General features: G+C 40.0%; 5 protein-coding genes and 2 long non-coding RNA genes across 19 annotated transcripts; 2 read left to right on the top strand and 5 right to left on the bottom strand.

Moving 5' to 3' along the window:
- Positions 1-10,321: 10,321 nt before the first annotated feature.
- Positions 10,322-109,118, top strand: RIC8B (RIC8 guanine nucleotide exchange factor B). 10 transcript variants are annotated; one of them, XR_012494083.2, is made up of 13 exons: positions 10,347-10,848; positions 18,630-18,677; positions 45,048-45,656; positions 54,684-54,778; positions 65,214-65,442; positions 66,200-66,295; positions 71,120-71,264; positions 80,962-81,106; positions 91,263-91,382; positions 94,724-94,807; positions 98,963-99,101; positions 99,751-99,927; positions 105,689-109,118. XR_012494083.2 is itself a non-coding variant. In XM_074326257.2 (11 exons), exons 1-10 carry the CDS (start codon positions 10,765-10,767, stop codon positions 94,761-94,763), a joined length of 1,611 nt encoding a protein of 536 aa, XP_074182358.1. In that variant the 5' UTR covers positions 10,347-10,764; the 3' UTR covers positions 94,764-94,807; positions 105,689-109,118. The 10 variants fall into 10 exon arrangements, 5 of the variants coding, with proteins under 5 accessions (XP_019584000.1, XP_074182358.1, XP_019583997.1 ...); XR_012494084.2 differs by adding an exon at positions 100,415-100,468 and having other exon boundaries at positions 98,963-99,927; XR_012494085.2 differs by lacking the exon at positions 94,724-94,807.
- On the bottom strand, positions 88,042-124,136 carry LOC109445784 (uncharacterized). Of its 2 annotated transcripts, XM_088796978.1 has the most exons (7): positions 122,112-124,136; positions 119,836-119,942; positions 99,469-99,504; positions 97,591-97,683; positions 96,315-96,413; positions 89,343-89,489; positions 88,042-88,176 (listed from the first exon to the last, which is right to left on the bottom strand). In XM_088796978.1, exons 1-3 carry the CDS (start codon positions 122,211-122,213, stop codon positions 99,483-99,485), a joined length of 231 nt encoding a protein of 76 aa, XP_088653104.1. In that variant the 5' UTR covers positions 122,214-124,136; the 3' UTR covers positions 88,042-88,176; positions 89,343-89,489; positions 96,315-96,413; positions 97,591-97,683; positions 99,469-99,482. The 2 variants fall into 2 exon arrangements, with proteins under 2 accessions (XP_088653104.1, XP_088653098.1); XM_088796972.1 differs by lacking the exons at positions 88,042-88,176; positions 89,343-89,489 and adding an exon at positions 92,094-92,231 and having other exon boundaries at positions 122,112-123,821.
- Positions 115,177-119,816, bottom strand: LOC148759014 (uncharacterized). Its single transcript, XR_016020808.1, has 3 exons — positions 117,992-119,816; positions 117,669-117,772; positions 115,177-117,020 (listed from the first exon to the last, which is right to left on the bottom strand). It is a non-coding gene; the product is annotated as an uncharacterized LOC148759014 (long non-coding RNA).
- A 19,521-nt stretch (positions 124,137-143,657) lies between the features above and the next one.
- Positions 143,658-167,091, bottom strand: LOC141570159 (uncharacterized). Of its 2 annotated transcripts, none has more exons than XR_012494091.2 (3): positions 166,377-167,091; positions 151,367-151,590; positions 143,658-144,084 (listed from the first exon to the last, which is right to left on the bottom strand). It is a non-coding gene; the product is annotated as an uncharacterized LOC141570159 (long non-coding RNA). The 2 variants fall into 2 exon arrangements; XR_012494092.2 differs by having other exon boundaries at positions 166,864-167,088.
- A 35-nt stretch (positions 167,092-167,126) lies between these two features.
- TMEM263 (transmembrane protein 263) lies at positions 167,127-181,981 on the top strand. Its single transcript, XM_019728437.3, has 3 exons — positions 167,127-167,474; positions 176,875-176,941; positions 179,086-181,981. The coding sequence occupies exons 2-3, from the start codon at positions 176,881-176,883 to the stop codon at positions 179,370-179,372; spliced, it is 348 nt and encodes a 115-aa protein (XP_019583996.1). The 5' UTR covers positions 167,127-167,474; positions 176,875-176,880; the 3' UTR covers positions 179,373-181,981.
- A 6,474-nt stretch (positions 181,982-188,455) lies between these two features.
- On the bottom strand, positions 188,456-198,093 carry MTERF2 (mitochondrial transcription termination factor 2). 2 transcript variants are annotated; one of them, XM_019728434.3, is made up of 3 exons: positions 197,901-198,093; positions 191,723-191,815; positions 188,456-189,881 (listed from the first exon to the last, which is right to left on the bottom strand). In XM_019728434.3, the coding sequence occupies exon 3, from the start codon at positions 189,821-189,823 to the stop codon at positions 188,666-188,668; it is 1,158 nt and encodes a 385-aa protein (XP_019583993.1). In that variant the 5' UTR covers positions 189,824-189,881; positions 191,723-191,815; positions 197,901-198,093; the 3' UTR covers positions 188,456-188,665. The 2 variants fall into 2 exon arrangements, with proteins under 2 accessions (XP_019583993.1, XP_019583992.1); XM_019728433.3 differs by lacking the exon at positions 191,723-191,815.
- Positions 198,094-201,338: 3,245 nt separating this feature from the next.
- CRY1 (cryptochrome circadian regulator 1) lies at positions 201,339-246,536 on the bottom strand. Its single transcript, XM_019728431.3, has 13 exons — positions 245,485-246,536; positions 222,308-222,416; positions 214,524-214,666; positions 212,100-212,284; positions 211,624-211,712; positions 210,914-211,054; positions 210,521-210,832; positions 208,857-209,008; positions 208,419-208,621; positions 208,221-208,316; positions 202,868-202,939; positions 202,690-202,793; positions 201,339-201,952 (listed from the first exon to the last, which is right to left on the bottom strand). Exons 1-12 carry the CDS (start codon positions 245,640-245,642, stop codon positions 202,690-202,692), a joined length of 1,764 nt encoding a protein of 587 aa, XP_019583990.1. The 5' UTR covers positions 245,643-246,536; the 3' UTR covers positions 201,339-201,952.
- Between the last annotated feature and the right edge of the window lie 2,720 nt (positions 246,537-249,256).

Here is a 249,256-nt window from a genome sequence, read left to right as displayed (position 1 = left end):
CTTTCAGCTCTTAAAGGGACTATTGTTCTTCAATATGAGCATCATTGAGAGGTCCCCTGGTCCTCAGTTCACTGTGCTTTAATGGCCACTGGGTGTAAAGATATTTCAAGTGCAGGGCTTTAAAGGCTAATAAACTTCTGCAACAGAACAGTGACATGACTGAGCACTTAATGAGCATCAACAGAACCTTCTCCAGCACCACATTTTGATTCTAGGGCTGAGGAGTGAGGATATAAAGGCAAAATGATTAGATGGGTTGCCCAAACTTGAAGAGTCCGGGATCTATGAGAGACTCAGAACCCAAGATTTCCAGAAATGGCAGTGGTGATACATTAACTAAAAGGCATGAGAATCTGACAAGTCAATTTGCATTTTGAAAGATTTATTTTTAAAGCCAAGCTCTTATTTGCTATTACATACTTATACCGGAAAATGGTTTTAAGATTAAAATTACATATTTTGCATAGCATCCCCTTAGAAAATTTAGCTGTGTTGATTCTGCCAAAAGAATGGAGATGCTGGATTTCACCCTGAAGGTAAATTAATTTGATCTTTGGCCCACAATCCATTAGTCGGCTTTATCGGAGGGAAGCAAGGGAGAGGAAGAATGAAATTTCAGATTTAGTCACTGTATAGAACAAACCTGAGGCTAAGCAGCTCTTGCTCTCTTGCAATCCAAAGTTAGTGCTCCATGAATGAAAGGGTGTAATAAGTCTGACTTTTGACTTACTAATCACACACACACAAAACGCAATTGCCAAACTCTCTAGCCAGCTAGCAGCAGCACATAATAAACACCACCCATGTACAAGGAACAGCTACAAGCTCGTTACATGCACAGATCTTTAGGGAAAACGAGTCACAACAAGGGCCTGAATCCCAGAGAATAAAGTGGTCACTCCAAGAACTTTGCAAGGGAGAATGAACCCGGCCTCCTCTTCACAGCACAGCCACGAGCTGGCAGTCGCCAGTGCCGGAGGAAGAAGGCGGCTTTAGCTGAGGGCAAGTGGTCCAGAGCACAAGGTACCATCTCTTGGGGGGCAAGCGTGCTGCCTACGTTCCCAATTGCTCTCAACCTTCAACTTCACAACTGAGAAGGATCCGATTAGGAAAAGACAACAGCTGCTGTGAGCTCATGACTCCAATGAACCCTTGTCTCCTTCTGATGGTCCCTACCCAGTCACCAGAATGGGAACGGGCAAGGTTGGCAGCTGGGAGTGGGGCCAGTCCTTGTCAGAGGAAGAACAGAGGAGTCTTGGCAATAAAGGGACACTCCCCTTTTTAGGACTCTTTCTGAAAAGGACTCTGCCAGCTTGAAACTGGCTAAAGTCATGAACAGCAGCCAGGATGGCTCACCCACGTCGCAGGCCTGTGGCGTCCGGGACATCCATCCTGCTGTGTTCTTTGTCAGGCCTTTAATATATCCCCAGGTCTGGAAAGAAAGGGAATCTGTGGCCCCTCTGAGACGGCAACCGAGTCACAGACCAGTAAAACATATCCCATTGCATAAGCCCAACCTAAATGGGGAGAGGGACTGAAATCATGTAAAGAAAACTAATAGGAAGCCTTGGCTCCACCACCATGTGACCTTGGAGGGGTCAGCTCCCCACTCTGGACTTCAAGCGGACGTGTGATATGACTGTGACATCCCAATTATCGTCTGTGTGCTGACGGACCAAGGCGGGCAGATCTGGGTGAGGAGGGTGGACAGCTTAAGGAAAACAAAGAATGGACTGGCAGCTGGGCAGTGATTCGGGAAGGCAGCCATGAGAGAGAAGGCGACGGCTCCACCAGCTGGTGCTTACAAACAGCCTGAGGTCTGTGCCCACGAGCTCAGCCCAGTGTACCTGCACCATGACCCAGCAACGTTCCACCCCTTCCTCATGTCCAACCCCACCCTCTCTTACACAAGTCTGCGTAGTAGTCTTCTGCCATTTCCCCCTCCTTCTAGATTGGTCCTTAATGTTTGCTTTAAAGTGGCATCACTCCAAATGTCTGTCTCAAGTGAATCTGGAGGAGGAAAGAGCAAAAATGAACAGGTTATCTGTCCCAACTCTTTTCAGAGTTTGTCTCTTAAAGGCAGAATCACAAACATTTTTTTTTTAATCTTACTATTACTATTTCTAAAACTTTTATTTATTTTAAGTGTGTTTTTTCCAGGGCCCATCAGCTCCAAGTCAAGTAATTGTTTCACTCTAGTTGTGGAGGGCGCAGCTCACAGTGGCCCATGTGGGGATCGAACCGGCAACTTTGTTAAGAGCTCTGTGCTCTAACCAACTGAGCTAACCCACCACCCAATCACAAACTTTAAAAAAAAAATTAAATCCTGATAGTCCAAATACTCCCTTTGTTACAGGGAAAAGCGTGTGGGGAGAGGTCACTGTATGTCTCCGGAGGCATAGAGTTCAGATTTATTCAAGAGCCTGGAGTATATAAATCATCATCGTTGAAAGCTTAAAACAAAAGCAAAAAATGGATCTACTTATTGGCTTTAAAGTGAGATAGAACCGACAGTAATTCCTGGTTCCATCCGAGGTATTGAAGGGGCACTCCTGTTCCAAGTAGGGTTGGACTTCCGTCATTCTCAACCCTGGCTGCCCCTTAGGGTTACCTCCACTCTTTTAAAACACTGATGTATAGGTCCCACCCACAGTAAATAATTGACCTGGAATGTGACGTGGGGTATCAGTTTCTTCAAGCTCCCTGAGTGATTCTAATATGCAGCTAAGGTTGAGAAACACGACCCCTTCCACCTTCAAGTACTAAGATCCAGGGACTGCTATTCCCGAAGCACGCACCCCAAGTTTCTTTTTTACAGGGTTCCAGTCCGTCCAGAGTGGAGAAGAGGGGCACTCCCCAAAAACCTACTGTTTACAGTTTCACCGCAGCTGACAAACCTTTCCCTGACAGCCCTGTTTTGCTGGCGCTTCAGCCCAGCCCACCTCCCTACCACTTTGCCGCCTGCCCTTCTAACCTGGCCCTTCTCTGCTTGAGGGCCTTGGCAGCCTCCCAAGCTAAGCCAGCTCGGACACGGCCCTTGTGGTTTCCTCTTCTTCCAAGGAGGTCAGAACCTTTTGTGCTTCATCAGCCTCCTCCCTTCATCAGTTCTTCCCCCATCCCTCCTCCTGTACCTCAGTCCCCTCCAGCCTTCTCACCCCATAGTTTGCTGCTGCCGGTGTAGGTGGGACGGAAGACGTGGGCCCCAAGAGTTGAGAAGAGAGCTGTTGCTAGGAAAGGAGTGTGGGTGAAGAGAGATGGTGGGTGGTTGAAATAGGGCTCCCCAGTTTTATCCCTCCTTTTGTCTCATGAATGCCTCAAGAGCTAATACCAGTTCTTCAAGAACTGTTATGAAAAAGAATGAGGTCTGACCGTGACAGCAGGAGTGAGAGCAGCGGCCTCAGAAACAGCTGCAGTGCTGATACGTGGTATTTACAAGTCTCCTGATAGAAGGGGAAAGCCACTGAGAGAAGTTTAGAAGAGAGAATTCTCAAGGAGCCGCCGAACTGGGCCTCCACCAGGGATGGTATCCCGAAGGTCCTGGCCTGTGCCACGTCTCAGAAACCGGAAACTGCAAAGGGTCTTCTTAACAACTGAAATGGAGTCAAGGCTGAAAGGGCAACGTTTACATGAAGAGCCTGCGACACACTTTCCCCACCTCACACTGACATTTCTGAGGTATATCCGTGTTAATCTACAGAGGTTCCCATTCCTGGGGGTCTGTTGTGTGCCGGGCACGTCAGAGACATCATCTTCACTTCTCACACCCTCCTTGCCATCAGTGTCAATGGTATAATCATTTCTGTTTACAGGCAAAGAAACGCCTGCTCCGAGCAGTTGAGTGCCTTGCCCAAAGTTACATAGTAAGTGGGAGACCTGGGCTTTGAAAACAAAACTGCCCCACTCCAGAGCCTGTGCTCTTTCTACTCCAGCACACTCCTTCGTCCTTCCTACTTTTGTTTCCACCCCACCCCACCCCATTCTTCTCTCCTAAGCGGCTTTGCAGTTTTTAAATCAACCTTGACCACAGTAATAGAACCTACTGGGTTTGAAGAAAGTTTCACAAGTTCTGGGAAATGTTCGTGTGCGCTAAATGAAGGCAGCTCATGAGCCAGGCACCAGCTCCCCCTCCCCCCCCCTCGCACCCTAGGTGCCATTCATTCCATTCACTGTAAGTTAACAGCAGACTAGGTTCCCTCTATCCTTTCCCAGGGTACATACAAACCAATACATTATCAAGGATCAAGATTTGGTCATCTTATAGAGAAACAGGAACAAAAGAAAATCAATAATAATGTAAAAAAAAAAATACCAGGTCACAGGAAGATTTTTATTACCAGGTCGGGGGGAAAAAAAGCTCTGCAGGGGAGGTGCAGTGAGCCAAGTATTCACTAGAATGAAGTCATTTGAGGGGGTGGGGGTGGGGGACCGTGCTACCTCTTGCTGTTCAGGTCACTACCCTTTGACAGCAGTGGCCTCTGACCCAACAGCCCTACAATTCTGTTTTGACTGACCCTGAAACCCATGAAATTCAGATGTGGGCACTGACCAAAAGTTGAGATAAAGCTGACTAATATGGGAAAAGCTCCCGGTATGTGCCCCCAGCTGAAAGGAGCTGGCAGTTCTTTGGCCGCAGATGCAATTTATTCTGTCCTCCTCCTTTCAGGGAAATGCTAATCCCTCATAGGCAACTCAAGGGGAAGACTGAAATGTGTTGATGATGAATGGCAATAATCCTTTGTCCACTGCCACCTCCTCCTAGCGTTGAACCTTAAGAGTTTAATCAAATGTTGGTAAGTAAATTAATGCTTTACTGCATAAGGACTTAAAAAGGAAGTGGTGGGAAAGAGGGTTGTGAGAATGTGTCCCTTCTGACATGGGCATCTCAAAAGCTTAATTGCAAAGACATTGATACGGTGGGTGGGTGTTTAGACTCCTTTTTTACACATACGTCTATGACAGTCACATTCCCAAAACTGACATGTCAAAGCATGTCAGGGTTAAAGACGTGAACGAGGTTTAAAGACCAAAGCAGTGTGTTGGAATTACTTTTCTGTTAAAAATGACACCAGCAACAACAAAACCTAAGCATTTGTACATCAATAGGAATAACATGACCTTTATCCCCAAATCGTCACATCACTGTAAGGGACGTCGCATTTTTCATTCCAGTTCAGCTAACATTTGAGTGGCCACTCCATGCCAGGTCTGCTGTCCTGGCCACTTTGACGGCCGTCTCTTTCACCCCTTACAACATCCTGCAAAGGAGATATTACTATGCTCATTCCAGTTGACAAAAATCAATGCTCAAAGAGAGCTAGTGACTTATCCCCAAACACCCAGAGACAGAGTTAAAATTTAAACTAGAGTCTTTGGCTTTCAAGTATTCCTGTTAGATACAAAAAAATTAGTTGCCAGAAGGGTTTGAAGGAATTTGACAAATGATCAGCTTCCGAGACTCAAACAGTGAGTCACAACTAAAAACCAGGTTTTCCAATTCCCAGTCCAGGTTCTTTCGCCACATTACAGTGTTGCCACCCAAAGCGCTGGGTTTTCCCAAGAGGTGTTTGGATGGGATTCCAAGCCAGAGAGATGCAAATAGGTCTGACCCACATTCCAGCTCTTGGATAAATAAAAACTCCGAAAGGGCACTCCATCTTGTGCGCTTGGTTTGAGAATGCTGCTGTGGATTGTCAATCAATACTGAACAACAATAGGTACACGTTTGCCAAGAACTAACAGCACGGGCTCAATGTTAGCAATTAGAATACTGGAAATATTACTGAGGAACCTCAAAAAGGTGCTGAAAGGCTGGGTGGAGTAGTCATAAATTGTTTAAAAAACTTTGAAGTCATTTACTCCAACTCTTAATTTTATAAATGAGATCCTGAGAAATTAAAATTATACACAAGGATCTGACACCCTTTGGCAATAGACCCTCGCTTGTTTCCCAGTTGTATTTAACTTTATGTCATATGGCCTTGTGAAACAGTGTTTTCAGGAATGTAACATGTTGAAGTTAGATTGGCTGGTCATAGAGTCATCACTGATTATGAAATGTCTCTCAGTTTTAACTTTTCCTTATCCACTGACCAACTGACCTCTAAGAAATCTCCATTGCTGGCTTTCAAGTTCAACCAAGTTGGAATCATTTCTCAATAAGCATCTTGTTAATTTTGGCCTCCTGAACTTTTCTCATGGCCTTTTCCCCTATCTGCTGGCCCTCCAAGTTCTCTCTACTACTCTACAGTTCATCTCCAAGAAGCCTTCTCTGCTTACTCTTCTTCCCATCAATGTTTACCTTGCTTTGATATGCATAAAACTTAATGTTCAATTGGTTTCTTCCTATCAGTAGAAAAGATTTGCTTCTTGCCTGGATGTTTTTTATATCACCAAAGGACAGGATCAGTTGTTTCTACTTTTTTTTTTTTTTCTTATGGTGCCTAAGATAATGCTGTGTTCCAATGATCACCAAATATTTGTTAAAGTAACAAATCATGATAATTAACTTTGTTACAAAACGGAGACTTCATTCTTGGTAGACAATGAAATTAAAATAACTTTCATCTTGCTAGGTCATTCTGATTTCTCAAAGACTAATTAATGAGTCACATGCACATGACTTTGGTAGTCTAACAAAAAACTAGTTCAGTGGTTGATATACTATCAAAATGTTGGTCCTGTGGCTCTCAACCCTGCTGTTCACTCACACCAACTGAGAAGTTTTGAAAACCAATACCCAGGCCTCACCACAGAGGAACTGAATCAGAATCTTTGCAGGTATGCCCAAGAAATGATTTGCGTACATCATATTGATATTTGATTTATACATACTGATTCGTACAACCTCATTCTTAATAGATTTTTCTAAAGAATGAGCATATTCAAATATGGTTTTGTTGTTGTTCTCAGAATCACCAAATTTTACAACTGAGAGAGAGCTAAGATAATATCTGGCTCAATCCCTTTATTTTATAGCTGAGGACACCACGGCTTAAGAGAGATTCAGAGAGTAGCCTCACACAGTGGCATGGTAGTTGTTGAGTGACAGGTCGTATCTTGAATTAGTGGAATTTTCAGCCCTTCCATTCTGGAGCTGTAGAAACTAAACCAAGCTGTTTAGTTTTTAAATTTCCACTTTCTTCTAAAGAAAATGTGTAAAAAATATTGCATGTGGAAGCTTTGGATTTTAAAAGCTCTTAGCACCTGGTACTTCTTAAAGACCTTCAATTTGGCACATTCCAAATAATCCATTGTCATGGCGGAGGAAATGCCACAGCAGGATATATCAAAGTTCAGAAAGAAAAAAAATGATTAGTATCTATTGGGAGGCCTTTTCCTTGACCCTGACCTATAAATCCATAACATTTTATGCTTTCAGCCCCAGGGTACTTCTAGCCCTTAACTATACCACTTATTAGCTGACTTACTGCTTATGAGCAAGCTAATCAACACACTGAACTTCCCTTTTGTCTATAAAAAGGAAGATAGTGCCTGTCCTATTGACCTTGCGTTTTTTAGCTATTATAAATCAGATTAAATCAGATGATCTATGTGGAGATAATTTGAGAATAGTAGAGCACTATCCATATATATGTACAGAATTATTATATTACTATTTTTCAGAGCAATGACTTGTGAATAAGTATTTGTCACTTTGATTACCCAGCCTCTAAATCCTCATTCCTTAGTACCATGCCACCCAAGAGTCAACAGGAACTGGAGTTAGTACTGGACTAGAGACTCTAGTCACTGAAAGTATCACAGAACTAAATATTCAGGGAGGTAAAGCAATGCAGTGACCCAGGATTTAGCTAGTCTAGGCTCTAGTCCCAGAATCTGCTTTTAACTATTGACTTTGGACAAGTCACTTAATTTTTCTAGGACCAGAGTCTCGTCAGTGGTCAAAGGATGACTTGAATTAGAGTCAAAGATCCTTTTGATTTATAAAATCAGAATATTAGTGCTTAATTAAAATTACTAAAGTGCAATTTCCCAAGCCATTAATTAATGTGGTTTCACATTTTTAAAATCTCTTTTTAGAAGTACAGGGCTGGAGCCTATAAACATAAGCTTATTTCTGTTAAACAGACATTTCGAACACATGTATGAGACCCTCTTTGAAAGAAGCATCTCTACTGAGATACTTTTGGAGCCCTTGCTCCAAAAATAAGTGTAGGGTTACTCAACAAGCATATAATATAGTTCTGGACACAGAATAGACACCCAAATACTGTTATGTTAACAGCTCTTAGTCTGAGTCCTAGCTTGTGTTACTTAACCCATCTGAGTCTGTTTTCCTTCTATACGTGGGACAATATCTTCCTCAAGGATTCATTGAGATAGTGTATATTAAAATGTTTTGTAAACTGTTTTAAAAACAATTGTAAGATATTACTATTACCTAATGAATGTAGCTTACTATACCATGACCTTCCTAAAAAGTGTGCTTTTTCATGAGATAGATTAAAATCTTTCTTAGTTTAATTATGGACATAGCACCTATCCCAACGCCTGGCTCAACAAATATGCTCAATAAATGTTTGCTGCATGAAAAGTATAATACACAGAAAGACCAAAAGCTCCGTGAGCTCAAATTGCATATTTGCTTTTATCTCCAAATTCCCAGAGCCTAGCACAAGAGCCTAGCACAAAAGCCTAGCACAAATCTGACACAGAAGAAACTCACTAATTCTTTTTTTTTTTTTTTTTTTTTTTTTTAAGATTTTATTGGGGAAGGGGAACAGGACTTTATTGGGGAACAGTGTGTACTTCCAGGACTTTTCCAAGTCAAGTTGTCCTTTCAATCTTAGTTGTGGAGGGCACAGCCCACCCCCCGGGAGTCGAGGGGGTGGGGGTGCAGCCCACAATCCCTTGTGGGAGTCGAACTGGCAACCTTGTGGTTGAGAGCCCGTTCTCCAACCAACTGAGCCATCTGGGAGCTGAGCGGCAGCTCATTGACTTCATTGAGGAGGGCGCAGCTTGCTGGTCCATGTGGGAATCCAATCGGCAGCCCCCGTTGCCCAGAGCTCACGCTCTGACTAACTGAGCCACCCGTCTACCCGAAACTCAGTAATTCTTAGATGAATAAAATGTTGTCCCCTCTAGCTCCTCTTCAGCACAGCTCAACAGGCAGAGGCAGGCAAGGGAGGCATCAAAGATGATTTCTGGTAAAGGTTCTTGGAATGGAAAACTGGAAATTACTTAGAGAATTCATCCACTCACTAACAAATAGCTTGGGAGAACAAAAAGAACATGGGCTCTGAGTTCAAGTTCAGTTTCCAAATTCTGCAATCTTGGCAAAAAAAAAAATGCTCTCTAAGACTCAGTTTCCTCATCTTAAAATGAAAATATGTACCTGCCTCATAGGGTTAAGCACTAGAATGAAAACTATTAGGGCAGGGACTTCATTTTGGGCCAATTGTCTCTAAACAGCATTGAACTCTATTAAACAGTGCCTAGCACAGCATAGGTTCTCAATGTTTATTGGCTGAATTTGTGAGAAATTGACTGAGGTAATACAGAATGCCTGCACGTGGTTAAACACTTAACAAACTCTATCATCATCACCATCATCACTACTATTACCAGTATCACTACTATTACATTACTGGTGGTTGTAGAGCAGTCGCCTTAAGGGAAAGACCCAGATTCAAATCTCAAATTCTCCATTTACTGGCTTTGTGACTTGGAACAAATTGCTTAACCCATTAGGGCTCCTTTGGTTCCACAAACATCTATATGGAAACCACCTACGTAACACTGAGTCTGGAGCTCAGGTGGCATGCGATACATGACAGAGATTATTATTTAAGCAAAAAATCGCGGAGTCCCCTTTTATCTAGATAACATTCCTACAATTTCCCACATTAATGTAGCTGAATACATAACATGACCGCAAACGGGAGGAAGGAAAAGAATTTCAGAGAGATCAAAACCGCTAAACGAGAAAAGAGGGAATTAAACCGGTGCTTGACAGTTCCCACCAAAGGATGCCAGTTTCCGCGACTGTCAACCAGTCCGACGATCCAAGGCTCCAGCAGGGCAGTCAGCTCCGTAAGGAACAAAAAGGAGGCAGAGCCGTCGCTTAGACCCTCCCCCTAACGGTCTCTCGGCCTCTGGCCTCAGGGGCCGCCGGACTCCCGTTTCCGGCCCTCGCAGGACCACAGTTCCCAGCATGCCTTTGAAGGGAAGTCTTTCCCTCTGGATGACTACTAATCCCGGCATGCCACTCGGCACTCCAGTAAGTTGGCTGGAATAGTGGAATGACCCCATTGCACGCAGGGAATTGTAGTCCATTTAGCTGCTGTCTCTTAGCGGGGCGGGGAAGAGCCGGGTCGTTCTCGTCAGCTGAGAAGAATGATTCATCGAGGAGAGTCAGAAGAGAACAGTTGTGTCTGTGAAAGCCCACTTAAAAGCCTGGACTCTTCTCCAAGGGAGGGAGAGGCTGGAGAGCAAGCAGGTCCTTGGGCCTGACCCCGCCTCACGCTGCTCCGCAGGCCTCTATCGAGTCCTGGGCCTTGTCGAGGGCGGCCGCGAGGCGCCGGTTGCCGGGGGACCGGTGACGTCGCGGGGTGAAAGTTGAGGGGCGGTGACGTCGGGCCTGCCCGGGCGGAGGCTGGCGGGTTGGAGGCAGAAGGGAGGGAGGGAAGGAGGGAAGGAAGGAAGCTGGGAAGGAGCGAGCGAGCGAGCGGGGGCGCGAGGCGTTTACCTGGAGGCAGCGGCTTGGGCGCGCAGAGCGGCCGCGGCTCCCCCGCACCTGCGGCCATGGATGAGGAGCGCGCCCTCTACATCGTCCGGGCCGGCGAGGCGGGGGCTATCGAACGGGTCCTGAGGGATTACAGCGATAAGGTAAAGAGCCCTGGCCCCGGGCTTGCGGTATAGCACCCCCGGGCCGCCCTCCGGGCTTGCACAGCGCATCCCTCCCCACCCCCCTTATTCCCGGGATGCGCTTTGCTCTCCCCCCGAAAACGTTTCCGGCTTGGGCATACATGTTTGTGCCCCCAGCCTTTCCTATCCGTGCATCCTGCATCCCCCTGCCCCCACCCTGGCGCCCACTCCTCTGATTCCGGCCCAGCAGCCTGTCCGACGGTCCTCCTCCCAAGCGCGCAAGTCACACCCCCGGAATCCGTAGGTGTGCGTCTGTGCCCTGTGCCCCACTCTTGGATGCGTAAATGCACGCCAGGCTTCCTCACCTGTATATCATAAAAATACTTGCTTCTGTGCATAAACACGGCCCATGACATCCAAAAAGCGTATCAGCCACGATGGCAGTTCTTTATATACCTATAGCACTGTACAGTTTGCAAGGCGTGATGTCACATATATGGTCTAACTTGATTTTCAGAGTGTTTATAGGGTAGATGGTAGCAAGCTCCCCATTTTATAGATGAAAAAACCGAGGCGTAAAGAACTGAAATCATGCCAAGGTCATGGACATACTATGTTGTAAGTGGGAGAATCTTAACTCCCAATAATACCTATTATTTGTTTCGCATTAACAGCTTTCCCATCCGTTATCTCATTTAATCTTGACAGCAGTCCTATGAGGTTTTATCTGCGTTTTGCAATTGAGATTCTTGATTGGTTAAGTAACTTGCCCAAGGTCATACTTGTGAGCTGGAAATCCAGCCTAGGTCTTCAAACCATTCATTGTTGTTTCCACTGTACAACTCTGCAGTAAAAAGGTAATGTTGTTATAAATCCCAGCCACCTCTCTGAATCTCGCCTAGAACCGTTAGCTCTCCATTACTTTTTCAAGGAATTTTACACACTCACTTCAAAAGGTAGCATAGCACACCTTTATTCTTCCATTTAGAAAACTACTTTATAGAAATGACTGACTACTCCTGTGAAAACACACCCGACACCAAGTCTCACCCTGGATATCGCCTCTTTCTTTCCTCTATTTGCTTCCATTCATAATTTCCTCTTTTGTGTTTGCTGTGTGCCCACCACTGCACTTTCATACACTTTGTATTAGTGAGCTGCCAGTATGCCATTTCTTCCCTGGGTGGAGAAGATCCAAAAATAAGACACCTTTATTCCCTTTTAATCTTCCCAGCAACCCTGTGAGGAAAGTGATGGTATTCCCTATTTCACAAGTGGTGAAATTTAGGATAATGTTTTCCCAAGTCCACACAGCCATTGAGAGATGGAGCTGAGATCTGAATCTGGCTGTCTCGTTGCTCTTTCTACAGGACTATGCTGCTTTCTTGGGGAGGATGCATACATTCAGTTCTTCTCATATCTTCTTCACTTTCTGATACGCTTTACTGTTACCAATCTGCCTGATTTAGGAGACATGTACTGCCTAAGTGTAGATATTGTGGAGATTACATTCATTTTACTTGATTTATAGCTTTCCAAAAAAAGATTTGAGGCTGCTACAAACTGATTTCAAAAGAAAGAAATACCACAGAAACCTAGCCATTGTGTTGAATCAACTGGTATTTATTTAGCAGATATCCAACAATAAAGAGGAACTTTCTTCCATAGGGAAGGGAGGAAGAAAAACCTCCAACTGGATCCTGTCACCTCCTACAATATTTCTCCCTCCCTTTATCGCTAAACTAGTTAGAACTCCAGATTTGCTTCCTCCAATTTATGTCCTCCTCTCCCTGATCTCTCTCTAGGCTGGTTTCCACTTACCACTCCTGACCAAGTGCTGTCAGTTTAAGTTCAAGACATATCACATTGGGAATATTTTTAAATTTGCGATGCCCAATGTGTATTGTTTAAGGTGGTATTCCTGAAGTGTTTGGGAATCCAGGCCTCCCAAACACTAGAACTTTTTGGGCCAAGCCCGAGAATGCTCTGACTTGATCAGAACCAAGTCAGTCACCTCCTTCAGAAAAGAGCTCTCTTGTTTAGTGCTGATTGTGATAGGGCCAGAGGACAGAGAAAATAGCTGAGTTTCGTGTTGGCCATGGGGCTTTGCCCCTCAAGGTGAGAGACATTGGATGAAGATAAATAGGAAGGGAACGTATGATTGCAGTGCTACGGTCATAAGAAAGGGAAGATGGAATTAAATTGTCCTGCTCTATGGGACAGGAGTCTGAAACCCTGAAAAGGTAGCTGGATAGCGTGTGTTTCATTTTTCTTATCTGGAAAAATTGATTTCAGAAATGTTTAGAATAAGAGGTGATTATGGGGCATTGAGGAGTGTAACCAAGAAGAGAAGTGAGTGATGTAGAGAGAGAATGATTGGTTCATTGTTTGGGGGAGGATATTCTTTATGCCACCTTACTTCTCGAATAAAGCCGGTCCTCGGAAGGAAGCAGTCAAGTATAGTGGAAAGCAGGTGTACACGTAATTTGGAGTCAGAAAAACCTTGGTTCAGAGCTGTTATTTATTATTAGTTTCCTGACTGTGGTAAGTTATTTTAAGCCTGAGTCTCAGTTTCCTTATCTGTAAAATAGGAATAATATCACCTAAGTAATTCTGAGGCTTAAATGAACTGAAGCATAATGCCAAACACTGAGCACAATGCACCTGGAGGCTTTCACTCAGTCACAGTTCTAATGATCAAGGTACTCAAGAGGTGCTGTGGCCAGAGCGCAGGCTCTGGAGCCAGACTGTCGGACTCTGATCCTCAGTTTACCATTTGTGTGGCCTCAGGCAAGTTACTTAACTTTGTTGTGCCTCAGTTTCTTCATCTACCAAACAGGGATAATAATAGGACCTATCATCATAGGTTTATTCTCTTGATTAGATGAGTTATATGTGTAAAGCACTTAGAAGAGTGCCTAGCACTGAGGAAGAACCCATAACTGTTAGTTTTGAACAAAAAAGCAGGAATTAAACATGTGCCACTGAGTTGACATGGCCCTCCCAAAAAAGTGGGGAAATATACTCCCTTCTTTCTCTTTTTCCTTGACCCTCGCACTTTCTGATGGGTAGCAAAATACCTTGTACTAGGTTTGTTTAGAGCAAGTTACCTGTCTGGCCCCAGGTAACAACATCTAATTTCTACTGTGTTGCACAGACTCTAATTTCCAAGCCTTCTTGCTTCACTCACTGACTCTTATTATGATGGAAAGAGGGAAGATCTATTTATCCCAGAAAAAAATCAAACTTGTCTGTTTCTCAGGTTGACTCAGCATAGGGAAGTATTAAAAAATAGGAAGAGTGGTTGTTGTATTTCACACTTCTCAGTTCACCGTTAACATTTACTGAGTGCCTGCTATATACTGTGTGTTATCCTAAGCGCTTTCACATGTCATCACGTATAATTCTCTTATATTAAAACTTATGAAGAAGATGGAAGTATTCTCTTTTGGGGGGATAGGAAATTAAAGTTCAGAAAGGCAAAGTGACTGTTACGGGCTCAAAGGCACGTAGCTAGAAGTGGCAGACTTGTCTTCAGATTCCATATCCCGGGCTCTGTTTGCAAGGCCATGTTGTGTGTTCGAGTACAGAAGAGAAGGGTTCTTCACGACCAGTACCCTACTTCTTTGGCTACTGTTAGACCCTAATCACCTCCACATCAGTTATAGAATGAGCTATTAATTATGGGAAGTGTGTATTGTTCTAGTCTAGGCTATCCAAGCTCCTTCTCCTCCTTTACAGCCTGTTCTGATAACAGATTCAGTAGCGAGATCGGTTGCCATCATTGTGATTATCAACAACAAACAGTGATCAAGGCCTCTGAGGTGCACAGTAGTATCACAGTTCCTTGAATCACAGGACATGTAGACTAGATGGAACCGCAAAGATAATTGAGTCCAATCCCCTCAGTTCCTAGGTGAAGAAACTGAGGCCTAGAGTCATCAACTACGATGATACTCAGAGAGATGGCCGGGTGGCCATAGACACCACCTGAGCACGCGTAACCCCCTAGCGAGCTCCGACAGGATTCTGTGTTGGAAGTGTGGCAAGCTTACGGCCAAATGAAAGGTAAAGTTTATTTAAGATACAGGCAGGTAGGTCTCCAAGAGTCGTCCTCGTAAGAGAGGAAAACCACACTCATAGCTGTGAGGTCTTTATTTATGTGCTAGAATAACTTGATTGATAGGGACCTAATATTGGGACAGTTCTAGAAAGACAGCCTCCACATTTGCGTAGGGCATATAAATATCCTGAACCATGTAAGAGGAGTTTTTGCTTTTCACTTTGAGGTTGAGTTCAGAACTCTGAGTTCATTCCACAGATTTTTGCAGAGGAGCGTGTTTAGCGGGCTGTTCCTTTGTCATATACTCTGTTCTTATTTCCAGATTGGGTTTTATAGTCTCAGTTACTGTCATTTAGTTCTAGAAGTCATCTCTATTCATGAACCATCGCGCCACACACACACACACACACACACACACACACACACACACAGTTAGGTAATTCCTTTGTATGGTACCATTTGAGTGTATCTTTGGAAATCTATGCGGTAACTCATAGTTCTCTAATAGTTCAGTATTTGGCCACATCATAGGCCATGCAATAATAACAGTAGTGGCCACTTATTGAACACCTGCTGTGTGCAAGGCGCTATACATAAAGGTAAGGAAACTGACAGGTAGTAAAGTTGAGTAACTTGACCACGGTCAATCTTAGTAAGCAGCGGGTCTGGACTCAAACCCAGTGCTGACTCCTGAGCCTGCGCATTTTAGAGCCTTCATAAGAGAGAAAACCTATAGTGGGGAGTCCTCATAATGAGTCTGGTGTGTCACTGAGCTGTTCCTACCTTACTTAACCTCTAAATTGAACAGTGGTTTAAGTTTATATTTGACTTGTTGCTCTTGTTCATCCAGCAGTAAACATATAAAGAAAGTGAGGTGGGTGACTCTTGGCTAGCAGTTCTAGAAAGGCATTTACAGCCAGAAATGCTAGTTCCCTTCCCCTTTCTTTCAGCCACAGAAAGGGGGGAGAAAAAGGCTTAGAGGTACTGAGTAGGTTAGGGGTGCTCTAAGTTAGATAAAAGAAGCCAGCTTTAAAGAAGTCAATGTCTTTGGATCCAAACAATCTTAGAGGTTTGAGCTTTTGAATAGGTTGGCACGTTCAAAAATCAATTTGTGTTGCCTCAATACTAGTATATTTTCGAATTAAATTAAGCCCTCATGCTCTTTAGACAGGGCTTTTGAAAGCTTTTCTTCCCTTTTTTTTAATGTGGTTTTTTGACAGGCTCAGCCTTGCATTTAAAAAGCAACAGAAATATTAGTCCCTGGTACTATTCCGAATTATCACCTTAAAAGATTAATTCTATGTAGAAACTATTTAAAAGATATTTTTATAACTTAATGAGGGTCTTTCCAAAAGGTTTCTTTTTCTGTTCCCTTACCATAAATGCCAAAACAAAGTTTAGGAGAACCATTATATTGGCAACTACAATACATTTATTCCAGATAATTTATGGAATTCACATATAATGGCAAAAAATAAGCTTTCTTGGTTCCTAAGTGCAATTGTTTATTCTCATTTGTATTAGATCTTTACTAAGCTTCAGTTTACAAGCTTAGCCTGATGTCTGGTGCTTCTTTATCTTTTATCTAGTGTTGGGTTTTTTCTAAACCTCGGGTCTATAAATTCCTAAGTTATAGCCTTCAGATTTACAACTTGTTCTTCCATACTTCTTTCTTTCCTTGTTCATTCATTCATTCATTTATCTTTTATTTTAAAAATTTCCATTCTAATTACAAAAATAATATACCAACAATGAGTTTGTCAAAGAAATTATCAGAAATTCCACCACCCCTGTACAGTTGGCTTTCTATTGGCATTTAACACTCACACCTCTGTTTGAATGCATCCATGTATTTATGGAGGTACTGTCATCAGAGACATAGACATATAATTTGATGTTTTACTGTGTTTCCACTTGATGCTATCTAAATAATTTTCCATGTTGTTACAGAGCTTTTTAGCCATCTTTTCTTTTCATTGCAATATGTATTCTATGAGGTGGATGCACAGCAATGTATTTCATCAGTCTCCTGTTGTTGGGTGTTCAGGGTGTCTCTTATAATAGTAGATAACAGTGCAGTGAATATGCTTACATATATAAATTGTGTTTCCTCTGATGATTTCATGAGGATAAATTCCTAGGAGTAGAAGTTCTGGGTGAAAGGGTATGAATATTTTGATGTTTTCAAATTTGTGTTGCCAAATCATTTTGCCTTTTAAAGTTTGTGTCAGTTTATGCTGCTGCCAGCGATATCGTGCTTGGGGTATTGATGCCCACTTCTCAGAGAGCTTTTGGTCTTTAGTCTTGTTCTCCTTTGATACAGCCTCTACGCTCCTGCCCAAAATATTCTTCCAGAGTGCTCTCCTATTCACACCTGTCACCTGTCTGCCAGTTCAGGTATAAATTTTAAAATCCAAGCCCTTACCACCTGACAACATCCATTCTAATTGTTTTACAAGCCGTAGGTTTCCTCAAACGGCCCTTCTCTCTTACCTCTAAGTCCATTTCTTACATTCAGAACTGCTTCTCTGTCAACATTTCTCCATCTCATTTGACTTCAAAACTTGCGTCTTGCAGAAACACAGGTAGTAGTGATATGTTTAGTACTTAGTGTACTGAACTCTTGTTGGGTTTCCAATAAATGTTTGTTAGTGTGGCCAATGAGAGAAAGAAAAGGTAAGGCAGAGAGGTGTTCAGTGGAGATTTTCTTAAAGGAAAGCTTAGGATTCATAAGAGCACTTGGTTCTGAATAAAACTTGAGAGGCGAATGAGGAATGTTTTTGCTCTGTTTTTTGGGTAACATCACTCCTTGTGGACAATTCAACTTACTCCATCATCTATTTCAGCTACAGAGTGGAAAATACAGTGTTGCCAGTCATTTCAGGAGAGTCACCACACTCTCCTGTCTTCCAGTTACTTTTTCTTCAATATCATTGGCATCACCATCATTGTAATCCTAATATTTATGGAGGGTTTACTGTGTGCCAGGCCCTGAGATGATGCAGTATATGCCTTAGCTGTTTTAACCCTCACAGCAACTCTGTGAACTAGGCACCCCTTCTTTTTACATGAGAAATCCAGTTATGGAGCGTTTACTTGCTCAACTAACTAGTAAGTGATGGAGCTATGATTTAAACCTCATTTTTACAGAATATTTTCCCAAAATACCAATCTATTGACTTGCTTCCCTATCTACAATTCTCTGATGATTTCTTACTGCATATGAAAAGGAAAGTACAAACTCCCAACGACATTGAAAGGCCCTTCCAAATCTCTGTCCAGTCTACTTTTCCATTCTCATCTTCCTTTAATCCCCCACCCCCTAATGTGTGTCCTACGTTTCACTCTGACAGAGCTGCTTATTTCACAGATAGATCACACCATTTCACACATTTGCGTTTCTGTCGCTACCATGCTTTCCATTTGCTTCCTAGCAAACTTCTACTCATCCCTCAAGGTCCCCCTCAAATTCTCTCTACTGCATGCAAAGCATTCCCAGTTTCCCTGGGCAGTTAGGGGCTTGGCACTCTGTGCTCCTTGGTATATATTTCTGCTGTAGTCTTTTCATACTGCTTAAAATTATTTGCTTACCTGCCTGTCTCTCTTACTTTCATACGAATAGTATGACACGATACTGTGGGAAGACAACATTTTTACAGAGACATGTATTTTTAAACATAGCCAAAATTAAAAATCTATGTATTTCAAATGACATTGTTTCCTTTTTTCCCCCCCTCAGCATAGGGCTACTTTCAAATTTGAACCAACAGATGAAGATAAAAGAAAGGTAAGCCTTGGTATTAGTGTGTGTGTGTGTGTGTGTGTGTGTGTGTGTGTGTGTGTGTATTTATTTCATTCATGGACTTTCTAAACAATGGACTTCTTTTCATCTGATGGTGATTTAGTTTTCGGTTTCCCTTCAGTTAGTTTTTTAGGAACTCTGAGAAGAAAGACAAGTGCCAGGTTTAGTATGGATTACACACAACTCCCTCCTGCTCCCTCCCCACAGAACCATGACACTTGGATACATCAGGGCAATAGGGAAAGCCTGAGCCTTCTCATCTCCAGAAATTGACTTCGCTTGGTGGCAGGACTGCAGGCTGCCCAAAATGCTTTGTTAATATTGTAAAGCTGGGCGTTGGGTGAAGTTTGGGGAAAGCAGCTGTTAATCCTGCTGCCCCTCAGCCACATGCTGTTCTCTGTGCTGACTTATTTATGTTGTCAGCAACTTAGGTCACTGACTTCATGGACTTAGAGGAAAATGGAGGTAAGAGATTCACCAATAGAGGAGTTTTAAGAGAGTGCATCAGAGATATGACCATGGAATGTTGTGTTTGCCTATTGGGTTACCTATGGTTGCTTTACTTAGTTGAGTAGAGCATGATGCTAAAGGAGAAACTCACCAGTTTTACCTGTGTGTTTTGCTGGGCCCGGTATAACCATCTCTGGCCTCATGAATGTCAAGACCAGGTACGAGAGCATGGCGAAATTAGTATAAACCTATCACCGCTGCTGGGAAAATAACTTCAATCTAGTGCCTTCCTGGTCGTGGTTTGATAATACCTTGAAATCAGCCTTCTAGTCACCTCCACTTCCAAAATCTAGTGTCTGCATCTTGCTCATTTTACCTCTTATGATCTCTTCAGTCCATTCTTTCCTTCACCTCTGCCCCGATTCAAGCCTTCATCTGGCTTACTGCACCGGTTTCCTAACTGTTCTTTCTCTTTCCAGTTATTGCCCGTCCAGTCCATTGTCCATCAGTCTAGAACAACAGTCTGATTGTGTCGCTCCCAGCCTTTAAAACCCTTGAGTGACTTTTTTTGCCTATAAAATAAAATTCAAGCTTCTTAACATGATGCTTAGTGACCTGATCTCTTCCTACTTCTGCAGCTTACTTCTCTCCCTTGTATTCGATGCTCTAGCAATAGGAACTATTTCCAGTTATATACACATCCCTTCTGTTTCTTATTTTCTACCTTTGCACATGTTTTCTACCCAGAATGCCCTTTCCTTCTTACATACCTCTTCTCCTTTTCACCTGGTGAATCCTATTCAGCTCCAGAGCACCTCCTTCAGGAAGCCTCCTCTGGCATTCCTGTTAGGGTGAAGGTGCCCTTTGCAGCATTCCCATAAAATTCTGTGTTAGTCTCAGAGTGCCTAGCACATAGTAGGCACTCAAAAAGTATTTATTGAATGAGTGACATGGAGTGTAAACTTTGGAGGTTAAATATTTAAATCTGATTTTCTTTTGGATTTGAACAGTTAAACAAGACTAGAATACCTTTTAGAACATGGCTTCTCAACCAGGAATGTGCTGTTTGGGGAGCTTTTTAAAGATAGGCCTGCTCAGGCCTATCCCTTTATCTACTGAGTCAGAATTTGGGGGGTGGGATCCAGGCATGTGTATTTTTATAAATGGTCTTCAGGAAACAAGGAATCACACATTTGTTCAGGGTGCAAAATAACACAATTCCTGTGGAACAGAAACTGGCAGTATCTACCAAAATTACAGATGCATTTTGCCTTTTGACCAAGCAATGTCACTTTTAGAAATCTATCTTGTGGATAGACAGAACCCAAGTAAACAAAGTTATTCATTGAAGCATTGTACATTATAGCACAAGATTAGAAACAACTAACTGTCCCGCAACTAGGGAGTAGTTGAAGAAACTAGGGTACATCTACGTAATGGAATACTATGGCATGGGAGAGGGAGACGGAGAGAGACATACAGACCATTATGTGCTAATGGGAGAGAGCGTTAGGTGAAACAGAAAGAAACATCGCATTAACAAGAACAGGTTTTTTGAGATACCCACGATAGGTATTCTGGCTAGGTAGGCAGCTGCTATTCACTTCATTTAGTTGGGAGAATCCATACTGCATCTGTAGCTTCATGGTGCCTTAGGAATCTGACACTAGAATCTTTGGTAGTGCTTTTACTGGTCAAATGAAGTACATTAAGACAGAGATTCCCCCACTCCATATTAGTTTCAGTTGAGAGAGAAACTTTTCCCACACAGTTATTAATAAAGCATGTTTATTTTCTGTAGGATAGTAGTGAAACCTAACATTTTCAAAGTATTGTCCTTACTGCCTTTTAGTTCTTCAGAGCCAGTAACTACTGTACTGGTGTTATTTTTCAGCTACAATGTGCAGCAGATTTCTGCTTCCGAAGAGTTCTGATATAAACAAATGTCTTTAGGGACCCAGCTAGGTAATCTTCATTAATGGAAAAACATTGACAAAACCATTTCAGTCTCCAAGGGTTAAACCCACTAGTGACTTTTATTCCTAAGGCCCTAAAAAGTTCTCGATGTAGAAAGACAGGATAGTAGGCACGTCTCCACATTAAACCCAGTCTGAAAATAAGAGGAACTCAGATTACTATCCAATTTGTTTTGCTACCATAGTTCTCTTTTTCCTCTTTCCTAAACATGTCTCTGGAGCCTTCTCCCAGTAGATCCTTGGTAACCACAGCACCCCTTTCTATAAACTAAGGGTGCTGCCTCTGAACACAATACCTTTCTTATATAAAACCTTTGTGATAACTTAGAAATAAATGTAAGGGAACAGAGCCTTTCAAAAAATTAAACCTAATTATACTGAGCTTTTTAGGAAACGGTTATAAATTGATGATCTGTAGACCTAATTAATTCCTAACACGTAGTGTTTTGCATTTTTACAAAGATTTGCTTTGCAGCAGTAATGCACTAATGCTGTGAGTATGGTGACAATGTCGCCATCCCTATTGTATTGATAGGAAAACTGAGGCTCATACTGATGACAATTTGCTAACAGTCACATGACTAGTAAGCAGTGGAGCCTCAGACAGAGAACAGACTTTTCTATTATGTGCAGTCCCGTTACTTCTCAGTGCTCTCACTTGTGACCACTTGAGGTATATTTCAGAAGGTTTGAAGTTATGACTCACTCCCTTGTTTTATCTCTTATTTCATACCTCAACCACCAGTTAGGCAACCAGATTTAAATTGGAAGGTAGCAAAGGAAATTACAAACTAGGAGTGCTTAAATTTTTCCAGATAAAGTCAAGTCAGAAACAACTGCTAATGTTTGTGCATATATGCAAATAGTTCCAGGTGTATGTGGGTCATTGTACATTTGGATGTAAGCACCTGTGCTATTGAAGCACTTGCTTTACATCCTCTCCCTAAATTGGTAGGCTGTGATTATCTACCAGCACATAAACAAATACGTCATGCAAATATGTGGGATGGGAGGAGATATGATGAATAATCTTAAAATTTACATCTTGAAGAAATGAAAGCTCTTCTATTGATTTCTAAAACACAACTGATCTGAAGACCAATAAAGAGGACCAATAAATTGCAATAAATGTTGAAAAATACACGTCATAAAATGAGCAAAAGAATTACAGCTCTTTGACCTATGAGATAAGAATACAACTGTATCAAATGTGGAAAACTTCAGTTTTCCACATTTCTCTGTGTATAGTAATTTTCCTCAAAAGAATGAAGTTAACAATAGCCAAATTTCAAGCATTTATTTTATTACCTTCAAACTCACATAGGTAAGCCTGTATTTTCCTTGAAGACAGAGGTACTGGTAGCTGAGTTGAGAGGCCAAGAACTCTGCTTTCTTCTCTGTATTTTCATCCCCCAGCACTGCACGTGGCACAAAATGGGCACCTGCAATAAACACCTGTTAAATGAATTAATGGAACTTAGAGATTGAGTGGAGGCCAAAATTCCTGTGATTTGTACATAGTGTTTGGTATTGAGTTTAATATTCTCTTAACTATACAACAGACTCTCAAGCACATATCATAATGTTGTTTACTGAAAAAATAGGATACAAAAGTACTCATATGGTATGATCACAACCATGTAAAACTAACAAAAACTATACAAAGAAAAATGACTACAAGGAAATTTACTAAATGGTGACTATCTGAATATTATTACTGTGGATGATATTTTTCTTCCCCTTTTCTATATTTTAAACTTTTATATTATAGTAGATTAAAATGATATAAGCTTATGATAATTATATAACATATATGTTATATGTTTCTTTATAATAGTGTGATTGGGGGCATAAGCCAAAGACCAATACTTTTTTTTAAAAAAGTCGTTTTCTCTAAAACTGAGCCTTTTTGATTGTCTTACATATTCCCTTTAGAGGAGTATAAAAATGTTATTAAGTTCAGAGATGGAATTAACTGTGGAGCCAGTTTATGGAGTGAAATAAATTTATATGAAAAAATTCCATTCTACCATTTGAAATACATATACATATATATGTATACATATATATGTACACATGAAACATAAAAATGTAAGGAAAAATACGTATTTTTTTTCTTACATTTTCCCCCCAGACTTGGCGTATTAGTAGAGATCGCTATAGTCCACAAATATTTTTTCAGTAATTCCTGCGTGCCAGGTCCTAAGTTGGCTATTTGCCTATAGTGTTTGGTTTGGCACTTGCTCAGCTACAGGTGCATACTGAATTGACCATTGTGGACTATAGAAAATGCATGAGTAAATTTTCATTTTAGATTCCCCCAGGGAAAATGTGATAACATAGAAACATCAATCCTATACTGCGGATCCATGCTTAGGAATAACTTAAGGCATGGATGTTTGTTCTGAAAGCCCTTTACACTTATTTTAGTCATTTAATATTGTTAAACCCCAATTTTCACTAAAACAAATGAGCTTTGTATGCCTTGCAAATTTGACTCAAATTTTATTTCATGTCTCTACCTTAGGGAATACTTTGATACATGATGCAACTACAGAGCTATAATTCTCGTTTAGAAACCAGTAACTTTAAAGATAATGATTTTTAATATCTGATCTCTTTAATACACACACGCGTGTGCACACACACACACTCAAACACTACCAAAAGCCTCCTATATCTTTATTTTTTAAAGTGCACATCTAGCTTGGATCTGGCATGAAATCTGACTAGAAGGGCTGAATTATATCATAGGCCAGGATGAATGCCTCACAATAGTTCAAAATAAAACAATTTAAACTTCATTTCAGACTCCATTTTTTATTTTAGATGTTTTGCCAAGGTATCAAAGGACTGAAAATAGTGAGGAAGAACAGAATCGCTCTTCTGACTTAGTAAGCTGTATGTGTGGCAGCCCATTCATGATCTTTGGATCACTTTTTCAGATTTCTGCCCAAGAATGATAAAAACACTTTCTTTGATTTGTACTTTAGAGTTTCAGAGCCAATTTCTCATACAAAAAAAAATGCATCAAGAACTTCCACTTCCATCCATGATAGTTTGAGGAGCTCTATGGATCTGCTTTCTAATGAAACTGGTGAAAGTCATTTTTAAAAACAACCCTTTAAAGTCTCTGGAAATAGTGCTAAGAGCATACAGTCAATGAAGAAACACTTATTCAAGAAAATCTACTAAAACTCAGTACGAAAAGTGAAAGTGTGTTATTTGAAATGAGACTTGCTTCCTCCCTTCCTCAGTCTAAGTTGAGCAAGACGGAAAGTTGCCTCCAAACCGATGCAGCCAAGAACACAGAGCCCCCTCCTTCCATCAGCTCACAGTTGGAGGGCTTGCTTCCCAGTAGGGACAGAGGGTAAACTCACATTTTTTTTATTCTGTCTCAGTTGCTGAGACTAAATTCTGAGTGAGTGCAGCTAATAGGTGGGGTCTTGTTCGTGTCACCCAGTGCACCCCCCCACTCATGGGACAGAGGCTCTACCCGGGGTGTGGTACCTTTGGGTGTGGTACCACTGAGAATAGTGGGACCCCAGTTGCCCTTGCCCCTGCTTCTGAGACACAGATTGCACCCTGGGAGAGGCAAGCTGAGGAGAGATGGGGCTGCTCTTCCCTTACCCCCTCTAACTGCTTTCTCAAGGGGGTGTTTGCCATTATCTCTGCCCCCAGCATCAGAACCAGGGCTCAGAAATTTTGCCGAGAGGAGCAAGCAGACCTTATAACAGAGCTCTGAATCTCTCCCCAAAGGACCAACTTCATTTGCAACAGAGTGTGAAGTTCATCACTGTGGGTGCAGGTTGTGGTGAAAGGCAGTTGGGAGGAGACTGACAGATTCACTGGAGATACAGGTAACCAGAAGGCTGGCTAGTTTGCTAGAGAGACAGGATGAAAGATAGCTGGGAACAGCCCTCCTGTGGTCAGAACAGATCTTAAATGTTGACCTCAGGAACCATCCCCTCAAAGGAGCCCTAATAGAATGTTTCAGTTTATGGAGCTATTTATGGCCCAGGATATTTTTGAAGACAATAGATCAATCAGTGGGCAGTTAGTGGAGCTTAACAGCAGGGTATGGTCAGAGAAAGAGAAAGTCAAAGAGGAGGAACCTGCCAAAGCCACTGTCATCCCAAGGGCAAGCCCCCTTGCAGACAGGGAGGGGGGAATATGCTTCACTAAAATAATTCAGCCAGTCACTGAGCAAATAAACTAGCAAATAACAATAGCAAGTCTTGGAGGTTAGGAGCATTACCCAGTGTTATGACAATACCCAATTTCAGAGAGAGAGAGAGAGAGAGAGAGAGAGAGAGAGAGAGAGAGAGAGAGAGAAAGAAAGGAAAGAATGACTACACTAGGGGGGAAAAGCAGGCAACGGAAACTGCCTGTGAGAATGACCAGATGTTGGATTTAACAGACAAAGACTTCAAAGTAGCCATTATAAATATATTCAGAGAACTAAAGGAAACAATGATTAAAGAAGTAATGCAAGGTTTGATAAAATGTCACATCAAATGGAGAATATCAATACAAAGAAATTATTAAACAGAAAAGAACCAAATGAAAATTTTGGTGTTAAAAAATACAGTGAAGTACAATAACTGGGTAGAAATTCACTAAAGGGGCTCAACACTAAGTTTGAACTGGCGGAAGAAAGAATAGGCAAACTTAAAGATTGATCAATAGAGAGTATATAAGATGAACAGAGAAAAAAGAATAAAGAAAATAATGAAGAAAGCCTCAGAAAATTATGGGGTAACATTAGTGTACCAACATATGCACAATGGGAGTACTAGAAGAGAGGAGAGAGAAAAAGGGGAATAAAAAAATGTTTGAAGAAATAATGGCTAAAAACTTGCCATATTTATTGGAAAACAACCTACTCATCCAGGAAGCTCAATAATATCTGAGTAGGATATACTCAAGGGTATCCAAAAACAGATCATCAGTAAAAATGCCGAAAGCCAAAGATGAGAAAACCTTGAAAGAACAGAAAAATGACTCACCCCTTACAAGGGAAGCTCAATAAGATACACAGCTGACTTCTCATCAGAAGTGTAGACCAGAGGGCATCCAGATGGCTCAGTTCGTTAGAATGCAGTGCTCATAACACCAACGTCACCAGTTCGATTCCCACATGGGCCAGTGAGCTGCACGCTCCACAACTAGAGTGAAAACAACAGCTTGACTTGGAGCTGAGCTGTGCCCTCCACAACTAGATTGAAAACAACAACTTGACTTGGAGTTAATGGGTCCTGGAAAAACACACTGTTCCCTAATATTCCCTGATTTTTTTTAAAAAAAAAAAAAAGAAAGAAAATGTAGGCCAGAGCAGGATAACCTATTAAGGAACTCAAAGAAAAAAACCTCAACCAAGAATCCTATATCCAGCAGAGCTGTCTTTTAACAATGCAAGAGAAATAGAGACATTACCAGATAAACGAAAAATTGAAAGAATTTCTTTCAGACCCACCATATAAGAAATACTAAAAGATTTTCAGACTGAAAGCAAATGACTCCAAACAGCAATTTGAATCCACACAAAGAGCACTGGTAGAGGTAATTATGTAATTGTAAAAGATAATATAAATGCACATTTCTTCTTTTAAGTGATTTTAAAAGTATTTCTATAAAACTATATATAATTTATTGTTCAGCCAGTAATACATAGAAATGTAGTGTATTTGCCAAGAACAGCACAAAGGTAGATGAGACCAAACTTGTATTGGATTGACTCCAGATAGTAACTCAGATCCTCAAGAACAAATCAAGAGAACCAGAAATGATAAATACGAAGGCTAATATAACAAAACTGTAAGTATATACTTGCTCTCCTTTTTCCTTCAGCATCTGTAAAAGACAAATTATATAAAGTAATAATTATAATATATTATAGGATTTTCAACATTTATAGATATGTATAACAATAATGCCACAAAAAAAAGGGAAAGGAATAACATCATATAGAAGTAATACTTAAATATCTCACTGGAATTAAGGTAATATAAATCTGGAGCTGATTGTGGTAAGGTGTATATGCCAAGTAAGCCCTAGAGCAACAACTAAGGAAATGACTCAATTTTGTAGGAAACTACAAAACGTTGAAAGAAATTAAAGAAGAGCTAAATAAATGGAAAAATATCCCATGTTCATGGATTGGAAGACTTACTATTGCTAAGGTGGCTGTACTTAACACATTAATCTACAGATTCAATGCAGTACCTTTTAGAATCCTGGGTAGCTTCTTTGTAGAAATTGACAAGCCAATTCTGAGATTCATATGGGATTTCAAGGCATGAAGACTAGCCAACACAGTCTTGAAAAGAACAAACTTGGAGAACTCAATTCCCAATTTCACAACTTACTACGGAGCAACAATAATCAAGACAGTGTGGTACAGTCATGAGGATAGATAAATATAAGTAACATACATATACATTCAATGGAATGGTATTGAGACTCCAGAAATAAATTCCTATGCTCTGTGGTCTATGCTCAACTAATTTTTGACAAGGGTGACAAGACTATTCTATGGGGAAAGAATAATCTTTTAACAAATGGTATTGTGACAGCTAGACAGCCACATATAAAAGAATGCAATTGAACTTTACCTCACATCACATATAAAAATTAACTCAAAATGGATCAAACGCAAATGTAAAGGTAAAACCTTAAAACCATTAGAAGAAAAGATAGGGATAAGTCTTCATGGCTTGAGATTCGGCATTGGATTCTTAAATATGAAAGTTGACTTTTGTGCTTCAAAGGCTCTATCAAGAAAGTGAAAAGACAACTCACAGAATGAGAGACAGTATTTATAAATCACACTCTATGTCTTATGAAGACTTGTGTCTATAATATATAAAGAACTCAATAATAAAAAGACAACCCATTTTTAAAATGGATAAAGGATCCGAATAGACATTTTTCTGAAGAAGATATACAAATGGCCAATAAACATATGAAAAGATACTCCACATCATTTGTCATCAGGGAAATACAAATTAAAACCACAATGAAATATCAGTTCACACTCACTGGTATGGCTAGAATCAAATAGTCAGAAATTAACAAGTGTTGGCATGGATTTTGAAAAATTAGAATCTTCATACATTATTGGTGGGAATGTAAAATGGTGCAGCCTCTTTAAAAAACAGTCTGCCAGTTCTTGGAAGTTAAATAGAGTTACCAAATGACCTAGCAATTGCACTCCTATGTATGTACCCCAAAGAAACAAAGATTTATGTCCACACAAAAACATGTATTCACAAAAATGTGCATTTACACAGTGTTATTTATAATAGCCAAAAGATGGAAATAAAAATCATCAACTTGTAAATGGGTAGACAAAATGTGTTATATCCATACAATGGAATATTATTCAGCCATAAAAAGAATAACTGACAAGTGCTATAGCGTGACTGAGCCTTGAAAACATGCTAAGTAAAAGAAACCAGACACAAAGGCCACATAATGTATGATTCTATTCATACAAAATGTCTAAAATAGTCCGATCTGCAGTGACAGAAAGTAGATTAGTGGTTGCCTGGGGGCTATGGGGGCGGGGAATGGGGAATTACTGCTAATGGGTATATTGGGCTTCTTTTTGGGGTGATGAGAATGTTCTAAAATTAGATAATGGTAATTGTTGCACAAGTGTGAGTATACTATGTGTTTCCCCGAAAATAAGACCGGGACTTATATTAATTTTTGCTCCAAAAGACGCATTAGGGCTTACGTTCAGGGGATGTCATCCTGGAAAATCATGCTAGGGCTTATTTTCCAGTTAGGTCTTATTTTCGGGGAAACACGGTAAAAACCAATGAATTTTACACTTCAACAGTGAACTTTATGATATGTGAATGATATGTCAATCAAGTTACTAAATACTAGTAGGTAACATACATGCCCAGCATCATTCCAAACACTGAATGAATATTAACACTTTAATCCTCACAACAAGCCTATAAAGTGGGTACTGTTATTTTACTTATTTTGCAGGTGAGAAAACTAAGGCACACTGAGAAATTACAGTTAAGTCCTACTTAATGTCATCTATAATATATGTTCTGTGACTTTAACTGAAACGACGTATAACAAAACCAATTTTATCATAGGCCATTTGATATAAACAAGACTTAAGTTTCTCTGGCGTCTCAGCATCTCCTCAACATTATACTAAAATGATGTTATTCAAGGAGGTGCTGTACTTGCCTAAACTAGTGTAGTGGAACAGGCCCTGAGTCAAGCCTAGGCAGTCTGGCTCCACATCCAATGTGCTACCCCATACTGCCATTCATTAATGATGGAATTGACCTGTTGTATAGCATATGAATCGATTCTATTCATTTTCTTATTTTAGGCAGCCAAAATTTGAGACTTGATGTGGAACATAAACAGAGTTTTGACGTTGAACTAATTATCGGTATTGACAGGAAACAGAAGAGCATGCTTTGCAGTGTAAGTGACTGGCTGGATAACTAGTGGGCTATCTAGTGACAGCTCTCCCTATAAGCAGTATAGGATTTGACCTATAGGAGTTAGACGTGCTGAAGAGTTTTTTTTTTTTTTAGTTTCCTGAGATGATTTTTTGGCCAAAAATGTAAGGTTTCTCTTTCTCAGCAGTCAGCTCTTTTCTTTCTTACAAAGTTAGATCATGTGCTAAGGAAAGTGGAGAACTTGTACATCTTTGACTAATTAACACCTCTTAGGGCCCTGAAAAGAGTTCTTGGCTGACCAGCCATTCCTAGTATTTCCAATTTCCCCATTTATAGATGAAAAATGGAGGTTGACTTGCCCAAGGTCACAATTAATGAGTGGAATTATTGGGATTCAAACCAGATCCTCTGTCTTCTTTTCTTCCTTCAGTGATTGTCTCTGCAGGGGTCCCTTGGGGAACTCACAGTGTAGTAAGGGACCCAGAATGCCTTCCAGCACAGTGGTTCTTTCTCAGGGATCTCGCAGGGAGGGTCGTCACACCTGGCTGAATGCTTCTGGTAATGGGAAGCTCACGGCAGCCACTCTGCTGTTGGATAGTTTAATTGTTAGAAAGCTTTTACTTTATATGAACTCTAAATCTGATCCTCCCACTTCGCCCATATCCCTCTCTGCCTCTGTCCCCCATTTGGCTTGTCTTCCTACTTCCTTTCTGCCATTTCGTCTCTCATTTTTTCCTGACTTATTGCCCAACACTCACATTTATCAAGAAGCTTTCAGTGGCTAAATTCCCTATAATCCTCCAGTTTTTTAATACACACTTTAAATTGCTACACATTTACATTCCGTTATTCATTTAACGTATGTTCAGTCTCCCTAATATTATAAATAGCTTGAGTCATGTGCTTTTATAGCTCCTCAATCTAAAATAGACTTCTTGTCACTTGTTTAGAATTTATTTCTCTTGAATAATGTGCGTGTACTTGAATTTGAAATTGGGAGCATTTTGAATTGTGTGCCCGTATCAGGGCTCTGTACACAAGTGCTCCATAATGGGCACTACAGACTCTAAATGGACATTATAGAATCCGTAAAATTAATATAAAATTGCAATGTTATATTTATAACATCAGCAGTTTGCTTTCTCCAGTGCCTTTGCCATTAAAAGGCAAATGCGGGCGAAAACTTCCTACCCGTGCTGGGCTTGTGTAGAGTGTGCCTGTTAATGTCTCCTGATCTGTTTGTCCATCGGGCCACCTTTATGATGTAATGTACATTTATTAGCCTCTGTTCTATGCCAAGCACTATGCTAGATATTTTTTTAAATATATCATTTAATATTTATAAGCCCTAGATGTTATCCCTATTTTTAGAGTTGAGGAAATGACTCACTGTTTTCAATAAATTGCCCAGGCTCATATAGCCACAAGGAGCAAAGCTAGTGTTTGAACCCAGGTGCTTTCTTTTCTTCAGTTGTAAGATGCCTTACACCTTACAGTATCTATATTAATTACAGTAACCTGTGAAATAGGGATATTTCTTATACACGAGAAAATTCAGTTTCAGATAGATTAAATAAATCAGTCCAGATTCAAGTGGAGAAAATAGTAGAACTAGGGACTAGAAAAAAACCCAACTAATCTGTTTCTGTGCTTTTTTGGCTATACTACTAATGTGTTGCTGTGCCTTTGAAGACCTCTAAAGTCTCACAACTGTCTCATTGAGACAGTTGAATTTCCTTTTTGTCCCTGTTCCTGGTTGTCTTAGTCCGCTCAGGCTGCCATAACAAAATGCCATAGACTGGGTGGCTTAAACAACAAAAATTTATTTTTCACAGTTTGGGAGGCTGGGAAGTCCAAAATCAAGGTGTTGGCAAGGTCCATTCTGCGGTGTCTTCTCTTGGTTTGTACATGGCTGCCATCTCGCTCTGTGCTGACATGTCCTCTTCTTTGTGCAGAGGGGCTGGGGGAGAGCGTGAGTGAGCTAGCTCTTGGGTGTCTCTTCTTATAAGGGCACTAATCCCAATGGACCAACGCCCCACTCTCATGATTGCAGCTAATCGTAGTTACCTCCCCAAAGCCCCATCTTCAAATTCCATCCCATTGGCCCTCTGCAAATGAATTTAGGGGGGATACCCACATTCCGCCCATAATACCAGCTTACAGTCAGAGCCCCAGACTGTCTCTTATACATGCCTGGGCTTCTAGAGCTGAGAACAAAGGATTCAGAGATAGAATAACTAGTTCAGAGTGAATAGTTACATTTTGGAGGGTAGAGGGTAGATGACATTGGAGACAAAGTAAGAAAATTCCAAAAAAATTGTTTATAGGCAAGACTTTGATACACAGAAAAAGGCAAAAGGGCTGTGGAAGGCAATGGGCCCAGGATCTGTATCAGTCAGCAACCAAGATACATTGTGACAGAGTGTCGGTCTTCCAGCCTTGTTAATATACTATAGCTTGTGCTAAGAATTCACTAAAGATTAAATGAGATAATGTTTCCTTATTCAGTAAATTCTAATATGAAACAAATGATACTTCTGTATTTGCAGTGTATTAAAATACTAAAATAAGTTTTGCATAGGTAGTGGAGAAAAGGGCTTTCTGAACAATAAAGACTCCTACTTAAGTACTAAGAGAAGCAGAGTTGTCTGGTACTATATTTGAAGAGAAATAAATTTTTGACATGCTCATTTCTGCCCTCAGTCAAGAAAGGAAGGGCAAATGATTGGTCTTGTAAGCTTTCATTTACACCTAAACTGTCTTTCCAACCTGTTGATGAACTCTTGATGATGCAACAAGTCTTTCTCAGTATTGTTAATTAGCAAAGAAACTTGAGTGAAGCTTACATAATTGTTATTACTTTGAACTCGCTTTTCAGTATTTTTGGCGAGATCAGCATGATACAGAACATAGCCAGAAGGACTGTATTACCGAAAGAGGTGCATGTGCAAGAAGGGAAACCAGAGGTGAAATTTAGGAAGTGAGATCAAACCTCTCTGATAAAGACAGTATCCATTCAATAAAAAGTGAGAATTACTGTTGCCTCCCATCCAAGTAGGAAAAACCCCGAAGTGTGAGATATATTAAGCTAAATACAGCTGGACCCAGCTGCATGAGTATTCATTTAGGAAATCTCATCTTTAGCTTTTTGTAAAGAAATTCCAAATTTGACCTCCAGAATCCTCATTCTCTAACTTTTATTAAAAGCACATTTTAGAATTCTGGCAGTAAGTCAGTCACTGTTTAATGTTTTTGTAAAATACAATTTTTAATAAGTTTGTCTTGTGTGACTGACAACATTGTTCCAACTGTTAATTACAGGACGCTTATTTTAGAATGTAATACCTGTGTGTCTTTGTCTTGTGCATGCGTGCGCACACACACACGTGCTATACACAGAGGGCAAAAGTTTGGAACTATCCGATGTAGGTGGCTGACCTTCAGCTTCAGTTAAGAACTAAAATTAGATCCCTGTGGAATATATATCCAGTGACGTCCATCAGAGGACAGTGTAGGGATAACCTTGAGAGGCCGTGGAGGCATCATCCAAGGGATCTTGCCTTAACTACAAAATTCCTTTGAGATCTCATTTTTTTTGTATATATATTAAAATTTTATGTGACTTTTTGTATTGTGATTTGCAATGCCTTTGTTTATTTTTATGTATAAATTTTCCTCCACCCCAATCTTATAGTAAAACAGTGGTTAAAAGGATGCACCAGGATCGTCCTGTGACTTTAAGTATGCCTGGCACTGTGCCACAGCTCCCAGTTGAGTGTGCGTAGTCTATTTTAAGATCGGGGCTCTATCCCATCACTATAGGAGTCCTGGCTGATGGAGTGAGAGCATAAGTCAAGCGTGTGGCTAACAGTGTAGACAGAATGGGCGAAAAGGAGGGGAGTCCATTACTCTAAAGGGGGAGGATGTAAGGGTAGGTATTCTACTACAATAGAAGAACATAAACATTAAAACATAAATGATAATAAGTAGAACCATGTTTAGTCTGTTTATTTAAGGAGAAAAAAATCAGCCAGTAATTCCTTTCACAGGTGTAGCGTAACAAAAAATTGCTTTTAACGTTGAAATACCCATCGTTGCTGTGTTTCTTATATATCGCCAGATACCAATAGAATGAAAAGAGAATAAGACTGAGTCAAATAAGAATCTGAGTCCCCTTTCCCACTGTGGTTTTCTGTGCTACCTGAAGCAAATCATTTAGCCTCTCTGGGAGTCAGTTTTCATATCTGTAAAATAAAAAAATATCCCCTAGTCCTGAGTATATTAGGTATTATTATTTTTTAATGGATTCTGTGGTCAAATAAAGGAAATGGCAGTTTTAAAAAATTAAACAAGTTTTTTTTCCCATAGTACATCTGAGAATCTTTACTATTTTAATAACCTTACAAGTTTCCCAGACTTATTCTCCCACAAAACCTTTTTTTTTTTTTCAATAGAACCTTTCACACTGCTGGTGCTTGTTCATATTAATAGTCACTATTGCCCCTTCTAACTCTTAACATTCTGATTCTGGAAATTACACTCATTTTGTTTGGCTCTTAAGCTCTTTTTTGGCCTGCAGTTGTCGTAGGGTTACTGCCAAATTGAATTCAGTGCCTGTGCTGTGTGTATAACCTGCGCCCCTTTCCAGCTTGAACTGGAAAGTTATTACATTTTCCTGTTTCTTATAAATAAAACAGACATTAGTCCTTGTCTTTTGCAGTGTTCACTTTCTCTGTTCACTGTTTTATTTTGATTTGGTTATTTAGTCAGTCATTGGCCCATTTTTATTCCAAGTTAATCTGTGAGTCTTTACCTGAATTTCACCAACCAATAGTAAAGACTTTTGAGAACCTCTGCACATTAAATTGTTTTGATAAGCACTGATGTTGAGGATAAAACTAGATGTCATATCTACATGTAGGCTTATTGTTTCAATCACAAAAAAACAAGCTTCCTTTAAGATACTGCCTTTGGCTGAGACCTTTAATTATAGGTCTTGCTCTTGGAATTTATGATTTTAGCTCTTACTGTGTACCATCATCTCATTTAATAAAACAACACTAACACAGAAGGTATTGTCCCCATTTTACACATAATGAAACTGAAACTCAGAAAAGCCAAATAACTTGCCCAGATCTCACAGGTAATAAATAAATAGCAAAGTGAAGTCTCACCTGCAACTCATATATTCCATTATGCCATGTAGCCTCTTACTAAAATGTATGATAATACTATATGTGGCACATGCATTGTAGTTATAGTGTTAAATAACAGTTGTTAATTACTTTATTCTAGGGCAGCACACACACACTATCGCATTTAATTCCCTCAACAACCCTTTGAAGTAGGTAGTATCATACCCCAATTTGTAGATAAGGAAATTATAGAAGTTGACCAATTAGTTCAAAGTCATACAAGTAAGTGAGTAGTAACTGGGAATTAAACCCAGAGCTTTAATGACCAAGTGAATGTCTGGACGTAATACTGTCTCGCACACAGTGCTTTCAGGATTCACACTTAGTATTTATGCATGGAAGTACTTATCATATTTGATAACATCTTTTTACCTGTGGAAGAAAACTAAATATATCAGACAAATCTTGCCCCCCCCCCCCCAAAGCAGATGAGAGAGAGAGAAGTCTCCATAAATACAATTCAAGGTCAGAGGTATTAAGTGCTATACAAATGGTAGAGATTAAGTACTCTGGATTTAGAGGTGGAGGAGGTTACTTCCTGCTGGGAGATGGCATTTGCTTTGAAGATAGAAATGATTTGGGAAGGTTAGGGTTTGAGAAACATTGTAAGTACAGGAAATACATGAGAAAAGGTGCCTAGGTAGTAGACAGTAAGTTTTTCAGCCTGGATCAAGGATGATGTGACAATATGTAGTTCAGTATGAGTTTTGGAAAGGTGAGTTACAGGGGCTCTGATCCCTTCCTAGTTAATGAGTTTCGATGCATTTGATTTGAGGTGTCCACTCGGGAGCAGTTAAAGAGAAATGTCAACCAGGCAGTAACATTTTCCTTTTGCTGCCAACTTTAGGAAATGAGTCCCTTCTCTCATAAATGAATGATAATACTGTCAACCAAGTTGTCTGAGTTAGGAACTTGAGGGGCTCCTTGCCGCCTCTTTCTTCTCTACCCTAGACAGTCAGTCATTCTTTCAGTCAGTTCCTCTTCCTTAAAATCTCTTAGGTTTCCACTTCTCTGCCTTAGTTCAAACCTGAATCATTTCTCACCTTCTTAACTGGTTCTGCTCTGTCCCCTTTCTTATCCATTCGCCATGTTACCATCAGTGCTGTTTCCAAAGCACCAATCTAATGTCATTCCCATGCTTAATACCTTGCAATAAGTTTCCCATTTCCCTCTGGATTAATTCCAAAGTCTTCATTCCCCTCGTGCAGATGTGGACTAGTATATCCTCTCTTTAAAAACAAAAGAAAAACAACTTCTGTTGACCTTCCTTATTCTCTCTAGTTATCATCCCATTTCTCTGCTTCCCTTATAGCCACATGACTTGAAAGGTATGTACGTCTCTTTCCACTTTGTCGCTCTCCAAATACTCTGAGGAAACGGCTTTTCTCGAGGACGCTGGTAATCTAACATTGCCAAATCCTAATACCGCACCACTTGATATTTCTTCAGCATTTGAAAAAATTCACTAGTCTTTCTATAAAATGCATTTTTGTCTTGTCTTCCAAACGTCACACTCCTAGATTTCCTCTTGCCTCTCCAGCTGCTACCTCCTAATCTCCTTCCCCCAGCCCCTCAGTGTTGGCATTTTTCAGGGCTCTATCTTAGACTTCCTTTTTTCTATACATGTTTCTCTAGGTTACCTTATCCATCCTTGTAGCTCGAAGTGCCTTTACTCACTATACATCATCAGGCATAACGCTGATGGCCGCTTAGGGCTCCAGCCACGTCCATTCAGCTTCCTACTTGACGTCTCTGTAGGCACCGCAAACTTAATGTGTCCATACAGAATTTTCCTCAAACCTGTTCTTCCTCTGATCACCCCTTCTCAATAAAAGGCACTATGCTGCTTAAGCCAGGGACCTCCCTCTCCCCAACAAATAGCAAGTACTGTCAGTTTTTCCTCAGAAATAGGTAGTCAGTCCACCTCTCTCCCTCTCCACTGCGGCCGCTCTAGTTGAAGCTGCATTTGTTCCTCTCCAATCCATTTCCACACAACAGCCAGTGTGATTTTTCAAAATTTTAAATGTATTTCTCCTTTGCTTAAACTCCTTTAGTGACTTTTCGTAGCGTTTAAAGTCTAATCTCCTTATCAGGGCCTAAAAAACTTCACCTGCTCTGGTCCCAGCTTCTGTCTCACAGAACTGCCATTAGCATCACTCCCACTGGCGTTCAGGACCTCACACACCCCAGGCTCTGCCTGCGATGCTCTTTCTTCTACTCTCTACACATTTAGCAGCCTCTCGCCATCAGATCGTGGCTTCATTCTGTCTAAAGTTGATCCTTTCTGCAGTTATTTTCTATCATAGCATCCTGTTCATTTCCCTTGTAACATTTTAATTGCATATTTTTCATTTGTTTATTGTCTGTCTTCTGCATTAGACTGTGACCCCCATAACACATGACAGAATCATGTCTGTTTTCTTCACTACTCTGCACCTATCACGTAGCACAATGTCTTTAATATAGTAGACACTCACATATTTGTTAAATGACTGAATAGAGATTAAATATGTACGTTTCTGGTCTCATCTTAGATGCCACTTTCGTAGGAAGTGTTTCCCTGAATTGGTCCATTTCCCTCCCATGAGATTGGATTAGGTGCCTTAGATTTGTATTGTCATAGTTTTTTACACTCAAATCAGTGCTTCTATTGGGGGTCAGTTTTGCTCCCCAGGAGGCATTTGGCAATTTCTGGAGATATTTTTGATTTCCATGACTGGGTGGTAGTGGTAGTGAAAGGGTGTTATTGGCATCTAGTGGGTGGAGGCCAGGGATGCTATTAAATATTCTAGAATACACAGAACAGCCTCTTACAACAAAGAATTATCTAATCCAAAATATCAATAGTACCGAGGCTGAGAAACTGGTCTGGATCTATCAGAGCACTTACCAGATTAATCCACAGCTTGCGTTTCTTTGTAATTCGCCCTCACTTAGTTCTGAGTTCCTCAGAATTTCACCATTGCCTTCCCCAGTACCAAGGACATTGCTTTGGATTTATTAAACGGGCACTTGGTGAATTCTTGATGAACAGATGACTAGATGAACAAATAAAAATGCTACCTAGCCATGGCACAACCAGGCCCAGTTGGCCTAACTCTTAGTATTGGATGTAGAGAGTAGTTGCCTAGTCACTCAGGTGAAGTATAACTTCTGGTACTGATGGAATGATGATACAAGAGGTTTTGTAGAGGGCATTGATGGGACACCATATCTCGAAGAAACATTCCATTTAAATGTAAAGCTAAGCTCTTGCAACAAAGGGACCCCAAGACAGAAATGACTTAAGGAAGATAGGTGTTTAGTACCTTTTCAAGTAGCGGTTCTAAGGTGACCATCCAGGCAGGTGGTGGCTCAGCTCCATAAGTGTGCTCAGCGGCCCAGGGTCTTTCCAAGTGTGAAGCCATGCTTCACCACCCGAGCATTGTCCCTGCCTGTACTGGGCTCCGTTTTCAAGTTCTGGGCTGCAGGAGGGGACGAGAAAGTAGAGAAGGCAGGCCCACTGTCTTAAAGGCCCAAACCTGACAGTGGCATACAGTGTGCGCACATGTGTCATTGGCAAGAGCTCAGTCGTGTGACCACAGGGAACAGCTGAGGAATGTGTTGTAGCTGGCTGCCCTGGGCCTCGCCACAGTTGTCACTGGACCAGAGGAGGAGAACGGGTTTGGTGGACAGCTGTCAGTTTTCACCACAATGCCTAACAATTAAACTAAGTCTTCGATAAGCATATGTATGAACCTTTATATTATTTCCCAATTACTCTTGAGATCTGAGTTAGTTTTACTACCTTGGTCATATAATTGAAGAAAACTTACACAGTATAAAACGCATTCTCTAGAATAGTACTTCTCAAACTATTTGTGATGAAGGACCAAGTTTTTTGTTGTTTGTTTATTTTTTCCTAATTTGTAGTAGTAAACCGGTAGTTTTGTAAAATACAATTTAAATGAATCATTAAAAAAATAATAATAATCACATCCTTGGGTGTCACAGCAAAGTCAAATACTATAAAGTTTTCTAAATGCATACTTTTAATTTTTCATACCTGTCTCAACTCACGTACCTATCTCAGCATAGTCTAGTAATGGTTTGTACACTGACACCAATCTGCAGACATTTTTGGGTAACACTTGTCTCAAAAGTGTTTTCTGACCTCTTCTGCGTTGCCAGACTGGTAGACTATGATGTGTGTCTTTTAGGCAAACACATTTTCTTTATGTATAAAACTTGACTTTTAATATTTTTAGAAATCACTTTTTAAGACAGTACATATGTAAGTCATGATAGATCATTTGAATGCCCACATATGCTGCACAGCACATTTTGCTCGTTTCATACTAAAGCCTAAGTTGATCGTAGTTTTACAGATTCACAGTGAATAGCCTGCCATTCTGGAAGTGGAAGAAGGTTGCCCTAGAAAGTCCTAATGCATGGTATCAATGAAGAAAGGGGCCTAATTAAGGGACATGCTCAAGAGCACAGTGAATAAACGAGAGACAGCTATGGCACAGTCGTTAACTGACAGTGGAAAGCACATTGGGGTCACGTGATCGGGATTGAGTCCTGGCCTTCTACTTCTTAGCTAAGTGTCCTTAGGCAATCATTTAAAGAATCACATATCAAGTGTTCAATAAGCATTTCTTAGGTTGAGCGACATATGCAAGTTTTTTGTAAACTGTAAAGCACATAAGCAAACAATATTATGATAATTACTGAAATTGTGAAGCCATCCATTCTGACTAAGTTCACTGCTGTTTCTGAACTCTGCTGTGTTTCATGCTGGAGACTTACTGAGAGCAGCAGTTATATTTAACACTGCATTCACTTAAAGTTATGTTTATAAGGACTGTAGCAATGTGGAAAATGCTTATAATTAAAAGTTAAATTTAAAAGTCAGAACAAAACTATATGCACATGATGATTGTAACTATGTCAAAGTCTACCTGTTACTGATTGAAGATTAGAAACCCATCTGTCCACTGCATGTAAAATATACTATGAAGTATAATCATAAATGTTTTTCTATTTACGTTAGTAGTTTGATTCATTCTACATTTTAAAGAACACATATATGAAAGTAATTTAAACTCTTCAGAAAAAAGAACACGATGTGAAGATGCATAATTTCTGCTACTTGTGTGAAAAGACTTTTTTTTTCAATGGGACAAACCATCCTACAAGTACAGTCACAAAAATAGCCTTTACTACATCTCTTTCCTTCTTAGAAAGAAGTGTCAAGACAACATTAATAGACCTCTACTAATGCTTTAGATTTGGGGAACTTCTTAATGCTAGTTGCTCTGCTAAGGGCTACAAGGATTATGAAGAAATAGTTATATTCAAAGAATGTTTATTATGTCCCAGGGTCTATTTCACAACAGCCCTGTGAGATACAGGTGATGTTACTGCCATTTTACAAATAGGAAAGTGAGTGTCAAAGAAGTTAAATAACACGTCTGAATTGCACAGTCGCAGAATGGGTATTAAATCCAGCTCTTTCTAATTCAAAAGCCACTGCAGTACATTTTCTTCTCTCATTTGAAAAAAAAAAAAAAAAAGATTTCCTTCCCGCCTTCAGAGAGCTTTTTGTAGTTGAGGCAAACTCAAGAAGAAAACTAACAGGAAGAATGTGCTGAGCACCAAATGATTGCTACAAATTGTGGTTTGGGTTTTCTTTGGAAAGAAAGAATGTTGTGGGGTGAAATGGTTAGGGGAAGCTTTATATCAAATGTGAATTTTAAGCTTAGCTTTAGAGAATGGTTAAAAAATAGTCAAAGAGGGAAAAAGACGGATGAGGTAGAGGGGAGGCAATTAGAAAGCAAAACAGCTCAATGTGAGGTAATTTGGAAAGGAATATAGCTAAAGAGAAGGGTTTGATAGGGGAACACTACGAAAGAGAAGACTCAAAAGCAGATTAAAAGATCCTAAATGCTGAGCTGAGGACTTTGAAATTTTATCTTACAATAATGTATAACAGATAACCTGCAGTATACACTTGCCACATGCCAGCCACTGTTCTAAGTGCTGTTCATGTGTGCTGTCATTTCATTCCTACAGTGAGTGAGGCCCAGAGAGGCTAAGTAACTTGCCAGGGTCACACCATTAGAAGACAGTAGAAGAACCAAGGTTTGAACACAAGCAATTTAAATCCAGAACCCCTGCTTTTAATCACAACACTGTTCTGATTCTAGAGTCGGTGGTAAATTGAATAAATTTCAAGCCCAGGACCTCTGACCTTAAACAATAATATGCTTGATACCTCTAGGAGTTCTTAACATTTAAGAAAAGTAATGTGACCAGACAAGGACATCTCATTCCTCTCCCTGCCCCCCATGTACATCTTCAGCACAGGACAGTCAAGGAGAAGTGGAGGTATTTGTGCGAATTGCTGTCCCCTCCACCTACTTTTCTGGCCTTACCCAGTCAATTACTCTCAGTTTACCGGTACCCGCTAACATCCAAGTTACATCAGGCCGCTGTTAACTATAGTTCAGTGGTTCTCAGAGTGTGGCTGGTGAACCAGCAGCAACAGCAGCAGCTGGGAACTTGTTAAAAGTTCCGGTTGTGGAGCCTCCTCACTCCACACCTGTTGAATCGGAAACTCGGGTGAGGTGCAACAGTCTGGGTTTTAACAGTCCCTTTAGGTGAGTATGATGCATGCTGAAGTTTGAGAATCACTGCTGTAGTGGACGCTAGGGTTTCAGTTCAGGAACAAGCTACTGAAATTTGGAGGGCAATACTGGTATTAGCATTGGGGAACCATTTGGGATCTTACTCTTGAGTCTCTGCTGCTGGGTCTTGCACACTATAGAAATAACCATGACTTACTAAGCTAATGAGCATTTTAAAAGGACCGTTTCTCAGACTCTTTGATTTTTAGTAATTATACTTTGTCAGCATATCGAACCTTTGCTTTATGACGTTAGTTCATTCCTGAAAACCTGGCCTCAAAAAGGTGTTAAATCAGAAAATATTTCCTTTAATTTTAATGGAAAAAAGTATGTTCTTTGATTATCTAAGATAGCAAAATAAGTTTTAGATTAAAAATATATCAGTCAAACAATAAAAACAAGTTTGAAGAAATGAATACTTCGAAAGTAAATACAAATAGTTTGTACCTAAAATGTAACATAATGATGGTTTATTTTACTTGCAAACAGAAGGAGAGAAGACTTGATGGGGGGGGAGGAGTCTGGTGGAGGAGGAATACAAAGCATTCAGTCTGTGGAAAGTGCTGGAGAGTCAGGTGGTAGACTTTAAGGCAGGTAATCTTCGGGAGTTTGTGGTTCTCTTGCCCTTACACATAGTTACAGCACACCTGGGCCAGCCCCGGGACACAGGTGAAACAGCCTCTGTTCTCAAGGAGGCTGGAGAAGGAACGAGATGCCCCAACAGCTCCTTGTATAAAAAGATGGAAACTGAGTGCTGTTGGAGGCACAGACTGAAAGAAAGCAAAGGAGGGAGTGGCGGGAAAGGCTTGTGGACCCCTCAGTTCTCAAACTAAGCCTTAGAAAAAGAGTGGGGTTCTGCCTGGTGGACACCGTGGCTGGGTATGCCATGCTGAAGGCTCAGTGGGCGAAGTGGCTCAGGACATCTGGTTAGGGGACTGGGAGTCAGTTTGGAGCCCTTGGAAGGGGATTCTGACAGCGGCGTCCGTAGGGACACTGGGCTCATTTCAGCAGCACCTGTGGGCAGCAAGGTGCTATGGAAAGATAGGGCATGTTTTGGGGAAACGAAAATCAATGAAAAAATAGCCAGAGCACAGAAAAACACTGTTAGGGCAAAATAAAAGCGAAATACAAGAGCAGCGTTGAAACACAGAAGCAGTGTGCACACAACAGGAGGGGGGATGGTAACGAATACTGTATCTTCAGTCCTCTTGCTCGGTGTGTGTACACGTGCAAAGCAAAACTTTTCTGATTCATCCAAATGTGGTACATGATTTCTTAATTTTTCTTTATAATATTCTCTGGCTAGAAATGATTATATTGAGTAAAGCAATGAGTGTGTCTATTAAATATCACTTCTTTTGTTATATTTTGAGTGTCTTTGATTTTTGTTAAAGTTGTAATACCGAAAATGGGGGAAGAGTCATTGTCCAAGAAGTGGTATTACTTTTCAAGAGACATAGCAGAAAGCTACCTCACAGTCCTTATGTGAGGCAAGTGTGTAATGAGAAGTGACATGTTTCAGAAGACTACTTTAAAACTGGGTTGATTTGATTGAAAACTGCTTTAAAACGAGTTCTCTTTGGTTGCTCGTTGATCTCCTGCAAGAAGTTGGATGAGGCAGTTTTTAACTATAAATTTTGTAGGCACCTCTAATATTTTCCATGTAGCTGCCTTATGGCCCAGAGTTTCACAGTCCTTTTGTTTTATAGCCTTGCCTATTCCAATTTCTATTCATGCTTCGCTTTTTTTTTTTTTTCTTGAGACTGAAGGGAGAACAAGAAAAAAGCCATGTTGCCCATAGATTTTTTTGTTTGTTTTGGTTTGGGTTTTGGTTTAGAAAGGAAGGGGGTAAAAATGTCTGTGTTTTATAAGCTATGTAGAACTCCAAATTCACATATATAATGTTTTATAATTATTTATTACATCTTAAATATGAATGTAGATGATTTCCCTTTTGAATAAAATTACGTGGGAGCAAAGGTTGTTAGAATCCACCCTCAGGAATGTGACAGGTAAGAAATAATATGTAGAATTTGGTTTTTTTGGTCTTGAATGTGAAAGATCTGAAACTGGAGAAAATTTTTCCGTTTTGTATATTTCCAGTAATGGGCACGTTATACTTACCCCTACTCCAAAACTGTATTGTTTTTAAAAATGATTTAACAATGGTATTAAAACATTAACCAAAAAACCCTTCTTCTTATCAGATACGGCAGGGATAGAGTTGACATTGTTACAAAAATTTGTTAGCTTGTCAGGTTATTTCCTTCCCACCTCCATCTAGAGAACATAGCACCCGTAATTTTGGCTTCATCTCCGTAACTGTGTGATTGGGATGCAGAAGAAGGTGCACATAGCCTGGGGTTCCTGCCTGAACCATAATGCTTGACCTGCACAGATAGCCTCTTTTTAAAGAGTTAAAGTCTGAGGATAGGCTAATAGAAACTTTGTAAAATTTTGTATTGGTCATAATTGTTGCTGTTTTTATAAAATGTACCCGATACAGAACTGGTTAGCAGTGAATGGTTATAAACCTGCTTGCTTCATGTATAAGGCGTGACCTGCAGTTTATGGAGAAGAAAGCTGGATGTTGACTTTTGAGAGAATGCTCAGTAGTTCTTAAATTTGACAACCATAAAAGAAACTGTTTTTCAAAAAATTCAAGATAGAATACTTTGGGACCATCCTAAAAGAATTGTTCTGATATAGTGGTAGCAAGATTTGGAACCAGGACTACTACATATATTTGTGTAATCTGTGCTCTACACCAAGAGAACAAAGGGGGAAAAAAGACCTTGCCCACACTCTGAACCCAAGCCATGTGTTTGGGTTCAGAGGAAGAGGGTTTTTTTTGTAATCTGTCCACCTAGGAGGAATAATTTTGCAGTTAGTCAGCCTAGAGAGGGGCATCTTTTCGTGATTGGCTCAAAGGCATCATATATGCTAGCTAAGCTCTCTTTGGAATCCAACTTAGAATCATTTTTGGCATTTTTGTGACCCTTCAGATCTTCTTTGGGGTCACGTGATGTTTAAATGTTATTACATTAGTTAGCTAAAGAGAACTAAGGTTTATAAAACAGGAGACTACTGCCACAGAACGATAAATTCAGAAGAAATAGCACAGCTGAAATTGGCAGAAATGCATCATTCTTTAAGTCTTTTTACAAGAGCCTGTACGTGTGAGCAATTGTGAACCCAATCTCGAAACATTGATCGTCACTTCTGGGAAGGGAACAGCTATGATTCAGACTGATTGTCTTCCATCCTGATATTTTGTGTAGTCTGATATTAAAAATCCATTGAGAACAAAGCTGTTTGAAAATTCGAAATTAGTCAGTTTAAAAGAGAATAAGTGATTTTATGGAAAGAATATTGTCTGGCCCACTAATTCACCCTGGCCCAGCACCAGTCACTTAACCTCTCTAGCCCTCAATTTCTATATCTGTCAAGTGAAAGAAGTATACCAAATATATTCCAGTTCTAACATTTTGTGATTTAAAAATAATAACAATCTTTTCTGGCCAGATCTTGAACTGCTATTAAATACATTGGTAGAGAAACATTCTATTTTAAATCGTTTAAACCAAATAGTGATTTTAACATTCTTGTTCTTGTTTCTCAGAAACTCTGTGAAGGCATATTTAAAGTCCTCGTCAGGGACATCCCAACAACATGTCAAGTGTCCTGCCTGGAAGTTCTCCGCATTCTCTCCAGAGACAAAAAGATTTTAGTTCCTGTAACAACCAAGGAAAATATGCAGATACTGCTGCGACTAGCCAAGCTAAATGAGTCGGATGATTCTTTGGAGAAGGTGTCCGAGTTCCCAGTTATTGTGGAGTCATTAAAATGTCTGTGTAACATAGTGTTCAACAGTCAGATGGCACAGCAGCTCAGCCTGGAACTTAACCTTGCTGCAAAGCTCTGTAACCTCCTAAGAAAGTGCAAGGACCGAAAGTTTATCAGTGACATTAAGTGCTTTGACTTGCGCTTGCTCTTCCTCCTGTCACTTTTGCACACCGACATCAGGTCACAATTGCGCTACGAGCTCCAGGGACTACCGCTGCTAACCCAGATCTTGGAAAGTGCCTTTAGCATCAAGTGGACCGATGAGTATGAATCGGCCGTAGACCATAATGGACCTCCTCTCTCACCTCAGGAGACGGACTGTGCCATCGAGGCCCTCAAAGCTCTCTTCAATGTGACAGTAGACAGTTGGAAGGTGCATAAAGAGGTAAGGTTAAGAAGGGGTTTGTTATCTACCGTGGAATTTAATTGGTCTGGGGCACCCCTACGGCTGCCTGCAAAGGAAGAATGCTAAATTGGGAAATGGAAAAAATTTCCAGTTCCCCCATTAATCAGTTGTGTGACTCAGGCTTAATTTCTTAACCATTCTAAGTCTTATTCTTTCCATTTGTGTAACACTTATTAGAAGAATAGGGTGAAGATGGACTACTGTTTTCTAAGATGTCAAATATGGTTCCTTTTCCAAGTTGTACTATCGTGTCTTTTTTTTTTTTTTTTTTTTGAGTGCCTCTTTCAGGAACAAGGTTTAAATTACAAGATTTGAATGGAAACAAAACAACATGGTTCATAAAGGTATAGGCATTTTCAGTGGCTGCCATCTTAAAAGTTAAGATAAATCAGGCCAGTTGAAATTGGTCAGTCAGAGTTGATGTCTGCTCAGAAGAGTGAAAGATGCTCTGTGTATCACCTATCATCCCAGTCTCCTAGTGTTACTTTATAGTGTTAGATAACTATCAGAAGTGTAGGGCTTCAGCTAGATAGCCATGCTTGTACACAGTCCTAGAAAACAAGTATAATTACACGAGAGTATGGCGAAGGTTATTTTAAGCCACTTGACTTATTTCTAGACTAAGATTCTGTTCTGTGGCTTGGACCGTCCAGCAACCCAAAGTGAGGCAGATTTGATGGTTTGTATTGGAGTACCCAGAAGAACAATACGCTCAGCAAGAAACTCAGCTCAAGGAAGTCAACGATTTTAAGTAAAACTCACATAATAAACTTTTTTCCTTGCTTCTAGAATCTTAACATCTCACATTCACCCTCTCTCCTTAACTTAAATAACTGGTGAAATTCAGCCTCTGCCTTTCCCCCCCACACCCCCAAGCATTTTGATGCCAGAGCAATTATCTTTTCTGACAATTGACTTTAGGACTTAGGGTAACATTTTGCTGTGTACATTTGAAGCAGTTCTCACCATGAATAAAGACCTGTTTTTGCCAGCAGCCTACTTTGAAAGGATTATCTCACTGCAATACTACAGTGGGAGTACGCAGGCAGCCGAGTTTTAAAGTGCAAATAGGTCTATATTTTGAAACCAAATATTTGAAGATCAGCCCTAACAGCTGTGTTAGATGACTAAGGTATGGTCAGTTTTTCCTGGGACTTGGCAGAAAAAGATGTGGAAAGCCCACATGCTCCATTTATGCTTTGAAACCAAATATTTGGAAGTATTTTAAATGTTATGTCTCTATGCTTATTTGGTACCTTCTATGGTTATTTTTCTTACACTGTTTGTTTTGGTGTTTTTAAGTTTTCCATTTAGTTGCAAGAGCTCTTCTGAGACTGTTGGTTTGCCATTGTTGGAGCCCCTGTTATTTGAATTGTGCTCAAAATAGTAGCTCACACTGTTCAGGTTCCTGAACAAAGAGAGTTTATAATTCAGTGGCTGCACATCATTATGTGTATGGAATGACATGTAATAAATATCAGGAAATTGAAATTAGCCCTCATTAGTGTGCTTCAGTTTTAAGTAATAGTGGGGCTGGGGAAAGCGGTAGAAAATATTGATGTGGCAAATATCATTCTCTGTTATAGAATGTTTATTCTCCAAATGACACATGAGAAAGGATCAGTAGTCCAGATGCAGGCATCTCAGCAGACCTAGTGCCTCTTGTGAGTTGTGGATCAGATGTTACAGCCATTATACAATGTGCCCCATTTACGTGACTCTGGGCTATTATTGAAGTTATCAGAAATTTAAACAGTATTGAAAACAGCGTCTTGCCAACTCATTTAGGCAAGAGTGTGGCAAAGGTTATTTTAAACCACGTGAGTCCCTATGAGTCTCCAAATTCAAATTTTAGCAAACATTTAGTTAGTCAACAAGTATTTATGGACAATTGCTAGGTGTTATGCTGGGTGTTGTGTAATATATTGGCAAATAATAGGCATAGTCTCTGCTTGCACGAAACTTCGGTTTTGTTGGTGAGACAGGTAACAAATAAGTAAACAGATATATAATTCAAATTGCTTTAAGTGCTAGGAAAGAAACAGTGCAATGATTGAGAATACTTCCTTAACGTAGTCCCAGAAGACCTCTGAAGGTCTCTCCTAAAACCTGAAACCTGAGAATGATTTAGCCATTTGAAGAATGGGGGATGAACATTTCCCAGAAATTGAACAGCATTTTAAGAGACACAGAAATCAGCATAGTGTACTTTTGAGAGAGGTACCCACAACTTAGCATTAAAAAAATCTATAATAAGGGTGCAGAGAAACTTGCCAGTAAGAGTCCATTTACCCAGATTTTAATAACCTCCTCGATTGTTAGATAAAAGACATCTTTCTCCAATTGAGCAAGCACCTAAAGAATTGTCAATACTTAAAATACCAACTGAAATAAAGGGATATGGAAAACTTATGGTACAGAAAGATCCAACTTTAAAGTGCAACTTTAAAAATAACTAATATTATTTTCCTTATTATGAAAATAATGCATACTAATTGTAGAAAATCTATGGTAAAGAAAGCATACAAGCACTAAGAAAATACAAATTACCTATAAACCCACCACTCAAAGATAAGCGCTGTTTGCATTTTATGTATCTCTTTCTAACCATTCTTCATTGTATGATATATAAATATGTATGATTTTTACATATGTATAATTTTCTTTGCAAAACATATGTATAATTTTCTTTACAAAAATGCAGTCATTTTATAATCTTGATCTTTTTTTCACAACAAATGTTCTTGAAGAGTAGTGGTTTTCAAAACATGTTCCTTGAAGCCCTAAAGTTCCTAGGAGTAGCCCCTGGGATGAGTGGGCAGTATTCCAGTTTCCCCACCCTCACTTTAAAAAGAGCACCTTTGATTGTTGTTATTGTTTCTTTTTAATTTAAGCTTGTAACCTAGATTTCATTTGGTGGATAAAAAGAGTTATGCAACCAAAAAAACATTTTTTTGACAACTGCTTTCTTCTCCTATTTGTTAAAGGTGATAATCCCTGTGAAGGAATACTCATAAGTGTATTTGTGTTTTGTGAATATTCCTTCATAGGGATTTATCAAACTTTAATAGATCCCCTACGTGTAGGCATTTAGATTGTTTGCTATTTCAAATAATAATACAGTGAATTTTCTTTTAAAAACCTTTGTAGATAAATTCCTGGAATTGTTGGGTCAAAGGAATTTTCAAAACTTGATGGTTTTTTGATCTGCACTGCCAAATTTACCTTAAGAAGAATAGTGCCAGTTTATACCTTTTCAAACCCTGGGAATTTCACTTTTTAAAATCTTTACCTATTTCACAGCTCAACTGTTACACAGAAAATACAGATCCATTACAGAAACTACAGATGTTTGGTTTTGGTTTTAACTGTTTTAGTAGGTATTTTTATGACTGTTCATTTACAATTCACCATAAACAGAAAATTAATGACTAGGTTTTTCTTGAGGTTTAGCAAATTAGTACCATTTGTTCATTTTTAGGTTCATGCCTCAGTGTTACATTCCTGTCTGTCTGCTGATGCCATCAGCAGATTAACTTGGAGAGTTCTTTCCGTTCAGTAGGAAATGTAGCTGGCCTTCTTTCCACATGTGGTGTCAGTCTTGCCTTCCTCTCTCCCCCCTCCCCTTTTTTCTCCCTTCCCTAAAGGGAGTATGTTTAAGAAGGTCAAATGATTCCTTTAACAGGACTTGAAGTCAGTTCCAGAAAAGGGAATTGAAAAGGTCTTGTCTTCCTCCTGCTTTAACACTTTGCTAAATCTCTCTGTTGATGGAGGAAAGCATGTCATTCTAGGGATCCCTTAGCATACATTCCCAGTGCTTCCCAGGTATCGATGCCATGAAGGGAGAAAATACAAGGACCGACAGACGTGGTAGAGCCAAACAAACGTGCAAACAGAAAAGTCATACGAGTATTGAGCAGTCAAAGGATGCTATTTGAGGGAAATAAAGCAGTGAATGTCCATAGAAGGTGATTGGGAATGTCACGCAGTAACAGAAGAGGTTAGTTCCATGGTTATTTTAGAGGCTTTGAAGGAAATGTGAGAAAAGGACATGATCTCAATTAAATAAAAATAAAGCTTCAAGCTGTGCCATGTTTTGGTTTGTTTCTTCTTGAATCATTTTATTGAGTGCCCACTTGTGCCCAGTTCTGTGTTAGGCACACAACATGCAAGATAAAGCATCATTGCCCTCAAAGAACTGATGGTCTAATAGGGAAATCAGACATATAAATACAAGCGGATATATGACTGTTCGTTACATTATTTACTATTCTCTATATTTTCTGTATGCTTGCCTGAATATAAAAAAGAATCACCTCAGCAATGCACAGTTGCTCCTCATACCACATATTCTAGATCTTTGTGGGTATGTCTGACCTCAGTGGCATAGTCTTTCCACTAAGCAGCATACCTAGCACAAGTAGGTGTTCAATAAATTTTTGCTTGACTGAAAAATAAAATGTGATATAATTTGATATCTGTATAGCAGCATACATAGGAGAAATAGCCCGAAGTTGACAGGAAGGAAGGAAAGTTTGTGATACTTTTTGAATTTTCAAAGCTATTAAGAAATTCTCTAGAAGCCTAAAAAATTTAATAACATTGTTTATAGGAGCAGATTTCTAGCCTTTTTGGAGTTATTGCACTCTATTTTATAATATTTATATTTCCTTTCGTAAGTTAATTTAAGAAAGCATTTATTACTTTATGCCCACGGTAAATGCAAAAGATGTAAAGAGGTAAAGTACGTAATTTTTGCCTGTAAGGAGACAGAGATTTTTGAACATATACAATTTAGTAGGACAAATAATTATGGTAGAGGTGAGCAAAAAGGCTAGGATAAAACAGTGAAATGCTACCTGAGGTATAGTGTTATTCCCAGGTAAGAGTGTTTACCTGTGTGTGCGTACATCTATGTCTGTGTGTGCCTTTCACTTTTTATAGAAATGAAATTGAATTTCCATAGGACAAGTTTCCTAAACCTGTTAATTAGAACTACCCTGAGATAACAAAACCAGATTAAGATTCATTGGTGTGAAGTATTCTCCCTTCAGATTTTCTCCCAGGCATTGATAAGATTGGTTGAAGCTTTGAATGAAAAGGTGTGAGGAAATTGATACCAAACAAAAGTGAAATCTCCTACAGTTTGCACAGGAGAAATGAAAGCAGCAGTACAGCAATAGAATCTGTAATTAAGAAGTAAAAGCTGTATAATGAGACCCCAAAGAATTTCCTGAGTTTTTCTCTCTCTTTTAGTGTCATCTCATTTCGATTTCCACTATCGCCACAAGTCTGCTGGCTTTCTCTCTCTCCCTCCTGCTTTGTCCGTAGGGACTGCTTTCCCTTCTCAACCTGTGGAGACAGTATGATTTCAGAAGAGAGAATATTGATGCCCTAAACATATCCAACCTACGATCATGAAGCAAGTAAATGACAGTTGTATAATCTGTGCTTGTGTAATATTTTCTAAAGAGCAATTATAGTCCATCCTTCCAACATCCCTGTTGTGAGAAAGGAGCAGGAACCCTATTTGACAAATGAGGATACTAACTATCAGAGAGTTTAAATTTATGGAAAGTCACACAGCAGAATAACCATGGAAATAGTGTCCTGTCTAACCTTTGTTAAGTAACACTTTTTAAATAAGAATCCTCATTCAACAAATATCTGTTGAGACATAGACTAATGGAATAGAATAAATCATCTAGAAATAAACCTACGCATATACAGTCAACTGATTTGTGATGCAGGTAACATTAAAATACAGTGATCAAAAGGAGGGCTGTTTAATAAATTGCACTGGGTCAATTGGATAGCTGTATGGAAAAAAATGAATTGGAGTCACTACCTTATACCGTACACAAAAAATTAATTTGAGATGGATAAGAGACCTAAAGGTAAAAGGCAAAACAATAAAGTTTTTAGAAGAAAACAGAAGATTACCTTCACAATTTTATCTTAAACAAGTCAAACATTTCTTAAATAGGCAAAGATTTCTAAAACAGGACAAAATAAAGAAACCATAAAGGAAAAATTTACAAATTGGTCTTCGTGAAAATGAGTTCATCCAGAGTAGAAAGTATAAAGGCAGGCCACCAAATGAGAGAAGGCATTTACAACACATATATGCAATAAAGAACTCTATCTAGAATACATTTAAAATTCTACAAATCCATACAAAAAAATCAATCAACCCAATAGAAAAATAGACAAAAGGCTTGAACAGGCACTTTACAAAAGAGCTCTCTGAATGACCAATAGACATATGCAGAAGTGTTCAACTTCACTAGTCATCAGGAAAATGCGTAATAAAACCATGAGACCACAAGAATGACTAAAATTTAAAAGGCTGACAATACCAAGTGTTGACGCAGATGCAGAGCAACTGGTGGGAGTATAAACACTTTGAAACAGTGGCAGTCAGCTACCTTCTGAAGATTGACATATGTGTGTGCCCTGTGGCCCAGCATACCAAATGACATGTAAAAGAGTACGTTCACAGAAGTACGTTCACTGAAGTACAGCCCCCAACTGGAAACAGTCCAAGTGTCCATCAAGAGTAGGATGGATAAGTTAATTGTAATGTATTCATTGTATTCAGTGGTGTTTTCTTAACCTAACTGGTGAAGGAGCAGATGTTTCCGAGCTGTCAGAATGAAACTCTTGTATAACACAATACTACACACAACGTCAAACTGCTTGAAGATTTCTAAATGGTCTCGTGCCCCTTCTGTAATATGAGTTGGTGCAAAAATAATTGCGGGTTTTGCAATTAACTTTTTAAACTGCAATTACTTTTGCACCAACCTTAATAGCATTACAGATCTGTGGCAAACGGTATGGACCAGCATGGTGTGCTGAGTATGTAGATGTGCTCATTTTGTGGAATTTTATCTAGCTGTACACTTAGGATTTGGGCACTTTTTGTTTACTTACCATTTACATTAAAAATGATTAAGCATCTACTATACACATATCCTCTAAACATGTGAAGGTATTAGATTAGTGGAGAAAACAATGTATATGCAAGTGTATAAACAAATGTGGAATTACAAATTATATTTCCTTGAAACATAGCGCTTCCGTATGTATCATCTTCTTGTTGAATCCTTTTATAACCCTAACAACATGTTTGTGGAGATGCATGTGGGAAAATTCTGGCCCAGAAAAGCTATATGATTTGTCTAAGGTCATAATCTACACTTCTGACTCCAAGTGCACTGCTGTTTCTCTTATGCCACCAAGGCCTTTATCTCTTCCCAATCTACACATGATGGTGTTATGTTTAAAATCTTGTCAACCACATTGTGAGTACTGAAAGCGTGCCCTATTGTTTGTTAGATTTTGTAAGAGACATTGTCTTCCTAGAAGGGCTGAATTATATATATGAATATAGGATGTATATGTATGTGTTATATGTGAATATATTTCACTTTGTACGAGGTCTGACAATTAAATTTGCGAACTTGTTCCAACGATGTTGCTAACCTTTTTTGATATCAGAGGGGTTATTCATTATGAATTTGTACCAACTGGACAAACAGTTAAGCAAGTTTACTATTTGGAAGTGCTGAAAAGGCTGCATGAAAAAGTTAGACAAAAATGACCTGAACTTTTTGCCAACAATTCATGGCTCTTGCATCACGACAATGCACTAGCTCACACAGCACTGTCTGTGAGGGAGTTTGTAGCCAGTAAACAAATAACTGTATTGGAACACCCTCCCTACTCACCTGATCTGGCCCCCAATGACTTCTTTCCTTACACAAAGATAAAGGAAATAATTGAAAGGAAGACATTTTGATGACATTTGGGACATCAAGGGTAATATGATGACAGCCCTGATGGCCATTCCAGAAAAAGTTCCACAATTGCTTTGAAGGGTGGACTAGGCACTGGTGTCAGCGCATAGCTTTCCAAGGGGCGTACTTCAAAGGTGACCGTAGTGATTGATATTCAGCAATGAGGTATGTAGCACTTTTTCTAGATGAGTTCACGGACTTAATTGTCAGACCTTGTGTACACTTGAAGTCAATTATATTTGCATACTGAAGTTTTTTTAAAAAAATCTTAATAGCTTTTGAAGTAATTAGAGCCTTCCTGAAGTATAGCATATCCAGGATCTCTATCATAATTATCACTAATTTTATGTCTTCTTAATGACTAAAAATCTGGAATAAGAGAGAGGTGACCTTGATGTAGGCGATTAAGGACATTATAGTGCCCCAACATCTCACTAAAAATAAGGAGGTAAAGCAAGTGATTATTCAGAGCTTAGCATATTTCCTACAGTTTCCCTTTTCCCTTCTGACTCTGTGCTTTTAATACCCCTACCAATGAGTGAACATTGGAAAATAGATTAAACTCAGATCATTTGTTTTTCATCACTTGCTGATAGCTCTGGGGAAACTAGGAACAAGATTTGAGGGAACTAGGAGATTAAGAAGATTCATGAAAATGAAGTCAATAGGTTATAGATTTTAATCTATTGCTTTTGAAAGTTAAAAAGATGAGCCATTTTTGTTAAGGATGTATACCACCTGCTACTCAGATACCTGATAGCATTCCATCTGTATGAACTTTTATAATGACTAGTCAACTGGAACAGTACGCTATGGAACAAAAGAATCTAGACTTTCTGGAAATGGCAAAGATCCCCAGTTGAACTGAATCTGAAGACAAAGTAAAAGTGGGAAATGCGTGGGTACTGATCATTTCGTTTTTTGCCTGATGTGCCCTAAGGGAGCGGTTAGATCAACAACTTCTGGTTTCAGCCATTTCTGGAGGTGGCTGTAGCCGTTCATATGAGACAGTGACCATGCGCGTAGTATTGCCTTGGGAATTCTTCCTAGAATATCCGGACCTCTACCATGTACAGCATAAGATGGACTGTTTGGGAGGGCAGATGGGCCATGAGATGACTCCCAGGGACTCAGTAAGGCACCACGCTCCTTCCTTCAGGCATTCAATCCCCAATTGTCCTCTCCTCTTTCTTGTTTGCCACAGAGTGATTCTCATCAGTTCCGCGTCATGGCAGCTGTGCTTCGCCATTGTTTACTAATCGTAGGTCCAACCGAAGACAAAACGGAAGAGCTGCACAGGTAGGTAACTTCTGTGTTGACGGCTCAGTGAAGGACGTCATCAGTTCTTGTTGTTTTTATGCATCTGACTTTAATTGTTACAAGCACAAGAAAGTGAACATGTTACAGTAAATCAGGTAACTGGTAGGTCAGAAATCATTACTGTGCCCTGATGAGAAATTTTCATTCTGTCCCCCTTTGACTTCGTTATATTGAGCCCCATAAGAGAAAAGAATTTGGCGTTTGTTGCATTCAACAAGAAAATCCAGAACAACTATACTAATAGCACACAGTTTCTGAATACTGCATGTGACATTATGTTAAGTTCTTTATAAAGATTAATTTCTTTATAAAGAAATTATGTGGTAGAAATTATATGGTATCTGCCTTATGAGGTAGATGCTACTATTTTCCCTTTCAATAGATGATGAAACTGTGACTTAGGAAGATGAAGCAATTTGTCCGAGAGCACATAGTCCCAATAGTGAAGAGTGTGGATTTGAATCCTGCTTTTAATTACTACATTTAAAATAGTACTCTTGCTAATTTCTTTGTAAGACTATTTACCAAAAAATATATCCTAAATGATATTAAATTTTAAGATAAAAAATATATAAGAATTGGGTCACAGTCTCAAGTATTAATGTATAAAAAATAGTAAATATAAAAAAAGTTTTATGACGTGCCTGTTAGAGCTATTAATGGGCTGCTGTTAAAATTCTCTGAGAACAACTGAATAAGTATTAATGCAGCTTTTTAGTTCTCTTACTTTGTATTCTAGATCACATTTGTAGTAACAAGACTTCTGACTTTAAGATAAAACTGCTCATCATGCTTTACAAGAGCACAAATAGCATTTTAAACCACTCAAATAAATTCAAATCTGCAAAAAAGTAATTGGCATTAATTCTGCTTTACAAATTTAAAATTTGATTCTTCTTAATAGTGAAAATTGCCTTTTGAGCATTTGCAGTACATATTCTCTTTTCCAAAATATGGCTTAAATAAAACTATAGAAACACAGCCAGAGTATAAAGTGAAACATATCCTTAATTGTTATTTTTCCAGCAATCCATATTATTTTTGTTATGATCGGCAATTTATTATTTGATGTAGTGATGAGTTTGTTGATAGGTTATCTTTTTTTTTTAAGTCATTTCATTGATAGCTTGATGTTTATTTTTATTATTTTTTTCCCCTTCTTCTGCCTCTTCCTCCCCCCCACCCCCCAATCCTATTCAAGCCGTTGTTTCTCAGTCTAATTGTGTAGGACACAGCTCCCTGGCCCATGCTGGTATTATGCCTTGTGCTTCCCCCGCCACCCCACTCCCAGGCAGTCAGTCGTCGGTAGGTCAGCCACTCACAGCAGATCTTGCTGGCCACTCAGCCTCGCCACCGGCCGCTAATGGCCGCACACAGCAGCTCACGCTGGCTGCCAGCCACCCACGCTGGCCACCAGCCGCTTATGGCAGCTCTCTAGCCCGCGGCAGCTCACACCAACCTCCGGCTGCTCATGGCAGCCGAGCTGTTGTTCACAATCTTAGCTGTGGAGGGCGCAGCTCACTGGCCCATGTGGGAATCAAACTGGCAACCTCAGCGTTAGGAGCACCGTGCTCCAACAACCTGAACCACCGGCCGGCCCGATAGGTTCTCTGTGTACTCTGCCTTGCAAGCCTTCAAAAGATTGTTTTTTCACAATTAAAAAGTTTAACTTTTTTTTTATGCAGCTACAGATCAAAAATTTCTTTTATTTTCTTGAGAATGTGCCTTTAAAAATTAATCAGATTAACTGCAATAACTCATATCCTCTATATTTTATTGCATATTTTGTCTTACTGTAATTTTTTTTGTAATCCAGAGATACTAGAAATCTAGATACTAGAACTAAAAGAAAATAGGTTTACAAACCCAGGATAAAATTGATTTTTTTAAAAATCAGATATCACGAGTTAACGAACATTCATACAAAAATGTGAGGAGAAAGTGTATTGACAGTAATTGTTCCACTAATCACAAAAACACTGCTAAGGATTTCTCTGAAGAATGCATTTAGAATTTTAACGTAGCACCTGGTATACATCAAAATAGAGCAAAGCTGGATACGGGTTTTGAAAATCAGATTTTTAAAAATGTAATCAGATCTCTTCATTTTCCTTTCTGATACTTGCTTTAAATATTTATTCTTAAATAAATTTTAAAGATATTTTTCTTTAAATTTGCTTTTATCTTAAAAGCTGCTCTGATAAAATACCTGTTAGCTATACTGTAAGTAAGAAGGGCTATCCTGGAAGATTGAGGCTGCTGCTTACTTGACAGTTTATCGAGAGTAGCCCTGCAAGTCCCTTTAGTCAGAATTAAAGTGATTAGTATCATTTGGGCAGTAATGACTCTAGGCTAATCCATTTAAACACAGAGAAAGCTGCACCACCCTGAGAGGGCTTTTTAGGAACCTTACTAGAATTGTAACATCTACTAAATTCTGCCCATTGGTAGTGATCCTGAAAACAGTTTGTGTGTGTGTGAAAACAGTTTGTGTGTGTGTGACATAAGTTTAAGGAAAAAATCAGAATGTTTCAAAGTAACATCTCATTCCATGTTTTTACAGTTATTTTCTAAGGGTTTGTGGGGGTTTTTTGGGGGGTTTTTTGTTGGTTTTTTTTGACACTGATTTGTTTTAAGGGAAAATGTAATGAAATAGGTAAACCTGGACAGTATAGTGTATGGTTATGCACTATTATCAAACTCAGAAGGTTACACTGGTGAATAAATGACCAATTAATAAAGCACTTCATCCCTGCCAGCAAGTGGGGAAGCTGCTGCCGCCCCCACGACACTGCTCCTTCTGTCACTGTTATGGTAGTAGGAATGTTGGCCTTCAGATCCAATGTTTAGTTCCAAATCTCTTTTTAAAAATTGTTCTGGACTTTGATATTTTGTGTAGGAACTTATTTTTATGTGTATCCTGTGATTGTGTAGAGAAATCTGTTTTTCTGTTCGTTGAAGTTTTTCTGAAGCCAGATATGTTCTGTGATACATGCATGTCAGGAGCCTATTAAGGTTCTCTAGGAGACGAGTGAGTAAAATACGGGCTTTGCAGCAGCTTTTTCTAGTATGTTGTCTCTGTAAGGCAGTGCTTTTTTTTCCTCCAAGAGAAATCAAGAGGACGTGGACATAGAGATAACATGAGTTAGCTCACAGTGACAGCCGACTTAACCTTTGTGCACCAATCATCATCTTAGTTTTAAAAATCTGTTTGTTACATTTCATTTCTTTTTGTCTATACTTATGGTAACAAGTAAATCGTTGCTGTGATCCCCTTTTTTGCTCCATTAAAGGACATCCGAATTCTGTTCATCTCTGCTGTCTGCCTGAAAGTATCTTCAGTCCTCTTGTCCATAATCAATCAGCTTATGCAGGAGCACTTAGCCAAAAACAGCTGCACGTGGATGTGGTTGTGGTTTTGTTTTATTGGAGAGAAAGGGGAAGATGGCATGGCCTGTACCCTGGAGAGGAGAGGCGGAAAGAGGCGAGGGGAGGGCCAGACCTGACTTCATTTCTTTTAGCCTCTCAGTCTAATTTCTTTCACTCAGCACATTGGCATCTAAAGCTTTTTTCCTTTTTCACCCAAAAGAGCCAGTATGTCTAAAAAGTACTTACCTCCCGGCTTTTTTGTTGTTGTTTCTTTGTTTAGACCAGCTCGTTTTATCTCATATCGAAGGGGACAACTTAGTATCTGATGACACCTCATTACAATGCTAAGCATAAAGTATGTTTTTTTCCAGCTTTATTGAGGTATAATTGACACGTGACATTGTGTAAGTTTGAGGTGTATGATATGTTGATTTCATATCCTTATATATTGCAAAATGATTAGCACCCTAGCGTTAGCTAAGCATAATGACTTATCCATGACAGACTTAATAAATGTTTGAAAATTGGATGATTTCATTTTGGTTCATATTTATTAACTGAACACTTGCTATGTATTAGGCACTATGTTGAGCTCTGCGACAACAAAGATATATGTAGTCCATTCTCTGTTCTCCAGGGCTCCCCACCTCGGGGGTAAAACAGACTCCTAAGTAAGTGTAGTTGTTTGCATGAGTGTCGTGTCAGACATGAACAAGCTTATGTAGACACACAGAAAAAGGAGAGCTTACTTGTCTGGTGAGATTAGGGAGTGAGGGTTTTATTTTTGTTTTGTTTGTTTGTTTTGTGAGCAGTAAAGTTCTCAGGTGTTTAACCTGATTTTCACAGGAGTAACAGTTACCTAGGCGGACAGATATTTTCTGAACTACACTGAGCACCATGCAGGGTGTTTGAAGGACTCCACAGTGCATACCCTAGAGGAACATAGAGTCTAAATGGGGAGACAAGACATAAATATTATGAAAAGTTAAATAACAATTCAAGACAAGAATAGAAGAGATATCACAAGATCATTTTTGAGTAGTGTCCCGGTGCATTCATTATCCAAATAGTAATTGCTAATAGAATTCAGAGGACAAACTCACTGTGGTCTGGCGTGAGGGAACGCCTTCTCTTCCCTACTGTACCTGTTCCCCATCCTCATCCAGACCTCTGGTTCCCTGGTGATCCCTTTTTCTCCTATTGATAAGCCCCCTCATAGGTTTACTTTCTTCACTCTCTTTGTGAAAGCGTTGTTCGTCATTTCGGCTTCTCTCTACTCCCTCATTGCCATGTCCTGCCAGCCTTCAAGCACCCAACCCCAGGTCGGTCAGACCACCTTCCTTCTTCACTGCTAAGCTCAGGCTGCTCGGTCCTGTGGGAAAGTTTTACCTAACTTGACAGACAGCGTGCTTCGTCGTCTTCACTGCACGCAGAGTTCTTTTTCAAAAGGCAAATCTCTGCTTAGAATCCTCTCATGGCTCCCCTCTGTCATTCCAATTAAAAGCAAATTTCTTTTGACACTGTGCATTTATTAATGATTTGCAGTTTCATCTGGGAAATCTGTTTCCCTGGCTTTTGCACCTACTCCTTTGTGCAAAGGCCAGCACAACTCTGGTTTCAGGTCATCGGCAACCCATCTGGCTGTGACATATGCATCATTGCAGTCCTCTTTAGAATCTCCCCCGTCCACTACACACACACACACACGCACACGCTCACGCACACACACACAGACACACACGCACGTGCGCGTGCACACACACACAGACACACACAAACACAGACACACACACACAGACACACACATCGTTCTGGTCGTGCTGCCTCCTGAGGCCCCTCCTTTAGGGCTTTGTCCTTTGCTTAGACGTAGGGACCAGTTTTCAGTTCCCCATAGACGCCATAGTCTCTCCTCCTTCCAGATTTGGCTGTTCCTTCCTAGAGTGCAATATGTCTACTGTTCAAGAGCTCCTTAATAGGTGCCATTTACTCTGCCAAGCAGAGTGCTTTTCATGCCTTTTTTCATTCAGTCTTCACATCAAGCTGGTAGGAGCCATGTATTTCCCTTTACTTTAGAGATAAGGACACTAGAATCAGCCCCTAGCTCCACAAATTACGTTATGCTGCCGTCTCTTAGGAAGAGGAACATTTTTTACTTATGTTTGTATACTGAGCACCAAGCACAGAGCACAGTAAATCTCTATGGAGGATGAAGTGGGGTTTGAGCTAGTCTTAAAGAATGAGAATGTTCTAAGCAGGAGAAAACATGGACAGATACAGAAATAGCGAACAGTGACCAGGTCACTGTAGGTTAAAAAGGTACACTTTGCTGAGAGCAGCATTCAGGGGTCTTTCCATCCATAAATGTTGCCAGTTTTCCTGACCCTTCCCTATCTGCTGCTGCTCCCGTCTTCTCTTGCCCTTTGCACAAAAGTCCCCTAAGTGTCAACTATCTGATTCTTCTATTATTCTCTCTGGAATCCAGTCTCTACTCAGACTTCAGTGCCACAACTCCACCAGAATGGCTATTATTAACGTCAGTAGTGATTTCCATGTTGCTAAATCCAGTGGATATTTCTCAGTTGTCATCTTACTTGATCTGTCCACATCATTTGTCGCAGATGACTCCAGTCTTTTACTTACCTACTTTTTTCCAGGATACCACACCATCCTCTTTTCCCTCCTACCTCACTAGCTGTAATTGCTTCCTCTACTCCTCAGCCTCTGGATGATAGAGTGCCCCAGGCTCAGCCCTCAGAGTTTTTCCATCCACACTCATTCCCTTAAGATCTAATCCAATTTTCTCTCTTTAAATACCATCTACATGCTAATGACTCCGTTTATATCTCTAATGCAGATCTCTCTTCCTGACCTCCGACTCTTACAGCTAACTTCCTACTAACATCTCCACTTGGAAGTCTAATAGACATCCTAAATTGAACGTATCCAAAATTAAACTCTTATTCTTCCCCTAAAAAAGCTCTTTCTCCCTCCTGTGGTGTTTCCCATTTCAGTTTATGGCAACTCCAGCTTTCCACTTGCTAAATCTAGGACTTTGGATTCTTAGCGTGTCAGGAAATCCTTCAAAATGAGTCCAGATCTAACCACTTCACTGTTATCCCTTTCTTCTCTCACCTGAATTATTACAATAACACCCTAACTGGCCCTCCTCACCTTTGATGTCCTACCAACTGTTCTCAACATTAGCCAGAGTGACTCTTGTACCCTAAGTTAAGAGTATATCACTGTGCAAAACCCTGCAGCGGCTCCCATTTCACAGAATAAAATCTAGTTACCAACGCCTGCAAGACCAGTCTGACGCCCTCTTACCTATCTGACCTCGATCCTACCCTTCTGTGTATGGTGGTTCAACCACACCAGCTTCTTTGCATTCAGACATGCTTCGCTCCTGTCCTGGGGCTTTGTTCTTGCTCTTCTTCCTGGAAAGCTCTTTGCCCAGACAGCACACTACTCACTCCCTACTTCCGTTAAGTCTTTGCTTAAATAATACCGTCTCTGGAAGTCAGCCTAACCACCGTGTTCAAAATTACAACCCGTGTGACCTATCTTACTTTCCTGAGTTTTATCCACAGACCACTTACCACCTTCTAGTCAATTAACTCACCGTATTTTGCTGTGTGTAATGTGCTCCTGTGTAAATGTGCACCCATGTTTTGTGGGGTTTTTTTGGTTTCCTTATTTTTATTTATTTGTTTTTTTAAGGAGGAGAGCACAGCTCACAGTGGTCCATGTGGGGATCGAACCGGCAATCTTGGTGTTATTAGCACCATGCTCTAACCAACTGAGCTAAACAGCCACCCCTGCACCCACATTTTTGGCCCAAACTTTCAGGGGGAAAAATCTTTCATTTTAATTTTTTAATTCAAATTTTTATTTGTTTACGTACTTGTTTTTTGTATTACAAAGGAATTTTAGCTTTTATTTTTTAACGTATTATGGTACATACAAGAAATTTTATGTAACAATTACAAAACACAAGAACAAATACAAGGTACAAGAAATTTTATGTACTGGTAACAAATTGACAATGTTTACGCACCATAGGCCAAGAACTCTTCTTCGGCCTTACAAGTTTGTCATAAATTCAACAAAACTGATTATTGTATTTGGTATTATTTTGCATACAGATATTGATATTGATTTCTAGAGTTACACTTTTAACTCATAAGCATAAATAAAAGAATTAAAAAATGTATATGGATACAGAATTAGTATTACCCATGTATAATGTGCATTCTTATTTTTCCCTTACAAATTTGGGCAAAAAAGTGCACATTATACAGGCAAAATATGGTGTTTGTTTTGTTTACTTTTCATTGACTGTTCTCTGTATGCTGGAGAATAAGCTCCATGCGGGCAGGGATTTGTCTCTATTTTCTTCATAATACCTGCCTAAAGCAATGCCTAGCACAAGTAATTAATAAATAATTACTGAATTGATTTAGATTAAAGTAAACTTAGGTATTTACATCTGAAAATCTTTGGGAGGTCTTAAGGTTCATTTAAGTAGATTTTCCAGCCATGAAAAAGGAGCCTGGAATATAAAGATACATTGGACCAGGAAGATTTGCAAACAGCTGTAGGGCTACATGTACAGGCATCATTCTTCTCTGTGTCATTTAGTATTAAATTTTGTTTAGTCCGGTGATTGATACAGGACTGGATTTTAGGTTCCCTTCCTTCTCCCACAACTAACAAGGCTGTAATCAGGACTTGAAGGAGCTCGAAGTAGGCCTTGCTTTTAAATCTGCATATCAGGAGGGGGCTGGGAGCATGAGTGGGAGGATGTCATGTCCCAGTGATTAATGATCTCTAGGAAGCTGAAAAGGGGAGAGTAATATACACAGTATTTCTACCCCCTGGAGCAGGAATGCAAACACCATTGTGTGGATCTGTGCACAGTCGCTGACTTCCTGGTAGCTGGAGAATTTCATACACTCTTCTACCACAAATAAAACTGTCAGAGAAGTGACAGAGCTCAAAAAGCTGGCCGTCCTTACTTAAAAAGAATAGCTCAAACACAGTGAGCCAGAAAATTAATTTTGTAGTTGTTTGGGAACTCAGTTGTTCAATAAGAAATGAGAAAATGGGAACTTTTCTTGAAAAGCCTAAAACATCCAAATATTTGTTGACTCACACTCTACATTTGGTTTCTTAAATTTACCAAATTCCTGGAAACTGCTTATTTTAAAGGAATTTAAAGGGAAACATTCCTTTGTAATGAAATGCATCGTCTTAAACTTTTCAATGTGGGTTTCTATGGTAGAGTCAGAGAATAATTATGTTATTGATGGACTTCAGAGCCTATTGCCCTATGTGTTTATAAAGAAAAAAATCCTGATGTTTCAGAATGACTTAAGCAGTTTTAGAAAGTAATGCTAAGGTAGAGTTCTTTTGTTTCGTTTTTCAACTCCAGTGAATCTGTGGTGTTTAATAACGGTTTCCAAACGTGTAAGTCAGAAGCAAAACATTTTTAACTCTAGACGAAGAACTGTAGATGTTTGCAAAACGTTCTAAAGGAAAGTTTGTGGGAAAAGTATTTTATTTCAACCAGTTGTGATTATTTACAAATAACCAAAATTAGGGACTTCGACAGTAGCGGTAATAGTAATAGCAGCAGCTGTAGATTTTTACTGGGGACAACCAAATATCTTGTATTTTACCAGGAATTATTCATAGGATTTGTTAAATTATTTTTGTTCTTGGTTCAGATTTTTTTTTTGGTACCTGTGAAGTTATCACTCATTGTTCTGGATCGTCTAGTTTTTAAACTTTGATTTCTTAAACGAAACTTTTTCCATAATATAAAAAGAAAAGAAATAATTCATTTTTGGGGAAGTGGAGCCACACTACAGGGTAAAGGAGAGAAAAAAAATTGTATTTTATTTCCATTTTGTTGTTTATTTTGTTTTATTTTTGAGGGTGTCACTATAATCTGAAGTAAAAGGAACTACTGTGGTCTAAATTAGGACAGCATCACATAGATTAAGCCCTGAATTTGGTTTCCAAGTGGTTAGACTTTCAAATTGCATTTGCAAGAGTTTATTTTTAGTCAGGATGTGGTTATTTTTAGATCTGCTTCTCTGTCACTAGGAAATGTAATGCCTGTCTTTCCATTGTTGTTTATCAGGAAGTTCTGAGGCAGAGGTTTATAAGATCCAGTTAACAGAACACAACCTCTCCTCCTAGATGAAAGAATATGAAATAATGCAGGAATGGAGATATGTTAATTAAGAACATGTCTAATTTTTAAATTGTTAGTGTCATTTTAATCTCTTACACACTGAGCAACAGTGTACGATTTTTAGAGAATACCAAAAACACAAGGTTTGGGTTCCCCCTACTGGTGTGTATCCTAGGCTGGTGTATTCATTAATACATAGCAGAAAGGCCTGAGGGATTGAGATTCAAAAGAGCTCTGTTGACCTCTTTTAAAGAAACCTGGTGATGAGAGAGCAAGAAAAAGCACCATTACTGATTTTCTGCAAATTGCGTACAAAAAAAATGGGATGATCTCAAAAGTTGTATTTTCTACATAAATCTAAAAAGAACAAAATTTAATCCTACGATATTGGGTGTTTACTGTTGTTGCCTCTGTGATAAGCTGCTTAGATACAGTGCATCTCAGATGCTTTATGTTGTAATCTAGAGAATAATAAAACACCAGTGGATCCACAAAAGGATTTAAAACCCCAAGGAGAAAATGTAAAGCTAGCATTGTGTTGTAATAAAATTAAAGAGCCTCTGTTAAAGCTCACTAATTCCTATTTTAGCATTTCAGAAATGACATGTGATTGTGTGTGTCCATTTAACATCTGTTCTTTCTAATTTGTCATGTGTGTATTTGAAATAGTCCTCTTTATTTTCTGTCTCTTAGTCGGTAAGTGCCAAGTAATATTAAAGGCTCATTCTGAAAAAGAAAAATTTTAATTGACTCCTAAAAGTCACTTCTGAACTTATTATTATGTTTGCGTTTTAAAGGACTATTCAATCAAATTAAATATCGTATTTTTAAATTGCTTTTCAGTAATGCAGTCAACCTTTTAAGCAATGTTCCGGTCTCTTGTTTGGATGTTCTCATTTGTCCATTAACCCATGAAGAAACAGCCCAAGAGGCAACGACTCTAGATGAACTGCCCAGTGATAAAACAGCTGAGAAAGAAACAGTTTTGAAAAACAATACCATGGTATACAATGGTATGAATATGGAAGCCATTCATGTTTTACTCAGTTTTATGGAGAAGAGAATAGACAAGGTAAGGCTGATAAAATGGAGGCCTTGGGAAGATGCTTCTAAAGAATATAGATGTGCCACATACAGATATCACAGGACATGATCTCTAAATCTAAGATTTTTTTTTTATAGTTGACATCTTGTCTAATTATTTGAACTCTGAAAAGCACTTTACTATATGATAGATGATAAATTGCTAAAACCAAGTGAATTTATTTGCTTAAAGCTGAAAATTGTGTTGATGCAACACCAAAATTGTGACTAATGTCTGAAAACAAAGGACAAAAATGAATGACTTTTCCATGTAGGTATTTTGTAAATCCTAGAAGTAAAACTTATTGCCCCTCTCCCCCAAAACACTTGATGACAAATACTTTCCATAATTCCTAAAAGACACCTTCCAAAAAAAAAATCATCAATTTTCCATTTGTTGTGAGCTGCTAATTTTCTCTCATCTGTCACTTGCTTTGTCAGGTAACTACATTAAAAGGCAACAAGGTGGTATGGGTGGGTCATCATTTAAGCCCATTGGTTAAGTCAGTGAGGACCCTACAAAATGTAGAAAAATCCAGGAAGGATAAAAATGAGCGTCAGTAAACATGAAGATAATTGATGAAAAGGAAATATTGTTAGGAAAATAATTTTTTAAAGAGTTTGTAAAGCTTTGGTAACATAAAATGTTTCCCCCTCAAAAAAGAATATTAGTATTCTCAGTTATATGGAGAAAAGTAGTACTGTTAGAAACTAAACTAATGTAGTATGTATGGTTTTCTTTATAGGGAAGCAGCTATAGAGAGGGTCTAACTCCAGTTCTCAGCTTATTAACAGAATGTTCCCGAGCCCATCGAAACATCAGAAAATTTCTCAAAGATCAGGTAACTACTTAATGCATATTACATCTTAAAATTAATCTTCTATGTGTTTTTTTTTCTTTTTTTTAACATAGAATTACTGAGTTGAATTCTTTCATAACGGTTTTCTTTCAGAAAGTCAGAAACTCAGAAAATTTAGTTTTAATATTTGACATCTTTCTGATCTGGAAATAAATGGTCCTTTTATTTTTTGAGTCATTCATTCATTTAGTCAACAAATATTTATTGAAATCTGTATGCTATGTTCTAAGCATTGTTTTAAGCATTGAAATACAAATGAAGTCTTTGCCTTGTGGAGTTTACCTTCAAGTGGGGGGACAAAAAGTAAACATAAATATATGATATAATGGTAAGTAGTCATAAGTGTTTTGAAGATAGATACAGCAGGGGAAGGGAAGACTTAGGGGAATAAGGGAGGGTCTTTCTGAGGAAATAACATTTGAGCACAAACTTGAACAAGTAAGAAAATATCTCTGAGAATATTCTGGAAGAAGAATGTACCAGAGAGAACAAGTTCCAAGTCCCTGAGATGAGAGGATGCTTTGGAATGCTTAAGGAAAAACAAGTTTAGGTAATGATATACAAAGGGGGAAAGTGGTAAATGAGGTAAAAGTGGTAGGCAAGAACTAAATGACTTAAGATTGTATAGGACTTCTGATTCTCTTTTAAGTGAAATGGCAAAGCATTGGACCATTTTGAGTGAGGGAGCGATGTGACCTCATTTATATTTAAAGATGCGCTAGCTACTATCTGTAGGATAGAGTAGAGTGTGAGGAGATGTGAAGAGAGCAGCCCAAAGAGAGCTGATGATGGAGGTTTGGAGTAGGGTGGTAGAGGTCATGGGAAGAAATCATCTTCCCGCCATATCTGCATCTGTACCAGTGTATCTTTTGTCTCGCCCTCTATCACAGTGGATGAATTGCCTCTGCTTCCTTCTGTGGCCAGCCTCTCCAGTGGTATCCTGGATCCCTTTCCTTCTCACCTTCTCAAGAACTTTGCTCCTACATTTATTCCATCCCTTTCTTCTTAAATTGGTCATTTTTTAAATGTATTGGATCATTTCTGTCCACACCCAAATGTATCTTCCATTATAAAAGCAAACAAAACTTCCCCTTAACCCCAGTTCTCAAGCTGCCTCCCCGTTTCTCGGCTTTTGTTTATGCAGTGTTCCTCAGAAGAGTTTTCTATACTCACCCTGTCTTTTCCTTTTACTCATCTTTGATCTCATTCAGCACTCATGGTTTTGCCAATCATCCATATACTGATGACTCCCAAATTTCTATCTCTAGCCCTGACCTGTTCCCTAAGCTCCAGACTTACAAAACAAACTGCCTACTCATCTCCTCCCCTTGGATGTATAGTAAGTATCTTAAGTTTAACATATTCCAAGCAAATCTCTTGGTTTCCCATCCCCCTCACCCTGTTTCTTCCCCCTTTCTTTCCACATTTCATTACATGGTACCACCATTTGCCCTGTTGCTCATTTATTGCCATATAGAATTTCCCCTAATAAACAAACCAGGTTAAATTTTCCCCTCTATGGTCAAGATTTTGTAAGCACTTTACTATGTGTAGAGTTCATTCATAGATATTGCAGGTAAGGAGAGATGAGAAAGAAGGGCCTGACTATTGTTGAGGAATTTACAGCCTATGGGAGGAAGAGAGAGGTATCATGAACACATGAATAATCATTTAAGCAAAATAAACTCGTTAATGAATTAAAGTCATTTCCAAGGTTGACTATTTTAAGACATTCTGCCATGACTTGGTGAAGAATAATAAATGAAAATACTTTAAGTTTTGTACAAATTAGCTTTTTCACATAGGAGATCCAGGTTCAACTACACTGTTTAGATCTTGCTATCTCTAACCAAGACATCCAAAAAAAACCAAACACCTCTTTGTTGAATAGCTTTGTATGGAGGCCTTGGGTCACACATTATGTAAATACGAAAGATGATGAGACCCACTCCTTGTCCTCAGAGAAGCACTTCAATGTAGGTAAGGAGCTGAGACGTGGCACTACAGGACACAATACAGAAATCAGCCTTCCTTCTGAGGACGCTGCACTGTAGACTATAATGGTTGAGAAAGGCAGAACTTCAAGTCACAGATGATTCACTTTGGTAATAATATAAATGAAACCATGGCTAGTTCATTATTACGCTTTATAGTTAATACCTGATTAAATCCTACACATGCATACCCAAAGGAAATTTGTCTTGAGTAGTCTGTATTTGGGCAGGTAGAAAGAACAGATGGTAGAAATTACTGATCCAGGTTGGGTTAGTCTGGAGAGGCTTATAGAAGAGAGGAGGATGTTGTGTTTTAAAAGAGGCACTGGACAAGACTTGTGAAAGAAAAGAAATTTGTTGCAGCGTACTATTTGGGGGGTAATAGAAAGGGTCCATACCCGTGCAGTTTATCTGGGAGTGATACATAACAATAAAAACAATAAAATTTCATTGTAAAGAGACTTGTTTTAAGGAACCCAAAACACAGCTAACAAATTTTTAGGTGATAACCTTTGTTAATGGATTCTGTACCCTGGAACTATAGGTACATACTACATAAAATCACGTGGTACATGTCTCATTCTTCTAGAAATAGAAGGTAAACTCAGTATGGTTGACTGAATCAAATAACAAAAATTTATTGTGCAATTACTTTCTACCCTACCAGAGATATTAAGATATGGATTGTGTGAATACTTTGGGTAAGATTACTTAATTTTCTGAGATTTAGTTTTCATTTTTATTCATTTATATCTCCATTGTCTCTGGTACCTCCTGATACATAGTAGGCACTCAATATAGAGAGTTAGGGAAGGAAGAAAGTAACTTGAACGGATTAAATACAATAATGCACACATAAAGGGTCTAGCACAGTAAGTTATTATTTGACTTTGTGTCTGTTCTCATTTGCTAGCATAATGCCGAACTTATACAGGCACTTTTTTAAAGTTACTTGAATTAATTCATTCTTCCTTCAATCAGGAAATATTGAATACCGGTAACATGCCAGGCACTGAGAACAGTACACAAAATAGAACTCTCTGCTCCCACGCCCCACTGACTCTTGTGGAAGAAGGGAGACAGTAAAGAAATAATACATACTGTGTCAGGTGGTGATAAACGCTATAAGGAAGATTAAAGGGCTGAGGTGGTAAAAAAGTGAATGCTAAGAGTTAGTTATATGGGGTGGTCAGGAAATGTCTTCCTATAAGTGACATTTGAACAGACCTGAAGGAAGTAAGGCACTAAGCCATGCAAGTTGCTAAAGAAAGAGTTTCTGGGCAAAGGGAGCAGCAAGTGTGAAGACCTTGAAGCAGGAACATGCTTCGTGTATTTAAGGAGTTCTGTGGAGGTCTCTGTGGCTGTAGCAGTGCAAGGAAAGCGTATAGTCGAAGTCAGAAAAGGAGCAGGAAGCTGGATTATGTGAAACCTAAGGGAGTTGTAAGAACCTCGTCTTTTACTATGAGTGAGATGAGGAGCCATGGGAACTGGGAGACTTTGAGAAGAGGAATGACATAATCGGACTTTCTACATGGCATGCTGGAATGAATGAATCCTATACGGACCAGGATGGAAGCAGGGACCACTGAGGAGGCTGTGGCAGTAGTCCAGGCGTAGTCCAGGCGAGAAATACTGGTAGCTTGGTTTGGGTAGTACTAGAGAAGGTAGTAAGAGTGGTTGGGTTGTGGATGTAGTTTAAAGGTAGGACCAAACTAATTTGATGATGGACCGGATAATGGGGTGTGAAAGAGAGGAGTCAAGGGTATTTCCAAGGTTTTTGTACCAAACAGTTGGAAGAATGGACTTGCCATTTAATGAGATGGAAAACTAGATAAGGAACAGCTTGCTGAGAGCATCAAGAGTTCTGTTTAGGACATGCTAAAGTTGAGAGGCCTATAAAAGTCTAAAGGTCAGAGAAGAAATCAAGATGGAGGTATAATTTAGGGAGCTATCCGCATATAGAGACCGTATAAAGCCATAAAACTGCATGAGATCACCAATAGAGTGAATGAAAATAGGAGGAAATACTGTCCAAGACTCAACCCAAGAGGAGAGAAGAGAACTGGCAGAAGAGACTGAGATAAAGCAACCAGGGAGATAAGAGGCAAATCAGAAAAAAAGGGGATGGATGGATGGATGGATGGATGGATGGGCAAACAAACAGACAAACCAAGTGTGTTGTGTAATAAGCCTTCTGAGGCTCAGTCCGTAAAGTAGGGATGAGGGATGTTACTACATCCTTTGCATGTTTACTGTGAGGACTGATTCTAGAGAATAGGTGTATATCATCTGTTCCAGCAACTAGCACACAGGAAGTACTCAATAATTAATAGCCATTCTCTGTTATAAAATAAAACAACTAGAAAACGTAAGTACAGATTTTTTTAGTAAATAGAAAATGCTGCAGGAATTAAAAGAACGGAAAAATCAGTATGAGTCAGGATATTAAGGAAGTCTCCATGGAAGAAAGAGAAACATCCAGACTTTAAAATCAATTTTGTTAGAGGAAAGCAGAGGCATTCTAGGTACTGAGATGAGTAAAAGCTCAGAAATGGATTTGAGTATATCATGGTGGTACAGTGAAGAGATGTTTCTCTTCAAATAAAATTTCATTACAGGCGTGAAATTATTTGAGGTTTGTTTTTTGTTGCTGTTGTTGAGTTTATTTTAATTGGAAGCAAACCTATTTACGTTGTAAGTGTTTTTTCCACTCTTACAAAACTGAGCTCAGTAGACTAACCAGTTTCATGGTGTCATCCTCGCTTGCTCTAGTACTCATAACTGATGACAGTTTTTGCATTTGTACCATTAGGTTTTACCACCTTTGAGGGATGTGACAAATCGACCTGAAGTTGGCTCAACTGTGAGAAATAAGCTGGTGCGCCTCATGACACATGTTGACCTTGGAGTCAAGCAAATTGCTGCTGAATTCCTTTTTGTCCTTTGCAAAGAGAGAGGTAGGCTAAACTCTCTTTGCCCTCTAAATCTTTATTTTTCTGAGGGAGTTTGAGAAATCTTTCTAATAGGAGTGGCCATCTCATTCCTCTCTTTCCAGAGCTTATTATTCTCTATTGGTTCTATTGGAGGCCTGAAGAAATTAAAATTAATAACTTAAAAACATTTTCTATATGTTTCTAAAGTCATTGAGACATGCACACAGATACACTACCAAACACTCACATTTAAACTCTGCCTTCTGTATCCTTAACCCAGACTTTTTAATTTCAGTGAGTCAGGACCTGGGGCCATTAGGAAAATCTGCTTGAGTCATTCAGGTCCTGTAATTTTGATACCCAAACAAAGGCCTAAGTTAGTTCCCCTTTTTAATACCTGTTGGAATTAAATCTATAGGAGCTTTGGTTTGTTTCTTCACTAAGTTCTTTAGTCAATAAATTGTTACTGAATGTGAGCTGTGGAATGTACTAGATAGAAATACAAAAATGCTTAAGATACACCCCTTGCCCTTGAGATAGATTAAGATAGAAGTAAAAAGAAATTTAAAAATAACTACACTACAATGTAATGAATACTATTTTATAAGTGTATATAAAGTGATTGTCTTCTGAGATACGTCTAACAATTTAAAATGTTTTCTAAAATTGTATGTGTTACTTGCTCTGCAAAAGGCAAGTTCTCCGAACAATGCACTTTGACAAAGGTATTCGGCTATTCTTACCTATTTATTTCTTCGTCTCCTAGTTTATAAATGTACCGTGTAAGCATATAAAAGTCCCACCTAAGCAGATTTTATAGTCCACTGTTTTATAGTACCCCGGTTTTGTGAGAAAGATAATTTGGAGGTGAAAAACTTCATTCCTCTCAAAATCTTAAGTCAGTTAAATTATTGGGTTTTTTTATCCCAGATTTATTGAGGTATAATTGACAAAGAAAATTGTATACATGTAAAGTGTACAACATTATTTGATATATATGTGCGCTCTGAAATGATCACCACAGTCAAGCTAGCACATCCCCTCCTCACATAGTTACGTGTGTGTAGATAATGCTTATGATTTACTCTTCGTACATGTCAAGTTTATAATACAGTATTATTAACATTTTCACTGCAACATTCATCTACAGTCGAATGATAGTTCCATGCCGCTGACTGTGGCGTTCGATTTTATCCCACGAGCTCAGTGTCCCAGAAAGGAAGTTTAGGAAAACAGATGTGCATTTTCTATATTTTTGTGTTTTTCAAGAATGAATAGCAATAGGAAGTTTCTATACTTTAATCATTTATTTTAATAAAATGTAGCACCTTAACTGTATTTACTTAAAATATAAATACTGTAATTATTTTCTGTGGATTTTTGACACATTTTGGAGAACAAACTTGAAATCAGTTAATGCAGTGAAAAGGTTAACTATTGTCACCATGCTATACATTAGATCCCCAGAACTTACTCATCTTGTAACTGAAGGCTTGTACTCTTTGACCAGCATCTCCCCATTTCCCCTACCCGTGACCCTCTGGTAACCACCATTCCCTTCTACTCCCTGTTTCTATGAGTTTTTTGTTTTTGTTTTAAGATTCCACATGTAAGTGAGACCATACAGTATTTATCTTTCTCTCTCTGGCTTTTTACTTAGCATAATGTTCTCTAGCTTTAGCCATGTTGTCGCAAATATCAGGATTTCCTTCTTTGTTGTGGTGAAATAATACTACATTTCATATATATATATATATATATATATATATATATATATATATATATATATATATGTATATATACCACATCTTCTTTATCCCCTCATCCATCGATGGACATGTAATTGTTTCCATATCTTGGCTACTGTAAATACTGGAATGAACGTGGAAATGCAGATATCTCTTGGGGATACTGATATCGTTTCCTTTGGATATATACCTAGAAAGGGGGATTGCTAGATCATATGGTAGTTCTATTTTTAATTTTTTTAATAGCCTCCATACTGTCTTTCATAGTGGCTGCACCAATTTACCTTCCCACCCGTGGTGTACAGGGATTTCCTTTTCATCACATCCTTGCCAACACTTACCATCTCTTGTCTTTTTGCTAAAAGCCATCCTAACAGGTGTGAGATGATCTCTCACTGTGGTTTTGATTTGCATTTGCCTGTTGATCAGTGATATTGAGTACCTGTCCATATACTGTTGGCCATTTCTATGTCTTTGGAAAAATGCCAATTTAGGTCCTTTGCCCACTTGTAATCGAATTACAGTTAACCCTTGAACAACTTGGGGGTTAGGGGTGCTGACTCCCTGCACAGCTGAAAATCTGTGTATAACTTATGATTCCCCAAAAACTTAGCTAGTAACCTGCTGTTGACCCAGAAGCCTTACCAATAACACAGACAGCCAATTAACACGTATTTTGTATGTTTATATATGTATTACATTCTGTATTCGTACAATAAAGAAGCTAGAGAAAAAATGTTAAGAAAATCACAAGAGAAAATGTATTTATAGTACTATCCATACTTATTGAAAAAAATCTACGTATAAATGGATCCTCATGTTCAAACTCATGTTGTTCAAGGGTCAACTGTATTCAATTTTTTGCTATTGAGTTGTATCCATTGAATTCTTAAACTTAATTTCTGACTGATTGATCCAAGCACTTTAGTTCCTGTATATTAGCAACATAATTTCATCAATACCATAACAATGATAGTAAACACAGCTATCATGTGTTCGGGTATCATGTGCCGAACATCCTATGCCGTAATCCCGTTTGATTCTCATAAGGACCCTCTAAGGTAAATATTTGTATTATTTCAGTGTCATAAAGGAGGCAACTTGGCATTTGAGAGCCATTTAGTAACTTACCCAAGGTCAGGTGGTTGCTTAGGGCTAGAGCCCAAATTTGAGTCTTACCATTCCATTCTTTCATATTTCCTCTCATAATAATTATCTTCAACTATTAGACTAGTTATTTAACATCTCTTGTAAACAACTCTTTCATGACTGTGAAAAAAGATTGATATAACATCTTGGAATTAAGTGATGGTATATGCCTTGCATGTAGTACTCTACAAATACTGGCTGAGTTGAATCAATCAGAAATGAGCTGTTTTTTTAAAGTGTATGTCCATAAATCTAAACCACATGTACATGTGTCTATTCATTAAAAACGGTTTATCAAAATATTATCTATTGTTACCTCCAAGTAGTAGGATGACTGTTAACTTTTCTTAGTTCTCTGTATTTTGTAATTTTTCTACAGGGAGTATGCATTTCTTGTGTACTTCTAAAACAGTTATTAAAAAGGGGAAATAAAATTTATTTCCTCTATGATTATACATAACTTACATATCTAAAAATAATCACCTCACTAATGACTTAATGAGTATCATAGCAAATATAGTTTATGCATTTATAAATTGTTGTTCATTATTTTTCATTTGAGCTTTGTTCCCCCGAGGATCCCGTATTTGAGGTTTCATAGTCCTAACTTTGAGCCCAAAGCCAACCCATGTTAGCAAAATTTTGTCTTTTTCATTTGACCTCTAACAATTTATATATTTTCCTTCCAATTTGCTTTATATGCTTTTCCTTTCAATTTGATTTTAAGCTTAGTAAATGTATTCTTCTGGAATAAGAATTTAACCAATACTTTTTGAGCTAGATCCTGGGAATTCAGAGGTATAAATGATGAACAAGGTCTCTGCCTTCATATTTACTTCCTTATCAAGGGTTACAAACTCAAATGCCTGCAAGTACCAGGCTGGTAGTAAAAGTAAGTCAAATGGACTGGACATATGATGATAAATGAAAACTGACACTAAGTTCATTGTTGGGGACACTGTGCATTTAGACGGGGGCGCGAGGGGACTGGGGGAACTAGACAGAGGACATTGCTGCTCTTGAGCTCCCACTGATTATTACCAGCAAGGAACATGCAGCCAGTGTGACCAGATCTTCCAGATTTTTCAAGAGAAGCCAGGACTCTGGATTTTTACATAAAACCTCCCAGTTTTTTAAGTACTGTCAACCAAATCTACTTTTAAATCTTCTGGCAAAAAATAAATAAATAAATAAAAGTTCGTAGTCCACATTCAACTAATTTATAAGTCACCAGATTTTGGAGTTTGGGTTGGGTTTGGAGGCAGACTATCAAAATGAAATAAATTTCCAGTAGTTTATCCGAGTAGCTGAACTTTCCTCTTCAGGATGTTCAAAGCTGTTTGAAAGTGAAGGTACCATGACCAAGGCTCAAAAGTCAGACCACTGAACCGACACAGCAAGCAGCAGTCAGATTGGGTTAGGAACAGAGACTAGATTAGGGAGGAAAATGGAAATGGGGTGAGATACAAAGGGCAAAATTTTATGGACGACTTGGCACAGAGAGAACCATCCAAGTGTCTTAAATACCCGCCTGTGCCAGGCTGAACTGTATCTCCAGTGATGGTGGCCCACCGGTTAACTTGGGCTCATGCTACTAGCTCATTTTGTTGAGCCCTGAAAAACTAAATTGTTATTACCTGCTCTGCAAATTGTGTACTTTCTAAAGGGGACCTAACGATAGGCCTTACATAGTTTAATGAAAGAAAATAATTTGTAACCCCCCCCTGCCTCTGTGGGGTTGTCCCCCCTTTCAACAGTTATTACTTCCCAGTATGTGCTCAGTACTGTGGGAGGGGCTGAATTGCAGAGAGAAATACATCCCCCAGCCCCTAGCCCCACACCTTTATAAACCTGCTGTTGTCGCCTTACTCTCTCAGGGGTAGGTGTCTCTTTAGCTTCAAGCCAGACAGTCTCCCCCATTCCTGTTGATCTTTTCGTGTCCTCTCAGAAGCCTTGTTCCATCAGTTGTTACTCTATGTTCTTTTGTCTTTTAATTCTCCCTCTGTGTTTTCCTCAATCTATATTCATCTTCATGTCACTGTTCCTCATACTTCAGCATCTTGAAAGATTCATCTATTTTTCTTTTCAGTATCTTTACTACCCACTCAGGCTTCAATTGATGCCAGTCAGGCTTTCCACTACCATTCCCTACCCCCAGATGCCACTGAAAATGCTTCTGGTCAGGTCACAAATTAACAAATTACGCAATGGATATGATTTCGTCTTTATCTTACTACGTCTCTCATCACACTGTTGGCACTGTATGGCGTGGCACTATTGGCCACTCGCTTTGTTTCTGGGCCACCACACTCCTACATTTCCTTTGACCTACCGCTGTCTTTTTTGTTGTTGTTGTCAGTGTCATTGCTAACTCCTGTCTTTGTCCACATTTCATTGCCACAGGTCCCTAGAGTACTTTTCTGCCCCCCTCCCCGCCATTCTTACTTAACATCGCTCCCTGAGTAACCTTAACCTCTCCCTTGGCTTCTGCTTCAGCCTGTTTGCTGGAGATTCCCAAACCTCTGTATCTCTTGTTTGTTTGTTTTTTTAATTAAAGTTTATTGGGGTGACAATGTATCTCTTAATGAACTATTAAAAGTCATCATTTTCCTCTTTGCTGATCAGGTTTTCTTCAGTCTATTTTCCACATGGCTAACAGAGGGACTGTTCTAACATAGAAATATAATCTTGTTGTTTCCCCTTATATAACTTTCAGTGACTCCTTGTCACCTATACAGTAAAATCTAAATTTTACCTCCACACCTATCTCCGTTGTGTATTCTGAATCCACTTCCACCTTACACTTTCTGCGTAATCATTCTAAAGTTGTTATTCTTGCCCGATTATATTGCACCGTTCCTTCGCATATCCTCATGTCTTAGCAGATGCTGTTCCTTTGCACGGTATGCCTTTCCCCATCTTTGTTAGCCTGGTGAGCTTTATTGATTCTTGAAGATCAGGTTAAGCGTTATCTCTGTGAAGACATCTTTCATCATCCGAGGCAGAGTTAATCATCCTCTCTGCCTTGTACCATTTTTTACTTATCTCTGTTTGTAATGCTTTTCACAATTTCTGTGTTGTGACTCTTTTATTCATTGAACTTTCATTCTAGACATTGAATTTCTTTAAGTCAGAGATCATGTCTTCTTCATCTTTGGATCCCCAGTGTTTAACAAAGTACCATACAGACAGTAGGTGCCCCATAAGTGTTTAATGAAAGAGCAAACCTTTGTGCTGTGAACTCAGCATGGTAAATACATTTCTCCATACGAAGGAATCATTTCAGTACACTCTGGTAAGCAGCATAGGGAGGAGTGTGCCAGGGACTGTGGCTTCCTGGAAGAGGGAGTGATTGGGTAGGCAGTGTGGAGAAGGTCAGTGACAGTCCACAGAAGACGACGGAGGTGGGAGGCAAGCTTGGTATGTATAGAGAGAAACTGGTTCAAGTTGGCAGGGAGCCAGTGGGCAGGAGTGATTGGGAGATGAGTGGCAGACGCCAGAAAATGAAGAACCCTTTACGCCCTGCTTTAGAACTTTTGCTTCAGCCTTTAGGAGAGATGTTAGAAGTGTTACCCAGGAAGGTGGTAGCACCGTATTTTTGCTTTACAAAGATGCATCAGGCAACTAGTTGTGCGGAGGGATGTGAGACTGGACATAGGGAGACCTAGTTAGAGAAAGCTACTAGTGTGGGATTTCTAAAAGTTTCAGGATTTGACTCGAAAGAAAAGGATTATAAATTCTTCTCTGTGTAACAGAAGGGGGAATGGTCTCTGGGCAGAATATGGCTCTGCTGGTGAAAAGAAAAGCAAAACCTTTGTTGTTTTCATGGTTAGAGAACGTAACACCCGCGCTGTGTAAGCAGTAACGCCATTACTGCCAGAGCAGTTCTGCAGTTCTGTGCAGTGTGCTGCAGTGCTTGCATTGCGCGTTCATGGTGCTCTCTAGCATTTTCATAAAATAAAGGTGAAACATTTCTTACAACTTTTTGACTGAATGCTGATTTGTTTCATTTCTGCAGCAGTTTCACCTAACTCCTGAATAATTACTATGACAGAGAACACATCTATGGGTGTGTTTGTTTCTTTTTCTTTTGAGGACCACCGAGAACATCTGTTCTTTGCCGTAGCAGTTCTCCTTAACATCCAAGTTCAGTCACCTTAACATCCAATTTTCCTTTTACTGCTTTCTCAATATCAAATAGGATGTTATGTGGTGTATTTGGAAATAGACTAAGAAGTAGCTAGAAATACTCCACCAAATATAGTTGATCCTTGAACAACGTGGGGCGGGGGGCGGTTTAAGAGTGCCGACCACCAGTATAGTCGAAAATCAGTATATAACTTAAGTCGGCCCTTCTTGCATATGTAGATTCCCAACCAAGGATGGAAGATACAGAATGTCAATCAGAACTTTACAAAGAAAATACTTCTCACTGTGAGGATTTTGTAGTTCATTTCTCTCCTCTACCCAATCTCCATTTTTAAGTATTTTATCCTATTAACAAAAGCTCATTTGATTTTAAAACTGTTGGCTACATCCTTATCTACTTTGAAGGCAAGGTGTGTCTTAAATCGTCTTTGTAACCTGTCAGAGTTGGCACGTTTATTCCAGTGAATGAGCACTAACTGTTATTTTCATAGAAGTGCTGGAGATTTTTACTGTTAGCTAGTTTCCAGGAGAATATTCTGCATAAGAAAGCAGGTTATTTCGTGTTCTGTTTACTACTTTCTAACCTATTTTGGATGCCTATAAACTGCATTCTTAAACTATTTTAATCTTTAGTCATTGTAGGTGGCTAGTTACACTTTGTGTCTTTTTTTATTGTTGTTATTTTGCCTTTAAGTATTTTTATTTAAGCCCTTTATTCATAGCATCTCAATTTCGATTTTCACAATTTCGGTGACTATTTCTATTCTGAACCACTAAACATCCTTATTTCTTAAAAAGAAACCTTATCAAAACACTTAAAATGAGAGCATCCATGTGGGTTCAGGTCTGTGATCTCTCGGCCTCAGTGACTCTGTGTCTGACAGTGTCATTACCTCCGTGAGTATTAAGAACACCTGGTACACTGGATATTCACCTTCCCTAATCATCCATCAAGAATTCATTAGGTTATCTAAGCCACTCCATCTTGCAGAGCTACTGAAGGCAAGAGGGAGCATATCAGATTTATTCAGAGGGCTTTCAAATGTTACCACCATGATCCCTCATTAAATTTTAATGATTCTACTGAGTACCCACTGAGAATTATTACCAAAGAAACCACAATTACCAATAGGTTTTAAAGTAGACAGTGGTTGAAAGTGTAAACTTTATTTAATCTACTTGCATTATGAATCCATGTTTCCTTTGGCACAGATTTTACCAGATTGTTATATTCTTTGAAAGTAGGACTTTCCTATATTTTCAGTATCAAGGGAGGTACCCTGTAGTTCAAGTATTTGAAAAAATTTAATGGACAACTGTATCCTGGACTATTCATCCTACCCAGGCCCTTCATGTTTTCATCCTCTTATCATATATGTCCCCTTCCGTACCGTCGCCCTATCCACTGCCTCTTGCAGGTCCCCAGAGTCATTTTAATTGCCCTCCTCTGAATCTTCTCCAGCTTTATTTTGTCTTTTTTGAGGTAAGTGATCTGAATTACCTCAGTGGTATTGATCTGAATGGTATTTCAGATGTAGATTTTACTAAGCCTTTTCACATGGATAAGACAGTGTTGTTTTGTTTCTTACAGTTGTCTTCAGGGGGACATTTTATTAAAAGCCTTAAGAAAATTTTGCCAATTTTTATCTTTTGATTGAATATTCTAGTGTTCACTTTGAAATTGTACCTAAAGAAAAGAAAGTGCTCCTAAATAAAGCTGCTAATGATTGTTATTTTCCTTAAAGGTACTTATAAATCACACACACACAAAATATTCGTACAGTTCAGGGTTTCCCTGCAAAAGTTTTATGTGTCTGCTTCTCTTAGAGACAGCACCTTACATGACAGACAAGCAGAGGGCCTGCACCAAATGTTTTATTTTTGGGGTGCGACTTGACTAAGATAAGTCTAAAATGATCAATAATCATTTTACCTAATATTACCAGAGAAAAACAATGAGTGTTTACTTTGTGCCACTTTTTTAAGCACTTTGCATGTATTAACCTGTAAGGTAGATACTATTATTCCAATTCTGCAGATTAGAAAACGGGGGTACAGAGCTGCAAAATAGTGTACCTAAGGTCAGCCAGCTAGTAGTAAGTGGTTCATTATTGAAATTCAGCAAGTAACTCCTGGGCCCACCTTCTCAGTGGATTCCATGTGCGTACATATTGTTGCTGACTTTTGTTTAAAGGCAGTAACTTAGCCTATCCGATTTGCTAATATCCCTAAGTTTTCTTATTTCTTATACCCCTCCACTCCCGATTCCTATAAAGGGTATAAGAAAGATTTTACATAATGTGCTTGCTATATTGGTAAAATCTCAATCTGGTTTTCATTAACTCTAGTTTCTAATCATCATTTCTCTAAAACTGGAAAAAGAACTAAGATTTGCAAACAGAAACTTATAACACCCTTACCAATGGCCCGGTGGTCCCACAAAGTATATTCAAAACAGTTCCCTTTGAATTTCTGCTGCCTGAGAAAAGGCTTTTGTTCCTCAGAGTTCATAAGAGAATTTGTAGGTAGCTCAGTAGAACCACTACCACACTTTGGAAACCTCTCAGTTTTAAGAGTTCCTGCCATGGCCTAGATCTCAGCCTGCTGTGTTGGGAGTGGTCAGTGGTGACAGTGCACTCAGGACTCCTGTCTAAAAACCTGTTCTGTGTTTGCAGTGGACAGCCTGCTGAAATACACTGGCTATGGGAACGCTGCAGGACTCTTGGCGGCCAGGGGCCTCTTGGCCGGAGGAAGAGGAGATAATTGGTACTCAGAGGACGAGGACACAGACACTGAAGAATACAAAAATGCAAAACCAAAGTATAGTATCCAGTTTCTTCTCACCTAACACTGTCTCTGCCTTGGAGTTGGTTATTTGCCTTTCACTTCCTTTGTCTCTCATTTTCCAAATGTTTCTTTTCTTTTGTGGATTTGGAAGCTTTCCATTGAATACTGTTTTTAGAGGCAATTTCATAGCTCATGCCTTAAAGGGTGACTTCAAGTGATTGAGGAAAGATAATAATGGCAAGTAATGTTCTGCTGCAAGATTATTGCCCGTATGCTCATTATTCTCTCCCAAGTATTAAGAGAGATGGTGCTTTTAGATACCTGCTGTCATGTACTTTAAAAGCATTGTTGCATCTTTTCCATAGGTTGAGATTTTATAAAGTATATCCATAGGTTGAGATTTTATAAAGTATAACCAAGACTAAGTATTTAAATTGGTTATTTGATACTTCAGTCTTTCTCAGAAATCTAAATGTAGGTGCCATACATTCTTATTGTCCCTCTTGCATAAAAGCCCTTACGAGTCAGTAAAGCAACAAGGCACATTACCAGCAAAAGGAAAGAAGTCTGGCTCCACAGTCAATTTTACTCAAACACTGAGGGAATCACCTTTGAACAGATGCATTTAGTCCACTGGATAGGCAAACCAGAGGCTCTGTGAAGTCTGCCCTGAGTTAGTGCTTACAAGTCAAAGACACTGATTCTCTTCTTATCCCCAAACCAACCACTCTGCTTCCTTCTGTTCCCTCCTGTTCTTTTCACCTTCCCCTCAACCCCCACCTCCAACCCCCAAGATAAACTTCTTAGTTTCCACTTAATAGGCGTTATTTGAGCTCAGTTTTATGGTTTCTATTACTGAATGTTAAAAGTGTAAAAGCCTTTTGGCATTATCAGTGATGCTGACATGCTGTTTTCTATTGACAGTCTTCTAGCGTGTGGTGTGGACTATTGTAATAGTTGATCTAGGATAAAAAATCATTATCTGCCAAATTGGTCCCCCCTTTTTTTAGTAGAGATTGTTCCCTATTGACATGAAAGTAATGGGTTCTCAGAAGGTAAAAGAAAAGAGCATTTCCTAATCAGACAGGACTTGTATGGCCTGTATTCTTGGCAAATCAGGTCTGAATTGGTAGTGTTACTTTTGTCATCCGCACTGCTATCAGCCTCAGCAGGACCTTATGGAGTGTGTCCTAAGGAAAAAAGGCTTTTGGGGGAAGAAAGCTAGCAGTGACTCCCAAGTAGTAAGTTCCTAAGACTGCCACCATTTAGATGCAATTAATATATATTGGGCATCTCTATCAAGTATTTGAAGCTAAGATAGAGGCATCATATGTTAATCTTTCCCTAATATAGAATTTGTCAGTCTAAATTAGTCCTGCTCACTCTTGATTTTTCCCTTCCATAAACTCTTTCCATATCCGTTTAATATTTTATGTCTCTCCATTTGAGACATTAAAATATACCACTTAAGAAGTCTCATGTTTTTAAATGAAGGTAGAAATTACATTAGACCTTCACTGTGTCCTGGGATATGTGGACACCATTAACTAAGGTAAGATAGACAACTCAGAGTCCCCATGGCTGGCTGTGGCTTTGCAACTCAGTGTGAATTGTTGATTTGTTTGGTAGATAACTTCTGTAATGGTAATGGCCATATGTCAAGCAAGCACCACAATGCTACTATGACAAGAAAGAGCTCAGAGAAAATACAGGAACACTGGTATGGGAAATAGAAAGGTCCGATATCAGGAGGGCACTGTTTGTAAGTCAAGGACCATGATCTTTGATATTATTACTGCTTTGGCTTTCTGTCATAGTATGATTCTATACTTAGGCCTTATATCCTTCGGAATCTTCTTTAGCCTTTGACCCTGGCCTACACTTTAGGAATGGTGCGTTATATGGTCAGAATAGTCACCATAGTGAAATCTTGTTGTGTTTCTTAACTGATGGCTCATTATAAGTATAAATACATTTCTCACATAGTGTCACATCCTCCTCCTTCAGATAGATTTGCATTTGCATCTGTTTTTTTCTTATACCTTCCCTTTATTTCAGGTGAAACAGTCTAGTGGGATGTTTAATTTGTTAATTTAAAATACTCATGCAAGTGGTCCTTGTGGAAATAGTGATGAATAAAGTACTTTGCAAGCAAGACAGTTCTTCGTGCTCTGGGGAGTGATTCATAGAGCTGGAAGAACTTTTCCCCTAAAAATTGTTATGAAAACTTTTTACCCATCTAGTCAAGCTTATAAAATCAGTATCTGAAAGGATTGCTTGCTCCCCTACCCCCAGATTCTTTCACCAGTCAGTGTCCCAAAATCACGGTCTGCTTTTCTTAGGATGCATTTATTCACAAGAGTTGCTAGTATTGGCAGAAGTAGAGAAATTACCCTTCATCCAGTTGGCCCGAGTCCCGTTGTAAAAAATGTAAGTGGATTCTGATTAATGCACCAAGGTAACCTGTAATCCTCTAGTGGAATCTGAAACCAAGTATTGTATGGAGCTTACGTTCAGGCTATGGGAGACAGTTAATATCACAACAATCCTTTTTGTGTCAAAATAAATGTATGTAATGGGCTGGAAATGGCTTTCTGTAATTAGCATATTTAGACAAAATATACTCATAGGTCGAGTTATAAGCCACACAGGTTTTTTGGTGTATGTCTAGCCATGTTTGTTAAAAGTTTTCAGATAAACTTTGGTCTTGTATCAAAGAGTAACCAAATTTGTAGATACTCATTTTTATGCGTTTCTCTTATGCCTCTGAGCATGGAGGCCCCTAAACTGTGTATGTGGTAAAACTGACTGATACGGTTTGTACATTATTCCAAACATCAATAGAAAGATGTGTACCTAATGACATTTGGCTCACTTTAGACCAGTGGCTTTCAGGCTTGGTATAGGGGTGTAGGAATCTCGGGGTCCACTGCTATGCGGAGGGGCAGGAGGAGGGGATGGCCAAAGGGAGTGGGACTCAAGGTGCGTCCTTACACCCTCAGCACCCCACACCGGTCATGGTCACATTCAGGTTAATATCATTGCACTAAGCAACTCCGGGACATTTCCTCCTTGATTCTACTTCTCTCAGCATTAGCTGGGGCAGCAGGTGGATTGATAGTTTTCTTCAGCACAGTACAAAAACTGTTTTTTCTTTAATTTGTCAAGATTTTGTTAACAGCTTTAAGTCAAGTCCCATTATAATTGTTTCCATATAGTGGGGCTATACAAATGAAAAGATCTTTGTTTTTTAACATTTCTTGAAGTAAATGTGCCAGAAACCAGGACTTGAAGATTTTTTTCTTTGCCCAGTTTGAGTTGTGGTGGTATATTTCTATGTCATAGGATTTAACTAGCATTTCTAGGAACTGTAATTTATTTACTGTAAGCAGTGATGAAACACAATCTAAGTTCCGATCCCTAAAAGATCAGAACTGAAAATAAAATCATTGCCTCTTCTGCCATGTATACTGGTTCCGGAAGTTTACCAGCCTCTGTGATATCTGCAACCACGCCAGTTTTGCACTTTCAAAATTGAGTTCTCTATTTTTTTTCTATTATAATTTGGGTAAGTGGCCGGCAAGAAGCCAGATGTGTTAAATTAACTGCAGTGTTGAGCTTTGCTATAGGTTTCATTTCCTACAGATTTACAACCATATTTTCTATGTCCTTTATATCAAGGATATTGGTCTTAATCCAACAGCCCAACATGGGAAACACTTAAACAGCACTATAATTTAAAAAGTGCTGTTTAAGTGCTTGGAGCTCCAAACGTTTTGGAGCTCTAATTGCCTCAACGCAATTCGGTATTCATGTATGTATGTATTCAGCATATATATTTGTGTGGCTGATCCGTGATAGACACTTAATAAATATTTGATAAACAAATGACAGAATGACAGACAGCACATCACCCTAGTTCTTTGCACTGCTGATAGAATGCAAAAACTTAGATTGAGATGTTTCATAATTTACCCTATTTTTTTAATGTGGAATCAGTGTTACATTTATATGGTAATTCTCGACTTGAGACCTTTTCAGCCTCAGTCACCAGTAACCGCTGCCTCTTGAGAATATCTTCTACCTGAATTTATCTCTAGGAAACTGCACAAAATACCTAGTTGCTGCTTGACTCCTTTAGTCACTGAAAATTGCACATGCAGCTCCTTGGTGACAATTAAACTGAACAGAGTCAACTCACTGCACCATCCAAGGCCTTTTGGCTTGCTTACTTCTCAGCAAATCACTCACTGTGCTAATAATAATAGCTGGTGTAATTGAGTGTCTAATATGTTCCAGGTACTGTTCTAAGAACTTTCCTGATATTACCTCATTTAATCTTCCTAACAGCCCTTTGGGATGGGGTTATCCCCATTTTACAGGTGAAGAAATTAAAGCTCAGTGATGTCAAGTCACTTGTCCAGGGCACACAGTTCATAAGCCGTCAGATGGCCTGACTCCAGAGCTTATGTATTTTGTTGGATGTTTTTTGAGAAAGACAAAGCAAGTTTTATTGTGCTCTTTACTTTGCCTTCTTATTTTGGAGGGTAAAATATACATTACATAAAACATACCATTTAAGAACCACATATAGGTGAAATCATATATAGTATTTATCCTTTTGTGACTGGCTAATTTCACTTAGAATAATGTCTTTAAGATTCATCCATCTTGTATCATGTGTCCAAATTTCCTTCCTGTTCAAGGCTGAACAGTATCCCATTGTGTGCATATACCACGTTGTGTTTTTCCATCCTTCTGTCAGTGGACACTTGGGTTGCTTCCACCTTTGGCTGTTGGGAATCACACAGCTGTGAACGTGGGTGTGCACTTACCTGTTCCAGTCCCTGCCTTTACTTCTTCTGCTTCTATTCCCAGGAGTGACATTGCTGGATCATATGGTAGTTCTCTTAAATGTTTTGAGGACTCGCCATACCATTTTACAATCCTGCCAGCAGTGCACAAGGGTTCCAGTTTCCCCACATCCTCACCAATACTTATTTTCCGTGGTTTTTAAAAACATACTCGTCATCCTAACAGGTGTGAAATCAGAGCTTGTGTTTTAACTCGTACGACACTCTTCCCTAAAGCCAAAGGGAGAGATGAGTTTGCCCTTCAGAATCGTTTCCCTGTTCTTAGAGTATCTGTTACCTTTCTTTGATATAACCAAAAGAGAAAATAAGAGAAAGAAAACACATTTGTTTAAAGGATAGCAATCCTATAAACCATACAAGTTCTATTCAGTTCCTTCTAATTCACGTAAATCTGCCAGGTAGTTCTGGCTCTCCCCTCATCATACATGCAGAAACCAGTCAGCAGTGCTACCACTCCCGTCCAAGCTAACATGTTTCCTCTCTCTCCAGTATTTTAATGGCCTCCTAACTAGTCTTGTCGCTTCTGCCTTTGTCCCTTTCCACTCTGTTCTCATCATAGCAGCATGTGTGATCCTTATAAAATGTCAGCTAGATACCAACCCTCAAAACCCTACAGTGAACTGGCCTCTTCACTGTCCCTCATACTCCAGACACAGTCCTGCCTGAGGCCTTGCCATTCCCTCCACCTCAGCTGCCTGTTCTCCGGAGAGCTCTGTGTCTTCCTCCCTCCCCTCCTTCGTCTTCACTCAGACGTCCTCTTCTCAGTGAAGCCCGTTCTGTCCCTTATGAAGAGCTGCAGCACTCCTGCCTTCACCCCTCCACGTCGCACTTGCCAATGTTGTCCTTTTTTATTCATAGCACTTCTGACATACCACACATTAACTCATGAAGTCTGTTTTTCACATTAGAAGGTAAGCTCTGTGAGGGAAGAGGTTTCTTCTTTTTTTTGGTCTCTTTTTGTTCATCGAGATGTCCCCAGAATAGAGCCTGGCGCACAGTAAGCACTCGGTCAAGGTCTGTTGAATAAATTCCTTGAGTCAGGCAGCCTCCTCGCATCATTGAGATGCCAGGTGATCGAGGCTCCCGCCCTCATCAAGCTCCACTTCTAGTTGTGGAGGGAATGGAATTCAAGAAAATCAGGATTTGGTTAATTTCCACTCTGGTCTTTTTAGTGTTGGAGGGTGGGAGGCAAATTATTCTGAAGAGTTTTTCCTAGAAAGGCATTTCCAGCTTCACGCGCATAGGTCTCCTTTCCCGCTCCACCTGCCCCCATGCCTTTTCCTGAAAACCCTGATCCCTTTCCTAGAGGTTGCACAGCGCCAGCCTATCGGCTAGATTTAGCCCACAGGAGGATCTGCTCGACTTGTCCCGTGTTGCATTGGTTATTTGCAGTTTTTGTTTTTATTTGTTTCACGTAGTGCTGCTTACAATTCTTACCAACATTTAGAATTCCGATATTTCAGGTGAAATTTTGGGTTATTAGCTCCTTTGGAAAAGTGGAAGTTCTGATAACTTTCTCACATGGCAACCGAATGGTGGAGTTGAGTGGCTGTGGTGATTTTCACATCCGGCATGCGTGCCTTCGGTTTACCCGCGGATCCCTTTTGTTCATCTTGCCTGCCTAGCCCTGTAGGGACTGGACTTTATAGCCCCCTCTTTAACCAATGCTTTGAGTAAAATTTAATCCACACTTTCTAGAGATTGAAGGTAACTGTCATTTAACTCAGGGAACTTTTTTTGTTTTTGGCACATTTATTGTTGTGTAATTTATAAACTGAACAGTTAATAATCTTTGCTTGCCTACACAGCATTTCTTTTTATAATTTTTTTTAAATTTATCGGGGTGACAATGGTTAGGAAAATTATATAGGTTTGAAGTGTACAATTCTGTAATACATCATCTATATATCACATCAGGGAACTTTTTATGGCTCTTTTTTGTTAAGTGACCTACTGCTGTCGATGTTGGCCAAATGTAACAACAATTTGAAGAAAGAGCAAAAGTTTTAAAATATATTTCATCTTTTATGCATAAGTTCATTTGTTCATACCTTTTTAGAATGTCTCAATCGTTTCATCTCCAGGCCCATAGCTGCTGTCAGTTCATATAATGGCCTCATATAATACACAATTCTCATTGAGACACCATAGATGATAGTTTAGATATTCTTATCACCTAAGAAGTCATACATATCCCTGGAAGACATACATGATCACAGGAGTACAGTGCTGGGGAGAGGAGAGAGGGGCAGAAAAAAGGTGGGAAAATCATGATAAATATAAAATTACCCGATTAGTGTACTTAAAGCATCTTAAGACTCAGTGTCTTGGAACAAAATAAAACTAACCCCAGAATTTCATAGTGTTAAGATCCTGAAACCTGGAAAGTTAAGTCTCAGACTATACTATTTGAGGTTATAAAGGTGGCAAGTATTTGTTCAACTGAAAATAACCTATTTTATGAAAACTCACACGTTGTTGTGGTGACCATTATTTGTTTTCTCTTCTTCTCCGGGTAGGGCAAGTACATGCGACTGGTTTGAAGTGGGAGCAAGATAGGAGACAGAGCCCCAACTGCCTCCCACCCCCAGCACACTGGCATTTTCCCATAAGAGACTGGCATAGTTCAGTGCCCCAACTTGGGTTTCCTGTGTTATTGTTTACATTCTTCTGAGTAATGGGGGGAGAAAGGTCTTTTTAAAGGAAAAAATGAAACCTGAATCCCTGGAGTGACGTTGGGGGGTTGGAATGTTTTACTCCATGGGGAAAGCATGGTGAGTTCTTACTCTGTAAGAATGAACTTCTGGCCACTGCTTGAGCAAAGGATTTTGTGACTTGAGTGGCTAACTTCACAGCAAGCCGTTAAATCATTTTAGCAGCAGAGGACTTGAGGTCAGCTTATGGAAAACGGACATCCCTTCCACTAGACCCTTGAAAGAACCAAGAAGAGAATCAAAGGTGCCCTGATCAGGACTTCACGTCCTGACCTTTGTACACTGTGGTATCCACAGTGGCACAGTTTCCCAGGCGTCCTCCTGACATTTTCCCCGAGGCACCTGGTGGCTTGTGCTCATGTGATCATGTTACAAAACAGTCTGTGGATCTGATTGTTTAAATCCCCCGCCATAGAACTTGAGAGAAGCCGTCACTCAAGACAAAATGAGCATGAGTCACACAATTAATACATCTACCTTCCCTTATACTTCCTTCCAAGACCTGATTTCCCTTGTCAGCTTGGGACGTGCTATGTGCCTGCAATAAGAACCTTATTTATTTATAAGACAGTTGTTTTTCTAATTTAGCAGGTGGCACAAGAGACACCAGTGAAAACATGTCCCGTTGTTACATGCCTAAGCAAGTAATCGGTGGGTGGCATCAATATGGCATCTGGGTACCTCTTAAAAACTGTAGTTCTCGGAAACCTTGTCTGGGTCCTCTTTGTTCTTGATTTTTGGGAAATCACTGTGATGACCCCATTCAGCATTTTTGTCAATGGCCACTAACGAGGAGGCAGGGGCCTTTTTCTCTGTTTTTATAAACACCTGAAAAAAAAAGGAGAGAAAATAGTAGCACACAATGAGTGTCTGAATTAGGCACTCTAGCCCAGTGGTTCTTAACTGATCGTGTATGAGAATCAGCTGGAAAACTTAAAAAACAAAAAGAAACGATGTAGTTGGTCTCAGGTGAGGCCCACACCTTTTCTTTAAAAGTCTCCGTAGTGAGTCTAATGCACAGCCAAGGCTAAGAATCACTGGGTTTCAGATGGTTTCCCCTGAGCGCAAGAGTTCCAGCAAGTACCTTCGGGGCTGCCTTACGAGGAAGCGAGTGAGTACAGACAAATAGAAGGGGCTCTGGCCGTCCCTGTGCCCTCCTCTGCCTGAGAAGCTCCCCTGTTGTCTGTTGTACATATTGGCTTGCTGTGTAAGAAGGGATGGAAGGATGGGTACCACTGCTTTGGAAGGAAAACTGTAACTATGGCTCTAGACATAAGCCTATGCAAGAATGGCAATACAGGTGTTTTAGATATGGTTTCTGAGGATGGTGAGCACTGAGTTCTTTCACAAGAATCTGTGTGTCATGTAGCCTCTCAGGAATGTAGCCAAAGAAAAGGAAATCTTTTAGTAATAGATAACAGTATCTAGTGGCCTTGCCCTTACTCCAGATGAGAAAAGCCCTGGTCAGTAAAGAAAGTTAACTTGCCCAAGTAAAAGTCTAAAGCAGGTTTGCGAGCGAGCCGCCAGAAGACCTAATTGATGACAATGAGCGCAGAATGTTTTACCCCCACTTAGACAAGCACTGTTCTCTAGTTTACCACAGTCCTAACACTCCACGTTGTTTATACTTGACCAATTCAAGGCCTGGCCCTGGAAGCGTCTGTGTTTGTAGACCTTAGAAAGCAGTTTATTAGCAATTTGCTGTTTGCAGGGATATTTCACTTGATCATCAACAACAAACCATCTGTACTTGGCTGGTACAAAAATGTTATAATTGCTTGTCTGCTTCTCCAGAAACGTGTTTAATTTATATTTAGCAGCCATTGAAAGAATTATTACCTTTAATTTCACTTGCTAAAAAAAAAAAAAATAGTGTGGCTTTTATCTAAGAGGATATAGTTTGTTTGGTATTAGAACTTTGTACAAAGTTTATGGAACGTATTCATTTTAAGTCTTTTATTAAATCTATTTCCAGAAAGCCAGATGGTATACCTGTCTCTTGGTAGACAAGATTTCATTCCTTTTTTATCTAGGTCAGATCAACTCTAATTAAAATTGTTCTTCTGCTTTACCTTTTATTATTTAAACACTCATTGCCTTCTGTGGTCTCACTAATGGACTAATTTCCTGAGATTATGAATTGGCATGCTTTCATTTTCAGATTCCAGCCTCTCTGTCATCATTTTTCCAATTTTTTTTGACATATTTGTTTTATGCTGTATCACAAAATGGTTTTCTCCCTCTCTGAAATTATTTGTCCCCTTATAATTAATGAATAAGCTGTGCATCCAAGGATATTTATCCTAACGGCACCAAATTTCATATTTTTAAAAAGCAGCCATGCTTTATTTTTTTTTAAGTTGGCAAGTTAGTTTTACTTTTTAAAAAATAATAGTTAATACCCATTTCCCAAAGCAAATTAGTAGGGAAGTAAATTTAAAAAAGAATTCCTATAGCAGTTATATTCCATAAAATTGCTATTATTGCCAGTTTTTTTGGCTATTATACTCTTTCTTATTTATAACTTACAACTTGGACCAGAAAAGTATAGAAAGAGCATAATTTAAAAACATACAGCATAACTTTTTTTTCTTTTTGTAGCATTAATCTTATCACTGGTCATTTAGAGGAACCAATGCCAAACCCTATAGATGAAATGACAGAAGAACAAAAAGAATATGAAGCCATGAAACTTGTCAACATGCTTGATAAACTTTCCAGGTATTGTATTCCCATCCATTTTTTGCTTGGTTTCTAAAAATGTTCTATTTCTTTGTCTCTCTCACTGAGAGTTACCATAGAACAGCAACTCTGGAAATCCATGTTGATTGGAACAGGGTGGCCCAGGCAGCAGTAGCTCAGACCTCTTGGCTACCAGGGTTTTTCTACATGTGCCGCTTCTGGATGTGCAATCCTTAAACATTTACATCTGAGAGTCAGGATCGTAACTACTAGATCTCTGTGATATTTAACCAACTAACCTCCCTGTCTTCAAAAAGATGCTATAAGTTAGGTTCAGTGATTTTGCTGCTGCTTGTATTTTTTGTTTTAGTCTGTTTTGGTTTTTGTTCTCCAAATCATGATGCTTTTTTTTTTCTCTTGATGTGCAAGTTTGCAAGTCTATCTTTTTGGGTTGCTGCTGAAACCAAGAATTCTAAAATGTCATGCACACAACAAGAATAAGTGAAAAGGAATAGCGCAAATGAAGGCTTTTCTGAAAGCAGACACTTGTATTAATTAGGGGTTCTAAAAACAATCTCCCCTTACCTTCTTGCTTCACACCTCCTTCCTCTCCAAAAATTGCCAGTTTTAAAAAGAATTAAATCAAGTATATACTAATCAGCAACTAGTCATTTTGGAGGAGTTATTAGAAAATATTAATTCCTTCCACACTTGCCTGATTTGCTCTATTTTCCAGTCATACATTGAGTCACTGTCTCCTTTAAGCCATCTTGAGTGAGTGCTTCTGTGTGTTGGTGGCAGCTGCCACTTAAAGGTGAATTTCTTCTGTTCATCTCCTTTTTCACAACTATGTAATGGCTGGTGTCCCTCAGTCAAGAGAAGTAGCAACTGGAATGGGAAAGCCAGCCATTTAACAGAAAGGTGTCACAAAGAAACGAGCAAAGGCTAAGAGTACAGCAGGAGGCTCAGAGTAGAAATGTTTAAAAAGCAGAGGCTGACATGGGGAGTGTGCCAAGTATGGGTGGGTATTTTAGACACTCTGCAGAGTCTGAGCGTCTTTCAGATGATGCTGGTAATGTGGTAGAAGTTACTTAGAAGTAAGCAGCTTCATCGTCTACAAAGCTAGTCGGCTAGAACTTTGGGATTTCCAGCTACCATGTTTCCCTGAAAATAAGGCCTAACTGGAAAATAAGCCCTAGCCGGATTTTTCAGGATGACATCCTGTGAACATAGCCCTAACGCGTCTTTTGCAGTAAACCTTAATATAAGACCTGGTCTTATTTTCGGGGAAACACGGTAGTCTTTTTAAATGTTCATCCTTTCCCAAGAAGGTTAGCATATACAGCTCACTATTGACTATGCTCACAATCTTCCAAAGACATTATCTGTTTGCATAGGACATCTCCACACTTCTGCACAGAACAGGTAGGTTCCTTCCCTGAAGGAATTGACAAAGCGAAGATACTGATATGGCAAACCTATAGGAGGCGGAATAACAAATTGGGAATGAATACATAAAAATAGGATTTGTGCTTGGCTGTTTTCAAAAGGACCTGATACAGCTAATCAGATACAGTGTAGAAATACAACAGTTAGGATGTGAACTCACAGAGTCCCTCTGGTTGGAGGAGGAAGTGTTTCCAAGCACCCAAGTGGAGCATATTAGTGTGTTAGAACAGCAAACCAGTTAACTGCATAAATTTCATTTTCATAAATTATCAATAACAAGAGTTCTTAAAAGATAACACAGATGCTATTCAGCTGGCCTATATACTCTGGATGTGTAAACTCCAAGCTAGAAAAGTGGGAGGTGGGGGAAAGAACTGCCTAAGACAATGCACTACAGTCCAGGTACTTGATTTACTGAAAGAGACAAGACCATTTCATAAGGCATCCCTATAACAGGGGCAGAAAACAGTGCTAGGTCATTCTCCTTGTAATGTCAGGGAAATCCACATATTCTAGAAGCTGCCAACAAATAAAGACACAAACATCAAGTCTGAAATACCCAGGCTTCCACTTGATTTAAATTGTGCCTCAAAGAAGATATGTACTTGTCTAGAAACACCCAGCAGATAAGGTGCCCAACTCAATCTGAAGGTGACGCTGGTTTTTGTAATTACAAAGCAGAGCAAATACGTCTTTGTGTTGGCTTTGATGGTTTCTGATTTTGCCATTAAAATTGAAGCTAAAGGCAACTTTGAGAACAGTCCAGAATCACAGACTTTTTGCATGACGTGTGGTGGGTTTTTTACATTGTTTGCCTGTGTGTGCTTTCTAACATTTACTCTCACTAATAACAGTCAGACAAAACTGTATGTTCCAAAGCAGGAACGCAAAGAATGAAGCCATTCTTTATGCACCTTACGTGTTTGTCTTAAGTTTCTTCTCTTTTCACTGTTGTTGGTTTTTGGGTTCTGTTTTGTTTTTGTTTCTGAGGTAAACAAGATGCCAAAGTAGACTCAATGCAACCAAAGTAGTCTTAATTCAGAGAACATTTATTAAGCAGCTACTCTATGTAAGGTACTGTGCTAGGAGGACGAGGGAGAGCCAGAGGTGCACGGGCTTCTCTACCTTCAGAAAACTCACATTCTCGTGAAGGGAATGGCTGTAATCTATTCTAGAATACAAGGTAGAAGAAAATAATGACAAGATAAGGTCTGTGTTGAACTGTAAGCACCCAGGAAAAGGAGCAGTTCATTCTGTGTGGATGAATGGGGGGCTGTGTCACAGGGAAGGTAGCATTTGTATTGACCCTTGAAGTATAAGGTATTTAATAGACAAACGGAGAAATGACCATTCCAGGTGGAGAGAGACTTACTCTTATTAATAAGGTAAATTTTTGGTATTCACATACAACATCTTCCTTCCAAAGAGCTCAAGTTGTTTTTTCATAATTTGATTAATATGTTAAATCAGGTTTATCACGGGGGGAAGCAAGGCCCACACTAATGTCTGGTGGTAATCCATTTCCTTTAACAGTTTACAAAACACTTCACATACGTTCTCTCTCTAGCTTCATAATAAAGCGAGACTAGGAACTTCACTTTCCAGAACTCAAGCCTTTCGCTCTGTCCACTGTGCTATGTCTGTCTGTTAGCGTCAGTGTTTGCCAGAACCCTCCCCAGCCATCCTCTTCAGCTTTGTGCTGCTGGTTAGTCCCCTCGGCTGTCCCCCTAAGGATGTTCTGTACCCCACCAAGTCTTGACTGCGCTAAGAGTGTACTGTAGCTTTGTCTGGTTAGCTTCCCTTCTCAAAAATGCAATCATTTCCTCATGTTCCTCATGGGCCTGAAGTGAAAGGCATGTGAGTCAAGGATAGGGTTGGAGGTGACGTGGCCAATGAATGGACACTAGAGCCTTCCTCTTTTCCATCCGTAGGAGAGCAGATGTGAAGGACGTGCACCAGGATGGTGGGTAGCCACAGTGGCCCGTGCCAAAGCACTTACCAAAGTGATGACTAAGGTTGGTCATACCAAGGACTGGTCCTGAGCCTGCTGTAGGGTAGACATGATATTCACGACCAAAGCTGGGAAACCACCAATGCAGAAATTAAAAGTACATTTCCGTGTTTGCCTCCGTGCTGGACGTGGCCATTGCCTCAGGAGCTCGCCAGGTTAGCAGCTCCTTCTCAGCTAGCTTTCCGAGGACCCTGGAGAAATTAGTGCCTAGTGCTCAAACGTTTTCTTCCCAGTGAATACCCCACCTGACTTAGTATTCCAAGTGGTTTGTTGATTTATTTTTAAGTAGAAGGATTGTATTTGTCACAGATGTCGTTAAGGGGATTGGCAGTGGCCCTGGAGGACTTCAGAGTTTGAGAGTAATCTGAGCCCTCTAAATCCCATCATGTCCAGCCAGCACAGTGCCCTGTGCCCTGTGGTTTCCCTGCTGTGTGATGACATCATGAGCACAGCTGATCCCCAAATCTGACGGTCAGTTTTCTGCTCTATAAAATAGCCTGTATAGTTTAAGACTGTAAAGTATACTTTTGGCAGTTCCATTTCTTGGCCAGATGTCATAAAATTCAGGGCTGGAAAGGAATTTCAGAAAGGTACTTTGGTCCATGACTGGCTAATTTAAATATCAGGGTACAGAATCCCTTTAATATGGGAAGATGACTATAATCGTTATCAAATATAAGCATTAGGCCTGGGGGTTGAGATTATAGAAAGGGGGATGAAATGTGCCTGCCTCTCCACCTCCTCTGTCCTTCTCGGAATTGGAAAAACATAAGCCCCTGCAATTGATGCGGAGATTAGAATGGGATTGTGTGTGGTTCAACAAGTCCAGGGCAGCTAATACAATTGCATTCACCTCAGCCACAGCTCACAACTGTATGTCACGCTACCGCCCCCTCCAGAAAAGGGGAGAGAAGATTGATTGACCTAAGTTTAAACTCACCAAGGGATATAATATTGCAGGTTTGTTTTGACTTTTCTAATCCCCTTTATTTCCTTAATTGGAACCAGGACTGGATTCATCTTAGACCCCACCCTTACCCCATCACTATTTAGGCACATTGCCTTTTTGCTTATATATTTTACTATCAGAATCCTCTAAAATTTACATTTATGTAAATAATAATTGTTTTCCCATTTCTTCCTTTTCTTACCTACTCTTTAACCGGTAATTTTATTTATTTATTGTCAGCCATTGTGCAGTGTTTGGGATATGGCTTTCTTAGTAAATGCAGGGAACAAATCTAGGAATAGTTCCTTTTAATCCAAAGATTCTTTTTAAACTTAACAAAAGGTGGGACAGGTGATTTGTGGCTGAAAAGTAATAAAAACGTAATTGTTTCCTTAAAAATAAGTTACTTTACTCTGCTTACAAAAATAACTGATTATACCCACCTTTCAGATGAGTTAGTCAAGGAAATGCTTCTCAGGTACATTTCAGAAATGTGGTCCGATTTTTTAAAGCACTGTGAGAGCTATTGTAGGTACAAAAGTGTAAGACCTGAATTACTTACATCAGAAAGTCCTTTAGATCTCCACTGCCCAACACTGTAACCACCAGCCACGTATGACTGTTGAGCACTTGAAATGTGGTTAGTCTGAATCCGGATGTCCTGCAAGTGTCAAGTACTCAGACTTTAATCAAAGACTTTGTACTTAAAAAGAATGTAAAATATCTCGATTGCTTAATATGGTTTTTACATTGAAATAATATTTTTTATATATTGGGTCAAACAAGATATGTAAAAAGTAATTTATCTTTTCTTACTTTTTCAATGTGGCTACTATAACATTTAAGATTACATATATGGCTTATATTTGTAGCTTACAATTATATTTCTATTAGCGCTGTTCGCATCATTAAATTGATATACCTTTAAAGTGGCAGTGGAGGATGAATTTGAGAAACTTCCTATTGTACGATATCTTTGGTTAGAGAGCGCCCTTCCTCTGGCTAGCTAACTCTTCCGTAGGATGTCATGCTACCTTGGTAGTGCCTGTTGGTAGCCATGGTCCTTGAACTCTGTAGGAATGACTACTCTGAGCTCTTGGTGTAAGCACTAGCTGAACGGGCTTCTATTAGTGCAACATCAGATAAGAATAATCTCCACTGGCCATTTGCTCTTAGCTGCCCTGCTCCTTTAACTTTTAAGTCTTTCTACTTGGGAAGAGCATGTAAGACCTTCTATTTCTACTGCTTAACTTAGTAACAATGTCAGTTGGCATGCTCTTATTAATATTTGTTTTGCTAATTTGAACAATAGGATAGAAAAGTTCTATAGAGAAATTACCAAGAAATAATAAAGAACACCCTCACTTCAGTATAAAACTGAATTTTATGCTTCTAGCACTGTCCCTACACACTTTCTCTATATTTTAACCATGCTGTTTACTGTGAGGTAGATAGCACAGTTTTAGAAGCTTTGCATGAGATCTTCTAACAGAAGTGAGAACAATAATAAAAGACTAATATTTACATGGTGCTTTAAGGTTTAAAAAGTGCTCCCATATGTATTATCTCCGTTGACTATTAAAACAGCCCTGTGAATTAAATAGGACAAGAGGTATTTTACTGAGGAGTAAATGGGACCAATGATTAAGTGATCTGAGATCAGGCATCTGACTAACGACATAGCCAGGAGTCAGTTCTCAATCTTCAGACTCCAGATCATATATTATGTTGAAAATTACCGACAGCTCACAAAAACTTGTCAGTTTGATTATTTTTAATAAGACATTCTATATTTTAAACAAAGGCATAGCACAAAGACAGATAGTAAGCATATTTACCTGAGAAGAGAATTAAGATTTGGGGAACATGTACTCCTACTCTTTCATTCCATAGCTGAGCTCTTCTCAAACATCAGGTCAGGTGCTAAAATGCTGATATCAAAAAAAAAAAAAAAAAAAGAAAGAAAGAAAGAAAAGAAAAAGCTTTATATAAAGGAAACCAGTAAAAATTGCTATGACTTTATGTTAATATAAGGTATTTTAACTGTTTTGAAAAGAAAATGATTATAGGTATTCCAACAAATTCTTATATTTAGTGTGATCACATCAAGAAACCAACTTTCAACTGTTTCTTGAGAATGTTAAAGCAACTCCCAATTGCCTTTACAAGATGGAAGGACATGGTGTGGACAGAAGGTCATATGCACTTGTCTTGGGAATATTTTTATCATTTTTTTATGCTAAAAAAAATGTACCCATTTGTACCCAATCCCAAAGCACAATGGTGAGGGCTGAGGGAAGGACCTCAGAATCATTTTTGAAAGATGCAGCCTGAACCTAGAATTTGCTATAGAAAAGCCACCAGGTACTTCCTGCCTCCTGGGTTAGTGGCATAGTGAAAAATTAGTATAACCGGTCAGTACTAGGAAGCCATTAGATGAAAGATGTAATGAAAGATGAAGAATCAAGGTCCAAAGGACACTTTCACAGTACATAACTGAACATATTAACAAGGGGCAAAGATTAAAATATTATTTATGTGAGAAAAAAGGGTTAAAAAGACTTATAAGAATATCATAAATTACTGGGAAATCTGTTGTCCTTCAGTGGATTATGGACTATTCCAGTGATGCTGAAATCCTGAAGTAAGATGCACTCTCAGACTTGGAATTAGAGCAAAGATGACAGAGCTTCTTTCTTGGGCCATCCCAGCCTCCATTCTAGCAGGCATTTTTGGAAAAGCTCTGCATTAATTAAAAGGCTTTATTTATATACCAGGTTTTCATCCTATCTTTCAAATGTGAAAGTAAATTAAATATGAAATGGCTAATTTAAAATGTCAGGGTTCTTTTGCCAAGCCAACCTTACATTAAGAGCAGGAATCCCTATGCCAAAGAAACGGTTCCCAATTATCCCATCCTGGGTTTTGTTATACATTGTGCAGAAGTCAACAAAACAAGTATGTCACAGAACCTGCCTAAATAACAGCCACCCTCATTAAAAACAGAGAATTAATCAGGAGTGACTAAAGGAAGCAATGCCTCATAGGTTCCCCCTCCTTTCTTCCTTTCTAATCATAGAACAAAATATGTTACATAAAAGGATGGGAACTATTATGCAGTACTCAATTAGAGGGAGGTGAATAGGTCTCTAACATGCTGTTTTATCAAAAGAGCAGACCGGTGTTTGCATGACTGTTGTTTCATTACAGACCCTGTCATTAATTCCATGTGTCAATACTGCCCTGTAGTACACAGAGCAGACAAGAAAGAAGAGCCCTTGAAAACAAGGGAATGATTTTTGAGTCGTTATCAAGCTAAGTGGCAAGCGAGAAGCTGAAACTCGTATAGGTAAATTCGAAGGGACTCTTGGGAGATCTGCAAGTGGGAAACAAGAATGCGTTTTACCAACTGCTTAATTATGTCCTGGTTTTCAACAAGTACACTTGAATTGAATGCTTTGTTTGTATTGCACAAAAACATGTGCTGTGGGCAAGAGTATTCTCTTGCTTCCAGGTCAAGTAAGGTGTTTTATACACATACACATCTGGCCTATTCTGGAATGTGCGATTGGGTATGTTAGTATCTGAGCCCCAATATTGCACTGTCATTTTGGGGGGAAAGAGCTACATAGGAACCAGAAGCCCTAAAAAGTGGAACCTTCTCTAAGGTTCTGAGAAGTTGTATAAGCCCAGGGATCCCAGAGGACCATACTTACAGGGAAATGGTGGCTCAAGAAAATGTTAAAATATACCTGGGGGAAAAAAAAACAGACCAGAAAATTTTAAATACGGTATAAATCCCATAATCTCCCACCCCTAAATCTTTAAGAAAGTATTTTTTCGTTTCCATTAGCAGTCCTAAGGGTTAGGCTGGGGCAAAATAGGGTTTCCTTTCTTGGACGTGCTTTATCTGTGTCCTCATGCCTGGCCAAGCCCTTATAGATTATGGTTCCTTATCGTTTAGTAAGATCAAATTTCTAAATGATGTTTCGTTCCAGTTGAACATTCTTGGAGGCTTATCTCTTCCCTGGCCAGATGCCTGATCAGATGAGAAGCCCGCCATGATACTGTCAGAGTGCCTAGAATGGGCTCTTTATCCAGTAGACATCACTGTACTTTTTGATGATAACGAGGGCAGTCTTAACTTGTGTTAAGGCCTGTGTGTAGCATTGAAGGTAAGTATGAAGGAGTTGTTGCTATATGAATATCTTAATCCTGATGCACATTTCAATATACAATATCGTTGTTTAACCCTGATGTATATGTACCTGACACCTAGCCATCCTTTTTAGAGAGGACCTTCATAATGTAGGACCAGTAACTTCATGACATTGCCTGTTTGTTGATGGCCGTGATTGAATTTAGAGCCTTCCTTGTCACCCTTGCCATTGCTTTGAATTACTCTTGTTATCATTCTAATCATCTGCTGATAGTTTTGGAGAAAGGGTTTCTGGTCTTGGTGGATGTCAGTGATAATTAGGTAGAATGCTGTGCTTCACTCTTAGGCTTAGAATATTAAAAACCAAAGCTTAACAGTATTGACTTTTAGTGTCTTAAAACCTAGAAGCTTTTAAAATAGATCAAAATTACATAGTAGCCTAATACTTAGACTCTTAGGACAGAGTCTTGGGGATCATCTTGTCCAACCCCTTCATTTTATAGATGGGGAGACTGAAGCCCCGAGAAGGAAATGACTTGCCCAAGGACACTCAGCAGGTTAGTGGAAGATGTGAGACTAGAGTCTAGACCTGCCGATGCCCATATATGAGAAGCTGAATCTACGCCAATTAGTGGTTGGGAAGGGGCCTGGCTGTGTGGTACGAGAGGGCCTGACTTCTGCTGGACTGTCGGGATGTCTGGTGACATTGACTCATCAGGGAAATAATTACAATTGAAGTAACACAAGAATGATTCCTGACAAATAGTTCTCTACCCTTCTCCATTTATGCCACGATCCATGTATCATAGTCTTTCAATAAACATTTATTGAGCACCTACTGTGTGCCCCATCCTGTACTACATACACAATTCACAGACAGATAAGACATGGACTCTGCCCTCAAGTTGCTTACAGTCTAGCAGAAAACAAGAAATCCCTGGAAAGCATGATGCAGAATTTCCTGTAAAATGCCAGGACCTTCCCTAACTCTGGATCTTGATGATGAAAGTGAATCTTCTACCTAAAAGTCTAGCTTTTCTCTTGGTCGTGGTTTACTCATTAGGAGTCCCATAAAACACCATGCCTTTCCTTTCTGTGAAAGGGCAAGATAGAATCAACTGCACCTAAATTTGGCTCAGACACACTTATGGAGGATCTGCCATCTGCAAGGCACTGCGCTAAACACATGGGGATATGAAAATTGCATAATTAAAGCATGGGACATTTTTAATAAGTCAGAGAGCAATATTGTAATGAGATTCTTAATAAAAAAGTATTCATAAATGTAGGGCCCCTGCAATGGAAGACAAAAATACCTCTACTATAATCCAGATTTGTCAGCCTAGGATTTCAAAGTCTCCATTCAAATTCTCTTTTGTACCCTGTATTTGTTTTGAGCTTTCTTCTGCCTTTACCTCAGCCCACCCAGCCTGCTTGCCAGTCCCTACACACACTTAACTCTTGCTTCTGTGCCTTTGCTTGACTAATTCTTCTGCTGAGATGCCTCTCTGCCCATGAAGCCATGTCCGTCACTGCCATTTCAGTCTGGCCCCGAGTCCATCTCTTGCAAGGAGCCTGTGATCAGCGTCCCCATCTCCCCGTGTCCCTGCCACATGTGCATAGCCCATACGACTGGTGGCATAACGCTTCTGTGGTCTTCATTAAAGCTGCCCATTCTCTGTCCACACCTTGCTGATCTAGATACAACAGCACTTAACGAATGACACAGTCTGTATGACCAGGTCATTTATCAGACCTTTTAGGAATGAGTCTCTAGAGCAAAGATTTCATTTTGCTACTTGTGGGCTGTTCATTGTGTGATAAGAAAGGAAGGTCAGAAATGTTAGGATAGGGGTTTGAAAAGTAACCCTTGGGTCTATAAGAAAAAACAGTCACACATCTGCAAGTGAACCTCTCTCCCTCTGCTCCCAAACAGGCAAGATACCTCCTTCGAACAAGTTCAGTTACGATAAGGGTGTATGGGTGACCTGTCAAGCTAGGGAAAGCAGGGCTCTGCCTGTTAATCACTTCGAGCTTGTTGATCTGCTGTTCTGTAATTCTTTTTCTATTGTTAAATGTGTGTGTGTTTTACCTTCTGAACTGACTAAAAGCTTCTTGAGGACAGGGACCATGTCTTTTATTTCCTTCTGCTTATTCTTCCCCCACATAATTCCCAAAGATGGGGAAACTTTCTGTAAGCACATAAAGGAGAGGAAATGCAACCTGTGGGTTCCACCTGCATTCCAGCCATTGCACTTTCTATGCATAACGACCTTTTGCTGTCATGACAACTCAGTGAGCTGGGTATTCCTATCCCAATTCTACAGATAATGGAGAAGTTCAGAGTTCAAGGTCTTACTGCTGGTGAGTGGTAGATCCAGGATTAGGACCGAGGGCTGTCTGAATCTAAAACCTATGTGTATGTGCCTTTTGTTATACCCCGATAATAACTAATGTTTACAGACCACAGAACTCTTCCATCTACATTATTATTACTATTACTACTACCACTACTAGTACTGTTACTGCTACTACTTACATCATCAGTGGGAAGTAGGGAGAGCTAGTATTATCCTTATCCCCATTTCACAGATGGGGAAACTGAGACTTAGAGACTTGCCCAAGATCACACAGCTGGTAAGTAGAAGAGTCAGGACTTCAGACAGACTTCCTGGCTCCAGATCTTTTTTGTCCCACTACATCACATTTGCACGAATGCATGCGTATGTGGCCAGTTATCACTGACACCTCTCCTCCAGAAATATCAGCAAGTCCTGGTGTCAACGTGGAGCCAAGTGGAAAAGAAAAGAATTCATGCCCTCAGAGGCGCTTCCATGCTAGTGGAGGAGTGCTACAAAGAACCCAAAATATAAATGGGAAGACTACTTCATAGGTGGGAATTAAAATATGGGGCCCTTTAATGTTCTTCATTATGTTCATTGTAAAATGGGATTAGGGAGTAGGAATGAAACCGGTGGACTTGATTTGAACATAAAGCGCCTGGGTTTGAATGGGAAAGCTGGCTGCTTTGTGCAGTTGCTCGCTGGCCCCGCACCATCCAGTTATCAGAGACATGCAGTGCGTTAGTGGTGTCAGGGCGATGGTTTACCCACCCAGCAATTCGTCATTGTCTTGGAAGAATTTCTCTAGTCCCATCTGCTAACCCTGCTCCTACCTGCCCCAACCCTTTTCCCACCCTGCCTTACGGACCCTCACGTCCACCAGCCTCTTCAGACCTTTGAACTTGCTTATCCCTTTATGTTTCATTGCCAGCAGATTGGCCCCTTTTCCTCTTGTATCAGTTATTAGTACATAGTGTCCCCTGTCACAGAGTCCGTCAGCACCATCAGTTAGAACGAGAAACTATAAGAGTGCAGATACCTGTAGGGAATATCCGTGCTAGAAAGGAGTTTTAATGGAAACAGATCATTTCTAGTGCCCCACTGAACGTTTCTACCTGGTCGTCATGCGAGGACCTCAGGCTCTTCACTTTCTTGGGGTGTCAGCATTTCCCCCCCAAGTCTGCTCTGTCCACTATGTTCCTGTTCCAGTGAATGGTCACCAGCCACAGGGACACTCTTACTCCCCTTCACCTGCCAGCCCCCTGCCCTTCCACCAGACCACAGATTGTCATCCAGCTCTGTCTCTCTCGCGCTGTCACAGTGACATCCTAACGACTCGTCTCTGCCACCTGCGTCCCCCATTCCCCGGGCACCTGCCACACTGCCGCCAGAGATTGTTCTCTATAAAACAAGCCTGAATGGGCATTTTGACGGGCAAAGCCCAAGCTCCGTACTTTGGCATTTAGGCCCTTGCAGCCTTATCCCCTGTCCCTGCTTCACGGACCTTGCCCACTCCCCACACATTGGGCCTCTCCCAGCTTTATGAGAACACGGAAACAGAGAAACTGACGCAGTCCACAAAGGTCTGCAATCACATGAGGAGATGGGCCAGACAGGGCCCTTTGCCAGGTCTCCTTTGCCTGCTTCGCCTGGCATAGGCCTCATTGGAGGTGCCGTCCCCACCCACCCAGGCAGTTTGGCGTGTGCTTCTGTCAGGACTGACAAGTTCTGCGTGATTCTCTTACAGCATTGTACCCCATTCTGTTCTAAGTTACTTTTCACACATGTATTTCACCTGCTCAAGGGCAGCAGCTGTGCCCAGTCTCCTTTTCTCCCCAGTATATGACATAGTTCCTGGCATGTAGTTATTGAACAGACACTGCACAGCTGAACTCAGGGTGTGCTCCTCCAGTGCTGTTAGAGCAGTGAATTCGGACGCTGCAGAGCCCTGCACTGGGATTCGGGAGTGGTCCTATGTCCCACGTCCAACTTTGCCACTAAATCTGTGACCTTGGGTAAGTCACTCAGTCTCCTTTATTAAAGGAGGGGGTTGGACTAAATGATCTCTAAGGCCCCTTCACCTTTAAACTCTATGATTCTGACCCTGTTTCTTGGATCAGGAAACATGTTTCCTACTTTCTAATATTGGGGAGCCTCAACGTAGCCAGTCAGCCACCCACACTACTCAGACTTTTCACACTCGCAGAAATGGTCTTCTTGTGCTAACCAGAGCTGCCTAATCAGGCTCCTGTTGGCTTCTCCTTGGCCACTGCTGTTCTGACACCGCCCCGGGATGTTCCATTGCACCCGTAACACCCTCACGCTGTCTGCGGCTGGTCCTTCCCAGGAGGGAGCCCTGCTTTGTGCCGGCCTAAGGGGACAAGAGCAAGGAGGCAGAAGGAGGGCAGGGTTTCGTATTTCCCTTCACTCCACATCCCACCAACTGCTGCCATATGGGTTCTCAGTTTTAGACATGTTTTCAGGGGGTGATGCCTGTTTCCATGAGAAATAAGTTTTTGGCAGCACATGTGCCAACTCAACGCTGCTCTGAAAGTAACGCTGCAGACCTTCTGGGGCTAGGAGGACTAGAGTTAGCAACTCAACAGGTACATTCGCCATAATCTCCATGTAATAAATGAGAGCCTGTGAAAAGATTAAATAAATCTTTCCTAATGCTTTTTGATTGGCTTAATCAATAATTAATCATCTTTAGATGAGGCCGTAACTCGTGGAGTAGATATAATTGGATTAGCTGAAAAGAGGCAGTTGGGGAGCTTTGAAGAGATTAAAATGGCCGTCAATGCTATAATTAAACTGCCACAAACAAAAGCAACTGGGTGTTAAAAAAAGAAGAACAAAGGAAAGGAGAGAAAGAGAGAGAGAGAAAAAGAGAAGGAAAGAAAAGGGAGGGAGAAAGTTGGGGAAGGCCAACTGATTTAAAATGAATCAATAAGTACTTATGTATCACTAGAGACTGGAGAGGCAAATCAAATAAATCTGACAGATTTATTCCATTGAATGAAATCCACATGTATCAAATCAGCCATTTAACTGTGCCTGGCCCACTGGGACAGATGAATTTTGGTAGCTTCCACTTAAAACAAAATGAATCCACAAAAGGAAAAAAAAGAAAGTTAATTATTAAAAACAGAAGAGACCTGCTCCTGGTCCTGAGCCCATTTAGACCTTGACTTTTCATACTTTTAATTGGCTTAGTAGGTTTGGCCTGTGTGAATGAAGTCTTTTATCTCCCTCTTTTTCTTTCCATGCCCCTTTCATCTTTCCTGTTACAAACACACAGAGAGAGCTTGAGGAAAATACTTTGGTTTTTAAAGACTTTTCTTTTTAAAAGGATGTGGATTGGGGTTGGGGGGAGGGGTGTCTGTGTAATGCTGGTGAATACTTTTTTTTTCTCTCTTTTATCTCTTTTTCCAGAGAGGAGTTGCTTAAACCAATGGGACTAAAACCTGATGGGACAATAACGCCTTTGGAGGAAGCACTCAACCAGTATTCTGTCATCGAAGAGACCAGCTCCGACACAGACTGAAAGCGTCACCTGCTCGACTCTCAGTATTGCTTTTATCAGCACCTTTTCTCTGTAGCTCCAGGGGAATCTTTTCTCTAAAACATTTATGCCCTTGCTTTGGCTAGAAACACATTAACTGGTTTACTCATTGAGAAATCCAGCGTATTTAAGAGGTGATCCTGTGTTTTTGCGATATTGAGGCATTCATACAGAGCTGCAGTTAGACGGAGTTGCAGGGGCTAGAAGCAGAAAACAGATAATTCCATGTCATCAGGCTGCAACTGAAGGACTTCATTCTATAAAGCAGCCTCGGTTGAACCTGGCAGATCTGTTTGCCAAGATTCTTAGCAGAAGATTTAGCCGTGTCCTTCCTCTCACTTGTGTGAGCTGCCCCTTCTGGATCTCTCCAGCGGACGGAGGCACGTGATCAGCAGAATGCGCTGCTAACTAAGGGCTGAGACAAGTGACTTGTTAGATCAGGACTAAGTGGACGCCAAGCAGCTGCTCCATAAACCTAGCCCCACTCTTCACTTCATTTCAATTTTGTATAAATACATAGAAATGCACACACGAACACACACACACAGCCCCAGACTTGCAAACTGATTACACTCTAAAAGTTTGTATGTCACTTCTCTAGAACTTCAGAATACATTTCTCCCTACAGAGAGTTATAAATGATGGTTTAGTTCCGAGGCAGCTACAAATGCCTATTTATTCTCCCACGTACCTGAACACTAGTACCATGGAACTGAACCCCCAGCTGTATCATTGCACGGGGAGCATGCATTCTGAGGTCTCGGGGCCAGGAACACGTCCCCCAACCCAGCAGAGGGGACGGGGACTCCTGAGTACTGGGAGTTCTGTGGGCTCTGCTGGGGGTGGGAGGTTAGCAGCACCCTTTTGTACATATAGGTCATTCATACGTCACACGTTTTAAATTGGGGACTGTGTGTGCTGGTGTGTGTGCATTCTACCTTTCTACCAGGTGATCAGTTTAATGGTAACCTTATTTATTTAAAAAAAAAAAAAGAAACACAAATAGTTACTGTTAAACTGATTAAGGCTGTTTATTTTTACTTTTAAAATTGGTCATATGAAGAAGTAGAAAATGAATCATGCAATAGACAGTGGGCCTAGTTAAATCAGTGGCTAAAGTTGAAAAGGGGTTGGTTTCCTTTTATGTATGTATGTATGTATGTACGTATGTATACATACATATATACACATAGATAATGTGCTTAACCACTGCCTTTTAAAACTTTAAATTAAATAAAATATTGGGGTTGATTCAATTTAGCCATCTGTGTGTGTTTCTTTATAGATACATGGGATAAACAATACTATTTCGCAGTTCATGCTTTCTTAAAGTGCTTTTACATCCATATCTCACTTATAATATCCTTTATAAGGTAGGTAAAGTACATGAAGTATTAGTAAAATGTCATTTATCCAGAAGTCACTTCTCTGGCAAAACAACAAATCAGGAATTGAGTTTTAAAAGGCCTTTGAGCCCCAAAATAAATGTCACAAAGTTTCTGGCAGTTTATTTATGGGAGAGAGCCTCAAGAATCTCACTTTTTGCCTCTTTACTAAAATTTGCATATATTTCTAACATGTTTAGTTATCTGGCTTTCCAGCCCACAGAAAAATAACAAAGGCGGAATCTGCTAGATGGAAGGCAGGCCTACTGAAAGCAGCAAAAGGCCAACTGAAAACTGGATAGGAAGGCAGGGACAGTGAAAAACTGGACGCATCGCAAATCGGGGACAGTGTTTCCCGAAGGACATGCTAGTTGGCCCACAAAGTATCTGTCCAACAGTATGGCCCATGGACTAATTCTTCTAAGAATGACCCTGAGTTGGTTTTTAAACAAAATAATAAATCCAGGCTACTCTGTAAAGCTCGGAAGAATACATTTTTCGGTTGTCATCTGAAATACTTGGGAATCGAAGTTCTGAAGGACTCATGTTTTAACAACAGTAAACAAAAGGAAACTTGGCAATTCATAATTTTAGATTAAGTGAGAAAAGCTTAGAAAAAAAAAGAAAATATTTTTGTTACGTCATTCTACAAATGCATTTTTAAAGTATTTTTATAATTTCTATAATCAAATAGCTTTGGCATGAGAGTCAGCTTCCCTAAATGAAGACATGTTTAATGAAATACCATCTTATCAGCTTTATGCAGTTGGTGTTTGAACAGTCCTGTTTACATAGCTGTGATCTGCTTTCAATGAGTTCTGTTTCATTTTCAGTTTCCCTGCCCTGGGCACTAAGCTTTGTTTTTGAAGAAAGAATTTGCAGGGGGACATGTTGAGAGTGACCTCATCTTGCACATGGAAAGAGAACTAACATCTGTGGCATGCTTGCTGCGTGCTGGGCTTTTCATCCATGTTATCTCCTGTAACCCCATCGCATCTCATATTCGAGAGCATCCCTAGAAAGCCTAAGTAAGTTACCCGATGTCACAGCAAGTAAGAGCCACCTGCAGCCAGCCTGACTCCAAGCCCCTGTCCCTCCCCTTGACCACCCTGCCCACCTGGGCCCACACTGTGCCTCCTTACGACTCTGGAATGCTGGGAGAGTGGTAATTCTCAGGCCACTTTAAGCAATAACTGTGTCAGCAGAACCCAGAACTTTGTAAGTTGGGAGGTGACCTAGGGTTGAAGTGTGAGCCAGGAAACTCGCTTGGTTAGTACTGTATTTCAAACAAGGAAGGACCCGGAGTCTGATCCAGACCAGGGCTGCAGGCTCCCCAGATAGCTGCCTGGCATGAGGAGGGGCGGTGATGAGAATATACTGGCCAATCTCCCGCCTGACCTTTGACATGGTGCAGAGGGGCGTGTCCTAGAAATAAGGCACTTGAGCCGCTGCTCTACAGTAACAATCAACAGACACTTGGGACCCGCTTATACACCCAGTGGCCCGGGGAGGCCGGCACATCAGACGCTCTCATCCCTCCTTTATAAACGAGGACACGGGCCATCAAGGTACAAGCACTAAACATCCCCCAACCACCACATCAGTCTTCCCACCTCCCAGTACTAGTTGTCACCTGTATTGACTTCCTCCCCCAACCCCCAATTATAAAAGTAATATATGTGCATTGTGGAAAATTTGGAAAACGCAGAAAATAAGAGTAATTCACCCCAAATCCCAACGTTCGGAGATAATCACTGTTAATGTCAGTGTATTTCTGTCCTGTTTTTTCTATGCATATCTAATTTATTTTACTACAAGATCGGGATCATGCTGTATTTATAGATTGTATCCTGCTTTCTTCTCTAACATAATTGTGAGCATTTTCCAATGTCAATAAATATTCTTCAAAAACGAATGGCTGTATGATATTCCATTATATGAATTGTGGGAAACACTGCTAATTGTTTGCCAGTGTTCTTCCTTACTAACAGAGGACATTCTCACCTCCAGCTACTCCCCCTAAAAAGGTGCCTGCTGTCTCTGGGCGGCAGCACGAGCCTCGTCAGCACCACAGAGAACCAGGAACGAGGACTGGACCAGGAAGAGCACACTCGCTCTGCCATCCAGCACCCGTCTCTGCCATGCAAACACCTCGGTAGCACAACTCATGACACAGGTTAAGTGCCGCGGTGATTCTATAGTTTTTGTCAAGGAGAGGCACTGAAAAACATCAAGGGATCCAGGCGACTGAAAAAAGTCATATGTGTGGAAAAAAAAATAAGACACCACGTCAATCCTGTTTGCTGCTGTGTAGTCCCGTTATTGGCAGTAAGTTTCTTGGAGACAGTCTTCACTGCAATCGCAGAGATGGAGGAGGGTACACAAGGATGGGAGACAGTGATGCTTTCAGGCAAGGTGACACCCAGCAGAGCTATCGGGTATGTGGCGAGCACCATATGGGGAAGGAACAAACGAATGGTGTTCTAGGAACCAATCGTGTGTGCAGGAGGGAGACTGAACTGACAGGCGTGAGAAGATTCAAGGAAGGAGAGGCTTGTCAGGAGGACTTAGGGAGGTGACATTCCTGCTGAGCCCCGGTGCTCAATGAAGCCTAAATCATGCACTGTCTATAATGAATCAGCTTCCCTGTGCTTCTGGAATGGTGTTCATTCTGTAGCATCCTTGGGGGGGCGGGAGGGTAGGAGGAGAGGAAATAGTCACGCCAGTCATTTTCTGCGTTCTGTGTTCCAGATGAACCCTGGCTGAGAAAGGCTGTCCTAAAGAGAAGGTCACCTTTATTCTCCAAGGCTCTGCAGTCAGATTCATGTTTTCTTTTCATTACAACACAGAAAATGCCGGGTCGTAGGCTCCAGCTCTGTCCAGGTATCTGAGACCTTTCCTTTTCCTGCACTGAACATAATTAGAGCTGTGTATTTATTGAACAGCTACTGTGCCAGACTGTGCTAAGCACTTCATAGGCATTTCCTAATTTCATCTTCATAACCATCTTATGAAGTAGTTATAATAATACCCACTTTCCAGATGAGAAAACTAAGGCATAAAGATGGAAGTACTATGTACAAGGCACACAGCCAGGAAGTAGCACAATTTGAACGCAAACCTGTCTGATGTCCATGTAAGTAAATACTATGCTTTGTGTTGCTTTTGCAGTCAGAGAATAATGCAGTAAAGTGCATTTGGGAGAAAAAAAATTCAGACGAGATTAAAATGGGATAAACTGAATCAGAAAAATAAGGTTAACACGTTTTTCCTTCATTTCCATCTCTCTACAATACAGAGAATCCCATTCAGGAGCTAGTCTCAAAGAGAGGCTCCTACAAGCTCTCCAATCCACGTTAATTTGGTCAGGAAACGTTTTATTAGTCGTCTGTGTACCAGGCACTGTGCACGCTGTGTGGGGGTACAGCCACGATTAAAAGTCCCTGTCCCCCAAGGTGCCCAGTGTGAGAAGTCCATACCCAAAACCTGTTAGTTACAAATTGCGACTGGATGCCAGGAGGACTCGGGGGACCGAATACCCAAGTTTCCTAAGTGACGTCTGAGCTGAGCCTGAGCTTGCCACGTGCAGAAGAAAGATCGTCCCCACCAGAAGAACTGGCTCCAACCAAAGCTCACGGGCAAAAAGCACTGGGAGTGTTTACAGAACACAAGCCGTGGAGAAGGACAGAAAGAAAGGCGTCCCGTGTCTCCTAACGGGACACACGATGCGGTGGTACCTGCAAGGGGTAGGCAGGCCAGATGGGGACAGTGGTGGTGGGTGTGGAAAAGGGGGTGGATTCAAGAAACACTTAAACACTAGAATGAACACAGTTGGGTGTTGGAGAAAGGAAAGAAAGAGCTCATTTAAACCCAGATGAGAAGGATCCTCTAAAACACTGACTTCCCAACCTGTGAACCAAGCGACTTCGGGTTTGGGAGCAGGAGGGTGGAGCTAAGAGTTATTTCAAGGCATCTGCAAACTTGTACTGTCACCAAGCATGATTTACACAGTGAAGAAACGATGTCTTGATCCCCAAGTACTCCTGCTTTACAAGTATTGTATGTGTGTATGTGTATGTATATGATGAATAAAAGTTGATTCATAAGCATCACTCAAGTCATAGTATCCTCTTACCCATCTGTGTTGACTGTATTTTCTCAGGAGAAATACACTAATGATAAGCAGCCATCTATCGTGTGGAAAGGACACCCACAAAGTCCAGGCTTAAGAAAACAAAGTCTCATAATTGAAAAGACTTAGAACTCTTGATAACAAGTATCAGAGACTCAAGATGAACTAGCATAGTAGAGGCAGGACACGGGGGTAGGAAGAAGGGATGAACAACCAAGCTGTGGAAAGAAGGGAGATGCAGTGGGGTCTCAGTTACAACCCAAAACTAGGTCTCGTTATATTACGCAGGGAGATAAATTTATAAAATCCATTATTCACAATAAATTAGAACTTCCAAAACTATTATTTTGTCTTCAAAGTTAAAAAAAAACAAAACAATTTTTCTTTCCTTCTGTAACATTTCTAATTCCCTCCTTCTTCACCCCACCCCCCTACCTCAAGATAGAGAAGCTCACGAGTAGTCAGGAACTCAGGAAAGAAAAATACATACTGATAGATTTAAAACACCACAACTTCATTTTACCCAAAACAAACACTCTTGAAAGTAAAAATTTGACTATGGTTTAATGTCTGTGATTTCTGTGTGGTTAAAAAAGAGAGTTACTATCATGGTATTAAATGCACCAATTTTCATACCAAAAGTATGAAGCATACCCAAGTATAGAGGGGTATCAGGGACGGCCTCTGGTTAAGTGCTATCTGAGCAGAGACCTGAAAGCAGGGAAGAAATAAGCCAAGACACTCTCTAGGGGTCTGTCCAGGTCAGGGAACAGCAAGTGCAAAGGTGCTGAAGGAATAAGGGACCTGCGAGGTGCCCCCTATGCCTGGAGGAGGAGCCAGGGAGAGCAGACGACGTCAGAGAGCTGTAAGGGCCAGATCACGTAGGCCGTGGGCTGCATAGCGAGCCCACACAGAATTTGCAAATAGGTGTTCGGAGTCTCACTCTTACATATAAAGAAACATCACGTGTCAATGGCTATTTAAGAAAACATGAGAAATAGTCCAAACCAAACAAAAGCAGGAAGCCAAAGAAAATGTCTACAAAACTATGATTAATTAACATTATAGACTTCAACTCTGTTATCAGAATGGGGCCAATTAACTAATCGATAACTAAACATAAGTAAATTTAGAGCTGAACATACAATTAAATAAAGTAGAATTAACTCATAAGCAGTAAGGTCGGTAGTGGGACAGTTTGTTTTAAAGCATTCTTAGGTTACTCAGAAAAATACATGACATACTGGTAGGTGCCCAGAGTATAAATATTACAACTATTTCGTGAAATATAGCTGGGAGCAAGGCAGCTCTGGGAGGGTCAGAAAACTGAGGCCATTGGGTTTCAGGCTTCTTGCAATTCCTGTGCTTGTTTCCACTTGGTTCTCCCTTATTTATTGTTTTGATCAAGTTTGAAAAAAAAAATTTCTCACCAATCTTTGCTGTATTTAGGGCGACCAAGGGAAGCGAGGTTTTTTCTAAGCTTGCACAAAAATGCTCATGAGTAGGAAAAACCCAGTCTTCTTGTGTCTCCTTTATTCTCACAGCAGCACCACAACACTTCTGACACCAGATTTGGGGGGTGCGGGGGGGGACAAAAAGCAATTCTCTGAGACCAGCTGGGTGTTCTACACTTTAGCTCAATCCTGACACCACCTATCTAGACAGATCCTCAGATCCCACAGGTAAAGGGCTCAGCCCTACAAGACTGTCTTCCCCCCGATTTCAGACACCAGTCCTAAATGCAGGTTGTCCTTTATGCTTCTGACCAACCAGCTATAGATGGGAGGTTCCAGTGACCCCCCTCTCCTTGGTTTCGATTGATTTGCTAGAGCTGCTCACAGAACTGAGAGAAACGTTGTACTTACCAGATCACCCATTGTTATGAAAGGACATGACTCAGGAGCAGCCAGATGGAGGAGATGCACTGGGCCAGGTGTGGGGAGGAAGTGCGGGCGTCCACGCCCTCTCCAGGGGCACCCCTCTCCCAGCACCTCCACGTGTTCACCACCCTGGAAGCCCTCCGAACCCCACCCTTTTGGGATACTTATAGAGACTTTACAGCACAGGCATGATTGATTAAATCATTGGCCATTGGTGATTGATTCAACCTGACCCTCCTCCCTGGAAGTCAAGGGGTGGGACTGAACGTTCCAACCCTTTAATCACCTGGTTGGTTCTCCTGGCAACCAGCCCCCACCCTTAGGTGCTTTCCAAAAGTCACCGCAGTAACATAACAAAATACACCTGTATCGCTTTCATCAAACCCTTAGGAAATTCCAAGGGTTTTAGGAGCTCTGTGCCAGAAATGGGGACAAAGACAAATACTTATTATACATAGCAATATCACAGCTTGCTCTCGTCAGCAGCAGCGTCAACCAAAGGGGTAATAGTAGGAACCAAACTGTGAGAAGCACAGTGAAGGGAAACCTCAGGACAGCATTGTAAGTACTTCCGCTGTAACTCTCTCCCCTGGAAAATCTTCCAGAGTTAAAATTCTAGAGCTCTTCATCTATATTTTATTAAAGAAGCCTGGCCTTCCTTTCCAGGACCCTCCCCAGATCAGTAGTGTACAGTGTTGTTTTCTCCAGTGCCAACACAAGACAGGTACTCTCGGAAAAGAAGACGTGCAAGTATTACATTATCTCCCTGCGCACTTACGGCAAAAGGTAAGGATTCTTATACCGTTTAACTGATGCGAAAATTGAGGTTCAGAAAGATAAAGTCACTTGCCCAAAGTCACAATGCTGGAATTGGCAGAACGGGAATGTTATGCCCATCTGTGTGACCCCAAAATTATGTTTTACATTCTCCACACTGATTTGCGGCTGATTCTTAAACCTGTGCAAAACCATGAATCTGGCAAGTAAGCAAGAAGGAAGGAAGAAATACCGCAGGGAAGGGAAGCCATCATCAACCAGTCTCCATTTCTCACCCCTATGTTCTCAGGAATCATAAGAGTAAAGGTAAGACGTGCTTACCTGTGACACTAAGAGCTTTGTACTGTGTATGACTCATCTCATTTCAGGCCTCACAATAACCATAAGGCACCGCCACTGTTACTCTTGCTGATTTGCAGATGGGAACTGGAGGCCTAAACAGTTTAAGTCACTTAGCAGTGGAGCTGGGCTCAAACACAGACGGGCAGATCCTAAGCGACGCCCTCTGCCCATTGAAGGGAGCCTTCTCAGCTCAGCAGCCTGATCCAACATGCCTCCTCTTTATGCATGTCATCTAGGGAGCTTTTCTGAGCATCCCTTGATACCGTTTGATTTCATTTCTAGTTTCAAGTCTGAATGTCTTGGAAAACTGTCCAGCCAGCCACAGAGCCTAGATATCCTATCCTGGGCCCCACGTCCTGATTCAGAATCAGTTTCATCAAACATTTCCATGGACCATCCCGTGCCTGCCACAGTCACACCCTACACATGCACTCATTTGTAGGTCCCATCAATGCTGTGTGGGGACAGTTTTTCCACTTCCACCTTCAGCTCCCAGACAGGGGCACTGAGGCACAGAGAGGTGCGTTAACAGAGCTAGTAAACTTCAAAGCCTGGACATGGGATCCACCCCCACCCAGTCCTTTGCCCAGAGGCAGAGCCAAGTTCTGATCACAAGAGCAGACTGCCCAGCGGTGGGCAATAAGGGGACACCTCTGGCCATCTTCCTTGAACGTGGTGTGTTACATTCTCTACTCTCTCATCATAACCCAAGCAATCACCACATCAATATCCCATTTTAAGATTGCTGAGAGGGTCCCAGCTCTCCCCTCGCCTACCCCTCACCTTCCACACACCCCTCCTACCCCCTGCCCTCTCCCCCTGCCCCTGGTCAGGCCCAGACATCCAGGGACACACGGGTAGCCTGCAGGCAGCCCTCTCCACCTCTGGCAGTCCTCAGCAAGCATGGTAAGAGTTTCCTATGCCACCAGGGTTGAGAAAATCACTCATCCTGAAAGACCAGACCACAAGCCTCCTAGTCTTAAAACTTCTGAGAGAGAAGCAAAAGGAAAAAGACTCCACTGACCCGCAGCTAGGGTTCCTGGGCCACTTATTTCACACACTGTTCCCTGTAAGGAATTGGAGATGGAGTGTGTGTCCTTATTTTTCTTGGTGTCAATTAGCATAATTTAAAAGGCAAAGGGGGGAAAAACTGCGTATCTGTGTGACTGCTTTCACACTTTGAACTTTTCGTCCTTTGGGGCTGATTATGGCCGAGTGACCCATATTTAAAAAGCATTTACAATAAAATGATGCACTTTCTTTTGTGCCATCGGCTTCCCCGATGAAAAGCAAAAATGTTTTAAAATTGTCCCTTGTTTGTCAGCGGTAATGGCTGTGCTACATTTCAGCTCGTCCCCCTTGTGGGCACAGAAAGGGAAGGGTAATAAAGGGCACAGCTGTAGACACTTTATGGCCTGCTTGGGGGGTGAGCAGGGGGAAGGGGAATGGAGGCAAGAAACAGATTGACTGTGTGTCAACAAATGCAGCTGGGAAAAGAGAAAGCTCTTCAAGACCTCTGCGACTCAAAGTCCAAGATAAACGATGTTCCTATTTGGAAAGGGAAAAAAATGGAGGTGAAATTCAATAAAGGCTGGCTGAAAAGAGAAGGGTTCCAAAGGCTTTTCTCTGCAGCTAGGCAGCTCCCAAGAGAAATGAGCAAAAGTGGCTCTAGGAGAGGGGGGTGTGCAGCCCAGAGACACAACAAAGCCACATCCTGGCCAACGCGTTACACTCCAGGCCTGGCAAAGCTGGGCTCCAGGGAGCCCCGCCAGGTCGGGGGTGGGGACTGTCTGGTTGAGAGAAATGCCCCAGGAAACTCTGACACAGCTCTACCTCGGGGCCCATTTAGGCATTTGGGGAAAAGACAGAAAAGCATAAGATGACCCAGAGGCTGAGTCATATTATGATAGAGAAAACACTGCCCTGGGGGGCAAGTCCCAGGTCTGGCACTGACCAGCTTGGAGAGGGGCACGTCTGTGGCCTCTCCGCAGCCCTTTTTTGCTTATGACAACTTTCCCTCTGTGGGGGCAGAGCCCCAGAAAGTAGTTTCCAGGCTCTCAGCCTCACATAGACAGGTGCTGGCTCAGGTAGTAAATGGCCAACTGTGATTGCATGGCCATCAGCTGTGGCTAGTTGGCCGTCAGCTGTAACCAGTGAGCCATTGGCCACTAATATAACTGCTGTGGCTACGCTAGCAGAGAAAGAAGAGAAGGAAAGAATGGGGGCTAGCAAGAAGATGGCGGCTGGGCTGGCAAGTGTGGATGGCGGTTTGTGGACAGTGTGGATCCAGCCTCCAGTGAGAGTATAGTGCCGCCAGAGAGAATATAGTGGTATGACTCCCCTACCTATGGCTCCGTGGGTGTTCCTTTTTGGCCTCACCATATCCTGCGTTCTTGTATGGGGAGTGGGAGCAGAGACCCCGCAGGCCGTCCCGCACGACAAATGGCGCAGCGAGCAGGGTCTCCCGCACGACACCCTCCCATCATCTCATATGAATCTCGCAAACACCCTGTGAGGCGAGCTGGGATCCTTGGCCCCCAATTTACAGAGCAGGAACCTGAGGTTCAAGGAGGAGAAGCACTTGCCGAAAGTCACGTCCCAACAGTGGAAGAGGCAGGATTCCCCTTGGGAGCATCCACCTTCTGGAGCTCGTCCTGGTGTGTCCTCTCGGCCCGCGGGAGACAGTCTGCCTCAGAGAGAGGAGAGAGAAGCTCTGCTTCACGGGAAGCCTGCGGAGAAGACCTCCAGAAAGGAGTAGCTGAGTTTTCTGGGCACAAACCCTCCCTCACAAGTGATAGGCAAGCTGTATCCATGAGGATGCAGGGAGCAGAAACCTCCAGTCAATCTGGCTTAAATAGAAGGGAACAAACGACCCTCGGGAGGTTAGTGATTGGCAAGGAGCATGAAGAGGGCTTGAGGGGCATCCTACATTGATGAGATGTGCACGTTCCTGTATGTATGTTACATCTCGATGTTTTAAAAATACAGACTCTGGAGTCTGCACACAAACACAGGCTTGGATCTGAGTCCTTGATGTATCAGTTACTGGCTTTGGGCAAGTGATTTCTCCTCCTTGAACGTCAGTTTTTCATCTATTATATGGGGATAATTATAATACTCATGCAACAGAGGCTCGTGAGCGTGAAATGAGACAATACATATAAAGAGCTTGGCACAATACCAGGCACATAGTAAGTGAGCAATAAATAGTATCTATTATTGTTGTTATTATTAACAGCGATGAGAGTGTCTCCTCAGGCACTGAGGGTATTGGCTCTGAAGGGCCTCAGGGGTAAAGCGAGCAGTTTTAGGGCCGATGGTGAGGGGAAGTCACCTTGCAATGAGCTGGCGTAGGCCAGGAGGAAAATGGCAGACTCCACAGGATAACTCAGACCAGTGCTTCTCAAACTTCACTGGACATGCAAATGCCCTGGGAACCTGGCAAAAATGCAGATTCTGATTCAGTGGGGCTGGGTGGGCCAAAACTTTGCATTTCTAACAAAGTACCAGTGAAGCCAATGAGGCAGACCATACTTGGAGGAACAAGGCTGTCGGTCTTGGAGAATGCATGAGTCAGAGGAATTGAGAGAAATTTGGGGGGAGGGGTTAGTTTTCCCACACGTGGCTGGGGACAGATCTAGACATATACAGTAGTACCTCAGTTTGCAAACGTCTCCATTGATGAACATTTCAGGTGACAAATGCCATAAACCCGGAAGTAAATGCTTCGGTTTCCGAACACACCACGGAAGTCGAACATGTCACGTGGCTTCTGCTGAGTGCAAGATCCTGAGGCCTAGCTGTCAGCTGTTTTCCAACGTTTTAGAACTCGAACGGTCTTCCGGAATGGATTACGTTCGAAACCGAGGTACCACTATAATGTGATGTAGCTCCTATAATAAATGCCGTCTCCCATAACGCACACAATGGTTCTCCCGGATTCAACCCTGACTGCCACACCTGTATGAGGGAGAGTTTTCTCTTTTAAATTGAAAATATGAGACAGGCAAATCGTATAAGGAAAGAAAGAGAAGAAGAAAGGCAATTTGAAACTTCAGAAAGTGAAAAGCTATGCACACACACGCAAATGTAATCAAAGACAACTTGACTCGGTGATGAAGAATGGCTATTGAGTTAAAATTGTTAGAATCAATGAATAGACAAAGTACAGAAGGCTTAAGTATCATTACTGAACAGAATTTAAATGTATCGATCGTAATGCGAAAATAAAAGTTCGAAAAATGCAAGTGAAGAGAAAAGAGCTGACGGGAAGGCAGGGGCACTTAAAAAGTCATTTTAGGAAGTGATGAGTCAAACAATACAGATAAAACTCTATTATAGTTTATAGAAGTGGGTGACTCGGCTGGACCCATGGCACTAACTGCTTAGAGAGTCCTTAAGGCCCTTTAGAAATCCCTGTCCCCACCTCCCAAAATCTGCTTAGCTCAATCTCTCATTATTCCCAGTGTGAGCCCCACTCCCCACACCCCCAACCATTTATTGAGCAAATACATTTTGAGCACTTATTGTGTGTCAGGCCTTGGCAAACAGTAGTAAACAAAAAGATGTGGCCCTGTCTCCAGGGACCTTATAGTCTAGTTGTTGGTAGGAGACAGACAATAATCAAGTAAATGAACAATTATGTCATCACAAATTGGAGACATGCTAGAGAGAAAATAATTGGGCGAGAGGTGGACATAGAAAGTCTGGCATGGTACAGCTTACTTTCCTCAAGAAAACCAAGGACCTATCAGATCCCTTCCAATCTTGAATTTTTTTTTTTTTAATTCTAAGATGTCTCTGACCAATCCCCCAGGGTAACCCGAAATCTGCAATTTTCAGTACTTTTGTTCCAGCTCTGTACTTTAATTTTGGTCTCTGGACCAGGGTCTGCAAACATTTTTGATTGCATATGTCATCAGTAACAACCTGAGTGGCACATACATGCTTTTTGTAAATGTATGTATTCATTTATATACATAAACTACAGTATAAATGGACAGTCTAAACCTGTGCTAGCCAATACAGTAGTCTCTAGCCACATGTAGCTATTTAAATTTAATTTAAATTTTAAAAAATTTAAAAATTCAGTCTCTCAGCTATACTGGCTACATTTCGAGTGCTGACATAAAACATTTTCAACATCACAAAAAATTCTACTGGGTAGTGGTGTCCTAAAAGTTGTACCAAAATAGAAACATTTAAAGGGTACGATAAAAATTAAAATAGAAATTCCCACACCTCCTGAAGATAATTTAGCACATTCCTGGAAGACACACAACTCACCCCCTTCTTTCAAGATGACTGCTTTAGACATCTGATGCATGTAGCGGATTCAAAACCAAAACCAAAACTCTTCCTTCTTAACAAGTATGTCTGACGTTGTTTATCCAAGTAAGTATTACTCCAGTCCTGATATTTCTCTTCCCCCGTCCTCACCCGCTACATTCAATATCCAGCCACACTTACCTAATCACCATTCCCCGACGTGCCCTTCATACCTGCCCAGACTACTCCCGAACGACGAATTCCCACTTCTCTGTTTGGTGATCTCAGCTTTCAAAATCCACCTCCAGGTCACCTCCTCTGTGAAGCTTTCCAAGAGCTCCTAAGGGAAAAAAAAAAAAGTGATTTTTCTCCTTCCATCATGCTTATTGATTTATTAACTCAATAAAGTGGCTACAATGCGCTCGAGTGTGGAGATTGACACAAAGGTATGTAAAGAGGTTAGAATAGAGCAGGGCACGCTGAAAGCTCTGCCCAAGTGTGAGCTATGGTGGTGATAAAGCTGCTGCTGCTGCTGCTGGATGTTGGAAAGAGAGAGGTGACTAAAACACAAGCCAGGATTCAAGAAGCCTAGAGCTGCTGAGGAGGCCCCAAAGGAATTACAAGACAGTGCAACCTGTACCTTGTAATGAAGCACAGTGCTTTGTGGGATCACCTAGCCAGGATTCTAATTACCTAGACAGTTTACGTTCCGGACAAGGTCAGAAAAGTTCCTCCAAGGAGGGTGTCTTTAGTCCGTTCAGCTGCTATAACAAAACGTGCTACAGACTGGGTGACTTATAAACAACAGAAATTTATTTCTCACCGTTCTGGAGGCTGGAGGTCTGAGATCCAGGCCAGCACGGGTGGGATGCTGACTTCTCATTGCAGCCTCACATGGTGGGAAGGGCAAAGGTGCTCTCCCGGGCTTCTTGTGTAAAGGGGCTAATAATCTCCTTCATGAGGATGCCACCCTCTAGCCCTGATCACCTCCCAAAGGCTCCACCTTTAAGTCCATCACATCGGGATCTTTTTCGTGGCGCCCCGGAGGCCATCGGCTGCTTCCGGATGAAGGTGAACATCTCTTTCCCAGCCACTGGCCGCCAGAAACTCATTGAAGTGGACGATGAACGCAAACTTCATACATTGTATGAGAAGCATGTGGCCATAGAAGTTGCTGCTGACGCTCTGGGTGAAGAATGGAAGGGTTGTGTGGTTCAAATCAGCGGTGGGAACGACAAACAAGGTTTCCCATGAAGCAGGATGTCATGACCCATGGCCGTGTCCACCTGCTCCTGCGTAAGGGGATTCCTGTTACAGAGCAAGGAGGATTGGAGAAAGAAAGTGCAAATCTATTGGGGGTTGCACTGTGGATGAGTGTTCTTAACATGGTCAATGTTAAAAAAGGCGTGAAAGATATTCCTGGTCTCACTGATACTACTGTGCCTCGTCGCCTGGGGCCCAAAAGAGCTGGCAGAATCCGCAAACTTTTCAATCTCTCTAAAGAAGATGATGTGCGCCGGTATGTTGTGAGAAAGCCCTAAACAAAGAAGGTGAGAAACCTAGGACCAAAGCACCCAAGATTCAGCGTCTTGTTACTCCATGTGTCCTGCAACACAAACGTCAGTGTATTGCTCTGAAGAAACAGCGAACTAAGAAAAATACGAAGAGGCTGCAGAATATGCTCAACTTTTGGCCAAGAGAATGAAGGAGGCTAAAGAAAAATGCCAGGAACAGATGGCCAAGAGACATAGGCTGTCCTCTTGGGAGAGCTTCTACCCCTAAATCTGAGTCCTGTCAAAAATGAGATTTTCTAAGAGTAACAAATAAGATCAGACATCACATCTCAAAAAATAAAAAAGATAAATCGAATCACATCAGGCACTAGGATTTCAGGTATGAATCTGGGGGCGACCACAAGCATTCAGACCACAGCCAAAAGAGCACAGAATGTAGTTGTATAAATACAAATACATATTCCAAGAAGCCACCAAGGTTCCCACTTTTCTGCACTACCCTTTGGAAATCCCAAAGAGCCAGTTTACACAAGGCTTGGGTCAAGCCTCGTTTCTGACCCAAGAGTTCATGACCCAGCTTGACCACCCATCTTGTTCAGGACACCCTACTGGTAAGTGCCAGGATTTGGGTCTATATCTGACTAGGAAGCTTCCGGAGGGAAGTGTACCCTGGCCCCCAGGAGACTCACATAGTCCCCTGTATTTTCCTTTCACAACACTTCTCACAATTTGTAATTACATGATTATATATTTGTGAGGATGGTTTACGGTCTGTCTCCCCCACTGAGCTGTCCGCAGTTTGCCCATCACTGCATTCTCCGGGCAGGGCGCTCAGGAACGGTTCAGCAAGCTTGCCCGACAGTTTCATGGGGCCCACGCTTCCGGTCTCCAGATCCCGCCCACTTCCCGCGGGCCCCACCTACCCACCACAAGGCCCCGCCCCATTCACGCAGGCCCCGCCCCATTCACGCAAGCCCCGCCCCTCCCCAGTTTACCAAGGGGGAAAGTGGGCTGCCGGCCGCCCCAGCACACAGCGATGCCTGGCCCCCGGGCAGGTTCTCCCGCCGTCCCTGCCCCGGGCCGGGCCCCTCTGCCATGCTCTGCGGACCGCGGAAGGCCCAGGTTCAGCGCCCGTAGTCTGGGAAGAGCTGGAGGTCCTGTACAGCCTGGAATTTCAGTCACCCCTCGAAACCCAATCCCGGCCAGTGAAAGGCGACAGTCCGCAGTTCCCTCGCGAAAAGGCGCATCAGAAAGCAGGGGCCCGAGGGCAGCCGCCTTCCTGTTGACCGCCATCGGGAGTTGAGAAGCCCGGGAAGGGAAGCGCCCACGACGGAGCTTATGAGGTTTCTTAACTACTCAGGTCTCTGCTTTCCACAAATCCGCCAAATTCGGTGGGCCCGGGCCTAAAGAGGAGCTCAAGGCCAGGCAGAGGAGTGCGTGGTGCTGTGGGAGGGGCCTGAGCAAAGGGGCGGAGCCCTCGGCGAGACAACGCGATCCTGACGAAGAGGGGGCGGGGACTGATGGTAGGTGGGCGGGGCCTAGTGAGATGCTGGCCTGTGTAGGCATCTCTTCCCAGTGCTCAGCCGGAGATTCCATGAGGGTCAAAGACAGGGTGAACAGTCTCGGTCTGACAGGTGGCTCCTCTACGACCAGTACATCCTTCCACCCTATGGACACTGCGCTTTCAAAAATGTACATTCTAACCATTGTAGTGGTTTTTCCCCCGCCTTCAGAGTAAAATCCGAATCTTAAATGCAAGATTATAAGCGCCTTTATTCAGTACTATTTCAAGTCAACTTATTATTACCTTGTACATTTTCTAAAAATACGTAAGCATTAAGATACTTTTAAAAACAACTCCTAAAATGTGATGAAATTGCATAGAACTAAATACACACACAAGTGTATGTAAAACTGGTGAAGTCTATACAAATTCAGTGGATTGTATCAATGTCATTTCCTGTGATATTGTACTGTAGTTATGCAAGATGTTTTATTTCTCACAACTACATGTGAATATATAATTGTCTCAAAAGGAAGTTTTTTTATTTTTTATAAGCAACTCGGATTGGATATATAACAGAAAATAAGTTCTAATAAGCTATTTTTTGAAGGGTATTTTTATAGATACCTGTGTCCCCTTGAAAGGTGCTTCAGGGCACAAGTCAGATCTGATTAATTTCTGTAATAGTCACAATAAGCTAGACATTAGGCTAGGGCATTGTACGTAATACAAACTGATTCAAATGAATTCCCAAGCTACAGTGTAACACCGAACTTAATAAACACACTCGCCAGTGTTAGGGTCTGGAAGACAAGGGCCCTTGCCTTCAGGGAGCTGGCAAGAGGAAACAGGAGTAAACCCACAAATACAATACCGTATGATCAGTGCAGTGAGGAAGGGAAAAATGGGTTCACCAAGAGCATTCAGAGAGGGCTTCCTGAAGGAGGTGGGCTTACCTAGAACTCCATGAAGATTAAGCTTCTTGGACCCTTTAAGGCCATGGGAGAGACCCAAGCAAAGGGTCACATGATAATATGTCTTTGTAAAATTTCAAAAACTAAGATGTTTTAATGGCCATTATAATCACTGTTTTTCATTCTGTCTTTCCTTATCACACTTCCCTTCCATCAGATGACATTGTCCTGGCTGAGGGTATTTTGGGGTCTTGCTAAGAGGAGGCTGAGTTGGGAAAATTCTGTCTTAACCATAATTTGGAAAGGCGCTTTGAGAACTTTCAAATAAAACAAGTGAGAAATTCCAGACTCCTGATGTGGATAATAAGAAGAGTGCCTTCTTTTGTATCTTTAAATATAATTATGAAATCCTCTAGAGAAAATTCATATAATAAAAAAATAGTTTGTGAAACAAAAGAAATAAAGATGAGCAATGAAATTGAAGTAAATTATTCTGACACTAAGAATAACAAAATAAATTTCAGATAATGCCCCACACAGTAATTCATTGCGAAGAGACATATTTCAAATAAAAATAGTAATTAGGCTTTTGGATTAATAATGTAATGAAGAAGAGTGAATCATAGGAACATATTTGTTGTGGGGTTGGAATAAATAGTTCCAAACTAGCCATATAAAAAACAAATTTTGATCAACCGCACTAGAAGAGAGGCTGAATTATCTTTCTGTTTTCTCTACAGAAATATAACAAAATCATTGTTGGTATGAAGAAGGGATTAAAGAGTATGCAGCCAGACAATATAGGAAAATAATTATAATAAAGGATGCCAAGTAACTAATACAAAAATATTGTGTATTTTTCTGAATTTCGTGATGCTTGCAGGACAGGACAACTTTTAAAATTTTGTATTTGTTGTGATTCCTTTTATCCTTCTGACCAAACATTCACATTCATGCTTAACTTTGTATTCATAATTTTGCATTCTTTTCTTAGAGCAACAGGAACTGTCTAAGCATCAGGCCTCGTAAACTTGGATCAGTCTGTATCTCTGGAACTGAAGGGCATGCCTTGGCCCCTGCTGACCTCTTTCACCCATCACCCACCTACCCGCAAGCACACAGACACACCAGAATGTTCCAAGTACAAACACTACACCCGTGTTATTTTGCCCAATCTTTACAAAAACCCGTTAAGCTAGGTATGTGTTTTATTCCTACACAGAGGGCTTAAGGACAGAGCAGGGATTTGTATCCAGATAACCAGGTTCTAGCATCCATAATGCTTGCCCCTCAATGCCGGTCACATTTATAGCATTTATCAAGAGTTTTTGATTAAAAGTGCTAGAGATATATAGGCATTATCATTCAACCCTCATAACAACCTGGGGAGACAGGAACTATTATTTTCCTTAATTTACAGAAGAGGAAACTGAGGCTTGTCCGAGGTCACACATCTCCCCAGCAGAGGGCGTTGGAAAGCCTCAGTGAATTGTTTCTGCTCCCTTGGATGTTCCCTGTCTGTCTTACATGCAAACATTTCCAGGCACCTTTTCCTTTACCTGACCCAGAACCCTCCCTCTCCACCTCCATCTTGCTCATTTATACTGTATTTTAAAGCATCTGCTCTTCTGAGGAAGCATCCTTGTCACTTTCTCCAGGGCTAAGATAGCTGCTGTTTTGCCCTCATAGCAGCTTGTTCTCATCTCGGCCTGAGCAGCCCCAGTCAGGCTGGGCTGAGAGAACAGGCTCATTGCTCCATCTCCGCCACTGGACCATGAAAAAACATGGAACAGTTGTTGAGAAACACACCTCTTGTTTTAAGGCACTGAAATTGTAGAGTATGCTTGTTTCTGCAGCATATCCTGACTGATACACCTCCAAAATTATGAGACACATGGACAGCTAGCAGCCATGCTTCCAGCCCAGTGGAGAAAGCTGATCTAAGAAAATGAGACCAACAGAGCGAGGCAGGAATGGAGAGTGTCTAGTGATCAGTAGAGATTCCTGGTTCTAGGTATCTCTGAGGCCCAACTGAACCCCTGTATCCCTTATGCATTTGTATAAATCTGGGCTGCCTCTCAGAGAATACCCCAAAACACATTCAAATCACCATATGACTGAGTTCCAGAAATGTCCTAAATGCAAGAGAACCCTAACTGGAATAAACCTCAAAGACCCAGTCCTCTGAAAGAAGAGTGATCTGCCCAGAGTTGCTTCAGAAAATTGCTTAAAGAATCCATGTGAGAGGTACCAGCTGTCCTGACGTCCAGAGGTGCACACCATGACGCTGGCTCTGCTGGAGAAGCTCACATTGAGGAATCAGCCAGTGAACATTCCATTTCTTAACTCCTACGTCAGCGTCTCCTATTGTGAGGGTCTCAGGAGAGTGAGTGTCCACAAACCAGAAAGCCGTTTTTGAAAAGACAAGTGGGGGGAAATGCAGTGGAAATGTGGGCTCTGTGTGTTGAGAATGCAGCCCTCCAGCCCTTGCTGAGGCGGAAGGAAGGGGGACAGGAGCTTTGGAAAGCCATAGGCAAATGAGCGGTGCAGGGGGTAGGAGGAGGCTGAGTTCCTGGGACCTGGCCTGAGATTTCTTGGGTGTGAGCCCTGGAACAGTCACCTGGGCTTCTGGACCCTCATTTGAATTTTTACAAAACTGGAGTGAGCTGAGAAAGAGACCTAGGAGTGGATTAGGAAACCCCAGCTCAGAGGTTTCTGGATTGAGTGTTCCTTCCACTCGCAGCTGTAGCAGACACTTTGCGGGGTGGGGTGCCTGCCCAACCTGCCTGCTTCCCTGGGAGCTGCAGCTACCCCACCCACACACAGAGCCTTCTTGGTGACAGCTCTGGTGCCAGCCGAGGTGGCACAGACAGAGATGAAGAGCAGACATGTGATGGGAACAAAGACCATGTGACTCTGGCGTGTCGCAGGCAGTCCCCTGGACTTTCCACGACCTTGTCTCTCCCTTTGTTTGTTTAAGCCAGTAGAGTGGGTTCAGCAATGGTTCTTAACATTTTCTGAGCCTCAGACCACTCTGCAAATCCAAAGAGGACATGGGCACCATTCCCCAGAAAAAAGGCACATGAGCACACGAAGTAACAGACAAACAGCATCAGGGGCATTGCCGACCCCTGAAGTGGATCCGTGGACCCCAGGTTAAAAACGCCTAGCCTAGAGGCTGAGGAAATGTAGATAAAGAAGGCTGAATGGAGGGTCCCAAGACCATGGCTGACGGCCAGTATGGTGTAAGGTTCAGGGAGACCCAGATTCAAATTCTAGTCTCGGGAACAGTTGTATATGAGAATCTGTATATGGGAGAGGTGGGTAACACACGTGCAGAGAGTCAAAAAACACAAAGGTACAGCTTAATGAATCATCGTCAAGGGCATGTCTGTGGAACTCCAAGTCAAAGGACGAGAACATTGCCAGCTCTCAAGAAACCTCCCTCCTACTTCTTTCCGGTTGTAAGCCATCCCCTTTCCTCCCACCCACCCAAGGACAATCATTGTCATTTACCATAATCATTTCCATGCTTCTCTCACAATGTTACCATCCCATGGTGCATCCCGAAACAGAGTGATTTCCTTTTGCTGATTTTTGAACTTGATATAAACGAAAGCCTACCATTTGGAATTCTTTGGGGTCTGGCTTCTTTCCTTGAACATTGTTTGTGAGATTTTTTCCATGTTGTTGAATACATCCATGATGTGTTAACTTCCATTCCTGTGTGGTATTCCATTCCACGACTACCGCAATTTATTTAGTCCCTCCACCGTTGGTGGGCACTTGGGTTTTTTCCAGATCGGGGCAATTACAAATCATGTTCCTACGAACATTCTGGTTTGTGTGTCCTGATGGCTTGGACTCACTTTTGTAGGCCCCACACCCATGAGTGGAAATGCTGAACCATAGGCTATGGATATTTCCAACAGAGCAGATAATGGCAAATGGTTTTCCAAAGCGGAGGTATCGATTTACACCCTCCACAGTGTGTGTACAAATGCTTGTTGTTCCCGTCCTCTCTCCCTCCCTTATCTGTTTTTCAGACGCTTCCAGTTTAGGTCATTGAGGTATTTGGACCATCTCAGGTGAAGCAGGATGCAGAGTCCTGGGTGGTAGTACCAAACCTTTACTCTCCTGACGGCCCCTGTAGTGCCCAGAGGGCAGCGAGCTCTGTAACTCAGCTTCCTGCCCAGCACCAGGCTCTTCCTGGGGCTGACAGTGACAGGGAGCTGTCTGGAGAGCCCAGGCTGACTGACTCATGGAGGGAGTGAGGGCCGGGGAAGGCAGACTTAGACTCAGGAAACGGCCCATGTTTAGGACATCTGTATGCTCTCTCCACATGACCATTAATGGGTTCTGTTTGGGGCACACCTGTGCACCCATTTCTTCCTCAGAGGGGTCAAAAACACCACCACCTGCCTGCCTCTTAGGTGGGGGCACTCCTGGGCATCACAAAATGCGAGGTAAGAAAGCCATCAGAAAAGACTTTTAAAATACAGGTCACATGTGGTTTGTATTACTTCCTGATTTGGCTCATGAGAGTAATATACAAAACCACGCCTTCCCTCTTTTTCCTCCTATCTATAAAAATTGTATGATGGATTTTTTTACTTCTTACTTCTACCAAAAGCCTAGCTGGAGCCTGTGGGGTTTGAAGCAGGGGAAGAAAGCCATCCGGGTGTAGATTCCTACTGCAGGGAAGTATTAATACCCAACGAGAAGTACTTCACGTCACCACTCTCAAGTGACGGTTGGAATCCCCTAGTTACAGCCTGCGGGGCACCCCTGCAGTGTCACACATTGAAAATTCCTGGATGATGATAACCGTGCGAGGGCTCTCTAGCAGATGTCACTTCTATCTCAGGAAGAGAAGGGGAGGGCAGCTAAGGACATTTGACACTGAGTGCCAGGCACGGCGCTTCTTGGACATATTTCAGACGGGCTTTATTATCCTTATTTTCCAGTGGGGAAAACTGTCTCAGAGCAGCAAAGCTTTCCCAAGATAACTGAGCTAGCGAGCAGGCTGCAGACCGTCCTGCTCCGAAAGCGTGGGCTTTCCACGCCAGCTCTGTTTCAGAACCACACTTTCTCATCGATGCTGCCAGACCGGGAGACTCTATACACGGCAAATGTCACAAAGTCCACCGTCAGAGAATTGGAGAATCACCCCACAAAACCTCTGAGCATCTAGTGAATGTGGTGTGGGAGAAGGGCTAACGCAGTTTCTAGTTCCGGTCCTTTCTGAAGCTTAGCTGCGTTTCCTGCCCTTGGAGGACATGATGTGTCCCCATATCCCTCCCAAGCATGGGCTTTTTTTTTTTTTTATTATTGAGCAGCAAGAATAGGTTTTTGTTTCTGGTAATCACATGAACCCTGGTTAAGATAGAAACAAATTGATCTCTCGCTTTGTTGTTGTTTTTTCTCTCTCACTTTTCCAAACCCTTCTCAGAAGCCCCAGCGATATTTCTGAAGTCTCAGACACCAAAAATGTCTCCATGTCTGGTCAAGTTGAGGAGCACGGACAAGTGTGCCTGCCTTTGTCTTCCTTTAGTAACAAGTTCTGTAGTGGACACACCTACTCTTTCGCCCAGGTGCTTCCTGGGTTTACAGGAAGCAGAGCCTCATGGGAGAGGCTGGGGTTTGGGTATTAGAGCAGAGTTTGAATCTACCCTAACACCAAACAGACTTGAGCAAGCAGCTTCACCTTCCTGACCCTCAGTGTTTCCTTAGCTGTAAAACGGGAATAATAATATCTCCATCTGTATTAGTTTCCTAGGACTGCCATGACAAATACCACACACGGGGTGACTTCAGCCACAGAAACGTATTTTCTCATTCTTCTGAAGCTGGAAGATCAACGTGTCAGCAGAGTTGATTTATTCTGAGGTCTTTCTCCTTGGTTTGGAGACTATAGTCTTCTCCTTGTGTCTTCACATGGTTGTCCCTGCGACTGTGTCATCTGCGCCCATCTTTTTCTAAGGACACCAGTCATACTGGATTAGGACCCACTCCTGATGACCTCGTTTTAACTTACTTACCTCTTGAAAGTTCCTATCTCCAAATACAGTCACATCCTGAGGCACTGGGGGTTAGTACTTGAACATAAAAATTGGGGGAGAAGGAGAATTAGCCCATAACACCATCACAGGTGGTTTTTTAACGATCTTAGAAAACAACCAAACCAATGCATAGAAGGTATAAATAAGGGGTGAAGGCCTCAGGCTCAGCCCAGCCCTATTCACCCACCATGGGAGCCAGGCACCCCCTTGGTGGAGCAGCTCAGCCTGGCGTGGAGAAGGTCAAGGTCTCAGGCAGCTGCAATGCTGCAGAGTACTGCGTGCAGAACCCCTGCAAGGGTGCCCTCTGGTCCGAGTTCCAGCCCGAAGCAAACCCTTCCGGGAGCCCAGATATTGGGCCTTTCTCTAAGGACGGAGGGAAGTTTGCTAAGGAATACTTTCAAGCACAGTGATGAATGAGAGCCTCCACGACTCCAGAAAACACTTTTTCTAGCCCAATGACTTTTACATATTTCAGATCTTTCCTGCAGCCTGATACTATAGCCAAAATGCTACAGGAATTGACAAGTCCATTCCAATAAGGAACCTGGGTGAAGGAGCAAACTTTTAAATAATAATGATCTGGTTCTTTCAATGAAATGCTTTAAGATAAACAAAAACCTTATCACCAAATATATAAAAATACAATTCTTTCATAAGTGAAGTGCTAGTGTTTCTATACCTGGAATATCGTATAGGTTTTATTTACTGGATGTTTACATTTTAGGAAGAAAGTATTGATTTTTTTTTCCGATAAATTGAATATTGATAATTTGTTGTTGTTAAGACTTTTATGCTATAACAAAATTTGTTCTTTTCTCATGAATTGACAATATTCAAATAAAGACAAATAAAGACAATTGGGGGAAAAATAGGTTTCACTAATCACATATCTTGGCTTTTCTAAATGACAAGATTATTTTCTCTTTAACACTACATGGGAGTTGTTTCTTAACAAACTTGTTTGGAAGAATTAATGTTGTGTTAGCTTGCCCCATCTGGTATATGAAGGAGATTTGATCTTTATCTTCTTAAGTTCCTCTACTTTATAGTTGTGGTTGTACTTTTAAAAAAATACCACATTATTTCATGCCTTTAAACAATGTTTAACATGTGACCTACAGACACATTGCAAATGGTTAAAAACAAAATAAGGTGAAAATATTATAGCCTAAAAGAATTCTTACTGTCACAAATGTTTTACTTGGATGATAGGCCTTTGATTTAATTTGGGACATTTTTCAAAGGCTACTTTTTGTTTGTATTATCCATCTTTGAAGAGCTTGGAAATAAATTTTCTGCTTCATTCATCAAAAAAAGTTGTGAGTATTACTTTCATTGGAACCTCAGATTTTTCAAGGACAACTTCATTTCAGTATTCTCTCCTGTTGTTCACGTAAACCTTGGGACTGTCCCGGGCCTCCCGATATTTTGGTAACCAATCTCCAGAACCGAGACCTCGTGTCCCAGAGTCTTGTAGGAAATCTGTGGTGCTTGCACTTGAGACCTGTGCTCCAGGAGGGGGTAGAAGGTGGCAGAGGCAGCTCACTCGTCTCTAACAGAAGATGTTCACGTCATCCTTTCCATGCTGGAGAATCCTGCTCTACAGTGACAACTTCTCAGGGCAGGCGGCATTGTCCTTGCTGCTCCCACTGAGCCGCCATTCAGGGCCCATGCTTCGCCCTGCCAAGCTCCTGGAGAGCTCTGGATCCTACCCGAGTGGTCATCAGCCACCAGTGCCAGCCATGTGAAAAGAGGCCACTTTACATTTGATACAAAGCGTCAGCTGGTCTCATTCACAGTGCCCGGAACATGCTAAGCTCCGGACGTAGGGCTGGAAAGTGGCACTTGAACACAAACTGCCTTTCCTGCCTCCCCACCACCAGGCTTTCTCAGGCCAAGGGGAACATACAGTGGCTTGTCTTTTCCACCCCTTGTCTCCCCAGATGTCAAGAGATGTTGTTCTGGGGAACAACTCAAGAAAAGCCCTATTCTCCTCACTCCTCCTCACCTGCCAAGGAGCCCAGGCCCGCAGGTGCCTGGCCAGGCTGAGGAGATGCCAGGAAATGTCAGAACATTCACTCTGGTTGAGAAGTGGCCTCCTCTGTGCCAAGTCCCAACCTTCTCTACTCCATCGGGGGGCCTGGTTCTCGTGAGCAGCATCTGTCTGCCCAGGCCTCAAACCTCAGCTCCTGGCTGCACTTCACACAAACGCAGGTGACCCCGTGACCAGGGCCTTCCTCGGGGCCTGGTTCCTCCTCTGACAAAGCCCTGCTCATTTGAATCACTGAGTCGGGAGTCCCAGAAATAAGAGGAGCCGGAAGACTGATGACATTGCCCAAAGTGCTCTTTTTACAGATGGAAAGGTTCGCGTGCGAGTGGGAGAGGGACCTTGGAGAATATCATCAGGTCCAGGGGTTCTCAACCCCGGCTGCAGTTCGAATCACCTGGAGGAACTTGACAAAACGAGATCCTGATTTAGATGGGCTGAGATGGGGGGGTACGGGGGGTGGCAGGCAAGACCCTTCAGTGGAGTCCATGTTGAGAATCCCTAATCTGGTTCAACCCACTTATTCTACAGACAAGGAAAACTGATGTCCTGACAGAAGGGGCTCTTGAGATGGTTAATCTTGTCCAATCGATCTGTTTTACAGATGGGGAAACTGAGGCCCAGAAAGGTTAAGTAGAATCACCCACACTGTTCCATAGCTAGAAAGCAATATTTTTTACTATTTTGGGCAGTTGGACTTTTGTCTCAAAATGGTTCTACTTCCATCATGTGTAGTTTTATTATCATAAAGCTCTGCTTGGAACCCATCGTGGCTCCCTACTGCTCAAGAAGTAAAGTCTACATTCCATAATACGGTTCCTAGGCCCTGTCCCAACCTGGCCTCACCTACATTTCTAAAAGAATCACCTCATACCCAAGCAGGAGGGGTCTCTGCCCTGGACCCCTCACCTTACAGGGCTCCACTCTGACCTTTTCCTTTCCGGCTATGTCACCCCTCATGGGACAAAGAGTCCACAAGGTCAAGGAGACATGCTCATCTGAGTACTCTGCACCTCACAATATCCCAAGTTCACCTGTAGGGCCTGCACAGGCCTCTAATGTACATCTTTCTAAAAACAAATAGTGCTGCTAGGCCTGAGGGAAGGCCTCACAGCAGCAGCTGATTGGGGGGTGGGAGTATGGCTGGAGCTTGGACATGCAGCTTGCGGGTCCACGCGTGTGCAGGCAAGCCTCCTCCTGGAGCTGAGTGGAGTCCAGAGCGGGAAGAATAAAGGAATAGGCTTTAGGCTGGGAGCTGGCTCCTCTCTTCTGGGGAATCCAAAAATTCTAAGTTCCAATGAGGCCTTTTAAATTGTGAAGGTAAGTATTTGTCAAATAGAACATAGTTAACTGTTTGATTGATATTTTAAATCTTTAGACATGGTATGTAGGCCTCCATTTGAATCCTTGCTTTGGCCTTCCCTGCACACAACGGGGAGGAGGGGTGACCCCTGAGGGACTCAGGAGGGACAGGTGGTAGTCAGACTTGCTGTTGACAGGTAAGGGGCTCAGCCCTCCCGTACGTAGGACATTTGCACTGGCCATTCCTGGAGGGACTGCAGGCTGTACTTACGGTATAAAGAACATATACGAGTATAGGGTTGATGTGAAATGGAACCTAATGTGGTGTCCGCTAGGCCCTGGTTGGTGAGTACTTCCTTTCTTCCTGAAAAGCGGATCTTAGAAAATCCTGCTTTTAAATTCCTAGGTTGTGGTCTTCTTTTCCACAACAGAATCTCCATGGAATATAGGAATCCTAGGAATAGGACGGCTAGGTCGCAGGATATCTCAGATATTTAATTTGCCTGAGTAATTCCAGATTGTTTTTTAGAAGGGCTGCAGCTGTCTGCCATCACACCAGCTGTTCGTGAGGGTTCCAGGGTCCCTGTGTCTCTGCCAACACTTGACATTACTCAGCTTTCTAATTTTTGCCAGATCACTGGAAAAAAAGTTATATCTCATTGTTGCTCTAATTCGCAAATTTTAAACATTACTGTCTTAGTCTGTTCAGGCTGCTATAACAGGAAACCATAGACTCGGTGGCTTAGAAGTGGCAGAAATTTCTCACAGTTCTGGAGGCGGGGAGTCCGAGATCAGGGTGCCACAATGGCGGGGTTCTGGTGAGGGCTCTTTTCTGGGTTGTAGATGGCTGTTTTCTCATTGTGTCCTCACATGATGGAGACAGCAAGAAAGAAACTTGGGGTCCCTTTTCATAAGGGCACTTATATCCATTCAAGAGGGCTCTACCTTCATGACCTAATTACCTCCCAAAGTCCCCACCTCCTGATGTCACCATGGGGTTAGGATTTCAACACATGAATGCTGGGGGACATGTTCAGTCCATAACAATTACTAACGATTTTGAGCAGCTGATGACGTGCCAAATCCTCCCACTGACCTATCAGCCAGCCCATTGTTCTCTAGGGTTCTCTGCAAGGATAGCTTGAGAGATGGGGAACCAATCTGCTGATCTGTAGATGTGCTGTGGCACTGAATAGTTCAGATACCTATGACAATACAGCATTTGCCATTCCTGTTTATTCTCATCTCTCGGGGACTTCCTCTCCTATCATCTTGTCACCCTCCCCCCCACACCCCACCCCCACCCCACCCCCACCCCCACACACACATCCATCCAGATCCCTGTTCTCTAGCTGCATTGGCCCTGAACGTGCAAAGCCATTCCTACCTCAGGAACTTTGGTTCTCCCTGTTCCCTCTGTCTGGACCCCTGACATTCTCAAAGCTAGTTCCCTACCTCCACTGAGTTTCTGTTCAAATGTCATCTCCTTGGTGACATCTTCTCCTTTCTTGGTATCTAAAGTAGCTCTCTGACTACTTTCTCCCCTTCATTTTTCTTCTTAGCACCTCCCACCACCTGGCATTCCCATTTCCGGTTATTGCATGTATTTGCTGGTCTGTGATTTGGTGTCTGTTTTCTAGGCGCTTCAACAGTAAGGACGGTGTTACTGCTCTATCCTGAATACCTGGAAGGGCGCCTGACACACAGTAGGCCCTCAGTAATCACTTGTTGAATAAATCCTTATTAGTTTCTTCTACCTCGATATAGTGACACAATACTTAATTGCAAACATTTGGATATTTATCAGCTTTCTTAGGGTAGTTTTTAGATCATTAATGGGTTAATGTGGGGAGCATTACAGAATGGCAAAACCTACAAACAGGTGACTAAATCATGGACTGAGTGGATTTCCTGGAGAGATTCAATTAGCTCTCCCTAGGGTCTCTGGTGCATTCCCAAAACGGATCGAATCAATATATTTCCAGACGTGGCTTTGAAGAAACTGGAAGTTTCTTCTAAATGTGAGATTATTTCTTGCAGTTCATATAGCACAGATTACTTTGGTTGTCTTGTATTGCTTCTACTGTTTTTAGTCCTAAATGTTATTTTCTAATTTACCAAAAATATCTTTCCATAGAAATTGATCAGTTTTTAGGCTTAAAATTTGAGTCCAACACAATGACAGATAAGCAGAAAAAGCATCTGGTCACAGTTACACAAACTCTTTCTTAAAAAATTTAATGCCACTTTCTTTCTCTGAAGCTTGCCAAAAAAAAAAGAAAAAGGTAGTTAGGAAACACTGGGGCTAGAATTCAGCCACAGCCATGGCTTTCTTTAAAAAAAAAAAAAAAAGTCAGTTGGAGTGCCAGTTGTATAGGGCTGTTCATTGTTTAAAAAAAAAAAAAAAGTTTTAACCCCAGGGTGGAAAAACTAACATTGTCACTAGGATATGAAGAAACCATGGTGAAGAACTAGCGACAGCGAGGCCCCGCAGAATGGCTGGCGGCATCTGCTCCGAGGGCCTTTATCAGCAGCCTTGTATGTTCTATTCAAGACTCTCAGAACGATTGTTGGCATGATGTAGACAAATTGACGCAAATTAGTTTAGCACGGGCTATGCAAAGTTTAAGCTTGTTGAGCAACACACGTGGACCACATAGCAACAGCTCCCGACACTATGCAAAAGGTGTTGGATGCAAAGTACTAACTACCCAGACTCTCCTCCCGATGGGAAGCAGAATTCACACATCACTAGTGGAGGCTGGGGATGCGGGGAGGGGGCAGAATGCCGGCAACAGAGGCTGGAGCCCTGGCACGGCCCCTGAAGGCCAGCGATAGTTGAGGAAAATATCTCCCGATACTTTCCTGAAAGGGCCGCTTGCGCTAAAGCCGACTGCCTGTTATTTCATGGCCACAAATCCTCAAAGGATTGGCCCCCAAAGATTAAGGAGATTCCGCCACTTTGCTCTTTACTTTTGGTTCAGATATCTTAAGACAATTCCTTGGGGGCTGGTGACACACAGACCACCTAGAGGGGCCTTCTAATTGTATTTACAGTAATTTAATTACAGCAGGGAGAGCTTCAGAAGGCAGGATTTACCAAGATTGACACTATAGGGGCCGCTGGCAGAGTTTTAATCTGTTAAATCAACAGAGAAGTGGTAAAAATAAAGCCACTCCAGAGTTTGGAAACCACTTCATGGACTTTTTTTCCTCCCCAGGGGAGGTTGGGAGGGTGAAGGAGACATTTCCCTGAGGTCTACAGCTTTCCCACTTCTGTTCATGTTACTTTATACACCATGCACACATTACACGCATCTGGTCACACACACACTCACACACAGATGAGTCTGGGTATTATAAATACACCACAGCTGTGTGTGTGTGTGTGTGTGTGTTTCATTAAATATATCTCTGGATAGTTATTGAAGAACTTGGTAGCCCTGGAGCTTCTGGGGAGGACACCAGGGACGAGGGTGAATAAGGGGCAGATTTATTCTTACCATCATTCCCATTCTTTTGTTCTGCTGCTTTAAAAAAACAAAGCAAAACAAAACAAAAACACACTTTTACACCCAACATTTAAAACAGTTTTCTAGTGAATCCATAAGGAAAATTTCTTGCAAATATTGAAATCACAGAAGTCAGCAGCCTGTATCCAAGTCAGTCCATTGGAATTGTTTCGCTAACTAAGCTACCTAGCCTTGGCCAAAGTCTACCTCTTTGGGGGTGTCGTGCGGGAGACCCTGCTCGCTGCGCCATTTGTCGTGCGCGGAGGCCTTCTCGCCGCGCCATCTTTCAGGCAGGGCAGCCTGCGGGGTCTCTGCTCCCGCTCCCCACATAAGAACACAGGATATGGTGAGGCCAACAAGGAACGCCCACGGAGCCATAGGTAGGGGAGCCATACCACCACGGTCTCGCTGGAGGCTGGGCCCACCGGACGCCGACCTGCCGCTCGCTTTTCCGCCAACCGACCGACCGACGGCCCTCCTTTCCCAGGACGAAAAGCTAGCATGTATCCTCCCAGATGGAAGGGATTTGCCATTGTTGGTTCCTAAGACTACCGTTTCTTTTCGTCCGTAGGTGTCAGTAGGCTAATACGGCACAGGGACCCTCGTGGAAGACACTTGTCGCGTAGATTGTGAGGCGAGACCCTGTAGGGGTGGAGTGTGGGGACAGAGCCCCAGAAAGTAGTTTACAGGCTCTCGGCCTCACGTGGAAGGGTGCTGGCTCGGGTGGTGAATGGCCGTGGGCTGTGGCTGATTGGCCGTCGGCTGTGGCCGGTTAGCCAATTGGCTGCTGGTATAACTGCTGCGGCTACGGAGGAGAGCCGAGGATTGCCGAGGAGCCAAGCAGAGCCGAGGAGAGCGGAAGAGGAGAGCCGAGAGAGAGGAACAGAGGAGAGAGTGGAGAAGAGTCGTCGGTCGGTTGGTTGGCGGAAAAGCGGACGGCAGGTCGGCGTCCGGTGGGCCCAGCCTCCAGCGAGACCGTGGTGGTATGGCTCCCCTACCTATGGCTCCGTGGGTGTTCCTTTTCGGCCTCACCGTATCCTGTGTTCTTATGTGGGGAGCGGGAGCAGAGACCCCGCAGGCCACCCTGCCTGAAAGATGGCGCGGCAAGAAGGCCTCCGCGCACGACAAATGGCGCAGTGAGCAGGGTCTCCCGCATGACAAATGGCGCAGCGAGCAGGGTCCCCCGCACGACAAATGGCGCAGCGAGCAGGGTCTCCCGCATGACAAATGGCGCAGCGAGCAGGGTCCCCCGCACGACAGGGGGCCTCAGCTTTCCTATCTGTAAAATGGGAAGGAGTGGACCAGCTATTTCTGAAGGCCCCTTCCCCTCTAAATGTGAGCCTGACCAAGCCTAAAAGCAGCGTGTGCTGCTACTGCCATCTAGCAGTCCAGCTGGGGCGGTGTGGATCCAGCTTTTCCTAGACATTCAGAATAGAAAGTGGTCTGCGGGCTATTGTTCAAAACACAAAGACTTCATTGGACGTGTATACATTCTGCAGCCCCTAAATGCTTCCTGGATCAGGAGAGAGTATAAATATATACACAAGTCCGTAGATACTTATAAAATAATTCTGAGACTGTGATATTTGTCTAATCGTAAAAATCCTCATTGCAATTCAGGGGCCACAAGGGCCTCTGGGGATATGCTCAGGCTACTCAGTGTAATAGATGTTTGTCAGGTACCTACGATGTGTGCAGGGCACTGTACACACGAGTGTGGGGTGGAAAGAGGCAGGAATTTGGTGTCGTGCAGTTCAGACCCTGTAGCCCTATAAGGACAGACACCAAGACTTTTGGGGGTGTATTCTCCATTATCCTATGCGTCTCCAGCAGCTGGATAGGATAGACCGGCATATCCTGGGAACTTAATAAATGCTTGTTTTCAATGACTGAACTGAGCAATGAACAAATGACCTGGATTTAAATTCACATTCCCTACTTATGAGTGTATTTTCTTCTCGGAGCCTCCGTTTCCTAGTCTGTAAAATAGAAATAATAGCACTGCCCCTGACTGTGAGGCCCCAGTGATATAACAACGGGTAACACTTCTGTCAACTGGAAAAGACTGAAAAAGCAGGTGAGGTAGAGGAATCTCCATATTTTGAAGTCCATCAACCGTTTACTTTGCATGACTAAGAAATACATTCTTTACTCCCCAAATTGATATTTCCATTTGAGAACTAGAAAATGTTTTCTGCCACGTATTCTAAGTTTACTTGATTAGCTGAAGGGATATTGTGGAAATAACCCCAATTCAGTGTGAGGTACCCACACAGATTGTTCTCTTCACCTCTTCCCCCAGCCCCACCCTTTCCTGGCAAATAGGTTGAGCTCTTTGTTTTCCCTTCATCTCCAGGTTTCATATATGTAAACGGAAGGAGACGAATTAGATAAACTCTGAAGTGTCTTCCTTAAAAAACAGATTCAGGTTGTGGAGCAAAGCCACCATGGCCGGCCCAGTGCTTTGAAGAAACCATGGTATGCTGCCACCTGTTGGTGATTCATTATATTATTTTAAATTTTAAGCAAAGCTGAAGTTGAGCATTTAAATATTAACTGCAACCTAATGAATTTACACACATATTTACAGTAGAAACTCATTACAGTGTCAAGGGAAAGAGGTGTATTCCTCCCCTCCCTGAAGTAATAATAACAGTCTACGCAGTGATTCAGTCCTGGGTGCCAGGGGTATTCTCCCTCTTAAATCCTCACAAGTTCCCTTATGTCGTGCTTCTTGGATTATCCTGCTTTACACGTGAGGAAACATAGTTAATGAGGTGATAGCTTCCCCGGGTCACACAGGTGGTACGCAGCGGAGGCAAAGCTCAAGCCCAGGACCCAAGCATTAATATTAACATATGCCCCCGGCAGGTGTAGTCTATCTACATGGTTGATTTCCTTGCTTCTGATTAGAAAAATACTTAACATCTGTAGAAATTTTAGAAATTACAAATAGCTTGAAAGCCTATGACTAAAATGAAATCAATGTTAACATTTTGAGCATATCTCCAGTTTTTAAATGCTTATACTGTTCATGTACTTTTATATATAATTTTTTGTGTGTCAGAACAAAAGATTTCCTCTTCTTTTCCAATTCATTCATTCATCCAATTAAATTTAGCAAATGCTTATTTGGCGCCCGGTAAAGACACAGTGGATGAGATTAAAAACCAAAAACAAAAAAACGCCATGATCACCACCTTTGCGATGCTAATAGTCTAGACGAAAAAATGGACAAATAATCACAATGAGATAAAGATTTCAAAAGAAAACAGTTCTGGGAGAACAGGTGACAAGGGGCTGGTCTACACTGGGGGACAGCAGAATGCTTCTTTTTTTTTTTTTTTTTTTTTTACTGGGGGAAGGGTACAGGACTTTATTGGGGAACAGTGTTGTCGTGCGGGAGACCCTGCTCGCTGCGCCATTTGTCGTGCGCGGAGGCCTGCTCGCCGCGCCATCTTTCAGGCGGGGCGGCCTGCGGGGTCTCTGCTCCCGCTCCCCATACAAGAACACAGGATATGGTGAGGCCGAAAAGGAACACCCACGGAGCCATAGGTAGGGGAGCCATACCACCACGGTCTCACTGGAGGCTGGGCCCACCGGACGCCGACCTGCCGTCCGCCTTTCCGCCAACCGACCGACCGATGACTCTCCTCCACTCTCTCGACTCTGTTCCTCTCTCTCGGCTCTGCTGGGCTCTTAGTAGTTGCAGCAGTTATACCAGCGGCCAATTGGCTAACCGGCCACAGCCGACGGCCATTCACCACCCAAGCCAGCACCCCTCCACATGAGGCCGAGAGCCTGCAAACTACTCCCTGGGGCTCTGTCCCCACAAGTGTGTACTTCCAGGACTTTTATTTCCAAGTCAAGTTGTTCTTCCTTCAGTCTTAGTTGTGGAGGGCACAGCTCAGCTCCAGGTCCAGTTGCTGTTTCTAGTTGCAGGGGGCGTAGCCCACCATCCTTTGTGGGAGTCCAACCAGCAATCTTGTGGTTGAGAGGACGTGCTCCAACCAACTGAGCCATCCGGGAGCTCAGCGGCAGCTCAGCTCAAGGTGCCATGTTCAATCTTAGTTGCAGGGGGTGCTGCCCACCATCCCTTGCAGGACTCAAGGAATTGAACTGGCCACCTTGTGGTTGAGAGCCCACTAGCCCATGTGGGAATCAAACCGGCAGCCTTCGGAGTTAGGAGCATGGAGCTCTAACCGCCAGAGCTACTGGGCCGACCCAGAAGGCTTTTTGAGGAGGTGATGCTTAGAAAGATATGGTCAATTCATGAGTCTCTTCTCCCCGCCCCTTATAACCAACTTTCCAAGCAATTCTTGGCAACACAGAGGGAAAGCCTGCCCTCTTCATTCTCTTCCCACTGCTCAGGTGGGCACAGGGACTAATTGGTAAGCCCTTCCCTAAGCAGATGAAGCAGTGGGAATAAGATGATAAGCTTCTCTTATTGCAGGCACCCCAATATTTATTCTTTTGGGAACTCCTCCCTTCCGCCACCCCCCACCTTGGCTTTAGGTAGAGAAAAGCTTCTCCCCACAAACACTGCATTTCCACTTCCACCACTAATGGGTGGGTGTCTAGCCCCAATCATTGGTGCCTCCCCTGGGGGAGACCAGACTCTACAGTTTTCAGCTGAGGTCCTAGTGTCAGTTTCTGGGGGGCAGGAAAAGGCCCACTCACCCATTGTACCACCAGATCTCAATCCTAACTGCACATTAAAATCATCTGACCTCAGCCTCAGAGATTCTACTTTAAGTGGTCTGGGGGTGCCTGGGTCTGGGGGGTGGGGTGGGTTACAAACTACCAATGTGCAAAACAAGCTGACAACCGTGTCATTTTTTGGTATGTCTGTTGCATTTAAAACTGTTACCTGCTTCCTTCTTTTGCAATCTTAAAACTCTTTCCTTTGGTTCCGATGTGGTATGGTTCTGATTCCTGACAATCTCTCACCAGTCCATCTGTTTGTATGTTGATGGATCTCCTTTCTCCTCTTGGCGCCCCCCCAAATGTAGGTGTACCCTGTGGTTCTTTCTTCACTTTACCTGTTTTTATACTTGTTTCCTTGGTTTCCAGAGCTTCAGCTAGCTTTTCCTAGTTCCAGACTCTTTCCTCAAACCCAGACTCATATTGTATTTTCCTCCTAGATATATACCTGGACATCCAATAAGACCTTTAGACTCATTACTTCTGACTATAAAAGGTCTTTGTCATGTATTAGTTTCCCGACACTGACATAACAAATTATTACGCCACAAATTAGTTGCGTAAGACAGCAGAAATCTATTATCTTACAACTCTGGAGGTCAGAAGTATAAAACGGTTCTCAGTGAGTTAAAATCAAGGTGTCAGCTGGGCTGCATTCCTTGTGCAGGCTCTAGGGCAGAATTTTTCTTACCTTTTCCAGTTCCGCCGGGTGACTGTATTCCTTGGCTCTGGGTTCCCTTGCTTCTAAAAGCCAGCAATGGTCTGCGGAGTCTCTTCTGCCTCCCTCTTCCCCATTCAAGGGTCTTCGTGATTACATTGGGCCCACCCACTGATTTTAAGATCGGCTGACTGGCATCTTAATTCCATCTACGGACAAGTCCCCCTTGTCATGTAATGGGACATATTCCATTTCTGGGGATCAGGGCGTGGACTTCTATGGAGGCCATAATTATGCCTACCATAGTTATTCCTTCTCCCCTTGCCAACTTCGTTGCTTTCACTCTAGTGGAGTCCTTCATTATTTCTCACCTGTGTTGTTGATACTGGCCTCCTAACTGGGCTCTCTTCTTTCAGTTTCTCCTCACTTAATCTATCCTACAGCGGGCTGTAAAATCAGTCTTCCCAAAGACATTTCAGATAATGCTATTATCCTGCTCGAAATCTTTCAGCATATCCCTAGATAATTGCTTCAGTAACATTTTGTAAAATAATTACTATTTAGCGATACGTTCCCTTTGTTTTCTTCCCCAATTCCAACTTCTTCCCTTCCTTCCCAGGGATAGCCACACCCAGAATTTTGGGTGACCTTTTGAGTGCATGAATGTATCTATTTACTACAGATAAATGCTGCTGTAGAAATATAGGGAACGGTTGGATGTGTTTAAATTTTTTTCAATAAATCATATCCCACTGTTTGTATCTTTCTGCAAGTTGCTTTTTTCAGTCCACATTGCTTTTGAGATCTCCACTTGTTCATACAGATAAATCTATTTTATTCTTTTAACTACTATATAGATTCAATATGATGGACATGTTCCATTTTAATTTTCAATTTGTTTAAATGGATCACTCATGTACATGGTTCAGAACGAAGTTGTATAAAATGATACACACTGAGATCCTGCTCCACCTTTACTCCTTTGATCCCGTTTCCACCCCATCACTTACAAATGACTTTCTTCTGTATCATCCCAGCATTGCATTATGCAAACACAAGTGTATATTCTTGTTTCTCCTTTATTTTGCAAAAGCTAGCACATCACATTCAGCCTTCTGAATTTTGCTTTTCACTTACCAGTACGATGAAGCTGTGAGTTTTCAGTTCTGTGGGAGGCGCGAGGCACAGGAACCCAAGCCCCTTCAATAAAGGAGTCTCAGGGGCAGCAAGACCTCAACTGGGAATGGCAGTGTACATACCTCGGGAGCCTTGGCAGTGGTCCATGTGGCCAATCTTGCCCTGGTGAGGGATGAGCTGCCTGTTTTTTGTTTGTTTGTTTGTTCTAAGGAGGGCACAGCTCACAGTGGCCCATGAGGGGATCGAACCGGCAACCTTGGTGCTACCAGCACCACGCTCTAACCAATAAGCTAACCGGCCATCCCCTATGAGCTGCCTGCTTTTAAATGGAACAATGGCAATGGTGGCCCCCATGGGCCAGGCACCTGCCACATTTCCCTATACTGTTGAGTTTGAGAAACATTGTCCAAGAGCAAGGAAAGGGACACGGAACAACAGCAAGCAAAGGTCACATGTAGAAATCAATAATGAGCACACTTGCTAATAAATGGAAGCAGTTCGGACTTGAAGTTGACCTTCAAAGCTGACCTCATGAAACAAAAATAACATCCAGAAGATTGTCTCATGTCAAAGACAAAAACCCCCTCAAGAAAGATGTTTACATAAATCAAACAATTAGCTAATAAAAAAAGAATCTGAATCATGTGTGAGAACTTGAAAAGAATCTCTATGAACTTATTCTTTTTTTTTTTTTTTTTTTAAAGATTTTATTGGGGAAGGGGAACAGGACTTTATTGGAGAACAGCGTGTACTTCCAGGACTTTTATTTTCCAAGTCAAGTTCTTTTGTTGTCCTTCCAATCTTAGTTGTGGAGAGTGCTGTTCAGCTTCCAGTGGTTGTCCTTTCAGTCTTAGTTGTGGAGGGTGCAGCTCAGTTCCAGGTCCAGTTGCCGTTGCTAGTTGCAGGGGGCGCAGCCCACCATCCCTTGCGGGAGTCAAACCGGCAACCTTGTGGTTGAGAGCCCACTGAGCCATGTGGGAATCGAACCGGCAGCCTTCGGAGTTAGGAGCATGGAGCTCTAACCGCCTGAGCCACCGGGCTGGCCCTGAACTTAGATATTCTTGCTCACTCTTGAATGAGCAAGAAAGATTTAATTCTGAGTCAATGACTGGTGACATCCAGTTTTGCCTAGAAAAAAAAATGCAGAAAATCTTACTAAATTTATGCTTCTGTGAATATCATCTAGCAGTACATGCTGTTAACAACAAGGCAAAAAGAAACCCAACTATATGGATGATATAAAAACTCCAGTGAGCAGATGGTGCTATCACCTCACATCAGCTTGTTAGAGCTTTATGATTTCTGTCTCGTTGCTCTTCTTGTTTTTTGCCTTAACTGTAATTCAGTGATTTCCTAATTTTTTTCTTCTTTCCTTATGCAATTCACCTGATAGCAGCAGATTTGATGTACTGTGCTAGATTAGTCAAGAACTCTAAAGAAAGCTAAATGCTATATAACTGACTAACTGTGTAAGTCTAAAGTCAACATTATATCTAATAAAACAAAACAACAAAAAAAAACCCAACAATATACCTTGGAGAGCTTTCCAAATGAGTTCATGGAGTTTGCTCATTTTTTGTTTGTTTGTCTAAATAAGTACGGAGTATTCCATTGTGTGTATGTACCATAGTTTATTAAATCATTTCCCTATTGAAATATGCTGTAATGAATAACATACATTCATCATTTCTCATTTCATCCATTTGCAAGTGGATGTTCAGGATAAATTCCCAAAAGTGCGATTGCTGAGTCAAAGGGTAAATGTGTATAATTATATCGATATTGCCAAAGTGTCCCCTGGAAGAGTTTATCATTTGGCATCCCATCAAGGCAAAACAATATATATTTCCACCAGCTTCTCCAAGAGGTGTTACTGAACAACTGGATCTTTGCCAATCTGATAGAGGAGAAAGTATCTCAGTAAAGTTTACATTTGCATTTCTCTCAATATGAATGAGGAGTGAAAGTCAACATCTTTTCAAACGCCTGAAGAAGCATTTGTCTTCCTTTCTTTCCCTGTCTCTCTTTCTTTTGGAACTCTGTTCTTATACTTTGCCCATTTTTCTTTTATGTTGTTGTTTCATTTCATCTTAATTTCTAGCAGCTTCTTACATAGTAAGGTGGTTAGGAAAGTGTTTAACCCTTTCTGTCTGTAATATGGGCTGCAAATATTTTCCCCCATTTACAGTTTGTCTTTGATTATGTATGGTTTCTTTTACTTGAAGAGGTTTTAGATTTTTTTTTTTTTAAGATTTTATTGGGGAAGGGGAACAGGACTTTATTGGGGAACAGTGTGTACTTCCAGGACTTTTTCCAAGTCAAGTTGTTGTCCTTTCAATCTTAGTTGTGGAGGGCGCAGCTCAGCTCCAGGTCCAGTTGCTAGGGGCGCAGCCCACCATCCCTTGCGGGACTCAAGGAGTTGAACCGGCAACCTTGTGGTTGAGATCCCACTGGCCCATGTGGGACTCGAACCGGCAGCCTTTGGAGTTAGGAGCACGGAGCTCCAACTGCCTGAGCCACTGGGCTGGCCCTAGATTTTTATATATCCAAATTTATCAATCTTTTTAATTTTGAGTCATAACCCAAGGCTATTAAAAAATATACCCATGTTTTCCTTTAGTACCTTTGTGAAGAAAGAATCCTTTTCCCCCAAAATGAGCACTATTTTAAAAAGTTGTCACAACACTATTTGTTTAAAAAAGCATTTTTACTCCACCAAATGAGGATGCCGCCTTTATCAATACAGAAAATTCCCATACATATTTGGATCTTCTGGATTTTCCATTTTATTCCATTGACCTGTTGTCGATTAGTGTTCACTGTTTTAATTATTGGAACTTCATAGCATGTTTCCTATTTGATAGGACTAGTTTCCTCTCATTGTTTTCTTTTTCAGAGTTTTCTTGGCAACTTCTGCTTGTTTATTTTTTTATGTTAGCTTCAGATTCAACTTGCCGAGATTTTACAAAAAGGTTGATATTTTTATTGGAATCAGGTTATATATAAGAACATATATATGAGATTATGAACATAATCTTTTTGATGGTCTGTCTTTGCCAGTGAGAATCACTTCAAGTTGGCTTCAAGTTCTTAAGTTTAAAAAATTGGTTATAAAAAATTTCAAACAGACACAAAAGTGGAGAGGATAGAAAAACCAATCCCCCCATGTACTCAGCTTTAACCATTATCAACCACGGCAAGTCTTGCATCATCTACAGCCACATCCACGCCCCCCCCAACCCACAGATTACTTTTAGGCTAATCCCAGAGATGATATATATTATCTAATTCCTGAATATTACACAAGGTATTAAATACTAAGGACTCTTTTACAGCTTTATTGAGATAAAATTATATAACGTGTGAGTTTAGGGTATATGACGTGACGATTTGATACATGTACATGTTATGCAAAGATTAAAGACTCTTTTTTAAAACACAGCCACAATATCACTATCACAATGAAAAAGTAATACCAATTCCTTAGTATTATTAAATATCCAGTCAGTGTTCAAATTTCCCTTAGTGTTTTACAATTTTTTTAAACAGTGGTTTGTTTAGAATGGGACCCAAACAAGGTCCTTAACTTCATTTAATTGATATGACTCTTAAGTCTCTTTTAATCAATAGGTTCTGCCCTCGGTTTCTTTTTTCCCTTGCAATTTATTTGTTGATGGAATGGGTAACTTTTTCCTACAGAACTTCTCAGGGTCTGGATTTGTTGATTTCATCCATGTGCTGTTGTTTAACATGTTTCTCTGTGCTTGTTCTTAGAAATCTCTGGTAAGACCTGGAGGTTTGATCAGATTCCAGTTTATGGGGCAAAAACCCTCCTTCCTTGTTGGAGGTGTATACTTCCACCAGGACGCTTGCTTGTCTTTTTTTTGCAATTTTAGTAATCATTGATAATCATTGTTGGTAGATCCATTATTTTATTAATGGCTTACAGAGTGGCGATATTCTAATTTTATCAAACCTTCTTTTATTAGTCAGGATACATCTATAAGGATAAGCTTTCTTTCATCAACTATTTGGTTGCCCTGAGCTACAGTTTGTATAACAAAGGTGGGTCAAAAACTTGATTCTTTCCCTTTATTTACTAATTTTCAGAAAGATTAGTTGGCTCTCTAGCAACCTCCAAAAATGACCATGAGTTTTTAGATTTGGATAACAATCATAAACTCATGGGTTTAATGATATTTGATGTGTTTCACTCCACTGCAGTTTTCATCTTTATTGACACTCAAATGGTCCCATCTTTGGTCAGTGGAAGCCTCTTCAATCTGGCTCCTGAGTCCTTTTCACAGGACTCTAGCAGTCTTTGGTAAATGTTTAATCTTATTCCTCTCTTAATAGTCACATATTAAAGTGAACACTTTCTCTACCTTGCTTTTACTTAATGGTATATTCTAGAACTTTCTCCATGGTAGTACGCAGAAACCCTCCTTATTCCTTTGCACAGGTGCCTATGATTCTATTGTGTGCATGTACTAACATTTACTCAACCAGTCTCGTATTGGTGAATGTTTGGGTTGTTTCCAGTCTTTTCCTACTACAAATATGCTACAATGTACAGTCTTGTGCATATATCTTTTCATATTTTTGCCAGTGAATCCTGGGATAAATTCCTAGAAGTTGGATGTCTGGGTCAAAGAGCATTTCCTTATGTAATTTTGCTAGATATTGCTAAATTCTTCACCATGAGGTTTGTGCCATTTTTGCATTGCTATCAGCAAGGTATGGAACTGCCAGTGAAACAATTTAGTAACATAGTCTATTTGTCAAACTCTTGGGTTTTTGCCAATCTGATAGCTGAAAACTGAGGTTTGATTATGAGCCAGGGTCAGATATTTTCCAATGCCTTTGTATTTCTTTTTCTGTGAACTACCTACTCAATATCTTTTGTTCATTTTTCTATGATTCTTGGTTTTTATATTTTCTATTTTTAGAAATTCTTTGTATATTAAGGATATTAACCCTTGTGATATAAGTTGTAAAAATTTTCCAGTTTGTCATTTGTGTTTTCAATTATTTTTTTTGCCATGTAAGTTATTATGGGCTGAGTCATTACCAACCCCGCCCAGTTCCTATGTCAAAGTCCTAACCTCCAGGACCTCAGAATGTGACTGTGTTTGGAGATAGGGCCCTTAAAGAGATAATTAAGGTAAAAATGAGTTCAGATGGATGGGCCCTAGTTCAGTATGATTGATGTCCTTGTAACAAGAGGAAATTAGAACAGATGCAAGGGAAGACCACGTGAAGACCAAGAGAAGAAGGCCATTTACAAACCAGGAGAGGGGCCTCAGAAGAAACCAGCCCTGCTGACATCCAGATCTCAGACTGTTAGCCTGCAGAATTGTGAGAAAGGAAGTTTCTGTTGTTTAAGCCACCAAGTAGAATTTGGTAGTCCTAGCAAACGAATACACCAGTTTTAAAAAATCGTGCAAGATTTATCAATCTCTTCCCTATTGCTTCTAGGTTTTGAGGCATAGTTAGGAAATACCTCCTACTCCCAACAGAGAAACTCACCCTTGGTTTTTTTTTTCTAGTATTTGTATCATTTCACACTCCCCCCATAAACATTTAATTTTAGAACCGTTTTAGATTTACAGAAAAGTCGCAAAGATAGCAAAGAATGTTCTTGTATACCTCACCCAGTTCACCACATTGTTAACATCTTATCCTTAGGTGCTTCCAGGTTCTGACAGTTTCTTGGACTTTCCTTGTTTTTGATGACCTTGACAATTTACAGGAGTACTGGTATTGTGTAGACTATGCCTCCACTGGGGTTTGTCTGGTGTTTTTCTCATGTACAGACTGGGATTATGGGATATTAGAAGATCACCAGAGTGTCATTTTCATCACATCATATCCAGGGTGCATGATACCAACATAATTTATCATTGATTGTACCATGTTTGTCCACCATAAACTAACATTTTGCCTCCCCTCTTCATGTCCTACTCTTTGGAAGCCCAGCACACACTCAAGTGTGAGAGGAGTTAAGCTCTTGCTAGGAAAATGTCTGATGAATTTTTGATGGCAAACGCTCCATTTCAACATCCTGCTGCCCAAGCCTCTGCTGTGAGCAGTGAAAACCTGGCCAACCTCCTCCAGGCGGGTCAGATTCCAAAAATGTAAATGTAAACCACTGAAATGTGATACTTACTTGGTTTTCATGGAAACATAAAGCAATTCTTTTAATTAGTTATATTGAATTGCTCTTTGATAGAATTTGTTTATGAAACCACATGCTTAAAATCTAAGATGATATGAATTACTGTTAGAATCTGCGATTTCATTGGCAAAGTATTTCAAGTTATTTTTCTGTAACTACTATTTCCCTAAATAAACCCACTTTTGAAAAAATCACATTGCTATAATTTCAACAAATTATTGTTCTATATATAGGAAAATAAATGTGGTCCTCTTGAGGTTATATTTTGGAGTATACATTTAAAAGTTGTCAGTAACTGCTAGGTATTGAGTTCATCAGCCAGTGTTAATATTTATTCTTCAGCTTTAATAAACTTTTTCTTTTGAGTAAGTAAACTCTTTTTGAGCTCTACCGGATTTGTTTTGTTTTTAGCCAAAGGGGTCACATGGCTCTAAAAGTTATTATTTATGGAAACTACATTAAAAACAAAAATCCAGGCCAATACATATATAAATCATTGGGATAAGTTGCCAACTCTGCCTTTAGATGCAATATGTAATGTTGACACATCAAGTTTACTCACTATCAACAAATCAGTATCTACTCTTAGGTAACAGACAGTGACAGTTCTTTCATCCAGAAAAAAAGTAAGAGGAAAATATCTCATTACTTTGTACACTTAAATAGTTTCAGTGATAATACACTTTTGAAAAAAAAATCCATTTCTTACACCTGAACTTGACTCCTAATGTGTCTATAAAGTTTTTTGTATTTTTCTTGAAATTGTGATTTTAATTAAGTTTTTAAAAACAAATTTAATGTGTATGTTTATGCATTTTAAGTTAAACTGCCTAAAATGTGATTTGAGACATATTCATTTGTTAGTATTATGAAAAGTAAGCAAACTGAGATGCTAGGTTTTGTCACCAGCTGCTAGATAATGTTGCTTTAAGACATAATTGTAACGGAGATAGACAATGGATGTGATACTTGATTTTTTAAAGATAAACTTGTTTGCTTTTGTGTATTATACTTTAAAACTTTTAAAAAAAAACATATTTTAATAGCTTAAAAAAATGTTAGGTAAGTTCCCGCTTCTTCTTTCTCTTCCTCTTCTCTGCATTCTTTCCCCTTTCCTTCCCTCTGTGACAATTATGTCCAAGGCCATTAAGAGGAACTGGCAAGGTGGGCTTCCCCATCGGGTGGGGAGACGGTTGGGGGAGGGTGTCCACATGGTGTAGGAGTTGCAAGGGATCTCACGATCTCACAGCCCAAGTGGAGGGAAGAGGATGTCCGTGTAGGAGGCTGGCCGCTCCTGTGGTGCTGAACCCCAAGTGGGAGAGGAGGGCAACAAAATGAAAAATGGGGCCATGCTGGTGACGAGTGATTGATTATATAGAATGCGATTAATCAAATAAGTAAATACATGACAGATAATGGGAACCAGGTGTCTCACTGTCAGAAAAAGGACAAATAAATATAGAAAGGGAGAAAGCAAAAACGAACCCTGGGACGTTAGTTCTGAATTAGAGGTATAGTGGGAACGTCATGGTTGTCAATATACAGACATACAGAAATAGATATAGAGGTAAATGTGCGTTTGTACAACCGAATAGCAGTGAGCCTTCCCAGAGACAGATCTTGGTTTCTAGATACCGTTTTCCACTAAAAGGTACTAGGACTCTCCTGGATGAAATTCAAGGCCGGGGCAGGGAAAATGCAAGAAGATAAAGTTGGAACAACTTGTGCCAGAAAGTTAAAAACTGCTCAGGAGATTTGGGGAGATGTCAAAAGGACAGGGAAACCAACTTAAAAGGGGCTCCCACCAGCCAAATCTAGGCCAGTTTGGGCATCGAGATAAATAAGGGTAATAAGGGAGTATAACCTATTAAATAAAATAGAAATCCATGAGTGTGTATTGATTTAAGTAAACAAGTTAATTGAGTGTCTGATGAGGAATGGGAACATTTACAAAGTCTCATTTACAAATATTTACAAATACCTCTACACAAAATACTTATTAATTGCAAAGGGAAAGAGTAACAGAGTAGATACTACCTTAAACAAGTGACCAAAATGAACATCATGAGTAATGAAATAGATTGAAATCATGCACCAAATAACTGAAATGAGAAGAACAGTATCACTTCTGTCGCGCCCCTGCTGTCCCAAGCTTAGTGGTGGGAAGCAAAACCATCTTACATGCTCACAGATTCTGTATGTCGGGATTTGCAGGAGGTGCAGACAACTCACCTCTGAGTTGTCTGTGATGTCTAGGGCCTCATCTGGGAAAAAGTCTATAACTTCTTGAGTGACTCAAACAGTTGGGTGCTGGGATTGCCTGGAGTTTTCTTTATTCAGTTTGGCATCTGGGCTTGGATGACTCGAAAGCTGGGCTCAGGTGGGGCTGTCAAGTAGAGCATCTCCATGTGGTTGGCTTCTCACAGTCTGGTATCTGGATTCTCAGAGGGAGTGTCCTGAGAGAGAGACAAGGAGTGAGTGTTTCAAGAGACCTACAGAGAAGCTGCAAGCTTTCTTTTAACCTAGTCTTGGAAGTCACCAAGCGTCGCTTCCGTTTCATTCTATCAGTTACAAGAAAGTCCCTAAAGCCCACCCAGATTCAAAGGGAGGGAAACTAGACTTCACTTCTTGATGGGACTGATTACTATCTTCTGCAAGATCCGTTGCCGAAGACCATAAGAGATGGGAGAAAGACTGGCTCAATATGAAAATTTTGAATAGCCAAAGCAATCTCGAGAAAAAAACAACAAAGCATCACATTTCTTGATTTCAACCTTTACTACAAAGCTATATTAATCAACACAGTATGGTACTGTCATAAAAGCAGATACATAAATCAATAGAACAGAACAGAGACCCCAGAAATAAACCCATGCATTTATGGTCAAGAATATACAATGAGGAAAGGACAGTTTCTTCAATATATGGTGTTGAAAAAACTGTACAGCCACATGCAAAAGAATGAAACTGGACCACTATCTTACACCACACAAAAATTAACTCAAAATGGATTAAAGAATTTAATCCATTGGATTAAAGAACTTGAATGAAAGACTTGAATCCATAAAACTGCCAGACAAAAACACAGTCAATAAGCTCCTAGACATTGGTCTTGGCAATGATTTTTTTGGATTTGACACCAAAAATAAAGACAACGAAAATAAAAATAAAGAAGCGAAACTACATCAAACTAAAAAGCTTCTGTACAGCAAAGATAACCATCAACAAAATGAAAAGGCAGCCTACAAAGTGGGAGTAAATATTTGCAAATCATATATATGATGGGGGTTAATATCCAACATATACAAAGAACACATACAACTCAACAGAAAACAAACAATCCAATAAAAAATTGGGCAGAGAATCTGAATAGAGATTTTTCCAAAGATACAAATGTCCAACAGGTATACGAAAGGTGCTCAACATCATGAATCGTCAGGGAAATGTAGATCAAAACCACAGTGAGATGTCACCTCACACCTGTTAGAATGTCTGTCATCAAAAAGACAAGAGATAACAAGTGTTGGTGAGGATGGGGAGAAAAGGGAATCCTTGTGTACTGTTGGTGGGAAGGTAAATTGCTGCAGCCACTATGAAAAACAGTATGGAGGCTTCTCAAAAAATTTCAAATAGATTACCACGTGATCCAGCCATTCCACTATGGATATTTATCTGAAAAAAATGAAATCACTATCTTGAAAAGATATCTGCACCCCCATGTTCACCGCAGCATTATTTACAATAGCAAAGACATGGAAACAACCTAAGTGTTCATCAACAGATGAATGAATAAAGAAAATGTATACATTTATACAATGTGGTATGTATATGGTCACACACACACACACACACACACACACACACACACACACACACAGGAATATTAGTCAGCCATAAAAAAGGAAATTCTGCCATTTGCAACAACATGGATAGACCTTGAAGGCATTATGCTAAGTGGAATAAGTCAGATAGGAAAAGAGAAATGCTCTATGAGCTCACTTATAAGTGGAATCTAAGACAAACAAACAAACAAACAACCCACCCAAAACTAAAACTCTGAGCTCATAGAGAACAGATTGGTGATTGACAGAGGCAGGGGGTGGGAGGGTAGAAGAAGGTGGTCAAAGGTTCAGACTTCCAGGGATAAGATAAATCAGTCCTGGGGATGGAATGTACACCCTGGTGACTGTAGTTAACAACACTGTGTTGTATATTAGCAAGTTGCTGAGAGAGTCGATCTTAAAAGTTCTCATCATAAGAAAAAAATGTAATTGTGTGGTGAGATGTTAAATAAATTTATTGTGGTTATCATTTCACAATATATACTTATATTGAATCATTAGGTTTGTACACCTAAAACTAATACAATTTTATGTTCATCTCAATTTGAAAGATTTGCCTTTTCTGGAAATTTCAGATAAATGAAACCGTACAGTATGTAGTCTTTTGCATCTGGCTTCTTTCACAGGTGGGAGACATTACTGAGGAATGATAAAGCATGTGACTAATATGTGTACTTAGATGCACTGACAGAGGCAACAGGAGGTATTGATAAAGAATTACAAAGAAGAGCATATCACTCAGAGTGAGCCTGATAAAGTCTAACAATTAGGACATTGGAGAAAGAATTATGAAAAAGACTATGTCAGAGTAAGCTCAACGTAACTAACGCAAATTGAAACACTGCTTCTGTTTATTAAAAGCAGGATGATGTGTAACAACTGTAGCTTTAATTCCAGAGAGAATTAAAAATCCACTCGTTTTGCAGCCACTTGTAATTTGCGTGTATGTTGTATTTGTTTGCTCAATAATAAAACTATCTAATTCTATATTTATGAATTGGCATGTTCCTTTGAGTCTCAATTTTTCATTTCTCTACATACATAGTATAATGTTTTTGAGGTTAATGTATGTTGTATCAAGTATCAGTAGTTTGTTCCTTTTTACCACTGAACAGCACTCCACTGAATGGATATACAGTCTATTCTTGTTATGCCAGGTAGTTTTGTTCTATAAAGTCACTTCAAGCACTGAAGTAGTAAATACTGAATTATGGCCCCTAGGGGAAATACAGTCAGGTTCCTGAAAAATACCATTTTCATCAACTAATCAATACATAACCTTATTTTGTGTGTGTTTCTGTTTAAAGACACCTTACTGAATAGATATTGTTGATTTATTAACATTGAATTCATGACAAACAGCATGATAAATAGGGCCTGAATGAAGCTTACGTAACACAGGTTATTTTCTCCATGAGGCTCATCACAACCTTCTCACGCTTAGTAAGAAGCACTGGACAGCACTTCAGCCCTAGCTTTGGCTGCTATTTTGAACAAAATCACCAAGAAAAAGCACAAAATGTGAAAAACAAGACACTAAGTACACTGAAAAAAGATACTTGTGTACAGTAAGGGAGCTGAAACAAGAAGGCAGTGTTGCCCTTTTTGACCTCAGCTGGGAACACGTGTGTTGGGTGACTCAAAATTTTCTGCTTTTCAGCACATGCGCGTGTCGGAGAATGACCAGGAAATCATCTTGATTTTGGGGTTACAAATAAGTTTTAGCACGTAGACAAATTTGCAAATGTGGAATCTATGAATAATGAGAATTAAATGTACTATATTTTCTCTCTTAACCCGTTGACAGACATTTTGGTTGTTTCTACATTTAGGCTATTATGAATAATACTATTATGAACACTTGCGTACAAGTCTTTGTGTAGATACGTACTTTTATTTCTCTTGGGCACATACCTAAGAGTAGGGTTTCCAGGCAGTAATGCCTGCCCGTCCTCGTGAATTTTTTTTCACTTTCCCGTTCCCGAATCCCAAGGAAAGTTGGTCAGGAAATTGGGAAAATCGGCTCCTTGAACCCAGGTGGTTGGTAGTATTGGCAGTCACTTTGTGGAAACGATTCATCTTGGAGAACAGAAAACAGTTTATATCTCGGGATTCGGGAAAGGGAAAGTGAAAAAAATTCCTGAGAACAGGTGGGAATTCCTGCCCGGAACCCTACGTAAGAGTGGAATTTCTAGGTCATCTGGTAAGTTTATGTTTACCTTTTTAAGAAACCGCCAAATTGTTTTTCCTAAGTGGCTGTACCACTTTACACTCCCACCAGCAATGCCTGAGGGTTCCAGTTTCTCCACATCCTCGCCAGTACTTGCGATAGCCTATCTTTTGATTATAGTCAGTTCAGTGGATGTGAAATGGCATCTCATTTGGTTTTGATTTACATTTCCCTAATGACTAAAGATTGTGAGCATCTTTTCAGGTGTTTATTAGTCATTCATAGATCTTTTATGGTGCAATGTTTACTAAAATAATTTGTTCACTTTTAAATTGGGTTGTCTTATTAGGTCCTTTCTATATTCTGAAACAAATCTTTTATCAGATATATGATTTGCAAATATTTTGTCTGTGGTTTGTCTTTTTATTTTCTTAGTGGTGTTTTATGAAATATAACCGTTTTCAATTTTAATTAAGTCTAGTTTATCAATTTTGTCTTTTCTGGAATGTGATTTTGGTGTTGTACCTAAGAATACTTTGTCTAACCCAAGGTCATGAGGATTTTCTCTTACGATTTCTTCTAGAAGTTATATTCTTTATCTTTTAAAGTCCAATGATTTCAGTAGGATATTGTGTTGGCCATTATTGAGCAAATTTCCCCCTAGATTATCATGTACCAGTCAAATGCAGACTTTTGTTTTTCAGGAAAAATATGCTTAAAATTTCTGCTTATAAATATTTGTATGTTCCACTGTTTTGCTTTTCTTCTTAGCGAACTTCAAATAAGTATTTTGCTTACCTTCCATTATCTGACATTTCATCTATAATTCTTTTTATATATTTTTGTTTCATCTTTGCTTTTCTCATTTCTAATCTCTATGCCCCTAACTGTGCTTTCAGTCATGTTTAGTTTTCTTTGTGCTTCTTATAATTTAGTCTTTATTTTTTAAAATTGTTTTGTTTTTCCCCCGTTTCTTCTTTGATATCTATCACTGAATGCTTCACCCACTTCTATCATCTAGCGATCACCTCATATTATCTGGCCATTTCTTTCCTGAGCTCTTTTATATCTGCTCTGCGTTTTTCCTAGATTGAATTGAAGCATTGGGTTTCTGAAAGTTCATGTTGCAATGTTGGGTAATCATTTTCTTCTGCTTTGGGTCAACATTTTGCTGTTGAGTTTCTTTGTCCGCAGAGGAATTTTATTGTCCCTTTTCATCAGTTTCTTAAGGTATCATTGTAAGGATGTTTTTTAAAAATTGTATTTTATTTAAAAAACCTATTCGCTATATATTCTTAAGGAGGGTAAAGGAGAGCAACTTCTATGTTTTGCAGTACCAAACAGATTTGTCAAAAAAGACCTCCTAATAAAGTGACATTTGAGCAGACCTAAAGGAAGTGAGCTGGCAAGCCAGAAATCCCAAGTATTCTAGGAGAGGGCATAGCAAGTATAAAGGCCCTGCAGGAGAATACTTGGCATGTTTGAAGAAAAGCAGTGGGCCAGAACAGAAGATGAAGTCAAGGTACAGGGAAGGCGGAAGGAGTACAGTTCCCACAGGCCCTTGTATGAAGTGACAAGATTTTGGCTTTTACTCTAAGTAAGATGGGACGCCATTGGAACATTTTACGCAGAGGAGTTGACTGATTTAAGTTTTAAAAGGATCACTCAGAATACTTTGTTGAGAACTGACTATAAGGGTGCAAGGGTGAGAGTAAGGAGACAGGTTAAGAGGCTATTGCAGTAATTCAGGTGAGAAGTGATGGAGGCCTGGACCACATTGATAGCAGTGCAAGTGATGAGAAATGATTGGATTCAGAACATATTTTGAAGTAGAAGTAACTATTTCCCCAGAGATTGGATGTGGCATATGGGCAAAAGTACAAACTCATGATAACTCCAAGTTTTCTGAACTGAGCAACAAGAAGGATGCAGTTGTCATCAACTAACTTGGAAAAGACTTCTGGAGGATGAGATTTGAGGGGCAAGATCAGGACTTAGATTTTAGACATCAAGTTTGAAATGCCTGTTACACATTTTAGTGGAAACTTCCAGTAGACAACTGATTACACATACAAGTCTGGAATTCAAGGAAGAGGTCTGGACTAAAGATATAAATTTAGGAATAATCAGCACATACATTACATTTAAATCCATGAGTAACTGAAGTTACTCAATCCAGGGAGTCACTTTCAATTAAGATTTCTGGCCAGCTCGGTGGCTCAGGTGGTTAGAGCTCCATGCTCCTAACTCCAAAGGCTGCTAGTTCGATTCCCACATGGGCCAGTGGGCTCTCAACCACAAGGTTGCCTGTTCGACTCCAACAAGGGATGGTGGGCTGTGCCCCCTGCAACTAGAAAACGGCAACTGGACCTGGAGCTGAGCTGCGCCCTCCACAACTAAAACTGAAAGGACAACAACTTGAAGCTGAACGGCACCCTCCACAACTAAGATTGAAAGGACAACAACTTGACTTGGAAAAAAGGCCTGGAAGTACACACTGTTCCCCAATAAAATCCTGTTCCCCTTCCCCAATAAAATCTTAAAAAAAAAAAAAAAAAAAAGATTTCTGAAGCTTGAGCCTGTTTCGAAGTCAGGATGAGAAGGCACTAGAAAATGAGATTCAGATAGAACCTGAAACACCAGTGAAGGTTTAATGGACCTGGAGAAGCCACCTCTTCTACATTGCCATGAGGTCATGTATAACAACAGCAGCTTGGAAGGGAAAATGTGGGTAAGACCACCCTGAAAGACGAAGCATTTTATCCCCAAAGAGAAGAGACTAAGCTGACTCTAAAAAGACTTTGTAATGGAAGAGACTGAGTTACCCTTCCTAACTGCAAATTCATGATTCTTCCCCTGCTGTCAAAGGGAATGGAAGCATCAAAGCAAGTTATAGGAAATAGAGTGCTATATGTTTTACATTTTTGTGTATAATGTACAAAATTTAGATTCTGTTACACTGATCAACAATTTGATGAAAGACATCCACGTTCTTCAGCCCCTGTGAAGCTGCCAGCCCCAGCAGGTCCAATTTACTCCCAGGCCTCAAGAGCTTGAAGGGAGACGTTGTGCCTTTAACTGCAGATCACAATGCAAACCGCTACCATGTACCGAGCACTTACTCTGTGAGTGAGCAGTTGAGTACATTGTGTTACTTGGTCATCACCACAGCCGTAGGAAATGAGGACTATTAGGAGTCCACATCTTAGAGAGCAGGGAAAAGAAGCCCAGGCAAGCAATCTGACCAACGTAGTAGAATCATGATTAAAACTCAAGTCTGGTGACAGCATCTGGACTTTGACTCACCACATCACATTGCCTAGTCACATCACCTTGAAACTCAGGCCTAATCTATTCAAGGCTCCGGGAAGCTTGCGGGGGAAGGGGGAGGGGCCTAGTTAAGGCAAGCTGCCAGAGACTGAGTCAAGGGGGTCGTAGGTCACAGCTTTCACAAGCATAAAGGCACTCATAAATAGATCTTGCTCAAATTTTGTCACTCCTCTAATCTGTCCTCCTAAGAAGCAATGGGCAGTGGGACTAGTAGTCTATTTTGGGACTATTAACTAGCACAGAGGCTCTGAAAAGCTAATTAATCTCTTGGCAAATAAATTAGACCCCATGTAAGAATGTGCCCTAAAAGCAAGGAAGGAAAGTAGGTCAAGCAGTCACTGATACATTTTAGTGCAGCAATTTTACATCTAGGAAAAGACTGGTATTAGTTCCTCCACACTTTGGTGAAGGATTTGTGGCTATTTCCCTCACATTCAATGTGAGTACAAAGGGCAGATTTCAAAAGGTGCCCTAAAGCAGGTTTTCCCCTCCTAGAATATTTCCCTCTGCATACTGTTTGATAGCAGTGTTTCACTTAGGAGAAATCCATGCACCCTGGTTACAGAGGCCTTAAGATGTTAGACAGCCTCATGCGTTTTCTTCACCTATAAAAGAGAAACCACACCCCTCAGAATGCACCAGCAGTCAAAACCATCGGTGGGCAATTGCTCCCAAGCACAGGTCCAGCTGAGAGGCTCTCTTTCTGTAGTTCACACAAATCCCAGACAAACTATGCTGTGATTTGGGGTCATGTGGAAAACATTAACTCAGTAAGTCTCTCATCTCATGGTAAACATACTCGCCTACTGTAGATTACAATAAAGACCCTATGGTTCAATTTTGGGCTGCTCTACTTTATTTTTTTAAAGCTCCACCTTGCCTATCTTCACCAATCCCCATGTAACTCTTTACCATTGAAAACGCTTATGCTAGTTGAGCTCTGCTACTATTTGGGGTGCTCTGCCCCAAGGTGAAGTAGTTTAGGTTTATTACTAGTCCCCTTCTTGGATCTCACATCTATACTGGATGTGGGTGGAAAATAATCATCATTCCACTCTGCTTACTTATAAGTATTCAGCTCAAGTCCTTATTAAAGCAGGCACTTAATACTTATTAAATAAAGATCACTTCTTCCCTGCTCTGTCCCAGAAGTTCTCTGCAGCTCACATCCATACCTATCTTTCCTGCACTCATTCAGTCCTCTTTTACTGACCACTCATTTGGGCATTTTTTGCATTATCACTTACTGATTTATAAATGCTTAATGTGCATATGTCTTGCCTTTATCAAAAGTGTAAACTCCTTAAGGATAAGATTTATGTTATCCATCTTCTAGTGCTAGACATATGGCTGCGCATAACAAATGCCCAGTGTTTCTGTTAGACTCTCCTGACTATAAGAAACAAAGGTTACAGTTCCTTCATGCAATGAGGGAGATGACTGAGAGAAACCAGGCAAAGCCAAACAGTCCATAGGAAGAGCAGGGCATGTAGCAGAATCAGGCTATAGGGTATTTAGTTCTACTTCTCTAGAGGGTAGAAACCAGATTCAAACTGGGGTACTTAGGTTATTTCCCCTAGGCATATAGACGTGGGTATCAGTGATTCTAGTAGAAAAGCCTGTTTGAAGCTGATTTGGTTAGGAATAAGGAAAGACAATGAAAGTGGGAATGAGAGAATTCTCAAGAGAAGCTAGGGGTGAGAGTGAGAAAAGCAGAGGGAGCTTCCATGATCAGTGTCTACCACTTCATGGTTACAGCAACTCAAGAGGTCTGGCTGCGTTAGTGTCCTTGCCTTCCATTAGATAGCTACACAATCATCTTTTCAATTCCACCCTCTTTTTGACTAGCTCAAGTGGGTTTCTCTTTCTTACAAAATGACCCTTTTCAATAAACCAATTTACTATCGTAAAATGGTCCTCACTAAGATTGCAATATAGCAGTATTCTAGTAAAGCACCCATATTATTTTAACTCAACCACGAATTTTATTAAAATTGATTAATTGTCTACCTTTTATCTTTTATCGTTGAACTATTGGGACAAGAGAATATCACCTTTATTGTACACAATGTAGCCTGCACTGTCTCTTCTAACCAGGGAGGGGTTAGGGACGGGAATGCAAAGATGCAGGCTACACTGGGCTTGACAAAATTCTAAGTCATGGGGAGAGATAAGTCAGACAAACCTTCAATGGCTGAAAGAAGAAAAGGAGAGCAAATTTAGCAATTCACAGAAGGAATAGGAAACAATCTTCAATTACAGACTCTCCATCCCAGGTCCAGGTCCAGGAGACTTGGAGAGAATTTTGCAACTGACGAATGCCCAACACGAACTTGAACTCAGGGCTAAACAATGGGGTAAGTCAGATGGAGTTTCTTCTTTCCAACTCACTGTGCTCGACCAGGAGGAGGAAGATAGGAAGAGATACTACGGAAGTCTGATGATACAGAGCTCCTGACTAGGAATACACAAATTAAAGATGACTTTGTGAAAGATCCAAAAGTGCAACTGGTTAGGCCCCAAAAACATACATGAAACACCTGACCCAAAAGTTTTATTTCTTTATGAAAAAGTTATCTTGGCAGAGTACCAAAGTCAAGAAACTCCAGGAGAATAAAGACAACAGTAGCTACCGATGCTGGAAGAGTTGGTAGGTAAACCAAGCTGGCTCATTGAGACCCTTTCAGCAAAGAACAGCTCTATGGCAGTCTGATGAAGTTTTATACCCACCCAGGAAACTGTGAGACTGAATTCTGTAAGTGAAAATGGAAGGTTTCCAGGTACGATGCAGTCTTCTCTAAGGGTCTCTTAGAGGGAGCCTGGAACACTTCAACAGAATGAAGACTCTGGCCAATACTGCTATCGGAGAAATGGGAAATTAGGAAGTCCATCAGAAGCAGGCCTTCTGAGTACTGGAGGGTGAGGCCCAGGATGAATGTTTGTTTCCAATAGCCAGAGAGAATTTCGTCCCCTGTAGCAGAGATTATTGGTGACTTCTAATAGCTGAACTTCTAATAGCATGAACTGTGAAATTAATCTCAAATTAATCCACCTGTATCTCTGCTAGATCTCTAAATAACAAAGTAGAGGTGACAAAATGTTTTCGCACATTTTAAATCATTCTAGTTTATTCGCTCACATCTTCATTCCCTTCCCTTAGTTTAAAGGAGAGCAGCCATATATGCTCCTACAGGTCAGCACTTCATGGTAATTTCAGTAACACAACTTGAGTTTGAAGATGCTCAATTTGATTTTATGTTTTTGCCGAATTGCTCACCACACTTGACCACTGTTGGCTACTTTCTGCTTTCAAATGCTCCTTACCTCTACAGTACAGCATCAGGAACCATATTTGTACAATAAACAAGTTCCTGAAAAACTGTAAATCAGTTCTTGAAATCCAATTGTATCTTCCCATAGTTTTGACAGTTTGAGATGCTTTACCTTCATCTGCGAATGATCATCAATTGGCAGTGACTTTCAACTTCAGTTTTGTCACTCCACTCCAAACCAAGTGGCACCTCTTCGTAAATAAAGATGTCAGTGTACTATGAACTCTGTTACTCTACAAGGACAAGTTCTTTCATAATATGAATTATCCACTAATAATTTATCTTTTTTTATATTTAGAATTTACTATCAGGTGAGCTACTTCATATTGTCTTCATGTTGGCCCTATTTCATCCCAACATTTTTTGCATGTCAACATCTTTTTTGTCAGACTTATGGATATAATTTACATACAGTAAAATTGTTTTTTAGTGTATAGTTCTGAATTTTGGAAGATGCATACATTGTGTAACACACATCACACTTAAGATATAAAACACTTCCATCAAACCCCCCGCCCCAAATTCCCTCAAGCCCCTTTGTAGTTAATCCCTCCCAACACCCAGGCAGCACTGATTTGTTTCCTTTCTCTATAATTTTGGCTTTTCCAGAATGTCACATAAATGAAAGCATCACTACATAGATTTCTGAGTTTGCATCTTCTACTTACAATAATACATTTGAGATTCATTCATGTTGTTGTATTACTAGTTCATTCCTTTTATTTGTGATTTGATTCCATTGTATATGTGTACCACCATTTGCTTATCCATTTAACAATTGAAGGGCATTTAGATTGTTTCCAGTTTTTGGCTATTATAAAATTTGTGTCCAGGTTTTTGTGTGAAAAATGTTTTCATTTCTCTTGGCTAAATACCTAGAAGTTGGATCGCTGGGTCATATGGTAAGTATATATTTAATTTTGTAAGAAACTGCCAAATTGTTTTCCCAAGTGTTTCTGCCATTCCATATTTGCATCAAGGTCTGGGAGTTCTTGTTGCTCCACATCCTCAACTGCATTTGGAATTATTTTTATTTTAACCAAGTAGTGATATTTCATTGTGGTTCTGATTTGCATTTCCCTAATGATTAGTGATGTTGAGCATCATTTCTTGTGCCATCCAAATATCTTCTATGGTGATCATTCGATTATGCTGATGTCTTAAAAAAGTGGTTTATTTGTCTTCTTATTGAGTTGTAGTTCTTCATATATTCTGGAGTCACATATCAGATACATGTTTTACAAATATTTTCTCCTAGTGTGTTGATTATCCTTTTGTTTATTTTTTAAGTGTCATCCAAAGAGCAGAAGTTTTTATAAATTAAAACATTTTTTTCTTTAATGGATTGTACTTTAGGTATTGTATCTAAGAAATTTTTTGCTTCACCCAAGACCACAAAGATATTTATCCTATGTTTTCTTCTAAACGCTTTATAATTTTACATTTAGATTTATGATCCATCTTGAGTTAGTTTGCATGTGGTACAAGGTATGAGTTAACAGGTTGAAGTTGTTTTTTTTTCCTTGCAAAATTATGTCAAATTATTCCAGCATCATTTGTTTCTTTTCACTATCTTTTGATAAGGTTGTATTTAGCAGACATTCAATACAGAACCTACAAAAAGGAAGGAAACCCGCTAGCTTCAGTGTGACAGTCCTAAGGTTGGAGATGGGTGGGCAGTTCCGTTTCTTTACCTGGCAAGAAATGCCATAGTAGTATGCTTTTCACGTCACAGACATGCATAGTACAGGACAGTCCAAAATGACAATGCTCTCTAGTCAGGAACACACCTGTGGTTGAACAAGTTGAGTTTATTACATGTTGCAGCAAGGGGAACACGCACTATGAGGAACCGTGAGGGATCGCAGTAAGAGGGTGTTAGAGAAGATTTATATTAAGATTTGGGTTTGTGTTAGGGGACTTTGCCCTAAATTAGATGCTGTCAGGAAGCAGGGGTAACTATAGGACTGGGTAGCTCAATAAATCTTATGTAGCAAAATGGAAGCCTAGAATGAGGCTAAAGCTATAATTGGTAAAGAAATAACAGCCACTCATATTCGTTTGATATTTTCAGTTTGTGTATTCCATTTGGAGGCTTGGATAAGGTTTCTGTTTTTGCCTGTGTTTGGACATAATTATGGAGTAGTCTTAGGTTTGTCCTGATCCATCATGGTTATGGAGTGACCTTTTCTGATGCTAATGTTCTCTGAAACTGTTTTTGTTCAACGGGAGACAACAAGGCCTAGCTGTGCCATTCCCACTCCTAATAACATCAAGACCTAGCTGACAGCACCAGGCCAGCTACTTGGTATCAGGGACATCTGTTCTCCTTCTCAGAATATAGTGGTTAAGAACTTAGGCCCCAGAGTCAGAAAAAAAATGGTTTGATTCCTGGCTCTGCTCTTCACTGTGGGCCCTTGGGTAAATTATCTAACTTCTCCATGAGTCAGTTTCCTCATATGAATATGGGGATAACAGTACTTGCCTCATTGGATTGTTGGGAGAAATGAGATGACACATACTAAAAACTTGTATCAAATAAATCTTAGTTATTATTATTACGTCACAGAAAAGATTAAGAAGGATATTAGGGCAGAGAAAGGAAAACCAACAATACTCCGGGTAATTGTGCCAGGAAAGTCAAAGAGTAGTAAGAAAGTGAGAATAGAAAAACAAAACAATTGACATCGGGTGGTAATCTATAGAAAGCTGTTAACTGTCCAGCTCATTTAAAAATGCCAGCACAGTTCACAAAAACATGGTGAAATAGGAAAATGTGTGGACACTACACCAAATGATTTGTCATTTAAATGAGTTCATGTAGAAACATGGAGTGGCTGACAACTCAACAATGAAAACTGTTACTGCGCATATGCTAAGAGGTAGATTCATGTGATGGACAAAGGTTGGATTGGCTTCCCTTTCAATTTCAATGTACACTATAAATAATGTATTTCTTGTTTTCATGTTTCTGGTTTCCAGCTTGCTTCTTTCTGCTCCTTACTTTTTTGAACTACCCCACCTTGTTAAGTATGCAATGTCACATCTAATTGCTCTAGTTTTTCAATAATGCAAAAGGCTCTGTGTAATCAACTAGAGGAAAACTCAGCCATTTAAGAGACTGGATAATTGATATAGGCTGTATTAAGAATTCGTTCCATTAAAAGAAAGTTATTGTCTGCAGGACTATTGGGACTATCATTATTCTAAGACATTATACAATCTTTCAAAAATAATGTCCAGAAATAAAGTTTCATTTTAATAATCTAAGAATGGGATTTCAGACCAGGAATCAAGAGCTGAGTGGATTTAATCCATAAAATGAATAGGCCCTCATTTCCTTAAAGCTCCTTCTGCTGCACCCAGGTACCCCAAATACAGCATCCCTCTGTAGAAGCCACTCCATCAACATCATAGCATTTATTTTCATTTTAGATCTAAGAGTGGATGGGCAATGAGTGGTGCTATTCATTTTTATAGGTAAGAAAACAGAGGCAACATGAAATGACTAGTGTCAGACTTACGAGAAATACATGACTACCGATACTTGCAGTTTCAGAAGGTCTGGTGAACTCACAACCTCCAAACCAAAGCTCCCCTATATCTCAACTGGTTTATGAGATGGTTTCAACCACTTCTGTGGATTATGGCTTTAATAACCGTAAAAATGCAAAATCTCCCAGGAGTGGCTACAGTTTAATCAGCCATTCATACTTTAATAGTGTTTAAATTCTTTTGCAGAGAGAAAGAAGTGCAAGGGAAAGAAGAAACAATGAGACTGTGCGCTTCGTAATTTTTGCCTACTGTTCACCCTGGAAAGATCACATATTAAGGACAGAGGTTTAGGTGATAATAAGAAAATAGAGTAGTTATCCACCTCTTCACATGCTGGGTAAAAAGAATTCATAGACCCTCCTCCTCATCCAAATCAGATTGTAAAGCGACATTATTATTTAATGTCCTCTTTAGTTCTGGAAAACTAAAATATCTTGATAGTCTCTGCACAATGATCTAAGCAGATTTTATTTGCTGCTTTGATAAATCAATGATTAGACTGAAACCACAAACTACATTTAGTCCACGCCATTTAAGAATAAAAGTCAGCGTCCTCCAGAATGCTTTCCTTGGTGAGTTTGTACTTTTCCGAGCCTTGTCAATATTTATTCAGTTGCACGACCTGATTATTTTGCACTTGAAAAAACATTTTGTTAGGTTATTTACTGGTTGCTTCAAGTGTTTTGTCTTGCTAACCAGATTGTGAAAGAAGACCTCCCGCTTGTGCAGGAGTTTATAAAGCCTCACAGTTTATGAAGCTCTTTCACATCCAGTATCTCTTGATTCTCTCAATAAACCCATGATTTACTGTCATCTTCATTTTACAGGTGTGGAAAGAGAGGCAAACAAGTTAATAGATACCATTTATCTGGTTCAGCAGCCTTTGCACAACCTATCTCGTTTAGTCTTCGCCACAACCTGTGAGGTGGGTTATTATAATACAACCCCGACTCTGACGCGCAGAGAGATGCTTCACGTCACACGGAGCTTAGGTCCAGACAGTATCCTCTTACCTGCCACTACACTCTCCTCAACACCTTGTAGGACGGTAAGCAGGGCCTCTGCCAAGACGAGACCTTCAGCACCGTGCGAGTCAGTAGTAGGTGGCCGGTGGCGGAGCGGCCTAAAGCCAGGTTTTGCTAATTTCCAATTCACTTCTCTTTTCACTGCTAAACACCCATTCTCTGGAGCAAATTTCGAGTGCCTTGGCGAGCCCTCGGCATTGCAGTAAGCGCGGGGTGACAAAGACAAATCAGAGGCGGGTACTTACTCTCAAAAGGCTCAATTCAAGGGCAGGGATGCTCTTACAACAAACAGAATCATAAATGAGCAATCTGTCTCGTCACCCCTGTCAACTGCCCAGGAAAAGCGTGCAGAGTCCCAAAGTGAAGGGCTGAGAGAAGGCCCAGCTCGTCACTCCCCCGGAGAGGAAGCAGGTAAGGAAAGAAGGTTGAGACCCCAGGAAGAAGAAAGAGCAGGGGAAACTGGCGACCGACACACCTTCCCTAGGGCGAAGGTTCTCAATTCCGAGCGACCGTTAGGGTAGCGGAACGACGGCTTCAGGTGGCCGCCGGGGTTTGTGCTACGACCGCAGCCTCCGTGTTCCCGGGGCTCGGTGCCCCTCGCCGGACCTGATTGGACGGCGGAGAAAAGGAGGCGGGGAGACCCCTGAGAAAGCGCGCGCGCAGAGCGGCGAGGGGTTCCCGCGGAGGCACCCAGGGGGCGGAGGGGCGGGAGCAGGCCTCGGGGGCGTCGCGCGTGCGCACGGCGGCGGGCGGCAGGCAGGGGGCTCCTGGGAGAGCAGGGCAGTTCGAGAAACGGGTGGGCGCGGGAGAGGCCCAGGTGCGCGTGCGCGTCTGAGCCCGAGCAGCGGGAGGAGGCGGGAGCTGAGGAGGCGACAGAGGGGGCGGGTCGCGTCCGGCGCCACGTCCGCAGCCAGAGGCCGCCGCCTCCGTCAACGGAGTCTTCTGGCTCCACAGCTTGAGGAGGCGCCTCCGGAGTCCGCAACCGCCCGGGGCTGTGCCAGCCACTCAGGCTGCCTCAGCCCTTCTCGGTGCTACCCGCTCCCTCCGCCCGGCGTCGGCCCCAGGCGGCGGCCCCCGACCCCGGCGGTAAGTCGGGCTGCGAGGGTGGGGGATGCCGTCCCGGCTTCCTGCCGTCTTCTCTGTCGCCTTCTTCCGTTAGCTGTCGTGCATCTCACCGCCTCGGTCCCCGGGGCCTGGATACCCGAGTGGGGCCTATTGGGGGCACTGAGCGGGAAAGGGGGAGGGGCTGCACGATGCTGGGGGTGGATGGAGGTTCGCTGGCGGGGTGATTTCTCTTTACCTGTCCCTGGCTCCTCCACGGTGATTTGAAATTGGGACTCCCCTTGGAAGCCTCCGCCTGACTTCTTAGCTCCTTGGGTGTCAAGCTAGGGAAGTGAGGGAGTCAGCAGCCTGGGAGAGGAGAGGGATGCAGCAGAGCGCCTGTGTGGCTCGCAGCCCCACGAACTCCTGACCTGTTGATAAACCACTCTCTTCGGTTCAGGCACACAAGCCTTGGTCCCCAGTGGACATTCCCAGTGCCCTTCCCAGGTAGGAAAGTGCTACCCGCACGCCTAACCTAAACCTGAAAGTGTGGGGATGGAGCGAGGCGTTGGCGGCGCCACAGGGTAACTGGGGACCGCTGGAGCACCCATTGGTGCCATCACTGACTCCCGAGTCTAAATTAAAACCGCGCCTGCCAGGCACACGCAGCTTCAAGACTGGACCTCAAGCTCACACTTCCAGTCGAATCCCCTCTCCTAAATAAATCGCCTCTTCAGTGTAAAAAGACAGAGATTTTGGAACCCTATAGGATTGGGGGTGTGCTGGGTGTATAACGTGGAGCGGAGGGAGGAGGTGCTGAGCTCAGCCCTAGCCACGGCTCCTCCGGGGTCATTTTCTGCCTCTCCTGCCACGTCACTCCCTCTGCTCAAGAAAAAAAAAAAAAAGACTGGCTAGTGCCTCAAGGGATCAGCGGGGGGAGAAGGGGCCTCGGGGAAAGGTTTACAAACACCTAGAGAGACAGAAAAACTCTTATTTATTATGCCCTGTGAACACGGTGCTAATTCCAAATGAAATATTTACTGTGATTATTTGTTATATGCTATTGTTTAACCTTTAAAACTTCCACTGGTGTGGATGCTCTAAAGGCTCCCCAGGAGTATTGTAGTGATGCACGTCAACAGGTATATGCGTGTGTGTCCATACCTATTTTTTAAAGCGGAAAATAACCTTTAATAAACCCATATGCATCCTGTTTTGATTTTTTTCCACTTTCATTTCTTTAGTCTGTTATAACAGATGCACCAGAAATCATGTTCAGTAAAAATCTGTCCACATGTAGGAAACATTGTTAGAAAAGTTTAAAGTAGTTCTTGTATATATTTTTTTCCCAACTCCAGGAAAATCTTTACCTTTCTTTGTTTCAGTCATTGAGCATTTGTGTTCTTGCAACTTCCTGAAGATCTCTCACTGGATTATATATATAAACACCTTCAGAGTAGGGCCTTCACATGCTTGTTCAGGCTGAAACCTTGGTGCGTAATACAGTGTCTGACACATAGTAGGGACACAAATGTCTGTTGAGCTAATGTGGTAATAATTTAGTGAAGATGACTGGTGTACTGGTTATCTGGTTTGATAGTATACTGTAATTCTGCTTAATGTTTCATTTAAGGGCAACACTTAAAAATTGCCATTTTGATATTGTTAGTTGTTACTTGTCAATATGTGGTCACTTACAAGTTTTACTGCAGAATTTTTTTTTCTTTCCTGCCAGATTCAGTGCATTTCTTGTAGTCTGTTTGCTGTTGATTTAATGGGCAAGGGCCATTTTTAAAAGCAGTCTGTTCAGGATAGTTGGTTAACTAGAGAAGGCTAAAAACAATAAGCTCGTGTGTGTGTGTGTGTGTGTGTGTGTGTGTGTGTACTGTGTTTCCTCGAAAAAAAGACCTAGCTGGACAATCAGCTCTAATACGTCTTCAGAATTATTTTTCCTTTCCTGCCAGATTCAGTGCATTTCTTATAGTCTGTTTGCTGTTGATTTAATGGGCAAGGGCCATTTTTAAAAGCAGTCTGTTCAGGATAGTTGGTTAACTAGAGAAGGCTAAAAACAATAAGCTCGTGTGTGTGTGTGTGTGTGTGTGTGTGTGTATACTGTGTTTCCTCGAAAATAAGACCTAGCTGGACAATCAGCTCTAATGCGTCTTCTGAAGCAAAAATTAATCTTATAGTAAAATAAGACCAGGCATAATATAACATAACAACATAACATAACAAGACCCGGTATTACATTAATTTTTGCTCCAAAAGACGCATTAGAGCTGATAGTCTGGCTAGGTCTTATTTTCAGGGAAACACTGTGTAAACACTGTGTGTGTGTGTGTGTGTGTGTGTGTGTGTGTGTGTGTGTAGTTTGTTGGTATATGTGTGTTAAAGCTTTGTATAAATATATTTTTGAAATTCTTTGTAGTTATTTGGCATAGAACTCACCCTCACATGGGAATGAGGATGTGACAAAGTTCCTATATATGGAATATGTAGAAGAATTTAGCTAATTCATTTAGTCTTTTTCTTATATGGAAATTAGCACTTACTGGTTAATAACAGGTTTTTGAAGCAGCTTTGAATGTAAAATGTTGTGCACTGTATTTTATACAACTTATTAGTGCTGTTTAACTTCCTTTGGTACACAGGGGTGTTTAGCCATAGGCAAATTTACATCCCATTTTCAGACTTTGTTTTCATTATTAATGAAAACTTTATATATATGTAAAGTGATACCAGATATCCACAAATAACATTGATTCATCTGTTTTCCTTTAAAAAAAAAAAAAAGCTTCCTAAGAAGCATTTGTTTACTTTTTTCTGTTATCAGAAGAAATTACTTTCTAGGGAACAGTGTTATTAGTAATCCTTGCTCACTATATTTGCCAGCTACTGTATCTGATACTATGGTACTGGACAAGAATGATTTCGCCCCGGCCTATAATGCTTACAGTTACTGCTGGTGAACTGCGGTCTCCAGCAAAGTCGTCTTTTACGTTTCACAGTTTCTTTTAAAAAGCACACACGTACAGTTTTAGTTGGTATAGTTTGTTCATGTCAGGACCAAATGGTAACACTGCTTATGTCCATAGAATAAGTTAAATTATTTGTTCTGATTTAAAGGCTGTTTTCTGTCTTTACCATCCTTAGGAAAGGACGCTTTTTAATATAAACTTGTCCATTCTGAGTTCCTAGAGAGCAGACGTTTCTTTGGTGTTTCAATGAGAGTAAGTTGGTAAGTGCAGGGAAAGTGTCTCCACACTGGACGGTGCACTCTGGTGCAGAGCAGTCCGGTGTCTTTAATCACTGCAATCTTGTGCCTGCCAGGATGCCTGCACGTAATAGCGACCCAAGTGGGTGGTGAAGTGATGACTCAGTTTAAGGCAGATAGTTTGCATAGAATTTAGTAATTTTGTTTAAGGATAACACATTTAAAAAGTCATTTTTGACACTTTTACTGTTGGTTAGTTGTCTCCACGTGTATACTTGTAAATTTTACTAGCAGATTATCTTAGTGACACAGTGATAATGCCCATAAAGAGGTAATATCACTAAAAGTTTGACACATATACATGTGGAGAGGTTGGGAATGGTTTATGTGAAGACAAAGTACAGATGGCATTACAGATAACTAAGGATTTTAGCAAAAATACCTTTATAAGGCAACTTATCAAATTGGGAGTTCAGAAAAAAATACATCTATATTCCAGATACCATGGCTTTTACATAATTTTTATTACCTAAGAGTTCTAGAGGAATTTTAATACTGCATACTTGCTGTTAATACCAGTGATGTACAAGAAACTCAAACATAAAAAAATACCCAAGTCTTACATACCAGATAATGTCTGTGGCCCCTTAGGACTTGCAGAGCCCTGTAATAGCAAGTTCCTCTGTCTAGGTAGCCAGGCTTCTGGCCTGCAGAGCTCCAGATTTTGTTTTATTGTTTATTGATAATCCTGTTGGTAACTGTTGCTAATGATATTAAATTTAACTATTAATGTTTCTGTATTAGTGTATTTCACACTCTTCTACCAAAAATACTGCTAACTTAAGAGCACAGTAAACTCACGGGGGAGGTAGGAATGTGGTTGGGCTGGGCAAAGGGCTGGTAAATTTGAGAGGGTACACTGAGGAAGCTCCAGGCAAGAAGGAAATTTCTTGCAAGACTAGTAAGCTTAAACAATTCTCAAGCCCTTTAAACTTTTTAATTAGTGTATATTTAAAAACTAAATAGTATTTTAAATTACTGTGTAGTAAAATACATGCATCATGTGTCTCCTGTGTCCTTGAAGCCCCTGACATAGCACTGCCTGTTCTTAAAGAAGTACATTTGAAAGGCACAACTCCAGCTTCAAGTATTTTTATAACCAAAAGTCTGCACCATATGCCCGTATTGCTATCCATCTTTTCTTGTGATGCTTATAGTTAACGTGTACACACGCGATATTTTTATCCCACTTACTCCACAAATGTTGTATCCCACAAGTATGTGTCAGTTTACAGCAAAAATATGTACAAACAAAAAAGTACGCATATAAGATATTCCAATTGCAGATGAGGGAAAATTGCAGTACGAATGGAGGTCTTGAGAAGGTGTGGAGTTTGGGGGTGACGGGACTAGGACACAATTGTGCAGGCCATAGGAATGTACCTAGTTGAGCAGTAGTCATTTTAGCTATAAGCTTCCTAGAAGCCAAAGGGAAAAGGGAGACATCACATCTTTGCAGCTTTTAAACAGGAAGGTACATAGATCTCAAAGAGAAGGGAACATGCTAAATATTTGGGGGGGGGGGGAACAAAAGGTTTTCTGAATACCTCTAAATAAATTTCTTGTAGACCTCCACGTCAAAGCTGTCAGGTGATGCAGTGGGTAATTCCTTAACATGTAGGAATAGCCTGCATAAGGCTGTCTGTTAGGGTGTCCTTCCCAGGGACCTAAACGGGAACAAAACTCAATGATGTCATTTTCCTCAAGTCAGCATTTTGTGATTCAGGTACATTGTTCTTTGGATGTGTTGAGGATGAAAACCTAGAATAACTAGGTAGATGAACTGTATAATCTTTAAAAATATCCTTTATGTAGATCACTGTTTCCCAAGAATTAAAAATATGCATTTTTCTTTAATTACAAAAGCAATACCTGTTTATCACAGGAAATTAAAATATAGATGTTAAATATGTATTTCTATGTATAGAAATTATATACTTGCATATATACTGGTTAATGTAACTTTTCCCTACCCCCTAGTGGCAATCTTTATCATTACTTTGGTATACTTCCTTACAGTATTTTTGTGTGCATTTTTTTAAAAGTTGGATATGCCTTTTATATTCTCTAAATATAACATTAGCATTTCCCCATAGAATTTGATCTTTATAAATTATTTTAATGTCTGCATTGTGTGTATCTTTAGGAAACTTAAAATTCATCTCTTGACTTCCATGAGGCTGTACTCATTTGACTATTCATTTTCAGGTATATTGTGTGTTTTTGTTGGCTTCTCTTTCACACACCTCTTAAATATGAGCAGTCCAATTATCAATCTACTCTCTCATCACTCTTTTCCTTGATCATATCACATCCCCCCTCCCCCATATCTTTAGCTACCACTTCGAACTACTCTCAGGACCTCAACTCTAACTCAGACTTCATGCTGAGTTTTGGGCCCCTTAAATCCAGTGGCCTGCTAAACATCTCCTGTAGGTACCCTAAAGGCATCTCCAGTACAGCTGTTCAAAAACAAGTGGGTTCATTGTACCTGCAGTCAACAATAATGTATTGTACACTTAATTGGGTAGTTAAGTGTTCTTACCACAATAAAAGTCCTTCATCTTCTTCCAGAAGTAAATGGTTTCTCCTCTCCTATCACATGTGTTCATCGTCTCTGTCTACTTAGTTGCTCATACCAGAAATTTTACATCCTGTATTCTCCTTTTATCTCACATTAATACTGAAGTTATGTCCTACCTCATACAGAAAGAAACAAACAAAAAACCTCAAGTATTTGAACATCCGTCATACAAGAGTCATTGATTATGGCTCTGGGACTGAGCAGTGAACAAAACCAAACCTTGTTCTCATGGAGCTTACATTCTAATTGAGCAAGACATAAACAGATACATATATCAAGTGACAGAAAGAACAAAAGAGAAGAGAGCAGGGTTAGGTGAAAATGATAGAAGAGTAGGAGGGTGCTTATCTATTCTCAGGTGATCAGGGAAGACCTCTGATAAGGGGACTTTTGCACGAGGACCTGAAGGAAGTAAGGAAGCAAAGCCATGTACGTATTTTGGGTACGAGCCTTTCAGGAGAAGGTGAGCAAGGAAGCTCCCGTGTTGCCAGGCTGGAATGAACAAGAGGCAAGTGGTAGGAAATGATATCAGAGTGTTAGATGTCAGGCCTCAAAGACGAAGGGATGGATTCTGGAATTTATTCTGAGAAAAACAGGAAGCATTGGGAGGGATGTAAGCAAAGTATGACATGGTTAAACGGTCTAGCTTTCCAATGGTGGAAGCTCAGAGGCCCGTGAAGGGATTTTGTAGTCCCAGTAAGAGATTATTATGTAGGCCTGGTTGATAGTGCTAGCAGTAGGGGTGATGAGTAGTCATATTCTGGATCCATTTAGGCAACAATAACCGATGATTAGATGGGGATGTAAAAAAGGAGAAAATCAAGGACTCCTCCTAGGGTTTTGGCCCAAACATTTATTTAAACAGGAAAAACTGGCACGAGTTCAGACTTATTCCATCTCACTGGACTAATGAAGTAGACACTTACTGTATTTAATCTCTCTGTCCTTCCATCTGTCCTTGTTTCAGTTACCTCCTTAAAGCACAGGTCTGACAGTGCTACTGCTCATGGCTTCTCACCGCCTGCTCACAGAAGGATAATGTCAGCTCATTTTAGATTAATCTGCATGTCTTTTATGCTATTGTAGTATAAAGCAGCTATAATCTTTTACATGGACGTCTTTTTCTTTTTTAAATTATAACATGTGGGAAAATATTACTTTTTAAGGAGTTCTGTATTAGGAGGAAAAGACTCTTAGTGGGGATTTGTGGGATATATACAGAAAGGCAGTTTTGAAATGTATACAATTGCTACCACATCTGTTTTTTAAACTCCAGCTAAAATATGTAAGATGTATATGTGTATATAATTTCCCCACATTTCTTACAGGGCATGGTCACATGTGTTGATGAGTGGTCAGCCAGGCACGCTCCTGGACTTGTATGAGTATGGCATGCAGATACTGGGACTGCAGTGACGAGCAGACTACACACACAAAGTGTCTCCCTCCTAGGAATTAACAGTCTAGTGGGGAAGAAAGTAGCTCCAGAATAGTTCGTTATTCCTTAGGAAGTGAGACACATATTCTGCCAGGAATTCCGGCGTGTTTTGTTTTGAATCTGTTAAGTAGTATTCTCATCTTAGAATTAGGGCTACAATATCTTTAATTTCTCTTTTATATTTCCTAAACAGCAAGGATCTGATGAAGTTATTTGTCCTCAGCCACACAGCTTATGGCCAAGTTGGGATTCAAACTTAGACTGTCTGATCCCAGAACCTTAAACACTGTGCTGTATAATTCCTCATGATCTTACCACAATGATAAATTAAAGAAATATAAATATGAATGGAAATAAATTTAACATTCTGGTTTAAGGGAGCTTTAAAATTAAGGCAAGTCAGTCAAGAACTCCTCCCAGTAATGCAGCAGCTGATTTTTTTTTTTTTTTTTTGTCGGAGATTACATGTCTTTACTTACTTTTTAAATCTTAAGTGTGTATGGGATGACGTGCTAACTTCACAGGCCAGACCAGCATAAGATGAGGTGCTCTTGGTAAGTGGCCTGAGTGAGGGCACTTGACATGTGCTCCTGGAATCTGTGGGGTGCAGTGAAGTCCCATCTTACACAGGATTTAGGTTTTAAAGGCATTGCAAGTTGAATTGCATGCAGGTAAAATTACCTTTGAAAAATCCCATTTCTCACAACCACTACCTCTACCACCCTCATTTACGACCAATGTTTTCTGCCTCAATTCCTGAAATATATTAGGAAATATGGATGAATTTTTATCTGATCATCTGGTGACCTGATCATCTGGTGTTTTAAAAGCAATAGGAAAGGGAAACTTCCCTTGACCTTCCTTTGATCACTTAAAATTAACCACTTTGTTCTAAAACATGCTGCAATATGTATGAACCTTGAAAACATTATGCTAAGTCTCTGGACGTAATTACTTTTTTGTTATGGTGAGAACATTTTATCTTTTAGCAGTGAATTTCAAGTGTATAATACATTATTGTTATCTATAGTCACCATGCTGTACATGCTGTACATTAGATCCCCAGAACTTACTCATAACTGGAATGTTTGACCAACATCTCCCCATTTACCCCATCCCCCACCCCTCAGCTCCTGGCAACCACCCATCTACTGGGTTTCAGCCTTTTTAGATCCCACATATAAGAGAAGACGTACAGTATTTGCCTTTCTTTGACTTATTTCATTTAGCACAATGCCCTTAAGGTTCATCCATGTTGTCATAAATGGCAGGATTTCACAATATCCTTTTAATCTTTGTTGTATATGCACAGATACAATAATTTAGGCTCCATGGTTTTATGACTAGGAAATACTTAGTTCACTGCTAGGACCACATCCCGCGTTTTCTGGCCAAGCAAGAAAACTTTTAGACCAGTCTTGACTTGTTTTCATTTTTACTTAGTCAAGTGAATATAAAAGCAAATATTTTAAAATAGTAAAGGAAGTTGTGAAAAGAAAGTTTAACTACATTTTCTTCATCCCAACATAGTTTTTATTTCTTAGGTTCCCTTACTAGTACTTAGAGGTAATCATAGTCTATAAATATTTTTTCATAGATTTTGAATTCTTTTGCTGCCTATTTATAAGAGCTCTAAAAACACCTGTAAAATGTAATCAAAATCCATCTCTTAGTGATTTGGATTGGTGTCATCTTTATAGGAGAAGGATGTCATATTTTTTAGAAATTTTTCACATAGAACACATTTTTTAGTCATACCTAGCATAGGTTTTTTTTTTAAGTCTGTTGTGAAATAAATTATAGTTATTCAGTATTCTATAGGAGGAAGCACTTAAAATTTCTGACTCCTAACCCCTACCTTCCAACTTTCTTGCAATTAGTCATCTTCAGTTTACATTGAAACAGCAGTAACAACGTAGGAAAGCTTGTATTATGCCTATCATTCTTTGATTGGTATTTGAGATAAGATTTATAATCCACTAGTGTAATTAAAAGTACTCCTTAAGCACCATGAAGGAAGAAACAAGATGAAGTAGTCTTGTGAAGGGTATTTTTAAATGTTTATCTGAATAAAGTCTTAATTGAGCATGTGGTAAGAGGTAGTCTCACATTTCGAGATTAAAATGAAATGTGTGTGTGTGTTTTTTAGGAGATCATGAATCAGGCAGATAAAAATCAAGAAATCCCATCTTACCTTAGTGATGAACCACCAGAAGGTAAGTGTACATCTGTAACACTAAGAATGGAAAAAAATGTCCTAGTGAATTAACGTTATGATTGTTTTTATTAAATTTAACAACCTGTTGACTTCATCAGTAAATATGTTCCAAAAATAACTGAAACCTTTTTAGCCTTTAAAAAGAAAACACAGATATTGGTGAATGGGAATATAATGTAACTGTTTTATTACATATGATCTATTTTTCTGTTACTCTTATTATTTTAAAACCATTTCACACGAAAGAATGTCCTTTCATTTGTAGAGTGGACGTGGTGTGCAGAGGAAGGATGTTAATTTTGATGTTGTACATACAAAAACTCAGGAGGCACTTGAGATTTGTTAACTCCTGTTATTTCATTACATTATAATTGGTAGCTCTCCTTTATATTATACATGGTATTAGGGTTTGCTTAGTTCAAATTCTCTTTGTTTGAAAACTGATATTATGAATCATTTTATGCTTACCTTTACTTCAGAAATCCTTGGAAACACTAACCACAGCTAAATGTTCTGACTATATACAGAAAATGCCTATAAGCATTTTTTATTTACGGTTTTGGTATAGATTGTTATAACAATTCAAGTAATGATCTCCTTGGACAACAGCATGTTTGCACAGGACAATCATTAAGTAAGAAAGAATCAACTTGAAGAACAAGGGATGAAGTGGCCGACAAACCATAATGGAGTAGCAGAGACTAGGATGTCTCTGGGAAGAGGCCAGGGCTGAACTTCTAGCCCTGGGTATTGTATTTTCTTCCCAGTTCTATTACCACTGTCCAAGAGTTCCTATATAGATTTCTTATGTTGGTAGGCAAAAATAAAACTGCTAGGAAAATAAACAAAATGAAAAGTTTATACTTAAGCCTAAAAAAGGATGGAGGTAACTAAGCTGGTTAGTTTTAGTTTAGTTTGGTGGAGAAATAGCCTAGAAAATTATTAGCTCATCTGTTTTCCTTTATTTTTTAGGACTAGAATCCTAGAGTTTTGAAAAGTTAGGGCTCAGTGAGAAAATTAATAATGACTTTGTGAAAAAGTCATCAGGAACGGGATAGATAAAGGCTGGCCAGGAGCATGGTTGTCAAGGAAGAGAATGAGCCTCAGGAATGGCTGTGTGGCAACCTGCTCAACAGTAGTAGTCTGCAGAGGAGATAGTTTATATGGTGGTAATTAAGAACACACTGTAATTAAAGACTAACAGCATTAAGATTTATCTGATTTGACTAAGAAAATTGTCTTCATTAAATGCAGATGCACCAAATTTGGCATAGCAGGATAATCCTACATGAGGTATTCAGCATGAAGCAGTTACATGTTCTATCCTGAAATCAGGACTTTCCACCTTAGTGTTAGTGACCTTGATTACAAAAGAATTACCAATTATAAAATCCTTTCCATCATAATATGATTAATGCAGGGCCCCTCCCCCCTTATCTACAGGGAATAGATTCAAAGACCCCCAGTGGATGCCTGAAACCTTGGCTAGTACTGCACCCTCTATATACTCTGTTTTTTCCTATACATGTATACCTATGACAAAGTTTAATTTATCAGTTAGGCACAGTAAAAGATTAACAAGAATAACTGCTAATTGAATAGAATTATAATCATATACTGTAATAGAAATTACGTGACTGTGGTCTCAAAATATCTTCCTGTCCTCTATGTGCAGTGTGGGAGCGCTGGACATTGGATGATTCACCTCTGAGGTGGGAGGGAGGGGGACGCCACAAGATTTCATCGTGCTACTCAAAATGGCATGCAATTTAAAGCTTAGGAATTGTTTATTTCTGGAATTTTCCATATAGTATTTTCAGACCATAGTTGACTGTGGGTAACTGAAACTGCTTAAATGAAACTGCAGATAAGGGGGACTACCATACATTCAGATGCTTATTATGTCTTGTCTTTTATTTCAGCTACTTAATAATATACATTAACTGTGCTTATTACTCAAATAATTTCAATAAAAAATTGTTTTTTATAAATTTAGCATTGCCAAATATGGAAATTTGTATTTATGTGGTTAAACTTATCTGAACAACCTCCTGATGGTTAGGAAGTCTTAGGTTATTGAATGATTTGTACTGTTCTTATAAAGACATATATTTAACAGCCTCATGGTATTTTTCTCATTAGGTTCAATAAAAGATCACCCACAGCAGCAACCAGGCATGTTGTCCCGTGTGACGGGAGGCATCTTCAGTGTTACAAAGGGAGCTGTCGGTGCCACCATTGGTGGTGTGGCTTGGATTGGTGGAAAGAGTCTGGAGGTGACTAAAACAGCTGTTACAACTGTGCCTTCCATGGGAATCGGGCTGGTGAAAGGAGGCGTGTCTGCTGTGGCTGGAGGTGTCACAGCTGTTGGGTCTGCTGTTGTAAACAAAGTGCCCTTAACAGGAAAGAAGAAAGACAAATCTGACTGAAACGTGGAGATACGCCTGCTCTCCACAGCATTATGATGCCAGTGGCATTGATTGCTAAACTATGGACTACAACTAAGTCAACTGTTTGGGATGTTTATCTTCTAAACTGCTGTGTTGAAAGTATTGATGACTGGCTTTCATCTAAAAAGAAGAAGAGACCAATACTAGCACAGTGTATGAAGGTTTCTCATACTTAAATTCCAGCTTTTATCTGGTGAAATGTTACACTTATTCAGTTGTAACTGAAGATATGATGTATTTGAATATTTACTATAAGTCTTTTAGTTTAACTAAAAATGTGAAAGTTGAATTTAGTGATGATCTTTATAGTTCCATATGTATGTGCCAGGTAACTCATCTGCCCCTTAAGAAGGGAACCTTGAACTACATAAACTAACTTTGATGTGCCTAATAGTTTCAGATGTCTTAGTTTCTTTTTTTAATAACCATAGTTGATTAGGCCAGAGGCATTCTTTTCTTATTTAAGCTGGTAAAAGTAGCAGGACTTAGAGAAGTTTAAGAGAAAAGACAAGTGGTTTATGATACTGAGTGTTAACCATCTTGTGTTAGACATGCATTATATTAATCATTGATGCCTTACAAAAGAAAACATTTAATACCCTAAATATGTGCAGTTCTTAGAATTATACATGCATTGTCTTAAAAGTTGTTTGTGAAGTTAGTTTTCCCTCTTAAGAATCTCAGGAGTTATGGGGTAAACGCATTTCTTGCTCTCAGCAGATAAGAGTGTTTGTTAGCCGTCAGCAGTTATATCCAAACTGTATGCTTCAACCTGGGCTCACGCTCCCATCATCAGTACACTTCACGCTGCCCAAGCAATGTTTCTTTGCTGGTCAGAAGCTATGTTGGAAGAGTTTCAGATTAAGGCAGAACAAATAAAGTTCTTAAGAATTACCTAGAACATCCAAGATACAAAAAGAATTCTTCACAACAGCTTTATCTCTAGGATGGTTAAATTATTAAATTATTAGTACCCCCTTTTAAAAACATAGGAAAAGCAAACACAAATATGTGGGGGCTGACTTTTAAATTGAATAAAATGGACTCCATAAGTTAGTTTCGAATGTAAAACATATATGTCAGTGCTTTTAATGGTTTACAGGCTTTTAAAATACGTTATCTTACCATTCTTTAAAGCAGCTGTAGACTTTGTCCCATCTTCCAAGTCAACATTAGGCAGGGAATTGAAGTGTTTGATTATGGATGATAAGTGTGCCATGTCTTAACGTATCTCATTATGTCTCATTCATTCTCAAAGAATATGACTTAGCTGGAATTCATCTCTGTGGATTTTGTTTCATGTTCAGTTTCATAAAAAATTTTAAAAGTGGCATATATATATATTTGGCATTCCTCTTAACTTAAAGGTTATTATCCAAACCTGAAAAAAATCTTAGTTTTCTTTATAGTTAAGTCTGGAAATCTGCCTCCATTCTGCAGTTTTTTTGTTTTGTTTTGTTTTCCTTACAAGGTGAGGGAGGAAAGGTGTGAAGCTTTGGAGAAAATAAGTCAAACAGTATCCCTGAGAACTTAAAACCAATCACTCTGGCACTCAAGGCTTACATGTTTGTAAACGACTGAGTTTTTCATTAATGTGGATTAACCAATGGATAAGAACATAACTTTTAAAAGCTTTCATAAATACCAAATCAACAGAGGTTCTTGAACCTTTCTACAGTATACAAAACTGAAGTCGTTAAGGAGTTCAAATCATCAGAAATTATGTGGCCATTTATTTCATGCTGTCTGATTTAAGGTATACTTGTTGGTATATCTGGTCAAATGTCATAATTAACAAAGGTTTTTTTTTTTAAAACTCCAAAATTAATAGATAAACACAAATAATGATCTAAATAATGGTATTAGAGAACTCATTTCCTGTTATTTGAAAGAAATTGCTTCATTGTTAGTTTATATTTCTAATTTATCTTCTATAGTCATAGGCTCAGCTGTACTTTGTACCCGGATTTCTAAATATAGTTTAGTTTACTTTATGCTTGCATATTTATTTTCAACTTTGTTGTCTTTAATGTTGCTTGAGGAAAATGGTTGTAATTGATTTCTGCTACAGAACAGCCTACTGGTAACTGGTATATTTTATCTTACCAAGTTTGTTTTAAATTATAAAGTATACTTTGTTCAGGAGAGGCTTTTGCAATGATAGCAGAGAACTATACAAATGAACAGTTCCAGAGGTTCTTGAACTAAACTTGCCATGTGATGTGTATAGCAGTACACTTGAGTCTTTTCCAGTTTATTTTTGTAGATTAGCAATTTGACCTGTTAAACAGTACTAGTTCACTTCAAGAAACTGAGGTTGTTGTATACTCCTGGAGGCATCTGTTATTAAGCTTATCTTTTGAGTGGGTATTGGCACAATTTATGTGACCCACCTGAATGACTGATTTAATAATGTTGACATTGTGAATCCTGCACTTAGTGAAATATCGGATGAAATAACTGATGACTGAATTTTTTTTGTATTAAAATGGGAAAATAATACATGAATCTGTTAATGAAAGCACTAAAATCTGCAAAGATGAAATGTTTCATGAAGATCTATGGAAATAAAGGAAATTTTAAAACAGGGTAGTCTTAAAATTTTTAGTTACACAGCAGTTCAGAAAGTACTGTAGCCAGTTTTTAAATTTTTTGATGTTAATGCACAAACAAAACATTTCTGAATATGTATTTTAATGCCAACATAGTAATGAAATACAAATACACTTTAAACAGCTTTAGTAAAGGTTAGAAATGTAGATTTCTAGGTTTTACCCTACCTTGCTGAATCTCTGCAGTGTGGGGCCCAGGACTAAAGGTAGAAAACCTCTGCAGGTGAATTCTATGCACTCCAAAAAATTGGGGTGAAGTTATAAAGTATGGAGACTGGTGGAGAAGTTATGAAGTCGGGAGCACTTCCCTCTGTCCTAAGTAGCTGTGAAAACAATTTGCTCCTCTGAGTGGACAGAAATGACTCAGGGATGAGAGCCAGTGGGAGGAAGGCAGAAAATTGATATTTACTGGGCATCTACTTACCCATCATGTGCTGTTTATACATTATCTGATGTAATCAATATGAGGAAAGTTATCTCTTTACAAATACTGAACAGGTTTTAACTTACAATGTTAGTGGGATTTCCCATATATCTTCTGAATTAGTGTTAAGTCACAACTTCTCCAGTTATGTCCAGAAACAGAAGTGGGGCTACTCAGTAGCTAGTCCTTCATTCTGCTGTTGACATTCAGTGCTGCCTAATGCTTGACTTACCAGGCTGCCTAATTTGAGCTCACTGGAGTCTTCAGGTGATACTTGGGCAGCTAATTACATTTTGCCACAGTAATGAATTTGGTGTAATTATACACAAATTATTTAAAGGAAATAATTTTGTTATTAGAGCTTTATTCCCACAGGAAATAAAATGTGACTCGTATTTTATGTAAGAATATCTCTCCCCCTGCTATGTTGATTTTGAATATTTTAAATTTTATTCATAGAAAAATGTGAATAAGAACGCAAAAATGGAAAAAGGCAGACAGGAGATACCAAGATGGTGCAGCAGGTAAACACTGGGCTTACCTTCTCTCACAGCCACATCAAAATTAACAACTAATCTACAAAACAACCATTATTAAGAATCACCTAAAATCTTGCTGAACTGAAGCCCTTCAACTAATGACGTGCAGAAGAAGCCACCTCCACACTGGTAGGAAGGGCAGAGACAGAACAGGCTGGTCCCACACCTGCATGTGATCATCAAAGATCGGGCGGGATATTTTGACTGGAGGGGGGTCTCCCCCATCCCCCAGAGGAGCGAGAGGTCCCAGCCCCAGCCCAGCCCAGGGTTCCAGTGCCAGGAGAGAAGTCCCCATAATTTCTGGGTGTGAAAAGCAGCGGAGATTGTGACTGAGTGAGACTGAGTGTGGTTGCACTCCCAGGCACTTCTCTTAAAGGGTTTAACCCACCAACAGAATCACACGCTCTCAGCTCCAGCGCTGGGGCAGCAGCTGAAGAGGCTGCAGGGATATATGGTGGGGAACTGAATTGTCTGGCTTGGGACGGGGGCTGGAGAGGCGGCTTCCTCCTGGATGGAGGAGTAGGCAGAGACCATTGTTTCTTTGCTGAGCCCTCCCCCTTCCCTGCATGTGGACTCGGCGGCCGTGGGTCTCCACTGATCTCATCCCCAAGCCCTGGTGATTTGAGACCCCGTCCCACCCAACTTACAGACACACCCAAACCGCTTCCAGTGGCTGCTTTGTACAAACTGCCTGCCTTAGCTCATGCTGCAGACTCTCCTAGGGTCTCTCAAAGGTTTGCAGAACCCAGACAAGCAGCATCTGGCTTGAGTGTGTCCTGTACCTCTGGCTGAACAGCCCTAAGCCCGGCACTAGCAGCAGCCAGCCTTGATTCGCAGCTTGGCCTCTCAAGGCGCTCCCAAGCACAGCATGGCACAGACTGTGGCTGAACTGGACCTACAGTGGATCCCCTCCAAGGTGATCCTGGGGCTGGCACCCCCAGTGGCCAGCTTTGAAACAAGCTGGAGCATCACCCAGCCACCTCCAACTCCAAGTACGACACACCTAAGGGGCGGATTGGGCAGGCACCAGAGTTCTGCTGATGCAGAGCCTGCTCCGTAGGGTCAGCCCCTGCATAGTAACTTTTCCACTGCAGTCAAGGCCAGTCCTCACAACCAGTGAGCCCAAGGGTCAGTCCCTCCCATTGATGTGCAATTATCAACCAAGGCTCAACTACAACGGAGGGCACACACAACCCACACAAGGGACACACCTGGAGTGCGTGGCTCAGGTGACCAGAAAGACTACACCACTGAATCCCACAGCACACCTACTACATAAGCCCACTCTACTAAGACTGGAAGACATAGCAGATCTACTTAATGCACAGAAACAAACAGGGAGACAGCCAAAATGGGGAGACACATGTCCCAAATAAAAGAACAGAACAAAGCACCAGAAACAGAACTAAATGAAATAGAGATAAGTAATCTATCAGACGCGGAGTTCCAAACACTGGTTATAAGGATGCTAAATGATCTCAGGGAGAACTTCAACAGAGAGACGGGAAGCATAAAAATGGAGATGGAAAACATGAAAAAGAACCTGTCAGAAATAAAGGATACAATAACGTAAATGAAGAACGTATTACAGGGAATCAACAGATTACATGAAGCAGAGGATCTAACCAGTAATGTAGAAGATAAGGTGGCAGAAAACACCCAACCAGAACAGCAAAAAGAAAAAAGAATCCAAAAAATTGAGGAGAGTTTAAGGGGCTTCGGGGACAATATCAAGCATACTAACATTCACATTATAGAGGTACCAGAAGGAGAAGAGAGAGAGCAAGAAATTGAAAACCTACTTGAAGAAATGACAGAAAACTTCCCTAACTTATTGAAGGAAATAGACATACAAGCCCAGGGTGCACAGAGAGTCCCAAACAAGATGAATCCAAAGAGGCCAACACCAAGACACATCATAATTAAAATGCCAAAGGTTAAAGACAAAGAGAATCTTAAAAGCAGCAAGAGAAAAGCAGTTAGTAATACCTACAAGGGAGTTACCATAAGACTGTCAGCTGATTTCTCAACAGAAACTTTGCAAGCAAGAAGGGACTGGCAGGAAATATTCAAAGTGATGAAAAGCAACAACCTACAACCAAGATTACTCAGCAAAGCTATCACTTAGAATTGAAGGACAGATAAAGAGCTTCCCAGACAAGAAAAAGCTGAAGGAGTTCATCAACACCGAATCAGTATTACAAGGAATCTTAGAGGGACTTCTTTAAGGTGGGAAGGGGGTTAAGGATGGGTGAAAGGGGAAGGGGTTAAGAAGTACAAATTGGTTGTTATACAGTAGTCTATATCATGGGGATATAGAGTTACTGTATCATGGGGATACAGAGTATAGCATAAGGAATATAGTCAGTAATATTGTAATAACTAGGTATGGTGCCAAGTAGGTACTAGATCTATCAGGGTGATAGATGAAAATGGGGTTGGAGGCAGGGTGAAAAAGGTGAAGGTATTAAAAAAATACCAATTGGTAGTTAACACAATATGGGGACTAGAATCAACAATGTTGTAAAGATCATGGTGCCAGATGGGCACTGGACTTATCAGGGGGATCACGTCATAGACTGTGTAGATGCCTGACCAATGCGCTGTACAACTGAAGAGCTGAAGTAGAATAACACTGAATGTCAACTATAACTAAATATATAGATGTATATAGTCATGGTACATGGAGTACAACATAGGGAAGATAGTCAATGGTATTGTAACCGCTATATAAGATGTCAGGGGTAGTAGCCTGGGGGGTGGGTTTACTTTATGAGAGGTTTAAATATCTAACCATTATGTTGCTTTGTACACCTGAAACTAGTAAAAAATAATGGAAAAAAAAAGAGAAAAAGGCAGAGGTTCAAAGGCTAACAAAAGAAAATATGGAATAGGATTTGATCTAAGGGAAAATAAAGTCAGTATAGGGCATGTTTTACCATGAATATGGATTTGTTTTTTAACTTAATCTTTTCAAGTTAGAGTAAGCTACAAATGTATTTCTAAAACCATAACTGACTCTGGTTCTCTGTGTCTGGGCCTGCACACCTCAATTTTCTGTACTGACTAGGCTCTTTAAACTAATGGCCACAAATCACACATGGCCTACTCAACTCTAACGAACTTCCTTATATACCCTCTTGTATGTTTACTTTCCTACTACTTGCAACAATTATTTCATACCTCCTCTTTCCAGCCCTCATGCTATACTCCTCTCCTTCCATTCTCCTGTCCTCTGTAAAGAGGAAACCAGACAGCAACTCTCCTGCCTCACGCCACTCACTCCATCAACCTACCTACATCTGTGCCCATGGACCAGGACTACCGTGTTTCCATGAAAATAAGATCTAGCCGGACCATCAGCTCTAATGCGTCTTTTGGAGAAAAATTAATATAAGACCCGGTCTTATATAAGATCCGGTCTTATAGTAAAATAAGACTGGGTCTTATGGTCCGGTTAGGTCTTACTTTCAGGGAAACAGGGTAGGATCTCTGCTCTTATCCGAAGTCAGCCCACCTTCACTTTATTAATCCTGTTGTTTTCCATCTCTCGTCGTCTCTCTCCTGGGTCATACAAATCAACATATAAACATGTTCTAGTATTTGCTTTCTTTAAGGAAAAATTAATCTTACAACCTGTTTTTCTGCTTCCCTTCGCTGCAAAATTTCTTGAAAAACTTTATAGCTTCTGCCTCTTCTTCATCTCCTATTCTCTCAACCCATTCTGGTTGCCTTCTTACCTTTCTCATTCCACCAGGATCACTCTTGATAAGGCCAACTAATGATTTCCTTTTTGCTATACTCATTGGTCACTTGTATCTTAGTTGACCTTTACCTGGCATTCAATATTATTGACCATGCCCTGTTTTCTTGGCGACCTATTCCTTTGGTTAACCCTTTCCAGGTTTGGCTAGCCACTGCTACAAATCTATACTTCGTTTCTGCACATGCTCATCTAGAGGCATAGTTTTAAATACCACAGATATGCAGATGATCCCTGGATATCTATCTCTAGTCTCGACTTCTCACAACTCCAGACTTCGCCATTTGCCTGTCTCTGCTCAGATACCTAGTAGGTATCTCAAAATCGACATCTAAAAGGTGACCATACAATGTATAATGTATTCCAAACCAAGACATTTGCGAGTGAGAGAGCACCACTGGTTATTTCAGAACAAGCATAAACTAAAATTTATCCAAGGGATTCCCATCACACTTAGAATGAGATTCTGCTCTTAGATGGACCTGTACTGCTCATCTTTTATCTTGCACCACTCTCCCTGACATTCAGCCCTGCCCCAACCATACTCATTGCCATTCTTTTTTCTTGAACCAACAACCTTGTGTGACTTTGGGTAAGTAATTTACCGTCTCTGTGCCTGAGTCTCATCATCATCTGTAGAATAGTAAGTAAACAATGGTGCTGAACTCTTGGGGTTGCAAAACACCATGTGCCTGGCCATAGGAGGTGCTGCAGAGATTTCTTTCACTGTCCTAAGAAACTGAACAGATGTGCACAGAGAGGGTTACCTGCCTTTGCTGAATGAAGACATTGCCTGCATTTTTCATAATTTTTTCCTTACTCAAGAAAAAGCCGTATGCACACACCACACAGATTTTTGAGTAGCAGAGTCAATTGTTTGGCTGTGTATTTGTTACAAAGTTCTAACTCTACAGCTGAGAGAGAGCCAGTCGTTATCTGGGTAAGGTTTATCTTGGAACAAGATTCAGAAATAGAAATCTGAAATGCTACTAAAATCAAGACCAACCATCACACTAACTTTTATAGGCAGACCTGGATTTTTAGAAAGTTTTTTTAAAAAGCCCCATTTACTTCAAGTGTATATAAATTAAATTATATCAAATTTAAGGAATTTTACAGAGAAGTTTGCATAAAAATCCCTAAATTTGTTGGTACTCACTCTTTTAGTAGGTCAGGTAGGGGTGACTTTTCTTGTGCCGACTCATAAGCAATCATTTTTCTAGTCACAAGGTTTGAAAAGAATTCAGATCATAGTAAATCTGGGCTGTCACTTGGCAGCTGAGTGGCCTCTCTACGTTTGTTTCCTCATCTGTAAAATGGGGAAAGTAATGAATGCACATAAAAGCGTCTCATGAGAGAGAAAATGGTCAATTTTAAACAAACTGATCACACAAGTAAGCTCTAGTTATTCTTTTTGGATGAGTAATACTTGGTTCTCAAAGATATTCATTTATGCCAACCAGGAGATAAAAACAGCTTTCTCTAAAAATGTATTAGAAGTTTGCGGCTGTTTCACTTAACACGAAGCTACAGAATTTAGACCACAGTAGAGTGACGCTTCAGAGCTGGTGGTGAGTAAGAAGGCAGGGTCTGCATCCCAGATGAACTGTGCTGTATGAATAAAAACGTATCCTTACTTTGAATTACGGGAATACACTTGTCAGTTTCTTTCTCATACCAACGTGCCATTTAATAGTATAAGAGTTTAAAAAAATAGCTGAAGGTCAAAATTACCAACTTTATTTAAAATAAATGCAATTTACACCTTAAAATATAGCCAATGAGTTGGAGATCTTTTACTTAGAGTCAATTTACACATAACTCAGAAGCTAAGTAGGTTCCTAAAATTCCTAGTGCCTACAAAATGCCGGAATCATTTAAGTCTCTGCTCCTCAGTTTCTCTCTCACCGCCAGAAGGAGCATCGGTCAGCAACTTACTCTTCAACATTTAATGGTGCCACAGGGTTAAATAATGGCCTTCCTTTTTTGGCCTGAATTTTACCAAAGTTAGCTTCAAACTCTTTTTTTGTTCCACTTAGATTTGCTAGATGTCCATCCTTTATTCTGTAGCCTAAGGAATTCAGTTTTCTTATTCTGTACTGTACTATCTGCGGTGTTAATTCAAGAACCATTGGTGTCTCTCTTATCTGAGTTATAGAGATGCCTTCTTTTAATAATCCCTGAATTCTCTCTTCCAAAACGGGACCAGAATAATACAAAAGGGCAGGACATTTTAAAATTAATTGTTTCAGGTCAAGATCTGTACATTTAAAAGCCTTTTTAGAGAAGGAAATACTCTTCTGTATACTACTTGGGCAAAGTTGAAAAAGAAACCCTTTAAGTTTGGACAGAAGTTGGAGAATTTCAAAATTTGTGAAACCTTGCTCCTGGAGAAATTCTAGTGTTTCCTTTATAGCTGCAGGAGAATTTAACAAAATAAATGGGTTTTGGCTTAATAATTTTAGCAGCCAAACTTTCATGTTGGCCTCGGAGCCACCTAAATTTAGATAACTCTCTTGGAGAATCCTTATCATTTCCTTATTCTTCTCAATAGGATTATGAAAAATACTAGATGCAGTTGTCAAAAATCTGCTAATGACCACATTTTTGAGTCCCAATTCTTGAAAGAACTGAATGTTCAGCTTCTGGATTTCCTGGTGTTTAACAGTAAAGAAAGATTCGGGAAACTGTTCTATTAACTTGACTAACTCTTCTTTGCTTTTACAGACTGATTGCCAGAGTTCCCTCTGGGTGTCAACAGCGGTTGGACTGCAGACAATTGCTTCTGGGCAGCGTTCCAAAATATTGGCTACAGCAGTCTCATCAGCACCTACTTGTCGTAAAATATTTGCAATTTCTTCAACATAGGTTTCATCCTCCAAAAGTACCCATCCTTTTAATCTGCGAATTTTCCTGATGTCAACTGAAAATTTATAGAGCTTTTCCACTGTTCTTTGGTTTTCTTTGTTTGACTGATTATCAGTTGTATAGGGGAAGCATGATAAAAAAGGCTTGTATCTGGGAGCTAACAGCATCTCCCTGAAAGAACACAGCTTGCAAGGCTGGGATCTCATCAGCAACTTCCACAACATGCCTGCAATCCACTGGCTAATTCCCACCGTCCTGGGACTCAGAATGCACTCATGGCGCCTGTAAGAAAGAAGACACAGGTTTAAACACAGGGCTGCTCACTTTTAGAATACAAATGCAAATCTGAGATATAAACAGTAAGCATGGAAATAACATGGATTTAAATTCAACGGGAAAGTTATTTGTGTAATAGTAAAGATATCGTCTTAAATAATCTATAAAGTAATTCTACCTCTTCCCAACTTAGAAAACATGGTCTATTTGAGCTTTGCAACAACTTTGTGAAGCAGTTATTTCTATTTTTCATTTCTGCAAGACCACAAAATATTCAAAGATTCATAGACCTCAGATGTTATTTTGACACCAATTCCTCCTCCTACAACTCTCAATATGTTTCTCTTTAGGAGACATATATTACTTACATACACACACAGTTGTTTTTTCAATGTGTATTTTCAAAGTGATGTTTAGCTGAAGCAAATACTTAAGAAACGGGGGTCATCTCTAGTTCTATAAACATTTTTGCTGAATAACTATTACCCAAAAATAAGTCAGTTTATTTAAAATGAATCAATAAATGTATGCTTGTTTTATGAGAATTATGCAAAAACCCTTTTTGTAAATCCAGAATTAAATCTTAGCCAGGTAAAATGAGAAATGCCATGTGACTGCCCCAGTAGAGCCCTGGGAAATCATGTTAGCTGTGGAATGGGGGACCACACTTTTAGAACAGTCTAACCAGTTGTCCCCACTGGACAGCTTGACTTTAGGTACCTAGAGATGGCTACACTGTGCTTGATGCATTGTAACCTTTGGCATCATGGTAACGAAAACATGCCTAATTTGTTGTTTTAACTTTTCATACCCAAAAATTAAGTGTCTCAGCCCTGACACAAAAGCGTGTAGTACTGAGCTAATTCTATTTAGCTAACATTTTAGCAGCATTCCCTTATTATCTGTAGGTCTGAAGGAAAGCCGAAAAAAGCCATTTCCCATCCCAGCCCTAATAATGCCCTTGCCATACATGCCAAGGGCTCTTCACTCTCAAGCTTGTCCTAACTAATCCAGAGGAATGATTATTCTCTAAGGAAAAATAACAAGTAACAATGTTCTCATTTTGGTTCGCTAGTTGTAATAACAGCTCACTGTGAGTGCCTATGATGTCCAAAATAATTATAGGCATAGCCTTTTACTTCTAGTGGTTCAACCAGAGCTTTCTTCAGATAATTTCTAACGCCAGTTTCCTCAATTCCCTAATAGCCAAGATGTAAATATCAAAGTATTTTTAAAAATTTCTGAGATCACCATGGATTTTAACTGGAAGAAGGAGGTACAAGAGGAAGGGCAGATCTAGGCTGGAGCTCCACACCCCACTGTTCAAGGGACCCCACAAGCTCGGGCCTCACATCTGTACCACATGCTGGAAGGAGTGTGGGCTCTGCAGGAAAACTGCCCACGCCCAGTCCTGGCTCTAATTTATGGGGTCACCTTGGGAAAATGACTTAGCCTCAGATGAAACAAGTAAACAAGTAGTGATTAAAATACTGCATCACAGTAAATGTTAATAAGTATTAGTTCCATTACTAGGAAACATCTGGAGCTAAAATTCTTGTAGTAATATGACTTTAAATTATATTTTAGACAGAAGTACATTATTTACAAAGAGTAACTGAAAATTGTACTTTAAATGCTTTGGCTGTCCAAAATAACTACTTATAAAAGCAATACATTCTTCAGTTTTTTCCTGTTTCTCATCCTCTTTATTATACTTTTTGAATACATAAAACTGCCTTATACATGAGAGTTAGATTCTAAACTCAGCCCAGGAAGTGAAAATTGCAAAAACTCAGAATTTTCCTTGAACATCTCTTAAGCAGGCACCACACTGGATACCAACGTACCATCTGCCAATAAGTCCAGTGTAGCCAGGGGTTCCTCCAGGGTTGGCACGGATCCCAGTGTCTGGCGAAGCACCAGATGAAGTAGCTGCCTTACTGTGAGGGTTACGTTATAAAAAATGACAGATTAAATATTAGAACCACACTGACCACGGCATGACGCTCCTGCACAGTGAGATGAAGGGAAAAGCAGGCTGTCTCCTGTTTCCTGCTTACTCCAGGTGAATGAACTACCATGTGGGCAGGTGAGTTGTCTGAACAGTTAAAGTTGTCTGTCTTACTCTCACTCTCTGATAACAGTTGACTGCAAAGGTGAAAAGTACAAATGTTGTGACTCTGAATCAACACCCATTATATATGAGGTGTGATCAAAAAATACGGTGAATGTTAAAAAAAAATATTACAGCAAAAGACACATTGCCATTAACCCCCCTCAAGTACTCCTCCTTGCTTCAAACACATTTATCCTATCGTTCTTTCCACTTTCTGAAGCAGTTCTGGAAGTCCTCTTTCGTGTCTTTAGTTGTGCTGTTGTAGCTGCCTCAGTGTCCTGAATCACTTCAAAACGTGTACTTTCCTGGTCATTTTGACTTTGGGGAAGAGCCAGGAGTCACCCAGGGCCAAATTCGGTGGATAAGGTGGATAAGGACACACCGTAATGTTTTTATTTGACTGACATTGCCGTACCAGAAGTGATGTGTGACACAGAGCGTCGTCATGATGGAGGATGAAACCGTTTGTCCATTTCATGTTAATGTGTTGTTCATGATCCATGATTTACGGCACACTTTAAAACACATCTTCTCAAATGTAGCTCACACCCGACTGACTACAGGGAACACGTTGAAACTTGTCACACACTGTTACTAAGGTTTGACGCACCGCCTGCAGTACTGAAGATCCTGCCTTTCTGTTGGATGGCACTCGGCAGCAGCATTCACTGTATTTTTTTTTATCGCATCTCGCATACAATTTATTCCTTTATTTTATCCACTGTAAGTATCTAACCTTGGTATCAAAAACACTCTAGATATTTACAATGAGTGCATGATATAAAGGATGGATGGGCTATAATTTTGTAATTCATTTCCTAGTATTGAGCATTTGGGCTATTTGGAATTTTTTGCTATATGCTGAATATCTGTCCACATTTCGTATTTTTTTTCCTTTAGAATGAATTCCTAGGAGAATTACTGAAGAAGAGATGTGTGAACATTTGAAAATTTAAGTTGTTAACTTACTATCCGGAAAAACTATTTCAACTGACATTCTCACAAACAGTATGAGTTTGTGAGATTCTCGCAATAGTTTTAATTTTGTGAAAAATGAACACAACAGTAATTTACCTTCATTTTCTTTTATTATTCGTGAGGCTGAGCTTTTCTTAATTATTTTGACCATCTTTATTTACTTTAGTGAATTAACTATTCCTGCCTTTTGCCTTTTTTCCCCTTCCTCCTCCCCCCTCTCCCAAACTCTGGTTTCCCAACTCTGGTTTCCCAACTCCGGTTCAAGCCGTTTTCTCAGTCTAGTTGTGCAGGACGCAGCTCCATGGCCCATGTTATTATTATGAGCCTTATGCTCCACCCCACTCGCCATCTGTTGGTCGGCTGCTCACAGCCGGCAGCAGCCGCTGGCCACTCATGGTAGCCCAGCTCCAGGTCAAGCCGTTGTTCACAATCTTAGCTGTAGAGGGTGCAGCTCACTGGCCCATGTGGGAATCGAACCTGTGACCTTGGCATTAGGAGCATAGCACTCCAACCACCTGAGCCACCGGGCCGCCGGGCGCCCACCGCCCCTACCTTTTGCCTTTTTAAACAGCAATCTTTCTGCTTTTTAGATAATGACTTGTATATAAACTCTTTATATGTTAAATAACCATCTTCTCGTTTTTATAACTACTTTCTCCAGTTTTAGCATACGAAAGTGGTTTGTTTTTTGTTTTTTTAGTAGTTTAAGGTATGCATAACATAAAATTTACCACTTCAAGCATTTTTAAGTGAAATATTCAATGGCATCAAGTAAATTCACAATGTTGTACAACCACTACCACTATTTCCAGACTTTTTCATCATCCCAAACACAAACTTTGTATCCATTAAATAATTTCCCACTCTTTGTCTCCTCTCAGCTCGGCCCCAGTAACCACTGTTGTACTTTCTGCCTCTATGAATTTGTTTGTTCTTGATACTTCATGTAAGTAGAATCATACAATATTTGTCCTGTTATGTCTGGCTTATTTAACTTAGCATAATGTCTTCAAGGTTCATACATAGTATTGCCAAGTGTCAGAACAAAATAGTTAATTTTTTTTTTAAAGATTTTATTGGGGAAGGGGAACAGGACTTTATTGGGGAGCAGTGTGTACTTCCAGGACGTTTTCAAATCAAGTTCTTGCCCTTTCCGAATCTTAGTTGTGGAGGGCAAAGCTCAGCTCCAGCTTCAGTTGCCGTAGTCGAACCAGCAACCCTGTGGTTGAGAGGACGAGCCCCAACCAACTGAGCCATCCGTGAACTCAATGGCATCTCAGCTCAAGATCCCATGTTCAATCTTAGTTGCAGGGGGCACAGCCCACCATCCCTTGCGGGAGTCGAACTGGCAACCTTGTGGTTGAGAGCCCGCACTCCAACCAACTGAGCCATCTGGCCACCTGGGAGCTGAGTGGCAGCTCATTGACTTCCTTCTAGTTGCGGAGGGAGCAGCTCGCTGGCCCATGTAGGAATCGAACCAGCAGCCCCGTTGCCCAGAGCTCGCGCTCTAACCAACTGAGCCGCCCATCCATCCCCAAGTGGTTAATTTTAAGCAGTCAAAGAGTGAGGGAAGTTTCCCTTTCCTTTGTGATTCCTACTGCTTTTAAAGCACCAGATGATTAGATACAAATTCATCCATATTTCCTTCTAAATTTTTGTTTGAATTTTAAAAGTTAGCTCCTTTAATTCATTTCTAACTTCTGATTGTGAACTGAGAATCTAAATAAAGTTTATCAAGTTTAGCTGTCTCCAAGCACCATTTTTGAACAACCCTTTCTTTCCCCATCATTTGTGATGGCTCCTTTATTATACATTAAATGTAGCTTCTGTTTCTAATTTGCTTCCACCCTTATTCCTCTATTGTTCCGCAATTCCCTGAATGAGCCAGGAGGCTATTTTCTAGCCTTGCTGCATTCTGGCCTTGGCTGCCTCTGCCAGACTATCCTGAAACAATCTCCGGTCAACTCACTCTTGCATAACCCCCACCAACTATGTCAAATCTTCTCAACTCAGACCTCCAGCTTCCCCGCAACCCCATCCCCAACTTCACTCTTAACCCATACCTTTTCCTCTCACCTGTACATAAAAAGGAGAGTAACTCATCACACCAAACATAAGCCTTCTGCTAGCTCCCCTGCCCTGCACTTGCAACTTTCGTTATCCAGGGTAATCCCCGCTCCGGTGCTGATCCCGACACCTCAGGCCTGAGGTCCGTAGAGCCCTTCTTTCGTACGTATTCACTACGGCAGCTATATCCTCCTCTCTGAGCCTCCCACCCTCACCTCGATGGCTCTTCCTCCCACTGTTGCTCCAGCTAAAACCCCATTTTCTCTTCCCCTCAGTTAATTGTTGTGCATTTCCTCTCCTCCTACTGATATAGCTTCTAATACAGACAACTTCCATGTGATGCGAGCCAGTGAGTAGCTTTAGTTCCTCTCTCTTGACCTCCGCACTGTGCCCGTGAAATCTCTCTCATTTGCCTTCCATGACTTCCCGTCCTCCCGGTGCTCCTCCTTCCTTCCTACGTCTCTGACCTCCCTTTATCTGTCTCCTTCGCAGGCTCACCTTCAAGGCTCGGCTCTGGACTTTCTCCTTACCTCCCTTTCTCCCCAGAAATGCAGTCCTGTCCAGGGCTGCAGTTAATCCACTTGGGCATCTCTCCAGCTTCTTCTCAAAATGTGATCGTGTCACCTCCCTGCAATAAGCTTTTCAATGGCACTTTAAGAAAAGATGTAAAACAAAATAAAAATGCTCTACCGTGCAAGGCCTCTCTGTCTGGGCTCTGTCACCACCCAAATCCCCCGGTCCTCCTCTCCCTACACCAGCCACACCTGCTTCCTTTCAGTCCCTGGCGCTCTACCTGTCCCCACCAGAGGGTCTTTGAAGACTGAGGGCTGTTCCCCATGCCCAATGCACCTAACTCCTAGGTTAAGTGTCATTTTCCCAGGGACACTTCCCTTCTCTTCATGAATGAATGAAGCCTCTTGTCCCCACTACAGGCTCTCGTGGAACCATGGACCGCTCCTGTGTACCACCTGTCACTGCTGTGGCTATTCATGTGTTCTTTCTGTCTCACCCTCCATGAGGGAAGAGCTGGGTCACCACTGTGTTCCAATGAATTGCTTCCCTATCCTTCACCTGGCTGACATCGGTGACCCTAGGAGGCATTCCTAGGCAGGTGACCTGTGTGTGCTCCTCCATAGCACCCTGCTCTTGACCCCATCGTAGCACTATATTCCTATACATTTGTTAGTTATTCAACCAGTAGTTTTTTGGCTTTTTTTTTTTTTTTTTTTTTTTTAAGCTCACACAATGTGTCAGGCGTTATGCTAACACTAGCTTTTCTGCTAAATGTTTCTTCATATCTTTGGACTGCAGACCTATCAGAGGACCTGATGAGAGCCACATATTCTCTTTCGAAACAAAATCAATAACCACATTTTGCAGAAGATTTTAGCAGGATTCATGGATACCTTGCAGGCCAACTATGAACAAACAACCTGCAACTATATAGAAAGCACGTATTCACTACGGCAGCTGTATCCTCCTCTCTGAGCCTCCCACCCTCACCTCAATGGCTCTTCCTCCCACTGTTGGAGGGCAGGGTCTGGGTGCTCTTCTGCTTCATCCCCTGGATCCAGTAAAGAACTTGGTCCACAGAGGAACAAAATCAGTGTCTGTCAACTGAAACTGAATGAACCAAGTTCATGAGGCAACTTAATGTACGGGCTAAAACTGTGGACTGCCTGGGCTTAATTCCTGGTCATTAGCTGTGCTGTGACTTGAGGAAGTCACTTCACCTCTCTCTGCCTCAGTTTGAGCACCAGAAAATGGGGACAGGCCATCCCAGTAGCTCAGGTGGTTGGAGCTCCATGCTTCTAACTCCAAAGGCTGCCAGTTCGATTCCCACGTGGGCCAGTGAGCTCTCAACCACAAGGCTGCCCTTTCCATTCATGGACTCCCACAAGGGATGGTGGGCTCCGCCCCCTGCAACTAAGATTGAACAGGGCACCTTGAGCTGAGCTGCATCCCGAATGGCTCAGTTGGTTGGAGCGGGTCCTCTCAACCACAGGGTTGCCGGCTCGACTCCCGCAGGCCTGCGCCCCCTGCAGCTAACAACGGCAACTGGACCTGGAGCTGAGCTGCGCCCTCCACAACTAAGATGGAAAGGACAACAACTTGACTTGGAAAAAAGTCCTGGAAGTGCACACTGTTCCCCAATAAAGTCCTGTTCCCCTTCCCCAATAAAATCTTTAAAAATAAAAATGGGGACAATATATCCTGGATGACTAAAGATTAAACAAGTTAATACCATAAATCAGAGTATTCAGAAAACTCAGTAAATCATCACAGCAACGCATTTTACAGATGAGAACACAGATGCAGGTAAAGTAACCTGCCCAAGGTTGCTCAGCTAATAATGAGCGGACCTTACTTTCAAACCCGACCGCTTGGCTCCAGAGAAGCTCTTAGCCCTGTGTCCTACAGACAGTAATACTCTTGGTAAATGTTTGTTAATTCACAGTGTGGGCTATTCTCTGACACTTCATGCTTCTTAGATATTTTTGAGAAGTGAAATCCACTTCTGTAATACGCATAACATTAACACCAGTAGTTTCAATTAAGTTCTACTTTTATACCATGTACGACCTACTGACAGTTTCAAATTAACCCCAATGTTTATAAGCAAGGAAAAGCGGAGGGCCAAGGAAGAGGAGCTCGGGGAGTCATCGAAATCCATCCAACCCTCCTGTGGGGCCTGAGCTTTTCCAGAGAAATTTCCAACCTGTGGTGCCCTGGCGTCCGCCCAGGCCAGGCAGGCGGAGCTGCGCGGTGGGCTGCGAGTGTGGTTTCGCCCTAGACCCCCGCCTCTTGGCTGCCGCCGAGTCGGATACCACCACCCCCAGGGGCGGAGAAAGGGCGCGACTCACCTGTTGGCGTCCGCTCCTTGCAAAGTGCAGTGAGTCCCGGGTGCCTGGCTCCGTCCTTCCTCCCCCACCCGGCCGACGACTCCCGTGGCCAGTCGTCTTCCGAGGGCTGGGAACAAGGCCCAGGGTCCCGAGCGGCTGGCGAATTTCCCTCAGCAGGGCCCACCAGGTCACCCGCCCCTTTGCCCGCAGCCAATCAAAGCACGTAGACCCACGAGCACGCAGACGCACGCCCCCGCAGCCCCAACGCAGCCAATCAGGGCACAGGACACAGGCTACAGGCCCCGCCCGACGCCTGAGGACGCCGCAAGGCGGGGTGGGGCGGCAGAGGCGGGCCAGTGTGGGCATCCGCTTTGCGTGGAACGTCGGCTGGTGCCGGGGCAATTGTTGCCGCTGGCGTTTTCACACCCTTTCTTTCCCAGCATTTTGGAAAAGTTGGAGTTTCAGTCTCTTGGGGAATGTCACTAGCCCGTAAGAAGAAAAGGTAGAAATACAGGTAACTCAGAAACCGCTATATCTAATCTAGAGCCATTCAGAATTCCCCCAATAATTCAATAGGTAAAAAACTTATTTACGAAAGAGATGTAGTTTTTAAAAGCCCCAGACCCCTTGGGGCATACCTAGCCTTCTTGCTACTCTACTCACCCAGCAATCAGAGAATGTCTGATTCCCTCCTGCCACCTTCACCTAAATACTTGCCTTTTTTGATAACTGCTAAGTGGTTTACATGCCAATTATTGTGGTGCCAACTTCATAAATTAATTTCTCCTTAAAGCCAGGCTTAATGTCTGTCCCATTTATTCTCACATCCATCCAATCAACAAATATCTGTGGCATGCCTATTAAGTGTCATGCACGTGAAACTGCAATGAGAAGACAGCGCTGGACAAGACAATGGGGAATAAAGTACATTTCCTGTTCTGGTGGAGTTTACATTCTAGTGGAGGACGGAGTCATTACCAACCAATAACATGATTAATCGCAACTAGAGTTAAATGTTTCTAAAGACAGGCTGCCCTGACCCTGCCTACTTGTCCTACGCTGGTGTATGGAGTTGGAGTCGGGAGAGCAGTGATGTTTCCGAGGCTGGAAGTCCCTCCGTTAGTATTTCCGTAGCACTGTGCCGTGCTAACAGCCTTCACACACACACTACTGTGATTCCTCTCACCTTGAAAACTCCCTGTGGATGCTGACGAATTTATTTTCCAATGAACAATGCTTAGCACCGGGTAGGGACTCGGGAAATGCTAATTACAACTTGACTTCAGCCTTAGTACCCAATTTGGGCTCAAGTAGGCTTTGTTGAGAGGGACACTTGCACTTTTATTCCAGAGAGTAGCAGCAAGGATCCTGGCTCCTTGTCTCAAGATCAACTTTTATCTCCAGGATATTCTGGAACTGAGTAATAAAGGTATGAGTAGGAGAGTGCCTGCCTGTTCAGTAACTTTTTTCTCTCTAGTTATCCTTATATGAAAACCTAATTATTCATGGTTTTATCGAAAGCTTTTTTCTGAACTACAAGGACTCAGGGTCCAGACTAACAAAATGTTTCACATGCATTTAGGAAGGATACAGAGAGGAAAAGTTAAGAAATGTAAACTAGGGCCTTAGAACTGCATGCTGCAACCACTGGTCAGGAGGGAGGGAGCAGAGACATGCACTAGGGTGCTGGCAACCTCTACAAGGGCTCCGGTAACTGTGTGAGGAATGATAATACATATAACTCTTTGAATTGAAATCAAAACTTGAAACTGACCAACTTAGCTCTGCCAACTGTATTATGTTACCCAAAGCCTTTTTCATCCTACATATTTAAATAGTGCATTTCTAGGATCATAAAACCAGAAAAGAAACAAAAACACTTGAAGATATGGGGGTAAGAACACAGTATCATGCGTATTATCTATAAGAAAATGACAAAATGTTTGAAATTGTGGGAAGATCCTGAAGTTTATAGTATGTAAAAGATGCATTAAAAATAAGACTGTCATCAGTCTTTTATGTCCCAAAGTTACTAATTTAAGTGAATGTGAAAAACATAAGGACTTTGCATAGGTTCATTCAAAAGCTTGGTTCCCTCGATGCAATTTTTTCAAGTAGTAGGAGTTCAATAAGTATTTGCTGAATGAATAAAAGGTCTTGAATCCCTCCCAGCAGGGTTTTTAGAATACTAACCCAGCTGGTTAGAGGAAGAACACTGTATTCAAACAAAGTTCATTTGCTCTGTTGGAGCACATTGATTGATACCTCTCTTTCCCTTTCAGTGATTATTGTCACAATTTAGGCCAAACTGAAAAAGCTTTCCCCCCAAAAAAAACCCCTAAAAAATAAAACAAAATCCCCTTACACATCAGTGTAAAATAGCAGTGCCTATGTTGAAATAGTGTTCTTTTACTAAAATATTTATGTATTCTCATTAAAACAATTTTTTATTCCCTTGAATGGTGATGGTAAATACCAGATCTAGGAATTATCAATTCTGTACAGTGCAATCAGGTCCAACCAGTAAGATGTGGCATATAGATGCCATGAAGAACTAAAATATTACTCCTTAGTAACAGTGGTGAAAGAAGATAAGGCACATCTTTTGTTTTCTTTTCTCAGTAATGGAACTTATTGATCAGTATTAATTCATTATCCTGGATACGTTAAAAAATGCTTATCATCTAAAAATATATTGTAGCTTCTGGATTTTTCACTCAAATTTATCTTTAGTTACCTTTAAATCTGGTGATCACACTGAAGATGATCACTACTAAAGATGGGAAAACAAAAAGCTACTTGTTATCATGCTAAGTGGCAAGAATTAGCCTACTAGAGACAGGAAAAGGATAATAATAGTAATAACAATAATGGTACCTAACCAAAGCTGCAGCATAGTTATACAGACTATGCACTGCACAATCCAGTGAGCTACATGCATGGCAGCCCTGAAACGAACATCTCCCTATTGTATCCTACCACATGCCAGCAATGTCATGAGCATTTCGTATCAGCACTAAGCAGATACTACTCTCTTCCCCATTTTATAGATGAGAAAAAAGAAGGCACAAAAGGTTAATAACTTGCCCAAGATCTCAAAGCTAATGAGTGGCAGAGCCTGGCATTTGACTCCAAAGCCCACATTCCTAACCACCTTGTGCTGACTAACAGTTACAATCCCCATTACTTGAAAAAAATCTCTTTGGTTTTACATCTTTCTTGCAGATAACCCTATTTTTAAAAGTATAAAGTATTTGGAAGAGAGTATTTTTATTTGGAATAATCTTGAAAAATACTATTTTACTAAATGGATGGTAGCTGTTTTTTAATTCAGAATGGTGACATGTGGTTTACAGACTCTCTAATTTGTAATCACATCTCACAAACCAATGTTCTTCTCCTTACCTAAAACAAACAAAAAATTAAAAGAAAAGAAAAACCACCACAAACTACACAAGATTCCACATAGGCATATACTTTAATAACAAACTCACTTTAGCTGTAAATGAACAAAGAAAGGGAGACAAAGAGAGCTTAACACATGACACTCCCACAAGTTTGGTCAAAACGGGCATACATGAAGCTTTAAAACGTATTGTCTGTGTTAACAGAGGCTATAACTACTAATTTTGATTATGCACATTTTCTAAAACATTATTATCAAAGAGTGAAGTTAGACCAAACAATGATGTCAAGATTATTTTAACAAAGTCTTTTAAGAAAGTCTAAAAACCTCCTATTTTCCCCACATTGAGTCTCAAAACTTTGATTTTTATATCAGAATATCAGTTTGCCACTTGAACTTTTACCATACATGAAAAATTATCAAAAATATATTGATGGGTCTATACTAATTGTGACCATATTTACATTAAGCAAATTCTTTTACCAAGTTCTTTATATACAAATTACAATGTGTCCTATGTGAAATTCATTAAAAAGTTAAAAACCACAGAAATGTCATTAGAAGCAACTGCTTTCCATCAATGAAGAACATTTTAAAATAATTTAACTGCAAAGAGTAATGAACTCCCCACCATTTCAGCTGCAACAGTATTCCTCCTGAATGTTTTCTGTGATTTAAGGGAGAAAACAAAATGAGTAAAACTTGATTGCAAGGAATTACATGATAAAAATTTGATGAGTATTTACTGATCTTTAAGAAATTTAGTCTAATTGGGTTGGCAATAAAAAAACAGCGATAATTTTAAAAGTATAAATAGTTTAAGATAACTGAAGAAACAAAAGTCTTTAAAAATGGCAAACGTACTCTATAAATACTTTTCATATAAATTTAACTCACAAAACAGTATCCCATAGCCAACTGAACTGAATACAGGCATGGTTTTTTGATACAAAAAGGGCCAACATTTTTAAAAAATTAAACTCTTTCTAAACTGGAAAGAATTTAGATTTTAGAATTATCACAGTAGACAAAAGAAACGTATAAAGATTTACGAGGCAAAGATTTGGGGAAAAGTTCCTGAAGGGATTATATTAATATCACTAAAATTAAAAAGTCACTTTGTTTTAGACTCACGGTAACACAGGAAGGAAATGAAAAAGATGTCTTTTCCTGAGCACAAACTCATAAGCTTCTCAAATGTAAAGATCATTAAGATGACCATGAAACTGAGGGCAGCACTTTGTCCAGTACAGATGCATTTCTCTTTTCTAAGAACTAACAATCAGTGAAAAATGTATGCTTCTCTGGTTTGAAAATAGAGATCAGCTCCATTTTGGAAATTATCTTAATTTGTGTCGATTACACACTCCACTAAAACAAAAAATAAAACTCTAAAATATTTACCTAATTAGTGCTCTGTCGCTGGACTTTAGGACCAATACTCTGTGTGTCCTCTTCCTGACTAGGACGTTTCCCACTGTTGAGACCAGGGCCCATGGAGCTTCTTCCTACACATTTAAAAAATGTACGTTTAAGATAGGAAAGGTGAAAAGGACAGTATGCTCAAATGCTTTATTCTTACCTTGCTTTAATAGGTGAGTTTGCTGACTGTCTCCATGAGCATAATGTAAAATACCACTCCCTTGAGAGCAACCTGTTAGTATTTAAAGCACAGTAAAATGACTTAAAATAAATTCCAAGATGTATGTATTAAGACTACAAATCCAATTCTTAGCATTTGTATTTAAGGCCATGTATGCTTTTTAGAACTAAACCTCAATCCTTCAGATGATCCAAAAATCAAATGCCCAAATCAGGAAAATTAAAATTAGGGTCATAGAAATAGTCACTGTTCAAAGGCAAAATCACTGGTAATCATTTTCTAAAAAAAACATTTATTGACTGGATGACAACAATTAGACACCTGACTTTGAAGGCAAAACACAGGGCAACAGTGAGACATATATCCTTCCTTCACCTCTTGTCCCTCTATTCCACACACCTCCCTCAGTACCTGTCCAAAACATGTCCTTGGAGACAAGGGATTAAGGGCCTGCCAGATTTGAGTTAAACAATTCAAATCACATAAGGAGCCACCAAGTGGCAGTTACCTAATCTGAGCAATTATATTAACCCTTCTAAAAAGAAACAATGTTATAGGAGAATGGGTTGGCTCAGAAAAGTAGGTTCTAGAGAAACATTTTTGTTAGTGTGTCCAGATTACGGAAAAATATGAGCATTTTACTCCCTAGAGAAGTCACCTCATGGCCTTACCAAGACAATTTACTTAATTTTATTGTAATTTCATGCTCACTAAGTTTTTCTGAAAACAATTCAGCTTTTCAGGTATTCAAAATTTAAAAAGTAGATGTCCTGATCAGGGCTGAGGCCTTCTACCACTGGAAAGGGATAGCTCCACCATAAATTAATAATCTAGTGTTCCCTGTCGATATTTTAATTCACATGATTTAAAAATTTCTAGTCTGTCATTCATAGAATGGTGACCCCTTTATTGAAACATTCAGTTTTGAACTTGTAAGGCTGAAGGTCAGACTCTGGACTATGGCAAGTTCACCTCTGAATGGTGCTACTCCTGGTCTTATCATCAGCAGGACTTCCCCTAATAGTAATACTTGTTGCCATGCATTATTGTACAACACTGTTTAAAACTTCACACAACAGTATGAAAGTACTTAATTCCACTGAATTGTACATTTAAAGTGGTTAAATTGCTTAGTTTTATGTTATGTGTATTTTACAATTTATTCATACCTTACACATTTGTTGAGGGCCCATTTATACTAGAAACTATACCAGGTACTATGGATACAAATATCACTAAGATGTAATGTCTGTGTTCAAGGGACTCCTAGTCAAGTAGGAAGAGACAGATACACAAAATCACTAAGTACAAAGAAGTGTTTTAGGTGTTAGGATGGAAGTTGGTACAGGATATCGTGGGAACACTGAGGAAGGAAAGGTCAGTTTCACTGGAAGATTCACAGAGGTAGCCCTTAGTTAGGCCAAGTCATAAATTAGTCACCTTAGTTTCATTTTCTCAACTTCATCAATTTTATTCCTCTTACAGTTCTAAGATAAATGAGAATAATCTCATAAACAAAATATTGAGCAAAAGCAGCCAGACACAAAAAAGAATACAAACTATATGATTCTAAATATGGGCAAAACTAGTATTAAAAACCAGGAGAGTGGTCACCTTTCAGGAGGAGAGGGTAAATTAGTATGTTCAATAAATATATTAGGAATTTCCTTAAATTGAGATTTTATTTCCTTATAGAGCTAAATGATAAACAGGCACTTAGTATCTTCCTGAGTCTCTAAATTCATGAATACCTCTATCACTTATAACTTCCCATAAAAAATGTAATAAATTATATTTTCATGAGGATAACAGTACAAGAAACAATGAGAACAGAGCTTTGCTAATCAATTGGCTATGACTAGCTTAGTCACTTACAAATATAACAAATCCCCATATTCACATGCCTTCAGTGATATTACAGCAGTTCAATTTCAAAGGCCAAGATTATACAAGATGGGGATCTTAGAGTGAAAACTTTAAAAAAAAAAAAAAAGAAGTATTTCTTGTTTTAAAAAAAGTTTTCTAAGGCCAAAAATTTATATGATCACTTTCTCTTTATGTTACACTATAAATAACACCTAAAGGATTTTCCACTTATAAAATTCAAAGTTAAAGATACAATAGGGGAAAATTGCATACAAAAGATATTCAAAGGAAATACACCAAAATTTTAATACTGACTGTCTCTATTAGATGGAATTATAGGTGATTTTTGTTTTCTATGCCTGAATTTTCCAAGTTCTCTACAGTACCTTGGGGGAAATGAGGGTGTTAGCACTTTTGAAGTATAATTGATATACCATAAAATCCACTTGTTTTAAGTGTACAATTCAATGAGTTTTAGTAAATTTACAAAGCTGTGTAACCATCACCACAATCCAGATTTAGAATATTTTCATCCCCCGCAAAAGATCCCTCATGCCCATTTGCATTTGCATTCCTACCACTGAGCCTAAAGTAACCACTAGTCTACTTGGTCTCTTTTAAAGACATGCCTTTTCTGGATAGTTCATATAAGTGGAATCACGAAGTATGTGGTCTTTTGTGTCTGGCTCCTTAAAATTAATGTAATACTTTTGAGGTTTATCCATGTAACATGTATCAGCATTTTGTTCCTGTGTATGAATTAATATTCCATTGCATTGATAGACCACATTTTGACTATTATGAAGAAGGCTATCATAAACCTTCACATATAAGTCTTTGTGTAGACATATATTTTCATTTCTTTTGGATAGATACTTAAGGAATGGAATTTCTGGACTGTATGTTAAATTTATATTTAGCTTTTAAGAAACTGCCAAAACTGTTTCTTAAAGTGGCTGTAGCATTTTACACCACACCTCTCAGCAGTGCATGAGAGTTCCAGTCTCTTCACATCCTCCTCAACACTTGTTACTGTCTTTTTTATTCTAACCACTTGAGTGGGCCCAGAGTGACCAACTCACCCCAGCTTGCCCGGGATTCTTCAAGTGTTAGCACTGAAAGTCCTGTGTCCTAGACACCCCTCAATCCTAGGCAATTAGTAATAATTGGTCACCCTCAGTACGTGTGAGGTACTAGCTCTTAGTAGTTTTAATTTGAACTTCCCCAATGACTAACAATGCAAAACAGGTATTTTATAATAGAAAAAAATTAAACTAAAAATTAAACAAAAACTAAAATACATTACTACAGCGAACAGATTATGGTCTGTTTTATTATAAAAACAAAAATACTTCAAGACATTTATGTATAGCTTATTTCTTTCATGAGCACAAAAAATTCTATAAGGAGAGGGAGAAAATGCAATTTGTGTTGCAGAGATTAAGAATTTTCTACAGTCATTTGACAACCTAAGAAAAGTCACCAAGAATCTTGCCCTTTGATACGCCTTCTGAGACACTGTGAAATAAGATCCTACAAACAGGATAAGTACAGGGCATAAAGGGAGATGCTTCAGAAGTATGTAAGTCCTTTCCAATGGAGTAGAAATCTGACAGCAGAAATGCTTAACAGCATGGTCCAAATCCTGAGGATCTTTCCATAGTCATTCCCATTTCCAGGTCTATAATGCTCTCTCCTTCATCTTCCAAGAAAACTTCCTTAGTTCCTTCATCTCTCAATGATCTCTCCCTTTTTTCCTACTGTGTGTGGAGACAGCATCTTATAATTTACCACTTTTTTCATTTGTTTTTGTTTCCTCTCCACACTCCTATTTAGACTGTAAGCTCACTGTTGCTTTTATGTAGTCTATGTCTTTTGAAAGCCTCACTGCACCTAGCTACAAAGTGTTACAAGCAAATATCTACATGATTACTTTTAAGATTTATTAATCCTATTATATCATAAAAATATCATATGTTGTTTATAGATTTCTGAAGCAACATTATTCCAATTTAACTTGCTACCATGATTAGTTTTTGCAGATAACTCCAAATAATGAATACGGATTTCAGTGGACTAAGAAGCAATATGTACCATCATTACCCATTTGCCAGCTCCTGGAGCCTATTGCTGCTCACCCCTCTGCTACCTGCCTGTTATCTTAGTGCTTCACAGAACTTCTGTCCCTCAAACTCATGTGTGGGCAGATAAGGCAGGTTATGAACTGAACAAGAGATCTGACAGAACTTTTGAAATGATACCTTGTTGAAGTTTACTTCAAATTGTTAGGAGACTATGGGAAAGAACATCATTTCTGAAGTATACTACCATCACTGGCAATCATTTGACTGACAAGTGAAACTCATTCCAATAATAAATTATTTTATCTTATAAACATAACATATGGCATTACATTTGCAAGGGGGGCCCAGTGATACAGGAAGAGTAAGAACTTTAGGACTAATCAGACTTGGATCTGAATCTTACCTCAACTACTTACTAACTGTGGGTGGGATCTTGGTTCAATTACCAAACCTTTCTAGGCTTATTTCCCCAGTCATAAAATGAGAATCCCACCATCACCTCCCCAGGTTAGTGTGAGAATGTGGCAAAAATCCCTTTGTACCAGAAACAAAGTAGGTAGTTAAAACGTGAGTGCCTTTGTTCCTTTCTCCCTAATTACTAGAGGATAATTTACATGCTCTCTCTCAAAAGGAAGCAGGATATTTCTGAATTCAGAAAGATTTAATTTTTAAAAGGTTTTACTTTTAATAACAATTTTGAACACCTGATGTTAAAAAAAATAAGCATTCCTCAAATACTGCCTTAATCAAATTAATTAGCTTCCTGTTATTTTTGGTTAGAACCTTTAAAAACTGATATAATGATTCAAATTTCCAATGCATACTGCCTTCTTGATATTATTAATATCACCCATATTAAAATAATAGGTGGCAACTAAATATGTGTCATACAGAAAACCATTACAGACCAGACTGTGTAAGGAAAAACTCATGTGCAAAGGACTAGAGGTCTTATGCGTGTGCATGATAAATATTCTGGCCATGTTCACAGGGCCACTGACCTTCACTAGTTACCTTATAGCTGCTATATACCTTAAGAGAGTAAAAAATAACGAGCATTCTGAAAACATGATATTTCAGTTTCATTTTATCCTTAAAATTGCTCTCCTTATTCAGTTTGCAGAAGATCTTTACCTTGACCCAAATTCTACATGTAATGATGCTTTGCATCTCTAAAATGTCATGAATGGAGTGAGGGTGTGTGTGTATGTATGTGCATGTATGTGTGTATGTGTGTACACATGGATGCATGTGTACAAAGAACCTATTACATAACTTTTAAAGATAGATTTTTAAAATCATTATAGTGAAGGTCCAATAAAAATATATTTGATTATTAATCTCTTTACGTTACTAAGTACAGAAATTTCCTTTTCACTTACTTCCACTGCTGCTACAACCTGGGATATTTTCTCCAGGAGAATATCCCAGGAGGCCTCCATTCCCATTAGGATTAGAAGGCACTGATGCAAGAAGACCTAAAGGGAAAACATTTCCTATTAAATTATGATCAGATCAAATCAAGGTCAGGTACATAAACAACTGCCAAAGAAACAAATCAAAGGCAGTTACTGACATACCTAGTCCTCTATATCGTGAAAGCTGCTGGTAGATCTGTTTCATCCTCTCAATATTCAGACGGCTTGCCTCAGCATGGTTCACCATTGGTTTAGGATAATTAACTCCTATTAAACATTTGGCTACCTTTTGGATACCTTCTGGTGCATTCCAGGGATCATAAATATATTTTGCAGGGAAGCCTCTTAGGACAGGCAAATAACGCCTTTTGGAAGAAGGAAGAAAAATTATTAATAAAATGAACTATAAGCAAATTATAACAAACTGCTTATTAGCTATGTATGACCAAAATCAAATCAATACCATTTAAATGATTGTTTACCTTTCTCCTCATCTCTGCTGCCCATCAGGTGTGGGGAATACTTTAAGCGTTGCTTAAACATGAAAAGCTCTTCCTGGATTAGTTATTCCAAACTGAATAATAATCACCCTTGATTTACCTGATATAGTCTCCATTGGGATCTGTTCTCCTACCAAAGCCAACAGGGCAATAGCAGTGAAAAAACTGTTGGAAAAAGGAACTACAAGACAGCCACATCCAACTTCCAGCATTTATGCTCCAATCTGCATCAAGCAATAATTCTTCAAATACCTTCAGAAGTAACAGTAATCAATTAGTTTGCACACACATAATTCTCAAAGCAAGCATTTTCCAGGTCTCTGTAGTTCAAAAGTCAAGGCAAAGAAAATCTAGCATAGAACTGTAAAATTAAACCAAAAAAATAATTCCAAAGTTAGCTTCCTTGTCTATGCTCTGTTCCATAATGAGTTATTTCAGGAAAAGAAATATATCAGTAATATAAGTAGATTTCTGGATAGAATTTACCTTTCTAATCTTTGCAGTGCTATGTGGGAGGAGGATAAAAAAAATTACTCAAGTCACCAATTTAAAAGAGACATGAGGAGATTTAAAAAATGGAAGAAGTAAATACTTTCAGGAACACAAAATGCTACCAAATAAATCACCAACAGAAACTCAGAAGCTTGGTACACTGGCCTACATAAAGGGAGCATCCAAATATAAATGACGTTTTGAAATGCACTGGCATTCAGATAGGAGAGGTGTTGAAGGGCTGGGTGGAAAAGGTGAAAGGATTAAGAAGTACAACCTGGCAGTTACAAACAGTCATGGGGATGTAAAGTGCAGTTTTGGCTATATGGAATACAGCCAATAATACTGTAATAACTATGTACGGTGCCAGGTGGATACTAGACTTATTGGGGGGGAATTACTTCATAAAATATGTGTCTAACCACTATGCTGTACACATGAAACTAATATAATATTGAATGTCAACCGTAATTGAAAAAAGAAAACACCAAACTAGGTCCAAACAAAAAAAGAACTGGAAAATCCTCAGGTGTCTGGATATTAACCAATAAACTTTTAAATGCACTGGTATTGTAGAGTTTAAATTTGAAAATTCTTGATCCAAAAGGGAAACTGAATCAAAATAAATTATTTTTTATAAATTCATTAAGAATGTGCTATACATCTACCTCATGTACAACTTTGTACTAGGAAATATAAGAGATGCAAAAAAACCATAGGATCAGAAATGGTCCTTGGATAGGATAAATTTATGATACAGGTAGGAATGTAAAACATATATGTAAATCCTGTTACATATAACCATAAGATGATGTCACAAAATGTAGTATGCTTCACTTTACATATCACAAGTATTACTACAAAGCTGTGATGTTGAAATGAGGTAAAATAATATATATTTTAAAATTTATACTACGAATTCACTATTTCTAAGAATTCTTGGGTGAATCCTTTTTGGGACAGAAATGATCACCTATAAATATATTAATACAATAAGTCCAAAGTGTTAAATCTTATAGTTCCTTGATGCCTAGGCTGGTTTAGCCGTAGAAATAACTTTAGGTTAACTGAACCAGTTTTCACCATTTCTCCTGTCTGATTACACCATTTTGCTCTCCAAATGTGACTGTATTGTGGGAATTAAATGCTTCCCCCATTGAAAAACTAGACTATAAATGAATCTACATAGTGGATAACTTGTAGGAATTATTTTAATAAGGTATAAAGTCCTTTAAAATAAGACCATGCTACATAAGGTAAAAGAACACATACCTTCATTCCTTCTTCCCAACTAATCCACAAGTCACCTCGTGTCAGGAAGCAAGCAACTGCATGTCTGGCCAAATGGTGAATCCAACCCTCCTGACGAAGCTGTGTCATGATAGCATCAATCCACGGAAAACCTGTCCGGCCTTCTGCCCATTTTGCTAAAGCCTCAGGATTTTTATCCCAAGGAATTTGAACACAGATGGGATTTCCTTCCATTTTATCAAAGCGTGGATTATTTGTTGCTGCCGTATAGAAAAATTCACGCCATAATAGTTGCCCATAAAGGGAAAGGGGAGGGGAACTGTTCTTTTTTACCTAAGATTAAAAAGCAAAGATGTATTATAAGCAATTTTTAAAAAAGTACTTTGAAAAATAACATCCAGTTTTAGTTAATACCTTTTTGTAGAGATCTGTTAGTTTGAAGTAAAACAGTCGACATGACAAGCAACCAAATCGGAGGTAAGGACTGAGTCCAGTAGGGCTAGCAAGCAGGGAATTCGCATTCATTCGAGGTCTTTCAAAGTTTGCCACCCAAGCCTGAAAACACACAGAGAGAATTACACCCATTGTCTTTTCCATTTTAAAAGAGTATTTAAAATTTAGATTCAAAATAAAAGCTACATAGATCTTGCGTAATAAAATCTTATTATTCAGCCACAAATGATATGTTTTAATAAAAAAGAAAGGATACAAGTGAGCTTTTTATTTTTTCAGCGATCCTCATATAGCACATACTCACGTGAAATAAATTATCTTCAAATTCCTAACAAAAGGCTGAGAGCACCTTCAGCCTGTCTCTGACACCGAAGTAAAGGTAAAAAAGAAGAACTCTATCCTAGCTTTGAAGTTATGGTCATCAGATACCAGTTTACACAGAAAGAAAAGTAGTATTGGTAGTAGCTAAAAAGGAAATAATCAGAAGAGGAGAGAAAAGGTATTTAAATGAAGAGAGAGTTGTTATAGTAATTTTCAAACAATTAGGTTTATGCTATTTTAAGTATTTCTCTCGACCCTTTTTCAACAGTCTATTTTTTGTTTTTTTTAAATAGAGTAAATTATTTTTAAAATGCTAGCTGGAAATACGAGCATGATCTATATTATCATACTTTTCTTTCCAGATGCCTTTCCAAACGTGTAAGTGCTTCAGTTTCTCCACCTGGCCATACTGCAGAGGGTAAGCCATCTGTATCAAAACCTAAAAAAAATTTATAAAATTGTCATTCTTCTGGAACAAAAATAATTTTTATTTAACCACAATAATTGTGAAAAAATATTACTTTGCATAAAAGTTATGACAGTCGCATAAAAATGAATTGAGCGCCCGGGAGAGATCCTCACACATAGAGGATATAACATGTTCTCTATTCTGTAGAATGCACATCTTAAGGTGACAGCAAATAGATCACATATTTTAGAAAACATAAATATACAGATCTATCACTTCTTAGTTTGAGTTTCTTTTCTTTTTTCTCCTTTCTTCTTTCCCTCTTAATGCAAAATATGTTACATGTTAAATTAGAAGTGGGTTTTCTAAGTGATTTATTAATTCTTAAGCTTCACAATTATTATCATTTATACCCACCTAGTTCTTCCAGTGAAGGGACTCCATATTTCTCATCATGGTCATCAGACAGAGGAGTTACACACTTTTCTATCACTTCTGAAGTAATTGTCTCTACTGGTATCTCCAGTGGTTCCATTTTGCTGATGAGAGTCTGGAATCTTTTATAAGTAAGAGGGGGCTGTCCACCATTGAGTTCTATGATCCTATTACAAAAGTTAATAAAATGCAGTTAGTATAAGAAAATTATAATATATTTTGATTGATAAGCTCTGAAAAGGCTTAAAATCAGAAAATAAAATTAATTACTTAAGACTTCTAGGAGAATGACCAGGAAACTTGTTAAAAATGGTTAATGAATCTAAAAATCATTTCCTTCATATTCTAAACATCTGTTAGGTGTCAAAAATATACAGTATGCAAACACTAAAACCTTTAAGACAAAGGGCATCTATGAGTGAAAAAAACAAGTGGCTAACTTAGCCTGAAGGCAGTAACAAAAAAAAAAAAATGAAAATGTAAAAACTTATTATAACTCAGCTCAAAGAATCCCTTAATCATCAATAAAAACTTAACCAGGCCAATATTATATCAAGGAGCAAACAAGTCTCGTTAATTAGAATTCTATATTACTGTAATGATAATCACTTACTATTTTCTATTGTGTTCATGACTTTGTTAAAAATGTCAGCATATATATATCATATATATTAGGTTGGTGCAAAACGAATTGCGGTTTAAAAGGTTAAAAATAATTGCAAAGACTGCAATTACTTTTGCACCAGCCTAATGTATTTTATGTATCCTATGTACATATTTTATATTGACTTTTGATCACTGATTGCTTCAATCAAGCCATACTAAAAGGAAAGATTAGCCTTTGCCAATGATAGTTTGGATTAGTTGCTATTTGGGAATAACTATTCTTTTTTACTAAGGCCATTTGCTTAGCATTTAGCCTTCATAAAGAATTACTGATAAAATCCAACTCCATTATTTTATGGTAGGAAACTGAAGCCTACCAAGACAGTTAATACATTAGTCAAGGTCACATAGCTAATAAATAGCAAATCAAGGTTTTCTTAATCCAAATACAGTACATTTTTCATTATGCCATATATAACTGTATGTACAGAAAGTACAGAAAGTAATCATCATAAAAACCATCCTCTCTGCTTTTAGTAATTTTGCTTTGGTATAATACTTTAAGGTTATACATAGGGTCATCATGAAATTCGTCAATTGCAACAATACTGCAATGACACTATGGAAGACACTGCTAATTACTTAACAGAAGCAAAATAAGAACCTTAGAAAAAATGTTTTCTGTATGTCACATGATTTTATGATGGATTATATATAGTAAATATACACATTCAATCCAATAAACAATCCAATTTTATGTGTAACACTGAATCTTCTACTTAGAAGGAACTGCTCTTATCCTGTTATACCTCCTTGCTATCAGCTCCCTAAAGTTAAGAAAACTGGTAAACTAGAAGACAAGTTTATTATCAAAGGATGTATGACTTCTGGCTTAATATCAATTAAGACCCGTGCCGGAATCAAACCAAAATTTTTTGATACACTGGAAAAGTGGAAAAAAATTAACTAGTTTTTCATGTTACTTAGAATTCACTTTATTAACTTGATAAAATGTGTAAATAACTAAAAAAGGAAAATAATTTAAAAGGTACATAACTTATGAGAATTCAGCACTTGTGAGGACAACAGTATGTCAAAGATTCATAAGTTAATGAATCTTAATGAACCCTCAAAACTCATAGCATACGAGCTCGTATATTTCCTAAATTTAAACTTGACCACAGACTTTGTTGGACAAAACATCACTAAGGACTGATATTTCAAGAAATACACTTTGAGAAATATAGTATTATACCATTGTTCAGAGGACTACAGCTATGCAAAAAAAATATTTCACATAAATTGCATCTGGACTTAAAATCTAGATATATAAGATATATACACACAAAGTAAAATAACTTAAGACAATCATACAAAATATATCAAGGCAGTTTATACCTATGTAGCATATAAACTATGAAATTAATATTACTAAGAGCCCAGAAAGGCAAGATCACAGTAGGCTGAATTAGAACAGTCAAGGAGTATTTTGACACCCTTAATAGCTTAAAAACTAAAAATCTGAGTATTTATATGCACTATGTCTGTAATTTTCATATCAGTTGCTAGGTAAGCAAAAATCATAGCAGTTAAAATGCGAAGGGTTTGATATATATTTACTTAAGTCTCCCACAACTCTATTATGCATATGTTATTTCCATTTTATAAACCTAAGTCCCACAGATTAAAACTTATTTGTCTATGTACTTACTACTACTGACCTATACACTTAAAAATGGTTAAGATAACAAACATGCTATGTGTATTTTACTATAATTAAAAAAACAAAAAAATACTTACTTGTCTAGGTCATATAATGTATGTGAAATTCGTACAATTACTTCTACTCCAGCTTCAGTAGCAAGTTTCTTAATAGCTGCATCTCGTTCCTTTCCAAAGGGCTCAGAATCGTACTCAATTGAAAGTTTAGTAATGTTCCACTCCTAAAATAAGATAAAGGGGCAAAAATGTACACAAATTTTAAGAATAATTTTTCCATTATAACAATACAGGCTGGAAAAAAATGAAAAGCTCAATCTCTATATATCAAATAATTATTCATAAATCAAACACTGAATATGCAGGAAGAAAATGTACAATTTATAAATTCAATTTATAAATAAGAAATGTATGCTTACTAGATATCAAGCATTATGCTAGGCAAGACACAATTTAGCAATATGCTTGAAACCAGCTTCCTACACTAAGTGTGTTTGTATAGCACTTTACTTTTTCAAATAATTTACACTTACGTTACCTCATTTGCTCCTCAAAATACCTCTCAGAGTTTGGCACTTGGTATTTCCATTTTGCAGATATGGTTATTTTTAAAATCTAAGGACTTGTTCAAGTTCACAGAGAGCCAGAATACCTGAATTTATACCTGCTGATTCTCAGAATTGGTCTTTAATAAATCTTTGAAGATATTATGGTATAAGCTGCTTTGCTGGGGTACTGTTTTATTTCTGAGTACCAAAAAATGTTAACTGTGGAAAAGATGGAGATAGTAATAATAATAACAGTTATTTGAATGTCCGGTGCTATATTAATAAGTTCTGCACATCTTACAGTGATTTTCAATGAGGAGACTGTGACTTCAGGGAATTAAGTGGTTTCCCAGGGAAGTAATAAAGTTTTTTTAAATTCTAAAATCTTCTCTGATATATCTTTCAAAGAAAAAAGATCACCTGTAATTCCACCACTATTTAACTGACTATATGATAACATACTGTAATTCTCCAAACCTGTACAGATTAGACAAGGGCTGTCCGCAACAATGCTTGGTTTTTCGTTTTTTTTTTTTTTTTTTAATTGCTATTATAAACCTTGCATTGCATATCTTTATCTTTATGCATACATCTTAAACATTTTGGGGCATTTGTCCTATTGTTTCTAGAAATAATTTCTCGAAAAACAACTAATGAATAACATATGCACATATCTCAAATGAAAGAACAGAACACAGCTCTAGAAAAAGAACTGAAAATGGAGACAGGTAATTTATCAGATGCATAGTTCAAAACACTGGTTATGAGGATGTTCAGTGATCTCTGGGACAACTTCAACAAAGAGATAGGAAACATAAAAATGGAGATCAAAAACATGAAAAAGAACCAGTCAGAAATATAGAATACAATAATGAAAATGAATATATTACAGGGAATCAATAGTAGGTTAGATAAAGCAGAGGATCGAATCAGCGATTTAGGAAATAAGGTAGCAAAAAATACCCAATCACAACAGCAAAAAGAAAAAAGAATCCAAAAAACTGAGGATACTTTAAGGGGCCTCTGGGACAACATTAAGCGTGACAACATTTGCACCATCGGGGTACCAGAAGAAGAGAGAAAGCTAGGAATTGAAAATCTTTTTGAAGAAGTAATGATGGAAAACTTCCCTAACCTGATGAAGGAAATAGAAATACAAGCCCAGGAAGCACAGAGTCCCAAACAAGATGAACCCAAAGAGGCCAACACCAAGACACATCATAATTAAAATGCCAAAGGTTAAAGACAAACAGAGAATCCTAAAAGTAACAAGAGAAAAGCAGTTCGTTATTAGGTTGGTGCAAAAGTAATTGTGGTTTTTGCAATTATTTTTAATCTTTTAAACAGCAATTATTTTTGCACCAACCTAACACCTACAAGGGGGCTTCCATAGATTGTCAGCTGATTTCTCAACAGGAACTTCGCAGGCCAGAAAGGACTGGCACAAAATATTCAAAGTGATGAAAAATAAGGACCTACAACCAAGATTACTCTATCCAGCAAAGCTATCATTTAAAATTGAAGGACAGATAAAGAGCTTCCCAGACAAGAAAAAGCTAAAGGAGTTCATCAACACCAAACCAATATTACAAGGAAATGTTAGAGGGACTTCTTTAAAATGAAAGAAAAAAGATAAAAAATATGAATAATATAATGACAGTAACTAGAAACCTATCAACAATTACTTTAAATGTAAATAAACTAAATGCTCCAATCAAAAGATAGGGAGGCTGAACGAATAAGGAAACAAGGCCCTTACATATGCTGCCACCAAGAGACTCACTTCAGATCGAAAGATACACACAGGCTGAAAGTAAAGGGATGGAAAAAGATATTTCATGAAAATGGAAACGAAAAAAAAGCTGGGGTAGCAATACTTATACCAGACATAACAGACTTTACAGCAAAGGCTATATGAGGTCTGACAATTTAAGTTCACGAACTTGTTGCAACGATGTTGCTAAACTTTTTTGACATCATAGGGATTATTCATTATGAATTTGTACCAACTGGACTGTTAACCAAGTTTACTATTTGGAAGCGCTGGAAAGGCTGCGTGAAAAAGTTAGATGAAAACGACCTGAACTTTTCGCCAATTCATGGTTCTTGCATCACGACAATGCACCAGCTCACATGGCACTGTTTATCAGGGAGTTTTCAGCCAGTAAATAAATAACTGTATTGGAACACCCTCTCTACTCACCTGATCTGGCCCCCAATGACTTCTTTCTTTACCCGAAGATAAAGGAAATATTGAAAAGACAACATTTTGATGACATTCAGGACATCAAGGGTAGTATGACGACAGCTCTGATGGCCATTCCAGAACAAAAGTTCCAAAATTGCTTTGAAGGGTAAACTAGGCACGGGAGTCGGCGCATAATTTCCCAAGGGGAGTACTTCGAAGGTGACCAGAGTGATATTCAGCAATGAGGTATGTAGCACTTTTTCTAGGATGAGTTCATGAACTTAACTATCAGACCTCATATACCACATACATTTAAAAGGTATATCTAAAATCCTACTACTTCTCAACACCTCTACTACTCCTCTAGTCCTAGTCACCATCATCTTGTTTCTGAATAACTGTCACGGCCTCCTAACTGATCTGTTTCTGCCTTTACAACACCTTCCACTCTCCCAAGTCTATTCTCTACAAACAGTCTAAGTGAGTCTTTTAAAACTTGAGATCAGGTCACTCCTCTACTGAAAAATCTCCCGTGGTATCCCATTTCACTGAGAGTAATAGCCAAAGTCCTTTTCATGGTCTACACAGGCCTCTGATCTGGCTTCCTGCAACCTCTCTGACCCCATCTCTTCTTTCACTCACTGTGTCCTAGCTATGCTGGTCCTCCCTGTTGTTCCTAAACAAGTCATGACACACTGCCACATCATGGCCTTTGTAACTGCTGTTCCTTCTACTTTCAATCCTCTGTCCCTATGTTCTGTTATCTTAGCAGCTTCAAAGAAATTATTAATTCTCACAAGTCTGTCAGTTAACTAGATAGTTCTTCTGTTGGTCTCATCTGGGGTCACTCACGAGCCTGCAGTCAGCTGGCAGCTTGGTTGGGGCTGGAGAACCTAAGATGATCTCTCTTACACATCTCAGAACTGGGAGCTGGCTGTTGGTTGTACTTCCCTCTCTACCTGTGGTCTCCTATAATTTGGTATTTTAACCCAAGTTTCTTTGCATGGTACAAGAAGCATTCCAAGAGGGCAAAGGTAGAAGTTGCAAGGTCATTTAAGGCCTAAGATTTGGAACAGAAGGTTTCCTTTGGCACTTAGTCAAAATAAGTTATAAGGCCAACCGTGATTTAAGAGCACAGGAAAATAAACTCCACCTTTTGATGGAATAAGCTACAAAATACTGTGGATTCCATGTATCACAACTCACATATCTGCATGGCTCAGTCCCTTCATATGTGTGTTCAGATATCACCTTATCAGTGAGGCCTCCCATGAGGACATGTAAAGTAACTACCCTACACTCATCTTTGCACTTACTATCCCACGCTTTATTTTAGCACATATTACACTACCTGACACAACATATTTATACTTATTTATCATCTGTTTCCTTCCCACTATAGTATAAGCTCTATGAAGGCAGAAACATTTTCTGTTTCGCTCACTACTATACCCCTGGCACCTTGAACACTGCTTTGTATACAGTAGGCACTCAATCAATATCTGTTGAATAAATTAGCTTATTAAAATGAGCGTGTACCATAAAATAATAAAGAATCCAAAATAACTAAAAAAGGATAATATAAATTTTATGCATTGAAATGTTAGTGGCTTTATATGTTCTTCTTTGATTTATTCTGCAATTTTGAACTAAACATCTTATGTTTCGGTGTGTCCATCAATAAAGATTTTATCCACGTCTGTTTCTTGGATATAATGAAAATATTTTAAACCAATACTTTACACTCTTCATAAAAAGTTTCTGCAGGGGCCAGCCTGGTGGCTCAGGCGGTTAGAGCTCCATGCTCCTAACTCCGAAGGCTGCCGGTTCGATTTCCACATGGGCCAGTAGGCTCTCAACCACAAGGTTGCCAGTTCAATTCCTCGAGTCCCGCAAGGGATGGTGGGCTCCGCCCCCTGCAACTAAGGTTGAACACGGCACCTTCAGCTGAGCTGCCTCCCAGATGGCTCAGTTGGTTGGAGCGCAGGCTCTCAACCACAAGGTTGCCAGTTCAATTCCTCGACTCCCGCAAGGGATGGTGGGCAGCGTCCCCTGCAACTAAAAATTGAACACGGCACCTTGAGCTGAGCTGCCACTGAGCTCCCAGATGGCTCAGTTGGTTGGAGCGCATTCTCTCAACCACAAGGTTGCCGGTTCGACTCCCGCAAGGGATGGTGGGCTGTGCCCCCTGCAACTAGCAACGGCAACTGGACCTGGAGCTGAGCTGTGCCCTCCACCACTAAGACTGAAAGAACAACAACTTGAAGCTGAACAGCAGCCTCCACAACTGAGATTGAAAGGACAACAACTTGACTTGGGAAAAAAAGGCCTGGAAGTACACAGTGTTCCCCAATAAAGTCCTGTTCCCCTCCCCCCCCCCCCCCCGGGCCAAAAAAAAAAAAAAGTTTCTGCAGAGCCTAGAATGTGCATGGTCTTCGTAGCTTACCAGCCTGGTACCAAATGTGGAAATGCAAGATTTAACTGCATAATAATAATAATAATTTACATAATTTACCTATGATTAATAGTGTCATCCAAGTTTTGCCTAGGCTAGTGTCTGCTAAGTTTATCATTTCTTCAGTAGAACATGAAAAAAGGAAATATTTTTTTAAAAGCCATTTTGTCAGCCTATATTGTTAGAAATTTAAGAAAAATTCTAAGTTCAAAACATAAAAAAACACACAGTTTATCAGACATATATGTGTGTAAATATGTGTGTACAGAAACGCTCTGACACCATGTCTCAGTCTATTCATTGTAAATGGAATAAAGTGAATGAATGCTATAGGGAGGAGAAGATACATATTAGAGGGGACATCAACACTGGAACCACTGTCACCATCCCAATAAACTAAAGGCACTGTTATCAGGTCTAAGCTAGTAGCTGTACCTCCAATGTGGGAAATAGGATACTTATCTATTAAAAATTCTCACTATTTTCTGTACTAGAATAATAGAACCTGAGACAATCATGTAAATGAGTCAGCTAGTTCCAAACAAAAGAATCTTTTCCCTCAGAGAAACTGGGGGTGTAAAGGTTAGGGGTGGAAAGGAAACCTTCTTTTATTGTATATTCTTTTAGGCTTTTCTTTTTTTAAACACATGCTAAACAAAAATTTTTTTAAATCAATGCAATAAAAAAGAAATTAACTCCTCCTATGGCTCTAAACCCAGTAAATAAATATGAAAGGAAATTTTCATAAATGGCATTTTATATAGACTTCTATATGTAGCCCAATGAAAAATCAGAATAAAATAATAAACCCTCTATGTGTATGTGCTTGTGTTTATGTATCTGTATTTTATGGCCCATGTTGAAACCACTGTCTCTATGACAAAATGACAAGACAGGACATCATCTAATTGCAGAAGACAGTTTGATCTAATAATATGCTATTTGAGGCAGAAAAAAGCACAAAACAAAGAACACAAAAGACTTGTGGACTTAAAACAAGTTTTTAAAAAACAAGTAAATAAAAGGGTTTTTATTTTATTTTAAGGCAACTAAAATCCTCTTACGATTCATTTTACTTATACTGCATGAATTTAGAGGGTTGAAGCGATTATCCTCACATACATTTTTACTCATGAGTTGCAAATAAACTATTAATATTACCATTGTCTCTGATATGCTTTCTACTCAGAACTCTTCCATGTTCCTCAGTTAAATTCTGACTCTAAGCAGCTACAATAGTGAACAAACTTTAATGTAATAAATTTTCACTAGCCCAAACTGTTGCATTAGCCAAACTCTAAACATCGAAGGTTTCTTTCATACCGATGGAAAAAGGCTAGGCAGTGTTGATTTGATTCCCAGCATGGGGGACATTCTCATTCAGGGAAAGGAATTGTTCTCTTCTGCATTAGAAATAGAAACATTGCTATTATAAAAATTTGATGAATCAAACAGCTGCAAGAAAAAAAAGCTGATACACATTAAGAATTCTAATGATAGTAAATAGGAAAGGATGAATTAAAAAAAGACAGCCAGGAAATTCAGATTCTGGTCTGAGTACTTCATGAGCTAGTTGTATGATCTTAGTAACTCACTGAATCTCTCTAGGACTAATTTTTTCATTTGGAAAAAAAAAGGGGGAAATAAGACTAGGAGATTTTTAAGATTCTACAGATTTAAAAAAAACACACAAAACACCGGGGAGGACAGGTGGCTCAGTTAGTTAGAGCGCGAGCTCTGGGCAATGGGGCTGCCAGTTCAATTCCCACATGGGCCAGCGAACAACTAGAATGAAGTCAATGAGCTGCCGCTGAGCTTGCCGATGGCTCAGCTGGTTGGAGCGTGGGCTCTCAACCACACGGTTGCCGGTTCAACTCCCGCAAGGGATGGTGGGCTGCGCCCCCTGCAACTAGATTGAAAACAGTGCCTGGACTTGGAGCTGAGCTGCGCCCTCCACTACTAGATTGAAGGACAATGACTTGGAGCTGATGGGCCCTGGAAAAACACTCTGTTCCCCAACATTCCCCAATAAAAAATTTAAAAACAAAAACAGAATTACAGAGCTACTGACTTTTAAAGGACTTAAAAAAAAAAAGTATTTCTAATGAATACACAAGAAACTAGGAGTAGTTGTTACTTCTGGGAAGGGAACTAGTAATTTAAGGTAGAAGAAAGAGTGTATAGGTGCCTGACCACTGCGCTGTACACTTGAAGCTGAAGCTAAATAATATTGAATGTCAACTACAATCAAATATACATACATATATACATGTATGTATGTATATGTGTGTGTATATATATATATATATATATATATATATATATGGTCACAGACATGGAGTACAGCATAGGGAATAGAGTCAATGGAATTGTAACGGCTATATATGATGTTAGAGGGACAGTAAAATTGGGGGAGGGGGGTTATTGCTTTCTGAGGGGTATAGATGTCTAACTATTACATTGTTTTGTACAACTAATAATAAAAAAGATTTAATTTTTCATTATAAACCACTTCTTTCAATGTCTGATTTTAATGTGTAACTTTTTTTTAATTAAAGAAAACCCACATTTTTATTTAAAAATACTTATATTTCCCACACTTTAAATTACCCAAAACACCTTATTTACCAAATATGTGTCTTTGACAAAAGATTGCTATTTTATTCATAATTACCTTGAAAAGCCTGGGAAACACATCTGCTGGTTGTCCACGAATCACAAACAGCCGAGAGTTTAATTTCCGCAAATTAGCATCAAGGTCTTCAAGACATTGAAGCAAAAATCTAGAGAGAATAATAATTACTAAAATTCTTATTTAGTATTAAAATATATATTTAGAAGATATAAAATATTACAAAATTATGTTATTCTAAGAGTTAAAATGCCAACCCCAACATCTTATTACACCTCTTATCATCTTATTACTGTTAATTGATATATAAATTACTGCTTCCAAAAATCATACTTATAATTCTTTTAAATTACACAAGTTTCTTAGTATTTTAATGAAGTTCCTAAATTAAATCGCTTTCATTAAATAATAGTGACTGTTAGCAAAAGTTTAATTTGTAAACATAAAAATTATGTAAAGAAATAAAGGGGGTGGGGAGGGAAAAAAAGAAATAAAGTAATTAAATGAATTGATCTCATTGTTTAAACTTGATGAAATGAATTCAAGTTCATAAAGAAAAGCCAACATGAAAAATCTAGAACATTTTCAGGGCGGCCGGTTAGGTCAGTTGGTTAGAGCGCAGTGCTCTTAACAAGGTTGCCGGCTTAGTCCCCACATGGGCCACTGTGAGCTGCGCCCTCCACAACTAGACTGAAACAACTACTTGACTTGGAGCTGATGGGTCCTGCAAAAACACACTTATAATAAATAAAAGTTTAAAAAAGAAAAGAAAAATCTAGAACATTTTCTACTGGGGAAAAAAATGGAAACATCCTATTTAATCACTCTAAGAAAGCGAATAACTTAAGAATTTGAGCACAAGGGCGGCTGGATGGCTCAGGTGGTTAAAGCACAAGCTCTCAACAAGGTTGCTGGTTCAATTCCTGCATGGGATGGTGGACTGTGCCCCCTGCGACTGGAAACAGTGACTGGACTTGGAGCTGAGCTGCGCCCTCCACAACTAGATTGAAAAAATCTCGTAACACCAGCATGGGCCAGGGAGCTGTGTCCTACACACAACTAGACTGAGAAACAACGGCTTGAACCGGAGGGGTCTGAGGAGGAGGAAGAAAGGGAGAAAAGAAAGAAAAAGCAGGATGGAGAACACACAGCGATGCTCTCCTTTGTTACAAGACTTTTTGCACAATGACTTTTAAAACTATATAGTATATCATTTTAATAAAACAAAATTTACATTGACCGTACAGTTATATGTGCATAAAAAAATAACTAGAAGGATACTTACACCAAGCTATTAATAATAGCTACCCTTGGGGAGTGAGAGTTTGGGGTGGGGGTGAAGAACAGAAAAACATACACTTTTTTATTTTACTTCATAAAAGGGTTTAAAATTGATAATCAGCATACACTCCTTCAAAATGGAACAAAACTGAGAAATAGTGTATCTACTGTAAACCTGGTTTAATATATAGTGAACATGTTTTGAAAGCAATGGAAATAGTTCTATGGCATAATTTATCATGATTTCTTCGTATTCCATTGCACAGATATCCCATAATTTAATAGGTCTAGCAAAAAATTACTAACCTTTAATCAATCCTGAAAAGTTCTAATTTCTTCATTTGTAAAATTGGGATAGTAATAGGACTCATATCATACATAGCACTGTTTTGAGAGTTAATTAATATATGTGAAGTTCTTAAAACAGTGTGCCACCCATAGTAACCATGATTATATTGTGTTATCTATTATTTTTTGTCCCTTCCTTCCTACCACTTCTATTCTTGCTACAATAATTCTAGTGTTTATTATCTTTTTGCTGGCATTATTTATTACAATGCCTTAAAATAGATCTGCCTACCAACAATCTCTCTCCACTCTAATCCATTTTATACGTACACAACACCAAATCTTCCTGAGGCACACTTTCCCGTACAAAGGTCTTAAAAGACTCACTCCCTATTGAATAAAGAACAAATTCTTTTCCTTGGCCACTAACTTAGAGTTCCTGGCTCATTTCCTACCACTCCCCTTTCCCTCCTACTACTTCTCTTTTCCCCAGAACATTCAATCTCCTGGAATTTACTCCATGTTCCTTCCTCAGCCTGGAATACCTTTTCCCCAATTTCCTAGCTCTTCAAGTTCATGCCCTAGCAATCTTCAGTCTTCCAGCTGAAAGTAACTTCTCCATTCTCTAAATTGTCAAAGAATATATGTACCTCATCCTAGAGAAACTTTCAGACTGTATCTTATATTATAGCCATCATAACCTTCTCCTGATGGATTTCAAATAAAGTATCGCTCTCATTTCTAACTACACAGTTTCTTAACTTAGATTTTGGTTTCTACATTTGACAAACAAATATGTACCTGATACAATTTGTTGAAAAGATTAGAAATAGGATAAAATGACCTATAGAGTTGTCTTGTACAACTGTTGAAAGGATTATAAACAGCATAAATCACCTAGTAGAATCACTAGTACTCGATAGTCATTAAGCAGAAGTTGTAATTATTCTCCCTTGGGAATAATTTATGTATTTTTAAAAAGTAACGTGTATTTCCACATGCAAATATCTGGGTATGACAACAGAAGACTATGAATTAGTTGGATGTCTACACCTATGTACAGAATCATTTTGAACTCCTAACTTCCCCTGAATGTGAATTCCCCTGAAGGTTCTATGAAAATCTTTCCCAGTGACAAGGCATAAATATTAATATATATGGCAAGATACAGTGATATTAAGACTCAATCAACTTATCTCTAAGCATATAATTCTTCCTTGTTAATACCATAAAATAAAACCTCCAATATCCCAGGTTCAAAGTATCAACTTATTGACAGGTAAGGTTTCTTTTTAGTGCTGAACAAATAATGTTACTTGAAAGGGTGCTATATAAAGTCTAACCTTTCATCCTTTACCCTCAGCTGGGAAGTGAGTGAGTTCTGTCTGAGTTCAGATTCAACAAGTTCCAGAGAACACACCAATTTCAATTTCTATATATTACAAGTGCAGGTCCTCAGAATAGGCATCCAATACTGAATGAAGAGGTTTACTATAATACTGTACATTGAAAGTACATAGAGTACACTTTTAACAGGAATTTATTTTCAGACCTCCAATGTGGCGTATTTACTGTTCTCTTGAAACTATAATCATTTGACGACTCAATTAATAATGCATGAACTACATGCAACAGATTGGTTTTTAAGTAGGCCTAAGGGTAGTAAAACCCAGTACATCATCCCTTTGCATAACTGTATTGCCTACATAGAAGCACGGTTCTCATGTTATTTAATTACAATACTAATTGTACTACTCATAATAAATTACAGAGGTGTTAGGTGAGAAAACACATTGCTTCACTTTAAACATTTTAAGGTTTTTTTTAACCTCTAGAGATCACTACCTATTGCTATTAGAAAAAAATACAGTCAGTGAGTTTCCTTATACCATTTCCAAAGGATGATTTCAACATGAATCAACAGCAATTGTTTCTCAAAGTAGGTCACTGCTATAGCAACCAGTGGGCGGTTTGATACACTCCCAGTCACAATGACCTACTTTCCAGCCTGTGCTAGAACAGCTTTATATAACTAGAATTTCTAGTTCTGTCTATAAAGTAGTCTAAAAAAGGCAATGGTAGGATATAACATAATCCCACTGCTGCTGAAAACAAGGCATTATGAATTAATATGTATCATACCAGAATAAAGCCATCTGGTTCTGCACTTCAGTTTATAAAATATATCATATCATACGCTCAACAATGAAAACTACATTTAGAATATCTAAACCAAAACAATTCATTGTTGACTCTAGAGAACTGATTTAAAGAATATAAATGAAGATCATTAAAACCACATGCAAAATATCCTCCCCTATACTCTTCATGAAACAACAAGAGAGTAAAATTTTTAAAAATTAAAGTTCTGGATATATTAACTACAATAAAACAAAATGGAGAGTCTCAGTCATTAACTAAAGTCTATGGTGTTTATTAGAAATTTAAAATTATAAATAGCAGTTTGTCTCTATAAATTGCATAAAATTTACATATGCTTTTTTCTGGTTTGTAACATTTTAGTGCTTTTATCTAAATTAATCATTATTCAAATTGTCAGAATATTTATGGTACACATTTTCCCTAAAGAGAATAGTTTAATGTTCAGTAAAGATTAAATGTATATTTTAAAAGCAAATTTTGTATTTTGCCAAGCTCTAATGGTAATATATCAGTGGACCTATATATATATTTACCATGACACAATGTCCCTTTTTACAACAAATATTTTGCAATGTCCTCTTTTAAATTCTGAAATGCAATTCATAAATAACATAACATATCTACATACAGAACTTTAAAGCACTATATAATACTCTAATATAATATATAGGAGAAACTAAAGGAAGTCATTTATTTTTAAAAAGTAACATTTATTTCTATATGTAAATATCTGGGCATGGCACAAGAGGACAATAAATACAGGGTGATATTTAAATTCAACAGCTACAAAAACAGACCAATAGAGTTGTATTATTGGTGACTCAAACATTCTGAGTGGGATTGACTTTGGTGACATTATTTTCTGTAATGTAGAGCAAGATTTAGTAAAGTTCTGGAAAAAACAAAGTACAATGTTTCAGTGATTTACACAGGTGATAAATATATTTCAGAAAACTCAGTATATATTAAAATTGTGTAAGTAAAGTCCCAGTATTTCCCTATAAAAATGGATTTAAGCTCTAGAGTAGAAAAATATGAATAAGTTTTTCACTTACATGAAACATATGGTAGAATATTTGAAAGATATGTAGGACTCAGGACAACTATTTATTTTGAGAAACTATACTAAGCATTGCAAGAAGTCTTCCATTCTTGGCTTCTCACTAATACCACGAGCACCCTCCAATCACTGTGGTGAACAAAAATGCCCCCATAAATTCCTAAAACGTCTTCTAAGGATGCTGTTCATTATTATTGTTCATTAGTCACATAATTTCATTTATTTGAGGAATACAAGATAAATGAGATTCCAATACTCAAGAAGCTTAAAATCTAGAAAAAAACTTGAAAATGTACATGATGTACATGAATATACCTATTATAGCAGAATGTTACATATATTATCAGAGATATATAAGGGTACCATGAATATGCTTTGAAAAATCAGGAGGGAGAAATCACTTCTGGATTTTTTTCTTTTTTGAGATGGGGAGAAATTTAGGCAACAATTTCAAGGATGTGGTGATAGCAGAGAGAGGCCTTTGCAGTGTTAACATGATTTTAATAGCTGGCCATAGAGAGGGAGAGTTATTGGCCACTTGGCTGTAACTCCCTTGAAGACTGGAACTAGGCCTTGTCTACCACTCGCCAGTGCCTAGACAATGCCTGACATACGGAAGAAGTTCAAAAAATATTTACCTAACAACAAATCCAATAAATAAACTAATGAAGGTAGATTAACAGGATTTTAAAGACTTCATTCAATAGTCAATGGAGTGTAAGCAAAAGAACATCCTCTGAATGTCTACTGTACTAGGTATTTTACATATATTCCCAACAACTTTACAAGGTTATCTCACTTTTAAAATGATGAATCTGAAATTCATCAAGGACATTTTCTAAAGTAACTCAACTAAGCAATGAAGTGAAAATTTTAATTTGGATATGTCTGACTCCAAACCCATGTTCTTTGCACTATACAATGCTACTTTTCTACAGGAGATACAATAATCTAAAATGTTTTAAAAAGTAGTCTGACAGCTTTAAGGACATAAAGATGTCTAGAATACAGTTTTTGCCTTCCAGATGGAGGACAAGCATGTGTGTCAATTAAGACAGAATATATTAGGTTACACTGAGGTAACAAACAACCCCCAACCTCAGCATCTTAAAATAATTAAAGTTAATTTCTCACTCATGTTATTTATCTATTACAGATCAGTCAAGGCATTTCTGGTCACATTTAATTGGTTAAAGCAGGTCACATGGCCAAATCAGACTTGAAGAATCAGAAGGCATAAACTTCCTGCAGGAAGTAACACTGAATAAAAGTGAACAGTAGCAACACCTACTATAATATCTCAACCAACACTCACATATACCATATGGTGAATTTCTTTTTTTAAGATTTTTATTAAAATATAGCTAATATAAGTAGTATATTAGTTTCAGGTGTACATCATAATTATTCAACAGTACCCACCTAGCACTATAGGGTTATTACCACAATATTGATTATATTCCCTATGCTAAAGAAGTGATCACCATGGTAAGTCCAGCAACAATCTGACACTGTACCATGTTATCACAATATTATTGATCTTTCCCCCCTTTTAAAATTTTACAATTAGAGTTGACGTTCAGTATTATTTTATATTAGTTTCAAGTATACAGCATAGAGGTCAGACATTTATATAATTAGGAAGTGATCCCTTGACTTGTACCACCTGGCAATGTACATAGTTATTACCATATTATTGATTATATTCCCTATATTTTACATCCCTATGACTATTTTGTAACTACCAATTTGTATTTCTTAATCCCTTCACCTTTTTCACTCTGCTTCCAACTTCCCCCAATCTATCACCCCAATAGATCTAGTACCCATCTGACACTATACCTAGTTATTACAATATTATTGACTATATTCCTTATACTATACCCAACATCCCCATGACTACTCTGTAACCAATTTGTACTTCTTAATCCCTCCCCCTTTTCACCCACCCCCAAATCCTCTCCATCTGGCAACCATCAAAATGTTCCCTGTATCTATGAGTCTGTTTCTGTTTTATTTGTTTATTTTGTTCTTTAGAGTCCACTTATAAATGAAATCATATGACAATGTCACTGTCTGACTACACTTAACACAACACCCTCTAGGTCCATCCCTGTTTTCGTAGATGGCAAAATTTCCTTCTTTTTTGTGGTGGAGTAATATTCCATTTTATATACGTACCACCTCTTCTTTATCCATTCATTCATTCAGGAACACCCAGCTTGCCTTTTTATCTTGGCTTATGTAAATAATGCTGCAATGAACATATGGATGAGCACGGCCCCTTGAAGTAACATTTTGGGTTTGTTTAGATCGATACCTAAAAGTGGGATTACTAGCTCCTTCCTTGTCTCTTGTTATAGTCTTTGTTTCAAAGTCTATTTTGTCTGGTATAAGTATTGCCACACCAGATTTTTTGTTTTGTTTCCATTTTCACGAATATCTTTTTCCATCCCTTTACTTTCAGACTGTGTGTGCCTTTTGATCTGAAATGAGTCTCTTGTTGGCAGCATATGTAAAGGTCTTATTTTCCTATTCATTCAGCCTCCCTATTTGTTGATTGGCGCATTTAATCCATTTACATTGAAAGTAACTAAAAAAAAAAAAGTAACTGTTGATAGAAATATGAATAATAAAATGGCATTAACTAACTTTTTTTTTTCATCTTAAGTCCCTCTAAGATTCCTTCTAACACTGGTTTAGTGGTGATGAACTCCTTTAGCTTTTTCTTGTCTAGGAAGCTCTTTATCTGTCCTTCAATTCTAAATGATAGCTTTGCTGGGTAGAGGAACCTTGGTTGTACTTTGCTTTTCATCACTTTGAATATTTCCTGCCAATTCCTTCTTGCCTGCAAAGTTTCTGTTGAGAAATCAGCCAACAATCTATGAGAGCTCTCTTGTAGGTAACTAGCTCCTTTTTCTCTTGCTGCTTTTAAGAGTCTCTCTCTGTCTTTAACGTTTGGCATTTTAATTATGATGTGTCTTGGTGTTGGCCTCTTTGGGTTCATCCTGTTTGGGACTCTCTCTGCTTCCTGGGCTTGCATGTCTACTTCCTTCAACAGGTTAGGGGAAGTTTCTGTCATTATTTCTTCAAATAGGTTTTCAATTCTTTGCTCTCTCTCTTCTCCTTCTGGTACCCCTATTATGTGAATGTTGGTATGCTTGATGTTGTCCCAGAGGCCCTTAAACTCTCATTTCTTTGGATTCTTTTTTCTTTTTGCTGTTCTGATTGGGTGTTTTCTGCTACCTTACCTTGTATATTGCTGGTTCGATCCTCTGCTTCGTTTAATCTACTGTTATTGTATTCTTTATTTCTGACTGGTTCTTTTTCATGTTTTCTATCTCCATTTTTATGTTTCCTCTTTGTTGAAGTTCTCCCAGAGATCACTGAGCATCCTTATAATCAGTGTTTGGTACTCTGTGTCTGGTAGATTGTCTCCATTTTGTTTAGTTCTTTTTCTGGAGCTTTGTTCTGTTCTTTTATTTGGGACATATGTCTTTTTCTCCCCATTTTGGCTGCCTTTCTGTGCTTGTTGCGATGTACTAGGTAGGGCTGCTATGTTTTCTGGTCTTAGTACAGTGGCCTTATGTAGTAGATGTGCTGTAGGTATCAGTGGCCCAGTCTTTCTGGTCACTTGAGCCACACACTCCAGGTGTGTCCCTTGTGTGTGTTGTGTGTGTTCTTGTATTTCAGCCTTGGTTGCTAACTGCACATCAATGGGAGGGATTTACCCTCGGGTTCACTGGTTGTGAGGACTGGCCATGACTACAGTGGAAGAGTAGTGGTGCAGGGGCTGACCCTACAGAGCAGAATCTGCCTCAGCAGGGCTCCAGTGCCTGCCCAATCCACCCCTTGGGTGTGTTGTTTCTTGGAGGTGGCTGGGTGATACTCCAGCTCATTTCAAAGCTGGCCACTGGGGGTGCCAGCCCCAAGACCACCTTGGAGGGGACCCTCTGCAGGTCAAGTTCAGCTGCAGCACATGCCCCACCTGGGGCCACCCAAAAGGAGCCATGAAGAAATCCACAGATGGCTGCTGCCCATACAGTGCTTGGTAGTGCCTCGAAGGGCCAAACTGTGAACCAAAGCCAGTTGCTGCTTAGTGCTGCACTGAGAGCTGTTCAGCCAGAGGTACAGGACACGCTCAAGCCAGATGCTGCCTGTCTGGGTTCTGCGAACCTTTGAGAGACCCTAGGAAAGTCTGCAGCATGAGCTAAGGGAGGAGGTTTATACAAAGCAGCCACTGGAAGCGGCTTGGGTGTGCCCAAAAGTTGGGCAGGGCGTGGTCTCAGCTCACTGGGTGTGGTGAAGGAACAGTGTTAGCCAGCTTGATGGAGACTCAGGTATGGCAGCCACCTATGCCCGCATGCAGGGAAGGGAGAGGGATTAAAAAACAAAAGAACAAAAAGAAATACAATGGGTCCACCAGCTCCTCCCTCCAGGAGAAAGCTGTCTCTCCAGCCCCCAGCCCAAGCCAGACAACTCAGTTCCCCACGATATGTCCCTGCCACCTTTCCAGCTGCTGCCCCGCACTGGAGCTCAGAGCCAGTGATTCCATCGGTAAGTCCTTGCGTGATCCCTTTAAGAGGAAGGGCTGGGACTCCAGCCACCCTCCAACTCACTCAGTCACAATCTGCTGGTTTTCACAACCAGAAATTATGGGGACTTCTCTCCTGGCACTGGATCCCTGGGCTGTGGAGGGGCTGGGACTATGAAGCTAGGCACAAAGATGGCAAGAAGAGGGAGGTTGGGAAGAAGGAAGTAGGAAAGCACATGGCACAAAAAAGGAAGAGAGAGACAAAGTCAGGAAGACAGGTTGGCAGAAAGGATAGACCTTTATAAAACAGACTTTTGGAAGGAAGACATGTATGAAACATCCAGTCTTTGGAAGGACTAACTAACCAATCTTAGAAAGGACAGAGAGAGGTGTCTGGATGTCAATAAGGAATGAAGGATGGAGAAAGAATGAAAGGAAGGGTGGAATGGTAAGGAAAGAAAGGGGAAGACAGACACTTGGATAAGGAGGGCCAACAAGAGGTTGATGTGAGGGCTCTAAAGAAAAAGAGCCAAATGGAAAAAGGAAAAAAAATCCAATTAAGATGGCCACCAATATCATGTAGTTTCCAATGACTGAGAGAGAGAAACAGTTCTTAAATTCCAAATAAGAGGGTCTGAACCTGTCATGGACTGCAAACAAATTCCAATTGCATGTGTTTGCACATCTGAAAATAAGAAATGTTCCTTGACCATATAGATGTATGGAAAAAAACAACAGAAGTGTGCTTAATGAACTAATTATGTGAACTACATCATCTTACTTAGGTAAAAAGTCACATTTAGGCTTATATTGACTTCTACTACCTTGATGGTCCACTGGTGGTATGGTTCATACTACTTTTATGATTTTTTTCATAGTAAATAACTAGTGACTAATAAAATGTAGAAAAACATATCTGAAGCATTTTCATTCATTCATTCTTTAAAACAACATTTGGGTATTTCCTTGAGATACAAAAATAAATACAGAATTCTCATCCTTAAGGCCTCTCAAATTTAATAAAAATAAGGTATAAAAACTATTATGTTACTTATTAAACTATATTATTGAAGTTCATGGCACTAAGGAAACACAGATGAATCAAATCTGTCAGAGAGGGCCATAAGATTTCACAAAGATGAAGGTTCATATGGGTCTTTTCCTATCATAGCATTTCACTTTGATAGCAATGAAAGATGATATTTAACAGAAATATCAGATAATCTTCTGGAACTGAATTACACTAATACAAGTATATGGAACTTATGCCACCCTCATTTCAAAAATAGAAGTACTTTTAATCTAGATCTCTTACTAATCTTTGTCTATTTTTAGACAGCACTACACTGTGACCTCAAAAGGGCATACAAAATCAGATAAGACATCTATTTGGGGACTTTAGTGGGCTTACATGGAATTAAATAAAATCTGTTAAACATTTATTAATGGCAAATGTCTTAGAGAGCTATATATAACGGTTTTCTGTAGTCAGATAGTCGAAAAGATATTTCTTTTCTAAAAAATATTTATTAAAAAATGCCGAAAATTATACTGATTTTTTTCTGATATATGACCTAAATTACACACAATTATCTCAAGTTTGCCAGTTTTTTCTAATAATCACCAAATAAGAACGCCAGAGAGAGAGAGAGAGAGAGAAAATAAATCAAGGTCATAGAGGGTGAACTACGGTATTATAATGTAATTAGATTAGTTCACGGAACCATGTTTTGTTTCTGATTCATTACACATATTTGTGAGTTGTGTCCATGCCATTGTGGATAACTGAAGTTAGTTCCTTTTTTATGGTATTCTGCAATTTATTTATCCATTTTACTGTTAATGGACATTTGAGTTGTTTCTCATTTGGGGTTACAAACTACAAATAATGTTGCTATGAATATAATGTGCACTCATCTACACACATTCACGAATTTCTGTTGAGTACGTATATATTGATGAAGGAAAGGCTGGGTTTTGGTAATGTAAATACTCAACACAGTTTCCCAAAGTGTTAACTGTTCATACTCCTAATAGCAGTACATGAAAGGTCCAGCTGTTCCACATCTTCATCAGTACTTGTACTGCCAGATCTTTTCATTTTAGTCAATTAGTCCAGCAAGTATGTAGTAATATTTCACTGTAATTTTAACTTATATTTTCTAAATGTTTAAGGTGGCTGGGCAACTTTTATCATGTGTTTAAGCTATTTGGATATCCTCTTTTGTGAAATGACTATTCAAATTCTTGCCTGTTTTATCTATATTTTTCTTACTTTTTTTATCTACTGAATTATCTATATTTTTCTTACTTTTAGTTCTTCAGACATTTTTGCTACAACTCTTTGTCAGTTAGATGTGCTTCAAATATCTCCTCCCACTGGTTTCTCATTGGCTTACCTTTTTACTATCTTACTGCCATTTTTGATAAACAGAAATTCTTAATTTTAATAAAATTAATTTTTTCTTCATAGTTGATGCCTGTGTGTGTGTGTGTGCGCACGCGCGCACATGCACACATGTGCAATAGCACACATCCTGTTTAAAAAATCTTTGCCTCCTCTAAACTCATAGAGATTCTTTCCTAGATTTTATTCTTTAAAAGCGTTATTGATTTACCTTTCACATTTGGATCTACAATTGATTTTTGTGTTATTGCGCAAGGTAGTACCCAGATTTGTTTTCCTTCCATATGGATACCAAGTTACTCCTATTTCACGGGGAAGAATTTTTGATAATCAGAGGATCCAGGTTAGAGTTCCAACTCTTTAAAATAATATGCAAATCATTGATCTTTCTAAGTATGAGTTTCCCGATCCAACTCAAATACATACTTAGAATCACTGGATTAGATGCCCTCGAAGTGTTCACAATATAGCAGGAGAAATAGTTATATAAGCACCATAATACATTTTAAAAGGTATTGTATAATACTTAGTACAGCTTTCGTAGGGAAGACTGAAAAATCTGAACTGACTGGACAAGACTGAAAATGGTAGAAAGACCAAAACTTGCAAAGTAGAAAGAATTATAAAATACCTGTCACACAGTATGTATAAATGATAATTAGTAAATGCTAAGTAAAAAGATTTACAAAGTATCTCTGATTACATTGTAGGCATAAATAATAATTGGTACATAATGAGTTGGCAAAAAAGCAATATAGTACAGGATTTGAAAAGGATAAAGTCCTTCCTACCCTATTATGAATGAATCCAGTGAGAAATAAAACAAAGATAGGGGTTGGGGGATAAAAGAATGTTTCTCTCTTTCTCTAAGGAGGTTTTTCAGAAGCCCAAATTTCAAAAGTGAGAAGAATGGCACACAATCTTAAGTAAAATTGCAAAAACAAAAACCTTTAAGAAAAGTGTCTGGAATATTTAAGTTGAAATTTTTCTTTTTTAAACGCTCAAGATGGCAACATTACCCTTTAAAAAATCATGCTCATGGCCAAAAATGAACAGAATTCAACTCTATCCTCAGGATAATAATATTGATATATGACAGAAAAAATTTATAATGTCCTATTCCATTAGCCCCTGGTAAACACATACACACAATACACCCCAACAACAAACTTTAAACAGGAGTATTAAAACTAAAGCGAGAATAGAAGTCCAAGACATAAATCTTGGCAAGAATAACAGAACACCAAAGACATGATGAATGAGTTCAGACTGAAAAGAGTCTGAGGACTGGAGATGAGAAAGTAAGTCCGATTTTTTGAAGGTATATTTGTGTAGAGGAGATTTCAAAAGTATAAGCTAGTAGGTTTGATTACTCACCCCTGAAAAATAGAAAGGGTTACTAAACAAAGTTTAGAAATGCTTAGAAAACACAGCTTGTTCTAAAAACAAAAACAGAATCACTGACAAATTCATGTCAAGATAATCACTTCGTGACAGGATGATTAGAATGACAGATATATGACAAAGTTAATGATGCTTTTGTGGAATATAAAATGTAATATGTTAGAAGAAAATGTCCCTAGACTAGGGAACTGAATCTGTCAAATGTGAATGAACCATATTTCGCTAGTGAAGATTAAAACTTCCAATCAGGTTTAAAATATTCAGCTACATACTGTTCATAAGAAACATACAAAATATAAAAGCAAAGATACATCAGACAAATCAAAGAGAAAGTAGGAATAGCAACATTAACATAATTCAAAGGAAAAATGTTCAATAAAAGAAAGAAGGAATAGTCTACAACAGGGTTCTGCAAACAATGGCCCATGGGACAAATCTGACACATGGCCTGTTTTTGTATAGCCCACAAGCTAAGAATGGCTTTTAAATTTTAAAAGGGTTGTGCAAAAGAAGAACATAACGGATTTAAAGTGTGGCTCACAAAGCCTAAAACATTTAGTATCTAGTGCTTTAAATTGCTAACCCTAGGTACCATAATTCACTTATATATAGGCAGACTTCATATATTAAAAAAACCATATTTTTATCACATATACTGACTTTTTTTTCCCTTAGCAGGCTGTCTTCAGCCTTTATGCTGATATCAGCATGTACAACTTTTATGATTATCTAATTGAATTGACCACTCTTTACATTTTGGTTCCTGGATTGTATGTTAGAAACACATACCTTACATTTCAATGGTATTTTAAAAAATTCCTCCCAAGTTTTCTTTTATAATTTTTATAGTTTTGTTTTCTTACATTTTAAATTATTGAGATACCTCAAATTTGCTGTAGTGTTCCTGAGGCCTTTTAGGAGAAAAGGAGAATTTATACAGCAGGATACTAGACTGCAGACTAATGGCGGAAGGGAGGTGTTAAAAAAATTTATGGAAGAGAAGCAGGAAGATGAACAGGAGTCTGTAACTAGGCTGACACCTTGAAACTGACCGAATGATAATTAATATCATAGGTTTGCTTCCTTTTCTCACTTGGAGAGCTTTGTTGAGTCTTGAAAGAACGTTCTCAACTGAGGAAGTCTCATGAGTCATGAAGCAGTAACTTTTAAACTATTCCACATCTCCCTTATCTATTATTTGAGAACAAGAGTTTAGGCAGAGAATAAGATCCAAACATCAATCTCTTTGTTTCTGAAATTAAGTTATCACTGAGTGTTATCGCTGTGTTGCCATTATAAATAGGATTTCTCTTATTATGGTAGTTTCTGATTTTTTATATATTAATATATAGCAGGGGGACAGCAAATGATGGACCATGGGCAAATCCAGCCTACTGTCTCCTTTGTAAGTAAAGTTTTATTGGAACACAGACATGTTCATTTGTTTACATATTGTCCATGGCTGATTTCATGCTACAACAGGAGAACTGGGTAGCTGTGACCGAGATTGTATGGCCCATAAAATCTAAAATAAATATTTATCATCTGGCCCTTTATATGAAAAGTTTGCCAATCTCTGATACACAGGAAAGCTATTTGCAATTTTGTGGAGTAACATAATTACAGAATATTAACCATTTTAAAGTGTACAGTTCAGTGTCACTTACTATACAATTCATAATGTTGCGTAACCATTACCTCTCTCTAGTTCCAAAACATTTCATCACCCCAATTGGAAACCCTCTACCCATTAAGCAATCACTCTCCATTTCTCCATCCTTCTACCCCTAGCTACCACTAATTTGCTTTCTATCTCTATGGGTTTACCTATTCTGGATATTGCATATAAATAGAATCATGTAATATGTGATCTTTTGCGTCTGGCTCTTTCACTTAGGATACAGTTTGGGATACTCATCCATGTTGTAGTATCTCATTCCTTTTTATGGCTGAGTAATATTTCTTTATATGGCTATATTACACTTTGTTATCCATTCATCAGTTGACAAACATTTGAATTGTTACCACCTTCTGGTAACTGTGAATAGAGAGCTGCTATGGACATTCGTGTACAAATTTTTATTTCAATGCCTGTGTTCAATCCTTTTGGAATTCTCAAAGCAGAATTGCTGGGTTATATGGTAATTGTTTAACTTTTTATGGAACTACCAAACTGTTTTCCACAGTGGCTGCACCATTTTCCACTCCTATCAGCAATGTGTGAGGGTTCAGATTTCTCCACAGCCTCACCAACACTTAATTTCCTTTAAAAAAAATTTTGTTATAGCCATCCTAGTGGGTGTGAAGTGGTATTACACTGTGGGTTTGCTTTGCATTTCCCTAATGACTATTGATTTTGAGTGTCTTTTTATGTGCTTGTTGGTCATTGCATGTATTTTTAATATATATTTATTTTAAAACTCATGTATTGCTAATGGGAATATAGGCTGGATCCACTCCTGTGTGGATAGAAATCTGGCATTTCTTTGTCAAACCAGGAATAGGGCTATTTTATGACCCAGCAATTCTAGTCATTTGTTTTTTATGTTCCAAAGAAATCATTACAAGGATATCACTACAACTAATTTACGTGTCAGGAAACAACCAGTATCTCACTCCATCATTCCTCCCTCTCCAGTCCACCCCCTCCACACATCCACCACCTGTTTTTGTTTTACAACCATGTAAAAAGGAATGAAAGTTAAATTGTAGAAAACTGATAATAGAATAAATATTTCCTGCTCATACCAGTGCAAATTATTCCTGCTCATGCTATGCAAGTAAGTTTTTAGAGTGGACAACTCACTATAAATATTTGTAAGTCACCCTTTCTTCTCCCCCAGGGTTGTCTCTTCTCTGAGTTCCCATGATTATCTTTGCATATTCATATTCTACATTCTAATTTTTAGTTCTTTAGTGGTGTGAAAGTTTCCTTATGGGCAGGAACCACGACCTTCACCTTTGTATTCCCAAAGTCTTGTAAAGTGCCTGGCAGGTAACTGACTTAATATTTCCTGAATGAATAAAATGATGGAGGAGTGACTTACTTAGTAGGAAAGGGATTCGCATCTAGGTTTCAGGACAGCCAAATGTTCCCAACTTCAATCTATCATTCAGAGAACTCCACATTCAGGCCTCACCTTATCTATATACTTGTATTTTATTTTCTGTCATCTTATCTTGACTATAAGTCTGGTGATTTTATTGTCCTGACTGTAAATCTGGTGATCTGCCCCAAATTAACTTTTCCTCAGCTTGTCCAGAACCTGTGCATCCCAGCTTATATCTTACCTCTCCCATAAAAACCCTCTTCATCAATCCCTCAATCACTGCTCTTCTCCCCACAACACACACACACTTTCAGTAACACCCTATACAATCTGATTTCTGTCCTTACAACATTAAAGCTGCTCTCTCAAAGTTTACCAAAGGCTTTTGTAACAGTTAAAGTATAATTTTCAAAATGATAAAACCATGACTCATACAAATATGAAATGAATATATGGCAAAGATTGTATTTAACTCATTAATGAATGAAGAAACCAGTAAGATGTTAAAACTGGCTCAAATGAGAATCTGACTTACAGATATTTATAGTGCCCACTCTAAAATTCACTTGCAGGACATGAGCAGGAATAACTTGCACTGGTATGGGCAGGAAACATCTGTTCTGTTATCAATTTTCTACAACTTAACTTTTATTCCTTTTTACATAGTTGTAAAACAAAAACAGTAGATGAGGGTAAAAGGGATCAAATATATGGTAATGGAAGGAGAACTGACTCTGGGTGGTGAACACACAATGTGATATTAGATTATTTATTACAAAACTGTACACCTGAAACCTATGTAACTTCACTAACAACTGTCACCCCAATAAACTTTAATTAAAAACACACACAAAAAACAAAGGTGTATATCCCTAAATCAGAATAATATAATTCCTGGAGAGTCCTCTAGGTCCTGGAGCGTCCAACGCCCAGCATTCAAGATACACAGTCATTTCTTCTGCCCGTTTCCAAGTCTCTTGACAGTTTTTTCTCAAAATTCATCCTAACCTGCCTTCTTTAGCACAACTGAGAAGAATTCTTGCCACCATTGGTTTCCATGATACAGCACTCTCCTGTCTCTTCTTCTGCCTCTCTGACTGATTCAAATAGGCAGGGAATCTATATATAGTGCATATGTATCTGGGATCAGGAGAGAGAGAGGGAATGAAGATACTGATGGGTGAATTCTGGGCATATAGATGGTAACTGACTTTACAAAGACAGAGGAGATTGCCTAGGAATGATGTAAAATGAGTGTGGGGGCTGGTACCTCAAAAAATTAAATAAAAAACCACCTTATAACCCAGCAATTCCATTCCTGGGTATTTATTCGAAGAAATCCAAAACACTAATTCGAAAAGATACATACACCCCTATGTTCACTGCAGCATTATTTACAATAGTCAAGACATAGAAGCAACTTAAGTGTCCATCAATAAACAACTGGATAAAGAAGATGTAGTACATTTGTACAATAGAATACTACGCAGCCATAAAAAACAACTAAATCTTACCATGTGCAACATGGATGGACCTAGAGGGTATTATGCTAAATGAAAAAGTCAGACAGAGAAAGACAAATACCATAGGATTTCACTTATATGTGGAATCTAAAGAACAAAATAAACGAACAAACAAATCAGAAACAGACTCATTGAGACAAAGAAATGAGGATTGTGAGATAGGAGGGAGGCTGGGGGGCTGAATGTAAAAGGTAAAGGGATTAAGAAGTACAAATTAGTTACAAAACAGTCATGAGGATGTGAAGTACAGCATAGGGAATATAGTTAATAATATTGTAAAAGTTGTGTATGATGCCAGGTGGGTACTAAATTGGGGATCATTCATTAATTACATCAATGTCCAACCACTATGCTGTATACCTGAAACTGATATAAAATAATATTGAATGTCAACTATAATTGAAAAAAAATTTTTTTTAAAGAAAGAAAAGGAAGGTATGGTCAAATGTGTCAAACATAATAAAAAGTAAAGGAATGAAAAGTTTTAAAGTATCCTTTGGATGAAAACAGTTTTTGGTGGAGTAGGTGGAGGGTGGAATCGATACTAGTTTGAAGTGAGTTCAAGGCTGAGTAGAAGATAATGAAATGAAGTCAGCCAGTATAAGGCACTTTGTAAGTTTTAGAGGAACTAAGAAACAGTTGCAAGGGAGGAACATAGTCAAAGGTAGGTTTTCTCCCTCCGTTGTTTTTGTTTCTTTGTTTGTTTTTATAGAGCTTGGACTTACATAGGTTTAAATGTTGATTGGAGGCAACCTAAAAAGAGGTTAAAGAAAATGTGAAAGAAAATAATCAAAAATCAGTTTTGGGCAGCCAGTTGGCTAACTTGGTTAGTGTGTAGTGCTCATCACACCAAGGTCACTGGTTCGATTCCCACATGGGCCAGTGAGCTGCACCCTCCACAACAAGATTGAAAACAACGACTTGTCCTGGAACTGAGCTGCGCCCTCCACAACTAGATTGAAAATGACTTGACTTGGAGCTGATAGGCCCTGGAAAAACACACTGTTCCCCAATAAAATTTTTTTTTTAAAAAATCAGTTTCACAATATATACATATCATCACATCAAAACATTATGTTGTACACCTTAAATACTGTATATACAATTTTTGTTTGTCAATTATACCTCAACAAAAGAACAAATATAAGCAAAGTTTTAAAAATGGGGTATAAAGAGTTTGGTTTTGAAGAGGGAAGCAGTATCTCTTCCTCAGAAATCATGCAGTAGAAGGAAAGACTGGGGTAAGTATGTAGGTACAATTATTGACTTGGTTACCGAAAATCAAGAGACTCTACATGTAATAGTATCAAATGTGTAATAAACATGTAGAACTTAAATATTAAAAATAATCTGTCAATTGAAAATTATTTTTCAGAATTATAAGTTTAAGATATACATTAATATCTAAGTTAAATGAAGTAACTACCCCTCTCCTAAACCCTAGACTTACAAAAAAAATTTGAAAGATATTTATCAAATGCCTTCTTTGTACAAGACAGGGTGCCAGACACCAAGGATACAAAGAGGGCTCTTTGCCCAGATATCTATATAGCTTGTTTCCTCCCTTCCTTTAGGTCTCTGTTCTCACATTCTGCTTTATTTCTCTCCATGACACCTACCACCTCCTGACGTATCATATTTGTTTTACTGTCTATTTCTTCTCCTAGACTAGAAGCTCTCAAGGGCAGGAACTTTTTCTATTGTATTCATCGTTGTATCCCCAGTACCAAAAATAGTGCCTGCCATGAACAGGAACACAAAATAAGTTTTTGATTTAATGAAATGGTTGGTACCTTCTCTTCAGGAAGAAGAGGTATAATCTGTTAAATGAGGAGAAAGGAATATATGAGGACTATATCAATATTTACACATGAAAAAATAATAAGGTCAATGTGAGAAGCAGTATCAAAAATGATGGTGTAAGAGTTCACAACACGAGATTTAATCATCCCAGACAAGGTGATAAAGAAAGGTATTATGAAAAAGGTGGCATTTGGACTGGACCAAGGAGTGAGATTTTTTTTATGTGTACAATTCAATAGTTCTCAGTATATTCACAGAGTTGTGCAACCATCACCTGCTAGAACATTTTCATCACCTCAAATAGAAACCACTTAGCTACCACCTTCCAACTCCCCCAACTTCTCCAACTCTAAGCCATTAATCTCATTTCTGTCTCTACATATTTGCCCATTTTAGACATTTCATATAAATAGAATCAAATAATATGTGGGGTTTATTACTGGCTTCTTCACTTAGCATAATGTTTTCAAGGTTCATCCATGCTGTAGCCTGTATCAATTCTTCATTCCTCTTTATAATTGAATAATATACCATTGCATGGATAAACCACATTTTGTTTAGCCATTCATCAGTTGATGGGCATTTGGGTTGTTTCCACCTTTTGGCTATTAAGACTAATAATAAATATGAACATTTGTACATGTTTTGTGTGGAATAATTTTAATAAAAGTGAAGGAATTGAAATATTTTAAATCATTCAATCCCAAAGATGACAAATTCAAGATAAAATTTTCACTGGCCTGAGATCAAACTCTGTCCCTGCCTTTTTCTGTCTTCAGTAGAGGAAAACAGTCTGTCTCTATTCATTATTTACACCTTTTCCCATCTTTTAGAAAGGGCAATATTTAGTAGTTAAAAAAATCTTTTTAAAAGGGAAAACATGGAACTATTCTTATTGTGCATACCAGTTTTATTTCGCTCATTATTTGACAATGTAAGTTGCTGGGTGTACAAAGTTAAATAATATATAACCCCCTATCCTAAGAAGCTTACAGTCTAGACTGTATAAACTTACAAACTGCTCTAGAAGAAACTTTACTGCAGACATTTAATTAGATAATTTTTACCTTCAGCTCCCAATTTAATAGCAAATGAAAAAGAAGCACTTACTGCTACCACTCACATTTTAGGAGTTTTATAGTTGTTGATTAATTTAATCCTCTTAGCAACTTATGAAAAGGGGATTTACTATACTATTATATTATTAATACATTAAAATATATATTACATTTACCATCTTTTTCCAGAATCAATGTTAATGACACTGATTCTGCTAATGAAAGTGTTTTATAGACAGTTGCTGTATCATTCCCATCAACATACAAACATACTGTAATTTCTCCAATCTTAAAAATTCCTCTCTTGACTTCACATCCCACTCCAGGAACCACATGATTTCTCTGATCCACTTATAGCAAAACCCCTAAAAGAACTTTTTATCAGTTGTCTCCCAACCTTTCCCTGTCAGCTTCTCTTGAGCTATCCAAAAAGGCTTTTGCCTCTGACACTACTGAAACCACTCTATCAAGATTATGAATAACCTCAAAATGCTAAATACAATTTTTAATTTTTAGTCTTCATCTCACTTGACCTATTAGCAGCACCAATGTACATAAAACACTCTTTGAAATACTTTCCTTACTTGGTCTATAAGACTCTACACTCTTCTGGGTTTTCTTCTTACCTTACTAGATGTTCTTTTCAATCTCCTATGCTGGTTCTTCCACAGCTCCACAATTTCTACACATTAGAGCACCCAAGGCTCAGTCCTTGGACTTCCTCTTTGCTATCTACACTCACTTTCTTAATGTTCTCATATAGTTTCATGGCTCCACTAGAACGTAGCTTCAACAGGTAGGGGTTTTTGTTTTGTTTTGTTTTTTTAGCTATTTTGTTTATGCTGAATCCCCTGTACCTAAAACAGTGCCTGTCATGCACTGGGTGTATGACAAATATATGGATGAATAAATAGCTTTAAATATGATCTACAAATTGATGACTCACCGATTTATACCTCCTGCCTGGATCTCTGCCCTGAACTCCAACAACCGATTTGCTATCTCCACTAGGATGTGTAATAAACATCTCAAACTTAACCAAGTTCAAACGAGAACTCCACTACCCTCCCCCAATGATTTCTCTGACTGATATCACATTCTTAGCAAAGTGCGGCTCCATCCTTCTAGTTCCTTAAGCCAAAAATTCTGAAATCACTCCTAATTCCTCTCTTTCTCTCACACCACATATCCAATCTGCCAACAAATACTGTGGATTCTGTCTTCAAAATACATTCAGCATTTTTTGACAACTTCTCACTAAGTTCACCACCAACCATCACTATCTCCAAGCCATTACTACTTCCCACCTGGGTGAATGCAACAGCCCCCTAACTGGTCTTCCTGCTTCTTAGCCTCCTGCACCCCTCCAATTCAGTCTGTTCTCACAACCAGAGAAATTTTTTCAAACTTAAGTCAGAGCATGTCACATCTCTGCTCATAATCCTGCAATTATTCCCACTTTGCTCTGAGTACAAGCCCAAATCTTAGTAATTGCCTCTAAAGCTCTACTCAATCTAGCGCTATTACATCTCTGACCTCATCTACTTCTTTTCCTCCACTTCTGCTCCTCGTACTGGCTTCTCCTATTGTTTCTTCCAAAGGTTAAGCACATTTCAGCCTCAGGGCGCTTTCCCTTATATTCCTGCTGCCTGGAATGCTTTTTCCCTAGATAGTCACAATCCATATTTGCTTCATCACCTTGTTCAAGTGCCACTTATCTCTGAGTTTTTCCCAATCACCATACTTAAAATGACAACTCTAATCCCACCCCCTTGTATTCTTCCCCTTTCTATTTCGTATTTCTTCATCCCCCTTCTGTTTCGTATTTCTCCATAGCATTTATCACCACCAAATACTGCATATCTTACTTTCTAGGACACATGCTTGCAAATGACACGAATTTTAGTCGGTTTTATTCACTGCTAGTATATCCCCTGGAGTTTAAAGCAATGCCTGGTATGCAGCAGAATGCTTTCATTTCCACCAGGGGGCCTAACAATCAACTAGCCTGGTATTTCAGGAAAAAAACATCAAGCTTCTCTACTATCTCTTCCACTACTCTGATCCCTAGAAGGATTATACTTTGCCTAGAAAGAAAAACGGTGCTTTGTCCAGTCAACCACCAGGAGGAGTTGAGAGGCAGAGCCGAGCAAAGAGAAACCAGATGTTTCCCTTGCTTTTCCTACGGCAACCTCAAGGTGGAAGAAAACGGGGTTGGGAGGCGACGGAACTGAATGAATGATGTTCTCCACACTACCATTTACCGAGACACACACAAACATAAACATTAAAAAACACAATCCTTTCCGATGCCACAAGGAGGCCAAAGAAATCAACCCACGGGCCACTGAAAACGAGGAGGGTGTTGCTTTAACTCCACCGCTAAGAACTCCCCATAAATCCGGGGAAAGAGTTCCCATTAACGCAGACACGACACTCACACGCGGAGGCCAAGGCGTCCCCGGTGGCCAGCACTCCCTCGCCAGCGAACTAGTAAACCCATTCTATGTCATACTCAAAGCGTCTACAATGTTGAAAACGGCACAAGCAAGGCGGTCCCAGGCTTAAGTTCTCCGATTGGGCCGATCGCGCGTCAAGTCCCGATTCATGAAACACCGAAATCAATTTCCCCCGGGATTTTGACTCACCGCCACCTGTTGATGCCCACATTGGAGGAGCCGGCGAACCAGGGGTCGAGGATGTAGACGCAGCGGATGGTGTCGGCACCCTGAATGCACTCCTTCAGGGCCGGGTTGTCGTGAAGCCGGAGCCCCTTTCGGAACCAGTGCACGGCGTTCACCCCCATCCCGGCGGCGCGGCGGGCGGCGGGTCACCGCCGAGTTCCTCCACAGAGAAATTCAAGGAACGAGGGTCCGGCTCATACCCGACACCTCGGCTTCCAGGAGAATCGCCGCACCCAAGGAGTAAGAACAGGGCGGCCGACGGGGGGAGAGGAAAAAATGAGTCCGAGGAAGGGACCAGAGTGAGAGGGCGCTGGAGGCGCAGCTGGAAGATGAATGGAGGTTGCCCAGTCAGCGGAGTCCGGGTGTGACGCCCTTCAGGAGCCGGCGCCCGTCGCAACGGCCTGGACGAGTCGCATAACTTCCAGGGCCTCGGACCCCCACAGGGTGAGCAAGTTCCAAGAGCTCAAGCCTCCTCCACAACCCAAACCGGCACCCGCAGCCCGGGGCGGTTCGTCACGGAAACCTCACCTCACCGAGGCGGCTCCTGAGAAGAAAGCGGCCCGCCCGAGGCAAGCCACCGAGAGGGATGAGCGAAGACTCAGCCCCCGGGGGCCACGCTGCCTCTCGGCCCAGAGACGCGAGTGAGGACGCAGCGCGAAGCTCGGAGGCGGTGGTCCAGGCCGCTGGACGGTTGCCCGCCGGTGACGGGTCCCGAGGCGGCCCGGGTGACTCCGCCGACACCACCGCGTCAGAGGCCCCGGCCCCGCCCCCGGCTCCTCATTGGAGGGCGCGCTCGCCACGTGACCACCGGCACCTCACGTTTCTGAAATGTGTTTACTACAGCGGCTGTGACTGAGGAATGTGCTCGCGCTTCAGTTGCTTCTAGGGGGCGGCAGCCGTTGGGTTTCTAAACCGTCGATCCTCGCCCAGCCACTGGGCTCTCGGTCTCTGCCCCTTTTCTCGGCGGACTGATCGCGGTTGCCTGGATGCGCCCGCGGGAATCACAGGCCCCACGTGAAGGAAGGCTTAGCTCCACCTCTGGGGGCCGCGAGCGTCCACCATTGGCTGAGGCTCGCTGAAACCCGGATGAGCACGGGGATGCGGGGAGCTCGCGGGCGCGCGCTTCTCTCTGGAAGGGGCGCGTGCGCTCTTGCTGCGTTCCAGGGGGCAGTAGGGCGGGGCAGGCGGGCGGGAGCGCGCTCAGGGATTCCGCTGTGGGTCCCTGGAAGGCCTGAAGACGCCGTGGTACATATCCAGAGTCAGCGATGGGTTCCCGCGGGGAATGAGGCACGGTGGAGTGGGAGGAGGAGAGTTGGAGGACCCACGTCGACTTTGATCCCAAATCATCTGCTTCAATCGAGCTTTGTGCAGAGAACCCTACTTTGGCGTGTGTGGAGCTAGAGCCCCTACCAGTCTTCTGGACCTCTCCACGCTGTACCCTTGGACTTGGTCTGGGGAAGAGCAGTAATTGGCAGGGCGAGTGCCAAGCACTCCTAGACTTCTTGTATTTTTTTAATACTAGAGCTATACCATCAGTATGTCAGCCCTAGTCTCTTACATTTAGTGTGGTTTACAGGGCTCTTTGCCCGCCTTTCCAACGACAGTGAACTGCAAGCCGTGCCATTCCTTATTCGTATGATGCCCTTATATTCATTCAACAACCAGGCACTCTTCAAAGTGCTGTAGATACAGGAGAGAAGAAAATAGGCTAAAATCCCACCCCTCTGTGGAGTGTACAATCTGTATCTCAACCTTTACATGTGCTATCTTTTTCTCTATAAAATGCTTTTCTTTGGAACCTGCTGCTCCCTACAACCACCTTTACCCTACCTAGTATATTTCTGCACATTCCTTTAGACTCATGAAATGCTACCTAATTTCTGAAAATAATCCTGTCCCCAGAGCGGATTAGGACCTCACCAAATCCCTCAGCCCTGTCTCTGATACATTACTTACCCCATTATTGTAAAGATTGAATGAAAAGTGCCTATTTGAACACCAAGTACAAAGCAGGTGCTCAATAATTGTGCTTATTATCATTATAATGTGTCTCTGCTTCCCTCTAAAGTGTGACTTCTCAAAGACAGGCTCCATCCATTTCTCTTTTTTTTTTGCATTATCAATACCCAGTACAGAACCTGACATATATGCATTCAAATGTTCATTGAATTAATTAATTAATTAATGCTGCTTGCCAGCTGTGTGTTTGGCAAGGTTAAAAGGAGAAAAGATACGGCAATTGCTACTGGTTGAATTGTGTCCCTCTAAAATTTACATAACCCCTGTGAATGTGACCTTATTTGGAAATAAGGTCAAGTTAAGATTAGGTCATTAGGATGGGCCCTAGTCTAATATGACTGATGTCCTATAAAAAGGGGAAATTTAGACACAGACCCACACATAAGGAGAATGCTATGTGAAGACTGGAGTTATGCTGCCACACACAAGGAACTATGTACTTGAAGCTAAGAGAGCAGCCTGGAACAAATCCTTCCCTAGTGCCATTAGCAGGAGCACGGCCCTGCCAACACTTTGATTTCAGACTTCTGGTCTCCAGAACTGCGAGACAACAAATGCCTGCTGCTCTAAGCCACTCATTTTGTGTTTTGTTACAGCAGCACTAGCAAACTAGTAACAGTAATAGAGATTCGATCATCTAGTGAGCCAATATATCTGGATAGGATTCCCTACCCTTGCCTCTGTTGCATAGCATCCTTTCTTTGGTTTCTTAAGAACATTTAAATTTTTATATATGAAAACGCTTTGTTCACTATAAAGTATTAAACAAATAGTTATTTTTATCAATGGGGATGATTCTTGGGTAATTACCACTCTGAGGGATCCATCACCTACGCAGAGGATGTGGTGTATAGAGCTGTGCCCTCACCTGGATTGCCTCATACTCCAGGGCCTGTTGTACTTTTAAAAATACAATTTCATGTTTCATTTCAGGCAGTTTGAAAGTAAGCAGATTGTGTCTAAAGACATAAGAATTGTTTTCAAGCATCCAAATGAAACAGTGGGCGGTAGAGAAAAAATATTGATTTGTGTAGAGTTGACTTATGTTTGCCGATTGTTCATTTAATAAAGATGGATTTTTTTAACAGACAGCTGTAGGTGGGTGGGTGTGTAATTTTCATTTACACATAAAAGTACTAATTTATTGTAAAAGTGTCAGTATTGTCAACTCCATTCCACAAAGACGAGGGTATTTATGGCATGAAAACAGTTACTTTAATATATCTGTTATTGGGGGGAGTAACCACTTAATAACAGTTATGGCTTATTGAGCACCTACTGTGTGCCAGGCATTTTATATTGGTTATTATTACCCTCACAATAATATTTTGAGGCAGCTCATTTTTATTTAATAATAATTTATACCCATGTCGCTGAAGACACTAAAGCTCAGAAATACAAACAAGTAATAAAATGATAAAAAACCAAGACTATTTCTTTTTTTATTTTTATTTTTAATTAATTAATTAATTTTTAATTGGGAATATTGGGGAACAGTGTGTTTTTCCAGGACTCATCAGCTCCAAGTCAAGTCATTGTTTTCAATCTAGTTGTGGAGGGGCGCAGCTCAATGGCTCATGGGGAATCGAACTGGGGATGTTGGTGTTATGAGCACTGCGCTCTAACCGACTGGGCCAACCGGCTGCCCCCCCAAGACTATTTCTGAATCCAAGCTCTTTCTTTATGATATACTACCCTCATTGACACCACCACTCCC

Source organism: Rhinolophus sinicus, chromosome 1 (genome assembly GCF_057876585.1).
Source record: "Rhinolophus sinicus isolate RSI-liver-muscle chromosome 1, RSI-T2T, whole genome shotgun sequence".
NCBI lineage: Eukaryota > Metazoa > Chordata > Mammalia > Chiroptera > Rhinolophidae > Rhinolophus > Rhinolophus sinicus.
Note: the sequence above shows the minus strand (reverse complement) of the source record. Positions and strands in the feature narration are given on the sequence as shown.

Excerpts from the sequence above, each read along its gene's own strand:
- RIC8B (XM_019728438.3), top strand. The coding sequence starts at position 10,765 with ATGGATGAGGAGCGCGCCCTCTACATCGTCCGGGCCGGCGAGGCGGGG. Across the intron at positions 18,678-45,047 it reads CAGATGAAGATAAAAGAAAG|AAACTCTGTGAAGGCATATT; the intron begins GTAAGCCTTGGT and ends CTTGTTTCTCAG. Across the intron at positions 54,779-65,213 it reads AAAACGGAAGAGCTGCACAG|TAATGCAGTCAACCTTTTAA; the intron begins GTAGGTAACTTC and ends ATTGCTTTTCAG.
- LOC109445784 (XM_088796972.1), bottom strand. The coding sequence starts at position 122,409 with ATGGCGGTCAACAGGAAGGCGGCTGCCCTCGGGCCCCTGCTTTCTGAT. Across the intron at positions 119,943-122,111 it reads GCAGCCCACTTTCCCCCTTG|GAGCTCTTGGAAAGCTTCAC; the intron begins GTAAACTGGGGA and ends TTTTTCCCTTAG.
- TMEM263 (XM_019728437.3), top strand. The coding sequence starts at position 176,881 with ATGAATCAGGCAGATAAAAATCAAGAAATCCCATCTTACCTTAGTGAT. Across the intron at positions 176,942-179,085 it reads TAGTGATGAACCACCAGAAG|GTTCAATAAAAGATCACCCA; the intron begins GTAAGTGTACAT and ends TTTTCTCATTAG.
- MTERF2 (XM_019728434.3), bottom strand. The coding sequence starts at position 189,823 with ATGTTGTGGAAGTTGCTGATGAGATCCCAGCCTTGCAAGCTGTGTTCT.
- CRY1 (XM_019728431.3), bottom strand. The coding sequence starts at position 245,642 with ATGGGGGTGAACGCCGTGCACTGGTTCCGAAAGGGGCTCCGGCTTCAC. Across the intron at positions 214,667-222,307 it reads TGTTTCCCAGGCTTTTCAAG|GAGTGGAACATTACTAAACT; the intron begins GTAATTATGAAT and ends ATCTTATTTTAG. Across the intron at positions 202,794-202,867 it reads AACTCACCTATTAAAGCAAG|GAAGAAGCTCCATGGGCCCT; the intron begins GTAAGAATAAAG and ends TTAAATGTGTAG.